Source organism: Hemitrygon akajei, chromosome 30 (genome assembly GCF_048418815.1).
Source record: "Hemitrygon akajei chromosome 30, sHemAka1.3, whole genome shotgun sequence".
Lineage (NCBI taxonomy): Eukaryota > Metazoa > Chordata > Chondrichthyes > Myliobatiformes > Dasyatidae > Hemitrygon > Hemitrygon akajei.
This window is the reverse complement of record NC_133153.1, coordinates 10,463,245-10,696,698: the sequence shown is the minus strand read 5'-3', so window position 1 is coordinate 10,696,698 and position 233,454 is coordinate 10,463,245. Positions and strand designations below refer to the sequence as shown.

At 45.8% G+C, this 233,454-nt stretch overlaps 1 protein-coding gene and 1 long non-coding RNA gene across 2 annotated transcripts; one reads left to right on the top strand and one right to left on the bottom strand.

Annotated features, from left to right (window-relative positions):
* Positions 1-9,777: 9,777 nt before the first annotated feature.
* Positions 9,778-207,417, top strand: lrrk1 (leucine-rich repeat kinase 1). The gene is given in 36 exon segments (XM_073032977.1): positions 9,778-9,868; positions 11,343-11,513; positions 28,029-28,178; positions 60,444-60,613; positions 63,648-63,819; positions 69,612-69,791; positions 73,554-73,702; positions 74,840-75,066; positions 76,071-76,198; positions 77,662-77,825; positions 91,659-91,796; positions 93,813-93,925; positions 98,298-98,368; positions 106,326-106,455; positions 107,046-107,158; positions 119,972-120,186; positions 128,314-128,478; positions 132,619-132,791; positions 142,014-142,134; positions 157,908-158,072; positions 160,904-161,044; positions 161,046-161,182; positions 162,891-163,062; positions 164,991-165,160; positions 165,296-165,435; positions 167,632-167,881; positions 175,325-175,494; positions 177,940-178,137; positions 178,415-178,692; positions 182,317-182,511; positions 186,538-186,689; positions 190,914-191,031; positions 196,883-196,999; positions 201,494-202,293; positions 205,797-205,898; positions 206,795-207,417. Coding segments are annotated over 34 exon segments (5,970 nt in total). The 5' UTR covers positions 9,778-9,868; positions 11,343-11,513; positions 28,029-28,120; the 3' UTR covers positions 206,973-207,417.
* On the bottom strand, positions 207,083-208,570 carry LOC140718805 (uncharacterized). Its single transcript, XR_012096794.1, has 2 exons — positions 208,432-208,570; positions 207,083-208,218 (listed from the first exon to the last, which is right to left on the bottom strand). It is a non-coding gene; the product is annotated as an uncharacterized lncRNA (long non-coding RNA).
* Between the last annotated feature and the right edge of the window lie 24,884 nt (positions 208,571-233,454).

Genomic DNA, 233,454 nt, shown 5'->3' with positions numbered 1-233,454 from the left:
CCAGGGCATCAAAAGGTATTGGGAGAGGGCAGGGGAGTGGGGATGACTGGAAGAATTGGATCAGCCCACAACTGAATGGCAGAGCAGACTCGATGGGCCGAATGGACTACTTCTGCTCCTGTATTTTATGGACCCGGAATTCAGCTGTTTATTCCCATTTATAGATGCAACCTGATTTGCTCAGCTCCTCCAGCACATTGCGTGTATTGCTTAAGAAGATGCAAGCACCAGTACTTTAATCAAACACAATAATCTGCTAATTAATTGCTCCAATATACGAGGAAACATAATTATTATTCAGAAACCCACAAACACAGTGCTGAGTAACTCATAAACACAGGAAGTTTTGCAGCTGCTGGAGCCACACAAAATGCTGGAGGAACTCAGCAAGTCAGGCAGCATCCATGGAAATAAAGGGTCTCAGCCCAAAACGTGGACTGTCTATTCTTTTCCATAGAGGTTGCCCAACTTGCTGAGTTCCTCCAGCATTTTGTGTGTGTTGTACTGAGTAAATTTTGATACTTGTCGGGGCCATTAAAGTTGTCAGTGGATTATTTTTAAATGGAACCTAGCACAGGAACTGGCCCTTTGGCCTACAGTGTTGTGCCAAAATGACAACATTACTAATCAAATGCCGAACATGGTAACCATGTATTTCAACTTCCTGCATATCCATGAGCCTTTCTAAGAGCCTCTTAAATGCCTCTGTCATATTGACATCCATCACCAGCCCAGGAAGTGCATTCTATGTGTAAAAATGTGCCACACTCATCTCCTTTGAACTTACCCCGCTTTACTTCAATGCACGCACTCAGGTATTAGACATTTCAACCCTGGGGAGAATGGTAATGGTGTGTATATATGCCTCTCATAATCATAAACCTCTGTCACATCTCAGCCTCTGCTGCTCCAGAAAAAGCAATCCAAGTTTGTCTTCTTTTAGCACAGGCCCTCTAATCCAGACAGCATCCTGGTAAACTTCTACCTTCTCCAAAGCCTTGACATCCTTCCTATAACGGGGCAACCAGGTATGGACGCAATACTTCAGATGTGCCCACACTAGAATTTTATAAGGCTGTAACATAACTTCCCAACTCTTGAACTAATAAAGTCACTCATGATATACGCCTTCTTTATATCACTTCTATGTGTACAACAACCCTATCAGATTAATACTCTGAATATTAACATAGAACATAAAACAGTACAGCACAGGAACAGGCCATTCAGCCCACAATGTTGTGCCAAGCCAGCTAAAAAGCAAATCAAACACTAATGCCTCCTGTCTACACCAGGTCCATATCCCGCCATCTTCCTTACATCCAGGTGTCTATCCAAATGTTTCTTAAAATCTTCTAACGTATTTGCCTCTACCACCATATCAGGCAGTGCATTCCAGGCATCCACCACTCTCTGAGTAAAAAAACTTACCCCTCACATCCCGCTTGATCCTACCCCCTCTCACCTTCAAAGCACGTCCTCTGGTATTAGACATTAAGTTCTAACTCAAAAATGAATAAAAACTGTAGTGAGAAGGGAAAATATTTGACAAGAGTCATGTCAGAAGGAAGAGGAAAACTTTGAATACAAAAAGAAGGGAACAGCTGAACAAATTCAGAAATTGGAACAACACACACAAAATGCTGGTGGAACGCAGCAGGCCAGGCAGCATCTATAGGGAGAAGCGCTGTCGACATTTCAGCTGACCTGATGAACAAAAAAAAGATTTTTGAGAGTCACTCAAAACCCCCTATGTGTTAGAGGGAGTTAGAAGAGCAAATGTATTGGTACATTTCAAATTTAAAACAAGACACAAAGAGTTTTCAACTGTCCTAATATGTTCTGGGAGAAAAGCACAGTAAAAGCTGTAGAGAGTGCAGAATAATTTAATCAGTACAAAGGGAGCTAATGAGAGAATGAACGTATACCAGCCAATTGTATATGGTGGTAGCAGGAGAGAAGTTTAGAAGCAGTGATCACAATTCTTTTAGATTAAATATAGTGTTGAAAATCAGCAGCAGCAGGCCAGGAAGAAAAGGTTTAAAGTGAAATAAGGATGATTTAATCAAGCTGAAGTGTGATCTACCGGAAGTGAACGAGAAACAGGCTCTTCAGGGCAGTAGTATCTGAGCGTTCGTGGAAGTGAGCACTGATCGAAGGAAAAGGGGAAACTAGCACAATTGGACCCCCCCCATGAGGAACATACTTGGTAAGATAAACCAAATAGGGAAGCTTGTGAGAAATACTGAAAGCTCAGCACTGTGAAGTTACAGAAAGTGCAGGGGTGAACTTTTTAAAAAGGGTGTCAGGAGGGAGGGTACATGGAGAGAGATTAGTAGGTAATCTTTTTGTAGATAAGTGAAAGGAAGGATCAGAATCAGGTTTACTATCACCAGCATGTGTCATGAAATTTGTTAATTTAGCAGCAGCAGTTCAATGCAATACATAATATAGAAGAAAAAAAACACAAAATAAAATAATAATAAGTAAATCAATTACAGTACTGTATACGTATATTGACTAGATTAAAAATCGTGCAAAAAAAGCAAATAATATATACTAAAAAAGTGAGGTAGTGCCCAAGGGTTCAATGTCCATTTAGGAATCGGATGGCAGAGGGGAAGAAGCTGTCCCTGATTCAGGGATGTTAATGAAGCATTGTGCCTTAAAGCAGCATCGGTTATATTTGTAGAATGTAATCAATACTTTGCATCAGCCTCCAAGGAAGAGGGAAGAGAAGGGAGGAGCATGAGAACTATTACAACTGATAAGCATAGAGGGAGAGGAAACAGTAAGGTTTCTAGTATAATGAACAAATTGCCAGACCCAGTTAAAATGAATCTCAGCCTTTTCACTAACGCAAGGGTGGAAATAATGCAGGATCTGTCAATTTTCAAACCCTTTAACTACAGGACAGCTGATGTGGTATAGATTTGTTTCATTGTGCCTTAGAACACTACAGCACAGAAACAGGTTCTTTGGCCCATCTAGTCCATGCTGAACCATTATTCTGCACTCCTCCCAGGTACAGAACTTATTCAAACTTCTCTCAAATACTGAAATCAAACCTGCATCCACCACTTCCTCTGGCAGCTCGTTCCACGCTCTCACCACCCTCTGAGTGAAGATCTCCCTCATGTTCCCCTTAAACATTTCACTTTTCACCCTAAACCCACGGCCTCTAGTTCTAGCTTTACCCAACCTCAGTGGAAAAAACCTGCTTACATTTACCCTATCTATACCACTTATAATTTTGTATACCCCTATCAAATCTCCCTTCATTCTCCTCAAGCTCAAGGGAATTAAGGTCCTACTCAACATTTCCCTATAACCCAGGTCCTCAAGCCCTGGGAACATCCTTGTAATTTTTTTCTATACTCTTTCAATCTTATTGATATCTTTCCTGTAGTTGACTGGGACTGCACACAATACTCCAAATTGGGCTTCACCAACCTCTTATCCAATTTCGACATAACGTTCCCATTCCAGTACTCAATCCTTTTTTTTTTAATGAAAGCCAATGTGCATAAAGATCTCTTTACAATCCTATCAACCTGTGATGCCAGTTTCAAACAATTACACATCTGTATGGACCTTTGCACCTTACTGTCTACCTGCACTTTACTCCCTCTAGGATCCCAGCAGAGATCCTTAAGAAAGATGGACTAGCTCTCCTGCACCACAGACATGGCTTGCTCTTGAAGGTCTTGGAAAAGGAACAACTGCGCTCAGGACCCAGGGATGTTCTAAAAGTGACTGTATTCAAGAAGATGGTGGCAATTACAGAGGAATTCCCCTCCTGTTAACAACAGGCAAAGTGCTCGCACGTATCCTTATCAACCAACTTCTTCCACTATCTGAAGAAATACTCCTGAATCATAGTGTGGTTTCCTCCCATCTAGAGATACCACAGCTATGATCTCACAGCACGCCAATTACAGGAAACGTGTGCTCTTGTACTTGGCTTTCATAGATTTGACGAAGGCATTTGATACAGTAAACTGCCGAACTCTCTGGCATACACCACCAAGACATGGCTGGTCTGACAGGTACCTATGAATACAGAGGTCACTGTATGATGGCATGTCAGCCACTGTACTCAGCAATAATTGGCACGGAATCAGAACACTTCATTATTAAGACAGGAGTCAAAAAGGCTGTATCATTGCACCCACCCTATTTGCCTTCTTCATTGCTGCTGTCCTTCACCTAATTGGCCAATTCCCAATCCTGTACTGAATGGACAACAGGCTTTTCATCCTCAGATGGTTCAAGGCCACGAACAAGGTCAACAGCACCACTACCATGGAGCTTCAGTATGCAGATGACAACGCCATCACAGAACACTCTGAAGAAGGCCTCCAATGTATTCTGAATGCCTTCGCCAAGGGATATAGGGCCCAGGTCTTCTTCTGAATACAAATAAGACACAGGTCCTATATCAGCCACTGCCCAACCAGCCATTAATCCAGTCCACTATAATAGTTGACACTATCACCCTTGAAGAGGTAGGCCATTTTCCCTACCTTGGCAGCATTCTCTCCTCCAAAGTAGACATTGACTCAGAGATCAACCACCCCAAGTAATGCTATTGGACCCGATGCAAGATTAAGGAAAAAGAGTCTTTGAAGACCATGACCTACAGGTCCAAACAAAGCTTTTGGTCTACAGAGCAGTCGTCCTTCCTACATTACTGTATGGAGCTGAATCATAGCTCATCTATAGTAGACACCTGAAAGTCCTGGAACAATACCAAAGAACCTTCTGAAAGATTTTGAGGATCAGCTGGAAGGACAGACACACTAACACCAGCACACTGGAGGAAGCCAACATGAACAGCATCTCTACTACGATAAAGCACCACCAACTCCAATGGATAGGTCACGTCATTAGGATATCTAACTCTCGTCTCCCCAAACAGATCCTTTACTCCCAGGTGAAGGAAGGTCAGCGAGCCCCTGGTGGGTAAAGAAAATGCTTCAAAGGCAACATCAAATTCAGTCTGAAGAAATTCAACATTAAATCTATGCACTCAATAGATACACCTGGAGGAAATCTATTCAAGAGGGAGCGGCACTACATGAGCATGACCTCTGCAGTGCCACACTGGAGAGAGAGAACAACCAAAAGACCCAAACACTAACCACAATCATCACTTACTCTTGCTCACATTGCACCAGAATACGTGGATCCCATATCAGCCTCTACAGACACCTGAGGACCCACCAGTAGACAACCTCTTAGGAGAACATCTTATTTGACCCAACCCTTACTCAGAGCCTTCAGTCTGGACTCCATGTTCTACTCATGTTTCTCAGACCCACACCCATCCACCCTTCCCCAAGAATCTGCCATCAAGTAACTCACAACTATATGATTCCAGCCTCTTGCCATAATCCATCAACCTCAGACACTACATATCCATATTCAGCAGTCCCAACACACACACTCTCATCCTTAACCAAACCCTTCAATTCTCGATCTGCCATTTCCACAGACATTGAAATGAACCACTCATATTGTGCTATGTTGCTCGAGCATAAATATCGCCTGTATCCTTCAAATTCACCCCTCAATATCCCACAAATAAACTCCTACTCTCTCCACTAACTTGAATAACCCAGCCTCTGCCTGTTGTCCCTTAATTCATGTCTGTTCCCCTGAAATGTAACAAATCAGTCTCACTCCATCCCTCTCCCTCAGTACCGCAGTGCCTCCATTTACTTAATTTCCAATTATACACTCCAAAGTTCAAGGAGTGTATTGTGAGCAACCCCAGTCCTTGTGGAACACCGCTCCAGACTAAACCCCTTCCTTCCGCTGTGAATTACTATCCTTTGCCTGCACTCTCTGCTCTATGAAACCAACTAACAATCCACTTTGCTACTTGTTTCCTGACTGTATTCTCCATTCTTATTCCTTAGTCTGTTGTCAGGTACCTAGATGCACATTGGACAGGATTATTGTGATATAACACTCATGGACCTTCAGAGACTAAGCACCTAGTCACTCATTCATTGATATAGCGTATATTGACAATGCTTCATGGCACCAGCGACCGGGGTTCAATTCCCACTACTGCCTTAAGGAGTTTGTACGTTCTACCTGTGACCACATGGAATTCCTCTGTTTGCTCCGGTTTCCTCCCACAATCCAAAGACATGCCAGCTAGTGAGTTAATTGATCATTGTGAACTGTCCCATGATTAGACTATGGTTAAATGGGGGTTGCTGGGCTGTGCAGCACACTGCATTTCAATAAATAAATAAACAAACAAACATTTTTCCTTTGTTAAAGGTCCACAAAGAAGCCCTGGAAAACATGAACTTCTTACCAGGCCATAGGAGCCACCACTTGGTAAAAGAAGGCATTGCTGATAAAACTCAGTGCAAAGTACAGCCTTTGATCAACTGAAAGATAAAGAGTTTCAAGTTCACAACATCAAACCCAGTGCGAAGCTTGTGGTTTATGAGCAATCAGTGATCCCCGCTTCCCTGCCCACTCCGGAGACCCGGACTATTTACAAGCGGTACTAGAGAGATACCATCTTCATTGTTTCCACGAAATCCTCCAGATCACTGGATGGATAAATGAATCATCATCAACTTTCTCTGCCAAGCCAAAATTGCAAGCATTAACATCCTAATTACATTCAATTGGTTCCAGTGGGTAGGTGATATAACTACCAGGTGGCACGGCAGTGTAGTGGTTAGTGCAACACATTACTGTGCCTGCGATAGGGTTCAACTCCTGACACTGTCTGTAAGGAGTTTGCATGTTCTCCTCATGATGGTGTGGGCTTCCTCTGGTGCTCCGGTGTCCTTCCACAATCCAAAAACATCCCAGTTGGGGTTAGTAAGCTACGTTGGTGCCAGAAGAGTGGTGACGCTTGTGGGCTGCCCCCAGCACATCCTCAGACTGAGTTGGTCGTTGCTGCAAAGGACCCATTTCACTGTATGCTTCGGCTTACATACAGCAAATAAAGCTAATCTTTATCTAATCTTTAACGTCTTTCACCTGGCTGGCTCCAGTCTCTTGAAGTGCAGTTCTAGTCTCAGTCGCTCGAAAAGAGCTGGAGGAGGGTAGTTATGTTCCTCTTGTAGCACCCTCACCAACATGGGGACTGCTGGCACACTGACCGCTCACTGGAGTACTTGGGATTCGAGAGCCTTGAGAACATGCAGAAGCCCAGTGTAAATGACAGAAGGAGTTTACCACCTGCCAGGCTATCCACCCTGTCAAGCTGGGCATTTCCCGCTCATCCGTAGCAGAGACTGTGCATCCTTCTCTTCAGAACAGTCCTCAATCCTGAAGGCTTGTCTAAAGTAATATCTGGGGTCTTTTTAAAACCTATGTGCCATTCTCTCTCTGTTACGTCCTCAAAAAGCAATGGGCGTCAGTGAAGTTGGTGAGTTTAAGACCTCACCTGATGAAGCCTCGTGTTACCAAACCTGTTCCTGCTGCTGTGGAGTTGGCATCGACAAGGTGGAAGTGAGGTGAACTTTCTTTGCCGATGGGCTGTGAGTCTTTTCAACCAGTCAGGGGCACAGGCAGATCAATTGGACGAGTTTCTGGGCAAAAAGCAATGTGAGCTAGCAGGGTGGTGCACTCCAAAGAACCAGTCCTGACCACACACAAAATGCTGGTGGGACACAGCAGGCCAGGCAGCATCTATAGGGAGAAGCACTGTCGACGTTTCAGGCCGAGACCCTTCGTGCTTCTCCTTATAGATGCTGCCTGGCCTGCTGTGTTCCACCAGCATTTTGTGTGTGTTGTTGTTTGAATTTCCAGCATCTGCAGATTTCCTCATGCCTGACCACAGGTGCCATGATTCCATGTTCTTCAGCCGTCTGGTTTTCCTCCAGAGCCCCTGGTTTACCCCAAATCCGAATTACGTGCTGGCAAGCAGATGGCCACTGTAAATTATCCCTTAATGTAAGCTAATGGCAAAATATCATCAAGGGGACTGGAGGGTCACGTGTAAGAGGGAATACGTTTCAGAGGGACAGTGAGGGTAAATGGAACTGCTCTCCCGGGAGATGACCTGGAATGGATGGATCATCTGTGTACTTTACGCGGAGAAACTGCCCCCACTTCCAGGTGAGTCCTCCTACAGATTCCACATCAGACTTCACCAAACAGAGGTGGGTAGATCATTACTCAGTTCGTGACGGTGCCGTGGACACTACAATCCGACCCAAAACTGGAGTAAGAATGGGTGTGGGTTGAGAGCCTGGGAAACAGATATGGTAGCCCGGGGGCTACTTGTGGGGTTGGCTCGAGAATGGCCCGGTCTGGTGACGTCCTGGGACTGGTCGTGGAATATCCCGGTGCTTGTCTGGTGGTAACGCGGGGCTGATGGAATATTAGTCTGCAGATTGGCCCGGTGGTAACCCGGGGCTGATGGAAGATTAGTCTGCAGATTGGCCCGGTGGTAACGCGGGGCTGATGGAAGATTAGTCTGCAGATTGGCCCGGTGGTAACGCGGGGCTGCTGGAAGATTAGTCTGCAGATTGGCCCGGTGGTAACGCGGGGCTGATGGAAGATTAGTCTGCAGATTGGCCCGGTGGTAACGCGGGGCTGATGGAATATTAGTCTGCAGATTGGCCCGGTGGTAACGCGGGGCTGATGGAATATTAGTCTGCAGATTGGCCCGGTGGTAACCCGGGGCTGATGGAAGATTAGTCTGCAGATTGGCCCGGTGGTAACGCGGGGCTGATGGAATATTAGTCTGCAGATTGGCCCGGTGGTAACGCGGGGCTGATGGAATATTAGTCTGCAGATTGGCCCGGTGGTAACGCGGGGCTGATGGAAGATTAGTCTGCAGATTGGCCCGGTGGTAACGCGGGGCTGATGGAAGATTAGTCTGCAGATTGGCCCGGTGGTAACGCGGGGCTGATGGAAGATTAGTCTGCAGATTGGCCCGGTGGTAACGCGGGGCTGATGGAAGATTAGTCTGCAGATTGGCCCGGTGGTAACCCGGGGCTGATGGAAGATTAGTCTGCAGATTGGCCCGGTGGTAACCCGGGGCTGATGGAAGATTAGTCTGCAGATTGGCCCGGTGGTAACCCGGGGCTGATGGAAGATTAGTCTGCAGATTGGCCCGGTGGTAACCCGGGGCTGATGGAAGATTAGTCTGCAGATTGGCCCGGTGGTAACCCGGGGCTGATGGAATATTAGTCTGTAGGTTGCCCGGTGGTAACCCGGGGCTGATGGAAGATTAGTCTGCAGATTGGCCCGGTGGTAACCCGGGGCTGATGGAAGATTAGTCTGCAGATTGGCCCGGTGGTAACCCGGGGCTGATGGAAGATTAGTCTGCAGATTGGCCCGGTGGTAACCCGGGGCTGATGGAAGATTAGTCTGCAGATTGGCCCGGTGGTAACCCGGGGCTGATGGAAGATTAGTCTGCAGATTGGCCCGGTGGTAACCCGGGGCTGATGGAAGATTAGTCTGCAGATTGGCCCGGTGGTAACGCGGGGCTGATGGAAGATTAGTCTGTAGGTTGGCCCGGTGGTAACCCGGGGCTGATGGAATATTAGTCTGTAGGTTGCCCGGTGGTAACCCGGGGCTGATGGAAGATTAGTCTGTAGGTTGCCCGGTGGTAACCCGGGGCTGGTTGAGTGTTTCCTCGTGGACTCATCCGGCTCCAGCCCTGGGTCGGTCGGTTGGGCCGACGCTGATGGATTGCGAGTCCGTGGCTCGCTGTGGGACGAGCACGCCATTCTACACCGATGATTCGCAGTACAAGTCAAACCCAGCCCGCCCTCTTTCTCCTCCCACACCGCCGCTCTCGCTTCCTCATTCCGCAGCCCTCCTGTTTTCAACAGTCGGCCCAGGAATTAGCGGCAATACGGGCTCAGTTCTGCAGGTAAGCCGGTGCGGTAACCGGGGTCGCGCTGACCTTCTCGGGCGTCGGGTAGTGAGCGGAGTGGAGTGGGGGCACGCCCGTGGCATCGTGTCCCGCCTTGGCCGGGACTGGCAGTCTGCTCCAGAAGCAAAACCTCTGCCAGGCTCTGCAGTGGAAACTTTTTTTGGGGGGAGGGAGGGCGGGCACTTCAGAACCCCGGGTTTATCGCTATTTGGAGCAAATGCCCCGTGCCCTGCTGCCGGGGAGTTCACACAACGGTTAAGGCCCTTCTCTCGGAGGTTTGAGAAACGCACATTCTTTCATACCGGGGGAGGGGAGGGGGGAAGTATCGTTCATACAGATAATGTTGGGGTCCTCAGGCAGTGGGAACGGGGCCGGAGTAAGGTTTAACTCCACGGCGTGCTCCTGCTCCTGGAGCTAAAGGTGGATGAATTCTCCGGGCAAGCTCTGCTGTTCCAGGACTCTTAATGGCCGAGCCCCGATCCCCGAAGGGGGTCAGCTCTCGCCGTTGAACTCAAGGGGAGGTGCTCTTCTTACTGTACAGTAATGACTGAATTTAATTCACCCGAGGCGCCAGAAAGATGAACCCACGCGTGCTGCTGGAGGGTGTGCATTTCAGGTGCGGAGGGAAAGTTCATGGGAGATATGCAGGGTGAGTTTTTGGCACGGTGTGGGCGCCAGGGGATTATTGTTTATAAGGGGGGGGGTGGGGCAATTACTGGCAATTGCAGTGTGTGTTGGCATTCTCAAAGTGGCACTGCAGAGGTGCTGAGCTGTGTCTGTGTTACAGGTTCTTCAACAAGTGCTGCTTAGAAAGTCCCAGATCTTTGATAATCTTTCCAAGTTGTGAGGGAGGAGACATAGAAAGTAAAGTGAATGAGCAAATAGTGCCCGCTCTGCCAACCCTAGCCTCCAAGGTGTTAGATGCAACATGTTTTGGGGGCGGAATCCCTCTGTTGTCTCACTCACCAGCTCTGAGGATCTGATACTTGGTGTAATATTGCTGGTACCACCCAGGAACCCACCCTGGATCCCCACGACCCGTCATTATTTTGTCTGAGTGATCCACAGAGTGATCCTTAACTTGTTTGTGAGCCAGTGCTGGAGTTAATAGGAGAGGGTCACAAAACAACACGTTTCAGAAAACAAAACCATAATGTTGTAACTAGCTGGCAGGTGAAACGTTCATGCAGACGGGTAACCTTTGATCGCAACTGTAAAAGCTGGAGATATAAAAGCTTTAATCAATCAAGTCAAGTTCAGGATGAGGAGGAAGGGAATGCAAAAAAGAACACAAACATTTTGTGATGGAGTGGATTCAGGAATAACGACATGACTGAATAAAGACAATGTGCAAAAAATGGTGATGTTTAATACATGGATAAGATTTAGTTGTCACTAGCAAGGCTTGACCTTCCTGGCCTTGCTTCATTACTCTTGCGGAGATGCTGATAAACTTTGCCGTCCACTTCAGGAAAGTTGGGCAAGGAGTTTCGGGATCGATAAAGAAGCTTTGCGAGCATTGATGGAGCTGTACTTATCCAGGAAAATGAAAATCACTCTACTGTCTTCCTGATGGGCCTCGTATACAGTTGCAAAGTTTTGCTGAGTCAGGAGGAGTGCTTTGATCTGCTGTTGTAGCCAGGTAAATTTTTGTACACTGATGACCAAAACCAGTAATTTTTACCGCTAGATTAAAAACACAAAATGCTGGCAGAACTCAGCAGGCCAGACAGCATCTATGGGAGGAGGTAGTGACGACGTTTCGGGCTGAAACCCTTCATCAGGAGTGAAGTAACATGGGATGGTCAAGGGGGGGATAAGAAGTGGGGAGAGGGATAAAGTAGAGAGCTAGGAAGTGGGAGGGAAATGGACTAGGGGGAAGGTGGAGAATTATGGGAAATAAAAGAGAAAGAAAGGTGGGGTGGGGGGAGATATATTGAGGGGGGAAAAAAGAGAGAGAAAGAGAACCAGACTGAAATAAATAGATAGGGATGGGGGTAAGGGGGGGCAGGGGTATCAACAGAGGTCTGTGAGTTGGATGTTCATGCCGGCAGGTAGGAGGCTACCCAGGCGGAGATAAGGTATTGCTCCATCGACCTGCGCGCGGCCTCATCTTGACGGTAGAGGAGGCCATGGACAGACATGTCGGAGTGAGAGTGGTCTGTGGAATTGAAGTGTGTGGCCACAGGGAGATCCCGCCACTGCTGGAGGACTGAGCGCCGGTGTTCGGCGAAACGGTCTCCCAGTCTGCTGCGGGTCTCCCCAATGTATAAATGGCCACATCGGGAGCACCGGGAACAGCCACAGATATCAGCCACATCGGGAACAGTATATCACCGCAGTTGACTCGCAGGTGAAATGGTGCCTCACCTGAATGGACTGTCTGGGGCCTGGGATGGTGGTGAGGGAAGAAGTGTGGGGGCAGGTGTAGCACTTCTTCCGTTTGCAGGGATGAGTGCCCAGAGGGAGGTCGGTGGGGAGGGATGGGGGGGATGAATGGACAAGGGAGTCGCGTAGGGAGCAATCCCTGCGGAAAGCTGAGAGTGGGGGGGGAGGGGAAGATGTGGCTGGTGGTGGGATATACTGTATCCGGTGCTCCCGATGTGGCCATTTATACATTGGGGAGACCCGCCGCAGACTGGGAGACCGTTTCGCCGAACACCGGCGCTCAGTCACTACCTCCTCCCATAGATGCTGTCTGGCCTGCTGAGTTCTGCCAGCATTTTGTGTTTTTATTTATTTCCAGCATCTGCAGATTCACTCGTGTTGCCTTTGAATTTTTACCACTGATGTGTGATACAGGCAATTTAACATCATGAATTGATGATTACTTTGAGGAATCTGCCTAGCATTTTTGTGGTTGAATATTACCTGCCGGTGCCTGAATGTTGATCAAAACTTAAATCGTGCATGAAGATGCATGAATGGAATTGGGCAATCAACAACAAACTTCTGCCTCCATGATAAAACTTCTTTATGAAGCATCTGAAGATGGTACGGGTAAGGAAACAAAAGATGGGTCTGGAGGAACCGTGGAAGGTGACAGCAGAACCATTATCCATATTTTCTGGTCAAAGACGGAGCAGCAATTATAATTAGAAATTGCTGGGTTACAGAATTGCACAATGACTAATAGGAAGATCAGATACCATTACCTGAGCTTCTATTGAAGCCCATTTGTACCCCCTAGGAGGGGAACGGCAGAGAGATTAAGGTGGTGTCATTGAAGCAGTGAATTAAAGTGGCAAGCAACTGGAAGATCAGGTCATGATTATGGACTGGAGAAGATGAGATATTTTTCCAAACAGATGAGGCAGCAGAGAGGTACTCAATAAATGGGTGCCTGTGGTTTCAGTTGGAGGCAGTGTTTGGGGATCTGAATGACAGGTGACCCGACAGGAGTTGCATGAGTTGAGATATTGAGTTGTAGAGTCCTTGAAAGTTAGTCTATAGATTATGAAATACTTTAGTTTTGAGGTGAGTGAGGTATCCGTGCTGGTGCAGAAGTCTAATGGTTGGTGATTCTGCCTGATGGATTGTGAAGCTTCAGGACTTTTTTTTAAGATTGAAACTTCCATTATTGGCTATATTTTGCCTGTGTCAGGGTTTAGTTCGTGACAACACTTCAGTGCCCTTCTGCAAGTTCTGCTTTTTGTATTTTGTCTTTTTCTGACATTTATAGCATCACCATAGCAAGTGGGAACCAATATACAGGACACATCTTCCCATGGTCTCCCAAATTATCTTCCATCAAGTGCTAACCCAACTTCTTCAGGCCTTTATTTCAAGGTTCAAAGTAAATTTATTACCAAACTACATGTATGTCACCATATACTATCCTGAGATTCATTTTCTTGCAGGCATTCACAGTAGATACAAAGAAACACAATAGAGTCAATGAAAAAATGCACAAAACAAACAAAGGTGGACAAATAATCAATCTGAATAAGAAGATAGATTGTGCAATTATAATAAATAATATTGAGAACCTTTGTTCTCAATATTAATCCTTGAAAGTGAGTCTGCTGTTTGAGAAGTAGTTCAGTGTTGAGTTGAGTGAAGTTATCCACACTGGTTCAGGAGCCTGATGGTTGAAGGGTAACAACTGTTCCTGAACTTGGTGGTGTGGGACCTAATGCTTCTGTATCCTCTTCCCAATGGCCGCAGCAAGGACAGAGCATGGTGGTGGGGGGGGGGGGGGGGGGGTCCTTAGAGTCCTATAACACTTACAGCACAGAAACAGGCTCTTTGGCCCATCTAGTCCATGCTAAGCTATTAATCTGCTGAACCCCACTGATCATTCCCCTCCCCTCCATTTAGAAGAAGATGAAGAAAGCCCTTAACTCTGAGTGGAGTCATCGGGACGCTGTCGTGACGGCGTTTTTTTTTTAGCAGCTAACGAGGCCGAGTTGCTAGCTCGGCGCTGAACCCAGCACGGATGGAAAGTGTGCAAGGGAGCCGGCTGGATTCGAACTCGGGAGCCTTCACTCCGAAGTCCGGCACTGATGCCACTACGTCACTAGCCGGCCTCCCGTCCATTTACCTACCCGAATTTCTCTTAAATGTTGAAATTGAGCCTGCATCCACCACTTCTGCTGGTAGCTCATTCCCCACACTCACCATCCTCTGAATGAAGAGGTTCCCCTTAAACATTTTACCTTTCACCCTTAACCCATGACCTGTAATTCTAGTCTCAACCATTAGTGAGTGATTGCGGCCCCTGTCAGTCAGGGTCGACCATGGATGTGGCATCCGGGCTGTCTGGACACGCAAGCCTGGGCAGTACGATATGGAGAGCAAACATCCCCTCTCCGCGCATCTGAACCCAAAGGAACGGCAAAGAGTTTGATCCAGCATCACAGGAGTTGCCAAATCAGCATTGAACTCAACGTAGGGATGCCAGCTCCAGATATTTCCCTCGGGGTTCACTCCTGCTTTCCCATGAGTGAGTTTAGCTGCAAGGCAGCAGAAGTTTGAGACCAGAGTTATCCTTTTCCTAGATGAGACACCAGCCACGGCCTTTGAGCCCCACCTGCCTGAAGCAAATGGCTTTAAGGAGCCAGTAACTCACCGTTGCCCTTTCTTCTGTTATTGGAAATGGTTCTGCCGGGCTTCATTGCTAAACCAGGAGCTGGACTTGGTTGTGAGAGGCTACTTGAGGCGCCTGCTAACCTTGGTGGAAAAAGCCTGCTTGCATTTACCCTCTCTATACCCCTCATAATTTTGTATCCCCCTATCAAATCTCCCCTCATTCTTCTACACCAGGGGTGTCAAACTCATTTTAGGTCACGGGCCAGATTGAGCAAAACGCAGCTTCATGCGGGCCGGATCAGTCGGACGCGTGCGAACGCAGCTTTCGTTGCCTCCGTTTTTTCAGCCTGCTCTCATGTGTCTCAGTCTCTGCTATAACTACAAAGTGTTTCACTTTACAAATTCCGTTTCTTATGAAGAAGACTGCCGAATAAACACTTAAAAACCCTGAAAACCTGGTACCTGAATAAACTCAGCATTAGCCATATCATACGCCATAGGCGCTTCGATTACTGGGGCCAGCTTTAATAGTAATTAGATATTATCTCGCGGGCCAAAGATAATTCCACTGCGGGCCGGATTTGGCCCGCAGGCCTTGAGTTTGACATATATGTTCTACACTCTAGGGAATGAGGTCCTAACCTATTCAACCTTTCCCTATAACTCAGGTTCTTTTTTTTAGCACATCTTTATCGACACTGATTTACAATGTAAATTTTCTCTACACTCACTCTTATTGATATGCTTCCTTGTAGGTAGGTGACCAAACTGCACACAATACTCCAAATTAGGCCTCGCCAGTACACTTTTACATAGCTTCCCAACCCCTGTCCTGGTGGGGAGGGTTTTTCCTGTGATAAGCTAAGGTTTATTCACTACTTTTTGTAGGCTTTTCTATTCATTAGCATTGGTGTTTCCATACCAGGCTCTGATGCAACCAGTCAGGATCCTCACTATTATGCATCTATAGAAGTTTGCCAAAGTTCAAAGGATTTTGATGGCCCGATCAGTCATTCCGACAGCCCAATCAGTGGCAGGAACAGGCCACAGCAACGAGGTTTCTCACAAGTCAGTGATGCTTGTTTAAAAGTACAGAAGGGACAAGTGGGGCGACCATTCTTGGGAGTAGGCCGGTGGTTAGAGTAGGAGGGTCGGGGTTTGGTTCAAAGGAGGTGTTGACTCTGGGTAAGTTTCTGTTAAGGTTCCCTTTTTATTCCTCTTACTATACCCAGTGCAGTAAATGTCTCTTGTGTGTTCTTCATGCTGGATGTTGGAGTCCTGGGAGACGCAGTGTCTCCCAGGGGCCTACATCTGCATAAAGTGCATCCGGCTGTACCTCCTTGAAGTTAGGGATCTGGAGCAGCAGCTGGATGATTTCAGCTTGTACTGGAGAGTGTGGAGATAATCGAACAGAGTTACAAGGAACATAAGAACATAAGAAATAGGAGCAGGAGTAGGCCATCCGGCCTGTTGAGCCTGGTCCGCTATTCAATAAGATCATGGCTGATCTCACCATGGACTCATCTCCACCTACCTGCTTTTTCCCCATAACCCTTAATTCCCCTACTAAGCAAAAATCTATCCAACCTTGTCTTAAATATATTAAGGTATCCTCTACTGCTTCATTGGGCAGAGAAATCCACAGATTCATCACTGTTTGGGAAAAGCAGTTCCTCCACATCTCTGTCCTAAATTTACTCACCCAAATCTTGAGGCTCTAGTTCTTGTCAAAACTACCTGTGGAAGTAGTCACCCTTAAGTTGCAGGAGGTGAGTAGCTGGGTGACTGTACGGAGAAATGGAAATGTGAATAGGTAGCTAGCGCTGATCACCTTGTGGCCATTCCCCTCAATAATAAGTATACCGTTTTGGATACTGTTATGGGGTATGACAGGACACCCGAATGGTATGTTGCCTCCCAGGTGCATCTCCCAGGTCAGGGACATCTCGGATCACGCCCACAACATTTAGGAGAGGGAGGGAGAGCAGCCAGATGTCTTGGAACGTATTTGTGCCAATGACAGGAAGGAAAAGCAGAGGTCCTGAAAAGAGAATTTAGTGAGCTAGGTCGAAAGCCGAGAAGCAGGAGCTAGTAATTTCAGGATTACTGCCTCCGAGGGTAGAAACAGGATAATTTGGCAAACTAATGCGTGGCTAAGAAACTGGTGCAGGGGGCAGGATTTCAGGTTCTTGGATCATTGCGATCTCTTCTGGTAGAGGTATGACCTGTTCAAAAATGATGGGTTGCACCTGAACTCAAAGAGGACCAATATTCTTGTGACAACAACACACACAAAATGCTGGTAGAACACAGCAGGCCAGGCAGCACCTGATGAAGGGTCTCAGCCCGAAACGTCGACAGCGCTTCTCCCTATAGATGCTGCCTGGCCTTCTGTGTTCTACCAGCATTTTGTGTGTGTTGTTTGAATTTCCAGCATCTGCAGATTTCCTCGTGTTTGCTCAATATTCTTGTGGGCAGGTATGTTAGAGCTATTGGGGAGGGTTTAAACTAATTTGGCAGGGGTGGGAACGGATGGTTAAAAAAACAAAGATAGCGTGCAGTCAGACTGTCAGGAAGGGCAGGCAGATGATAGGACAAAATTGCAGACAGCAGGGTGAGTATCAGTGCTTTAAGGATGCAGAATCAAAAAGGGGAGCACATACAGTACTCAAAGTGTTATATCTCAATGCACAGAGTATAAGAAATAAGATGGATGATCTTGTTGCACTATTACAGATTGTCAAGTATGATGTTGTGGCTATTATTGAATTGTGGCTGAAGGATGGTTGGTAGTTAAATGTCCAAGATTACACGTTGTATCAGAGGGACAGGGAGGTGGGCAGAGGAGGTGGCATGGCTCTGCTGGTAAAGAGTGGCATCAAATCAGTAGAAAGATATGACGTAGGATAAGAAGATGTTGAATCCTTGTGGATTGGGTTAAGAAACTGCAAGGTAAAAGGACCCTGGTGTCAGTTCTATACAGGCCTTCCAACAGTGGCTGGGATGTGGACCACAGATAACAACAGGAAATGGAAAAGGTGTGTCAAAAGGGCAATGTTATGATAGTCGTGGAATGTTTCAACATGCAGGTTGATTAGGAAAACCAGGTTGGTAATGGATCTCAAGAGCGTGAGTTTGTTGATTGCCTACGAAATGGCTTTTTCGAGCAGTGTGTCGTAGAGCCGATGAGGGAATCAGCTATACTGGATTGGATGCTATGTAATGAACTGGAGGTGAGTAGGGAGCTTAAGGAACCCTTGGAAGACAGTGATCACAATATGATTGAGTTCAATTTGATAGGGAGAAAGTGAAGTCTGACTTTCAGTATTTCAGTGGAGTAAAGGAAATTACAGTTCTATGAGAGAGGAGTTGGCCAAAGTAAATTGGAAGGAGACGCTGGCAGGGATGACAGCAGAGCAGCAATGGCTTGAGTTCCTGGGAAAAATGAGGAAGATGCAGGATAGATGTGTCTCAAAAACAAAGAAATACACAAATGGCAAAATAGTACAACCATGGCTGACAAGGGAAGTCAAAGCTGATGTAAAACCAAAAGAGAGGGCATACAATGAAGCAAGAATTAGAGGGAAGAAAGAGGATTGAGAAGCTTTTAAAACCCTAAAGAGAACAACTAAAATAATTAGGAGGGAAAAGATGAAATATGAATGGAAGCTTGCAAACAATATCAAAGTGGATAGTAAAAGCTTTTTCAAGTATAGGTAAGCCTAGTAATTTCTAAGATAGGGACATGTTTGGCACAACTTTGTGGGCCGAAGGGCCTGTATTATGCTGTAGGTGTTCTATGTTTAAAAAAAAAAGAGATGAGTGTGGATGTAGGACCGCTAGAAGATGATGTCGGAGAAATAATAATGGCGGACAAGGAGAAGGCAGACGAACTAAGTGAGTACTTTGCATTTCTTCACTGTGGAAGACACTAGCAGTGTGTCAGATGTTGAAGTGTGAGGGAAGTGAAGTGAGTGCATTTACAAGGGAGAAGGTGCTCAAAAAGCTGAAAGACATAAGGGTCCATAAGTCATCCTGACCAGATAAGCTGCACCCGAGGGTTCTGAAAGAGGTAACAGTAGGGCTTGTGGAGGCATTAGCAATGATCTTTCAAAAATCATTGGACTCTTGCATGGTGCCGGAGGACTGGAAAACTGAAATGTCACTCCACTCTTTAAGAAAGGAAGAGGCAGCAGAAAGGAAATTATAGACTAGTTAACCCAGGGGTGTCAAACTACCGGCCCGCGAAGGGGTCCAATCCAGCCCACGGGATGATTTGGGGGAAAAAAAAGTATATTCACGACCATTTATTATGTATCTGTATGGCAGCTGTACAATAGGCAGCAGTTAACCACCTGCTATGCATAAGCACCTACCACCCTGCACTGAAGATCGCTAGGGCCCCACGTACGTCATCAGACACAGTATAAACACGAGTACTCGGGTAAGTAACACCTTAGGCCATATGTGTCAAACACAAGGCCCGCGGGCCATATCCGGCCCGGCGTACAATTATATCCGGCCCGCGAGATCATTTTAGATAGATCTATTATTTTAATTATTAATGGCCCGGCGATATGAAGCGCTGATAACACACAAACTACAGATCCCATAATGCAGTGCAACAGCTGCCGATAGGCTACCCGGGAACATTCCCGCGTCAAGCGTCTGTTGCTGTATACAACGCTATTCTGAAGTCAAAGCTAACCCCTAACAATGGCGAAGAGAAAAGTGAAGGCATTTCAAGTGAAGCTGCTCTTATGGGAGACACAAATGCACCAGTGCAACTTGCCTCATTTTCCCTGTTGACAAGTAATGTTGAACCAGGTCGGCGCAATGATGTTCCCAAATGCGCACTTTGCTGATAAACTGAGTGCACTTCGCACTGAGTTCGCACGGCGCTTTGGTGACTTTGAAGCACAAAAAATTAATTTCGAGCTGCTTCGCAACCCATTTGCCGTCGACGTGGAAACTGCACCTGTACAGATTCAGATGGAGCTGATAGAGCTGCAGTGTAATGGGACACTAAAGGCAAAGTACGACACTGCAGGGCCCGTACAGTTTATTCGCTCCATTCCTGAAGCAATGCCTCAGCTCCGTCTACATGCGGCTCGAACCTTGTGCATGTTTGGTAGCACATATCTGTGTGAGAAGCTTTTCTCAGTGATGAAGATTAACAAAACATCACACAGGAGTCGTCTCACTGATGAACACCTGCAGTCCATCCTGAGAATCTCCACAACACAGAACCTTACACCAAACCTAAACGAACTTATTGCCAAGAAAAGATGCCAAGCATCCAGCTCTGACAAAACGGCATAAGAGCAAAGAAAACCGAGTGTTTTGATTTGTTGTTGTTTTAACTTTTGCTGAAAAGCACAAATTTTATTTATATTTTCAGGGTTTTTTTGCAGCATGCTCATATTTCTAACTTGTATAATACTGACAGGAGATATTTTTATGGGGAGCAAAATATTTAAGTTATTTAAAGTTTTAGTTTATTTTTTCTGGAATAATATTCCTGACTGTTTTTATTCATATTTATGCTCAAAAAATGTTTAGTTTTAGTGTGTTCAATAAATGTTCATCCTGTTCGGCCCGCGACCTAAAGTGTGCTTTGAGTTTTGGCCCCATGTGCAATTGAGTTCGACACCTCGGCCTTAGGCAATGCTGAGACTGTTTGCTGCTGTGGTTCAAAATGCTTTCCAAGAAAAGTTGACATCGAAGGTCGGATATTCAACAATAATTGGTAAGATAGTTTTTTCTTCTGTGAGGTCAATGGCAAACCTCTGTGTGTGATATGCTGGCAACAAGTGGCTGTGGCAAAAGAGTACAATATCAAACGACACTATGGGATATCACACGGAGAAAAATATGACAAGTACGCAGGACGACTCAGGACGCAAAAGGTAAACGAGTTTGAAGCAGCTCTGAAAAAACAGCAATGTGTTCACCAAAAGTTGAGAGACTCATTATGGAGCTGTCAGGGCCAGCTATATATAATTGCCAACAAAATAGCTGCGACATTGAAGCCATACTCAGAGGGGGAATTCATCAAAGCATGCATGCTGACGGCGGCTGAGCTGGTGTGCCCTGGTAATATCAGCTTGTCAAGAAATAATGTGGCAGAGAGAATCGGGGACCTTGCAGGAGTTTTCAACAGTCAACCAAAAGACAAAGTGAAGTCATTTATTGCCTTCTCTATTACAATTGATGAGAGCACTGACGAGACTGATGTAGCTCAATGGGGAATATTTATTCGTGGTGTTGATGCATCTTTGACTGTCACCGAGGAGTTTGTGGAGATGGTGCCCGTGACAAAGAACACAACGGCGAACGACGTTTTCTCCAGCCTCATCGAGGCCTTGGACAGACTGGGGGTTGATTGGAGTCACACTGTCAGCGTGGCAACAGATAGCACACCGTCCACGGTCGGGAAAAAGGCAGGTGTTGTTGCGAAACTCAGAGAGAAAGTTCAGACAGAGAATCCAGAGCAGGAATTTTGGAATTTTCATTGTATTATACACCAAGAGGCGTTATGTAACATGAGCCAGAAAATGGACAATGTCATGGATGTAGTAATTAAAACGGTTAATTTTATCAGAGCCAAGGGACTCAGCCATCGGCAATTTGACACTCTTTTGTCCGAAAGTAATATTGGACACGGCTTACCCTACCACACTGAAGTCTGCTGGTTGAGCAGAGGGATTGTGCTCAAATGTTTTTTTACAATTACGTGCGGAAATTGGACTATTCATGAACGAGAAAGGGAGGTCAGTGGCAGAGTTGGATGACCCAGTTTAAGCAATTAAAAGTGCTTAATGTTAACATGCAAGACCGCAAAAAAACTTGTTACAGAATATGACGACAGCATTCGTGCCTTTCAAATTAAATTAGGCCTGTGGGAGATGCGACTATCCCGGAGCAACCCAGCTCATTTCCCCTCTTTGCAGTCTGTGTGTGTACGCTCATGGGAATAATGACAACGTGGACAGGTACAAGGACAAAATATCACGGCTGAAAAGTGAGATTCAGAATCGTTTCCAAGTCCTCGCTCACATTTTGAAGGAATTCTCACTATTTGCTCGCCGTTTGCCATCAATGCAGCGTCAGATGTTTGCAGAGGAACTCCAAATGGAACTAATTGAAATTCAGTGTAAATCGGCTTTGAAATATAAATTTGAGACTGTGGGTCTGGACTCATTCTATTAATACCTGGGACCGATGTACTCCAAGACGACAGAATTTACCTCAAAGATCCTTTGCATGTTCAGGACAACATATCTCTGTGGGCAGGCATTCTCCATAATGAACATTAACAAATCCAAACTGCGCTCGCAGCTGACACAGAGACATCTAGGTGACATTATGAAAATCACAACTGCCCAGAAACTGGTCCCTGATGTTGACAGGCTGGTTAAAGCCAAGAGATGTCAGGTGTCTAGAAGCAGCAAGTGAAAAATGAGTGACACTGTTCGGTGCACTGGGACATGTAAGCAAAATGCATTACGGAATATTGAGTGTCATAATATTGTGATTCATTCATTTTCTGACTAATCTATTATTGTAAATGTGATCACTTCAATAAAAATTAGAGGCTAATTGTGTTCATTTTCTGAGTTTGATTGCTGGAAGCAGGCTAATAAAAATTAGGTGCAGTTGTGTAGCCTACATTTACAATTTGTTTCGTTAGGTCTACGCTAGTGTCTGCTAATGTTCAATTTCAAATGGTTTATTAATGGAAAGGGTGTGGCTCCCAAAATAATCTTAGCCAAAATAACATCGTTTTATTCTCTCTCTCATCACAACTTTCTTGTAGCCTATGACTGTATGTTAATGCCAATCATAAAAATAATGCTTGCTAGGCAATCTTCTTCATAAGAATCGAAATACGTGAAGTGAAACAATTTGTAGTTATAGCAGAGACAGACACATGAGAGCAGGTTGAAAAAACGAAGGCAACGACAGCTGTGGGAGCACGCGCGTGTGCGTTTGCGCATGCAAAATTGATCTGGCCCACGTGAAGTCGCATTTTGCCCAATCCGGCCCGTGACCTAAAATGAGTTTGACACCCCTGAGTCACCCTGACCTCAGTGGTTGGGAAGATGTTGGAGTCAATTGTTAAGGATGAGGTTATAGAGTACATGGTGACTCAGGACAAGATAGGACAAAGTCAGCATGGTTTCCTCCAGGGAAAATCCTGCCTGATGAACCTGGTGGAATTCTTTGAGGAGATTACACATAGAATAGGTAAAGGGGATGCAGAGGAGGTTGTATATTTGGATTTTCAGAAGGCCTTTGACAAGGTGCCACACATGAGGCTGCTTACCAAGCTAAGAGCCCATAGCGTTACAGGAAAGTTACTAGCATGGTTAGAGCATTGGCTGATTGGTAGGAGGCAGCAAGTGGGAATAAAAGGATCCTTGTCTCATTGGCTGCCAGTGGCAACAAACTTGTTGCCAAGTTTGCAGGTGATACAAAGATTGGTGGAGGGGCAGGTAGTGTTGAGGAAACAGGCAACAGAAGGACTTGGATTGAGAGAATGGGCAAGAGGGTGGCAAATGAAATACGATGTTGGAAAACATGGTCATGCACTTTGGTAGTAGACTATTTTCTAAATGGGGAGAAAGTTCAAAACCTTGAGATGCAGAGGGATTTGGGAGTCCTTGTGCAGCACACGCTAAAGGCTAACTTGCAGGTGGAGTCAGTGGTGAGGAAGGCAAATGCAAAGATAGCATTCATTTCGAAAGGTCCAGAATACAAGAGCAGGGATGTGATGCTGAGGCTTTATAAGGCACTGGTGAGGCCTCACCTTGAGTACTGTGAACAGCTTTGGGCTCCTCGTCTAAGAAAAGATATGCTGACATTGCAGAGGGTTCAGAGGAGGTTCACAAAGATGATTCCGGGAATGAAAGGGTTATTATATGAGGAATGTTTGATGGCTCTGGGTCTGTACTTGCTGGAATTTAGAAGGATGGGGAGAGATCTCATTGAAACCTTTCAAATGTTGAATGATCTGGACAGAGTAGATGTGGAAAGGTTCTTTCCCATGGTGCTGGAGTCTAGGACAAAAGGACACAGCCTCAGGATAAGGGGGCATCCATTTAAAACAGAGATATAGAGAAATTTCTTTAGCCAGAGGGTAGTGAATTTTGGGAATTTATTACCCCAGGCAGTTGTGAAGGTCAGGTTTTTGGGTGTATTTAAGACAGAGATTGATAAGTTCTTGATTGGACATGGCATCAAAGGTTATGGGGACAGGGCCAGGGAGTGGGGCTGAGGAGGGGAAAAAAGGATCAGCCATGATTGTATGACAGAACAGACTTGATGGGCCAAATGGCATAATTCTGCTCCTATGTCTTATGGATTTCAAAATACATTTATTATCAAAGAATGTATAAATTATACAACCTAGAGATTTCTTTGCTCACAGGTAGCCACAAAGCAAGAAACCCGAAAGGACCCAGTTCAGGTGCCAAACGTGCCGAATCTGTGCAAACTTCTAAGAAAGTAGAGGTGCTGCCATGCCTTCTTTGTAATGGCACTTGTGTGCTGGGCCCAGGACAGATCCTCTGAAAGGAAAACACCAAGGGATTTAAAGTTAGTGCCCTTCCCTACCTCTGATCCCCTGATGAGGACTGGCTCATGGACCTCTGGTTTCCTCCTGCTGTAGTCAGTAATCAGATGTTTTGCTGACGTTGAGCCAGAGGTTTTTCAATGAGATTTTCAGTCTCCCTCCTCTAGATTAATTTGTTCCTACCTTTGCCTTGGCCGATAACAGTGGTGTTATCAGCAAACTTAACTATGGCATTGGAGCTGTATTTAGCCTCCTAATCATAACTATAAGGCAAGTCGAGCAGGGGGCTAAGCACACAGCCCGTTGTGCATCTGTCCTGATGAAGTTTGTGGAGGAGATGTTGTTGCCAATCCAAACTGACTAGGATCCACAAGACAGGAAATTGATCTTAATTATAGTTCCAGATCTTAACTTCTTTGCCATTTGAAAACAAAACCACCTCAGTTCCTGACTTTGTATTTTTCCCTTCACTTGTAGTCTCTGTTTCCTGACCTTTAAAGAACTTGCTAATGGGACACCACTGTCTTTTTGCTCTGTCTAAATCTGCCATGATTTTGCCCACGTCTCTTCACCACCTTTTATCCCCCTAAAGATTATAACTCCAAGTCCTCGTCCCTGGAGCCATGCAAGTAAATATTTTCTGCACTCTCTGTACAGAGTAGGTTGCAGTACTTCCGTCATAGTTTAACAAAACCTCTGTGCTTTACCACACAAGAGGTAATTTGGGCCTTTGCATCTTGTGGTCAAAAAAAGATGTACTCAGTTTGGTTCTACCTGCCAGCACTGGGTCCATAGCCTTGCAAGTCACAGCTCATCAAGCATCCCCCATGTTAAATGTGAAAAGCTTTTCTGTGTGTTCCTGAACCCTAATACCTTCGAGGTGAGAAAAAACTCCTCTAATTCTTCCGAATATTACTTTAAATCCCTGTTTTGGAACCCAAATACCAATTAAAACAGATTATTTTAATCCCATCTATACCCCTCATATTTTTATACACCTTACCTAAGTTTCTCCAACAAAATTAATCCTAGCTTGATATTTCATTCCTTATTGCTACAATTCTGGTAACACCTTCATAAATCCCCCCCCCCCCCTACAGTGGGGGGGGGGGGTGGAATACACTCTCCCAGTGTGATCAACTCTTTCAGTATATGGTGACCAGAACCCTATGCAGTACTCAAGCCATGGTCTATCTAGCCTTGTGTTTGGTCCCATCATAACCTCCTTACTTTTATTTTCCAACGCTCGGTCAATACAGCAAAGCATCACCGCAGATTTCTCTGCATTGAATGCTTTTGCCACTTTCTGTCCATATCAAGTTCAAGTTCAGTTTATTGTCATTCAACTGTACACACACATACCACCAAATGAAACAACGTTCTTCCGGACCAAGAGTACATATAACTCACACATACCACATAACTTAATATTACCACAAATAAGTTAACAAATAGTAAAATATTCTAGAAGATTGACATTTAGCATAAGGTGTATTTACAACACAGGTTAAAAAGTAAGTAATATAATGCTACTGGTGTTTCATAAGTTCTGAGACCTGGGTAGTGGCAGAAAGATGCACATTACCAGATTATCTATTATTCTACAGTCTAAAGTCTCCTCATGGTCTTCCAATTTTGGAGCATCTGTAAATTCCCTTCTCACTTCCCTGCTGTTTTACTCAGTGACTGTATACAATTCCTAGGATCCCACAGGTATTGCTAACTGCTCATTAGAAACCTTGCACACATTCAAGGGTTTTAATGCACGAGACTTTTTGTTCTCACACACGCACTGCTCGTTGGTTGATGTCGGCTTGCCTTGTTCTTTCTGCAGAAGTGCATTACTTCACACAAACCTGCCACCTGTCTGACCATTTTGATTAGTCCATCTGTATTCTCTTGTCTTGGTTCTGGCATCAACCAATGGCAAAACAGCATTCTTCATTAATCTCTGGGAGCATTGTTATTTGCCAACCTCTAATCTGAAAATATCCATTTACCTCCATTCTGCTTTCTTTCTTTGAGCCTATTCATGAATCCTGCTGCCTTTCACTTCTTTATTCCAAGGCTTTTAGTTTTGCTATTGAGCATTTTCCTCAGAACTTGCAAAATGCTTTGTAAAATTTTGTGAAAGCAACATCCACGTCATCACCTTTCCCTTGCATAAAAGATTAGCACTCAGGTAGAGCAGGGGTTTAGGAAAGCTAACAGAACAGTATCTGATGCTAGAGGAGTAGATATAATAGATGGTGAGGTTATGTTTCAGTTACAAAGAACCACACCTGGTGTATATATTGAAATAGTCTGGAAAAGGTTTACTAGACTTAATACCTGGAATGGAAGGTTGTCCATGAGGAGGGGATGGATAGGCTTGGCTTGTATCCGCTGGAGTGAGAGGAAACTTGATTGAAACAAGGAAGTTCTCAAGGGGCTAGATCTCTTGTGCAATAAAGGTAAACTCTTAATCTGTCAATCTAGTTTGTCATAGCCCATGCACCTGATTTGTCTATTTGAACTGTCCTTTCTGTAATGGTAATTATAACAGTATATTCTGATTTGTACGGATGGCATATGAAACATATTATCACTGTACCTTGGTACTGTGACAATAGTAAACTGATAATGGATGTTGGGAAGATGTTTCTGCTTGTGGTTTCTGCTTTAAAATTATGACTCGGTGTTTAAAAATATGCGGTCACCGACTGAAGACAGAGAGAGGTCACGAGTCTATGGAACTCTCTTCCTCAAAGCACAATCTTGACATCCAATGTTGTGAAAGGTTACTCGGGGTAGACTGGAATGGGGAATTGATACAACCAGACCAACAATGTCCTTAGTGAACATGGACGAGATTTGAAGACTTCTGCCAATGGGCCAGTTGGCAGGGCATTGAAGCCAAAATAAGTGCTGGAATTCCTCATGTGGGAATTGTCCAGGGGTATGAGTTGCATTTTAACACCCAGAAATGGGTAGATTGGTGACATATCCATGTTTATGTAAATCCAAAAAAGAACTTACCAATTTGAGTTGGAGTTGGAACCCCTCACCACTGACCACCTCCACCCCTCCTCCCTCAGTACCTGTCACACATTCCCTCATCATCTACTGACCAATCATTCCTTCCTCCTGGCCAACAGAAACCATTTTCCTCTCACTAAGTGTACTCTTCTCTCTGTTTACCTCAACCTCCTTAGCCTCCCTCCGCACCACTCAGTCAGTCTCTCCCAACCTGCCCTTTCCTCATCCAACAATGGACCTTCTTTCTCATGACTACCTTCCTGCAACTTTGTCCTTAACCACTGTCGGCCCTTCCCTCCAGCCAATATCAGATGCTGCCAATCCCTTCCCAACCTCAGCTCCCAGTCACACCCCATCTGTCTCACACCGTCTGTCCTCGCTGACTTTGTGGAGGAGCCTGCCCAAGAAACCTCCAGCCTGTCAATCAAGCAATCCCTTAAGACACTGGTCCTCATAGAGTATTTGACAACAACTAATGCACAGAAAAAAAAAATAACCTGCAAAATTCAGTAGTGTTTGGCTTTTTCACAGGAAGGAGATTATTGGAGCAAGACGGTATTAGCAATGAACTGAGGACACACGTCGATTTAACTTCTGAGATCGGTGAAGGAACTACTGCCGACATGTACTGGGATGTCAGCCATGAAGACACTAGTGAGAACAGCGCCGAGCAGGAAATGGGTAAAGTGGTAACCATTTAAATATACTATATATAATGTGTTAGCAATTAATAAAGTAACTTCATCGAATGTTTATGTTACTATAAGAATAGATTAATTATGGAAGAAAAGTTTTGTTTTAATTATTTGGCTTTGGGCCTGTTGCTACTCCAGTCCCTCTCTAGCCCTCTCAGTCTTGGATTCTTAGCTGGCCTTGGGTTGAAGTTACCTATCCTCTCCATCACTGAGAGAGCACATGACTCAGCATTCGTTTGGCATGGCCATTCAGTGAAGTAAGAAAATCGGCCATGGAAGTTCCGGTTAAAGAGTGGTGGTGTTGAGAATTTTTGGCAATGGGTATTGGATGGTTCTTCGACATGGAGGGTCTGTGTGGCATATGGAGTTGGAGACCTCTCCGCTTTACGTGGCCCTACCAGGATTTTGAGTTTATACAGATTTTATTGAAATATTCAATTTGATCCTGGACTAGAGAATATCTCCTACTAGTACTTTGCTCAGGGGAGTGCTGTGCTCTCTTACCTTGGGAGCTGGTGGGGTGAGGGAAGGAGGAGATGCCCAGAAGCTTGGATGAGATGTACAAGGTATGAAAGAAAGTGAAAAATCTGACTGTTCTTGCAGACCTGCCCTTATTATACCATCTTTGGAGTAATGCCCGTGTTGCAGGCTATTGAACATATCTGCTACAGTGTACCTGTGGGGTAGCTTCATGAATAAGTCAAAAAGTGATAGGAAAATTGTCTGCAGCCTCATGTACTGTCCAGATGCCAAGACAATTGAGGCCAGAAATTTCTTTCACAGGGAATGTAACATCTCCTGAGTTTTTGAACTCTTTAGTATAATACCAATTCTTGAAGGTCTCCTCACTAATTTATTTTATTAACATAGGAATACAAGATTTACAAATAAAGATTCAGAGAACCTTGATGCCACTTCTATGACTCAAAGCTAAAAAGGTCAATTTTTTTTCCAGAGACATGAGTTAATAATTTGCTAATATCCGGTGTGGTGTTTGTGGTCCTTCTTTCTTTAACTTTAGCATGGGATTTCCCTGTGTGTTCCTGCTTGACAACTTCCCATTCTCGTTCCCATGGGGAAACAGATTGATAACGGCACCATTCATTTTTACAGTTTCCCTCAGTAACATTTTAATGAAGAGTCTGAAATCGTTGGGTCTGAAATTTAAGGCTTCTTCCTCATTGAAACACAGAGGCCAATCAGCCTTTCCAATCTCTTCTGCCAGTTAGTTTGATCATCCATTGCAAAAGCATAACTCTGCTCCTTTTGTGTCAAGAAATCTGACCAGCTCCTTCTTAAGTAACTTAAGTGAACTGACCTGTTCCACAGCTTGACCTCTAAATGAAGAAAATGTTCTTCATTTCAGTCCTGAATGTTTTGCCCTTTGTCTTCAGATGGTGACCCTCATTCTCAACACTCCGCCCAGAGAAAATATCTTCCTTGTATCCAGCCTGTCGAGCCCTGTCAAACTGTTATGGCTTTCAATGAGATCTTGTCTCTAGTGGAAACAGGACTACCCAGCCCAATCTCTGCTCATGCAACAGCGCTGCCATTCCAGGAACGTGAACCTTTAGTGCATAAGGAGATAAAATCTGTACACTATTTTCAGTAAAATAGTGCAGTAAAACATCTTGCTCCTGTATTCAAGTCCCCTTTCAGTGAAGACCAGCCAAACATTTGGTGCCTTCTCTTGTTTTGCATTCAGTGACTCACTTACAAGGACATCCAGATCCCTTTATATGTCAGAACTTCCCAATATATTACATCGAGACTGGTGCATGAACAGACAGAGAATGGAAGGATATGAGGTAGATCATGTGCAGGCTGTTGAAATTAGTTTAAATTGGCATCATGGTTAGCTTAGACAATGAGCACAAAAGGACTTTTTCTGTGGTGTGTTGCTCTCTGTTCTGCATATCCAGCCAGACGACCTCACGCATTTCAGCTGTTTCAAATGTGACTTCTCTTTCATACAGGTTAGACTGCATTTGCCAATTTTTCATCTTGTTACTTTGGAAATCCCTTTGCATCCTCCTTGTAATGGATGCTACTAAACTTAGAAATATTACGTTCTGTTCTGTCTACCATTCTTTAATATAGAGGCTACCCAGGCACTGACCTCAGCAGCACACCAGAAGTCATATCCCTGTCAAATGGTTCCTCCTCTTGTTTCCAGTCTCTCTGCCAAATTTCCATACTTGCATCACTGCCAACTCCATGCTTTAACTTCAGGATCAAGTGTTGTGGTTAGCACAATGCTTTTCGGTACAGGCAACCCGGGTTCAATTCACACCACTGCCTGTAAGGAGTTGGTATGTTCTGTCTGTGACCATGTGGGTTTCCTCCCTGTGCACTGGTTTCTTCCCACAGTCTAAAGACCTACCGGTTGGTAAGATAATTGATTATTGTAAATTGTCCCGTGATTAGTCTGGGATTAAATTGGTGGATTGTTGGGTGGCGTGGTTCAAAGGGCCAGTAGGGACTACTACACACTGTTTCTCAATAAATAAATAAATAGATAGTAGAACTAGTCCATTCAATATGATCAACACTGATCCTCTCTGTAAATATCATATTTCTTTCTATCCCTCTATTTCTTAATCCCTCTTTATGTCACTTCATACATAACAGTTTCTCAAAGGCCTGCTGTGAATGTAGCTAAACCACATGAATTGGTTTCACCTCCTCTAATCTACTAGTTACGTAATCAAACTCCAGCAGATTTGTCAAACTTGACTTCACTTACACACAGCCGTGTTGACTTTCTGAATGCCTGTTTACATTTTCTACGTATGCTACGTATTCTTGCATCCTTTACAACACACTAGAACTTTCCTAACCACTTTTGTTAGGTTGAACAGTTCTAATTTCTTGTTTTCTCTTCCTCTTTTAAAAAAAAAAAATCCTATCTACAGGACCAGTGTCAGCATTGACAGGAATTTGCATAGTGCAGTGTGTCCATTACTTTCGTGGCTTCATACTCTGTGATACAATCCGGCTCTAATTCTTCCAATTATTGAACTATAGTCCTATGAAACAATGAGAAGTGGGCCATTAAATCCTGCAGTGAGGCTGCACTATTCCATGTAACGGTGTGGTGCATCCTCCAACTTTAGTCCCCTGTTCCAGCTTTCTCCCCCTATCCCTTCAATAGTTCCATTTGTACGATATAGTTCCAATATAAAACCTGAAATTCTTACTCTCTGCAGACATCCTCAAAACAGAAGAAACCCCTCAAAGAATGAATGACAGATAAAAATGTAAGAACCACAAATCTCTTCTGCCCCCTTCCCATGCACAAGGAGCACCAATCATCATTCCCCCCCCCATTTATTCTAACATAAAGCATCAGCATTCCCATCACCCACCATGCAATCAACAGTGAAGCTCCCAAAGATAGACCATCATCTACAGTACATCAAAAACTAACATTTCAACATCCCACAGGCAATCTCTCTCACTAACAAGGGAAAGACAGATATTGCTCCTTCCACAGTGACAGGGGAGACAACAGTTGCCATTTTGATTTTTCCAGTCAGTCTGAAGCATTAACTTTTAAATTTGAGTTCCCTGACTTGAGAATCGACAGATCGATTACTGAGTGCCGAGCCCCCTGACAATCACTCTTGCTGTCTTCAATGTTCCGGCTCCTGTTACACTTGAGTGCGGCGAGAATTCGTGTCCACGGGGGCTATGCAAGACCCCGGAGTCACCTGACTTCAGGCCAAATCTGGGCATGCCACAATGCAGCTGATCAGCGAGCTCCAAGAATGGGAACATGCGGCCGTGCTGAACTGTAAATGTGAGTGCCGCTGTAGATCAAAGATCCCGAGAGGACTCCAGCCACCTTGAAAAGAAAAATAGAGACATTAGGATAGGAAGAATTGAACTGTTTTGCTGATAAGCTGGGAGAAATCTCCCTCTGGTGCTATCTTTAGCTCTGCCCTCCATCTCTAAAAACAAATTCTATTTAATAACTTGGCTTCAGCTGCTCAGTGTGATAGAGACCTCCACAGATTTGCCACTCTCTGTCAGAAGGGATTTCACCTCATCTCAGTCTGAACCTTAGACTGTCACCCCAAGTTATGGTCTCTTTCCTACATGTATTCTACCCAGTCATGTTCTGAGCTTAGTAGGTTTTGATGAGTCCCCCTGAATCCTCTAAACTCCAGAGAAAACAGCCTAATTCAAAGGCTTCAAAGGTACATTTAATGTCAGAGAAATGTATACAGTATACATCCTGAAATTCTTTTTCTTTGCAACCATCCACGAAAGCAGAGGACTGTCCCTAAGAGTCGTACATTAGTCATAATTGCATCATACATTAGTCCTTCCATCATGGAAATCAATCTGGTGGACCTTCATTACGCTCCCTTCAATCAAGGGCATCCTTCCTTAGATAATGAGACCAAAGGTGCACACAAGCCACAAAGTGCAGTCTCGCTCAGGTCTTGTACAGTTGCTACGTCATCCCTGTTCCTGTTCTTCAAGGCCTTCCTTAACCATCTGCTGTACCAAATTCTTTCAGCAACTGGAGCATAAAGTCCTGATCTACCTCCATAAAGATAATAATCTGCCCTGTAGTTACCTTCAGTATGGATGATGACAAATGTATCCACCCAATTCAGATATGTTCTGGAGATTCACTGTTATGCCAGTTTGATTCAATTAACACACAATTGTAAATATACTGGTACCATTAGGTTTTTACTTCAACAATACAGATATGAAACTTAGCAAAAATGAAAAGAGGAGGTGATGCATCCAAAGGGTATATGGGTGAAGTAGCTTGGTTGGTGTTTCCTGTTCATTGATGGAAATGACTTTGCTGGACTTGATGCTCAAGAATGGGAAGGCTCAAAGAGTGAAGTGGGAGAGTGTCTAAGAAATAGTATTCATAATATGTCATGGCCTTGAATAACTATGGGAATAGATATTAGGTTGTTGGTGAGCAAGGGTGTCAAAGGTTATGGGGAGAATGCAGGGGAATGGGTTTGAGAGGGATAATGGATCAACCATGATCGAATGGCGGAGCAGACTCAATGGGCCGAATGGCCTGATTTTGCTCCTTGCCTTATGGGTAATATTTTATTATGAGTCCTCCTGTCTGAGACTGTGCATGATGCTGCAGGGTGCCCAGTCAGTATTAAACAGGTGGTTCCTGGAATGGGCAACAGGAGCACATTACAAGTTGTAGGTTAAATCAGTATTGAAATGGGCCCCTTGGCCTGGCTTGTTCATCCTGACCACAGTGCCCACAAGCTGGTCCAATTTGCTCGCATTCGGCCTGTGTCCCCATAAACCTGTCCTGTCCAGCTACCTACCCAAGTGTCTTTGAAATGTTGTTACTGTACCTGCCTCAAACCCTTGCTCTGGTAGCTCATTCCAAATATACAGCACACCTTGTGTGAAGAGGCTTCTTCTCAATAAAACCCTCGGGGAGAAGGCACAGGAGCCCGAAGACCTGCATTCTCCATTTTGGGAACAGTTTCTTTTCCCCCCCACCATCATACTTCTGAACGGTTTATGAACACTCCCTCATTATTCCTCTTTTGGACGGTTTACATATTTCATCTCTTATTGTAATTTACGGTATTTTACTTCTGCTACAAGAGAACAAATTTCACGACATGTCAGTAATACACCTGATTCCAATTAAGAATTTGAATCTTTCACTTCTCTCCATAGACCTCTGCTTTCTAGTTTTTAATTCCCCTTCTCTAAGAATAAGACTGTTGGGTTCACTCAATCTCTGTATACCCATCACGATGCTGTAAATAATTAGAAATAAAGTATGTTATTGAAGGTAGATAGATGCACAATTCCTAGACATGATTGTGTATACCCGAGGGTACTGGATGAATTGCAGTGGCTCTGAAGATTCTGCGTTAGGACTGTGGGTGTGGAGGTGGAAGATCACTGGAGGTCTGTATGGTTCCGTTTCAGTGCCACAGCATTCTTCTACAAGATGTGATGTTTGCTTCTCATCTGCTCCATTCATGCAGAACTCCAGACGCCGACATTGTAGAAATACTTAGAGCTTGAGCTAGTCTAACCGGATTATTGGAATTCACAGCCAGCACCCCAAGGTGGGGGTGAAAGAACTATTTTCATTAGCATCTATTGTGTTTGTTCTTAATAAAGACAAACTTAGCATGGATTTGTGTTAACCTATTGTATTACTGAACTGCCACTCAACCCTGTCGGCACGCAATCTTAGTAGTTTCCACTTCCGGGTGAACCCCTTGTGTTTCTCACTGGGAACTGAAGTTCTTCGTTGTGCATGAGTAATAAGACAGCTTCCTCCACAATAAGAGGGTGTTTTTAACTCCAATGGAACATTTTTGAAGTCGAGTCATTGCCACACCTTGGGGAATGTGCATTCAATTAGCACAAAAGCCAGCCCCACATGCAGCAATGTAGTAATACGCTCTTGGGTGGGGGATGTTCGGGGTCATGATGTAACTGTGACAGTACGAAGAAGGAGAAGCTAAAAGTCAGATGTATCAGTATTACAGTGGAGTAAAGGGGATTGCAGAGGCATGAGAGAGGAGCTGGCCAAAATTGATTGGAAGGGGACTCTAGCAGGGATGATGGCAGAGTAGCAATGGATGGAATTTCTGGGAGCAATTTGAAAGCTGCAGGTTAGGTACATCCCAAAGAAGTAATATTTTAAAGGCAGGTATACCAAAAGTTTCTTCATATATACAATATAAAGTGTAAAAGAGATGAGAATTGATATTGGACTGCTAAAAAATGAAGTTGGAGAGATACTAATGGGGGCAAAGGAAATGGCAGATGAATTGAATAAGTATTTTACATCAATCTTCACTGTTGAAGACACTAGCAGTATCCCAGAAACTCATGTGTCAGGGGGCATAAGTGTGTCAAGTTACCATTACTAGGGAGATGGTGCCTGGGAAGCTGAAAGGTCTGATGGTAGATCAGTCACCTGGACCATATGGTCCACATTCCAGGGTGGCTGAGGAGATTGTGGAGGCATTAGTGTTGGTTGTCCATTGTTTCAGACGATGACGTTTGACTGTGCTGTACAGATAAAACCTGTGCGGGAGGAGTTTTATAGTGAGAAAACCATTGCACTGGGACAGTTCCACTCTCTCAGCCTCAAAACTCTTGGAAAGATGCTATGAAAAGCCATCACGTTTGGATACTTCCTCAGCTGCAGTGGATGGCCATGACGCCTTCTGTGCCTTGTCATGCCCTTTGCTCTCCACAAAGTATTGCAGCACTGTCTTCTTGCCCTTTGGAGCTTGTAGTTGATCTCATTTGCCCATTCTGCCGGAGCTGGCTTCGCATGCTGGGGTAGGCATATCCCCATCTCACCGGGGTTGGAGGTTCCCAGCTACCCTCATCTGGTTTAGCCTGCCTGTTGAAGCAGTGCCCCGGGGGTGTGGCCACTGTTGTATGCAAACAATTACGACAGGTGAGATCTGGGTGGCAGGGGCAACCAAAGGTGGATGAGCTGCCCCTGGGCGGAGCACACTACCGAAGGTGCTGCCCCTCCCTGAACATCCCATACAACCTGGAGGCATTAGTAATAATCTTTCAAGGATCATTGGATTCCAGAATGGTTCCAGAGAACTGAAATATTGTAAATATCACTCCACTCTTCAAGAAGGAAGAGGGGCAGAAGAAAGCATATTATTAGGCCAGTTAGTCTGACCTCGGGGGGCTTGGAAGATGTTGGAGTTGATTGTTAAGGATGTGGTTTCGGGTTACTGGAGGCACACAATAAAATAGTCCATGGACAGCATGGTTTTCTTAAGGGAAGATCTTGTCTGACCAGTCTGTTGGAATTCTTTGAAGAAATAAAGGAGAATGAGTGAATGTTGTGTACTTGGATTTTCGGAAGGTCTTTGTCAAGTTGCCACATTTGAGGCTGTTTAACAAGCTGGGAGCCATGATATTACAGGAGAGATACCAGCTTCAATAGGGCATTTGCCAATTGGCAGGAGACAAAGAGTGGGAATAAAGGGAGCCTTTTAGGGTTGGCTGCCAGTGATTAGTGGCCCACAGGGGTCTGTGTTAGAACCACTACTTTTTATGTTATACGTCAGTGATTTGGATGATGGAATTGATGGCTTTGTTGCAAAATTTGCAGGTGATACAAAGATAGGTGGAGGGACAGATAGTTTGGGGAAGTGGAGAGTCTACAGAAAGACTTAGGTTAGCAGAATGGGCAAGGAAGAGGCAGATGAAATAGTGACAGGACGTGCATGGTCATGCATTTTGGCAGAAGAAATAAAGGTGTAGACTATTTTCCAAGTGAAGAGAAATTAAAAAATCTGAGGTGCAAAGTGGCTCATGCACGATTCTCTAAAGGTTCATTTGCAGGTTGAGTAGGTGGTGAGAAAGGCAAATTCAATGTTAGCATTCATTTATTCATTTTGAGAGGACTAGAATATAAAAGCAAGGATGTAATATTGAGGCTTTATAAGGCACTAGATAGGCTAGAATGTGCTGACATTGGGGAGGGTTCAAAGGAGGTTCACAAAAATGATTCCAGGATCCTTTAGCCAGAGAGTCGTGAAACTGTGGAAGTCATTGCCACAAGCAGCTGTGGGAGACAAGCCTCTGGGTATATTTAAGGCAGAGGTTGGTGGATTCTAGATTGGTTAGTGCATGAAGGGATGCGGGAAGAAGGCAGCAGATTGGAGCTGAGAAGGGAATGGATCAGCCATGATGAAATGGTGGAGCAGACCCAATGGCCTAATTCTGCTCCTGTACCTTATAATGCACAGATGGCCATGGAGCATCCGAACCACCATTCCTACAGAGTGCCAAGTGGAATAACCCAATTAATTAATTGGTAGTCTTGAGAAAGGAGCACCCTCTTGCAATTGGATCCAACCTCTGTCCAACACAAAGCAATGTTTTCCTTAAACAAAAATGATAATGTCCAGTAGCTCCACCCCTTTCTATTGGAAATGAAACAGACAAACACATTTGGCTCAATATGTGTGCTAACCCATTTCATCTCTATTTAATTGCCAGTTATTGTAAATTTGTGCCCCCAGGTTGTTGAGAATGAAGCCGGTTTCCCCTTACTTGTTCAAGATTTCTGTTTAGCTGCCTTTTCCCGTTCTAGAGCTGAGAATCGTCAGGGAAAAATAATAATCTTGGAAAATATGACCTAGGAAAATTACCAGAATAAGGTTGGATAAAACTTCGGAAGGGAGTTGTACTTGGTAACACTAAGATAAGGTATGACTAAACTTTGGGTAGGAAAACCATGACTAAGTTTAAATTATTAACCAAAAATACTTCAAAACAATCTCTCAGTTTCCAAGCAAGCAGATTTCCTTGTGTTTGCTCTCAGTTTCCAAAATATTTGCAAACCACTTTTCAGTCAAAAACATCCATCTCAGAAATTTCCCAGCAGACAGATCATTCCATTCAGCCCTACCTCTGAACTTTGTGTTTTTAATAATTATTGTGTGCCATTTTAAAATATGTAGATCTGAGTTCATAAAAAGGGGAAGTTGTAACCAGGAACTGAAAGGTCTGTGTGATCGAGTGCAAAAGAACTCTCTGTTTAACAGTGAGTGTGGCAAAAGTGTCTCCCGGTTTGGATGCCCCAGACTGACTTGTAGATCTGGGATTCAGATACTAACTCTATGCTTTTTGACCTGTGTTGAGAAAAGAGGCTGTTTGCTGACACTACTGCCTTGTCCTTGGGCTTCTGAACTGCTTTCTGTTGTTTCATTGAGTCAGACAACATAAACAGAAGGAGTGAGACATTCTTGACGGGTGTCCTCACTCCATTGTAAATGGAAACCAGAAAGAAACTGCAGCAGATGTTGGAAATCTGAAATAAAAACAACAAAAAAAAAGACATGAACAATTTTTCAAAGAGAAGGGCATTCCACTCACTCAACAATCTTGCTTGTGCAACAGTTGGCGCACCATCAATGACAGGACTCCACTGCGGGATTATCACTTGAAAAAAGCTGTACTGAACATACTTTCCATTCAATTTGTAATTCACAGCCAGCATCTTGTTGCAAAAAACCTAAGTGGCTGGTGGCACATGTCATTGAATACAGCTATCACAAAGGTGAATAAAATCAAGTCCCACTTCTCATTTAGCAAATCAGGTAGCACGTGTGGAAAGTTAACAATTTTTAAAGGGCCTTTGTGGCTCTTCAATAGGTTTCAACAGGTACATTTAATGCCAGAGAAATGTATACCATACACATCCTGAAATTCTTTTTCTTTGCAGACATGCACGAAAACAGACGTGTGCTCCAAAGAATGAATGACAGTTAAATGTTAGAACCCCAAAGCCCCCCCCCCCCGACTTCCCCTCCCACACACAAGCATCAGCACCCTCCACCGAGCACTCAGGCATGCAGCAAAGCATCAGTAAAGACACAGACTTGCAGTATCTGAGAGACTACTCATTCACCTGGTATTCAACATACCACAGGCTCCCCCTCTCCCCTCTCCCCATTTCCCTTATTGGGGAGAGGGAAGAGTTAAGGGAAAAAGAGATGTCCCTTAGAAAAAGAGACGTAACAAACAACTCACTGATTTATGATGTTAAAAGTCTGTTGCATCGCTTTTTCCGAGATCTGCACCTAGAGAGTCAGCCCCAGAAAGGCTCAGGTCTCCAGACCCACAACCCCCGGCAGCTAACCCGCCTGCACCCGATGTTCCGTGTTCTCCCCCAACATTTCAGTCAGGGGCACCGGCCTACAATCAGCACGTCCATAGAGCCATGAAATGCCGGAACCTTGAAGGCATGCTCATCTTCCAGGCCGCATCCTTGGGATATGAAAAAGTGGCCGTTCATGAAGCCCGGAGAGCGGGTCCCATAACCACAAGGAACCAAAGTCAGAGTGTAACTCCAGGTCAGGGTCTCCAAAAGAACTTAAAAAGAAAAAAAAAATAGATATCAAAGATAGAAATAGAGCTGTTTCTGAAGATGCAAGCAAAGGAGTCTCCGTTTAGTGCTAACACGAGGAAATCTGCAGATGCTGGAAGTTCAAGCAACACACACAAATGCTGGTGGAACGCAGCAGGCCAGGCAGCATCTATAGGGAGAAGTACTGTTGGCGTTTCGTGCCGAGACCCTTTGTCAGGACTAACTGAAAGAAGAGATAGTAAGAGATTTGGGAGGGGGAGGGGGAAATCCGAAATGATAGGAAAAGACGAGGGGGAGGGACGAAGCTAAGAGCTGCAAAGGTGATTGGCAGAAGGGATACAGAGCTGGAGAAGGGAAAGGATCATGGGACGGGAGGCCTCGGGAGAAAGAAAGGGGGAGAGGAGCACCAGAGGGAGATGGAGAACAGGCAAGGAGTGATTATGAGAGGGGCAGAGAGAGAAAAAAGGGGCGGGGAATAATAAATAAGTAAGGGATGGGGGCATTAACAGAAGTTAGAGAAATCAGTGTTCACGCCATCAGGTTGGAGGCTACCCAGACGGAATATAAGGTGTTGTTCGTCCAGGGCTCCCGGTGCGGCTTTCTATATATTGGTGAGACCCGACGCAGACTGGGAGACCGTTTCGCTGAACACCTACGCTCTGTCTGCCAGAGAAAGCAGGATCTCCCAGTGGCCACACATTTTAATTCCACATCCCATTTCCATTCTGATATGTCTATCCATGGCCTCCTGTACGGTCAAGATGAAGCCACACTCAGGTTGGAGGAACACTTTATATTCCGTCTGGGTAGCCTCCAACCTGATGGCATGAGCATTGATTTCTCTAACTTCTGTTAATGCCCCCCTCCCCTTCTTACCCCATCCCTTATTTATTTATTTATTTATTTATTTTTCCTTTCTCCACCCCCCCTTCTTTTTTCTCTCTCTGTCCCTCTCACAATCACTCCTTGCCTGTTCTCCATCTCCCTCTGGTGCTCCCCCCCCTTTCTTTCTCCCTGGGCCTCCTGTCCCATGATCCTTTCCCTTCTCCAGCTCTGTATCACTTTTGCCAATCACCTTTCCAGCTCTCAGCTTCATCCCACCCCCTCCGGTCTTCTCCTATCATTTTGGATTTCCCCCTCCCCCTCCTACTTTCAAATCTCTTACTATCTTCTTTCAGTTAGTCCTGACGAAGGGTCGAAGGGTCTCGGCCCGAAACGCCGACTGTACTTCTCCCTATAGATGCTGCCTGGCCTGCTGCGTTCCACCAGCATTTTGTGTGTGTTGCTCTGTTTAGTGCCATCTTGATTTCGCCACACCTGTTCCCATGTGAGCTCCTCTTGAGAGAAAGAAGGGGTATAGTTGTGCCCCACCCTGGCTGTGGGTGGATCTCGGCTGGTGACAGGAGTTGGACATTCTGATCCTCTGGGCTGTCCAACCTTGGCCCATGACTGCTCCCGTTCTCGCCTGGTCTGTTGCTAAGGATCCCTGGGGATAATGAAATGTTGTCTCTTGAGTAACTGATGGGATTGGCAGGCGTTACAAGCTGCCTGTTTTACTGTCCATTGATGCAGGAGTGAGAAAAATAATCTTTTGCTGGTACAATCTTCTGCTATCTTGTGCAGAATGCATTGGCCATTTTCTCACCAAGTATCGTCCCAGTATAGATTGTACAGTGTTTGAATCCACATGTCTGTGATGTTGCTGTAAGCAGGTTTTTCATTGTACCTGCACCTCACCTTACTTGTGCCATAGGCTTTAAACTCGACCTGGCACGATGCCAATATTGGGCAAGTTCCAAGCAAATTTGCTTATGATCTGTGGATTTCTATCATGTACAACTGTTGTTATCACACTGCTCACCCCTTTCCTCACCTAGAATTTAGACCGGTGGTTCCAAAGTGGGCGATAGGAGTTTCTAAAGGAGTGATAAAAGTAGAGGGGGTGATGGGGAGCACTCAGTATCAAGGGGGGGGGGCAGGGGGCAGCTAAGGGACTACAGGTTTAATTTTAGAAATGAATTACTTGTAAGCTTTTGATCCTTGGTGTCTCTTTAAGATGATCACGTAATCACCTCATCTCTTGATAACCCACAGTTCTCTTCGACTTTGCTTGAGGTGTTATAGTTGTTGAAAAGCCACGTGACACTTCTATGTTTGGCATAGCATGAGAAACCTGGACTGAAGAAATCAGAAATTTCTAGGCCTGACTCGTGCAGTATTGCTGTTCACGACTGTAGTACAGTGTTAGCTAGTATGATTCCCATACTCCAATCACACGATGACACAACTCCTGTGAATTAGGGGATGGTGTTAACATGGTAAAATTCATAATCTGCCCTTTCGAATGATCTTGACTGTACTTCTCTAGCCCACGGCCCAACTAAGATATTGCGGCCCCACCTTAAGGCAGATTCATGTTTTGCCTGGGCTGTGATGGCATCATAACATGTCCCAGCACTTGAGGTGGCATAAGTCACTGGACCAAATAATTAAAGCCATTCTGCTCAGTGAACGCTTTGCTCAAAGACGAATAGGTGAAATATCTGAGAATGTGAAAGACACTTAACGCGATATACTTAGAACAACAGAATTTGCTCTATATTTGGATGAGTCAGCTCTGCCAGGAAATGAATCTTGGTTATATTTGCTTCATAAAAGATGAAAGCATGGTTCAACAGTTGTTATTTGCACGGGGACTAGAAACAGATATAAAAGGGGAGTCAGTATTTTGGGTTGTTGAGCAAATTTTCACAGAGAAAGACATTCTAAGCACCAGTGATGGGGTACTATCAATGGCAGGATGCCACCATGGGGTTTAAAAAAGCTGTACCTAACATTTTTACCATTCACTGTGTAATTCACAGGCAACATCTTGTCACACAAAAAACAAATGATTGGCAGCACAAATCATTAAATACTGCTATCACACCAGTAAATAAAATCAAGCCCCATGCTCTCAATTCTCGACTATTTTACTATTTTGAAAGCTTTGTACCGAGAAGGATGAACAGTTTAAACGCTTGCTGTTCCTCACGGAAGTCAGATAGTTTTCTAAAGGAAGCTGCCTGAGAAGCTTTATGTGCTTTTTGAAACTGTTATAAAATTGTTTGAAGACTCGAATGCGTCATTCAGTAATCAACTTAATATTAGGCATGACATTGCTTATTTGTTAAATTTATTCACAAAATTTAATGAAATGAATCTCCAATTGCAAGGAAATAATGTGAATCGTAACAAAGTCAAATCAGTCATCTCCACATTTCTGTCCAAATTAAACCTATTGATTGCAAGTGCAATATTAGCCGTCACAACCTTTGCCAGTTTCTGAGCCTCTGAGTTGGAAGAGGAAGAAAAGATACCAGATGATGATCTTGAAGTAGACAGTGGGTGAGCAGCATAAAGATTTCAGGGAGATAATCAGGATCTTCTCTTCATCCTAATTCCCGAGTGGGTAATAAACACTTGTAATGAGGAATTTACAGGGAAGATGGAGGAAGGAGTGATTTTGCTACAAAATGTCTTTAAACTGAAGTCAAGTTCAAGAAACTTTTGGTTGCAGAAAGAAATCTCTAAATGCAATCCTGCACCATGGAAAGATACCAAGTTGTTATTTATTGCACTTCCAACATCATAATCAGTGGAGCATGGTTTCAGTGTAGTCACCCAGCTTCTTTCAGAGCAACGAAACAGACTACAACTTACTTAATGTGGGACGTACAAAAAAGCTGGATGAACAAAGGGTCTCGACCCGAAACGTTGACTGCTTCTTTCAACGGATGCTGCCCGACCTGCTGAGTTCATCCAGCTTTTTTGTACATCTTGACTTGACCACAGCATCTGCAGTGTACTTTGTGTTTACTTAATGTGGGGATCTGACACCACTCCTCAGTGACATTGAGCCTGATGAAAAAGGATCTAGTGTTTTCCCAGTGTATATGACAAATGAACTGTTCTCGGGCTTCCAGCTGGGTACAGGTATCAATTATAACTGACATTTCAATGACAAACTTTGCCATCTTCATTAGGGATAATGTCTGGGCAAATCTAGTTTGGTGGTACTTAGACTCCCATAGTCTGTCCCTCCGGATTGGCTTGTCCTCATCCAATCAGGTTTCCACTCTCCCACCTCGTTTACAATTGAATTCCAGTTCTTTCTTGGAGCAAAGCCTTCATCTTTGTTAAAATTCTTTTTCTCTAGTTTTGTTTCAATGGCTTCTTTCACCGGGCAGTCCCAAAAGCCACTGGCACAGCACAATAGTTTTGTGCCGTTGAAGTCAATCCTTTGGTCATTGTGAATACAATGTTCTGCTTCCATCAGTTTCTCCAGGTAAACCAAACGGATACGCTTCCTGTGCTCCTTGATGCGGGTTTCCACTGTGTGTCCCATCTGGCTGATATATGCTGCCCCACATTGACAGGGAACCCTGTAAAAACCAGCTGAGCTGAGTCCCAGCTCATCTTTGACCCACTTAAACTGTGATTTGAGCTTCCTTATGGGATTATGGATGGTGTTAATCCAGTATTTCTTCAGGATCCTGGCAATCCTTCCAGAAAATGTGGAAATATAAGGAAGACAGGCAGTTGTGATGGCTTCCTCCGTGTTGGATTTCCTGGTTTTTCTGCTGGCCTTTTTAAGGCCCCAGTTGATTTAGTCACTCTGTAGCCATTCTGTAGGAATGTCGTCTTATTTCCTCGTGGAGACGCTGTATGTCTGAAATAGTTTTTGCATGGTTAATCCAAGTAGAAAGAACAGCTCTATGTAGGGAGGCATGATGGTGGCTGTTATTGATGAGGCATAAGTCCACTTGAGTGGGTTTCCAGTTGACGCTATGTCTGAGGCTACTGTCTGGTTTCCATTGTATTAGTATGTCCAGGAATGGGAGGCAACCATTCTTCTTCATCTCCATCGTAAGTTGAATATTTGGATGTATACTGATCAGATGGTGGTCGAACTGTCAGAGTACCTGGAGTCCATGAAGCCGTGTTATGAAGATGTCTTCGATGTATCTGAAGAAACATTTAGGGTGTAAGGCCGGTGGACTCGGGCATCTCCTCAAAGTCCGGGCACTTGAACAGGGTGGAAACCTGATTGGATGAGGACTAGCCAATCAGGAGGGATGGACTGCGGGGGTATAAATACCACCAGACTAGATTTTATGTGTAGCCTTAAATAGATCTGAAAAGTTTTTGCAATTATTTGTCACTGCTTTGAATTTGCAGTTCCTGTTTTCTTTCACTGTGCATCGTATACCAAAATTCTTTATAGATTTCATGTAATAGCCAGAAAGGGAGAAAAGGGATGTGGTCTGGGAGCCAAGGAGGTGGTAATCCAAAGAAGTCTGGGAACTACTGATGTAGACGGGAGGGCGGAACAATTTGCTGGCATTCTCACTGGACTTGGGAACATGTGAAAGCAGAACCAACTTTGACATAATGTTCAAGTTCCTCTTGTCCTTACCTACCACCCCATCAGCCACTGCATCCAACACATCATCCTCTGCAACTTCCGCCACCTCCAAAGGGATCCGACCACTAACCCACCTTTACATTCTCCCCACCCCAGCTGCTTTCTTCATGGATTGTTGTCTCTGTGATTCTCTTGTCCATTCGTCCCTCCCCACTAATCTCCCTGCTGACATTTATCCCTGCAAGCAGCCAGCCCATACACCTCCATCCAGCCCTACACCTGCCTTTACACCTCCTCCCTCACCTCCATCCAAGGCCCCAGGCACTCCTTCCAGGTGAATCACCTGTAAGTCTGCTGGGGTCATCTATTATGTCCGGTGCTCCCAATGTGGCCTCCTCTACATGGGTGAGACCCGTTGTAAATTGGGGGACTGCTTCGTTGAGCATCTCCACACTATCTGCCACAAGTGGGACTTCCCAGTGGGCAAACATTTTAATTCTGACTCCATTTCCCATTTTGACATTGCGATCCATGGATTCCTCATGTCAAGATGAGGCCTCCCTCAGGGTGGAGGAGCAACACCTTGTATTCAGTCTGGGTAACCTCCAACCTGATGACATGAATATTGATTTCTCCTTCTAGTAAACAAATTCTTCCTGCCTTCCTCTATTCCCCACTCTGACCTTCTACCTCTTCTCATCTGCTTATTACTTCCCTCCTCCTTCCCTTTCTCCTATGGTCCACTCTCCTATCAGGTTCCTTCTTCTCTAGCCCTTGACCTTTCCTACCTACCTCGCTTCACGTATCCAGCTCTCCTCCCTCCCCTCCTCCCATCTTTTTATCCTGACATCGTCTCCCTTCCTTCTCAGTCCTGAAGAAGGGTCTCAGTCTGAAACATTGACTATCTGTTCATTTCCGTAGATGTTTCCCGACCTGCTGAGTTCCTCCAGCATTTTGTGTGTGTGTGTGTTGCTTTGGATTTCCAGCATCTGCCGACTTTCCTGTGTATTTGGGATTTTGCGGGGTGGTTTTCCCCTCACTGCTCCCAATCCAGGTTGGGGGGACACAGAACTTGTAGTGATTGCAAAAAACAGTATTTATCAGAGCTGTTCATCAAACAGGGCATTACTCCGTAAAGCTATAGTCCACATTGCCCTGATCTGGACAGTGTGGTATAGCTGTCTACGTGGAGACTGCATGGTATTAATTCACAGCTTCCCGTCCTGCTTGCTTCATTTCCTAAAGTCTTCGCAATTTGTATCTGTGGGTATGACTGTGCTTTGTATACCAACACGCAATTGAAGGAGTTAAGGCCCAGAACGTGCCCTGTCTGGAGGAGCAAAGGGATTAAAACATAGTAAAAGAGGTTAAATTCCAAAGACAAGACACACCGTTACGTGTTCTTGGTTTCTGTTCCCTTAAATATAGAGGGAGAACTTATTCTGACCTTTCAAGAAATGCCAAGTGGAAATGGTGTAAGGAGGAAATTAGATTGTAACACATTCCCACTACACATGAGCTTGGCTCTCAGCAGATTGAAAGTTAGCTCTGAGCTCTTCTGCTTCTTAAAGAAAAGCTGAAACCCAAAAGAGGGTTTTGGGACTTATTTGCAAAATCTTCTTTTCCAAGAATGTCTGGGGTGTAAGGTGTGTGTGGGGTGGGGGGGGGGGGCAGGGAATGAAGACCATAAGGAAACAGTGGGTGAAAAAGCAGGAGGGTGTGCCCTGTGAAACAGGCCAGGCTGCAAAGACTAGGTTGTGGGCCCAGGAACACAGAGGACAAATATGTATATTGTATTCACTCAGTGGCCACTTTATTAGGCACACCTGCCCGCTAATGCAAATAGCTAATCAGCCAATCAGGTGGCAGCAACTCAATGCATAAAAGCATGCAGATGTGGTCAGGGGGTTCAGTTGTTGTTCAGACCAGACCTCAGAATAGGGAAGAAGTGTAATGCAAGTTATTTTGAATGTGGAAAGTTTGTTGGTGCCAGTTGGAATGGTTTGAGTAGTTCAGAAATCTCCTGGGATTTCAGTGCACAACAGATTCTACAGTTTACAGAGAATGGTGCGAAAAACAAAAAAAAAACCATCTAGTAAGTGGCAGTTCTGTGGGTGAAAATGAGAGTGGTCAGAGGAGAATATCCAGCTGACTTGAAGGTGACAGTAAATCTAATAACCATGTGTTACAACAGTAGTGTGCAGAAGAACATCTCTGAATACACAACATATCGAACTTTGAAGTGAATGGACTCCAGAAGCAGAAGTCCACCCTGGGTTCCACCGCTGTATCTAATACAGTGGCCACTGAGCGTATTAGTGTGTATTCTCTCTGATTTAATGGGTGATAGGGGTGGTGGATAATGGACTAGAAAATATTCCACTTAGTCCAGAGTCCAGAAGAAATTCAACCTTTACATTAGGACCAGCCGGTGCCAGGAAGTACTACGTCACCCAGTAAGTGGGGTTTTAAAGCTCTCTCAGTCTTCCTAAACTCCACTCCATCCTCACAAAATCAACGCAATGAAATACGGATCAATCTTTGCTACTGGAGGAGTTAAGTGTTACGGAACAGCCATCATCCAGACACAGCTGTTCGAAGGGCTGAATAACATTTGTTAATGTATTCTGGTCTTGTAGACTGGAACGTGCCTTTGGCAAACAATTCTGTCTTTTTCCCACTGTTCAGCCAGTGAATGATTTGTTCTTTGCAACGAAGCTGATGAATACATTAACACCAACACACAAAGGAGCAGATTGTGTATTGTCCAGATAGAGATCTGATTCGAACCCATGTAAACATGATTAGACAGTACCTGTGGGTGAAGGCAGTGTGCCATGCCTAGGTGTATTTATTTCCATCAATGTTGGAAATCCCTTTTCCTTCCATTCTCTGGCTCATTATCAATTGAGAGTCACAGACTACAGCAGCACAGAAAACACCTGTTCAGCCAACCTAAGATGTCAATCTAACAGGCCCTGTTTGCCCAAGGTTCCCTTTCCCCCTCTGTGAGACAGGAGCATTCCCAATCCTTTCCCCTTCTGTGGATTGAATCCCACCTTTTGGGTGAAGAATAGTGTTTCCTACTCTTATAGTATTTGGGGGAAAGCCAGTCCCAATTTCTTCCCTCACCCTAGGGAGAGTATGACCCAGATCTTTGATGTGGAGCCTGGGCAATTGTGGAGGAGTCTGCGGTGTGATGTATCACGGATTGGATCCCACCACTGTGCTTGTCAGGTAGAGCCAGTTGCCAATCCTTTGCATGATTTAAAAATAAACTTTAAATCCAAAAAGTAGTGGATATAGCTCAGTCCATCATGGTTAAAGTCCTTCGCCCCCCCCCCCTCCCCCCCAATGAGCACATCTACATGAATTGTTGTCACAGGAAAGCAGCGTCCATCGTCAGGGACCCCCATCACCCAGCACACGCTCTCTTCTCGCTGCTGCCATCAGGAAGAAAATACAGGAGCCTCAGGACTCACACCAGCAGGTTCAGGAACAGTTATTACCCTCAACTATCAGGCTCCTGAACCAGCGAGGATCACTTCATTCAACTTCACCTATGCTTTGAAGGACTCCACATCTCACGTTCTTGATATTTATTGCTTATTTATTTATTTTCTATTTGCACAATTTGTTGTCTTTTGCACGCTGGTTGTATACACTGTTGGGTACGATCTTTCATTGATTCTATAATGGTTATTTATTGAGTATGCTCACAAGTAATTGAATGTAAGGATTGTATATGGTGTCATATATGCTCTTTGATGCACTTTACTTTGAACAAATTATGAAGGAACTTTGAATAATATGGTGCTGGGTGATTGCTGGTAACCAGCCACTACTAGGCTTCCACCAAATGAGCAGAAAGTGGGCATTGACCTTCTCCATAGCCCATGGTATCCCTTCATCTCAGTCCTGTTTTATATTTTAGGAAACATTTATATGCTCATACCAATCTGCTGCACCTTGCAGGGAAGGACCAGCCTTGGCCTTCTCCTATGGTGTTAAGGTGGAGCCAGCTGTGGCCCTCGCCCATGGGGACAGGGTGGAGTCAGAACTGGTCCTCTCCCATGGGGACAAGATGGAGCCAGGCCTGCCTGGCCCTCTCCCGTAGGGGACAGGGTCAAGTCAGGTCTGGCCCCCTCCCATGCAAACAACGTGGAGTCAGACCTGGCCCACTCCCAGGAGACCAAAATGGAGCCAGGCCTGGTCCACTCCCATGGTGACAATATGGAGCCAGACATGGCCCTCTCCCAGGGTGACAAAATGGAGTCAGACCTGTCCCACTCCCATGGGGACAGGATGGTGCCACACCTGACCCTCTCCCATGGGGACGAGGTGGAGCCAGGCCTGGCCCACTCCCATAGGGACGAGGTGGAGCCAGGCCTGGCCCACTCCCATGGGGACAGGGTGGAGCCAGGCCTGTCCTACTCCCATGGGGACTGGGTGGAGTCAGACCTGACCCTCTCCCATGGGGACGAGGTGGAGCCAGGCCTGGCCCACTCCCATGGGGACAAGGTGGAGCCAGGCCTGGCCCACTCCCATGGGGACTGGGTGGAGTCAGACCTGGCCCCTTCAATGGAACCAAGGTGGAGCCAGGCTTGGCCCCATCTTTAAAAACTGGGACAAAGAGGGGCAACGCTGGCCTGCTTACAGCTCAACTGTACCAAACTGCCTCTATCTTTTCCAGTATAATATTACCAAATACTGTATACCCAAAGGAATTCTGAGAATTTATAAGAGATGAGTCGTCTATCCCAACCCACAGAACCCCTTTCTGCCACAAGATTTAACAGACATTGAAGTGCAACTTATAGGAAGTTGTAAACCCATATTATGAAAATCATTTACTATCTGATATCTGTACCCTCCCTGAGGTGTCCGCTATTCTGACCTGCAGGTACATGATAGATGTTGGGAACAGTTGGTACGCCCCACCCCTCAGTAGACTGTTGCAGCTTTCACTGCATGAAGTATGATTGGACAAGGGATGGGCCATAAATGTTGGCCTTTCAGTGACACTTATAGCCAGTGGATGGATGCAATTAAATGGAAGACTGGGAAAGGGAAATAGAAAATTACTGTGCATTTTAAATGGAGCGGTACGCAGTTGCTAATGTTGGAGATTCTGAAATAAAACCCAAAAGTGCTGGAAACACTCAGCATCTGGGGGAGAGAAACAGAAGTTAACATTTCAAGTCATTGATCCTTCAGCAAAACTTTGAAAGATTATAGACCTGAAATTTTAACTCTTTTTCTTGCAAACGAATATTCACAATGACAGCCTGCATCAGTGGGTGCAGAGAAGCAGATGTACATGAGAAGATGTCAGTTGTAAGCATCCGAAGATGACGAAGATGTATTAACCAACGCCTGTCAGCTGAGCGCTTCCCCCTTTTTGCATGGTCTGAAGTAAGTTCCCCAGTGCGTCACTTGTAAGAATACCAGACAAGAAATGGGAGCAGCGGCCACTCCTCGCTTCCTGTGTTAATGTCACCTTCTTGAATCAATTCTGGAACCTTTGATTCCCCCACTCCAATAAGCTAGCTATCTGCCACCCTCCTCACATCTCTCTTGACTGCTAGGAATTCCCTCTGATAAAACACTCCTCCTCATGCTCAGCCTCCAGCAAGGGCGATATCTTCACAGCATCCACCCTGTCAAGGTCACACTGAATCTTGTATGTGTCAAAAAGAGTCTCTATCTCTCTCTCTCTCTCTCTCTCTCTCTCTCTCTCTCCCCCCCTCTCCCTCTCTCTCTCCCCCCCCCCCCCTCCTTATCGCCTTATCTCCAGTACCACTAGGCCCACTCTGTGAAAATCTTGCTCTAAGACAATCCCCACCTCCCAGGAATCAATCAGTGAAGCTTTCCTGCACTCCCTCCAAGGCAAAAGAAAGAAAATTACATAAAAAGCAAGGAAAAGAAGTCACAATTTTCATGTCTTCTAGAAGTACCAAATGTTTTGGAGACAATAAAATATTTAGAAGCAAAATCAATGTTATAGGTAACTTTTACTTACTTTCTGTCCGTTCCGCTGCTGGCAATTAAGCAGCAATGATGGTCCTCCATCTGACTCTTCATATCGTCGCACACAGCTGTAGAAGGACTCTTCATTGCTGTTTCTGTAACAGTTTTTTTGACCAGTCCGGGTTGTTAGCCCTGAGTTGAACCCCTGAACCTGGAGGACCGGTGGACCACTCTTAGTCTGGCCTCTGCCCTTTGACCTTTTTGGCATGGGTGACCCTACCAAGAGCCAAAGCATAAAGCCCTGACTCCAGACAACTTCGTTCTCCGGGTCGTTGAGGCAGGCAAGCCTCCAACTCATGACAAGGTTGAGATCCGCCTGGTAACTTTTACTGATAACAAGCACCCATAAGGACAGCACTATGCTGTAGCTCATAAAGCTTCTGCCTCACAATGCCAGAGACCTGGTTCAGCACTGACATCTGTTGTTGTCTGTCTGTAGTCTGCATGTTCTCCCTGTGACCCAGGGTTATCTCTGAATCCTGTGATTTCATTACACATTCCAAAACAAGACAGGTTTGCCTACTAAACTACCCCTAGTGTGTAGGCGAATGGTAGAATTGGGGTGGTCAGGGGGAGCTGATGGGAGTGTGGATAGAATAAAATTGCTTAGGGTAGGATTAGTGTAAAAATGACTCCCGGATCGTTGACATGTTCCTGTCTCATTGGGTCAATGGGTCTATGTTCATGATGTGTCTGTCTGTGGCGATGACAAACTACAATGTGATATTGAATTAAGAGTTTGTTTTTCGTCTTCTACGTCGGATGTTGATAGTTAAGGAGAACGCCAGCAGTAAGTTAGAACGGTGCCTCTTCAGAACAGTGCTAATGGCGAGGCCCCGGATTAATGTCTCATTTGCAAGATTGCCCCTCTGGTAGACCAGCCCGCACAGGAATATTGACCAGATTTGTCTATGTGCCACAGCTTTGGGGTGAGGCCAGACCCCTAATCCTCGGGTGCTGAGGTACAGAAGCAAATCAAGAGACTCAGCTGTTGCTTAAAGACAGAATTAGAGAAATAGTGGAAAAGGGACTTGCATGTAATCAGTTTAAATGATGTGTGTGTGTGTGTGCTAGTGATTGTGTCATTTTGTATATTTGATTTGATGACATGTTTTGGTGAAATGAGGGAGGGAAAGCTATTTCTGTTCAGGCAGCAATCAGTCGAGCATTCTCTCCAAACAGAAAAAGCCCAGGCCAACTTGGTCCTGACTACAGATGTATTATTCAGTAATGTTTGGGTGATAAACAATCCCAAGAGTACCTCAGTTTTGCTTTTAGATCCTGGGAGAGTCTGACGATATCTGAGCACCAAAACAGAGTGCCTCAGTTTGTTCTTGGTCTCTGATAGCTTGATCGTAACTGTAGCATCCATGTCAGCCTCCGTCTAATTCAAATCAATGAGTGTGACCAAGGGATTTGAATACTGCCGATCCTAATTTGCAGCCGGGGTGAGCGGCACCACAAGGCTGCTGCTCCATCTGAGGCAGCCAGGCACCACGGCAAAGAGGAAGAGATTTATCACAGTACCTTTACCCTTGAGCTGCAGCGGAGGCTTGGATCTCACAGCAGCAGGGTGATAGATGGGAAATCAGAGCCGAGGTGAACTAACCACAACATCTCCAGACAAAGAGTAAACATGTGATGAGCTTCTGGCTGAGGCTTAGCAGAGTAGCGCACGGGGGAGCTCTTATTGTATCCGATCTCTAGTGCGAGGCCGAGGACTCTTGTATATCAGGAATACTTTGCAAAGATCACCATGGATATTGTATAGTGTGGCTGCTAATGTGCTTCATTAATCCGGATATACAGGGCGGGGTTTGTGAACTGAATCACAGATGTGACAAGGTTAGTGTTCTGTGTGGAAGCAGTAAAATAATGAAAATATAACAGGACATTTTGAAGTTGGAGAAGAATTGATTTAATTAATGATGGTCATCAACAGAAATTTGAATGAAATGTATTATTCATTGTGCGTATACTGTCAAGTTCCAGCATTCTTTTCGTTGCCTGTTTAAAGTTGCTTTTCACTTTATAACCGCCGTAGCGACAGTCAGAATTTTGAACTGTAATATGATTTGAGCTTTGCATGTATTTTGTAAATAGGCAAATGTGACGAGGGGCTGTGTGTCAGAAGGTGAACAGGAAGGCTCACAGTTGCGCATGTGCTTTGCAATGTTACAGCAGGGTCTCTGTGGCTTGGAATGGATGAATAATTAATAGACCTGTATTGTTGGCTCTGCTGCTTGAGTACTGTGCTGTGCTGTGCTCAGCTCACTGGGCTCGACTGAATTCCTTTGCCTATTGGGAAAGAAAATTCCCAACAAATGTTTACTGTTAGGCCATACTCTTAGGCAAGAGCCAAAGCTATTAAGCACATTAGGACATTTTATCCCAAATTTGAAATGAGTTTGGTGTTTAAAATCCTTTCCATGTTTACAGTCAGTGATAGGGATTTGATTGTAGGCAAAATAACACAGAGGCTCTTAATTATTATTGCAATAACCATCAGAGATAACAAAGAAATTGTGACAAGATATTTTTTATCTGAAAGCTGGAGTTGCTGAAAATCTGAAACAAGAACAGGACCTGCTGGAAGCATTTCAGACCCTACTATCAATTTAGCTCTTTCCACAGATAATGCCAAACCTGAATATTTCTGTTTTGACTTCATAGAACCAGCTGCCTCTTGTAAACATTCCCTTTCAGAGACCTTCTGTGACTAGTAAACCAATCCTCGATAACCAGGAAGTCGAGCAAGAAATAATTGATTTAATGGTTATGATTCATTGTTATAATCAACATTACTAATAATGATAAATATATGATAATATTGTAACTGAAACTATCAAGCAAAGAATGCAAAAAGTCTTGGGTTGAGGATCACTTATTTACACTCCATTTCTGTGGTTTCTGAGGTGGATGATGAGGACAATGTGGGATGGACAGGTGGTGCTCGATACCTGAGCGTTGTTTGAGATCCGCTGTACTGCTTTTCCTCTTTCTATTGGACTTCTGCCTGCTTCTGTCAAAGAGATACTTGGGTGTTCGGCCTTCCTGGACGCTGCTCCATTTTGAGTGCTCATTGGTCAGGGTGAGAGTGACCAATATTCTGGAATGGAAGACGCGAAGGTTGAACACTTTCCCACTCTAGCTGCTGGAAGCGAGGAAAAGTGTGGTGAAGAAGGCTGTGGAAGAGTTGTGGTGAAGCAACAGCCTTGTTTAGTTCCATTCTGCACCAGAGTTGGGCCTGTGGTAGACCCATTGCTTAGAACCAGAATTGCTGTGTCATCTGATAGCAGACATAGACTGAAGACACATTTCTGAGGATATTCCTGTCTGAAAAGGGTGCTCCACAGTACCTCTTGGTTGACATGGTTATGGTGTCACTGAGGTCACCTGCTACATCTTTGACTCAATAGGTGAAGAAGATGAGGTTCAAATTGCTGCCAGAAGCTCCTTTCCACCAAGTCGTGAAACTTCAGCAGGAAAACCATCTGTTTCTCTGTTGGGGTGTCTTTTCAATCACTTGTCAATCTGATGGTGGGTCCAAGTTGGATAGAGACAGGCATCTAAATGAAACATATAAGATCTACAAACGTTTGTAGAAAGGTCTTGCAGGTAGATGTGGAAAATATATTTCCTCTTGTGGGAGAATCTAGATTTAAGGGAACTTTAAAAATAAAGGATAACCCAAGTAACATAAAAATGAGATGATTTCCTCTTTCTCTGGGGATATCTCGAGCTTTTGGAATTCTTTTTCTCAATAAATGGTGAAATCTTTGAATATTTTTAAAACGGAGGATATTAGATTCCTGGTAAGCGTATGACAATAATTTACAGGAGCAGAGTTAGGCTATTCTGTCCATTGAGGCTGCTCCAGCATTCTGGCAATTTTTTTATTTCAACCCCATTCTCCTGCCTTTTCCCACTAACCGTTTACTGCCTCACCAATCAAGAACCAGTTTTAAGTATGACCAATGGTATGGCCTGCCCAGTCCTCAATAACAACAAATTCCACAGGTTGCCCGCCCTCTGGCAAAAGAGGACCTTTCTCATCTCATTTCTTAAAGGGACATCCCTACTTCTGAGACTGTGCCCTCATGTCCTAGTCTCTCCAACTCATGGAAGCATCCTCTCCACGTACCCGCTCTCCAGGTTTTTCAGTATTCAGTAGGTCAGAATGGGCAAGAGGTTGAAAGGTCACTGTGGACCGATGGGAAGATGGAGTTGAGCAGAGAGGACGGGTAAGACTAGTACGATTAGGGAACCCTAGCTGATGAGGATTATCGAGGTCACGGCATATGTCAGGAATAGGCAGCTGGGATCAAACAAATCCCGGGGAGGTGGCGGGGGGGAGGAATGTAGTAGTATACTCAGGAAGGAAGTTAAGAGAGTAAAAGAGGATGCAAATTATCTCTGGCTGATAAGCTAAAAGAGAATCCTAAAAATTCTAAACATTGGATAACGGAGCAAAGTCAAGGATGCATGGTCTTCTCCTGCTCCCCCTCAGTATGTTTGTATCTGCTGTCGAGCAATGTGGCAAATTGGAAACGGAGGCATCTGTGACACCGAATTGAGGCCTGGCAGCACACACCTGAGCAACATCAAACGCTGCTTTCAAATGCTGTCACTGAAGAACAGTACGTAAGGGCCAAAGAGCTGGTGTACCAGCACTTCTGGGCATGAAGTGGTGGGTTAGTACAGCCTCCTGAAGCCACGCCACATTTTCTAAAGGAAAAGGTGAGCTTCCGGAGGGACTTGGTACATCATACAGCATCCATAGAGGGAATGGACAGCTGATGCTTCAGGTAAAAAGTTTTTGTTGGGTGTGAAAGGTAGAAGGAAGATGGTTAATGTAAAGAGGTGAGGGGGGATGTGCCGGGCAAGAGATGGTGGGTCATAGGTTGATCCACATGAGGAGAGGTTGATTGGCACATGGAGTCAGGAGGGAAGAGAGAAGCCGGGATACGTCGACAGAGGCTGGGAAGTGATAGGTGGTGGTGTTGGTTATGGAATCTGATAAGAAAGCAAATTGAAGAGTGGAACCATGTAAAGCAAGGGTAGTGGGCAGATGGGAACAGTGAGTGGAGAAAAGGAAATAGGTGACTTATTTGGAGGTGAGATCAGGTTAAGGGCAGATGGAGTAGAAAGAGCAGGGGAGAGAAATGGAGACTGGGAAGGCAGGATGGTTTGTAACGAAAGGTGTGTGATAGGACCTGGGTGGGTCAGGAGGTGAGAGAAAGTGGTGTGGGGGTGGGGAGAGCAGGTTACTGAATTTGAGGAACCCAGTGTTGGGTTGTAGATTACCCAGGTGGAATATGAGGTGTTGTGGAGGAAGCTGAGGACAAGCAGGTCATGTGGAAATGGGTAGTGGAGTTTGCTCCAGATTTCTAATATCAACATTATAACATCTTGCGTCAACACATTTCTTGAAGCTGAGATTCCATAGATCCTTAACCCAGGGGTGAAGGTTTCTGTGCAATAGTGTTGTGACTCTAACCAGCTTACTCAGCAATTCTGTGCTCCCCAGGGTGGAGGAGCAACACTTTATATTCATTTATGTAGCCTCAAACCTGATGGTGCGAATATCAATTTCTCCTTCTGGTGTTTTTCCCTCCTCTCCCCTCTTCTATTCCTCACACTGGCTTCTTATCTCTTCTCACCTGCCTATCACCTCCCTCCGGAGTCCCCCCCCCCTCCCTTTCTCCTATGGTCCACTCCCCTCTCCTATCAGATTCCTTCCTCTCCAGTCCTTTACCTTTCCCACCCACCTGGCTTCCCTCACCACCTTTAGCTATCCTCCTTCCCTCTCCCCCCCCCCCCCCCACAGTTGTTTCTGGTCTCTTCCCCCTTCCTTCTCCGTTCTGAAGAAGGGCCTCAGCCTGAAGTGTCAACTCTTTTTCTCTTCCATGGATGCCTCTGCCCTGCTGAGTTCCTCCAGCATTTTGTCTGCGTTGCTTTGTATTTCTTGCATCTGCAGAACTTCTTGTGTTGGTGAATTCTTTGCTGTGGTTTGGTCCCTATGAAACGTATGATCTCACCCTCAAGGAAATGTCTATCCCATTCACCTGATTGGTTTTAAGCCCAAAGTCAAAAAGCTAACAGTGTCAGGATGCCACACGGGACCTGAACACCATTGGTGAAACTTTGCACCAGATTTAGTTATGTGTTGTTGTGCTGGGAGAAGATAAGGAGTCTATTTATTTATTTATTGTGATACAGTGTGGAAAAGTCCCTTCTGCACCACCCAGCAACCTCTGATTTAGTCCTAACCTAATACTGGGACAATTTACAATGACCAATTAAGCTCCCGACTGATGCGACTTTGGACTGTGGGGGAAAAAGCCAGAGCACTCGGAGAAAACCCACATAGTCACGGAGAGGACGTACAAGCTCCTTCACGGGCAGCGGCGGGAAGTGAAGTGCAAAGCCCCAGCAGTGATCTGAGAGCAAAACCATTTTGTGTGATTGACGGGCTTGCTTATCACAAAGGCTGAAAAAGGCCACTCTGAAGGGTTCGTAGTGGCAGTTGATTGGATGGGAGAGGAGGAGAGGGGATTATGAGCAGAAATGATTATAGGGCTTGGTTGGGAAGTAGTTGGGACTATGGTAAGATGGCAAGGATGTTGACAGGTGAATTGGGATTATGGTAAGGACTGGGTGTTATCAGGATGTTATCATAGTAGTTTTACAGGGATGGTAAGATGCAAAACACAAATCATTATCTACAATAAATAAATAATAGTGAAAAAGGGGAATGACAAAATAGTCCTTATGGGTTCAAGAACCATTCCAAAATCTGATGTTAGAGGGGCAGAAACTGTTCCTGAAACATGAAACACGAGGAAATCTGCAGATGCTGGAAATTCAAACAACAACACACACAAAATGCTGGTGGAACACAGCAGGCCAGGCAGCATCTATAGGGAGAAGCGCTGTCAACGTTTCGGGCCGAGACCCTTCGTCAGGACTAACCGAAAGGAAAGATAGTAAGAGATTTGAAACTAGTGGGGGGGAGGGGGAAATGCGAAATGATAGGAGAAGACCGGAGGGGGTGGGATGAAGCTAAGAGCTGGAAAGGTGATTGGTGAAAGTGATACAGAGCTGGAGAAGGGAAAGGATCATGGGACGGGAGGCCTCAGGAGAAAGAAAGGGGGAGGGGAGCACCAGAGGGAGATGGAGAACAGGCAAGCAACTAAATATGTCAGGGATGGGGTAAGAAGGGGAGGAGGGGCATTAACAGAAGTTAGAGAAGTCAATGTTCATGCCATCAGGTTGGAGGCTACCCAGCCGGTATATAAGGTGTTGTTCCTCCAACCTGAGTTTGGATTTTGACAATAGAGGAGGCCATGGATAGACATATCAGAATGGGAATGAGACATGGAATTAAAATGTGTGGGAGATCCACCTTTTTCTGGCAGACCGAGCGTAAGTGTTCAGCGAAATGGTCTCCCAGTCTGTGTCGGGTCTCACCAATATATAAAAGGCCACACCGGGAGCACCGGACGCAGTATACCACACCAGCCGACTCACAGGTGAAGTGTCGCCTCACCTGGAAGGACTGTCTGGGGCCCTGAATGATGGTGAGGGAGGAAGTGTAAGGGCAGGTGTAGCACTTGTTCTGTTTACAAGGATAAGTGCCAGGAGGGAGATCAGTGGGAAGGGATGGGGGGGATGAGTGGACAAGGGAGTCGCGTAGGGAGTGATCCCTGCGAAAAGCAGAAAGGGGGGGGAGGGAAAGATGTGCTTGGTAGTGGGATCCTGTTGGAGGTGGCGGAAGTTACGGAGAATTATACTTTGGACCTGGAGGCTGGTGGGGTGGTAGGTAAGGACAAGGGGAACCCTATCCCGAGTGGGGTGGTGGGTGGATGGGGTGAGGGCAGATGTGCGGGAAATGGGAGAGATGCGTTTGAGAGCAGAGTTGATGGTGGACGAAGGGAAGCCCCTTTGTTTAAAAAAGGAAGACATCTCCTTCGTCCTGGAATGTAAAGCCTCATCCTGAGAGCAGATGCGGTGGAGACGGGGGAGTTGTGAGAAGGGGATAGCCTTTTTGCAAGAGACAGGGTGGGAAGAGGAATAGTCCAGGTAGCTGTGAGAGTCTGTAGGCTTATAGTAGATATCAGTAGATAGGCCATCTCCAGAGATGGAGACAGAAAGATCAAGAAAGGGGAGGGAGGTATCAGAAATGGACCAGGTAAATTTGAGGGCAGGGTGAAAGTTGGAGGCAAAGTTAATGAAGTCGATGAGCTCAGCATGCGTGCAGTCGTCGATGTAGCGAAGGAAAAGTGGGGGACAGATACCCGTATAGACTTGGAACATGGACTGTTCCACAAAGCCAACAAAAAGGCAGGCATAACTGGGACCCATACAGGTGCCCATGGCTACACCCTTGGTTTGGAGGAAGTGGGAGGAGCCAAAGGAGAAATTATTGAGAGTAAGAACTAATTCCACTAGACGGAGGAGAGTGGTGGTAGAGGGGAATTGGTTAGGTCTGGTATGCAAAAAAAAGAGAAGAGCTTCGAGACCATCTCGATGGGGGATGGAGGTATATAGGGACTGGACGTCCATGGTGAAAACGGTCCAGTCCCTATATACCTCCATCCCCCACAGAAAAAGCAGGATCTCCCAGTGGCCACACATTTTAATTCCACGTCCCATTCCCATTCCCATTCTGATATGTCTATCCATGGCCTCCTCTACTGTCAAAATGAATCCAAACTCAGGTTGGAGGAACAAAACCTTATACACCGGCTGGGTAGCCTCCAACCTGATGGCATGAACATTGACTTCTCTAACTTCCGTTAATGCCCCTCCTCCCCTTCTTACCCCATCCCTGACATATTTAGTTGTTTGCCTGTTCTCCATCTCCCTCTGGTGCTCCCCCCCCCTTTCTTTCCCCCGAGGCCTCCCGTCCCATGATCCTTTCTCTTCTCCAGCTCTGTATCACTTTCACCAATCACCTTTCCAGCTCTTAGATTCATCCCACCCCCTCCGGTCTTCTCCTATCATTTCGCATTTCCCCCTCCCCCCACTACTTTCAAATCTCTTACTATCTTTCCTTTCGGTTAGTCCTGACGAAGGGTCTCGGCCCGAAACGTTGACAGCGCCGAATATACTCTGACATGCATCTGCAGAATTTTGCAAGGGTCCTTGGTGGCAAACCAGATCTGCTCAAAATCATGAAGGGGGCAAGGATAGAAATGTAATGAGTTAGGGTTGGTCTTACTGATGATGCGGATTGAAGTTTGGGCGAGATGAGAGTAGGGTCCAGACTGCTCAGAGAGACTCTTGTGGTTGGAAGGTTTTGCTGGTTTTGTGGGAAGCTTCACGGTTGTTTCGAGAGGGGCGTGTGGTTAGTGTGGGCTGGGTTAGGATAAGGATTGTGGTCATTGTGATTAGTTGGGAAGTGGGTTCAGTTGGTGGAGTCAGGATGTTGTAGGGTTTGAAGTGATCAGTTGGTGAGAGGAGTTAAGGAGATAGGGGAAGAGGAATGAGGAAATCTAGTGGTGCTGGAAATCCTCACCAACACGTAAAAGATGAAGCTGCCAGCATTGAGCAAAGTAAGTGAAGTGAAGCTGGCCACTTCCTTCCATTTCAGACCCTGCTGTTGGGACGACACGACAGCACTGTGTGCGGCAATGGTTGCAGGAGACGTGAGCTCTCTGTGCACCCAGTGGCCTTGGAACACTCTGGGCATGGGTATGGACAACCTGGAACCAAGTTCTGGGGGGGAGGTGGCTGCCAGCACATGGTGTGACCAATCATTTTCCGGAAATTACGTGGTGTGGAACACAATAATATAATTTTAGGCCATGCTATTTGGTCCCCTGTGCTTGATTGGTTGGTTGATTGGTGTGTTGTCCTTTTTGGGTCTGAAGATGTGAATTACAGCCACTGCAAGATCTGATCAAAGCCTTTTTTCACAGGGACTGCTGATGAGACTATGGGAAGTAAGCAGTCCGGACTGGGGAGCCCACCCTTCGATCAGTGCCTCGCCCTGCAGAGCATTCAGGCAGCCTACAGTGCTGGGGAGGTGGAACAAGCTCAACAACTTACACGGCTCCTTTGTGAGGAATCTGGCAGCAGTGCAGAGAAGGTAAGAAGTTTAAATTGTGGAAAGCAAAGGGATATTTATTCAGGAGAATGGCGAGCAAGACGCGAAGGAGCTGCAGTGAAGTTAATTGGTCGCTCCTTCTAGGTCCTGATCCAGCTGAACAGCCTTTCTTGTATGTGGCACCTTCTACTACACCATAGTTGTGTTGAGATGGGAGGTTCCTCGTGTACCACGTGGTGTTTCCTGGGGACGGGACTGATGTGGAAGTTACACAGTATAATGGGAGTTGCTATTGCCAGGTCTTCATCACACTTAACACGTATTGCTTCTGTCCCTTTTCAGACAGCTTTAGAACTGGGCAGATGACAGATGATATCAGATCTCCTGCAGGTTCCACTGATGCTCCATAGAGGAATTAACCCTACGGCTGTGGGCCCCAGAGGAGTTATCAGACCTCTTCCTCCCTTTGCTTTTCAAATACTCAGAGGTTCAACCTCCACTGCCCTCCCTGTCATCTGCTTCTACTTTCCCAGGATGTAACAATTACGTTCCTGAGGGTTGGTTGCTGTTTGGATCCAGCAGAGTGCCAGAGGGTGGCAGGAGTTACTATGCTTCATTGCCCCTGCAACAGTCCAGCACCTATCTGCTCGAGGCAACCATTCTGGACTGTGGGATCAAAGATTGGAGGGGCCCCAGGATCCTGGGGGAATCGCCTGCCCAATCACAAAGCTCTTGGACATTCTTTGTCTGGGACATAGAGCAGGTGGATAAGGTGGTTAAGAAGGCTAATTTATTAGTTGAGGCACTGACTTTCAAAGTCAAGAGGTTATGCTGCAACTTTATAAAACTCTGGTTAGGCCACATCTGGACTATTGCACACAGTTCTGGTCGCCCCACTTTAGGAGGGATGGTGAGACTTTGGAGAGAGTGCAGAAGAGGTTTACCAGGATGCTGCCTGGTTTAGAGGGCATGTTCTATCACGACAAACAGACTGTTTTCTCTGGAGCACTGGAAGCTGAGGGGGAGACCTGATAGAGGCTTATAAGATTATGAAAGGAATAGATAAAGTGGACAGAGACTATCTGATTCCCAGGGTTGAAATATCTAACACCAGAAGACATGCTTTGAAGGTGAGAGAAGGTAGTTTCAAGGGGGATGTGAGGGGTAAGTTTTTTACTCAGAGTGGTGGATGCCTGGAATGTGCTGCCTGGTATGGTGGTAGAGGCAAATACATTGGAGGCTTTTAAGAGATGTTTGGCTCGGCACATGAATGTGAGGAATTTAGAGGGATATGGACATGGTGTAGGTAGGAGGGATTAATGTTTGGGTATTTTGATTTTCCCTTTAGCTGGTTCAGCACAACATTGTGGGCTGAATGGCCTGTGCTTTACTGTTCTATGTTCTAACCATGCTCTTCGAACCAACTGCTAACCAAGAAGCCTATGCAAGCTAGTTCCATATGCCAGTGTTTGGCCAATAACCGTCCAACCTTTCCTATCCATGTATCTATACAACTTTCTTTTAAAATTTATTGTTGTATCTGTCTTAACCACTTCCTCCGACAACTCATTCAACATGCATGCCACCCTTTGTGTAAAAGAAAGTTTGCCCCTTAGGCTGTTAATAAACATTTCTCCTCTCAGCTTAAACCTGTGCCCTCTCATCCTTGGTTCCTCAACCCTAGGGAAAAAAGACTGAGTACACTCACCCCATCCACACCCTCATGGTTTCATACACCTTTATAAGATCACCCCTCAGTCTCCAGCACTCCAAGGAATGAAGTCCTAGCCTGCCTAGTCTCTGCCTATAATTCAGTCTCTTATCTTCTGATGTTGGACTACCAGAAGAATGAAACTCAACCACCCTTGGATGTAGCTGTCACTGAGTGGGTTTAGGTGGGGTAGGGGAACAGTTTGCTCGTGACTAAATTTTCCATGTGGCTTGGCCTTTACACCATTGACCTCTCCCCTCTTAAGAGTTGTGACACAGCTGGTAGAGCCTTGCAAATCCACCAGCCTGGATTTGATCTTGACCTCGGGCGCTGTCTATGTGGAGTTTGAATGTTCTCTGCGTATTCCCCATGGTTTCTGGTTTCTTCTCGTATGCCGAGGCATGTGACTTGGTAGTTAGATGTCTGGAGTGCAGGTGAGGGGTAGTATCGATGAAAGGAGTCAATGGAAGTGTGTGGAGAAGTGGTGTAAATGGTTGCTCAGTGGTCAGTATTGTCTCGGCGGGCTGAAGGGTCTTTTTCTGCAGTGTGGTTTGACTCTAACTGGGGCCAGTTGTCATGGTGATGGGCTTTGGGCTTTCTGAAGGATCCATCAGGCCTGGCAAAAGGAGCGTATTGCCATTCAGCCCCAACTGTCTGTGGCCATCAGAGCTGGTATCCCACCGCCTCACCTCCTGAACTCTGATGCTGCCTCTGTGGAGTTTGCATGCTCTCCAGGAGACAACACACTGTTTCCTGGATGATCTGGTGTCCTCCCACATCCCATCCCATCCCATAGTACAGGTCAGAGGCAGAGTGATGTGGTGGGAATGTAAAATGGGATGAGTGTAAGTGGATGCTTAATGCTCTGTGGGCCGAAGGGTCTATGTGCAGGTTATGTGACTCCCTGACTCTGAGAACTGATTCCAAGTAGGGCCCTTCATCACAATCAGGAGCACGAGAGATTCTGCAGATCCCTCTTCCCACCTCTCGGCTCTCTTCCTTTCCACACCTGATAAAAGGTCTCAGCCCAATCGTCGACAGTTTATTGCTCTCCATAGACAAGGACTTGCTAAGTTCCTCCGGCGTTGTTTGGGGAGCCTTTAAAGCAATGCTGGGCTGTTGCCCAAGTAAAGTGGTATGGTTCCCTAGTGTCCCTTTGGAGAGAGGTTCCACCATTTTTGCACATCTTACTCTTTGTGTAGCTTCCAAGGGGGGACGAAAGGCAAAATGAGAGGGGAGGGGAAAGCAGGTTAACAACAAATTAGCATTAAGCTGCCGAGAGGCTAGGCAGGGACAGAGGGACGCAGGCTGCCTGCTTACTGCTCAGCTGCTGCGGGTCTAACTGCTTCCACTCCCATCTCCCAGTGTGAACTCTTGGCCGTCGCTGCCTCGAATGGAGACGTGGACGTGGTCCGCTACCTGCTGGAGGAGGCACAGGTGGAACTGTCGAAAGAGCCCAGTCACGAAAACCCTGCAATCATTGCTGCTCATCAGGGACACGAGGACATCGTCAGAGTGTTACTGAATTCCATGCCAGGTGAGAATGCCATCATCTAACGGGCAAAAGACAGCCATGGAAATACCAGCCTCTGTATACTGGGTGGTCAGGGCCGGTGAGAGCTTTAGATTCTCCCTAAGCCTCTCTGTCTCTTTTAAGATGCTCCTTTAAACTGATAACTCCGACAAGTGGTTTACCAAATGCCTCAATGTCTCCTCGCACAGCTGCGTGACAGGTTTGCTCATGTAACATTCTCTAGAGCAGGGGTCACCAACCTTTATTGCACCGCGGATCAGTTTAATATTGACAATATTCTTGCGGTCCGGCCGATGGTGAGGGGGAGGTGGGGAGGTGTTAATCACGATCGGAATATAGGTGATAAGCCAACTATAAGTCACTTATAAGTGGCTAATACACTCTTGTTTCTAAAAGGGTTTATCTAACAAATTTAATATTAAACACAGTGCATATTTTCCTTGCGTGAATATAATGATAAGTCAATTATAACTCACTTACAAGTCAAAAGCATCATGACATTTTAAGTAATGTTTGGATATTAAACACACAGCACATATTTTCCTCGTATGAACATATAAAATGATTGCAATACACCAATATCGCTGAATCAGTGGGAGCCCTGGGCTTGTTTCCCTGCAACAAGACGGACCCATCAAGGGGTGATGGAAGAGAGTGATACTCAAAGGGGGTTCCTTATGCCCAGTCTATTCCGCAATTTAGTTTTCGTTGCAGAAAACCCCGCTTCGCAGAGATATGATGTTAGAAATGGAAGCAACGTTTCCAGTGCTTTTGTGGCTGTCTCAGGATATTCAGCCTTGACTTTGATCCGGAATGCCAGCGGAGATGTTATGTCAAACATACTTTTCAGCCCACCGTCATTTACAAGCTCGAGGAGTTGATCTTCTTCCCACGCTGACATGAATGATTCACCAGGGACATTCACAAATGGGTCACGGACCCATTTCTTTGCACGTCTTGGGTCATTTGCAGTTGGGAAGTAACGCTCGAATTCTATCGACAGCGAAGATAGGTGATGGCACACTTTATCTGCCAACTTGAAGACAGTTGTCATTCTCCCCTGAAGTGACAAATTGAGTTCATTGAGCAGGTTGAAGATGTCACACAGATAAGCGAGTTTTGCTATCCACTCCTTGTCACTGAAGTTTGCTGTCAGTGGTGACTTTTTTCCTGAAAGAAATCTCTGTAGCGGCTCTCTTAGCTCAACAACCCTGGCCAGGGCTCTCCCCCTTGATAGCCACCTGACTTCAGTGTGTAAGAGAAGGCGTTTGTGCTCTGCATCCATTTCCTCGCAAATCTACTCAAACAGACGTGAGTTAAGGACTTTTGCTTTGATGTGATTGATAACTTCAGTAACGTCACTCAATACGCTGTTAAGATCAGGTGACATTTTTTGGCTAGCCAGCATTTCCCTGTGTATGACACAGTGTGTAGACTCGCATTCAGGAACAACCTCTTTGACTCGGGTAGTGAAACCAGACAGCCGTCCAGTCATAGCTGCAGCCCCGTCTGTGCATATTCCAACACAGAATGACCAGTCCAGTTTGCCTGGCATGCAGTCATTCAAAGACTTGAATAGTTCTGCCCCAGTTGTGTTAGTTGGCAGCGGCAGTGTACACAACATATCCTCGTGCACATCATCTTAAAATATATATCGCACATAAGCCTGCGGTATTGCCTTGTTGTCAACATAGGTAGACTCATTGACCTGGATAGCGTACCATAGTGACTTGTTAAGCCGTTCCAACAGCTGTGCTTCGATGTCCTCCGCTATGTCATCGATTCTCCTTGAAACTGTGGTAGCTGAAAGAGAAACCTGTGCCATCTTGTTAGCTGCAGCTTCTCCCAACGGTTCACAGCACGTGTCCTTGGCAGCAGGCAGAATCAATTCTTCACCAACAGTGAAAGGCTTCTTAGCCTTACCAACACAGCTCGCCACTAAGTACGATGCCGTCAGAGCAGCAGCATTTGTGGAGATGGTGGCTCTCAGCACTTGCTTCTGTCCCGCCTGCTCACGTTTTTTCTGCTCAAAAAACTCAATGGGTTTGTCTTTAAGGTCAGGGTGCTTGGACTCAAGGTGCTGAAGCAGTTTTGAGGGCTTCATTGCCTCATTAGACAGCTTGTCTCCACATATCACACACAGGGGGCTTGGAGCGTGCAAGTCACCGGTCACATTAAAGCCATATTTTATGTACAACTCGTCGTATTTTCTGTTGAAGGAAGCTTTCTTTTTTTCTGCAGTCTCGGCCTCAGCTGTCTCTGCGTTACCATCATCGTTAGGCCTTTTATGTCCCCTACCACCTCTTCCAAAGAAACTCTCAAGCGAAGTTTGTTTTTTACTCATCGAGTAGTTGTAAGTTAATGACTGATGACCTCACGTGGATAATGACCTCGCGTGCGTTCAAGTTCAACAGTGGGCGTGACAGGGACTGAGGAAAGATGCAGCTGACTCATATCGTTTCATATCGCCAAATCATATCGTTTCCTCGTGGCCTGGCAGCACATGCTCTGTGGCCCGGTGGTTGGGGACCACTGCTCCAGAGGCACCTTGGGTCCATTCTCTGATGGTCCGCAGTGGAAGCTTATCAGTAGGTACATGCTGTGGGAGCAGATGCTGACTGTGTAGAGGGACCGGCAAGGTGAGGCCTGGGAAGATCTAGGAGGATACGCAGTATAAGGGAATTATACAAGTCATTCTCAAACTCTTCTGGTGTGTCATCGGCAGACAAGGTTTTTCCAATAAAATTTGGAATCTGCTATGGCCTCAGGAAGCCTCTGCCCCACCATTTGGAACATTAAGTAGCCCCCCCCCCCCGCCATCTGTTTGTAGAAAGAGCCTCAGCCAAATAAAATGAGTTTAGAACAAAATATGCTTGAGAGAATCCAAGTGACCTTGAGCAGTCAGTGACCTCTGCCTAATTTAAACCATCCTGTGCTCTGTCTCGAGCATTTGATGCATGATGTCTCAGTGGTGTGCCAAGTCAAAAGGGATGAAAGGAACATGGGGAGAGTAGCAGCAGAGACTTAACGGAACTGTTTAAAGAGCTCTCAAGGAAACAAGCTGGAGACTTATGTACAAAGATCATTAAGAACAATTAGGAAAACGCATGGTACTTTGGTTTACATGGGCAGAGGGACTTAATACTAAAGCAGAGAACCTTCATGCCATTGGGATTCTGGCCAGCTCTGGCTACTAAAGCTTAAGAAGGGATTGCAGGTCTTTGAAGAGGCACAGGGGGTTAACTGGAAACAGGCAGCAGATGAGTCAGTTTATCCAAGAGAAGCTCGAGTTGCTTAGCTCGGAGAGGAGAAGAATGAGGGAAAATTTGATAGCGGTAGCTATAGCAATTCCCATTAGCTGATGGCTAAAGTATGAGGCTTCATAGATTTAAGATTTGGGTAAGAGACCCAATGGGGCGGAGTGTGCAGAAGAGAGGAGTTTTTGTGTAGTGTGTTGTACTGACTTGGAACTCACTCTCCGTGACGCTGATGGAAGGAGAGGTGATTCAACAACTTCTAAAAACACCGAGGGTGGTAAACTGGCAGGGCTACAGCACCAAGCAGAGAGCCAGCGTGATTTTGATCGGCTAATTGGACTCCTGTGCTATAGTGTCTCAATGATCTGTCAATAGATTTATAAAGAACAGTAGCAACTTTGAGGTACACAAAATCTTCCTTTAAAAGATATTTTCCTTTGGTCTTTCATTTCCGGTTTCCTTCCCTTGCAGTGTGTTGCTGGATTTTATTTCCCTCTTTTAAATGAACATCCCCTCTCTGAGGCAAATGGCAACATCTTGATGAGGAGTCAGTATTTAGTAAAGCAGAGAAGCAAGTTGTGTATCTTATTGTTTTGAATTCCTCAAGTAATTTCTTTCAATCTCTGGCCCCTTGTTTTTGACCTGTCAGCTAAAGAAAGTAGATCCTTCCCACTGCATCTGGGGTACTAATAATTGCGTACACTTCTATCAAGTCTCTCTCCAGCCAGTACTTTGTAAGGCCAATAAACTATCTGTTGCTGGTTACTGACTGCATTTCTGAGCTATTACTTCGGCTGAATGGTGCTTCAGGATTCCCTAAAGTGGTGAAGAAAAGGTGGAAACACCAGATTTTTGGGAAAAGGAAGTTCAGCAAAAAGAAGCTGTAGATGCTGGTGATCTGGAGAAGCAAAGAAAGGTACTGGAGGAGCTCAGTAGGGCAGGCAGGAGAGATGGAGGGAATTGGGCAACTAATGCTTTATGTTGTTACTCTCCATCGGGAATGGAATAAAAGAAGGAAGGTAGGCGGTATAAAGAGGTGGAGCAGGTGATGGATCCAGGTGATAGGTGGATCCAGGTGATGGGGGGGGGGATCCAGGTGATGGGGGGAGCCAGGTGATGGGGGGGATCCAGGTGATGGGAGGACCCAGGTGATGGGTGGATCCAGGTGATGGGGGGAGCCAGGTGATGGGTGGATCCAGGTGATGGGGGGAGCCAGGTGATAGGTGGATCCAGGTGATGGGGGGAGCCAGGTGATGGGTGGATCCAGGTGATGGGGGGATCCAGGTGATGGGGGGAGCCAGGTGATGGGTGGATCCAGGTGATGGGGGAGCCAGGTGATGGGGGAAGCCAGGTGATAGGTGGATCCAGGTGATGGGGGGAGCCAGGTGATGGGTGGATCCAGGTGATGGGTGGATCCAGGTGATGGGTGGATCCAGGTGATGGGGGGATCCAGGTGATGGGGGGAGCCAGGTGATGGGGGGAGCCAGGTGATGGGTGGATCCAGGTGATGGGGGGGATCCAGGTGATGGGTGGATCCAGGTGATGGGGGGAGCCAGGTGATGGGGGGATCCAGGTGATGGGGGGATCCAGGTGATGGGGGGAGCCAGGTGATGGGGGGAGCCAGGTGATAGGTGGATCCAGGTGATGGGGGGAGCCAGGTGATGGGGGGGATCCAGGTGATGGGGGGAGCCAGGTGATGGGTGGATCCAGGTGATGGGTGGATCCAGGTGATGGGGGGGATCCAGGTGATGGGTGGATCCAGGTGATGGGGGGAGCCAGGTGATGGGGGGAGCCAGGTGATGGGGGGAGCCAGGTGATGGGGGGATCCAGGTGATGGGGGGAGCCAGGTGATAGGTGGATCCAGGTGATGGGGGAGCCAGGTGATGGGTGGATCCAGGTGATGGGTGGATCCAGGTGATGGGGGGATCCAGGTGATGGGGGGGATCCAGGTGATGGGGGGAGCCAGGTGATGGGGTTGATAAGCAGATGTGGGAGGTAGGAGGGTCAGAATGATGTCAGAAGTTGGGAAGTGATAGGTGGAAGAGGCAAGGGGTTAAGATGATGGAATCTGATAGGAGTGGAAACTAAGGTAGGGAGGAGAGGAGAGGAATCAGTGGGAGAAGTGTGTGGGTAGTGAGCAGATGGAGAGGGGGATGATATAGGGTGATGGGGGAGAATGTGACAGAGCGGAGGTGGCAGGGTTGCCCAGGCAGAATGTGAGGATGTGTTCCTTCAACTTACATTATGCCTCGATTTGACAGTGGAGGAGGCTGAGAACATGGTGCTCCTGCTTGCAGAAGTATTTTTGAAAGGAGTTGTTGATGCAGATAATTAAATCTCAATTAAAAGACGTTAAGTGTTGAAGAATAATCCAGCCAAAAGTTAGAAATGGGTAGAAGAGAGAGCCTTAGTTAAAATGCAGCACACAGACAAAATGCAATGGAATCTCGGGTCTTGAATTTCTCGAGTGGAAGCGGGACCTTATCGTGCGCCGTATCCTTTTGTTACCTAACTACATCAAGAATGTGCTCGTTACAGGTACGTGCCCAGACAAGGACCTACTGAGCTGGATGCTTGCTGCGGCCTGTAGCCAGGGACACATGGCTATAGTGCAGCTCTTGGTGCTTGAGTACAAGGCAGAGGCAAACAGCTGTGGGATGAAGTCACAGAATTATCCCATCATCACTGGGCAGCCATTGTACGCGGCGATGCAGGCAGGTACGTGGGTCTTCACGTCTCCTAGGGTGTACACAGTACATGAGCAGCAGCATTATCCAAACCTGGCTCTTCTTGTGTGTATGTGTTCTATACAAAACTCACCCAAGCCAATAAAGGAAGGGGTGCATGATTTGTCTATAGAATGGCCAGCTGGAGCAACTGCCCATGAATTAGAATCAAGATTAATATCACTGGCATATGCTGTGATATTTATTGTTTTTGCAATAGCTGTACATTAAAATACATAATGTTAAAAACTGTGAAATAAATATATATATATTTGTATAAAATAGTTAAAATAAGTCATGTAAAAAATAGTGAGGCAGTCAGTGTTCATGGGTTCGGTGTCCATTCAGAAATCTGATGCCAGAGGGGAGGATGCTGAATTGTTGAGTGTGTGGCTTCAGGCTCCAATACCTCCTCCCTGGTGGCAGCATGTTCTGGGTGATGCCAGAACATAGAACAGTACAACACAGGATCAAGCCCTACAGCTGCTGATTTCCGTGCTGAGCATGATGCCAAATTAAACTAAATTGCTTCTGCCTGTACACGATCCATATCCCTCCCTTCGCCGCACATTCATGTGTCTGTCTAAAAACTTCTTCCTCATCACTATTGCCTTGGGTTCTGCCGCCCTTAGCGGCACATTCCAACAACTTGAGTAAACCTGCAGATGCTGGAAGTCAAAATAATACTCTCAAAATGCCGGTGGACCTCAACAGGCCAGGCAGCATCTATGGAAAAGAGTACACGATTGATGTTTCGGGCCAAGACCCTTCACCAGTTCTAATGAAGGGTCTCGGCCCAAAACGACAACTGTTTACTCTTTTCCATAGATGCTGCCTGGCCTGCTGAGTTCCTCCAGCATTTTGTGTGTGTTACATTCAAAAAACGTGCCCAACACGGTTCCTCTCTCACCTTAAAAGCATGTTCGCTAGTATTAGAGATTTCTGTACAAAGATTGTGACTTTCTACCCAATCTATGCCTCTCATCATTTCATAAACTTCTGTCAGTTGTCCCCTCAGCCTGTGATGCTCCAAGGAAAACAATCCAGGTGTTTCCAACCTTTCCTAATAGCTGATGTTCTCGGATCCACACTGCAACCTTCTCTCCTCCTATAATGGGGCAACTAGAATCATGCATGACAAATGTAGTTGTATTGAAATAAATTAGCAGCTCCATTTATTGTGTGCAATTCTAGTTGCCCCATTAAAGGAAACGTGGAGGCTCCTGCTTCTGATGCACGGCCAAAACCTGGTCTACAGGAGCTGGTGATCCTGCCAGACCTTCCTTCCCCGGCCTCAGGCCCAAAGGCCTGTGCTCAAGGTGGACAAGGAGTTGATCGCCCATGGCAGAGGTGAAGGATTTTTGGAGAATGCACCTCACATTCCTGTTAGTGTAACATGGCGTTCTAACTTTTCTTCACTCACTGAGGACGTGCCGCTCCTTCTGGCCCAACGATGTGAACCTCCTTGGTTGTTGGCGTACTAGACAGCGAGGCTGGTGCTGCCTAGCACTCGCTCATCCAGGTGTTTCCTGGTAACATCCCACACAGGTGCTGGAGCTTCAGGGCTGGTTGCACCCATCCTGTCCCTCGGATTTGTGCAGCATCAGTTAAGGATGATTAGTCTTCTTGGTTTACCCACTCGCTTTACCCAATAATCTGCCTTCTTCCCACCTTCTGCCTCCTGGCTTTCCGCAGGTTTTCAGTCTTTTCTCTGACACTCTCCGTAGAGAAATACAGGCCCTTCAGCCCAATTCGTCCAAGCCAACCATGTTACCCGCCAAACTAGATTCTTGATTAGTCAGGGTGTCAAAGAAGGCAGGAGAATGGAGTTGAGAGGGATGATAAATCAGCCATGATGGAATGGCGGAGCAGACTCGATGGTCTTCTGGTCTAAACTAACCCCATTTGACTGTATTCTTCTAAACCCCTTGTATCCATGTACTTACCCAAATCTCTTTTGAATGTTGTTTACTGTACCTGCCTCATCCACTTCCTCTGACAGCTCATCCACTTCCTCTGACAGCTCATCCACTTCCGTGCCATCCTCTACATGAAGAAGTTGCCCTTCAAGTCCCTTTTAAGTCTTCCGCCTCTCACATTAAACCCTATATTTTAAGTAGCCCTTACCTGGAAATAAAGACCGAGTCTATTTATCCTACCCATATCCATCATGGTTTTGTACACTCTATAAAGTCATCCCTCAGTCTCCTGTACTCCAAGCAGTAAAGTCCTAACCCACCCAACCTCTCTCCCTATGACTCAAGATTTTAGGATCCTGCAGCATCCACCAAGAAATTTCTGGGCTCTCTACACCCGATCCCAAACCCTATCCCATTTTCATACCCTAATCAGTCGAAGTACAACACAGAAACAAGCCCTTCAGCCCATCTAGTCCATGCAGAACCATTTAAGCTGCCTTCTCCCATCGATCTGCAATAGGACCATAGCCCTCCATATCCCTATCAGCCATGCACCTATCCAAACATTTCTTAACCGTTGAAATCGAGTGTGCGGTCACCACTAGCAGCTCATCCCACACTTTCACAACCCTCTGAAGGAAGAAGATTCCTCTCATGTTCCCCTTAAACTTCTTAACTTTCACCCTTAACCATGACCTCTAGTTGTAGTCCCTCCCAAACCCAGTGGAACAAAGACTGCTTGCATTAACCCTATCTATGCGCCTCATAATTTTGTATACCTCTATCAAATCTCAATCTGCTCTGTTCTAAGAAATATAGTCCTAACCCATTCAATCTTTCCTTAGATCCTACAGACCAGGCAACATCCTTGTAAATTTTCCCTGTACCCTTTCAATGATGTCAACGTTGTTTCCATCTTTACTGTAGGTGGGTGATTAAAACTGCACACAATACTCCAAAAAAGGCATAAGCAATGTCTTATACAACTTCAACATAACATTCCAACTTCTGTACTGAATACTTTGAATTATGAAGGTCAATGTGCCAAAAGCTTTCTCAATTACCCTATCTACCAATGACGCCACTTTCAATGAATTATGGACCTGTGTTCCCAGATCCGTTTGTTCTACCAGACTCCCCAGTGCCCTACCATTCACTGTGTTAAACCAGTGCTTTTTTTGTGTGTGTTGTTTGAATTTCTGCAGATTTCCTCGTGTTTGCATGTTAAACCTACACTGGTTGGTCCTACTGAAGTGTAAAACCTCACACTTGTCAGCATTAAATTTCATCTGCCATTTCTTCATAGCGACAGGCCCAAGATTGGGCTCCTTGGCCTTGGAAAGAAGGCTGAACCATGTATGTAAACCGTGAGATACGGCCTGGAAACAGGCCTTTTGGCCTACTGAGTCTATGCTGACCAGCAGCCTCCCTGTTACACTAATCCTACATCAGCCCCATTTTTAAAATTCTCCCCATAGTGTCATCACCTACACATTGGAGATGATTTATGTAGAAAGAAACCCATATCTGAGGGCTGGAGTGTAACTGATGGCAAACAGCAGCTGAGACTGTTGCTAGTGTCCTGCTCATGCCCCCTTCTGATGTCACTCCACCACCTCCTGCAAAGCTGTACGGTTTCTACGCATCGACTTTTATTCCAGATTTCTACCAGCTGCAGTATTTCATCTCTTTTGTTTATCTCCCCGACTCTGTTGCTCACTGATTATTTCCTACTTCTGTCGGTTTGTTGGTAGTTCTTGTGTTGTTTCTCTCCTCGCCCTCCTACTTCGACTTCGTTGATTATGGTTTTGATGGGAATGTCTGTTTTGTACCAGGGAATGAAGAGATTGCTATCTTCCTGCTGGAGAACGGAGCCCAGTTCTCCTCGTACACTCTCATGGACCACCCTCAGCTCAGCAAGCAGCTCCTGAGGAAACAGTTTACAGAACCGAACAGCCAGTGCGAAGAGTCGACCACACAAGCAGTGAGCCAGCACTTCTCTGATGATAACTAATGGCAAAACACAAAATTAACTACTAACTAACTAGGAGTGATTGTTGGTAATCAAGGGATGTGTCAATAGGGTTTTGAGGATAGACCTCATGTTTGGAGTGAGATCTGAGGACAGCTGATTGATTGAATGATTGAAAAACAGCACAGAGTAGTCCCTGCTGGCCCTTTGGGTCGTGCCACCCAGCAACCCCTGATTGAATCGTAGTCTAGTCACAGGACAATTTACAATGACCACTAACCTACCAACCGGTAATGTCTAAGGAGGCCGGAGCATCAGGAGGAAACTTGCCATCACAGGGAGAACATGCAAACTCCTTACAGGTAGCGGCGGCAATTGAACCTAGGTCACCATTTCTCTAAAGCGTTGTGCTAACCACCACACCACTGAAAATCTCCGGCTTTAGACACACGTTGGACAGTCTGTGCCGGCTCAGAGAAATCAGTAAGGGATCAGGATTATAAAGAGGGGGATCTGCCCCAGAGTATGAGCTGGGGCAATTCACAAGTTTCCCAGGGAATGGCAAGGAGTAATTCGTACCTGCCCCCACAGTGAGGGGGGGAGAGGAAGTAACTCACAGCTGCCCCAGGGAGTGAGAGTCTGCGCATTCCACATCCGCCCCAAGATTTCCCTCAATACAAAGGAGCCGTCTGTGTGGAATTTGCACGTTTGTCCTGTGGTTGCGTGGGTTTCCTCCAGAAGCTCCAGATCCCACCCACACTCCAAACATTTGTCAGGCGATGCGTGCTGTACGTTGGTCCTTGCTCAAGAGTGAGAGTTAGGATTAGTGAGCTTGGTCGTTGGCAAGGATTTGGTGTTTCTGTGCTGTGTCTCTCCACAATGATGTGAAATAGCTTGTGTGCTGGTGAAGGGAGCTGATACAATGGTAAGCACTAATAGCGAGTTGGGTAAATACCTGCAATTGAAGAAATTTGGGAAAAGAGCAGTGAGTGTAGGACCAGTAGGATTTTCTTTCAGACACAGTGGGTCAAGTGGCCTTCTGCTCGGACGGAGGGCTTTTCAGTTCATTCACAAGCTTTGTCACATACTACAGGATGTACTGAGGTGTCTTCTTGCTGTGAGCTTCTGTTTCTTACACTTGAATTACAGGGCCAGTCACTGAAGTGGTCTCACCTGAAGCTGCCTTGGTTGGATCTGGACTGGTTCATAGATATGTCCAATCAAATAACAGAACTCGATCTGAGCAGGAACAGCCTCACTCTCCTCCCCTCAGTTATTCCTTGGGGACTAGTGCACCTACGGAAACTCAACTTGTCCTCAAACCAGCTGAAGGAATTGCCGGATGCAGTCTCGTCAGAAGAAATCCTCTGTTCGGGGTGAGTGAGAGACCAGAGTTGCTGAGGAAGGGCTTGGCGTCTCCAGTTGCAGTGTGCTCTATCGTTGAAGGAAGCAGGGCGATGGGTGTGAAAGCAAGATTGTGGGTGCTGAGAATCTTTAAGAGCCAAGGCTGAAAAGACACTCTCTGGGAAGGCAGCATCTTGTGAATGATAGAGAGGCCTTCAGTAAACAAGCTGTCCTCAGAGTTTCACCAACCAACTGACTGTTATAGAGTCCACCAACCCCAGCCATTGCAGCCCTGTAAATTACATTTCATTTTGCAACTCATTGACTGAAGTATCAAGGTCATTAAAAGTGGCCAACAGCAGAGGGGAAAATTGGGTAAAGTGCTTAATGAGCATCAAACCCACCCAGAATTTGCGTTTTTTTTTATTGAATGTAAATTTATTTCTGAATCCAGTTGATCCTTACTCGCAATTTAACCGATCAGCGTGCCAGTAACTTTTACTTTTGCCAGTCAGTGTTGTGAAGACAGGGACGGAGCATGTAACAAACCGGGACGAATGTCTGAGCAAGATTTACTTACTCCCCGTTACGCCACTGGCATTTAGGCAGCAATGAAAGTCCTCCATCTCTGTCCGTCCTTACCTCCCACAGGGATATAGAAAGATTCTTCAATGCTGTTTTTGTAGCAATTTTTTTTCACCAGTCAGGGTTGTTCGCCTTGAGCTGAACCCCCGAACCTGGAGGACCGGTGAAGCACGCTTAGTCTGGCCATTACCCTTTGACCTGTTTGGTAGGGGTGACCCTACCAAGAGCCAAAGCACAAGGCCCTGACTCCAGCCAACAGAGCTCTCTGGGTCATTGAGGCACGCAAGGCTCCAAACCCTGTGACAAGGTTGTGGTCCACTTGGAGGAATGAAGATTTAGGATAAATAAATTTCTCAAACTTAGTACTATTTGCAGTTAGACACCATGTGCATGGTGGTGGATCCAGTGGAGAGGCAGGAGTAATGACTGAACTAATATTACGCTCTTTCAGAATACTGGAGATTGACGTATCACGAAACCAGCTGACCTGCTTGCCCACTAGCTTCTTGCATCTCCCAAAACTTCAGAAACTGACAGCTTCCAGCAATCTACTGAACGTGTTATTTGATGAAGAAAAAGGTAGGAGCACTATTCATTGTCTAGGAAGTTCCAGACTCATTCTGATATTTCCAAAGTTCTAATCCTGTACGATTGCTCAGATATATGTTCCTGCATTAATAGAGAGTTAGTTTTCACTTCCTGCAGTTTCAGATTACCCAACCACCACTCCCCCCCCATACCCCTGTGCTCTTTTCTCTCTCCTGATTGACCCAGGTTCCTTTTTTCCATACATTCTCCTAACCCATGTCACCCAGTTCATTCTACCTATCACCCATACACTTAACTTGCTGTTCTCCAATCCCCTTCCCTCCAAATGTTTTTATCTGCTCATCGTCCCTCGCTTATGCAGTTCCACTTATCACCTTCCTTACAGCAGATTTCTGCTTCTGCACCTCTTGTGTCTCAACATAATTGACTCCTGTGTGATTGGTCACATGTACATTTGGGTTGCTATGTGAGTGAACATACAATTCAAAACAGAGATTAGTAGATCTCCATACATTAAGTAAATTAAGAAATGTGATCTTAATGGTAGAACACACTGCAGAACTGGAAGACCAGTTATGATCTTGTTGAACGTGAAGTGGACTTGAAGGGCTATAAAGACTTCTACTCTTACCTCTTATGCTCTGAAATATCTGTGTATGACTACAGATAAAAACTCAATCATGGTTATTGATCAGATAAATGTTTGAGTCAATTGTGATTAGACAGTTAAATATTTCATGTTACTGATCAAGTGAAAAATTAAGTCCATAAGACCATAAACCATAAGATATAAGAGCAGAAGTAGGCCATTCGGCCCCTTGAGTCTGCTCCACCATTCAATCATGGGCTGATCCAATTCTTCCAGAAATCCCCACTCCCCTGCCTTCTTCCCATACCCTTGGATGCCCTGGCTAATCAAGAACCTATCTCTGTCTGGCTTAGATACACCCAGTGACTTGGCCTCCACAGCCGCTCGTGGCAAAAAATTCCACAGATTTATCACCCTCTGACTAAAGTAATTTCTCTGCATCTCCGTTCTAAAAGGAAGTCCTTCAATCCTGAAGTCTTGCCCTCTTATCTTAGAATCCCCTACCATAGGAAATAACTTTTCAATATCTAATCTGTTCAGTTCTTTTAACGTTCAGAATGTTTCTATGAGATCCCCCCCTCATTCTCCTGAACAGCCCAAGAGCTGCCAGACATTCCTCAGATGGTAACCCCTTCATTCCTGGAATCATTCTCGTGAATCTTCTCTGAACCCTCTCCAATGTCAGTATATCCTTTCTAAAATAAGGAGTCCAAAACTGCACACAATACTCCAAGTGTAGTCTCACAAGTGCCTTATAGAGCCTCAACATCACATCCCTGTCACAAGTCTTTTGTGATTGCTCAGGTAAATATCCAAGTATTTTTGTGATTGGACAGAAAAATGTTCAGCTGTAATTGTTCTTGTTTGATGAGTCAGGTAAATGTACTGTTTCTTCTGATCCCAGCAACAAACTGGATTGGATTACGAAAGCTGAGGGAGATTGATGTCTCCGACAATAGAATTGAGATTTTGCCAACAACTTTCCTTCATTGTTTCAAGTCTCTCAACAATCTTAATGTGTCTCGGAATGCACTGAAGGGCTTTCCTGAACCTTGGGCGTGTCCTTTGGTAAGTGCAGTTTTAATTAATTAATGAAGAAATTGTTTAAATGATTGATTGGGGTTCTGGATTATCTACCAGATTTTAAATCTGCATGAATTTCAAAGAATAGACTATAGCACATCTGAAACTTGATGGAACTAAAATTGGACGAAATCTATTGGTTAACGGATTATAGAGAGAAATTTTCCTTTACGTTGGCAAAGGGATCTATCTTTTGACTTCTGAGGGAAGAAGCTAATCGCCAAGTCCTTCCATGCTAAACTGGAATTTTTAGGTCCAGAATGTCCTTCAGTGAAGTATTTTATTTAGAATAAAGTAATGAAGGTTAAGCTGCATAGGGTATGGCAAAATTCCGCAGAGTAACAACAAGGTGGTGGGTCGAAAACAAATGAGTGTGAGCTGGAAAATGGAGAGCTGGCTTCTCTTCGGATTTGAAGCTTATGTCAAAACAGTCCTAGTGAGAATGGAATGCCCTCTGCTGTTCCACTATGGAGACAAAAGTTGCTGTTCACAAAAGCCATCTTGAGTTCCTAGTTACATGTCACTGACGATCCTTCCGCCCTCATAATAACCCGTCAGTCCTCGGGGTCCTCCATTGCTATGGAGAGGCCAAACACAAATTGGAAGAACAATATCTCATAGTTCACTTGGGGGTAGACCTTAACCCAATGGCACAAACATTACATTTTCCAGTTTATGTTTACCCACCCCCTAGTATTGTCCTCTCACGCACACTTACCTGCTACTTCTTTTTCCTCTCCTTTTGTTTACCTTTCCCCCCACCAAATGTTTCCATTTGCCCATCATTTCTCCACCTTGAGCCCTTCCCATTTTGGTTCTACCTACCCCTGTCCCACCTGCCTCTTGTACTGCTGTGTACTGGTAATCGTCACTCTTCTTTCTCTGTCCTAATGCAGGGTCTCGAATTGAAACGTTGCCTTAGACTTGTTCCTTTTCTGAAAATACTGCTTGATCCACTGATGTTTTTTCAGCGTTCTGTATTTTTAGTTGTTTTATTACTTGTACTGAAATAAACTGCTGCAGATGCTGGAATTCTGAAATAAAAATAGGTATCATCTGTGGGAAGAGAGCAGGTCTTCATATTCCCCGTTTCCATGGTGATAACTTTATCACTGGATAGGCATTGTATATCTACAGATGTAAAAACTGGATTTCAAAGGACAGCAAAATCTTAACAGTTAAGTGGAGAGTTCTATCTGAAGAATTCAATACTTTAAAAATAGTTTGTCAATAAGAGGCAATGTCTTGCTTCCTGCATGACGTTGAGCAAATTTGTTTTGCAAGGATCACTGTGCATTTGTAATCAATTTAGAAATAAGGCAACGTCCTGATAAAATTTCAGCACTTCTTTGCAACATAGTGACTGTATACGATTTCAAAATGTTTTCCGCGCTGCATAATTTCTCATACCGTCTTCTGACATGGAAGGAATCCTTTTGGTTCAACAAGCCTACACCAGCCCTCAGAATGATACAGTATCCCATTCCCTCACTTGTTTCCCTATATCTTATTTTCTTCTACTCTTGGGGTAGTTTGCATTTGCAAATTTACCTACCTATCAATGTGTCTTCTGGAGCAAACTGAAACAGACAGAGGAAACCCTTGCATTCATAGGGATGACCTGCAAATACTGCACAGGCAGTTAAGGATTGGACGCTGGAGTGGTGTGGCAGCAATGCTATCTGTTTGCCAAATGTGTCATCTCAACTTCGATCCCTTTATCATCAGGCAGAATATCTCCAGGAACACCCTGCCACGTTTGGGAAAGCACAGTAGATAAGTGATAAGTTACACAGTTTGTTGTCTTCTGCACTCTACTTGATCTTTCATCGATCCTGTTATAGTTACTTTTCTATTGATTTGCAGAGTATGCTCACAGGAAAAAGAATCTCAGAGTTGTATGTGGTGACATATATGTACTCTGATAATAATATTTACTTCTAAGGTTCAATTTAATGTCCCAGAAATGTATACAATATACACCCTGAAATGATTTTTCTTTGCAAAACATCCACGAAAACAGAGAAGTGCCCCAAAGAATGAACAAAAGTTAAATGTGAGCACCCCAAAGTCCCCCCCCAGCGCATAAGCGGCAGCGAGCAACTATCTCCCCCCTCCCCACCAGCAAGAAACGCACCCGTTACCGAGCACAAGCGTGAGCTAAACGATAGCAAAGACACAGCTCTTGCAGTTACCCCAAAGACTATCGCAGCTCACCCGGCATTCAGCAACCCACAGGTTCTCTCCCTCCCTGACAAGGGAGAGGGAGGTGTCCCCCATTTTCTCAGTAAGCAGGAGGCATAGCAACAACCCGTTGGTTCACGATGTTAAAAAGTCCGTATCGTTGCTTTCTTCGAGCCCTGTGCCCGAAGATCGCAAAGATCTTGGGTCTTTGGGCCCAGAGCGAAAGTTTTTCCAGTCTCCCCGATGACACATGAGTGACACCGACCCTCGATCTGCCCATCTCCAGAGTCCCAAGATCTCAGGCTTCCAAACACTAGGCCACCTCTTAAGCTGACCCCTTGGTGTGCCGAACGTCGGCCGGTTCTGAAACCCTGAGAACGGGTCCCATTCCCGCAAAGAACCGAAGTCTGCGTGTAACTCCAGGTCAGGGTCTTCAAAAGAACCCTGAAATGGAAAACTAAAGATATTAAAGATAGAAATAGAGCTGTTTCCAAAGATGCAAACAAAGGAGTCGCCGTTTAGCGCCATCTTAACTCCGCCTCCCTTTGAACTTTTCTTGTGTCATTTCCTTTGTAGTTCATTGAATCATCTTGGGATCTAGCTGATGGAACGTTCAGTGCAGAATGCCAGCTTATGATTATACTGTCAGAACATTTATGTGGTCGGAACAGATACGGTTCTGTTTAACGGTGACCCAGGTTGAACGTTGAAGGGTTCAGCGATGGTAATCCTATGGAAAAAGGACAAGAACTGGATTGACTCTCTTTCTCTCGCAAGCAGATGATCGTTGTTCTGGGGCTAGGTGCACAAATAACTTGCTGTGGAAAGTTTCCCAGGTCTTGTTCCTGGGTTCATTATCTAAGAAAGCAGTGTGTGTCTCCACCTCTGTCCTTGTGTTGGGGAAAAATGTCATTGATGAGGCAGCTGAAGATGATTGGTCCCAGAACAATGTTCTGGGAGTGAGACCGTTGGCTAATATTGACCGCAATCATTTTCCTTTGTGCAGGGTCTTCTCTCAGCAGCCGCTGACTTTATGCCATACTTAGTTAAGTGTAGCCTTAATATCTAAGTCAGTCACTTGCCTCATTCCTGGACCAAAGCTTTAAAGAAGTCTGGAGCTAAGTTGATGTCCAATATTGTTTGACACATTTAGTACTGGCAACCAAAGAGGAATTGATCTACCTAGCTGTCGTTCAGCTGGATTCATTCTTGTTGTAAGTGGTTGTCTGATGGTGTCTCTCTGATGGTGGTGACTGAAAAGAGGATGCTGTCCAAGTTGCATGCCATCTTGGACAATGTCTCCCATCCACTCCATAATGTACTGGTTAGGCACATTCAGCCAGAGACTCATTCCACCAAGATGCAACACTGAGCGTCATAGGAAGTCATTCCTACCTGTGGCCATCAAACTTTACAACTCCTTCCTCGGAGTGTCAGACACCCTGAGCCAATAGGCTGGTCCTGGACTTATTTCCACTTGGCATAATTTACTTATTATTATTTAATTATTTATGGTTTTATATTGCTATATTTCTGCACTATTCTTGGTTGGTGCGACTGTAACAAAACCCAATTTTCCCCGGGATCAATAAGTGCACGGGATACAGTGAGCGGCTCGGGATCTGACCACATAGCAGCTCAATCCCTACCTCTTGAGCTACTGAACAGGCTCCCCTCCAGCTGAGTTGCATCAAAAAAAAACCATCTGCTGAAGGAAGTCAGTGTTGAACAGCACATGTCACGGCAAAAAGATTTGCTGATGTTTTGGGTCAACAACCCGCATCTGCTCCAGTTTCCTGCATCTGCATTCTCTGTCTCCGACAGAGCTGCAAAGCTAACTTACTCTGAATAGAAAATTGGACAATTCGTTGGGTCTACAAAACCATCAGTCTGATTAATTTTCATGCAATGGGTCTACGCTCAATCATCATGGAAGCAGAAAGTCCTGTTAACAGTGCTTTTGGGTGGACTTACTTATCTCTAGCATGCCGATTGATGCTCCTGTTAGTCAATGGAATATGTGGCGTAGGCGTACCTGCCAGCCAACGTTCTAGTACCCATTAAGCACAAGTTGGTGGTGAGAATTCTTTCTTCTTGGTAGGTGTGATGCCTTAAGCCTTGGAAGACTGAAGTGCAATATTGACCCAACGTTACTAGCTGAGGACAGTCTAAAAGCCTCAGCCTTGTCCACCTGCTTATCACACTGGCCCGTTGCTAAGACTGGAACTGTTCACGGAGATGCTGTGTCACATAGTTCACCACCATTCATGATGGGATGCAGCAGACTGACAGAACTTCAATCTGACCCATTAAGTTTTGAAATTCTGTTTGAAACTCGCTGCCTTTGCCATTTATTCTCAGCTCACACATGGGAATTCACCCTGTATGGTAGGATGGACGTAGACTGAAGTCTGAACATACTCTTTAATCCTTCACTTTGTCGAAGTATTACCAAAAGGTATAGGAGCTGAATTAGGCCATTCAGCCCACTGAATCTGCTTTGCCATTTGATCACGGCTGAATAATATCCAGCTCAAACCCTAGATCATTAGAAGTGGCATTGTTTGATAAAAGGAACCAGCGTAAACTTGGTACAACAAGCGGTCAGAAGTGGAAGAAAGTACCGGAAACATTTGTCAAAGACAGATTTGAATTTCAGACTCATATTTGTTAGAGGATATTCTATCGATGACTAACTTAAGTGTGTTTATTGAGGAAGTAGCAGCTCTGGTTTTGTGGTAGCTGTAGTCTGCCAGATGTGGTTCGGTTGGTTAACACTTGCGTCTGGATTAAACAGTGAGGTTCAGATTCCACTCTAACAAAAAGTCGGAATCTAGCTGTAGGAGGAGCTGTCTCTCAGGTGGTCCTCTCACCACTGTGGACAATGGATAGGTACCCTGGCCCTAAAGAAACATTATCCCTGCTGTACCAGCCGTTACCCACTGTGGCAGCACGGTGGTGCAGCTGATGCAGTGACGAACAATCAGACCCATCCTCGGGTGCTGACTGTGTGGCACTTACCTTGTGCCCACATGGGATTCCTTCCTCATCCTAAAAATGTACAGGCCCGTGGGTCAATTTGTCACTGCATAGTGTAGAGGAGTGGCAGTATCTGGATGGATTTAATGGAAATGTGTGGAACACTAAAGATGGTAGTCCATATGGACTGTGCCCCAGGGTAGCTGAAGAGATTGTGGAGGCATTAGTAATGATCTTTCAAGAATCACTAGATTCCAGAACGGTTCTGAGGACTGTAAAATTGCAAAAGTCACTCAGTCTTTAAGAAGGGAGGGAGGCATGAGAAAGGAAATTACAGGCCAGTTAGCCTGACCTCACTGGCCGTGAAGATGTTGGAGTCCATTATTAAGGATTCAGGGAACATGGAACCACATGATAAAATAGGCTAAAATCAGAATGGTTTCCTTAAGGGGAAATTTTGCCTGACAGATCTGTTGGAATTCTTTGAGGAAATAAGCAGGATGGACAAAGGAGAATGTTGATGCTGTGTGCTTGAATTTTCAGAAGGCCTTTGAAAAAGTGCCACACATGAGGTCGTTTAACAAAATGAAAGCCCACGGTATTACTGGAAAGATAATAGCATGGGGAGCGCATTGGCTGATTGGCAGGAGGCGAGTGGAAATGAAGGGGGCTGCCGATGACTAGTGGTGTTCCTCAGAGGTCATTGTGACTGCCTCTTTTCACGTAATAGGCCAATGATATGGATGTCAGAACCTTTGTGGCCAAGTTTGTGGATGATATAAAGATAGGTGGAGGGGCCGGTACTGTTGATGAAGCTTAGACAGATTGGGAGAATAGGCAAAAGAGTAGCAGATGGAAGATTGTGTAGGGAAGTGTATGATCATGAACTTTGGTAGAAGGAATAATGGCATAGACTATATTCTAAATGTGGAAAATTCAAACAGCAGATGTGCAGAGGGATCTGGGAGTCCTGGTGCAGGATTCCCTAGAGGTTAACTTGCAGGTTGAGTCTGTGGTGAGGAAGGCAAATGCAACGTTAGTTAGCATTCATTTCAAAAGGACTAGAATACAAAAGCAAGGATGAAATTCTGAGGTTTTATAAGGCGTTGCTCAGCTCACATTTGGAGTATTATTAGCAGGTTTGGGCCCCTTATTCAAAAGAAAGATGTGCTGGCATTGGAGAGGGTCCAGAGAACCATTTATGAGGTTCGTAAGAATGATTCTGGGAATGAAAAGGTTAACATTTGAATAGCATTTGATGGCTCTGGGCCTATATGCGCAGAAGCTTGGGGTGGGGGGGATCTCATTAAAACCTAATGAATATTGAAAAGCCTAGATAGGCTGGATGTGGAGAGGATGTTTCCTACAGTGGGGAGGGCAAATCTAAGACCTGAGGACACAGCCTCAGAAAAAGGGACGTTCATTAGAATAGAGATGAGGAGGAAGTTCTTTAACCAGTCCGTAGATAATCTGTGGAATTCATTACCACAAGCATTGGGTATATTAATGTGGAGGTTGATAAGTTCTTGACTAGTCAAGGTGTCAAAGGTTGCAGGGTAAAAGCAGAAGAATAGGGTTAAGAGGGAAAATAAATCATTCGTGATGGAATGGTGGAACACACTGGGTGGGCCAAATGGCCTAATTCTGCTTCTATGCCTTAATGGGCACTTACTGGTCAGTACAGGATTAATGGGCCAGAAGTCCTGTTTACATCCCGTATGACTCTACAGCTCTATGATTATTTCACTATTACACTACATTACCTAGAAATGACAGTTTGAAAGTATTTAATTGCTATAAAGTCCTTTGGGTTATACCAAGGTCATGAATGAAAGGTACCATTTAAATAAAAGGCTGAAGTGTGTGTGTGTGTGTGTGTGTGTGTGTGTGTGTGTGTGTGTGTGTGTGTGTGTGTGTGTGTGTGTGTGTGTGTGTGTGTGTGTGTGTGTACACACACATTCACTCTTATTTATTTTTTTGAGATTTCTCCTCATCTCTTTTCCAAAGTTATGTCCTTCCATTCTAAGGATAGTCACCCACTGCTGGAAACATCCGCTCCACATCTGCTCTATCTAGGCCTTTCAATATCAATAGGTTTCAATGAGATCCCCCCTCTTCTAAACTCCAGCAAGTACAAACCCAGAGGCGTGAAACCCCCGGGATCAGATTCTTAAACCTCCATGCCAGCACATCCTTTCTTAGATATGGGGCCCAAAACTACTCACAACACTCCAAATCTGGTCCGACCAATGGCTTATAAGGCCTCGGAATTACATCCCTGCCTTTCTAAAAACATTCACTTTTAAAGTGAATGTTAATGTTGCATTTGCCATCCTTGCTTACCAGCCTGCAAGTTAACCATCAGGGAATTCTTCACGTGGACTCCCAAGTCGATTTGCATTTCCAAATTCTGAATTTGCCCCGTGTTTAGAAAATAGTCTACAACTTCATTCCTTCTCAGAAGTGCATGACCATACAATTCCCGACACTGTATTCCATCTGCCACTTCTTTGCCCATTCCGCTAATCTGTTCAAGTCCTTCTCAAGACTCCCTGCTTCCTGAACACTACCTGCCCCTCCACCCATCTTTGTATCATTTGCAGACTTGGTCACAAAGCTGTTAAATTCTGTCAGCACTAACATAAAACATGAAAAATAGTGGACCAGCACTGACCCCTCTGGAACCCCACTAGTCATCAGCTGCCAACCAGAAAAGGCCCTCTTTATTCTCACCCTTTGCCATCCCTTCTTATCTTGCTTAGCAGCTACATATGCAGCACCTTTTCAATAGGCTTCTGCAAATCAAGTGAACATCCACTGACTCGCTCGCCTATGTCCATCCTGCCTGCTATTTCCTTAAAGAACTCCAACAGATTTGTCAGGCAAGATTTCCCCTTGAGGAAATCATGCTAACTTCGGCTAATTTTAACCTGTGCGTCCAAATACCCTAAAACCCCATGCTTGATAATGAGTGGAAAAGGAAGGCCAGCAATACAGTAAAACTGGTGAAGTGGGGGCAGATGAATTTTAAGCTTTGGTGGTGGCACGTCATCCTGAAATGTTTGGACACAGGCAAGGAGATAAAGGAGTTAAAGAATGTATTTGGGATTGTAAATAGGCTCTTAAATACAGAAACAAAGAACTCTGTAAAACCCAGTTACAACATATTAGTTAGGCATTAGCTTGCACCGACTTCATCAAAAATGCCTTTATCTGTGGAAAGCACAGAGGAAGCTTATCAGGACAATACCAGAGGTGAGAGACCACAGATATCTCGAGAGGCTGGGATTACTCTCCGCAGAGCAAGGAAACCATATAACAGCCTTAACTAAATTGTCCAGATTAGAACTAATGATAAATAACTTCCTTCGATAAGAAAATTGATTGCCGTGAGTTAAAGATTTATTAGCAAGAGACTGAAAGGGGAGATGAGGTTGAATCTGGAAGATGCTAGCCGTAAATCAGGTAAGAATTTGATTTCTTGGATACTTTCAAAAGACAATTAGATGTACTAATTTGTAGGTTAGGGAGGGAAGGATTTGGGACTAAATTGGACAGTTCTTTTTGAAAACCAGTCACGGGGAGAATGTACAAACTCCTTACAGGCAGAGAGGGGGACATCAGTGGGTGCTTGAGGGCTTGTATGGACTTGGCAGGCCTAAAGACCTCTTCCCACACTGTATGACTCTGACCTCATGATAGAGGATGTCGTCTGTTTGATAATACAGGGAATTGGTTTGGCAATGTGGAATCATAGAGCAAATTCAGAGCATCAAATTTGTGTTAAATCTGTGACTGCGTGCTGCATTCCTTCTCAAATATTTAATATTTAACCATGAAGACGAGAAAGTCTGCAGTCACTGGAAATCCAAAGCAACATACGCAAGATGCTGGAGGAACTCAGCAGGTCAGGCAGCATCTATGGAAATGAATAGATAGTCGATGTTTGGGGCTGATACCCTTTTCAGGACTGAAAAGAGGGGAAGGATGCTAACTGGAAGGTGATAAGGGAAGCCAGGTGGATGGGAAAGGGACTTCCACTCCATTAGCCAAAAGTGGAATTTCCCAGTTGCCAAACATTTTAATTCCCGTTCCGACATGTCGGTCCATGGCCGCCTCTTGTGCTAAGATGAAGCCATTCTCTGTGTGGAGGAGCAACACCTCATATTCCATCTGATGAGCATCCAACCTGATCGATTTCTCCTTCTGGTAAAAAAATGTTTTCCCTCGCTCTCCCCTCTTCCTCTACCCCTCACTCTGGCCTCTTACCACTTCTCACCTGCCTATCACCTCCTCCTTCCTTTTCTCCTATGGTCCACTCTCCTCTCCTATCAGATTCCTTCCTCTCCAGCCCTTGACCTTTCCTTCCAACCCACCTGGCTTCACCTATCACCTTCTGGCTAGCCTCCTTCCCCTCCCCCTACCCTTTTATTCTGGCATCTTCCCCCTTCCTTTCCAGACTTAATGAAGGGTCTCGGCCCGAACGGCTTATTCATTTCCATAGATGCTGCCTGACCTGCTGAGTCCCTCCAGCATTTTGTGTGTGTGTTGTTTAGGTATTCACATTTGGAAATTATTACTGAACGTGCTTCTGTTCAGCTGGTACTTTCCACATCACAACTTTCAGTATGGAAGGGTTTTTCCTCAAGTCATCTCTCACTCCTTTGATATTTTCCTTAAATCTGTGCTGCTGGTTACTCATCTGCCTGGCCACTAACTTACTGTGCTAATTATTACTGATTCTGTTAATTATTACTTATTATACTAATGGTGAATTACTGTCTTCAGGAGCTGAGTCACTCCCTGGGGATTTGGGGCATGGTTTAAAGCTGCAGATTAAAAGAAGACGAGTTTGTGAATGCTTAATTTAAGCAGCATGGGTACAGTGGAGTAACAGGTGGTTCAAAATAAATCTAAATAAAGTTACTTAACAAAATAACAGTTAAAGTAAATGAGTCCACAAAGCTATTGTCGATTTGAGAGAATTTTTAGATCCTCAACGTGAGAAGGTCTGCAGACGTTGGAAATCCAGAGCAATACACACAAAATGCTGGAGGGACTCAGCACGCCGGGCAGCGTCTACGGAAGTGAATAAACAGTCGACGTTTCGGGTCAAGACCCTTCTTCAGGACTGAGCAGGAAGGGGGAAGGTGCCAGGCTAGATCCTTAGTTCTTACTCTAGTGTTATGGGTTCCATTGCCCTAATGAAGAGACATCTTGTGGAAAAACTGAAATGCATCTTGCGTCCTGAAAAAACACAAGGCCTGGAGCGTCAAAAATGAAGAGAACTCAGAATCTTTTGCATTTTAAGCAGCAGCTGGCTCTGCAGCACTGTAACCACATGACTGTGTGTTGTGTTCCAGGAAGTGGTCATCTCACATTGTTATCAGTTGCAGGCACAGAGGCAATAGGTAACCTCTGCAAAGGGTACCAGGCATGTGTACATAACGTGCATCTCACTCTGTAGTTGGCACTGCCTTCTGAATGTTGGCGAGGGAGATGCAGACCTGAGCACTGTGCCACAGGAAGGCATTGGCGAGGATGCAAATGAGCTTTTTGTTAGGGCTGCAGTTTTATTGCGACCTGGAGAGAGTCTGAAGTTGTTACGTTTGGAACGAGGAGGCTGAGAGGAGAATCGATTGAGTTTTATGAAGTAACGAGAGGTTGGGACGGAGGGAATGGGACTAATCCAAGTCTCTAGGCATTGACAACATTGACTTGGCAATCAATTGAAGTTCAATGGTGGAAGATTTGGAATAGAGATGAAAAAGTATATTCTTACCCAAAGACTAGTGGGGGATCTGGACCTCTGTGAATGAAGGGGTGTTTCACAAGTTCCACGTTCAAAGTAAATTTATTATCAAAGTACATATGTCAGCATTTACAACCGAGATTCATTTTCTTGGCGGGCATTCACAGTAAATAAAAGAAAAACAATAGGCTCAATGAAAGACTGCCCCCAGTAGAATGGACTGTCATTATACCACATTGTATAAGCTCCCAGAAATCACGAACGTACGAGGCCATGGGCAGTGAGCTGGAAAATGGAAGCGACGGCCACTGATACAGTTGGCTGATGACCCACTTTGCTGTCATAAATGTCTCCTCCTCTGTGATTCAGCTAGGTGATGCCATGTGACAGGGAGTTTAGAGATAAAATATTTGAAAGATTGAGGAGCAATGGGAAAGGACTTGAGGCCAGTGTAGATCAACCATAATCATATTGAATGTTGAGGCAGGCTGAAGTGGCCTAGTCCTGCTCCAATTTCCTTGTGTCCTGCTTGTGGCCCAGTGGGATAGTCCTGAGAATAAACTCAATGAGCTGAAATGGCTTCCTTCTGTGTTGTAAAGAAATATGCAATTTCAGAATTCTTCTTTGTACAAGGGAGGGTGGGGCCAGCTAAGGCTGAGACCGAAGATCTGTACAGGAGCGATTGGAGAAACTGAAAGTTAAAATCATGATGAATAAATAGAGGCAGGAGATAATAGTGAGCATAAATATTGAAACGTTGTGTCTGTCTGTAAGTAGGTGGGCTGGTGGGGTGGTGGGGGGGGAAGGTGCTTGGTTTTCCAAATGGTATTCAATAGGCTAAAGCTTCCTGGTCTAATTAGGATGTATCCTAAGTTGCTAAGTGAACAAAGGGTTACAATCTCAGATCTACTACTCATAAACATTAAATTCTCATCGGATATGGTTCCAGAGACCTGGAAAATTGCTAATGTTAGTTCATTATCCCATAGAAAGTACAGGCCAGTAAACTGAAAGAGTATATTCTGGAAATGATTGTTGGGAGCACTATTAATATTTGATTTTATTTTCTTTATTAATGTGAACTTGCTAGAGATTTGTGAGTTGAGGCCAATGCACCTGATAATGAGAATTTTCAGACGGTGTTTTCTTTAGAACAGAGAGCGCTGGGAGAAGAGTAAGCAGGAACGTTTCTACTCCAGCTCTCTGTTTCTATGACTAGACAAAGTGAATTACGCCATACTGTTCCCACTGCTCAGAAGAGTTCCAAACCAAGGAAGATAAATTTAAAAGTAACGGCTAGGAGAACTGCAGGCAATATGAGAGTAACCTCCTCAAGTTGTGACACAAGTGTATTGGTGAAGGGCTTGTGGAAGAAGTTTCAATCACAGACTGCAAAAGGGAATAAGATGAGTAATTGAAGGAGAAGGCTCTGTCTGGCGATAGGGAAGGACGATGGAATAGGGGAATCTGAAATGGCCCTGTAAAAATGTAGCTTTTACAGGATATTCTGGAGTTGATATTCTGGAAGGCTTTCTATGTTGTAATGATCCACTGGTCCTATTTCCTCAATCTTTTTATTTCCAAGGTGGTCACCCAGTTTCTCAAATGAGTATCTAACATGAGCAAAGCTCTCTAATGCATAAATCATCCTCAATCTGTAAAGCTGATGATCACATGAATCATTTTACAACCTTCTGTACTTCCTTGGCATTGAGTTCCTTTCTCTTTCTGTAGGTCACCCTCTTACCATAGACTCGTAATGAGTTGGTTAGTACTGTGAATGCAAATTAACAGCAACGTAACTCCACAATGCAGGGGGAATAATGATGACAAGACCATTACCAATAAATAAACATATCTAGGGTAAATATGATTCAGGTAAACACCAAACATAAAACTTTGAATGTTCCTTTAAGGGAAAGTAGGATTCTTTCTTGTATGAACTCTGAGCACCCACGCAAATTTTCTGTTCGCCAGGAAGCAATAACTTAACTGGCACCGGTGTAAACTTTGATTAAAATTTGTATTGACAACATAATTTAAACTGTAGCAAACAAAAGAAAGAAACGGACCAATTGCATATATATCAGTCCGTACTGTGCACATAATCATTGGGGCTTATTGTTGTGTAATCAATCCAGTTTGCCTCACTGTGTTTTCTCTTGGCACTGAACAATTCTGCCTGAAAGCACAGTCCAAGCAAAACGTAAATAAATATCCAATGCAACACCCAATGGCGAGGCAACGAACTTTCTCCAAGGTCATGTGATAACTAGCTAATTAGAAGTTATCTGTACATTCTCCATGAGACCATTGTCTGCATGAGGATTTTCCAACAGCCATGTCTGTCCCCCAAATTAGTTCACGTTCTTCCGCCATGTTTGTCGTCTTCCTATTTTCCTTCTTTCTCCTACTTCTCCCAAAACTCCTGTACTCGCTCCAGAAAATAGCTACCCCCAATCGCTCTGGAATGTTCCAGGGCATCTTACTGGACAAAATCTTAACAAGACAAATCCTGTTGGCTATTACAATAAGCCTAACTTAATCAACTGAATTATTTTTTTAAACGGCAAAAGAAATGTAGTACTCAATTGTACAATGTAATTAAAGGCACACATTGCATTTTGAGAAAATCTGCGGAAAGTAAAATACCTAATAGCATAACTATTAATAAAATAAAGCATGGTCTTACCCAGGGTATTACATATAGTTACAAAAGGTCTAATGATCATTTGCAGCATTTTCTCTTTTTTAAAATTTCTCTACTTCCTCGCCTCATGATTGCATATCGTTACACAGTCCTGGATATCTCTGTGTAAAGAAAATTTACATTTCACCTCTGACTTCTCAACAGATCAGGAGATAATTAATGTAAAGCTAAAATGCAAATTCTTCTCTTCCAGAAAATTTGTAACGTTTCCAGGAATTCATTGGAATCCCTCCCAAACAGTCTTTGTGTCTTTTGGAAAAATTATCTGAAGGAAGCAGATTTTTCTGACAATTTACTGAAGGAATTGCCATCAAACATCTTTGAGCTTCAGGTATTTTCCAGAATGTTTTGCATATAAAAGCTCTATTTCAGTCACTCGGTGCAGAGACCAAACGGTTGCAAAAGTTCACACATTGGGCTTTCTCCAAATGGGACCATAACCTTTAACAAAAGCACACTTAGGCTGATGGTGTGGAAGTGTGTAAAACTCCAGAGAGGTCAGTGCATTGTGTAGGTGTGAGAAGGGAGTTACGATGTTAGAAGATTGAACAAAAACTTAGTGGGTATCCGGCTGGAGCACTGCCTTCCGTTTGGCCGTCAGAGGCACTGAAGTGGGCTATAGCACACGCTACTGCAGTTTGGAGTTAAAAGTTATGAGGATTGGTTGTGTGGACATGAAATCAGATTCAAGCTACTCAGGAGGAAAATCCAGAATTAGTTCTCCGGGCACAGAATAGTGGAATCCTGAAACTCCGCCCTATCCCTAACACAGCCTCCGTTGAAAATGCTCTGGTTGCTGAGCCTCAAACTAGAGGCTATTACCACCTCGACTGAAAGGTTTTTGTAATGTATGGGTACCAAGGAATGTGAAGCAAATGCATTCAAATGAACCCAAGGGAGAGGTCAGCCAAGATCTAACTGAAAGCCGCAAATGTCCGGGGGGTGTTCTGTAAGCTTCCCTCAAAAAGGCAGAGGAAGGAAAATGGAGAATTACTGTAGAAAACCCAGTGCTACTGTACACCTAGTGTTTCCTTGTGTGTGCAGAGCCTTGGAGAATAGTTGCCTGTTAAGACGATTCAGGAGGGGCGAGGGACATTAGTTACTGTCAGGATGATTCAGGAGGGGGTGAGGGACAGTAGTTACTGACAGGATGATTCAGGAGGGGTGAGGGACAGTAGTTACTGACAGGATGATTCAGGAGGGGTGAGGGACAGTAGTTACAGTCAGGACGATTCAGGAGGGGTGAGGGACAGTAGTTACAGTCAGGAAGATTCAGGAGGGGTGAGGGACAGTAGTTACAATCAGGATGATTCAGGAGGGGTGAGGGACAGTAGTTACAGTCAGGAAGATTCAGGAGGGGTGAGGGACAGTAGTTACAGTCAGGAAGATTCAGGAGGGGTGAGGGACAGTAGTTACTGACAGGATGATTCAGGAGGGGTGAGGGACAGTAGTTACTCTCAGGAAGATTCAGGAGGGGTGAGGGACAGTAGTTACAGTCAGGACGATTCAGGAGGGGTGAGGGACAGTAGTTACTCTCAGGACGATTCAGGAGGGGTGAGGGACAGTAGTTACAGTCAGGAAGATTCAGGAGGAGTGAGGGACAGTAGTTACAGTCAGGATGATTCAGGAGGGGTGAGGGACAGTAGTTACAATCAGGAAGATTCAGGAGGGGTGAGGGACAGTAGTTACAGTCAGAATGATTCAGGAGGGGTGAGGGACAGTAGTTACAATCAGGATGATTCAGGAGGGGTGAGGGACAGTAGTTACAGTCAGGAAGATTCAGGAGGGGTGAGGGACAGTAGTTACAATCAGGATGATTCAGGAGGGGTGAGGGACAGTAGTTACTCTCAGGAAGATTCAGGAGGGGTGAGGGACAGTAGTTACAGTCAGGACGATTCAGGAGGGGTGAGGGACAGTAGTTACAGTCAGGATGATTCAGGAGGGGTGAGGGACAGTAGTTACAGTCAGGAAGATTCAGGAGGGGTGAGGGACAGTAGTTACAGTCAGGATGATTCAGGAGGGGTGAGGGACAGTAGTTACAGTCAGGACATTGTATTACTTCACACCAGCGTGTTATGGTTTAGGACTCATACCGTTGCAATACTCCGGCCCGAACAGTAGATGGAGCTCCAGTGTAGTCCTCACTTACACTGCTGCTATCTCCTCATTGTGAGCACTGTTACCAGCTTCTGGTAAGCTATCTCCTTCAGCTCCTTGGGCCCTTTACTCACCTTCAAAGCATGCTCTGCTGTGTTGCTGTTCAAAATTAGTGAATATTTTGGTGTTAGGTTGTGCTATGAACTTGCAGGAAAACAATCTTTATAAACTCTTTTGTAACTTGCACCAGGCCCTGAATTCTCTGAAGCTCTCTGGCAATCAGTTGCAGTCTCTGCCCCCGGTAGACAGATGGCAATGCCACAATCTCAAGTCGCTCGATCTCTCTCGAAATCAGTTTGGAAAGTAAGTAGTCTGCATTTGTAACAGTGCGATACCGGTCCTGGTTTCCCCTTGATAATACAATACATTGGGGCTGAGATTCCAGGAGACTGGGTCAATTGGAGTAGCTGTCATTGGTAAAAGGTAACACAAACAAAAATGCTGGAGGAACTCGGCAGGCCGGGCGGTATCTATGGAAAAGAGAAAACAGCTGTCATTTTGGGCCGAGACCGTTCATCAGGACTGGAAAGAAAGATGAGAAGTCAGAGTGGGGGCGGGGGGGTGGGAAACGAGAGGAAAGAGTGCAGGGTGGTAAAGATAGGTGAAACCTGGAGAGGGGGAGGGGTGAAATAGAGAGCTGAGAGTGGATCGGTGAAAGAGGTAAGGGGCTGGAGAAGGGGGAATCTGATAAGACCATGGGAGAAAGGGAACGGGGAGGAGCGCCGGAGTGGTAAAGGGCATTGAGTCCACTCTAGATCGTGGTGAAAAAGAAGAGCTGGGGTTGCCGGTGGAGTGAGTATTTGGGGAAAAGTTCACCCCTTTAAGGGTTATCTTCCTTTGCCTCCAGTTCTATTGGATAGACCAGGCCATTATGGATTCATTGAGGCATACAGTACAGAAACAGGCCTTTCACCCAGTGAGTGGTACCAGCCAGCAACCCTCTCCATACATTCCTGTCAGAGCCCGCCCCCAGAGATACCACTGCAGACTCCATTCCGCTGCTGGGGCAGTCAGCTGGGCATGCGACAGCTCTGAGTCCGTCCGGGCACCGGAATCGCGGGACGAACTGAAGCCACAAACCTCAGCGTGCGTGGCTTCCATGTTACTCGTGAGTCCGACCAGCCACACTTTCCCTCACTCCTATAAACAGCACCATCCATAGACTTCTGCACCTTGTGTGTTCAGCGCTTGCTTTGCTCACTTGCCTTCTGGAGTAGGTCAGGAGAGTTTGGTGCTGAGGGTTACCACAATTCACTGGAAAATTATCCCCATGTCACCGATACAACAGGCGACCCCGTAATGTGCCCATTGCATGGCAGTGGGCCGTTTGTGGGATCCCTCTGGCCGTGGCAGACAGTTCCAAAGGTGTAAGAGTCAAGTGGACCTGGTGTCTATCTGGGATACACCATTCCAGGTGTTGGTGGATTTAGCACAGAGTTCGGCCAACACCAGCCAGTCTGAAACTCAACAGGGGTTCACAAACTACAGATCTGGAGAATGAGGGGAAGGTTTTATTTAAATTTTTGCTCTGCTTTAATGTTTTAATCATTTCAGTGTGTCGTCATAGCAACAAACAATCTGGTGGAAGACCTCGGGATCAAGCGGTGTCTGTGGCTGTTGGACCGCTGAGTTCTTCCTGCAGGTTGTTTGTTCTGCAGTCTCTTGTCTCCTCTATCATCATAGCAACTTTAATGGCATTTAAATGCCTCACGCTCCACACCGTAGGCTTATTCAGAAAGTCAGAAGGCATGGGATCCAGGGACGTTTGGCCAGGTGGATTCAGAATTGGCTTGCCTGCAGAAGGCAGAGGGTCGTGGTGGAGGGAGTACATTCAGATTGGAGAGTTGTGACTAGTGGTGTCCCACAAGGATCTGTTCTGGGACCTCTACTTTTTGTGATTTTTATTAACGACCTGGATGAGGGGGTAGAAGGGTGGGTTGGCAAGTTTGCAGACGACACAAAGATTGATGGTGTTGTAGATGGTGTAGAGGATTGTCGGAGATTGCAGAGAGACATTGATAGGATGCAGAAGTGGACTGAGAAGTGGCAGATGGAGTTCAACCCGGAGAAATGTGAGGTGGTACACTTTGGAAGGACAAACTCCAAGGCAGAGTACAAAGTAAATGGCAGGATACTCGGTAGTGTGGAGGAGCAGAGGGATCTGGGGGTACATGTCCACAGATCCCTGAAAGTTGCCTCACAGGTAGATAGGGTAGTTAAGAAAGCTTATGGGGTGTTAGCTTTCATAAGTCGAGAGATAGAGTTTAAGAGACGCGATGTAATGATGCAGCTCTATAAAACTCTAGTTAGGCCACACTTGGAGTACTGTGTCCAGTTCTGGTCGCCTCACTATAGGAAGGATGTGGAAGCATTGGAAAGGGTACAGAGGAGATTTACCAGGATGCTGCCTGGTTTAGAGAGTATGGATTATGATCAGAGATTAAGGGAGCTAGGGCTTTACTCTTTGGAGAGAAGGAGGATGAAAGGAGACATGATAGAGGTGTACAAGATATTAAGAGGAATAGACAGAGTAGACAGCCAGCGCCTCTTCCCCAGGGCACCACTGCTCAGTACAAGAGGACATGGCTTTAAGGTAAGGGGAGGGAAGTTCAAGGGGGATATTAGAGGAAGGTTTTTCACTCAGAGAGTGGTTGGTACGTGGAATGCACTGACTGAGTCAGTGGTGGAAGCAGATACACTAGTGAAATTTAAGAGACTACTAGACAGGTATATGGAGGAATTTAAGGTGGGAGGTTATATGGGAGGCAGGGTTTGAGGGTCGGCAAAACATTGTGGGCTGAAGGGCCTGTAATGTGCTGTACTATTCTATGTTCTATGTTTGTTCTATCAGCAGAAGAACTATTAAAACTGTCTCTAACATTAGTGGAGCTCCACTATAGACAATAGGTGCAGAAGTAGACCATTCGGCCCTTCAAGCCTGCACTGCCATTTTGAGATCATGGCTGATCATCTACTATCAATACCCGGTTCCTGCCTTGTCCCCATATCCCTTGATTCCCCTATCCATAAGATACCTATCTAGCTCCTTCTTGAAAGCATCCAGAGAATTGGCCTCCACTACCTTCCGAGGCAGTGCATTCCAGACCCCCACAACTCTCTGGGAGAAGAAGTTTTTCCTTAACTCTGTCCTAAATAACCTACCCCTTATTCTCAAACCATGCCGTCTGGTACTGGACTCTCCCAGCATCTGGAACATATTTCCTGCCTCTATCTTGTCCAATCCCTTAATAATCTTATATGTTCCAATCAGATCCCCTCTCAATCTCCTTAATTCCAGCGTGTACAAGCCCAGTCTCTCTAACCTCTCTGCGTAAGACAGTCCTGACATCCCAGGAATTAACCTCGTGAATCTACGCTGCACTTCCTCTACAACCAGGATGTCCTTCCTTAACCCTGTAGACCAAAACTGTACACAATACTCCAGGTGTGGTCTCACTAGGGCCCTGTACAAATGCAAGAGGATTTCCTTGCTCTTGTACTCAATTCCCTTTGTAATAAAGGCCAACATTCCATTAGCCTTCTTCACTGCCTGCTGCACTTGCTCATTCACCTTCAGTGACTGATGAACAAGGACTCCTAGATCTCTTTGTATTTCTCCCTTACCTAACTTTACACCATTCAGATAATAATCTGCCTTCCTGTTCTTACTCCCAAAGTGGATAACCTCACACTTATTCACGTTAAACGTCATCTGCCAAGTATCTGCCCACTCACTCAGCCTATCCAAGTCACCCTGAATTCTCCTAACATCCTCATCACGTCACACTGCCACCCAGCTTAGTATCATCAGCAAATTTGCTGATGTTATTCTCAATGCCTTCATCTAAATCGTTGACGTAAATTGTAAACAGCTGTGGTCCCAATACCAAGCCCTGTGGCACCCCACTAGTCACCACCTGCCATTCCGAGAAACACCCATTCACCGCTACCCTTTGCTTTCTATCTGCCAACCAGTTTTCTATCCATGTCAATGTCTTCCCCCCAATGCCCTGAGCTTTGATTTTACCCACCAATCTCCTATGTGGGACCTTATCAAATGCCTTCTGACTCCTCCTTCTCACCGGTCTGACGGTCATCGTGTCTCCCGATCTGAAGGCAGCTCCCCAGTCCCTATCAATCCGTGTGCATGGCTCTGATTTGCCCTGGCGGTGTAGTGTTTAATCACGGTAACAACCTCAGTAACTTTTCCCAGGATCGTGGGACCGGGGCCTGGGCCTGTTCACTGTCGCCCAGCTCTGGGGGTGAAAGGGCAGCAGGGTAGGGGCAGGGCAAGGGGGAAATAGTAGCTGTTGGGAGTGGTGGCGAGGAGCAATGAAAGTGAGTGTGTGGGGAAGGGGCGCGGGAGGCATGTAGGGGGAGGAAGGGGCAGGAGTGGTGTGTGGAGGGGCAGGGGAGGTGTGGGGGAAGGGGCAGGAGAGGGGTGTGGGGGTAGGGGCAGGGGGAGGCATGTGGGGGAAGGAGCGGGGTGACGTGGGGGAAGGGGCAGGGGGAGGTGGGTTGGGAGGAGCAGGGGTGGTGTGTGAGGGACAGGACAGGAGTCCTTGGTGAGTAGGGGCCAGAGGGCCGGTTTCACTCTGTGGGGGGGAGAGTAACACCGTTGATTCCCAGAGCTGTGAGCTGTGACTACAGACTGCCCGTTTGTTCCCATTTACAGGGGAGACGAGTCCTCCAGGACAAGGAAAGTCAATTTTTTTACAATGCGACTGAAGAGAAGTTCGGACTCGGGTAAGGGATCCGTGTGAGGCAGACGTGGCAACAGGTCGTGCAACACACAGAGCAGATGTGCCCCCACCTGCTGTTCCTTTCCGATAACAGCTTGGTGATATCAAGCCGGCCCATGGTCGACTGGGGAATGTTCCCACCCCCTCCATAAACAGAGTGTTCATCTGAGAAACCTGCCGTCTCTCCCAAGATAGATGTTTATTTTCCCTTTTTAGGCATCACACTGAACAAGTCCTTCAAGCCACTCTTCACACTCTCTGCCCTTGCGTGAGTTACACAGTTACACAGTGACACAGAGTTCGCAGTCTGTGAGTCATCCCGGTAGACCTGGGAATGCTCCAACTTTTCATGGAATGGAACCTAAATAATTGTGTGCATTCACATTCCCTCTGATCCCTGTCCTGATGCAAGGTTTTGACCAAAATTGTCAACAGTTCCTTTCCTCCCACACCTATGGAGTTCCTCCAGCAGTACAAACTCCTTACAGAATTGAGGCCGCAGGTCTGTGTCGGTGTAATACTGTTACGCTAACCCCTACACCACCGTGCTGCCCTTTCTGTTGCTCCGGATTCCAACGTCGGCGGTCTCTTGTGTCTTCGCGTTCCTTCTACTCTTGTCTCCAGTCCGTCTGCTCCAGGCTTTCCCAAGTTCCCGAATTCCCAAATCCCTTGAGTGTTCACCGCACTGAGAAATTTGCCCACCATGTCCTGGTTCACAAGCAGCTTTTATTTGCATTAGTTTGCAGTTGGTAGTTGTCTACTTTTGTGAGGTTCTGAACACTGAGTCCGTTCACTCAGCGTCTGTATCACCAAGGCTTAGGCGTTCACTACGGGACAAGTCTTCTTACTTGTCCATGTAAATCCTGGATCAGACCAACACCCTTCCCACTAAACATCTGTTGCCAAATGTACAACTCCCCCTTCCGTAAAGCTTTCAAATACATTGTTCTCGTCTCATCCTGATGGCATTCTGCTGGCAAGGCTGCCATTTATCACCCTCTGTTACCTACCCTCAGACAGGTGTTGACGGGCCACTGCCTTTGGTTTATGGCAGCTGGTGAACGTGAAGCGGTGGCATTTAAGTTCACCTCTCAGAGCTGCTCAGACCCAGCCATCTTGGTGTGGGTCTGAAGTCACAAGTAGACTGGATGGGATAAAGCTGTCGGATTTCTTTCTGTAAATAGTATCAATGAACAAGTTTGAGATGCAAGAGTCTTCAGATGCCCACAAAAAGTGATCTACCGGAGGACCTCAGTAGGTCACAGAGCATCTGTGCAGGAAAGGAATTGTCTGTGTTTTGGGCCATTACCCTGCATCAGGACTGAGAGCGGAGGGGGGTGATGGCCAGTGTAGAGAAGATTAGAAGGGAGTCCAAGGTGATTGATGGACTGAGGAGGAGAGGAGAGGAAGTTTCTTCATGTGGGAGAGCATGGAACTAAGGATGACTGTTTAAAAGGAAGGTTCACTCATTCAAGACAGGGATAAAGTGATCTTTTTATATAAGCTCTGAGGATTATGAGTCTCTGGAGCTCTCTTCAAGTGAGAGTGGAGGAAGAGTTTTTGAATGTTTTTAAGACTCGGGTAGATACGTAGGTTCTTGATAAGTGGGGGAGAGATAGATTACCACAGTGGCGTGGAGTAGAAGTTACCACAGCTTGACTGTATTAAATGGACTGTCAAGTGGCTTCCTCCTGTTCCTGTATGTACTGTGAAAGGACAGGACGTAGTCTCATGAAGCAAAGAGCGCAGAGTGGATGTTTCGACCCTGATTCAGGTTATCAGGCAGCTTGATACAGATCAGCCATCCGCCAGAGTCGCGGGCTGGACAGAAACTCAGGCGCAGTTGCAGACAGTAGGAACGTGATCTTCTTTTAGAGATACAGCTTTCGGCCCAGTGAGCCCGTACTGCCCAGTTACATCCACGTGACCAATTAGTGTGAGGGAGGAAACCGACAGATTCACGGGGAGAACGGACAAACTCCTGACGGATAGCGGCCGATTTGAACCCAGCTCAGGGACGCTGTAATGCCATGACATTAACAGCTGCACCACAGTGCCGCCCCCTGAAATCCGAAATAAAAGCAGAAGAACTCGTCGGGCAGCATTTGTGGAAGCGGGGGCGGTCGACAGTTCAAGTTTGTGATCCTTAATCAGATTTCTAGTAACTGCGGTAAACATTTGTTTGTTTATTTCTTTATTAAGATACAGTGCAGAATAGGCCCTTCAAACCTTTCGAGCGACGCTGCCCAGCTGTTCCCCATTTAACCCTAGCCTAATCACCGACAATTTATAATAACCTACCAACCGGTACGTCTTTGGACTGTGGGAGGAAACCCACGCGGTCACGGGGAGAACGTACAAACTCCTCACAGGCAGTGTCGGGAATTGAACCCGGGTCGCTGGTACCGTAAAGCGGTCCCCACCGAAGGCACACTCAGTAATCTGTTACCAGGTTAATTATGACTGTCTTATATGACGTGAAAGTCGTTAGCGCAGTGCAAAAACATAAAATGGCTATAAATTACAAAGTTAGGAAGTGCTGCCACTAAAAGGAGTCATGGGTTCATGGACCATTCAGAAAATCTGAGGATTGAGGTGAGGAAGCTGTTCCTGAATCATTGAGTGTGTGGGTCCTCAGGTTCCTGTACCACCTCCTGAGGAAAGGGCTTGAGGACTGGCTACTTGCTACTAAGCAGAGGGATGTTTAGAACCAGACTGAACTGAGATTTGAGCCCAGGCTGCGACCAACAGTAACTTGAATGCTAAGTCCCATTCACACAGTAATTAAAACAAAATCGATCCTAAGGGTCTTAACATCTGCAACATTACCTCGGCTAAGTGGAGATGAGCTGTACAGGAAAGAGACCAAGAGGCAAAAGTCTTGTCATAAAATCAGAAAAAGTTGGAAATTTTCCACAGGAAAGAGAAAGATTTAATGTTTCACATCAGGTGTCAGTCATGGGGAAAGGTCGCTGAACTGAAGCATTAATTCTGTTTCTCTCTCCGCCGCTGCTCCCTAACCTACAAATGTGACCTGCATTTTCTGTTTTCATTAGGAAAATGAACACATGGTTGAAGTGGTCTGGGATGAATGGGTCCATTTAACGAAACGTCCTGCAGTACTGGGATAGGAAGGAAATGTGTCATTGGACAGGTTCACATCTGAGCTGAGCTGGGGCTTGTGTCCCAGCAGGAAGGATAACTGGGATGGTCGCAGGAATGTAAACCTGTGGCTAGGAGGGAGAGCGAGTGGTAAAGTATCGTCACGTCAGTGCTAAAGTAGATGAAAGGGAAGAGATTAAAGCAATAGCCGGGTGCCATGGGTTGAAAGGAACTGGGAGATGGGAAGTAGGAAAACTAAGAAAGGGGAAAATGGTGTAAAATGAAAAGAGGGCAAAAGAGTTCACAACTCAAATAAACATTCCGTATGGAAATGCCAGGAGTGCAGGGGCACACTGAATGGATTTAGATGCAAATTTAGAGATGTGGATGTTTGACAGATGGTTGCAAGATGGCTGGGATTGGAAACACTCAACATATAAATTAAGGAGAAGGGAGAAATGGACCTGGTGAGAGTGAAGTGACTTCAGTAGGGAGGGGACTCCAGCAGGCAATGGAAATGTGACGGTACATTAAAGGAATTTCAAAAAAAGTTGACAGCCAGCCACTGGTGTCGTAGCATCTATACTGGACTTTTGAGGAAGAGTGGTCCCTGGTTCAAATCCAGCTCTTTGCACGCTTTCTGTCTGTGCTGGGTTGAGCGTCGCGCCAGCAACTCAGTCTCGTAAAATAATCAGACACATGCTGAGGGAGCAGCGAGGTTGCAGCCTGAGGCACCGCAGGGCACAGAGAGGGACAACAGCAACAAAAAAAAGTTGAAGGACTTTGAGTTCGAGCTGTATAATCGTGGTGAACAAACAAGCCAGAAGAATTTTGGATTGCAGGGTTTTTATAGAGTAAATGTATTAGCAAGAGGATGAATTTGTTGCTTGTGGTTTGGGTAGAGTAGCAGAACCGTCAAGGGATATTGCATTCCATAAACAGCAATATGCCAGAAATAACTGCAGAAGTATACATCTAGCATGTGTATAACTTTAATTGTAGTATCTGAAAGAAATTTAGCTTTAGATAAAGCTGGCCTCATCTGGTAAGATTGTGTCCTGAGAAAACTAGGTGACTGTTTTGCAGGTAAAACAACAAAAGATCTGTGGAAGGTGTTCAAAGAAGAAATGACACAGAAGAAATTATTCCCATAAAGGGCAAGAACTTTACAGGGGTGCACAGAGCAGTCATGGAATTGAGTACAATTTAGAACCAAGAGGCAAAGCTGCTGCCGGTATTAGTGATGAGGTAATTAAGCAGGTGTTAACAGTGACAAAAGGGGCACGTGAAAGGAAATGGGAAAGTCAACATGACGTAGATGTTGGCAATCTGAATAGAAACAGAGTGCTGGAAACACTCATCAGATCAATCTCTGTCTGTCTGAAGAGAAACAGTGTCAGTGGTTAAGGACAGAGACTTCTCTTCAGATTTGATTACGTTTAAAAGAGGGCTGTCCAATTGTTAAAAGTGATTTTTTTTAAATAACAGGTGCAGTGTAATTATACAGTGATGTTGCATAAATTTCAACATCAAGAAAAGTGCAGAGGCTGGAAATCTGAAATGGGAATAGGAATTTCTGGAACCCTATTCTATTCGAGTTACGCGGTACCCTGCCTGTCAGTTCAGGAGAAATGTGCCTGATCTTTCAAATAACTTCGTTTTGAGTCTTCTGGGATGCAGACCAATGTGGTGGAATTCTTAATGAGGTTAAATGCTTAGAAACTCTAGATTTGAAACTTTTTGTGTGTTGATATTGATAAAAATCGTGTTATGACAGCGTGGTAGTGAATTTCGTGGTACTGACAGTGTGGTAGTGAATTTCATGGTACTGACAGTGGTAGTGAATTTCATGGTACTGACAGTGGTAGTGAATTTCGTGGTTTGAGATTGTGGCAGTAAATTTCGTGGCACTGACAGTGGCAGTGAATTTTTTTGCATCATGTTGCTGATGTTGGGATTTCTGTCAGTGGGACTACAGACTTTGAAGTACCTGCAATTGTTACGACAGGAAACCCGTTCCTTAATTATGACTGGCATAACTCACTTGGAAATGAGTAGAAAATTCGTTAATGCTGCCCCACCACAATTTTCATCTGCACAGGCAGACTTTCTAGGCTAGAGTTTCTGAACCCCTTAAACTTAGTCATAATCATTAAAATATTATGGAAATTGTTAGCCAATTACATCTCTATAATAAACCAGAATGCGCTGCAAACATTCAACAGGCCAGGTCCCACATGTGTGAGAGGAGAAACAGAGTTAACATTTCAGATTGACAACCCTTTGGGAATCAGGGCTGCTACTGGAATGTTAGTCTTATCTCAGACACTGGAATGCAAGGCTGTCAAAATAGGGCTACATCTATTCAAAGTTCTGGTTAGACCACATCCGAAGTACCGTGCACAGCAGAAGGTGGATATGTCAGTTTAAGCCAAAAGCACAGCTGCACAACCCAAAATAGTTCTTAAATGCCAAGAGTTAAACTTGGAGACTAGATTATACAAACCACAGTGGTATTCTCTAAAACTTAGAAAGTTGATGGCTGATTTGATCAAACTAAGATTTAAAGTGGAGCTAATTATGTGATTTGAGACGACTTTGCCTCAGGAAGAGCTCCTAAAGCTGGCAGGATCTGGCACGCTCTTCAGCAGGTGCTGGTCAGTTGCAGACTTTACCTTGAGATTGGTAGTTCTTTGTTACCAAAAAAGAAGCAAAGTTGGACATATGAAATAGCATCACAAACCAACCTTGAATGTTGGGTTTGGTTTAAATATAGTATAGTTTCTGTTTTTCCTCAACTCTACCTTCATGGAGCACATTGCAAACCCTCCAACCGGAAAAAAAAACAGCTTTCTCATATTAATACAACTGATTTCCAAGTTTAATTGTCATTCAACTATACATGAATACTGATGAGTGCAGCCAAACGAGACAGTGTTACTCCGGGGTCAAGGTGCAAGACCAGCAGTTGCACACAGCACAAAGCACACACAGGATAGCAAGCACAAATGGTGTCACAATCACACAGTAAAAGAGTCCCAAAACTTGTGCCATCAATCCACAGTCAACCACAGCGGAGTCTGTCTCCCACCGAGCGAACACTGGAGAGCAGCACCGACTCCAGCGTGGACACCGTGCTGGGGCGCTCCTGCAGACAGCACTGCAGCTTGGGGCCCAGTCTTTGCACATACAAAACAACAAGCACATATAGAATATCAGTAAAATATAACAACACAGAATATATATGTATTTAGTCCAGATCTCCCCACCCCCCAGCCCATCAAAATCATCAGTCAACCACAATAGAGCTTCCAGCCTGGACGCTGCACCACGCCGCCCCCAGTAGTGTGCTCCGTCCCTCACGTCCACCAGACAACACCACAGTTTGAGCCTCAGTCGTTGCATATTCAAGCACATACGGAATATTAGTAAAATACAAGCATGCAAAATATAAATGTATATGGTCCAGACCCCTCAAGACCATTGAAATCTTCAGTCGACTACAATGTGCCATGCTGCCCCCGGTGGCTCTCTCTCAGTGGCTGTAACGCAGGCGACCCCCTCCCCCCACAAAGCTTGAGGCCTTCAGTCCATTTAGTGTCATTAATATCTGCAGTCGATCACAACAGAGCTGGTCGTCTTCTGACCAAAACCCTGGGAGGGCAGCACTGAGTCTGTCCCAGACGGCGCGCCACACTGCCCCCCCCCCCCCACCCCCGGTGGACAGAACTGGGCTCACCCCTCATTGCTGACGGCTGCAAACAGGTCTAGTCCTCGCGATGACTTGAGGCCACGCAGTTCCCCTGCTCTCAGCCAATAAATCTGTGAATTGAACTACAGCATTCCAGATTTAAAATTACCCTACCAAAATAACTCTTAAATTTAACAGGAATATACACTCATTGCCGCGTTATTAAGCTGATTAATGCTGGTATCTAATCAGCCAATCATGTGACATCAACAGTGCATAAAAGCATGCAGACATGGTCCAGAGGTTAATTTGTCGTTCAGACCAAACATCAGAATGGGGAAGAAATGTGATCTAAGAGACTTTGATCATGGAATGGTTGTTGGTGCCAGATGGGGTAGTTTGAGTATCTCAGATACTGCTGATCTCTTAGGACTTTCACGCACAACAGCTTCTAGAATTTACGGAGAGTAGCGTGAGAAACAAAAATAAAATCCAGTGAGTGGATGAAATCTGTGGATGAAAATAGCTTGTTAATGAGAGAGGGCAGGGGAGAAGGTCCAGACTGGTTCAAGCTGACAGGAAGGCGACACAGCAACCACGTGTTACAGCAGTGGTGTGTGGAAGGGACAACACATTGAACCTTGAAGCGGATGGGCCACAGCAGCAGAAGACCATGAACGTACACTCAGTGGCCACTTTATTAGGTACAGGAAGTGCCCAATCAAGTGCCACTGAGTGTATTAAGTTTGCTCAGCCTTTCCCATTCCAGTGGAAACAGTAGATTCCTCCGTGAGCTCCACACTAACAATATTTGGAGCATCCTCAAAATATTTAAAACAAAACACATGGAGCAGGGACCCTATAAAAGGAAGCAAAAGCTTCAACTGATCTCTGTTGTGTCAAAATAAATCTCGCGCATTTGACAAACATTGATTTTCCTGGTAGGGGGAAGGAAACCAGGACTAGGGAAGGCATGGAGACTTGGGCTAGACCAAATCCTGTTGTTATCCTGGAAAGCTGAGCCAAGCTTCATCAGTGCAGTCAATGTTTGCACTGACGTGCCAAATAAACACTGGCCCCTCTCAGAAAAACAACCTGTCAGAAACAAAAGCAAAATGTTCTTTAACACTAGTCGACATGAAGTGGATTTCTCTCTCTCTCTTTTCAGCTTCGGTGATTGAATTCCCACAGATCCTTGGTGAATGTTTAGAAGTTCTGCATCTGGACAATAACTTTCTGGATTCAGTCCCTCAGTCGGTGTGCTGGCTGCGTGCGCTCTCTGAGCTGTACCTTTCCAAGTAAGATAGCTGCTGTTTATTGTGAACACATTTTGTGGGATTGCTGGGCACTCCATTAAGAAAGAAGCGTTCTATTTTCATCTAAAGCTGTGACCATATCTTTAAAAAGTTATTTTTGTGAGTAAATACTACTTGTCCAGCTCTGAATGTCTGTCAGATTCTCCTCACTGACTTGTCCACGACATGATTCAACTTCCAATTTGAGCAGATATTGAAAGTGCGTTTTACTATATAATAGCCTCAACTTGCTTCAAAGGAGCAAACAAGACACACAAAATGCTGGTGGAACACAGTAGGCCAGGCAGCATCTACAGGGCCAGGCAGCCCTGACAAAGGGTCTCAGCCTGAAACGTCGACTGTACATCTTCCTATAGATGATGCCCAGCGTGCTGCATTCCACCAGCATTTTGTGTGTGTTGTTTGAATTTCCAGCATCTGCAGATTTCCTCTTGTTTGCGTTTTTAAATTCAAAGCAATTTAAATTCAATTAAGTTTGACGCACAGTGCCTTCAAAGACAGTTGAATATGCAACTCATGGAATGAAGTAGGTTTTATCTGTCTGAATGCTTTGCTTCTTTCTGTCTCAACAGTAACCCTGGAATCCGAGAGCTTCCTGCCGAGCTTGGTCAGCTAGCTAATCTGTGGCAGCTGGACATCGATCAGTTAACTATATCAAATGTTCCAACAGAGATCAGAAGTGAAGGTAAACTAAGCTGTGCTGTTTTTCTTCACTACAATTGGTTGGTTTTTGGTTGAGGCCGAGAGTGAAGCCAAATTGTGGGTGTGGGCTGATGGGACACAGACAGGACCAGAGGAACAGGACCTCTTGGACCCTTTTTGCCTTTCAATGAGATCATGGTTGGTCTGTGACTTAATTCAATTTACCCAGCTTCTTCCATAACCCTCAGTGACTTCAAACAAAAACTTGTCAATCTCAGAAATAAATGACCTGGCAGCAATTACCTTCTTGTGGAAGGGATTGCCAAACTGTCAACTTTTGTGCTTCTTAACTACATCTGTGCAAAGAGGTCTGTGTCTTCAGAGACTTTTCTTCAAATGAGCTGGAGTTAGAGATTTGTATATTGGAATTGGGGCAGCACGGTAGCATAGTAGTTAGTACAACACTTTATAGTACTGGCGGCCAGGGTTCAATTCCCCCTACTGCACATAAGGAGTTTGTACGTTCTCCCAATGACCACGAGGATTTCCTCTGGGTGCTCCAGTTTCATAGAACATAGAACAATACAGCACAGTACAGGCCATTCAGCCCACAATGTTGTGCCGACCCTTAAACCCTGCCTCCCATATAACCCCCCCACCTTAAATTCCTCCATATACCTGTCTAGTAGTCTCTTAAATTTCGCTAGTGTATCTGCCTCCACCACTGACTCAGGCAGTGCATTCCATGCACCAACCACTCTCTGAGTAAAAAATCTTCCTCTAATATCCCCCTTGAACTTTCCTCCCCTTACCTTAAAGCCATGTCCTCTTGTATTGAGCAGTGGTGCCCTGGGGAAGAGGCGCTGGCTGTCCACTCTATCTATTCCTTTTAATATCTTGTATACCTCTATCATGTCTCCTCTCATCCTCCTTCTCTCCAGAGAGTAAAGCCCTAGCTCCCTTAATCTCTGATCATAATGCATACTCTCTAAACCAGGCAGCATCCTGGTAAATCTCCTCTGTGCCCTTTCCAATGCTTCCACATCCTTCCTATAGTGAGGCGACCAGAACTGGACACAGTACTCCAAGTGTGGCCTAACCAGAGTTTTATAGAGCTGCATCATTATCCTGTGACTCTTAAACTCTATCCCTCCCACAGTCCAAAGGTGTACTGGTTGTTAGGTTAATTGGTCATTGAATTTGGCTAAGGTTAAAATGGGGGACTGCTGGGTGGTACAGTACAAAAGGCCAGAAGGGCTTATTCTGTGCCACATCCCAATAAATAAACAATAAGTGGATTAAGGATAGGGATAGTTGCCCTGGTGGCTGATGCACCCATCAGATTAGGTACTATATATCGGTCTGATAAAGAGGCATCGGAGGATGTGACACATAGAGGGATCCTGAAGATGGAAAACCTTGGTCAAAGGTTTTTGTAGGCTGGACGGGAGCGTAGAGTACCAGGGAAATGAGCAAACTGACAACAACGCTATGCTACACAGGTAAATGCAGCTTACTGTAGAGAAGTGCAAACCTGGGGTAGAGTAGGTTGGGGTATAGATGGTGTTCTCTGCACTTGTGAGTGTGAGTTTCAAGGGCAGTGTTGTCTGCCTGGTACCATGGGTAAAGACGTCTGATTGAAACCATCAGGAAACTGGAATAGAAGTGGAAAGATCCAAGAGGGAGCCAGTGATATACGTAGAGCAGGGGTTCTGCTGAAGGAAAAGGCAGCAGCAAGAGTCCAAATTAAACACCAGAGTCACAAAGGCAATAATAATCCCTGGGTGACTGCCTAAGCAACAGACAAGTTAGCACTGGGAGAAAGATCAGAGGACAGAGCGTGTGGTTCACAGATTGGTGTGGGGGAAATTGGCTGCATTCGTGGGGAAATGGTGCCAGTGCTGGAGAACGAGGAAGCTGTTCCACTGGGACAGGTTTCACTCGAACAGGGCTGGGACCCGTGCATCCGCAGATGGAACAATGTGGGCCGTAGGAGGGATTTTGAAACAGAGGGAGGGGAGGGTGTTGGGAGTGGGTTGGAGATGAAAGTTAAGACAAAGGTCAAATAGATACTGCACGGTGGCCGAATGGGTGGTCTGAAGGAACTGCACATATATTGTACATGCAACAGTTCACTTCAAATAGGGTCAGCAGGGAAAATTCTGCAAAGAAACAGTAAAGGCTCTTTATCCAATTATATGCAGTATTTACAACAATTTAGATCATAGGAAAAGTATGATTAGAAATGGATGCAGGTGATTTAATTACAGCCACAGAGGCATGGTTGCAGAGTGATTGAAGTTAAACAATAAACTTTTCGTTATTTTAATTTGAAAGGCAAAATGGAAATAGTGGAAGAGTATCCCTGATGTTAAAGGATGTGGTAAAGGCATTAGGGAGGAAGAAGCTTTGCCTGGGAAATTATGATACGGAGTAATTTTCAGTGAAGCGAAGGGAGAGAGAATGGTGATTGGATTTGTACATAGACCCTCAGGCAACAGTTATAATGCATCAAAAAATCAGTAGAGCTTTTCACAAGTGGGATACAGTAATTATGGGGGACTGGTAGACTGAACAGATCGAATGAGCAGTTATAATAGGGTGATACATTTCTGGAGCACAGCGTGATTTTTACTAGATTAGGTATGCTTAGGAATTAACAAGGCAGAGATATATTTTAGATATAGCATTATGTAATGAAGGGTTAATTAATGACATGGCAGTTAAGGTGTCTTTAGGGAGCATTGCTAGTAATAAAATTAATTTTGTAAAACGTAATGACCAGTTTAACCGCAAACCTGAATGAAGCAAGTTACCAGCACTTGAACTATGAGTTGGTTCCAATGTTATAACCAGGAGGTAAGATTGTAAACAATGGCAAATATTTAATGTAGTGCACAAACAATGTACACCACTTTATGGGCACAAAATAAGAAATGTGCTCCAGCTGCTGCTGACAAAATTTAAAGATAAAAAAAATCAAAGGAAAAGCAACAATTGTGAGGGTTGGAAGTTTTCAGAATTCAGTAAAGAGGGGCAAGGTACTCATAAGTGTATGATAGTAGGTGAGCTAGAAACAGGAAAATTGTAGGAGTGTATATATATTTAAAAAAGGAAAGTACTGGTAAATGGGATTTGTATAGATGGGTACATGATGGGTGATGTGGATAGGGTGTACCATAAGACCATAAGATACAGGAGCAGAATTAGGCCATTTGGCCCATTGAGTCTACTCCGCCATTTCATCATGGCCCTGGCCAATCAAGGATCTATCAACCTCCGCCTTAAATATACATAGTGACTTGTCTTCCATGGCTGCGTGTGGGAATAAATTCTACAGATTCACCACACCCTGGCTAAAGAAATTCCTCCTCATCTCTGTTCTGAAAGGATGCCCCACTATCATGAGGCTGTGTCCTCTGGTCTTAGACTCTCCCACAATAGGAAACATCCTCTTCACATCCACTCTATCAAAGCCTTTCACCATTTGATAGGTTTCAATAAGGTCACTCTGCATTCTTTTGAATTCCAGTGAATACAGGCCCAGAGCCATCCAAACACTCTTCATATGACAAACCATTCAATCCCGGAATCAGTTTCAGCACATCCTTTCTAAGATAAGGAGCCCAAAACTGCTCACAATACCCCAAGTGAGGCCTCACCAGTGCTTTATAAAGTCTCAGCATTACATCCTTGCTTTTATATCCTAATCCTCTTGAAGTGAATGCCTTCCTCACCACGTACTCAACCTGCAAATTAACCATCAGGGAATCCTACACAAGGACTCCCAAGTCCCTGTGTCCCCGTGTATTTTTTCTCCATTTAGAAAATAGTCAACTCTTTCATTTCTTCTACCAAAGTATATGACCATCCCAGCACTGTGTTCCATCTGCCATTTCTTTAAGTCCTTCTGTAGCCTCTCTACTCCTCTAAACTACCTGCCTCTCCACCTATCTTCATATCATTTGCAAACTTTGCAATAAAGACAACAATTCCATCATCCAAATCATTGACATATACATTAAAAAATTGGTCCCAACACAGAGCCCTGTGGAACACCACTGGCAACCAACCAGAAAAGGCTTCCCTTATTCTCACACTTTGCATCCTGCCAATCAGCCACTGATTAGTTTTATCAATGCTGGAACCTTTCCCGTAATACCATGGGCTCTTAACTTGTTGAGCAGCCTCGTGTGGCACCTTGTCAAAGGCCTTATGAAGATCCAAGTACACAATATCAGCCAATTCTCTTTTGTCTATCCTGCTTGTTATTTATTAAAAGAATTCCAATAGATTTCTCAGGCAGGATTTTCCCTTGAGGAAAATGCTGACTGTGGCCTATTTTATCACATGCCTCCAAGTACTCTAAGACCTCATCCTTAATAATCGATTCCAATATCTTCTCACCACTGAGGTCAGGCTAACTGGCCTATAATTTCCTTTCTTCTTCCTCTCTCTCTGCTTGAAGAGTGGAGTGACATTTGCAATTTTCCAGCCTTCCAGAACCATTCCAGAATCTTGTAAGATCATTACTAATGCCTCCATGATCTCTTCTGCCACCTCTTTCAGAAACCTGGGGCTGCACACCATCCGATCCAGGTGACTTATCTAGCTTCAAACCTTTCAGTTTCCCAAGAACCTTCTCTCGAGTTATTGTGACCTTATACATTTCATGACCCCTGACACCTGGAACCTGCCATACTCCTGGTGTCTTCCACAGTGAAGGCTAATGCAAAATACTTGTTCCATTTGTCCGCCTCTTTGTTGTACCTCATTACTACCTCTCCAGCGTCATTTTCCAACAGTCTGATATCCAGTCTCATCTCTCTTTTATACTTTATAATATCCGAAGAAACTTTTGGTATCTTCTTTAATATTATTGGCTAGCTTACTTTCATATTCCATCTTTGCCTCCTTAACGACTTTTTAGTTGCCTTCTGTTGGTTTTTAAAAGCTTCCCAATCCTCAAACTTTTCACTAATTTTTATTCCATTATACGTCCTCTCTTTGACCTTTATGTTGGCTTTGACTTGTCTTGTTAGCCATGGATGTGTCATCTTCCCTTTGGAATGCTTCTTTCTCTTTCATTTGTATAAATCCTGTGTCTTCTGAACTGCTTCCAGAAATTCCAGCCATTGCTGCTCTGCCGTCATTCCTGCCAATGCTCTTTTCCAATCAATTCTGGCCAACTCCTCTCTCATGCCTCTGCAATTCCCTTTACTCTAATGATGACTTGTTGGACTTCAGCTTCTCCTTCTCAAGTTTCTGGGTGAATTCTATCATATTATGATCACTTGCCCCCAAGGGTTCTTTTACCTTAAGCTCACTAATCCATTCTGGTTCATTACACAACACCCAATCCAGAATAGCCGATCCCCTTGCGGGCTCAACCACGTCCTGCTCTAAAAAGCCATCTCATAGACATTCTAGAAATTTCCTCTCTTGGAATTCCGCACTAATTTGATTTTGCCAATCTACCTGCATGTTGAAGTACCCCGTGACCATTGTGACATTGCCATTAATTTTCTATCTCCCGTTGTAATTTGTAGGCCACATCCTTACTACTGTTTGGGGGTCTTTTTACCCTTGCAGTTCCTTAGCTCTATCCACAATGTTTCAACACTACCATCTCTACAGAATTCGCCCTGCAGTTTGGGAGGGAAAGCTAAAATCAGAGGTATCATTATTGCAGTAGAGTAAATGGAACTGTAGACATGAAAGAGCAGCTGGCCAAAGGATACTATCAGGGATGATGGCAGAGCAGTAAAGGCCGGAGTTTCTGGGAGTAACTGAGAAGATGCAAGATCAGTTCATCCCAAAGAAGGAAGAATCATTCAAAAGGGAGAATGAGACCATTGCCAATGACAAGGGAAGTCAAAGACTGTATAAAAGCAAAAGAGTGGGCATACAATACAGCAGAAATTAGTGGGTAGCTAGAAGATTGGAAATCTTTAAGAACCAGCAGAAGGCAACTAAAAAAGCCATAAGGAGAGAAAAGATAAAAAATGAAGGTAATGTACCAATAAGAGGATACCAAAAGTTTTTCAGATTATATAAAGAGAAAAATAGAGGCAGGAGTAGATGTTGGACCACTGGAAAATTATGCTGAATTGGGACAAAGAAATAACAAACGGACCTCTGGAAGACACCAGCAGTATGTCAGAAGTTCAGGAGTGTCAGGGGCAGAAGTGAGTGTAGTTGTAGGTGATTGGAAAGCTGGAAGATCTGAAGGTACAGTAGATAAGTCTCTTGGACCAGATGGACTAAACCCCAGGGTTCTGAAAGAGAGAGCTGAAGAAATTGTGGGGGCTTTAGTAATGATCTTTCAAGAATCACCAGATTCTGAAACGGTTCTGGAGGACTGGGAAGTTGCAAATGTCACTCCACTCTTTAAGACCAGAGGGAGGCAAAAGACAAAATTATAGGACATTTAGCCTGATTTCAGTAGATGGCAAGATGTTACAGTCCGTTATTAAGAATGAGGTTTCAGGGTATTTGATAAAATAGGCTGAAGTCAGCATGGTTTTCTTAAGGGGAAATCTTGCCTGACAAATTAGTTAGAATTCTTTGAGAAAATAATAGGCAGGATAAACAAAGGAGAGTCAGGGATATTTTTACTTGGATGTTCAGAAGGCCTTTCACAAGGTGCCAGACATGAGGCTGCTTAACAAGATAAGAGCCCATGATATTACAGGAAAGATTCTAGCATGACCAGAAAATTGGCTGACTGGCAAGAGGTTGTTATGAAACCAGTAACTGGTTTCACTTACCAGCAAAGATAGATACGTCAGTTGAAGTCCAATGGTACTATTTTCAAAAGTTTTATTAATAAAGGGGCACAAAAATTAAGGTTAAGACAAACATTCAGATAACATGCGTCAATACTCAATCTAAAACGCAGGTACATTAATAATCACTCAGAAATAAGCTCTTTCGTTGTCTAGGGTATAATACTGAGTCCAATTGGAAATATAAAGAGTCACTCTGAAGTCTGCAGGCTTTTCTCTTTTGGTTTCACGTGTTGGAGAGAGAGAGAGATAAAACGGAAAAACTTGCCCAAAACATCCGTGGAATCAGGGGAGCGATCTTCCCCGTTGTTAGTTAAAAAGCGATCTTCCGTTGGTTCCAGCCACAAACCCCGCATTCGGAATTTAACGCACGTGGCTTATTTCAAAATGGCTTCCCGTTCCCACGGGAAGCGTTATCGTGCTTCTTGGTGTCTCCTTGGTGCGTCTGAGGGTCGTCCTCTTTCAGACCCTTCTTTATACTGCCTCACGGGATCTCAGGTGTCAATCAGGTTGCAGGTGATGCAATCTCTCTCTCAACCAGCCCACTTTGCCCGAGGGCTTTACAATGTCCCTGCGAGTTGGCACGTCTGCAGTTCCCAGGTGTCTCCTGAGAACAATGCCACAGTCGCCAGCTTTTGTCCCAGTGGAATGCGGTATCCAGCACGTCGCTGTCTTTCCATTTCCTGTGTCCATTCAGCCTGTCTCTCTCTCTCTCTTGCTCTCTCTCTCGGGTCATTGACCCCCCTTTCACTAGGGCTCTTGCAATTCTCACAAAGGAGGGGGCTGGTATCATAACACCTCCCCTCTTAAAGGTTTTTTACCAGCGGTTAAAAACACAGAGTGGTACAGAGTCTTACAGAAATTTTGAATCTAACACAATACAGAAGCTTTTCTTTTCACTACAGAGTAATACAGTTATACATTCAAGTCAGCATCTAAACAGTTAACAATTACAGTGCCCCTTTCCTTTAATACCTTAACCTCACGTGCCATGCTAACGCCTAGCAGCATCAGACTTCAATTCAATAACCACCTATTTATTTATTGTTTTCAGCAACAAAACTGCAGAGGTGTGATCTTAGCTTAGGTGCATCTACAAAAGTTTATGCGAATACTAATCGTTTCGGTCGGTTTACTTCGCCGGCAGGTCTCCAAAGGTCTGTCTTTATTATTCACAGGCTTTGGCGCAACCCGTAAAACCTGCTTTGCTGTTTAAAAAAAATGGCATCCCCATTAACCGTCACCTCTTTTCTGGCGAGTCCCCCCGTTGGGACTTTGAGTAATTTGGCGTGGTGAACTCCCGCCCGCCTCGTTCATCGGGGCTATTTTTTCAACACCATGCCCCAAACTGTCAAGACCCTTCAGGCTATTTGTTTTTAATTCCAACTCCTCTTTCAGGTAGCATTTCGAATGCAACCTCTTCACACCCCACCCTGGCGTAACAATAGAGTGGGGGGCCCCGCTATTTCCCGACTCACTCTGTGAGCGATCTGCCAGGTTTAAAATTTCTTCCTTCGACTTGGGAACTACAGACTTTCCGTTTCCTTCAATAACAATCCTCATTCCCCCCTTAAATTCGGCATTAACCTTGGCCCCACTCTCGAATACAAACACCGTGGAACTCACACTTCCCACGGTTACCAAGGTTAACCCTTTTCCTACTGAACCAACCCTATCTGATCCACAAAGACGGCCGCCCCGTCCCCCTGAATCAAACACCTCAGACTTCCCCTGAGCTCTGTTACCAGGTTCAGCACCACGTGCGCCCCCATCTTGGACACACCCAAACGGGACATTGGCCCCTTCCAGGCTTTCAATACCCGTACCTTTTTCAAATTCTAACGTCCCCCGATCCTTCCAGTTACTCTCTAGGCAGCCCCCCGTTGGGGAAGGCGCAACCCTGCGAGCTGAAACAACAACCTCGGCCATTTCAGCTGACTTCTCCACAGCAAGGATACCCTTCCTCTCTAAGACTGCCCTCATTTCACTCTCGGGACCATCGAGAACACCTTTAGAACTCTGAACTTCTTCAAACAATTCTGCCAAACCAGACAGATTAACCATGTCCAACTCTGGACATTTTAACAACTTTATCCGTTTCTCAACTTTAGTTCCTACCTCTAGGACCTTTCTCTTCACTAAGGGCAGGGCTATTTCCTCTCCCTTACCCCCTTTTACTTTACTGCTTTCTGTTTTACCACCCTCGGAACCCTCATGGTACAGGGTCGGTAAAAACATCTTGGCCAGATCACCGCTGGCTTCATTTAAACTGCTCACTGCTTTTCTGGACAGGCTGCGTGTGACCGCGCATGCGCGATAGCTTTGGGACTCTAGGGGCGGGGCCACCGCTCTCGCCCGTCTACGGGTCGGCATCATAGCTGCCACCGTTTCAAAAAACAAGAAATAACTATCAACATCCGTCTCTTCGAACGGAGGTACTACTCTCAGCTCCCGACTAACATTAAACCGCTCTCTCCTTAGCTCCTCCCTCTCTCTTTCTCTCCCCGCTGCCGCTCTCTCGGCTGCTGCTAACTCTCTGATCCGAATTTCATGCTGTCTTTGCCTCTCAGCTTGATCCTGCTCGTTTTCCATCTCTAACCCCTTCGCCAAATTTAACAAGTCTGCTTTGGTGCTCACCTCTAGCGCCGCCACAGTCGCGTTTTCCATAAATTCACACACGTCCATCCTTGCTGGTTTTTCTGTCTGGCTACCTGCGTACCAGATCCAAATTATTTTGTTTTGACTTACAATCCCGATTGACTGACCTCCCCCTTTTTGGTGTCAAATCCCGAGACGAGAACCCCACTTGTTACGAAACCAGTAACTGGTTTCACTTACCAGCAAAGATAGATACGTCAGTTGAAGTCCAATGGTACTATTTTCAAAAGTTTTATTAATAAAGGGGCACAAAAATTAAGGTTAAGACAAACATTCAGATAACATGCGTCAATACTCAATCTAAAACGCAGGTACATTAATAATCACTCAGAAATAAGCTCTTTCGTTGTCTAGGGTATAATACTGAGTCCAATTGGAAATATAAAGAGTCACTCTGAAGTCTGCAGGCTTTTCTCTTTTGGTTTCACGTGTTGGAGAGAGAGAGAGATAAAACGGAAAAACTTGCCCAAAACATCCGTGGAATCAGGGGAGCGATCTTCCCCGTTGTTAGTTAAAAAGCGATCTTCCGTTGGTTCCAGCCACAAACCCCGCATTCGGAATTTAACGCACGTGGCTTATTTCAAAATGGCTTCCCGTTCCCACGGGAAGCGTTATCGTGCTTCTTGGTGTCTCCTTGGTGCGTCTGAGGGTCGTCCTCTTTCAGACCCTTCTTTATACTGCCTCACGGGATCTCAGGTGTCAATCAGGTTGCAGGTGATGCAATCTCTCTCTCAACCAGCCCACTTTGCCCGAGGGCTTTACAATGTCCCTGCGAGTTGGCACGTCTGCAGTTCCCAGGTGTCTCCTGAGAACAATGCCACAGTCGCCAGCTTTTGTCCCAGTGGAATGCGGTATCCAGCACGTCGCTGTCTTTCCATTTCCTGTGTCCATTCAGCCTGTCTCTCTCTCTCTCTTGCTCTCTCTCTCGGGTCATTGACCCCCCTTTCACTAGGGCTCTTGCAATTCTCACAAAGGAGGGGGCTGGTATCATAACAAGGTAAAGAGTGGGAATAAAGGTAAACACAGAGTACACTGCAGATGCTGTGGTCAAAGCAACACGTACAAGCAAGCTGGAGGAACTCAGCAGGTCAGGCATCATCCGTGGAAACGAACAGTGAATATTTCCACGGATGCTGCCTGACCTGCTGAGTTCCACAAGCTTGTTTGTACGTGTTGGAATAAAGGTGGCCTTTTCTGGTTGGCTGCTGGTGGCTAGTGGTGTTTCACAGGATCGCTTCTTTTCACTTTATATGCCAATGATCTGGATGATGGAATTGATTGCTTTGTGGCAATGTTTGCAAACACTACAAAGAATGGTGGAGGTGTGGGCAATATCCATGGAGAATGGAGTCTGCAGAAGGACATGAACAGATTGGGAGAATGGGCAAAGAAGTGGCAGATAGAATACTGTCTATGGAAGTGTATAGTCAAGCACTTTGGCTGAAGGAGTAAAATCATAGACTTTTTTCTAAATGGAGAGCAAATGCAAAAATCAGACGTGCAAAAAATGAATCATCCTAGTGCAGGATTCCCTAAAGATTAACTTGCAGGTTGAATCGGCGGTAAGGGAAGTAAATGCAATATTAGCATTCAGTTCCAGAGGACTGGAATATAAAAGTAAGGATGTAACGCTGAGTCTTTATAAGGCATTGGTCAGACTATACTTGGAGTATTGTGAATAGTTTTGGGTCCTGCTTCTGTGAAAGGATTTGGTAGCATTAGAGAGGGTCCAGAGGTGGTTTGCAAAAATTATTCTGGGAATGAAAGGGGAAGCTTCAGGTGGCTCTGGGTCTGTAATTGCTGGAGTTTAGAATGGGGAGGGGGAACAACTAGATAGTGTGGACGTGGAGAGGATCTTTCTAATAGTTGGACAGTCTAGGACCAGAGAGCACAGTCTTAGAGTAGAAGGGCATCTCTTTAGAAGAGATGAGTAGGAACGTCTTTAGCCAGAGGGTGGTGAATCTGTGGAGTTCATTGCTGCAGATGGCTGTGCAGGCCAAGTCATTGGGTAGATTTGAAGAGGAGGTTGATAGTTTCTTGACTATTAAGTGTTTCAAAGTTTACAGGAAGGTGGGATGAGAATGAGGTTGAGAGGGGAAATGAATCAACTGTGATTGAATGGTAGAACAGACTGGATGGGCCGAATGGCCTGATTCAGCTCCTGTGTTTTACCGTCGCCACACGGTTGGATTGATGTGTTTGCCCTGGAGAAGGTGGAGAGGGGATTCACTAGGAAGCTGCCTGGAAGGATAAAGGAAGAAAGGTCAGGGTGGGAGGTGGGGAGTTAAACTGACAGGCAACCAGCTCACAAGACGTAGATGGAGAGAGTGAATCTGTGTATCTTAAGGTGTTTTGTTCAAATCTGCTCTCTGCTTCCCAAATTCTGTGGACGTTCTGTGCGTGCCTGGCTCCTCTGTGAATTAGCGAGTGAATGGAAAACCCAGCAGAATAGTAGGGGCAACATCACATCCTGAACATTCACCATTTTGCATTTTATCGAAATGGCGTCACAGAATGGATAAAAACACATTTTCTATTTGATTCAATTTCTTAACTGCTTTTGAAATGCTGAAAAGTTGTCATCCGTTGAAGTGTCGAGGAAGAGCAGAGTTTAATGATGACTTTCATATGCTAGATGTTAGGCTGGAGTCGCCCAGGACTCTAGTTAGCCCACAGTGGAGCAGCTCCAGGCAATGTACCTTGGGGAAGATGTACAGGGTTTGTAGGAACTGCAGTGCACGTTTACCAGATTCATGATCGTAAAGTGTTACTTACGATCAGAACTTATACAACTCCAAAAGTAGTGTAAAGGTAATTTAATGATTTCAGGAAGCTAACTGGAACAGCTGAGGTAGGCAGAAATAGTGCATGTTGCTGGGTTATCCAAGATCAGGGCCATTGTCTCTAATGTAGACTCAAACTTTTCATTGGTAGTCTTAGGAAAACCTTAGGGCTGAAATGAAACGCTCTTCTACAACTTTACCAAGGGGACATTGCTAATTTTAGATTGCTAGATTAATCAGAGTGAAGGAAGAACACCACAGACCAGCTATGCTCTTACTAATTCGCAAAAAAAGAGCCTTAAATAGCCAACACGAGGAAATCTGCAGATGCTGGAAATTCAAACAACAACACACACAAAATGCTGGTGGAACACAGCAGGCCAGGCAGCATCTACAGAGAGAAGCGCTGTCGACGTTTCAGGCTGAGACCCTTCGTCAGGACTAAGGGTCTCGGCCCGAAACGTCGACAGCACTTCTCCCTGTAGATGCTGCCTGGCCTGCTGTGTTCCACCGGCATTTTGTGTGCCTTAAATAGCCAGCTGCTTTCTCTGTCCTTGGACATCCCTGCCTCGCTGACTATCTGTGCTGACACAAAGCTACCACCAACTGTTTGTAACTGTCCCGTAGGACCAACATCAGTGCTGACCTTCCTCAGAGCACAGCTGCGGAAAGCTGAGCCTTGCAAGCTGCTGAAGATGATTATCGTTGGGCCGCCCCGTCAGGGGAAAACCACCCTCCTCGAGACTCTTAAAACTGGGAAACCTCCACAGCCCATGCACAAAGAAAGCAGCATCCAAACCACCACCTGGGAGCTTCCACGACCTGCCACCATCAAGACTAAGGTACTGATGTTGCTGCTGTGTTTCCAGGGTTACGTTTCAAAAACACGAAGCTGTATTCTTCAATTCTTTGTTCCTCTAGAAACCTTTTAGATGGGCTGAGGATTTCCACCCCACTGTCTTTCAGGCCGTGAATTCTGAACCCTCAGTAAACATTGGACAAAGCTGTTTTCCTCATTTCTCCTTGAATCCTCACATTTCTGCCCATGGTTGCTGTCTAGGGAGGCAACTTGACCAGGCTTCAGAATTTTACATTACTCAATTAATTTGCCCCTCAGCCGGCTCTGTTCTTTCAAAAAGCCTATCATTCTCTCCTCTATAATCATAGTTTTCTAGTCATCCTTGTTATTTCCTCTGCACCCCCTCTGTTGTATCACATCCTCTGACCAGAACTGCTCTATGTCCTAGCTAGTGTTTTTATACAGTTCTAGCAAGAGTTCCCTGATCTAGTGTTCGCTACCTTACCAGTAAAGGTATGTATCCTTTTAGTCACCTCATTAGTAACTTTACCCGCTGCCGTCAAGGGTCTCAGGCTGTGTACTGCAAAGACTTCTCAGAAGCTCCACAAGCCCCCCCCCCCACTTTTTTTTGTAATTTCACTTGTCTTGTTTGCTCTCCCCAAATGCATTCCCTTACAAATTTTCCAGGTTAACTTCATAGGCTACTTTTGACCAACCTCAGCAGCAATTTTCTTCCTCACTTCCAACACGCAGCCAATTTTGGTGACCTGTGTGGGGAAGAAAAGTAGTAAGACATTGTGACGGATGTTAAGGGGTTAATGACCACCTTCTAGTATGTGAATTCAAAGTGTGTAATCACTTATCTGTGACTAACGTGCACTGTGTGACTGAAATGTGCTTTGTAGACGGGATGGGAAAATAACTATGTCTGTGTTTCCTTGTTCTAAAAATCATCACATGTCTGCGCTTGGGAAAGTCTGATGTACTGTCCTGAGAACTAACACTTAAGAAAGTCTATAACCGCACAAGGACATGTAGTGCAAATTCACTATTCTAACGGGCTGTAGTTGAAGTTCCCTCCTTTTTCAGATTTAAGTGCTTCTTGTCACGTACGCCCGGGGTATAAATAAGAGCGTAATCCATTGTTGAGCAGAATTTCAGAACTCCGCTTTCGGAGTCTGGGCCTGCATGATATCGTGTAGTAAAACCCTTCAGTCCGAAACAATTCTCTGAGTCGGCCTGTCTGCTGCTCCTGAGATTTTCTCCCCCCACAACAGTATGTAAACTTCATGGCCTTTATATTTGTGTTCGAATGCAAAATTACCACAAAAGGCAAGGGGGAGGTGCATGCACCGACAGTCGTACGCTGCGTGGCGTCGCAATAAGTTCCATCGATAAACTCCCCCAGTCAATGTCCATAGTAGTGCAGCACCCAAATTATATCCTCAGAGTTATCTGAAAAGCAATAATTCTTTATTTACTAATGTAACAACCAGACCTCGCTCCTGTTTCCCCTGAACCCACACTGCTGAAGCACCCAACACTCTGCATTCTTTGCTTTCACTGAGAGCTTTGCCCATCTCTTACCTTAGATACATCCTCATCCATGTGCCTGGTTTGCTTTTCCCATGGAGGTCAGAGGCCACTGTCACTCTCAGCTTCCCATTTCTGTTCACCATTTCACCGGTCCACACTCGAAAAGAGGAGACTGCAGTTTTTTTCCAGCAGCCCACGTGAGCAACCACGCCTCATTCACAGCCGCGTCCCGGAGATCCCGCCTCATTCACAGCCGCGTCCCGGAGGTCCCTCCTCATTCACAGCCGCTTCCCGGAGATCCCGCCTCATTCACAGCCGCTTCCCGGAGATCCCTCCTCATTCACAGCCGCTTCCCGGAGATCCCTCCTCATTCACAGCCGCTTCCCGGAGATCCCGCCTCATTCACAGCCGCTTCCCGGAGATCCCTCCTCATTCACAGCCGCTTCCCGGAGATCCCTCCTCATTCACAGCCGCTTCCCGGAGGTCCCTCCTCATTCACAGCCGCTTCCCGGAGGTCCCTCCTCATTCACAGCCGCTTCCCGGAGGTCCCTCCTCATTCACAGCCGCTTCCCGGAGATCCCGCCTCATTCACAGCCGCTTCCCGGAGATCCCGCCTCATTCACAGCCGCTTCCCGGAGGTCCCTCCTCATTCACAGCCGCTTCCCGGAGGTCCCTCCTCATTCACAGCCGCTTCCCGGAGGTCCCTCCTCATTCACAGCCGCTTCCCGGAGATCCCTCCTCATTCACAGCCGCTTCCCGGAGATCCCGCCTCATTCACAGCCGCTTCCCGGAGGTCCCGCCTCATTCACAGCCGCTTCCCGGAGGTCCCGCCTCAATCACAGCCGCTTCCCGGAGGTCCCGCCTCATTCACAGCCGCTTCCCGGAGGTCCCGCCTCATTCACAGCCGCTTCCCGGAGATCCCTCCTCATTCACAGCCGCTTCCCGGAGATCCCTCCTCATTCACAGCCGCTTCCCGGAGATCCCTCCTCATTCACAGCCGCTTCCCGGAGGTCCCTCCTCATTCACAGCCACTTCCCGGAGATCCCTCCTCATTCACAGCCGCTTCCCGGAGATCCCGCCTCATTCACAGCCGCTTCCCGGAGATCCCGCCTCATTCACAGCCGCTTCCCGGAGGTCCCGCCTCATTCACAGCCGCTTCCCGGAGATCCCTCCTCATTCACAGCCGCTTCCCGGAGGTCCCGCCTCATTCACAGCCGCTTCCCGGAGATCCCGCCTCATTCACAGCCGCTTCCCGGAGATCCCGCCTGATTCACAGCCGCTTCCCGGAGATCCCGCCTCATTCACAGCCGCTTCCCGGAGGTCCCGCCTCATTCACAGCCGCTTCCCGGAGATCCCTCCTCATTCACAGCCGCTTCCCGGAGGTCCCGCCTCATTCACAGCCGCTTCCCGGAGGTCCCGCCTCATTCACAGCCGCTTCCCGGAGGTCCCGCCTCATTCACAGCCGCTTCCCGGAGATCCCTCCTCATTCACAGCCGCTTCCCGGAGATCCCTCCTCATTCACAGCCGCTTCCCGGAGATCCCGCCTCATTCACAGCCGCTTCCCGGAGGTCCCTCCTCATTCGCAGCCGCTTCCCGGAGGTCCCGCCTCATTCACAGCCGCTTCCCGGAGATCCCGCCTCATTCACAGCCGCTTCCCGGAGGTCCCTCCTCATTCGCAGCCGCTTCCCGGAGGTCCCGCCTCATTCACTGCCGCTTCCCGGACGTCCCGCCTCATTCACAGCCGCTTCCCGGAGGTCCCGCCTCATTCACAGCCGCTTCCCGGAGATCCCTCCTCATTCACAGCCGCTTCCCGGAGGTCCCGCCTCATTCACAGCCGCTTCCCGGACGTCCCGCCTCATTCACAGCCGCTTCCCGGAGATCCCGCCTCATTCACAGCCGCTTCCCGGAGATCCCTCCTCATTCACAGCCGCTTCCCGGAGATCCCTCCTCATTCACAGCCGCTTCCCGGAGGTCCCTCCTCATTCACAGCCGCTTCCCGGAGATCCCGCCTCATTCACAGCCGCTTCCCGGAGGTCCCTCCTCATTCACAGCCGCTTCCCGGAGATCCCGCCTCATTCACAGCCACTTCCCGGAGGTCCCGCCTCATTCACAGCCGCTTCCCGGAGATCCCGCCTCATTCACAGCCGCTTCCCGGAGGTCCCGCCTCATTCACAGCCGCTTCCCGGAGATCCCGCCTCATTCACAGCCGCTTCCCGGAGATCCCGCCTCATTCACAGCCGCTTCCCGGACGTCCCGCCTCATTCACAGCCGCTTCCCGGAGATCCCGCCTCATTCACAGCCGCTTCCCGGAGATCCCGCCTCATTCACAGCCGCTTCCCGGAGGTCCCTCCTCATTCACAGCCGCTTCCCGGAGGTCCCGCCTCATTCACAGCCGCTTCCCGGACGTCCCGCCTCATTCACAGCCGCTTCCCGGAGGTCCCGCCTCATTCACAGCCGCTTCCCGGACGTCCCTCCTCATTCACAGCCGCTTCCCGGAGATCCCGCCTCATTCACAGCCGCTTCCCGGAGGTCCCTCCTCATTCACAGCCGCTTCCCGGAGGTCCCGCCTCATTCACAGCCGCTTCCCGGAGGTCCCGCCTCATTCACAGCCGCTTCCCGGAGGTCCCTCCTCATTCACAGCCGCTTCCCGGAGATCCCGCCTCATTCACAGCCGCTTCCCGGACGTCCCTCCTCATTCACAGCCGCTTCCCGGACGTCCCGCCTCATTCACAGCCGCTTCCCGGAGATCCTGCCTCATTCACAGCCGCTTCCCGGAGGTCCCTCCTCATTCACAGCCGCTTCCCGGAGGTCCCGCCTCATTCACAGCCGCTTCCCGGAGGTCCCGCCTCATTCACAGCCGCTTCCCGGAGGTCCCTCCTCATTCACAGCCGCTTCCCGGAGATCCCGCCTCATTCACAGCCGCTTCCCGGAGGTCCAGCCTCATTCACAGCCGCTTCCCGGACGTCCCGCCTCATTCACAGCCGCTTCCCGGAGGTCCCGCCTCATTCACAGCCGCTTCCCGTAGGTCCCGCCTCATTCACAGACGCTTCCCGGAGATCCCGCCTCATTCACAGACGCTTCCCGTAGGTCCCGCCTCATTCACAGACGCTTCCCGGAGATCCCGCCTCATTCACAGCCGCGTCCCGGAGATCCCGCCTCATTCACAGCCGCTTCCCGGAGGTCCCGCCTCATTCACAGACGCTTCCCGGACGTCCCGCCTCATTCACAGCCGCTTCCCGGAGATCCCTCCTCATTCACAGCCGCTTCCCGGACGTCCCTCCTCATTCACAGCCGCTTCCCGGACGTCCCTCCTCATTCACAGCCGCTTCCCGGACGTCCCGCCTCATTCACAGCCGCTTCCCGGAGGTCCCTCCTCATTCACAGCCGCTTCCCGGAGATCCCGCCTCATTCACAGCCGCTTCCCGGAGGTCCCTCCTCATTCACAGCCGCTTCCCGGAGGTCCCGCCTCATTCACAGCCGCTTCCCGGACGTCCCGCCTCATTCACAGCCGCTTCCCGGAGGTCCCGCCTCATTCACAGCCGCTTCCCGGACGTCCCTCCTCATTCACAGCCGCTTCCCGGAGATCCCGCCTCATTCACAGCCGCTTCCCGGAGGTCCCTCCTCATTCACAGCCGCTTCCCGGAGGTCCCGCCTCATTCACAGCCGCTTCCCGGAGGTCCCGCCTCATTCACAGCCGCTTCCCGGAGGTCCCTCCTCATTCACAGCCGCTTCCCGGAGATCCCGCCTCATTCACAGCCGCTTCCCGGACGTCCCTCCTCATTCACAGCCGCTTCCCGGACGTCCCGCCTCATTCACAGCCGCTTCCCGGAGATCCTGCCTCATTCACAGCCGCTTCCCGGAGGTCCCTCCTCATTCACAGCCGCTTCCCAGAGGTCCCGCCTCATTCACAGCCGCTTCCCGGAGGTCCCGCCTCATTCACAGCCGCTTCCCGGAGGTCCCTCCTCATTCACAGCCGCTTCCCGGAGATCCCGCCTCATTCACAGCCGCTTCCCGGAGGTCCAGCCTCATTCACAGCCGCTTCCCGGACGTCCCGCCTCATTCACAGCCGCTTCCCGGAGGTCCCGCCTCATTCACAGCCGCTTCCCGTAGGTCCCGCCTCATTCACAGACGCTTCCCGGAGATCCCGCCTCATTCACAGCCGCTTCCCGTAGGTCCCGCCTCATTCACAGACGCTTCCCGGAGATCCCGCCTCATTCACAGCCGCGTCCCGGAGATCCCGCCTCATTCACAGCCGCTTCCCGGAGGTCCCGCCTCATTCACAGACGCTTCCCGGACGTCCCGCCTCATTCACAGCCGCTTCCTGGAGATCCCTCCTCATTCACAGCCGCTTCCCGGACGTCCCTCCTCATTCACAGCCGCTTCCCGGACGTCCCTCCTCATTCACAGCCGCTTCCCGGAGATCCCGCCTCATTCACAGCCGCTTCCCGGAGGTCCCGCCTCATTCACAGCTGCTTCCCGGAGGTCCCGCCTCATTCACAGCCGCTTCCCGGAGGTCCCGCCTCATTCACAGCCGCTTCCCGGAGATCCTGCCTCATTCTCGGACCCTTTCTTCTATTTCTTCCATTTTTGGCACTTTACCAATTCTCCCTGAACTACTTCAGTTTGCACTACCAAACTCTGCACAACTCTAATGTGTTGTGCTCATCAGTGTATTTAGTTTTAGAATTATTACACCTGTTGTATCTGATAATAAGCCAATTTCAATCTGAATCTTTGCCCCAGAGAACATGCCTCCTGTGAACATTGTTCCCTCAGATCTGTCTGGGAGCACTGTCTCATATCTTCCCATTATTCATTCATCCAGTAACAACAGTCCTCTTTGGCTGGAAGGGTGTTTCCTGTAAACTGGCCTATCTAATTGGGAACTGCTGCCGAGAGCACTTGGTGAATGCTGGCTCTGTGGGAACTCGCAATGAGTTAATGGACAGTATCATGCTGTAATGATCACACTGGAGATCACAGTGAACCCTAACAGCGCCATACTGTGATCGCCGCAGTGTAAGACCTCAATCTTTATGGGTAGTTCAATTTAATATCAGAGAATGCATACAATATACAACCTGAAGTTCTCACTTTTTGCAGACATCCACGAAACAAAAAGCAAAGAAAACCCAAAGAATGAATGACAGTAAAAGATCAGAACCCCAAAGCCCCACTCAATGTTCAAAGACCTGTCATGTGGCTTCTAACTCCATTGAAAGACACTATTGCTGCTTCTAAGCCCATATTTTACAGATGGGAGGCAGCTCTCCCCCTTTACCTCTCTGCAAAGCTTCACTGAAGATAGATTATCTGCATGGTGTTAAGTTGCTGTTTGTGGAAAATAGCTGCTTGCAAATAAGCTGACTACATTTTCATAAACTTTTATATTCTGTGAAGTGCTTTTGGGCTGTTCAGAGCTCATAAAAGACTATATATAAATGCAAGTCTTTTCTTAAAATGAAAGTTCTAATTCCTGCACTGGCTAATCATCTCAAACTTCTGATCACTCACCTTCTGCCACGGGGAAAATTCAATGCTCTTCGTTACTTTGAAAGCTTCAATCAAATCTCCCTCCGACATCCCTGCTAAAGGGGGCACAATCCCAGTCAGTGGGAAATCCAAGTGTTTGATCTCCAATCCAACATGTGCTGCTCCAGACTGGGAATAAAGTGCCAGTTCGAGTTTTAGTAGAGTATCAGAATATCTTGAGGCTGGACTTAATTCACCAGAAGTATGCTTTGAGTTGGGTTCTTGGCAGGGTAAGAGAAGGTCAGGGCGACTTCATCCAGTGAGTGTCTGACTGTCTCCTGTCGGGGATGTGTGTGGGCTGTTGGGAAAGTTGTGTCTCATTGGAAGGCAGTGTGAACCAGGGGAGGCTTTGCCCCTTCCAATTTGTGCAGAAGTTTCCTGGTTTTGGTGACAAGCAGCAAAGCCACAGTGCTTATTTATTTAATAATTGATTGATTGCGATATGGCACAGAACAGGCCTTTCCAGTGCTCTGAGCCACGCTGCCAAGCAACCCCTGATTTAACCCTAGCCTATCACAGGACAATTTACAATAACCAATTAACCTACCAACCCGAATGTCTTTGGGAGTAAACTGGAGCACTTGGAGGAAACCCACGCAGTCACAAGGAGAATGTACAAACTCCTCACAGGCAGTGGCGGGAATTGAACCTGGAATTTACCAGTACTGTAAAGCAGTGTGCTAACCTCTATGCTACCATGCCACTAGTCTTGACCGAGCAAGGCTTTGGACCTGTGTAAACTGAGGAGACCTTAAGATACTTTGGTTTGCTCCCACAGATCCCTGCAGGTCTATATCATTACTTGTGAATGCGTGACACCCTTCTTTTTAATTGTGCAGTCCCCACTTTGCACTGGTACGGACACTTGCCACTTGCCTCTGGCACCATGACGAAAATATCAGTGTTTGAATGTGCAACATCAAGAATTTTCATCTTTCAAATGTACAAATCTGCCACATCCAGGGCCAAATAATAAGTGTAAACACTCCCAGAAAGATGGAGGCCTAGAAATTCTGCACCCCCACACTCACAGCAAATTAGTGCAAGAGTTACAGAACAACAGTACATGTCATTGGGTTTGTTTTTGCTCATTATTTCATAGGTGGATTCCATTGTGTTTAATGTCTGGGACGTCGGAGGTGCTGCTAAAATGGCCACAGTCAATCAGTGCTTCTTCACCGAGAGAGCCTTTTACATAGTGGTGTGGAACCTGGCCCTGGGAGAGGAAGCAGTGGCAAACTTACAGTCTTGGCTCCTGAACATTGAGGTAAGGATTTGCCGTGGGCAAAACTATAAAGGCACTTGCATGAGGTGCCTGAAGAAATGGAGTGCTGAGTGACATGAGGGAAGGAACTAGCACTGTATTAGACAGAGACACTCATGGCAGGATTATGGGGAGTACAAAGACAGGTTCAGAATAAGTGCACGGAAAACGATGAATCGTATGGGAAAGTGTGTACGGCTGTTATGATCTTGTCCTCACTGTCTACCTGCACTGTACTTTCTGTGCAGCTGTTGCATGGCATTCTACATTCTGTCATTGTTTTACTTTGCACTGCCTCGATGCTCCGTGTAAAGAATTGATCTGTATGAATGTTATACAGTGCTTATAAAAAGTATTCACCGCCCCCCCCCCCCCCCGCCCCTTGGAAGTTTTCATGTTTTATGGTTTTGCAACATGAAACTACAGTGGATTTAATTTGGCTTTTCTGACACCGATCAACAAAAAACTCTTTCATGTCAAAGTGAAAACAGATCTCTACAAAGTGATCTAAGTTAATTACAAATGTAAAACACAGAATAATTATCTGCACACTGCAATTTTTCCCCATTCTTCTTTACAAAACTGCTTAAGCTCTGTCAGATTGCATGGGGATCGTGAGTGAACAGCCCTTTTCAAGTCCAGCCACGAATTCTCAATTGGAGTGAGGTCTGGATTCTGGCTTGGCCACTCCAGGACATTAACTTTATTGTTTTTAAGCCATTTCTGTGAAGCTTCGGCTTTATGCTTGGGGTTATTGTCTTGCTGGAAAACAAATCTTTCACCAAGTCACAGTTCTCTTGCAGACTGCATCAGGTTTTCCTCCAGGATTTCCCTGTATTTTGCTGCATTCATTTTACCCTCCACCTTCACAACCTTTCCAGGGCCTGCTGCAGCGAAGCGTCCCCACAACATGATGTAGCCACTGCCGTGCTTCACGGTAGGGATGGTGTGTCTTTGATGATATGCATTGTTTGACTTACACACCAAACATAACATTTAGTCTGATGGCCAAAAAGCTCAATTTTGGTTTCATTGGACTATAGAATCTTCTTCCAGTTGACTTCAGAGTCTCCCACACGCCCTCACACTCTCGCTGAGATTTCATGCGAGTTTTTTTCAACAGTGGCTTTCTCTTTGCCACTCTTCCATAAAGCGGCAACTGGTGAAGTTCCTGGGCAACAGTTGTTGTATGCGCAGTCTCTCCCATCTCAGCCACTGAAGCTTGTAACTCTTCCAGAGTTGTCTTAGATCTCTTGGTGGCCTCCCTCACTAGTCCCCTTGCATGGTTACTCAGTTTTTGAGGATGGCCTGCTCTAGGCAGATTTACAGCTGTGTCATATTCTTTCCATTTCTTGGTGATTGACTTAACTGTACTTCAACGGATATTCAGTAACTTGGACATTTCCTTGTATCTATCTCCTGACTTGTGCTTTTCAATAACGTTTTCACAGAGTTGCTTGGAGAGTTCTTTTGTCTTCATGGTATAGTTTTTGCCAGGATACTGACTCACCAGCAGTTGGACCTTCCAGATACAGGTGTATTTTTTTTACCACAATCAATTGAAACACCTTGACTCCATGAAGGTGATCTACTTTTAACTAATGATGTGACTTCTAAAACCAACTGGCTGCATCAGTGATGATTTGGTGTGTCATATTAAAAAGGGGGGGGGGGGGTAAAAACTTAAGCAGTCAATTATTTTGTGTTTTATATTTGTGATTAATTTAGATCACTTAGTAGAGATATGTTTTCACTCTGACAAGAAAGACTCTTTTTCTGTTGGTCTGTGTCAAAAAAAAGCCAAATTAATTCCACTGTGATCCAATGTTGTAAAACAATAAAACATGAAAACTTCCAGCGGGGGGGTGAATACTTTTTATAGGCACGGTACTCAGTACATGCAACAATAATAAACCTATTCCAATTCCAGTTTAAAAGTATGAGGACTCAGGTGCACAGCTCTAAAGATTTGGGATCTAACCCAACCTCTGGTACTGTAAGTGTAGTGTTTTCACACTCTCCCTGTGACTCTGTAGGCTTCTCCGGTTTCCTCCCACATCCCATTGTATTCCAGTAGGCTGCTGTCAGCAGTACCTCAGTGTGGATGAGCAGCGGAAGGGTTTGAGAAGCGTGGTGGGTGGGTGAGAGAGAACAAGTTTCAGAGCTAAGAGCCACATAGACTCACTGAATTAAATGACCTTGTTCTTCACTGTAACAAATGTTCAAAGTACATCTATTATCAAAGAATGAATTTATTGTACAACCTTGAGGCTCGTCTCCGAACAGGCAGCCACGAAATAAAGAAATCGTAAAAAAAAAACACATTAAGAAGAGGACTGCCAAACACCCAAAGTGCAGAGAGATTAAAAAAACGAATCATGCAAACAATAAACGTAAGCAAATTGCATTCTGAACTGAAGTCCACAAAGAGACTCTGTACACAGACCCTTCGTTTAGCGCAGAGCCGAGCAGTGGGATGAACCAGCCCGTCCCTAGCCTTGGGCCCCGACACCCTGGCCTTTTCCAATTTGGCACAGTGTCTAAATCATCGTCCAAGCATCAGGTTCAGCTGTTTCGATATGCTCTGGGGCCTGGGCCTCAGCCTCTACCTCAATTCGGCCTGTATCCACCCTTACTGATTTAGCCCAGTGCCTAAATCATCGTCCAAGCATCAGATTCAGCTGTCTCGATATGCTCTGGGGCCTCGGCCTCTGCCTCAATTCAGCCTGTATCCACCCTTGTCAATTTAGCCCAGTGCCTAAATCATCGTCCAAGCATCAGGTTCAGCTGCCTCGATATGCTCTGGGGCCTCGGCCTCTGCCTCAATTCGGCCTGTATCCACCCTTACTGATTTAGCCCAGTGCCTAAATCATCGTCCAAGCATCAGGTTCAGCTGTTTTGATAAGCTCGGGGGCCTGGGCCTTGGCCTCTGCCTCGATTTGGCCCAGTGCTTAAATCGTTGTCCAAACCAATAACAATTATTTAAGTAAATCTAAATCAAGATTGATTAGCTGTAAGCACAAAAAACTGCGTGGGAATAATAATATAATTACAAAAATACGTTTTAAAAATTGTGCGGAGTGAATGCTTAATGCTGACAGATGCAGAGTATTTGGTAAAGGTAGGGGAGAACGAAAAATGGGAAATAACATAAGGAAAAGCTAGAAATACTCAAGAATAATACTCAGAAAGCTGGATGAACTCAGTGGGTCAAGCAGTATCTGTGGAGAGAAATGAACAGTCAGTATTTCAGATCGGGGTCCTTCATCGGGACTGGAAAGAAAGAGGGCGATAGCCGATATGCAAAGGCGGGGAGAATACTCAGATTGGCAGCTTCTGTAACAATGCCTCAGTGGAATGATTTTTAATACCTGCCATGCCCTTTTCCCCTCACAGGAACCCATCGTGTTCTGCAGTTCATTATTACACTTTTTGAACCCCTTACTTAACGAATGTCGAGCTATTGCCAGGTCCTGTCTTGTGAAATTAAAAATCAGGTTTCCCCTTAAATGAGGAGCTTAATTTTAATTAAGGCCACCCTTACCCTTCTCCACAACTACCTTGAGGTCTGCAGAGATGTGCTCATTGTCTCCAGAATGCTCCCCCTTTGACGTTGCAACTACTTTGGATTGGATGAGTTGGGCCAAAGGGCCTCTTTCATGCCCTATGACTTGTCCTCTTACACTCCCTAGAATTGTGTGGGTTCAGTGCTGCCTCTTCTTTTATTGGACTGGCTCAAAATATTTTCCTGGATACATCCTAACAAAGTATCTGTCTCCCTCATTTGACGAAGGGTCTCGGCCTGAAATGTCGACAGTGCTTCTCCTTATAGATGCTGCCTGGCCTGCTGTGTTCCACCAGCATTTTGTGTGTGTTGTTGTTTGAATTTCCAGCATCTGCAGATTTCCTCGTGTTTTGTCTCCCTCACTTGTCTCTTTGCCTCTCTGCTCTCTGTTTCTCTGTTGTTTTCCTTTCTGGCCTTTGACTTCCTAAGAAGTTCTATATACCTCCATCTCTTTGCTCTTCGTCTGTTCTGCAGAGTATCTTTTGCATTCGTTTCCGTTCCGTTCTTGGTTAACAATGTTAGCAGCAGGAGAAACACTAAACCTTCACAAAGTTTTTTGTGGATGTGTTTTGTTTAAGGCCAAGGCTCCAAACGCCACTGTGATTGTGGTCGGAACTCACCTGGATTTGATTGACACCAAATTTCGCACGGAGCGGATCGCTACACTGCGTGCGTACATCTTGGCATTGTGCCGCTCCCCCTCCGGACCCAGAGCCAGTGGGTATCCTGACATCAGTTGTCGGAATTTACAGTGAGTCATATTGCTCTTATATTGTGTTTCAGCCATGTACATCCAGGATCACAGAATGTCTATAGCAGCAAAAGAGGCCATTCTGCCCTTAATCCACAATTTAACCATCTATTCCCATACTGTGTCCTCTCCCCAGAGCTTTCCAAATTCTCACTTTCCGCTATTTATCCAGTTCCCTTTAGAACATCACAGTTAAATCTGTCCCCATATCCAAAGCACTAGTGATTTGCTCTGTGAAAATATTTTCAAATTGTTCATATACTTTCAGTTCTCTTGCTGATCCTCTTCAATCTGTGCCCCTTTAGTTTTTGACACCTTGTAGGAGCAAACTGAAAGGTCAAGGGAGATGATGTTCAAAATAACGGGCGATTTATTGAACACTGGTGTCTACCAGGAGACTCGTCAAAGCTGAGCATGAACTTAGTATAGCCTTTACATTCTCAGTTGTCGAGATTACCAGTAAAGCTGCATTTTGACAACAGAATGATGGCTACAGGGAAGACCTAATTAAGTACCAGACTACATCCCGATTACCAAATCAAATGACTATCCACAGGTCTTCCTGAAAATCCAGTTTTCTTTTACGATGGGTGCTTGCTATAGCATATGTAATTAAAACTTGGTGTCATCGCTGCTGTATTCCGCATACAATACACGTGAACACTCCAGATCCCTATTTACGAGTTACAACTCTTTCCCCTACAGCAGTCTCCCTTTGGCCCTTGGCCTAGAAGACCAAACCCTACCAGTACCCTTTGTTCGGCCAGCTAAATGACCATTCCCTTAACACCGTTGTTTTATCTGCTGTCACAGCCCACACACTAGAGAAACTACATGATGGTAATTAAAACAGTGAGCTGTACAGAGAAACAATTCAAATCCGGGGATAGATCCGTACATTCAAACCCCAATTCCAAGCACTGTCCCGAAAGGAAGGGCCTCTGTAGAGGCATTTCAGCCCTGCTTTCGTGATTCCTCACTGTCTTGGACAGTGGCCATTTCCTCTGGGATTGGCTCTTCCAAATCGGCAGTAAAATGTGGAATGTGTGGTAGTTTTGCGGCTGCATGTTTCCGTAAACAGTACGTTCCAGTGTCCCTGCTGCAGCTGCCTTCGAAAAGCTCTGCCCCGCAATCGTTAATTTGGTTGTAACATCACAGGTATCCACATCAGAGGCAACTGGATTGTGTTGTAACTGCCTCCTGCCATGTGCACTTGCTGATTTTGTGACGCAGTTCACCAAGGTACACTTCAGGAAGGTTTTGTTACTAACAGGCAATTATGGACAGGGAACAGTTACCACATTCAGTTAGTTCTGCTTGTACCGTCCTGTTTGGATATGGCCAGTGATTCCCCCTCGTTGACAATGCATCAAATTCACAGCCCAGCCGGGACTTGTGTAACTCAATTGCATAGGCCAGCGGGTTGCTTAGAGATATTCGAGTTCCCTCTTGGTATTTCCCGACATTATGAACTCCAGTAAGAGGGTACGGCTGATTGTTCGGGAAGGCGGAGGACTGCTGCAACACACAGAGGACCAGTCACCCGGGACATGGTTAGTCAGAGTGAGATCATCGACACCTCCACCTTCACCCACCCATTCATTCAGCTGACTGTCGGATATCCAGGGCCCTCTAGGACACGGTGGCCTTCTAACTGTAGAATGGTTGGACCGACAACAGGCAAGAGTCAGGCAGCATACGTTAATCAGACTGCATTTTTATCACAGCGTCGGGTGTCAGTGTTCACTGTATCATTATATCCTTTAATGGCAGCAATAACTGGATGGTTTCCAGCTCCAAATCAGCCCCTTGTTCCCTATTTTTTCCCAAATCACCATCATTTTGTTCTGTGATCCCCCTCAACTTCTGCTGAAGGGAACTGATTTGCATACCAATTTCTGCTAAATCTGAATTACTGATTGTGGACACACTCGTTGAATATCCTCCGCCTAACAACTCCGTCAAACCCCTTTATCCTTCTCCACCTTTCGTCCTAAACTGAGTACCAGTAACTTGCCTATAAACATTGGAAAGACGGATTGTGCTGTCCCAACAAAAACTAGAGGTTAGTAAAGCAGTGAAGTTAAAGACTACCTGCGCATGTCTGCAGCAGCTATTAGAGTAATCCTTCCGCTCATTTCTCCCAATACTAACCCTACCCCCTCCCTTCGAGACCCTCGGCTCCTGCTACACTGTGGTGTTCTTGTGGTAACGGGGATCCTGCAGTGCTCAATTCCCAAATAGAGCAGCCTTGTTGCCATACCGTACAAGGTTCGTTGTCGCGCTAAGTGTGAATGGTTTGGTAGGCCCGTGTCTCAGCGTGACAGATGTTATCGTGGGTTCCCCTATGATATAAAAATCCGGTTATAAAAGTTCTTCTGAGAGTAGTTTTTTGAGCTCAGTGTTTATTGTTCCTGTGAAATTATATTTGTGTGGTTAAATCATTCCTGGCCAAGGTATTTGTTCAGGTGGGACCGGTGTTTTCACTTGGACCCTTCCTTAGTTACGACATGGACATTACCGTACCTCTTGCTCCCTGCAGATTCTCCTTCACTTGGACATTCTCATGCTCCCAGTCTCGCACTCTCTGTCGATGACTTCTCCTTTCAGATCAGGCAAATGAGTGGACAGCTCCTGTTCAAATCAGTCCTTACGGTTGCAGTTCTCCAGTCCTGTGATCACAGCCTCCGGTGGGTGCAGAGCCCGGCCCGGCCTGTGTTAAAGGAGTAATTCCTATCGATGAGTAGGACTCACTTGCCATTACAACAGAACTGCTGGCAAGACCCTTGACCATCCTCCATTCAGACCAACTTTCCCCATCCTCCATTTGGGCCTTTGTTAGGCTCCCGTTTAGGGGTGCAATTCATTCTTTCACACGTGACAAAACTCCGAGCTGGGTGCTGAGTGCTCGATTAACGTGCAAGCCTCTCGGTCGCTTTTCCAGCCAAGTGTGTCCCCTGATCCACATCAAAGCAGGCCAGTACTCCCTCCCTGGGTGTTACCTCCTCAGCCAGCACATGGGCTGCCAGCTCGGCACAGAAAGGCTTCCACACACCTGATGAAGAGATGGTCGATTACCAGGAAGTGTTGCTTACCAAGGACTGGGGTAATGTACCGTGAAGTCCATCTGAGGTTATTCCCATGGACCGTTAGGCCGAGGCTGATGACCTCATCATCAGTCCTGAAAGTTGAAGTTCATGAATCTTGGGTGTCGTCTTTGCTGCAGTCCATGTCTCTACTTAATCCAGTTTCTGTTACGACCATGGGTGCACACTAGGGCACAAATAGTAACTGAAACTCGGGTATCATTGCTGCTGCAATCCACGCCTGTACTTTTTGTCTCCAGTTTCCTTGTTACCACGTTGGCACCATCCACATCCCTATTTACTAGATATTCCCGCACAATTCCTGCCACTGCCTGTAAGGAGTTTGTCCGTTCTCTTCGTGATCGTATGGGTTTCCTCCAGGTGCTCCAGTTTCCTCCTGCAGACCATAGATATACGAGTTGGTAGGTTAAGTGGTTACTGTAAATTGTCCCGTGTTTAGGTTAGGTAAGCTGGAAGAGGCTGTTCTGTCTTAAATCTCAGTAAATAAACAGGTGCACCTCCACCAATAGGAATAGTTTTGATCTAAAGCTCAGGGTCTTAAATCTGAAGACCTTCGATCCCCTCACAACATTCCAAACGGAACAAATTCAGCCTCTCCAATCAATCCACATAAAAACGGCCCTCGTTCCCATAAATTATTGGAAAATCTCTCCTTAAAGCAGTTTAATAAAACTGAAGCTGCAGGAAACACTCAGCAGGTTAGGCAGCTTCTATGGAAAGAGAAACAGTTAATGTTACAGAATAAAGAGGTTCTTGAGCCCCAGCATAACTGGCTTCTGTGCTCTTGTGTTGTTTATTTATAAAATCCTGGATCCAATGTGCTTTCTTAACCACTTTCTTGGAACCGCCCTGCCAGTTCCAATGATCCGTGCACATACACTTGTGAGCTCTCCCTTCTGAAAGAATTGTGTCCTTTGGTGTGTATCGGTCTAACGTGATGGCGCAATTTTAGGTATTTAGTTTTAGTCCGCAGTGGATCCCGAATTAGCATGTAAACTTCGGGTCCTTTCCAGTTGTTTCCCATAGCATTGCGGTGCACAGCTTCATGGTAGTGCTGTGTCTACCAACACATTGACGTTTGCTCTGTGCCACATCCCTGGGCTTGGTGTTGCTGTTCCAAGCCAAACTGTGGGATTTAATGAACTCCCAATTTGCTCTCTCAGTTTAATTTCACGATAGTTCCCATCCTGTCCGAGCCTTGCTCCCCAGCGGCACAAGCGCTAGTTCCTCCTCTCTCGGTGACATTACCACTGGCTTTGACAGCAAGCAGTTTTCTAATGAATTGGCTCAAGACTCAGTTCGTGTGGAATCCAAAAGCCAGGAAAAATAAAAATGCTTCTTCCTTCTCTCTGTGCTAAGTTGTTAAAGGCACAATGTTGTTCTTGATTTCCTTCTAAACAAGAGTGTTCTGTCTAGAGAGAGAGCTTCTGAGGATGATTCGGGTCAGGGTCAGATCCCTGTGGTCACTTTTCAATAGAAAGAAACGGGATAGATGTCAAGGTTGAATTTTAAAGTACTGGTTATTCCTGTAATTGTGAAGAGGAGGCTGAGACAACACAGGTTCAGGTGCCAGTGAGCTGATCTGTATGTTGTTTCCTGACAGACTCCAGGTAACTTATAAAGTGTGTGTAGAGTTAATACTTAAAGCGTAGAAGGAGGGTATGTGGACAGCATTTATTGAGCTCTGTTCAATATAGATTGGCACTTCCATGGTATCCTGGATAATGGACTGGCAGACCACTGTTAGTTTGGCTTCAGATTTGTGTGTCAGACATGGCTATAACCATCACTGGGGCCCCACGGGACTGTATTGGCCCCATTCCTGTTCACCCTGTATAGCTCAGACTTCAGATACAACACTGAGTCACTTCTCTGATGACTCAGCAATAGTTGGGTGTGTAAAGGGAGGTTGGGAGGATGAATACAGGACTTTGTCAACTGGTGCAAGCTGAATCATCTACAGCTTAACATCAGTAAGACAAAGGAGATGGTGATGGACTTTAGGAAGATTAAGTCTGCACTGCTCTGTTACTGTTGATGGTGAGGAGGTGGATGTGGTGAGGACCTACAAGTACCTGTGGGTGCATCTGGATGACAGACTTGAGTGGAGCACCAACACAGAGGCTGTGTTCAAGAAGGGCCGGAGTCGCCTCTACTTCCCGAGGAGACTGAGGTCCTTTGGAGTATGCAGGCCTCTCCTTCACACGTTTTACCAGTCTGTTGTTGCCAGTACAGTATTATGCAGTGGTGTGCTGGGGCAATGGCATCAACGCAGGCGATGCCAACAGGCTCAATAAACTGATTAGAAAGGCTGGCTCTGTTATAGCAGCCAAGCTGGACACACTGGAGGCTGTGGTAGAACAGAGGACCCTACGGAAAATCCGGGCAATGGTGGACAATTTTTCTCACCCTCTGCATGCCACCTTGGCTGAACAGAGGAGCACTTCTAGTAATAGACTACGACAACTGTGCTGCTCCAAAGAGGCTGTGTGAGGTCATTCTTACCCTTGGCATATTTATATTGTCAACCTATAGCCGGGGAAGTGATGACCCCTCCTGTTAGACTGTTATTAACCTCTAGTTACCAGAGTTCTGTTTGAGCTCTGTTAGGCTCTGTTTACCGTAGCCTGCTTTCGCAGACACCCTGTGCAACACTACCGTCACCTTATCTGGACGGTGTGAATGGGCACTTGTTACTGTATACTATTATGGTAATTCTTGCACTACCATCTGAGCTGTGTGAACTTGCAAATCTTGTAAACTTTGACTTGTAAATCCTGTACTTCTTACTTTTAAGGTAACTTATATTTTATTCTTTCTAACTTCTAATATTTGTATATCTCTGCACTTGTAATGCTACAGCAACACTGCAGTTTCCTTTGAGATTAATCTAGCTTTCTCTCGAAAAAGTGGTTGAGTTAGTCTGTTGCATTGACCCACACACGTTGATAGCTGGTTGTGCAACTTATAAAACCTGGTGCTTTTAAATATTCCAGTGAAGTCTTTCTCAACCTCCTGTGTTACAAAGACAGCGGCTTCGTCCTGTCCAAGGCTGTATTCAGCAATAGCTGGCAGCACCCTGGCACATCCCTGTACTCTGTCCACTGCAATCACGTCAGGCAACTTCCACCTGACAGCAGCTTCTAACATTATAAAAGGCATAGTGGGCAGCTGGATTCCTCTCCCCCAGGGTGAAATATGTCATACTCGAGGGCATGCAGTTGAGGGGAGAGGGAGAGAGTTTAAAGGAGATGAGCAGGGCAATTTGTTTCAGACACAGAGTGTGGTGGGTGCTTGGAATACGCTGCCGGGGTGGTAGTGCAGGCAAGTAGGGTAACAACATTATGAGGCTCTTAGGGTAAGTGTACAAATGTGTAGAGAATGGAGGGATGGACAGTGAGGGGAATGGAGGGATGGACAGTGAGGGGAATGGAGGGATGGACAGTGAGGGGAATGGAGGGATGGACAGTGGGGGGAACGGAGGGATACGGACAGTGAGGGGAATGGAGGGATACGGCAGTGCGGGGAATGGAGGGATACAGACAGTGAGGGGAATGGAGGGATACAGACAGTGAGGGGAACGGAGGGATGGACAGTGAGGGGAACGGAGGGATGGACAGTGAGGGGAACGGAGGGATACAGACAGTGAGGGGAACGGAGGGATACAGACAGTGAGGGGAACGGAGGGATACAGACAGTGAGGGGAACGGAGGGATGGACAGTGAGGGGAACGGAGCGATGGACAGTGAGGGAAATGGAGGGACAGACAGTGAGGGGAACGGAGGGATACGGACAGTGAGGGGAACGGAGGGATACGGACAGTGAGGGGAATGGAGGGATACGGACAGTGAGGGGAATGGAGGGATGGACAGTGAGGGGAATGGAGGGATGGACAGTGAGGGGAATGGAGGGACAGACAGTGAGGGGAATGGAGGGATGGACAGTGAGGGGAATGGAGGGATACGGACAGTGAGGGGAACGGAGGGATGGACAGTGAGGGGAATGGAGGGATGGACAGTGAGGGGAATGGAGGGATGGACAGTCAGGGAAATGGAGGGACGGACAGTGAGGGGAATGGAGGGATGGACAGTGAGGGGAATGGAGGGACGGACAGTGAGGGGAATGGAGGGACGGACAGTGAGGGGAATGGAGGGACGGACAGTGAGGGGAACGGAGGGATGGACAGTGAGGGGAACGGAGGGATACGGACAGTGAGGGGAACGGAGGGATACGGACAGTGAGGGGAATGGAGGGATGGACAGTGTGGGGAATGGAGCGACGGACAGTGAGGGGAACGGAGGGATACGGACAGTGAGGGGAACGGAGGGATACGGACAGTGAGGGGAACGGAGGGATACGGACAGTGAGGGGAATGGAGGGATGGACAGTGAGGGGAATGGAGGGATACGGACAGTGAGGGGAACGGAGGGATACGGACAGTGTGGGGAATGGAGCGACGGACAGTGAGGGGAATGGAGGGATGGACAGTGAGGGAACGGAGGGACGGACAGTGTGGGGAATGGAGGATGGACAGTGCGGGGAACGGAGGGATACGGACAGTGAGGGGAATGGAGGGATGGACAGTGAGGGGAATGGAGGGATACGGAGAGTGAGGGGAATGGAGGGATGGACAGTGAGGGGAATGGAGGGATGGACAGTGAGGGGAATGGAGGGATGGACAGTGAGGGGAATGGAGCGATGGACAGTGTGGGGAACGGAGGGATACGGACAGTGAGGGGAATGGAGGGATGTGGATAGTGGGGAACGGAGGGATATGGACAGCGAGGGGAACGGAGGGATGTGGATAGTGGGGAACGGAGGGATACGGACAGTGTGGGGAATGGAGGGATACGGACAGAGGGGAATGGAGGGATGTGGATAGTGGGGAACGGAGGGATACGGACAGCGAGGGGAACGGAAGGATGGACAGTGAGGGGAATGGAGGGATACGGACAGTGAGGGGAATGGAGGGATGGACAGTGAGGGGAATGGAGGGATGGACAGTGAGGGGAATGGAGCGATGGACAGTGTGGGGAACGGAGGGATGTGGATAGTGGGGAACGGAGGGATATGGACAGCGAGGGGAACGGAGGGATGTGGATAGTGGGGAACGGAGGGATACGGACAGTGTGGGGAATGGAGGGATACGGACAGAGGGGAATGGAGGGATGTGGATAGTGGGGAACGGAGGGATGGACAGTGAGGGGAACGGAGGGATGGACAGTGTGGGGAACGGAGGGATGGACAGTGTGGGGAACGGAGGGATGGACAGTGTGGGGAACGGAGGGATGCGGACAGTGAGGGGAACGGAGGGACGGACAGTGAGGGGAACGGAGGGACGGACAGTGTGGGGAACGGAGGGATGGACAGTGTGGGGAACGGAGGGATGGACAGTGAGGGGAACGGAGGGATGGACAGTGAGGGGAATGGAGGGATACGGACAGTGAGGGGAACGGAGGGATACGGACAGTGAGGGGAACGGAGGGATGGACAGTGAGGGGAACGGAGGGATGGACAGTGTGGGGAACGGAGGGATGGACTGTGAGGGGAATGGAGGGATGGACAGTGAGGGGAACGGAGGGATACGGACAGTGAGGGGAACGGAGGGATGGACAGTGAGGGGAACGGAGGGATGGACAGTGTGGGGAACGGAGGGATGCGGACAGTGAGGGGAACGGAGGGATGGACAGTGAGGGGAACGGAGGGATGGACAGTGTGGGGAACGGAGGGATGCGGACAGTGAGGGGAACGGAGGGATGCGGACAGTGTGGGGAATGGAGGGATGCGGACAGTGAGGGGAACGGAGGGATGCGGACAGTGAGGGGAACGGAGGGATGGACTGTGTGGGGAACGGAGGGATGCGGACAGTGAGGGGAACGGAGGGATGGACTGTGTGGGGAACGGAGGGATGGACAGTGAGGGGAACGGAGGGATGGACAGTGAGGGGAATGGAGGGATATGGACATTGCTAGAATAGACAAAGTTATTTGGGTGTTTAACTGAGACCTGTTCACGTGCCTCCCTGTTCTATGTTCTATCTTTTGTGTAATTTAGTGACCAGGACTGTGCCTGATAACTTTGGTCCAACCGTTTACACTATACCTTTTCCTTACAGTGAGTTATCGTGCAAAACATTGGATGGGCTGGAAGGTCTCCGCAAACTGATCTTCCAAGTTGCTTGCAGCATGAGGGACACAGGGAGTGTAACCACTTCACAGAAGTTAGTTGGAAGATTGGTAAGTAGTTGTTTTGAAAAATGACAGAGAAAGCGGAGCATGTGTTGGAATTTGAAAACTGCCAATGCAGGGCTGTGACCCACTCTTATGGTCTGTGTATCAATGCCCTGCACTATTTCAGTTTGTTGTGCAGTGATCTTCTTCAGTAATTTGATGTAAACCTGACCCAGTTGATTGTGTTGTGACAAAAGGGGTTGTCTGAAGATTTTGCCCCTCCTCTGAGTTAATGCATCTGTGTTCAGGAAGAACATCAGCACCTGGGTTCCCAGTGAGGAGAGCTACACTGATTGGCTCATCACGCTGTCCGTTACTAGACACACGGTGAGGAGAGAGACACTGATTGGCCCATCACACTGTTCAATCATCGACTCACAGTGAAGAGAACTACACTGATTGGTCCATCACACTGTTCAATCCTGACTCTCAGTGAGGTGAACAACACCGACTGGCCCAACACACTGTCCGTTACTAGGCAACTGGAAGTTATTTACATTGAACTTCTTTCACTTTGTGTTTGGAGTGACATAGTTCAGCTCTTTCAGGCCAGTGACATGGGAGTGGAATTCCAGTGTAGGAACATCGTCAGATTCTGGCTTCTCCACTCTGCCATGGAGCCAATTGCAACAACCGATGAATAAACGTAAGGTTTATTAGTACAACTAGCACCTTGATAGACCATGCCAGGGTTACTCACTCACTGCTATGCGCTATCACTTGTTGTATCTCTTTGTAAAATCCCAGATGCCAACAGACTTATGTGTGTGCAATGGGGGGTGTGGGGGCAGAGGGGGATGGAGTAAGGAAGGAGTGTAGAGGTGACAGCTCCCTCCCCACACTGTTTTCATCCAGAGAGACCATGATTTCATCTTTGTGGAGATGGAGAATAGGAGGAGGGTCCCTTGTACCAGATTCAACGCTGCACTGCTCCAGGAGGCAATGAGGTAGATGCTTGTTCCATGGAGGTACAGGCAGCACCTCTGTCCGCTCTCAGCATGTCTAACCAAAGCTCTGCTAACTCTCCCGCAGCAGTACCTTTCTATCTCAAGAGAACAGAGGTGGCACCTGTGAGCGTCAGGAACTAGATCTCCATCAGAGACAGGTTTCAGTTCTCGCCCGTAACTTAAACAAAGAAAGGATTAGCTTTATTTGTCACATATTCTTTGAAACATAAAGTGAAATGTGTCAACACAGTCCAAGTATGTGCTGGAGGCAGCCCACAAGTGACAGCATGCTTCCACAAGCCCATAACTTTCTGACCAAAGTCCATTCGCCTTTGGAGTGTGGGAGGAAACCAGAGCACCCGGAGGAAACTCACGCAATCACAGGGAGAATGTCGAGGCTTAACCCTGACCCTCTTGGGCCATGACTGTGCAGTGAGAGGGCTCCCTCGGGCTAACTTTGGTCATTCAATGTGGACAGTTGCTGTCTACACAATAAAAAGGAAGCAACCTGCACCGTCTTTAAACCGATCTGGAAGGACATCACAAAGGGTGTACTTTAGAATGTTTACTTATTATCTATTAATATACACCATTTCATTTTCATTTATCATTGGCTGCAAGTTGCTAATTAAATGCCTTTCGGTCGTTCCATTCTTGAGATTACAATGACAGGGAGTGAGAGGTGGTGAATGAATCTCACAATGTCTCTCATGGGAACTCCTATGCATTTAAAGTTCCCTCATATATTCTAATCTCTCTCTCCCTCTCTCTCTCTCTCTTTCTCTCTCTCCCTCTCCCTCCCTCCCCCTCCCTCTCCCCCCTCTCCCCCCTCTCCCCCCCCTCCCTCTCCCTCTCCCTCCCTCTCCCCCCTCCCCCCTCTCCCCCTTCTCCCTCCCCTTCTCTCCCCCCCCATCCCCCACTCTCTCTCCTTCCTGGTCTTCTTGGACAAGCGACGTGGCAGATTGTAACATCATCCCCCTCGCTAGCGTCTGAGATGTTGAAGTGTTGGGATGAACGGTAGTTTTTGATGGGCTCCAGATCTTTGCCTCTGGGGGCTTTGATATTGCTTGCATGGTGGGGGTGGGGTTGATGCTTTTGTTACGGTTTGTGTGTGGGGGGGGGAGGTGCTTTAGGGTCCTAACATTGTCCATCATTCACTCCTTGGGGATTTTGTTTTCTGTTTTGAGGATGTCTGTGAAGAGTAAAACTCTCAAGCTGTATTCTGTAAACATTCACTGATACTAAATTGAACCAGGTCACCTTGTGATGTCATTGAGCGCTGGCATCTAAGGCAAGCGTCCATTCCCTCATCATCTGGTGCCATTGTGACAGATGGGATCAGTGTGGGTACGGGATGTATGTCTGGCCAACAAATGCACCGTGTGGTCAATACCCCTTAACGTGGGGCCAGATCTGGTGAACCAAGTATAGGCAGTTCATCACTGCGGCCAAAGTCAGTGTGATCTCTCCACACGCTGGGATAGATGGTTGGAACCATTGCCCAGTTTTCTTGGATTGTAACCATTCCTAAACGATGGAAGAGCTTTGAACAGGAGACCCTTTCTCTCTGTTCGTTGGGACTGAATGGTGAGGGGAATGGTGCTGAAATCTGAAACTCTCTGTGGAAAGGTCCATTGCATTCGGTTTGCAGTTTGCAGTTGGTTTCCACCCCCCCCCCCCCCCCCCCCCCCCCCGTCCTTGTCAGGCGATGATGTGGAACGCGTGCAAGTTCTGTCTGGTACCTGCCTTAGTGCGACCGCCTGCAAGGATCCCAGTACCTTAGCATCTGAATCGTTTGATATTCTTGTCATTAGATCCGACCTGGGATGAAATGTGCTGCCAGTAATGCAAATACCGGCATTGATATCCAAAACTCTTTGATCCCGTAGCTCGGTCCCATTACATGTCTCCCTTGACTCCTCCAGATCTTGTCTATAAATAAGGATAAGCAGCTGGTTGGACTGCAGGAAGGGATGAAAACAGTCTTCACTTCGCTTAATGCGAGGGGAATTACAAGTGCTGACATCCTAAGTCAGTGAAAGTGAATGAAGAATGAGGTGGCGCGGTAGCGTAGTGGTTAGCACAACACTTTACAGTACCAGCGACCTGGGTTCAATTCCCACCACGGTCTGTAAAGAATTGTATGTTCTCCCCGTGACCATGTGGGTTTTCTCCGGGTGCTCCGGTTTCCTCCCACAGTCCAAAGATGTACCGGTTGGTAGGTTAATTGGTCAGTGTCAATCGTCCTGTGATTAGGTTACAGTTAAGTTGGAGGATTACTGGGTGCCTTAGCTCGAAGGTTCCATTCTGCGCTGTTATCTCAGTAAGTGAATGGAGACGCAGGAGACTGAAGTTGGAATCTGGAGCGACAGACAGTCTGCTGGAGAAACTTAGCAGGTTGAGCAGCATCTGTGGGAGTAAAGGGAATGTTGACATTTCCAGTCGGGAGCTACGAAGAACCGATCAGGGTTTTGACCCAAAGCATCACCCTTTCCTCTCAAGCCTGCTGCTTGACCCGCTGGGTTCCTCCAGCAGACAGCTTGTTGTTCCCGGAGAGTGCGTGTAATTGATATCTGTAAGGCAATTGAACGCCAACCACATATTTGCCTTCTCTTTGTTTTCTGAGATGCCCCTGTTATCACTGCCATCATTGAAGTAAGAAAAACGTGACCTTGAGCTCATTTAGTGAACATAGAACATAAACATTTACAGCACATTACAGGCCCTTCGGCCCACAATGTCAAGCCTACCATAAAACCGACTCTAGAAGCTGCCTAGAATTTCACTACCCTCTATTTTTCTAAGCTCCATGTACCTATCTAGGAGTCTCTTAAAGACCCTATTGTAGCCGCCACTAACACTGTCGCTGGCAGTGCATTCCATGCACCCACCACTCACTGTGTGAAAAACTTACCTTTGACATCCCCCTTGTACCTACTTCCAAGCACCTTAAAACTATGCCCCCTCGTGTTAGCCATTTCAGCCCTGTGAAAAAGCCTCTGACTATCCACACAATCAATGGCTCTCATCATCTTATATGCCTCTAGCAGGCACGGAGTAGGTGACCGAAGCACAGAAGTTCTGCCTGTTTCCTCTCCCTTTGTTTGAGCAGTCGGCACTGTTGTATCCCTCAGTTCAGTTGAAGGCCTCTGTCGGCCACACTGAAGGGTTTCAGCTGGATCTGCACATGGGCTGCACCGGAGTCGCAGGGCAGAGTGGCCTCTGTCTGTGAATGATTGGAATACCTGTTGCTCTATGCACTGCCCTTTGTCACACAGAGATATCTCAATGAAAGGATTCGGATTCCAAGGAGTGCTGGCTTCAGCAGGTTATTGTTCACTTACTGCCTGTTCAGAGCAGGATTGAATGTCCTCCATCTCTGGCAGTGTCCAGCGCTTCCTTCTTGCTGCCAAAAGCTTCTTTTCAGTTTTCACTACTGTCAGCCCTGAAAGCCCAGGGTGGAGACTCAGGAATACCGTCGCACACAGAAGTAGAAGTCAGAGGTAGGCTAACTCCTACCTCCTCTAGTCGCTGTGTCTGTGGCGTTGGCACCCACCTGCAGTGACTGGAGCCGGGGCAGAGGGGAAAGAAGCCAGGGGAGCCCATAAAATCATAGAGAGAATCAGCATGGAAACAGGCCATTCAGCCCATTGAGTAAATGCTGGCCATAAACAGCCTGTCCACACTAATCCTATCTTCATTGCATTCTCCCTTTGTTCTGTCAACTGCCCCAGGTTCTACTTCTCACCTGTACGCAAGGGATATTCAGGGCGACAGGGTAGCGTAGTGGTTAGCACAACACATTACAGTGCCTGGTGACCCCGGTTCAATTCCCATTGTTGCCTGTGAGGCATTTGTAGTTCTCCCCATGATCGGGTGGGTTTTCTCCCCCAGTACTAAGACGTACCGGTTAGTAGGTTAATTGGTCATTATATAGTAAAGTTATAAATACCAATTGAAGCACTGACTGGAGCATCAGGAGGAAATGTGCACATCGCAGAGAGAACCCACAAACTGCACACAGAGGTCAGAGTTCAACCCAAGTCACTGGCACTGTGAGGCAGCCGCTCTTCTGTCTGGGGCCTGTACTTCAGGCATGGGGTAGTTCAGAAAGCAGCAAGGACTGCCTGAGTGAAAGAGTCACGTGAGCTTCCCGGGGTCGCCGCCTCACGAGGATCGATGGCTGCACCTGCTCGGGAGCCGGTGCATCGTTTATAAATTTCTTTTTCGGGATGTCGGTGTCACAGTCAGGGCTGCAATTAGTGCCCGTCTCTATATGTCCTTGGGCAGAAGGGTTTGCTGTACCTCTTCAGTAATCACACTATGTATCAACCTGAGCTGCTCCCCAGAGAGGCAAGAGGTGAGCCAGGCGTGTTTTTACAATAGTGAGGTGCATGGTCATCATTACATAAATATTTTTATTTATTGTGATAAAACGCAGAATAGGCTCTTTGAGTCGACCTGTCCAGCAAACCCTGATTAAACCCCAGCCTAATCACAGGACAGTTCTACAATGACCAACTAAAACTGGCCTTTGGACGGTCGGAGGAGCCCAAGCACCCGGAGGAAACCTACGCGGTATTGAGGAAAACGTACAAACTCCTTACAGGCAGACCGCAGTGGGATTAGAACCGGGGTCACTGGTACTTTAAAGCCACTGCTAACCACTACAATAATCATTCACTTTCACTGACCGGGGTGTCAGTGCTTGCATCGAGGTAATTGGCAGTACTGATCCAAGTGAGGTGAAGGCTGTCTTTTGTCCCTTCCTGCATTCCATCCAGCTGTTTATCCTTATTTCCGGACCAGAACCAATGACAAGGTTCTGCACAGGGAGTTGGGTGCTAAGTTAAAGGGCTGGATTGTGATCTCCGGATTGCTACCCGGCCCACATGATGGTGAGGTCAGAACTAGGAAGATTATACAGTTTACTACGTGGCTAAGGATCTGGTGTAGGAGGGAGGGCATAAGATTTTTGGATCATTGGGCTCTCTTCCAGAGAAGGTAGGACCTGTACGGAAGGGCCGGTTTGCACCTGAACTGGAGGGCGACTGGAGTGGGAAGGTTTGTTAATGCTGCACAATGGGGTTTAAACTGGAGTTGCAAGGGGTTGGGAGCGAGACTACCAGAACAGTTAGTAGAGTCAGATGTTGGTAAAAGTTAGGAATCAAAAGCTTGAGCATTGTGCAACTGGTGTCCTGAGCTGTGTGTATCTCAATGCAAGAAGTATGGTAGGAAAAACAGATAATGGTGCTGAAGATGAGGTAGCTGGTTTACAAGCAGAGGCAATGTGTAGTGAGGAGAGGCTGTTAATTGGGCAAAATAGCAGTCAACAGGGTGAGGTACAAAATTGAAAAGGGTGAATGCAGGACTGAAGGTGTTGTATTTGAATGCGCGCAGTGTTACGGAATAAGATAGATGAACTTGTAGCGCAGTTGCCGATTGGCAGGTATGATGTTATAGGCGTCACTGAATCACGGCTGAAGGAAGATTATAGCTGGGGGCTTAATGTCCAAGAATACACATTGTATTGAAAGGACGGGCAGGAAGGCAAAGGGGGCGGTGTTGCCCTATTGGGGGTAAAAAATGAAATCAAATCATTAGTAAGAGGTGACTTAGGGTCGGAAGGTGTTGAATGTTATTGTTTAGAGCTAAGGAACTGCAGGGCTAAAAAGACCCTGATGGGAGATGTGTACAGACCCCCAAACAGTAGTAAGGATGTAGCCAACAAATTACAACGGGAGATAGAAAATGCACGCCAAAGGGGCAGTGTTACAATGGTCATGGGAGATTACAATATGCAGGTAGATTGGGAAAATCAAGTTGGTGTTGGATTCCAGGAGGGGACATTTCTGGAGTGCCTACGAGATGGCTTTTAGAGCAGCTTGTGGTTGAGCCCAGTAGAGGATCAGCTACTCTGGATTGTGTGTTGTGTAATGAACCAGAATTGTTTAGAGAGCTTAAGTTTTTTTAAAAAAAACCCTTATGGGTAAGTGATCATAATATGATCAAATTCACCCTGACATTTGAGAAGGAGAAGCTAAAGTCAGATGTATCAGTATTACAGTGGAGTAAAGGGAATTACAGAGGCATGAGAGAGGAGTTGGCCAGAAATGATGGGAAAAGAACATTTGTGGGGATGACAGCAGAGCAGCAATGGCTGGAATTTCTGGAAGCAATTCAGAAGGCGTATGATATATACATCCCAAAGAGGAATTAGTTTTCTAAAGGACTCTAACAAGAGAAGTCAAAGCCAACATAAAAGCCAAATGGAGCAAAATTTAGTGGGAAGTTAGTAGATTGGGAAACCTTTAAAAGGCAACAGAAGACAACCAAAACAGTCATTAAGATGGTAAAGATGGAATATGAAAGTAAGTTAGCCAATAATATTAAAGAGTTGAGTCAGTGGTGAGGAAGGCAAATGCAATGCTAGCATTCATTTCAAGAGGACTAGAATACAAAATCAGGGGTGTAATGTTGGGACTTTATAAAGCACTGGTGAGGCCTCACTTGGAGTACTGTGAGCAGTTTTGAGCCCCTTAGCTTAGAAAGGATGTGCTGAAACTGGAGAGGGTTCAAAGGAAGTTGCGAAAATGATTCCAGGATTGAATGGCTTGTCATATGAAGAGCGTCTGATGGCTCTGGGTCTGTATTTACCAGAGTTCAGAAGAATGAGGGGTGACCTGATTGAAATCTGTCAAATGGTGAAAGGGCTTGATAGAGTGGATGTGGGGAGGATGTTTCCCATGATGGTAGATTCTAAGACAAGGGGACACCGCCGCAGAATAAAGAGAGGGCCTTTTAAAAACTGAGATAAGGAGGAATTTCTTTAGCCAGAGAGTGGTGAATCTGTGGAATTCTTTGCCACGGGCAGCTGTAGAGGCCATATCTTTATGTATATTTAAGGCAGAGGTTGATAGGTTCTTGATTGGTCAGGGTATGAAAGGTTTTGGAGAGAAGGCAGGAGTCTGGGGCTGAGAAGAAGGTTGGATCAGCCATGCTGAAGTGCTGGAGCAGACTCGATGGGCCGAATGGTCTAATTGTGCTCCAGTATCTAAGACGAGAGGAGTGTGAACCTCTACGCTCCCAGCTGAATTTAAAATCCCCATCTGCCAGTGGAGAGGTTGGGCCCATGCCCCTGGGTGGGCAGTGTTGTAAATTAACCTGTGTACGTGTGTGATGTTTCTGAAGACTCTCTAGGATTGGGAGCTTTGCTGAATGAGGTGTCTGACACCGGTCCCGAGATCCCCAACCCATTCAGGATGTTAAAGCAAGGCTGGAGTGAAGCCTGCAGTAATGGAGTGCTGGCGCTTGACGTGATCTGGCATTTAGGCTGGTGACGGGGAGAGTCTGCAGAAGATCATGTATCTTTGCCAACATTGATGTTTGAAACATTAGCCCCACTCTCCCCCGTACAAAATGAGAGCATCCCATTGACTGTACCCACTTTCCCCCTGATTGACTGACAAATGGCCTGCACATTGATGCTCATTTTCCCAGCCACTCTCTACCTGAACACAAGCACTGATAATCCCATCATTCCACATCTGATGTGGCACAGGGGTTACTGTCCAAGTGCACTTCACAGCAGGAAATGCCTGACCTAATTGCTGGAGTGCTACAATTCAGCTGGAATGCCACGGCGTTGAATTCGACACAGGAAAGCATCAGTTTTCCAAAACAGGACAGAGAAAAGCAATGCTTTATTAAAGGATTTCTGGACAAATTTGTTTTGAGCTGATCTTTGCTATAGGCAATGGAAACTGGATCATGGGATGTCATGGAGTGTTTGAAAGAGTGCCATGCCTCACTGCTCTGATTATAATGCAGAGGGGGCGATGCGCTGTGTAAATCTCGCTGCGGGGGATGGTGGATTTACCCAAACCCATCTACCACTTTACCACATTGCCAGTGTTCTCAGAACTGACTGTTCTTCAGTTGTTCATAAATAAACGTCTGAAATTAAAAGTCCGAATAAACATAACCTGCCTTTTTATTAACTCAGTATGCCTCATCTAATTAAATTTTTATAGATCTTTATTTGTGCTGCTTGGAGTAAGTTATGAAAGGCTCTCTGGCCAGTGGTTATGAAAGTACAAGAAATTGTTCACAGCAGCTTGGCTTGAGTTTGTTTTTATTTTGAAACCAAAAAAGCATAAATAATTAATATTGCATTTTTTGTCTATGCTGAATATTTAGCAACCTCTGTCTGTGTTGTTGATCTTTCTTGAAATCGAACACAATGTTCCATACAGTCTCTAAAGATCTATCTCTACTGCCCAGTGGTACAAACAAAGTGGCTCACATTGCCGCAATATGACGCGTGCTTCTTCATTCCTTTAGAACATATATGTCAAACTCAAGGCCCGCGGGCCAAATCCGGCCCGCAGTGGAATTATCTTTGGCCCGCTAGATAATATCTAATTACTATTAAAGCTGGCCCCAGTAATCGAGGCGCCTATGGCGTATGATATGGCTAATGCTGAGTTTATTCAGGTACCAGGTTTTCAGGGTTTTTAGTGTTTATTCGGCAGTCTTCTTCATAAGAAACGGAATTTGTAAAGTGAAACACTTTGTACTTATAGCAGAGACTGAGACACATGAGAGCAGGCTGAAAAAACGGAGGCAACGAAAGCTGCGTTCGCACACGTCCGACTGATCCGGCCCGCATGAAGCTGCATTTTGCTCAATCCAGCCCGTGACCTAAAATGAGTTTGACACCCCTGCTTTAGAAGATGCACTGATGGACTCTTGTAGGGTGATTAGAATGGTGTTGGGAATTAGAGAATTTGGTTACGTAGACAAGCATTAGAAACAGTGTTGTTCACATGAGGGCAGAGCAATATTAAGTAGGATTCAATCTAGTTGTTGTTTAGAGAGGTCTGTTCCTTGTAGAAGTATCAGTAATCAGTGGACGCAGCTTTATTGGCAGACAAATCAGAGGAAAGGTAACTCTCGTAGCTACAAGATCTGCAATGTAACACAGGGTCAGTATTAACTTCTAAATGGGTACTGGAGAGGTACCCAAGGCTAGTGGGGAGAGAGCATTGTGAAGAGTGGGCCTCAAGGCCTAATAGCCAAATGGATGGCTGTCTGCAGCAAATCTTCATTTGAGTATCATGAAGATACCAATTTTTTCCTCACTTTATTACCAGCTTCATCCTCTTACCCCCAGTCAGTCCACATCAGGTACATTTTACTCTAACACATTTCGCTGGGTGACCAATCCTGCCGTGTGATTTGGATTATAAATGTCACCAACACCCCACAACACCCTGTCCTGTCAGGCAGTTCACAGCACACTGTCCTGTCAGGCGTTTCACAGCACACCGTCCTGTCAGGCAGTTCACAGCACACCGTCCTGTCAGGTGTTTCACAACACACCATCCCGTCAGAGTGTTCACAACACAGTGTCCTGTCAGGCGGTTCACAACACCGCGTCCTGTCAGGCGTTTCACAACACCGTGTCCTGTCAGGCGTTTCACAACACAGTGTCCTGTCAGACTGTTCACAACACAGTGTCCTGTCAGGCATTTCACAGCACACCGTCCTGTCAGGCATTTCACAGCACACCGTTCTGTCAGGCAGTTCATAGCACACCGTCCTGTCAGGCGTTTCACAGCACACCGTCCTGTCAGGCGTTTCACAGCACACCGTCCTGTCAGGCAGTTCACAGCACACCGTCCTGTCAGGCAGTTCACAGCACACCGTCCTGTCAGGTGTTTCACAACACAGTGTCCTGTCAGGCGATTCACAACACAGTGTCCTGTCAGGCAGGTCACAGCACACCGTCCTGTCAGGCGTTTCACAACACAGTGTCCTGTCAAGCAGTTCACAGCACACCGTCCTGTCAGGCGTTTCACAACACACCATTCTGTTGGACTGTTCACAACACACTGTCCTGTCAGGCGTTTCACAACACACCATTCTGTCAGGCAGTTCACAGCACACTGTCCTGTCAGGCATTTCACAGCACACTGTACTGTCAGGTGTTTCACAACACACCATTCTGTCGGACTGTTCACAACACACTGTCCTGTCAGGCGTTTCACAACACACCATTCTGTCAGGCAGTTCACAGCACACTGTCCTGTCAGGCGTTTCACAGCACACTGTACTGTCAGGTGTTTCACAACACACCATTCTGTCGGACTGTTCACAACACACTGTCCTGTCAGGTGTTTCACAACACACCTTTATGTCGGACTGTTCACAGCACACTGTCCTGTTCGGCTGTTCACAACACACCATTCTGTCGGACTGTTCACAGCACACTGTCCTGTCAGGTGTTTCACAACACACCATTCTGTCGGACTGTTCACAGCACACTGTCCTGTCAGGTGTTTCACAACACACCATTCTGTCGGACTGTTCACAGCACACTGTCCTGTCAGGTGTTTCACAACACACCTTTATGTCGGACTGTTCACAGCACACTGTCCTGTCAGGTGTTTCACAACACACCATTCTGTCGGACTGTTCACAGCACACTGTCCTGTCAGGTGTTTCACAACACACCATTCTGTCGGACTGTTCACAGCACACTGTCCTGTCAGGTGTTTCACAACACACCTTTATGTCGGACTGTTCACAGCACACTGTCCTGTCAGGTGTTTCACAACACACCATTCTGTCGGACTGTTCACAGCACACTGTCCTGTCAGGTGTTTCACAACACACCTTTATGTCGGACTGTTCACAGCACACTGTCCTGTCAGGTGTTTCACAACACACCATTCTGTCGGACTGTTCACAACACACTGTCCTGTCAGGTGTTTCACAACACACCTTTATGTCGGACTGTTCACAGCACACTGTCCTGTCAGGTGTTTCACAACACACCATTCTGTCGGACTGTTCACAGCACACTGTCCTGTCAGGTGTTTCACAACACACCATTCTGTCGGACTGTTCACAACACACCATTCTGTCGGACTGTTCACAACACACTGTCCTGTCAGGTGTTTCACAACACACCATTCTGTCGGACTGTTCACAACACACCATTCTGTCGGACTGTTCACAACACACTGTCCTGTCAGGTGTTTCACAACACACCATTCTGTCGGACTGTTCACAGCACACTGTCCTGTCAGGTGTTTCACAACACACCTTTATGTCGGACTGTTCACAGCACACTGTCCTGTTCGGCTGTTCACAACACACCATTCTGTCGGACTGTTCACAGCACACTGTCCTGTCAGGTGTTTCACAACACACCATTCTGTTGGACTGTTCACAGCACACTGTCCTGTCAGGTGTTTCACAGCACTCTGTCCTGTCTGACCGTTCACAACACACCGTCCACAACACACTGTCCTGTCACGCATTTCACAACACTGTCCTGTCCGGCTGTTCACAACACACCGTCCTGTCCGGCTGTTCACACACACTGTCCTATCAGGCTGTTCACAACACACTGGCTGTCTGTTGGAATACCTGATCCCATCCTCATCTCTGTGCGGTTCACACGAGGGAGGGAAAGAACTAGGGATGAGTTTTTCTCCCTCCATGTCACCTTTCTGTCTGCTTGGCTCTCTGAGTTCAACACGCAGAGCAGGGTGACAATGCTGAACTCGGGCCTTGTGGTTTGTCCGTACCTGCATCAATCAGTCAGTGGTTAAACTGAGCGTTTCATAGAAATGGTACAGTTACTGTTTGGTAGCAAGGGGTAGGGCGGACCGTCTCGATTCAGGGAGCTCTTGCACAATTGATCATCGAAGCATAGTAAATGGAGAGCGATCAGCTGAGACTACGTCTGTGCCAGGGAGAGATGCCTGAGCTGATACCTGACAGCAGTACAATATTAGGTGGCAGTCTGCAGAGTGAGAATGAGTGTTGTGTTAAGGTGGATGTCGTTATTTATAGACATCTGGAGCATTTGTAAAGTTCATGCACTGTGGCGCTGCTGAGTAAGACGGTTTCAAATAGTTGCAAATGAAAAGCAGATTGTCATAGAGAGAGAACCAGAAGTGCAAAATGGGAGAAGTATGAGCTAAATCCTGTATTGTCCCGGTACCGAAGAAACCACAACCAAAGGAGTTGAATAACTTCAGACCTGTTGCCTTGACGTCGCACGTGATGAAGACCATGGAGCGGCTGATAATACAGAATCTGAGGCCACAAACCAGGCACGCCCAGGATCCTCTTCAGTTTGCGTATAAGGAGAAGGTGGGAGTGGAGGATGCTATCACGTATTTGCTGCACAAATCACTCTCTCACCTAGATGGGGTCAGTTGTGCTGTGAGGATTACATTCCTTGACTTCTCTAGTGCCTTTAACACCATCCAGCCCAAGATCTTAAGGCACAAACTAACGGAGATGGGAGTAGACTCTCACATGGTGGAGTGGATAGTGGACTACTTGACAGATAGACCTCAGTATGTGCGGTTGGGAGACTGTAGGTCTGACACGGTGGTCAGCAGCACAGGAGCACCGCAGGGAACCGTACTCTCTCCGGTCCTGTTCACCCTGTACACATCAGACTTCCAATATAACTCGGAGTCCTGCCATGTGCAGAAGTTCGCTGATGACACGGCCATAGTGGGGTGTGTCAGGAATGGACTGGAGGAGGAGTATAGGAAACTGATACAGGACTTTGTGATATGGTGCAACTCAAACTACCTGCGTCTCAATATCACCAAGACCAAGGAGATGGTGGTGGACTTTAGGAGATCTAGGCCTCATATGGAGCCAGTGATCATTAATGGAGAATGTGTGGAGCAGGTTAAGACCTACAAGTATCTGGGAGTACAGTTAGACGAGAAGCTAGACTGGACTGCCAACACAGATGCCTTGTGCAGGAAGGCACAGAGTCGACTGTACTTCCTAAGAAGGTTGGCGTCATTCAATGTCTGTAGTGAGATGCTGAAGATGTTCTATAGGTCAGTTGTGGAGAGCGCCCTCTTCTTTGTGGTGGCGTGTTGGGGAGGAAGCATTAAGAAGAGGGACGCCTCACCTCTTAATAAGCTGGTAAGGAAGGCGGGCTCTGTCGTGGGCAAAGTACTGGAGAGTTTAACATCGGTAGCTAAGCGAAGGGCGCTGAGTAGGCTACGGTCAATTATGGATAACTCTGAACATCCTCTACATAGCACCATCCAGAGACAGAGAAGCAGTTTCAGCGACAGGTTACTATCGATGCAATGCTCCTCAGACAGGATGAAGAGGTCAATACTCCCCAATGCCATTAGGCTTTACAATTCTACCGCCAGGACTTAAGAACTTTTTAAAAGCTATTATTAATGCTTTTTGAGATAGTGATTTAGATGCATATCATATTTTTTTACTGAGTTAAGTATTGTATGTAATTAGTTTTGCTACAACAAGTGTATGGGACATTGGAAAAAAGTTGAATTTCCCCATGGGGATGAATAAAGTATCTATCTATCTATCTATCTATAAACTTTCTAGCGAAGCTGAAAATTGCCAGTCAGGTTAAACGTAGTGAAGAAGGTAAAGAGAGAGAGAGAACGGAGGATGAGGCACTGACGCTCGGAGAACTGTGCCTGCAGCTCCTTGCTGTGGCTGCTGGGATCCCGGGGGCTTCATCAAGAGACACAGAGCGCACAAGGCAGTCTTTCTGAGCTGGTTTATCCTGAGAACTGCACATTCTGGCCAACTTTGGGAAGAATCCGAAGACTAGGGAAGGTACAGAAAATAAGAAGCTGAACAGTTCCAAGGATGAGAAAGTTAGGCCTGAAGAAGCTGGGATTGTTCTCCTTGGGTGGTGATGATTTGGTGAAATGGCAGCCGGAGGTGAACCGAGACGAACGTCACAGTATACATTTTGGGAGCACTGATGAGTCTGCTACACACACCGTGAATGGAAGTACCGAGGAACAGAAGGACCTACCTCACAGCGCACACCCATACATCCTTGAAGGTAGATAATGTGGTTAGGGGCTGTCAGTCGGTGGACTCTATGATCAGCTAATTTAAGAAGGGCTAAGTAGAGACTAAAGCTCTACATAGTTTTGGATAGGTACATGGAGTTTAGAAAAATAGAGAGCTATGGGTAAGCCTAGTAATTTCTGAGGTAGGGACATGTTCACAACTTTGTGGGCCGAAGGGCCTGTATTGTGCTGTATGTTTTCTATGCTTCTATAGTACTCGAAGTGTGATCTCGCCAACACACCACACAGTTACAGAAGATTTACCCACTGCATTCAACATACAGAACAACCCCTTTCATCTGCCACCCTCATTGCACGCTGGACCTCTATGAGTTTTGTGTACAGGGCAGCCAGACCCTTTCGTACAGTTTCTCTGTCTTCCTGTTAAAGTGGATAACCTCACATTCCTCCGCATTATACTCCCATCTTCCAAACCTCTGACCGTTCCGTTAACTCTCTGCAGACTACAGGTCAGCTCAATTATAATTACATAGTAAAAGATCCATATCACAATTTTTCAGAACACCAAACACAAATCATCTGTGATTACAAATGAAAATAATTTAATATTGCTATTTTTCCGCACAGTGCTCTAAGAGTGAATGTTGTTGTATATAAAGTTTGTTGTAGTGATTTGTAAATTCTGTAGGGCCATGTCCCAATGGGGATTATCTGTACTTCTTCCTCATGAAATGCACCCGCGTATACCTCAGCCCAACACCTAGACCAGACTGTCTAGTCCTAATGATCGATACACATGCTGAGAAGTAGACTTATAAAGTGATGTTCATTTTCTTTTATTGTGGAACAGGCTGTGGAAGCAAATTTCATAATTTTAAAATTGTGTTGGGTATGTCCTTAAAGATTGGAGATTTACAGGCCAAAAGCATGGATGTGAGATCGTGCTGAAAGATTCCATTAACACGGACCTTCCTTCCAGATACCGAGGAGTTATATCAACCTGCAGACTGCTATCCTGAAGGAACAGCAGAGGAGAAACGATAACAATGAGGTCCAGTACTTAACTGACCAACAGCTGGAGGAGATTGTGCAGCAGACTCCTGAAAATGACATCAAAGACTTTGAAGACTTACGGACTGGTAACGTGTTGATATTTTAAGCCAATTTGAGAAGGTGGGGGGGGGGGGGAGGGCAGCCCAATAGCACCAGAGATCACTGTCTATCAGGAGTTTATCCATTCTCCCTGTGTCTTGTTTCTTCCAAGTGCTCTGGTTTCCTCCCACATTCCAAAGGTGTACTGTTAGGGTTAGTGAATTGTCGGCATCCTATATTGGCATCAGAAACATGGCAGCATTTGCCTCCCACACGATCCTCGTATTCTGTTGGTCATTGATGCAAATAATGCATTTCACTGCATGATTCAATGTGTCTGTTGTGTAATTAATATCTCAGTATTATTTGTGTAATTTTGTATATGTATGGTTTGATTAAGCATTCATGCTCATTTAAATAATTCATTACAGGTTATATTTTAAAATACATGAATTACATACATCATCATGCTACCATGTGATTATGCGTATCTCGCTTAAAGTAAAGAATGAAGTTAGACCTAAGTTTTAGATTCCTGTGTCTTCCCTTTACTTAGTTTAAATGCTTTGGAGTTACAAACTATAACAGTGGTGACAAGGGTTTTTTTAAAGTGAATGAGATGGCTACTGACCTATTGAAGCACAGCCAAAATGTTCGCATTTTTTTAAAATTCAGCGAAAAATGTAGAGAGAAAACAGCGTAGCAAGTGCAAAACAGTTAAGTTTTTTAAAAAAGGGCAAAAAATGTAAGAACTCACAGGTTCATTAACAGTGAGTACTGGGTAATAACAATCATAAAAAAGAGCAGAATGGCTACATCGGGAAGATAGATGGATTTGATTGCTCAGTGGGTAATTGGCTCATGTATGCTGAGCTAATTGAACAAGATTTTGAAGCAAGTTAGATAGCCAGTGAAAAACAAGTACCAATATTGCTGAGTGCATTGGTTTTAAAGGCATACAGTTTGCTTCAAAGTTTAACTGCTCGATTCAAACAGCCGAAAGGAGCTTTGCTGATACTGTGGAAGTAATACAGGAACATCTGAACCGAAACCATTGGTGATTGCAGAATGCTTTAGGTTTCATAGGTGGAATCAAAATGAAGTTGCAGTCAAAATGAAAGTGAGCGTGATGAAAATTGCACCATCTAAGCAGAAACCTGCATGGCTGAACAAATTGTGGTGCCATTGTTGTAGGGGCTCACATACACCAGACCAAGTGAAGCTTGTAGAAAAGGCAACAAAGTGGGACACATTCAAGGAGTATGTCAGGCAGACAAAAATAAATGGACTGTACAGGGAAGGGAAAAAGCTAATAAGTCAAGGTGCAGTTTCAAAAGCAGTGGTCCGACTCAAAAGTTTTTGTAAGTAACATGGCTGAGAAAGCTTCCGATGTGTTAATCTGGCAGATACTTGAGAAACGTGACTTGGTTTTAAGCTGGAAGAGAGTTCAAAGAGCTTCGGGAAAGTTGCAAGCATTCGGCTTTTGTGAGTACAAAGAACCAGAATCTACTCTGCGTGCACTAAAAAGCCGCTTGTAAAAGTGGATGCAAAGACCGAAGCCCAGCTAATGAATGGAAGGCCAAAAAGAAAGGAGTCAGTGGAGATACAAAAACAGAGTATTTGTCAGGTGATGTTCTGGATGAGGAAACCAAGAGGAGAGATCAGATCGTAAAGGGAGCAATAGAAGAATTAACAAGAGAATACTCCAGTGAAGTAAATGGACCTTCCCAAGATCGAGATGCAACAAAAAAAAAAGAGAAAGGAAAGAGAAGTAAGTTATCCAGAGCTGTCAGAACCACTTCCTGCAGACTCAGGATCAACTCTCCTACAACCACCACGGAGAGGCCCCAGAAACTGAGATTGTTTCACAGCCTCAAGTCTCACCTGTGAAGTAGAGTGACCCACCCATCAGGAAAGATGTTATCCCTCAAGAGTAAGAATTCTCCACAGTGCTTAAATCTTTAGGTCTGAATTGGACAATTTAAAAATTTACTATGCTGTGGATGTCTGTGTATTGTGGTTGTATTATATAGTATACAGTGTATATAGTTGAGATGCATTCCCTTTTGAGTTGAAGTTTATAGCTAAGTAGTTATAAACTTATGTTATGTATTTAATATTTACATAATCTTATATGCAATTGTTTGTTTAAATCATTTATTACGGGTTATATGTGAACTGCATACGTCATCATGCTACCATGAGATACGCGTGCACCTCACTTAAAGTAAAGAACCAAGTTTGATTCGCATTTTGAACTCCCAATGTCTAATGTTTAATTAGTTGAACGTTTTGGAGTTACAAAGCATACTGTTTTGTTGTACATGTGACAAATAAAGCTCATCGTTGTGTCTGAAGAGTCACAGGGATTTATAGCAGTGAGGCCAAGCTGATCATGAACTACCTTCCTTCGCTGTAATCCAACCTATCATCCCCACGTTTCTATCAGCTCCCCACCGACCTTCACACTGGGACAGTTTACAAACAGTAATTCACTACCAGCCTGCGCATTGTTGGGATGTGGGAGGAAACCGGATCACCTGCAGGGTACCCACACAGTTACAGAGAGAGTGTGCAAATTCCACACAGACAAGACCAGAGGTCAGGACTGAACCGGGGCCTCTGGTGCAGTGTGGCTGTGCCACTGTGCCTTCTGCTAAGTAAGAAGCCCATATGTATTCAATTCTACACCTCCCTCAAGTTCTTTAATATTTTAAATATAATTTCCTTCATTCTTTTTGAACACCTACAAAATAAAATTCATTAAGTCCTTAAATTAAAACCATTGAATTCTGATGAAAAGCATCCATTGCATGGAAGAAGATGATAAAATATCAAAGTTATCAAACTAAGATTATTCTCATTTATGTCTCTGTTTGGCAGCTCTTGGCTTCCCTTATTGAGACAGGAGCAGTGCTTCATTTCCCAGACACTAGCCACGGGCTTCGCAATCTGTATTTCCTGCATCCGGTGTGGTTATCAGAATGCTTGGAGAGAATTATTAACATCAAAGCGTCCCGCTCTTTTTGCCACAAACGGAGTGATACAGGTGTCGGATCTAAGGAAACTACTTGACGGAACTGGCTTCACAGAGCAGACTGAGGAGCAATATTTCCAGTTCTTAGCCAAATTTGAGATTGCGCTTCCAATTGCCAACAACAGGTAGGTCATTCTCTCATCTTTGCGCAGACAATTAAAAATAAATTTGTCGCCAGTAGCATTGGTATAAATAAGTAAACTGCAAATTGATCATAGTTTGGGTTGGATTCTAGCTTACCAGATCACCAGTGCTTTTGAATACATTTTCTTCATTTTCAAACATGAAATGCCAAGTTCTCACTTTATCACTTTTCATTTGCACTATGAAAAACCAATACATGGGAAACATTATCGTTTAAGGTCATTAAGAGTTTTCTATATTATACTTGATTAATGGAAAGCCAATTAATGCATTATGCTTTGATCATTAGTGGATGAATGAGCTAAGATTTGCAAAAGGACATTTGATGATGTGCTGCATCAAAGGTTATTGTGGAAAGTAAATGGTGAAATATTGGAATGGACAGACAATTGGCTGGCAGACAGAGGAGGCATAGATCAGTCTTTATCTGGTTGCCAAGATGTAATGTGTGATGTGCTGATGCTGGGGCCTCAGTTCTTTACAGTTGGAATGCAGGATTTCAGTGAAGGCATATTGTTATATAGATATGGCTGCAAATTTGCAAATGACAAAAATGGTAGCTGGGAAAATCAGCTGTGAAGAAGACATTAGTTGAAATCAAAGAGATATAGATAGGTTAAGCAAGTGGGGGAAGATCTGGCAAACGAAGCATTATTGAAAATACGGAATTGTTTATATTGGCAGGAAGAATTTAGAATAAAAGAAGAATTTGGTCTTAATGTTAAGATACTGCAGCGATCCACGATGCAGAGGGATCCACCGCAGGATTTGCAAATGGCTAATATGCAGTTAAGAAGTTAATTGGGGAAAGCAAGCAGAATGTAATCAATTATTGCAAAAGGAATTACATACAAAGGGAGGGAGCCTCTGCTTCAGTTATAAAAAGAATTTGTGAAAGCACATTTGAAAGAGTACATTGGTTTCTTAATTAAGGAAGAATGTTCAGGAACAGAGGTGGCAAACCAACGGCACACGTGCCCAAGTGGCAAATGTTTTGTTGGCACGCAGTATACAGTGCAGACCCATGATCCTGTAACCCCCACCCATAAAAAGATGCACAATGATTATCTTTACTGCCACATGAAGCAGGAAATTTTTTAATAATTTAATAATTTTTTGAACAAGTTTTCTAAAATGCTTTGTTTAAATCTGTCTGTCACACTTTGATTAATAGTAAAACATTACATACAGTAAATAAGCAACAGGATTCATTCTTTCTCCTTAAAAAAAGTTCATAATTATCATTATTATTTCAGTAATCAATGATAATCTATGCTCACAGATTACCGTGGGATGCAAGAGGGACCTTTTAGAAAATTATTGTCAATTTGGGGATGTGCTGTCCAAAGATTCACCATCCTTGTTCAGGCAAGCTTTGCTCTGTGATGGCTGAGTTCACTTATGAAGGTTATGAGAAAAACGGTAGTAAGCATATTATATTTCCTTTGGTAGGATAGTGGAGAACAAGGTGTCACCAATTTCAGAGAAAGATGAAGTGATTTTTCTCTCAGAAGTAATGAGTCTTTGGGAAAACTCTTCCACAAAGCGCAGTAGAAGCAGAGACAGTCCTTTTAAGGCAGAGATAGACAGAGGTTATTACACACTGAGATGGGGTTTGGAGCAGTCATTTCTATAGGAATACAGTGAGTGTGTCCCAGGCTGATACGTGCAATGTGCCTTCCTTCCCAGTTACCTCCTCCCACACCTGTTGCCATCCAAACCGGGATTCGACATCAGTAACCTACTAAGGAAGGGAACCAACACCGTCGAGAGACTTTTCAAGATGAGTTTTGTACCCATTGGTTTCTGGCAGCGCTTCATCGCCCGTATCTTGATCAGCCTTTCGGAAATGGACACACAAGTATGACATCTCCTCCCCTCCTACTCCCTCCCCTCCATTCCTGCATCTTCCCCCCTCCCCCCCTCTCCCCTTCCCCCCTCTCCCCTTCCCCCCTCCCCTTCCCCTCCCCCTCCCCTTCCCCCTCTCCCCCTTCCCCCTCTCCCCTTCCCCCCTCCCCCTTCCCCCTCCTCCCCTTCCCCTCTCCCCTTCCCCCCTCTCCCCTTCCCCCTCTCCCCTTCCCCTTCCCCCCTCCCCTTCCCCCCTCCCCTCCCCCTCTCCCTTCCCCCTCCCCTTCCCCCCTCTCCCCTTCCCCCCTCTCCCCTTCCCCCCTCCCCCTTCCCCCTCCCCCCTTCCCCCTCTCCCCCTTCCCCCTCTCCCCTTCCCCCTCCTCCCCCTCCCCCTCCCCTTCCCCCCTCTCCCCTTCCCCCTCTCCCCCTTCCCCCTCTCCCCTCCCCTCTCCCCCTTCCCCCTCTCCCCTTCCCCCTCTCCTCCCCCCCTCTCCCCTTCCCCCCTCTCCCCCTCCCCCCCTCCCCTCCCCCTCCCCCCCTCCCCCTTCCCCCCCTCTCCCCCTTCCCCCCTCTCCCCTTCCCCCCTCTCCCCTTCCCCCCTCTCCTCCCCCCCTCTTCCCCTTCCCCCCTCTCCCCCTCCCCCCTCCCCTTCCCCCCTCTCCCCCCTCCCCTCCCCTCTCCTTACGCACTGTATCCAATAAATAAATAAACTCTGCAAGTCAATCAAAAGACACTGAGCAGTGACGGTTTAAAAACTGAGTGCAGTTTTCCAGCACCTTTGCTTAGTACGTTGACCCGGATTAGCCTTGTTTCTGTGAAGTTGCAGAGGATTCCGGCAAAGTCAGCGATAGCACTAGGCAACAGATTGTTTTGAAAGTGTTTCCCCTCTGAGCTTTTTCTTTTGTTTATGATAGACTGCTTGAAGCTGAGCACAAATATAATTTCAGACGACTTGTATCACGTAGGAATTTGAAGAAACAAGAAATTAACTTTTATTGAATTATAAGCATTTGATTGCTTAACGGTGCTGACGCTTTGCAAAAGTTCAACTAAGCTAAAGTGTAGTGTTGATAATTTTCATTTGTACTCAGTGTCCAGCAATAATCAGCCAGCATTGATGGATTCCAGTTGTCCTGATGCCATTTCCCCCCGACCGCAATGTCCTGGTGAAACTTTTCACCACACTCGTCACTGACAGTGCCCAGATTTGCAGGGAAGAAGTCTAAATGGGAATACAGAAAGTGAATCCTTAGTGACATGTTGCACTTCATGGTTTTGTATGCTTGAAGCATGTTGTCAACCAGCTACACTTAGTTGGTGCTCTGTTGTTGCCAAGAAAATTTTCAACAGCATTCTTAAATTCCTTCCATGTGATTTTCTCTGGACCCGCTATAAGTTCATCAAATTGCCTGTCATTGATGGCCTGTTTGATTTGTGGACCAACAAAAATGACTTCCTTAATCTTGGCATCAGTTATTCTGGGAAATATCTAAATCCTTCACAGATTTCTAGAGCCTTCCTAAAAGCCACCTTGCTGTGCAACATCTGCTCTGCCTAAGCAGGCCCAGGCAGGCCTGGACAAGATAGAAAGCTTCTCAGCTTGCATTGTCCTGAATTAACAAAAATAGGCGTTTTCAAAAAATGGTGCCTGATTGGGAAACTCCATGGTCAGCACTTCAATATTCGTAAGATAAACCCAAAAGTATTAAGGAAGCAAAATCTTTGTTGCCCAGTGGAATTTAAAGGCAAGGGAGTGTGTGGGCACACACGGTGCTGGGGTTAATAATCACGTTTCATTTAGAGCCCCTACCTCTCTACTGAACCCTGACCACCACGCCTCCACAACTTAGTGTGGAGGCCATTTCCTCTGTATCAGTAGCTGTGTGTGCCAAACAGGTCCTGCCTTTAACCATTAACCCTTCCATCTGCTCTCTTGACCAGCTCATTGAGAATGAAAGGAACCCAAAGCGAGGCCGGGGCAAACGGGCTTCTGTTTACAGCTTCACGGGGTCGCAGCGTCGCAATCGCTGCAGCACTTTCCGAGTAAGAAGAAACCAAACTATTTACTGGCAAGAAGGTTTGCAGTTGAACTACGAAGGTGGGAGTCTAAGGTAATCGTCTTAATGGTCATTGTGGGCTAACTAAACGTCGGTCGGGTCATGAAGCCCGGGGGCTTCCTGTGGCTTTTGAGAACCTGACGCGGCCCAGCTCGGCTTAAACCCGAGTACCTCTCTTCCTTCTTGCAGTGTGGAGTCGTCAGAGGTGAACTGGAAAAGGAAAAAAAGTGCAGGAATAAAAATCACGTGCCAGTCGGAAACACGGGATTTCTCAGCGGTTGCGTTCATCACTGACCACGTCAATTCCCTGATTGATCAGTGGTTTCCAGGTAAGAACCTTGGCTTTGACATAGCAGCTCCCTGTGATGTTCTCAAGCTCATGAATCTGAAAGTCTGTGAGATCAGTGACTCTCCACTCACGTCTTGGCCTGTGCTTCATTTCGGCATGAGAGAGGGATGGGTGAGACATTAAACCAAAGCCATCATAGGTTCTGTGGTGTATTTTCAGTTTCCCAGGCATCCAGATAATGGTTATTTCTTGGTCCCCGGTATTTGGTCATTGGAATTGTATCAATGACTGTTTGGGGCTCAGCTGGGATATGTGGACATTTCTGTGAAGATGCAAAGTTTTAGAAAGGTTACAGAGGACATTCACCGGGATGTCATCAGGAAGGCACTACTTCATCTCTAAGAAAGTGTAGAAATGTTAGGAATGATGGCTAAGAGTGGATCTAATTGATGTTTTTGCAATCATGCAAGGCTTTAATGGAGTGGATGCGGAAAAATAATCTTCCAGCAGATTGTTCAGCAACTGCTTGCACTGAATTCAAAATTGGCAAAACATCTCCAAGAGGTTTTTTGTTTTTGTTTATTAATTGTATTCATATGTTGATTGTTATTTTATGCTGCACGAGATCTGGAGTAACTATCATGTTGTTCTGCTTTCCACTGGTGTCCTGTAGGACGATGCTCACTCGATTGCAGAGTTCTGGAATTGTCTCCCATTGCTGGTTCCATTAATGGTGTGGAAAGGGATTTGCAGAACTACTCAACCATTAGAAACGAGAGAGTTATGGATGAAGATTGGGGTTGTAGGGATAAGCACAACTTCTCTGTGAAAGAACCAGCACAGGCTCAAAAGGCCTGCTTTTCGGCAGCTTTCCTGAACTAGATAATTATCACACCTTACATTGATTTTTAGCAGAGCTTCGACATGGTGGGCTGGTCAGTAATGATGAGGATGACAAAGGAGCAAAGGGAAATGATTGATGCGTGTTTTGTGACTGTTGCAGTGTTACCAGTCGGTGCTTTGTGTAGTGTATGGAGATGCTGTCGCCTCGCAGATCCAGTGACCCAAGTTCGATCCTGACCTCTGGTGTTATCTGTATATGATTGTATGGGTTTCCTCCCAAAGCTGCCTGGTTGGAAAGCGAATCGGCTGTTGTAAATCACCACCAGTGTAGGTGGTCGTACAGGAATCAGTGGAGTGGGGAGATGATCAGGATGTGAGAGAGAATGTACGTGGGAATTGGATTGCTGACAGCCACATAGACTGATGGGCCAAATAGACTATTCCGTTGTTTCAGGGAAACATCTAAAGTGAAATCTTACAGATAATTTCTGGAGCATGTTAAATGATTATGCAGATAATGCAAAAATTGTCCCTGTGCTTGACCGAGAGGGAACCTTTAGGCTGCTGGAAGATCTGAATGGTCTGGTGAGTTGGAGAGAAAAATCAGAAGTGGAATTTAAACCAGGGTGTGAGATAATGCACTTAAAGATTATGGTAAATAAAGAAAATAATATGGGTAGTAAGTGGGAGGAGGATGAGCTCTGTGAAGGAATAGAGAAATCTTGGACCCCATACCCACAGTTCCTGGTCAATTTGATAGCTAACAGTGTACAGAGAATATTTTATTACCCAGTGCATGGAATACAAGGGCCATATAATGTAAGAATTATATACTGTGCGCAGTGCTGCCCGCAGTTCTGGTTACCCCATTATAGGAGAGATGTGATTTATCTGCAGACGGTACAGAAGAGTTCCATGAGGTTGGTGTTAGTGCTGCGACATTTTAGCAGTGAGGCAAGGTTAGGTCATCTGGGCTGCACTGGAAAAGTGGAGGCATCACTGAGGTGTGTGTAAATATGAGGAATCTTAGCAAAAAGATTAAAAAAACACCTTCTCAATCAACATTAGAGACTGACATTAAACCCTGTCCTTGCCAGTGCCAATCTCATCCTGAAGTGGATGTTCCTGAGTCCAGACCAGTTCCCTGTAGAAGGAACCTAACCAGTCCAACCACCTTGTTCTTTTGCCGCAGTCTAGCAGTTTCTTTACCGAATGTGAGAGAGACATAAGTATTTAAACCTACATTTTGTTTCTCAGTTGCCTCTAATTGAAATCCCTGACTTATTTTGGCTCCTTGCAGCTTTGAGTCTTTCTATTTTTGTTTTCTCCCTTTGTAAATGCGAGACTCTGTAATTACCACGATTCTAAGTTTAACCCCTTGTGTGATCCGCAGCTCTTACTGCCACTGAAACGGATGGGGCTCCCCTGGTTGAACAGTACGTCCCTTGCCCTCACTGCAGTCCGACAACCACCAGGGAAGCACAAACCCACTTCCAGGGACAAGGTCTCCACTACTTCAGCATGGAGGACTGCTTGCTCACTGCCATCGAACACATGGACATTGAGTGCCCGAACCACCCGACGGCCCCAGTGCCTCTGGACGAGTTGGTTCCTGAGATCTTTATGACTGATTTCCCTGCCCGGTAAGGACAAGAGTTGGAATGAGCTCAGAAAAAAGATTTAATAAAATGTATGGGGATCAGGGATACACAAGAGTTAGAGAAGAGAAGGAAGTGCAGATAGAAGAGAAGAAGAGGAAGTGCAGATTGAAGAGAAGAAAAGAAAGTGGGGATGGAAGTGGGGATTGAACAGAAGAGAGAGTGGGGATTGACAGAAGAGAGGAAGAGGAAATGGAGATTGAGAGGAAGGAAAGTGGAGATAGAAAAGAGAGGGAAGTGAGGATTGAGAGAATGAGGAAGTGGGGATTGAGAGAAGAGAAGAAAATGGGGATTGAAGAGAAGAGGAGGAACTAGGGATTGAAGAGAAGAGAAGAAGAGGAAGTGGGGATTGGAGAGAAGAGGAGGAAGTAGGGATTGAAGAGAAGAGATAATGAGGAACTGGGGATTGAGGAGAAGAGAAGAAGAGGAAGTTGGGATTAAAGAGGAAGTGGTGACTGAAGAGACAAAGAAGTAGGGATTAAAGAGAGAAAGTGGGGATGGAGAGAGGAGAAGAAGAGGAAGTGAGGATTGAGAGAAGGGAGAAGTGAGGATTGAGTGAAGAAGAGGAAGTGGAGATTGAAGAGAAGAAGAGGAAGTTGGGATTGAAGAGAAGTGGAAGTGGGGATCCAGGGAAGAGGAGGAAGTGGGGATTGAGAGAAGAGGAGGAAATGAGGGTTGAAGAGAAGAGGAGGAAATGAGGGTTGAAGAGAAGAAGATGGTGGGGATTGAAGAGAAGAGAAAAGGAGTAAGTGGGAAAAGGAGAAAAGGAGTTGTGAAAGTGGGAAGGATCTTTCAGTTGGATGAACACATGTCCTTCGACTCATTGCCTCCGTGCTGACTATCCAGCGCCCATTTTACACTAATACTGTATTCTCCCTGGATTCCCATCAGCCTCACCCAGATTGCCCCACTCTAGGGGCAGATTACGGTGGCTGTTTAACATACTCATTTCAGAGGATGTGGATGGAAACAGGAGCACCGTGAGGAAGCCCACACTGTCACAGAGCGAACATGCAAACTCCACAAAGACAGCACCTGAGCTGAGGATTACACCGGGCCTGCTGGAGCAGCGAGGTCGTGGCTCTCCCAAATTGCCACTCTGCCCCTCTGTAGGAGGAGTATGAGAAGAGAATGGCAGCTGGTAGTGAGGCAGATTGAGGGGAGGTTAAGAGGAGGGGCTTTTGAATGCAATCACTGGGTGGAATGTTGATATAAAGGGAATGGTGGACTGTGTCGAGGGAGTGGGAGAGGAGGGGAGGGTGTACAGTGAATGGAGAGGAGGGGAGGGTGTACAGTGAATGGAGAGGAGGGTGTACAGTGATTGGAGAGGAGGGGAGGTTGTACAGTGATTGGAGAGGAGGGGAGGGTGTGTTATGAATTCATCCCCCTCACAACTGGCATTCCGCTCAAGGCCTGGGTTCCCCTCACAGTCACATTCCCCTCACAACCGGCGTTCCCCTCACGGCCCGCATCCCCCTCACAACTGGCGTTCCGCTCAAGGCCTGCGTTCCCCTCACGAATCGCATCCCCCTCACAACTGGCATTCCGCTCAAGGCCTGCGTTCCCCTCACAGTCACATTCCCCTCACAGTCACATCCCCCTCACAACTGGCGTTCCGCTCAAGGCCTGCGTTCCCCTCACAGTCACGTTCCCCTCACAACCGGCGTTCCCCTCACGGCCCGCATCCCCCTCACAACTGGCATTCTGCTCAAGGCCTGCGTTCCCCTCACAGTCACATTCCCCTCACACCCGGCATTCCCCTCACAGTCACGTTCCCCTCACAACCGACGTTCCCCTCACAGTCACATCCCCCTCACAACCGGTGTTCCCCTCATGGCAACGTTCCCCTCACAACCGGCGTTCCCCTCACAGTCACATTCCCCTCACAACCAGCATTCCCCTCATGGTCACATTCCCCTCACAACCGGTGTTCCCCTCATGGCACCATTCCCCTCACAACTGGTGTTCCCCTCATGGCCCGTTTTCCCCTCACGGCCTGCGTTCCCCTCAGGCCTGCATTCTTCTCACTACTCACACCTCCGTCTAGCTAGTGCTACAACAGCAAATGTGGATGCATTACACTGATGATACAAGTGACAGAGACTGAAGAGCTTGAACTCTTACACCAAACCTCACTTTATCACAGCTTCCAACACACTTGTCACAATCTCTCAACCCAAAAATAACTTGTTTATTCTTCTATTTTCTATATGTAAGCTAATCCTCGTATTATACCCAATCCCTGTGTTTTATGTAATCATGTTTAATTATCTCTTGTGTGCCAGCTTCTAGAAATCCCAATACACCACGTCCACTGGTTCCCCGAATCGATTCTGCTTGTTACAACCTTATGGGACTCTAAAAGATTTGTCAAATGTGTTTCCCCTTCATGCTGATTCTGTACAATTCAGTTGGAATTGCAGTATAAACGTTGTGTGGTAACTTCCTGAGATAGATAGATAGATAGATAGATACTTTATTCATCCCCATGGGGAAATTCAACTTTTTTTCCAATGTCCCATACACTTGTTGTAGCAAAACTAATAACATACAATACTTAACTCAGTAAAAAATATGATATGCATCTAAATCACTATCTCAAAAAGCATTAATAATAGCTTTTAAAAAGTTCTTAAGTCCTGGCGGTTGAATTGTAAAGCCTAATGGCATTGGGGAGTATTGACCTCTTCATCCTGTCTGAGGAGCATTGCATCGATAGTAACCTGTCGCTGAAACTGCTTCTCTGTCTCTGGATGGTGCTATGTAGAGGATGTTCAGAGTTTTCCATAATTGACCGTAGCCTACTCAGCGCCCTTCGCTCAGCTACCGATGTTAAACTCTCCAGTACTTTGCCCACGACAGAGCCCGCCTTCCTTACCAGCTTATTAAGACGTGAGGCGTCCCTCTTCTTAATGCTTCCTCCCCAACACGCCACCACAAAGAAGAGGGCACTCTCCACAACTGACCTATAGAACATCTTCAGCATCTCACTACAGACATTGAATGACGCCAACCTTCTAAGGAAGTACAGTCGACTCTGTGCCTTCCTGCACAAGGCATCTGTGTTGGCAGTCCAGTCTAGCTTCTCGTCTAACTGTACTCCCAGATACTTGTAGGTCTTAACCTGCTCCACACATTCTCCATTAATGATCACTGGCTCCATATGAGGCCTAGATCTCCTAAAGTCCACCACCATCTCCTTGGTCTTGGTGATATTGAGACGCAGGTAGTTTGAGTTGCACCATATCACAAAGTCCTGAATCAGTTTCCTATACTCCTCCTCCTGTCCATTCCTGACACACCCCACTATGGCCGTGTCATCAGCGAACTTCTGCACATGGCAGGACTCCGAGTTATATTGGAAGAGAGACTCTAAACTTCCCCTCACCCCTACACTATTTAGTTTAAAGACTGGCGGATGTCATTGGTGGGGAAGACAGAAATCTGTTATGGTTGAACCCGGAATCTGATGGACCTGTGGACCATTCTTAGTCTGGCCTTTGCCCTTTGACCTGTTTGGCAAGGGTGACCCTCCCAAGATCCAATCATGAGGTCCTGACAGCAGCGAAAATAGTTCTCTGGGTCCTTGAGGCATGCAAACCTCCAAACCATGACGAGGTTGTACTCTTGATGGGGAAGTTTGTGCCTTTAACCAATGATGTATCTTATCCATGAGGTTCAGCTTGTTTCTGCAGTCTTATGTGTAGTGCTTTGTTAAACGTTTCCTTAAAACCTTTATGGAGGACTATTGTAATTCTTTCATATATCTTTGTAATATCAACATATTAATTTAGGGTTCTCAGGCAAGACCTGCCATTTACAAATAATGATTGTCTTCCCGAAAAACCCATCATTTTTTTCGCCTGATTATTATTTCTAGAACTTTAGTCAGCACTAAACTGACCAGCCTGGCAGTGACCAGGGAGGGACCTCTGAACAAGGACCCTTTACAAAACGCTGGTCAGGCCACAAACACAGTTTGTTTCTGATCTCATTTAATGTACTTTTAAGAAGGTGTAAAAGATTTCCTGGAATCGTTCCACAATGAGGGATTTCAGCCACACCTGAGGTTGTTTGCTGTGGAAAGGGCTGAAGGAGATTACATTCTGGCAATCTAATAGGAAAAACGTGAGGGAGTGAGATTAACTGCAGGACCATAGGGAAAGTGTGAGGGAATAGGAGTTGTACCTATTGTGTCTGTTGTGTGCATATCAATTAAATAAAAGCACACACACAAGAGATGGCTTTAATGGGTGTATTCACATTGCAACCAGAAAATGTCTATGCACGTGCATGGACAACAGATCAACATGTAGTGCTGAGGGGGGTGGTCATTGCTCCAAAAGAAATTGATCCATACATTACACTTCCTCCCCCTTTAGATTAATGCAATATATAACCGTATATGTACAAAACATTCACTTTCCCTTTCATAAACCCATGTTCCAACTAAACATGTTTCACAGTAACAGTCCACAGTTCTAAAGGTTCGGTCTTTTGGGTGGTGCTCCGTTTCTTTCAGGATAGCACCTCTGGACCTGTAGATTTTGCGGTGTCACGTTGCTGTCAGTGACATGATCATCACCGAATGGCAAGTCCGGTGGCTGTAGTGCATCCATCTCGTTGGATGCAGTCGACTCAGGTGTGTTCTTCGGTTGACCATCCAGTATCTGGTCCACACGATGTCCCCATGTCTGATCTCCAACATCCACCGTGTACATCAGTGGTCCAGTTCTTGTAGCTGTCCTACTGGTGTCCACTTGTCACGCACTGGGACTTCTTGTCCAACCTTGAAGCTCCTTGCTGCTTCACTTGGCAACTGGCTGCACTTTCCTCTGTAGATCTGGTTTCAGGAGGTGTATGCGAGACCTCAGATTCCTGCTCGTGAACAGCGATCCAGGTCATCGCATGAACAGAGTTCCGATACACAAAAAGGATGTTGTTCACTTTGTGCTGTAGAGAAATGTCCACCTTGTCCATCATTTTAATGGACTTCCTGAATGTTTGGATAAACTTTCCAGCTAACCCAATTGTTGCTGGTTGGTGAGGAGCTGAGCTGAAATGTCTGATGTCATTTTTCTTCAGAATCCTCCTGACGTCTATTGTGGTCCGTTGTCACTCACAATTTGCTCTGGTCAGCCATTTATGGCAAAGATAGTCCTCAGAGCGGAGACAGTCTTCACTGAGGTGGTTGACTTCACTGGTTTGACCTCCAGCCACTTCGAATGAGCATCCACAGCAATCAGAAACATGGAGTCCACGAATGGCCCAGCAAAGTCAATATGTACTCTTTGTTATGACGATTACGGCTACTCCCAAAGGTGTAACGGTGCCTCTGGGGTGCATTTTGAACTTCTTGGCATCCCAAAGAGCTTTTTGCCAAGTCTTCAATCTGCCTATCTATTCCCAGCCACCACACGTATCTCCAGGTAAGACTCTTCATCTGGACTGTACCCAGGTGTCCTTCAAGCAGATTCTCTAACACCCTAGTGCACAGGTTAGAGGGAACCACAACAGGTGATCCACACAACAGCGTTCTTTGACATGCCAACAATTGGTCCTGTCTTACTGAGAACTCTGGGTTACCATAGCTAGCCATCCTTGCAAGGTGATTTCATAGACTCCGGGACTTAGGGATGCCGGGTCATTCCTTGTTTCCCTTTGTATTTTGAAGTTTGTTACCAGCAACTGGTCCACCAGTGCGGTGTGGAACACTTTTGCTGGGTCACGGTATGAAGACTTTTATTCTTCAGTTGCCAGTAGTGGAAGACAGGATTAGCCATCAGTGTTGCTGTGTTGTTTGGTCTCAGTACCTCCTTGTGCAGTTGAATCCTCAAGTTCCTCACTTGCAGATCCCAGTCAGTTCCTCCATCATCTCCATCAGCACAGATGCGCCACAAGGCTGTGTGCTTAGAGCCCTGATCTACTCGCTTTACACATGACTGTGGGGCTAAGCAGAGCTCTGATGCCATTTTCAAGTTTACTGACGACACCACTGTTGTTGGCTGAATCAAAGGTGGTGATGAATCAGCATACAGGAGGGAGATTGAAAATCTGTCTGAACGAGGCCATAACAACCACCTCTTACTCAATGTCAGCAAGAGCAAGAAGTTGATTATTGACTTCAGGAGAAGGAAGCCAGAGGTCCACAAGTCAGTCCTCATCTGAGGATCGAAGGTAGGGAGGGTCAGCAACCTTAAACTCCTCAATGTTATTGCTGAGGACCTGTGCTGGGCCCAGTCTGTGAGTGCAATAAGGAAGAAAGCACAACAGCACCTCTACCTCCTTAGGAATTAGCAAAGATCTGGCATGACATCTAAAACTCTGAAAAACTTCTATAGATATGTAATGGAGAGTATATTGACTGGTTGCATCACGGCCTGGTATAGAAACACCAATGCCCTTGAATGGAAAATCCTCCAAAACATAGTGGATACGGCCCATCCATTGCGGGTAAAGCTCTCCACACTATTGAGCACATCTACATGAGGCATTGCCGTGGGGTGATGGGGGAGCCCTATCATCAGATCCCCCTACCATCCAGCACACGCTCTCTTCTCACTGCTGCCATCAGGGAGAAAGTACAAGAGCCTCAGGACTCGCACCACCAGGTTCAGGGACGGTTATTAGCCCTCAACCGTCAGGCTCTGAAGCAAAGTGGATAACCACTCAACTTCACTCGCCCCTTCATTGAAATGTTCCCACAACCAATGGACTCACTTCCAAGGACTCTTCATCTCATGTTCTCAATATTTATTGCTCATTAATTTATTATTATTATACTTATTATTTCTCTCTTTTTGTATTTGCATTTTGTCATCTTTTGCACACTGGTGGAAAGCCAAAGTTGGTGTGGTCTTTCATTGATTCTATTATGGTTATTGTGGATTATTGAATATACAGAAGATAATGAATCTCTTGGTTGTGTATGTTGACATATATGTATTTTGATAATAAATTTACTTCAGGCTTTTTGAAGATGAGATATAATATCTTTGATTAGAGGTTAAAAGATCAGTAGAATATCTCTAATTAGAAAGTTGAATCTAAAGAATAGTTCTAATATATCTTCATGTGTTGGCCTGAAGAAAACTGATTTTGCACGGTGTGTGTTTTCAACTGCATGCAAAGGTGGTGGAGGCAAGTTCAATGTAGTCTTGGGAGGAATTGGATGAATCTGTCGTGGGAAACAATTTTCAGGCTCAGAAAGAAAGGTCCGGGGGTAGGAGTGGTAGAGAGCTGGTCCGGTTGCAGCAGAAGGCTCTCTTTCTGACCTGTCCTGTAACTATTCTGTAATTCAAGCTGATCTGACCCTTCAATGCTAACACAATATAACTAGATAGCATCTCCTACCCCATCGTGTGTTTGAAGTATAAGCAGTTTACTGCAACGTTCTTTTTTGTAACCATGTCTACTACTGTTTAACAGGTTGTTTCTAAACGTGAACTACTTGGAACAAACTGAAGGTACAGACCATGTCCTGGGACAAGGAGGTAGTGGTACCACCGTGTACAAAGCAAAGTACAGAAAACTGCCCATAGCGCTCAAAAAGTTTCACTTCAAAAGTTCTCAAGTACAACCAAGTAACCTTCGCAAGGGTAAATACTTTGTTAAAAAGTCTTCCTAATGAATGTGATCCCAGGTATTGAGTTTTTACTTACTTATGTCAGCGTGATTGGCGAACCAGAGGAAAAGATCTATGACTCTAAAAGCTAGAACAGTTATGCGCCAAATCATTTGCAGTTAATGCTTTCCATATTCTCTCACCTCTGTTCGTCATTCAGTTAGGCCGTCAAGCTGGGTGTTCACCCAGGAGAAGCATCAGGATGCTCAACTGATTCAAAAAGGCAGTTCAGATAGTGCTTAGCTTTTTGCTTAGTTTAGTTGTAGGTGCGTCTTAGAAGAATTTCACGAGATTAAAATCCCACAAACTTCACTATGGTTTTATTAAGTCATTTCTGGTCGTTTAAAATCACAGGTGGAGTTCTCAACACCTTTACTAAAATCTCTAAACTTATCTTCAGCAGTAATAAAAATGGACGCACCTAGCCACATCAAGGAATAATAGTAAGCAGTATATAAAACGAAACATTTTTATCATTTTGACTGTAAAAGTCATTAAAATTTGAAGAATTAGTACATAGGTTACAGACATACATATCCCGTAAAAGCACAACAGGAAAGTAATCCTTCCACAGCTGACAAGAAATGTTAAAGATGGTAGTAGATCAAAGAAAGGGACTTATAATGTTACCAAACAAGCAGCAACCTGAGGATTAGCAAAGTTTCAGAACTCGGCAAAGCAACATCACGATACTGAGGAAAGAGAAATTCCAATACAAGAGCGATCAAGTGAGAAACAGAAAACAGATTATAAAAGCTTCTTGTGGAAAAAAGGAAAGAGTAACAAGTACTAATGTGGGTCCTTTACGCTCTGCGGTGGAAGATTTGTATGAGGGAAAGGCAGAGAACTTCAAGAAATATAAAGCAACACACAAAATCCCAGAGGAACTCAGCAGGTCAGGCAGCATCTATGGAAAAAAGTAAACAGTCGACGTTTCAGGCCAAGATCCTTCTCCAGTCCTGAAGAAGGGTCTCGCTCTGAAATGTTGATTGTTCATTCATTTCCAGAGATGCTGTGTGTCCTTCTGAGCTCCTCCAGCATTTTGTGTGTGTTGCTTTGGATTTCCAGCATCTGCAGATTTTCTCGTGTTAAAGAAAGGAATGTCTAATTCCATGGAGAAGATACAAGAATCAGGAAATGGTGGAGAGCAGGAAGTCTCGAGTGTCTGCAGAGATGAAAGTCAGCTGTAACTCAAAAATGGTGTTGGAAAAATTAATGGTGCCAAGAATTTTTAGAGTCGTGGAGTAATACAGCTTGGAAATATGTCCTTCAGCCCAACTAGTGCATGCTGACCACGGCATCCTCCCTGCTTGTCTCAATCGTCTTTGTTCAGCCGAGAACCCACCAAGCCCCTCCCCTCCACGTACCAATCCAACTGCTTTTTGTACCCATCTCAACCTAGTCCACTGGAGGCTCATTCCAGGGATACTCACTATCCTCTATGTAAAGGAGTTTAATCTCTCTTCTTACCTTGTATCTCTGCCTCTCAATTTGGACTCCCAAACCCTGGGGAAAAGACTATGGCCATCCATCTAATCTGTACTTCTGTGAGGTCACCCTCCTTCTCCTACAGTCCAAAGAATATAGATCCAGCAAGATCAACCTCTCCCTATAACTCAGACCCTCTAGTCCAGATAGCATCTTTGTAAATCGCTTCTGTATGCTCGCCAGTCTGTTCTATAACAGGGCAATCAAAACTCTACACATTACTCCAAGTGCAGCCTCACCAGTAACTTAAATTGTTGCTGTGCCTCTCCATTGGGCGGCAATCTTTAGCATTTATCTGTTTTTTTACGAGGCCAAATTCCCAGCTCAACGCTTAACCCAGCGTGGATGGAAAGCATGCCAGGAGTCAGCCGGATTCGAACCTGGGACCACTCACCTCAAAGTCTGGTGCAGGTGCCACTACGCCATCGGCCAGCTAAGCAACTTTAACAGCTGCACCATAATGCCCCACCTCCTAAATCTGGTGCCCTGATTGATGCAAGCCAGCATGCTAAACAACTTATTCACCAAAACTCCCCAGGGCCTGGTGATCTGTGTATCAGAAAGGTTTTGCAGAGCAGGTTTGTATAGATGCTGGACGCACTTGGTTATCTTCCTCCAAAACTGTAGAACTGGGGGAAAGAGGAAAGGGAGAGAAAACTAGGAACGATTGACGATCAGGCTGATACCAGTGGTAGCAAATGCTGGAATTTATTGTAACGGATTAGTGTTGAGGCATTTAGAAAATATAGATAATGGCTAGACAGAGTTAAGCCCAATTTGGTGTGTAATGTAGAGAAACAGGTATTGGCATATTCTCCTGATTCCCTAGTATCAATATTTAATTCTGCTATTGAAGCACCACCCTAAATGTTTGGCAATGCTCATGGTTGCTGTTGCCAGTTTTAATTGGAGACTGATTTTCCACCTTTAGATTCAATGTTTAGGCATTTGGAAGCGATGGAAGCGCAGCGGAATTTCTCCGAGTTCCGACAGGAAACCAGCATACTTCACACCCTGCAGCACCCGTGCGTCGTAGCGCTGGTGGGCCTCAGTATTCACCCTCTCTGCTTTGCCTTGGAGTTGGCTCCGCTGGGCAGTCTCACCATGGTGCTCATCGAATACTCTAAAGGTAACAGAAAACTTAACTCTTAAAAGTGAATTGCGTTGTGGAAATTTCTTCCTGTGTTAGCAGAAATTATTGGGAATGAGAAGCAGATTTGGACTTGGAATTAGAGTGAACTTTAATGTACTGTTCCAATGGAAAATTCATTGCAATTTTGGGTTTATTGTGAAATTGCTTTTTCCTATGAATAATAACTTGGGATCAATCAGCTTGTGAATGAATGACGGCTTGAAATGAACTGGTCTTTTGTGTGGCAGTAAAGCATCTGTTCTCTTTCAAGCAGATACCACCTTTATACCCCTGGGCCACATGCTGACATACAGAATAGCCTATCAAATTGTACTTGGGTTGGGCTATCTGCACAGGAAGAACATCATTTTCTGCGATCTGAAGTCTGACAATGTTCTAGTCTGGTCCCTGGACGTGGCGTGCCCAGTGAACGTGAAACTATCTGATTACGGGGTATCTCGTCAGTCATTCCACGAGGGAGCCCTTGGGGTAGAAGGTACTCCTGGATATCAAGCACCGGAAATTATGCCAGGGATTGTTTATGATGAAAAGGTGTGAATCTGAATTTCCTTATCCAACAATTACATCGTAATTGTGCAGTTTATTATACAATGCTAGTTCTAGTGATGTCTATCCATATTGTCAAGTCCTCTGGTTGTGGATATATTGTCTTAGCTTTTTTTTTGTACAATGATGCTTCATTCTTCTCAGACCTGCAGTTCCACCACTAAAACCTCACCATAAGATATAGGAGCAGAATAGGCCATTTGGCCCATCAAGTCCGCTCCATCATTTCATTCTGGCCGAACCATTTTCCCACTCAGCCCAGTCTCCTGCCTTCTCCCCGTATCCCTTCGTGCCCTGACTAATCAAGAACCTATCAACCTCTGCCTTAAGTATACCCAGTGACTTGGCCTCCACAGCCGCCTGTGGCAACGAATTCCACAGATTCACAACACTCTGCCTCAAGAAATTTCTCCTCAGCTCTGTTCTAAAAGGCCATCCCTCAATTCTGAGTGTCCTCTGGTCTTAGAGTCCGCCACCAAAGAAAACATCCATTCTATCAAGGACTTCCAAAATTTGACAGCTTTCAATGAGGTCACCTCTCTTTCTTCTCAATTCCAGTGGTCAGAGGCCCAGAGCCATCGAACACTTCTCATATGATAAGCCTTTCAGACACCAATCACATTGCTCCAGCCTCTGTCTGATTTCCACTGAAATCAAGACACAAGTGGCCAGCTGTGATGAACTCTCCCTCTTTCAGTTCAGGGCTTTCTGAAACTATTGTTCATCTCACTATCTTCTCCAATCCTGGGAGGACTGGCCGACTTCCATTCTCTTCTCACCCTAACTGAGAGTGGCCTGCAGTGACATCTCCATGCTCTCACATTGATGTTTCGGGGGTGAGAGGAGGATCTATTATTGGTCCTAAGGTGCTTCTCATCAGCTACCTACCTCTCAACAAAATCACCTGAAACCACATCAAAGTCCACGTGTTCTCATTGGCACCCTGTGAAACTTTGCCAGCACTCTCCCGAGCTCAGGATTACTGTCTGAGATGTGTTCAGAATGGTAGGGGGTCTTCGGACCAAAGAGTGGAATGCATGGTTCAAAGAATGTTGTTGGGAGAAATGGGCTTCACTTCATTAGTACTGGGAACACCTTCACTTGAATCTCTAGAAGTTCCCTGGCACATTGAATAATTCGGGCTGCAGAGAAGACTTTTAACCATCAAGGAGGCATGCATATGGAGGCGAGAGGAACTTTAGAGAGTTAAAGAGAAAGGACAAAGCACTAGTGCTTGGTAATGGTGTGTTCTGTTTCTAATTGTAATAGAAGGCTGTCAGCTTGAGACATTGTGTCTCTCTGCAAAGACGTTGCCTGGCTTCCTGATTTTCACTGGATTTTCCACTTTCTCAGCATCTGTAGTTTTATTTTGCTTTCCAATGTCAGCATTTGATGAAGCACTGGTTTGGCCCCAACTGTTGCGCCTGCTTTTGGAAAGGTGTTCAGACTTTGGGTGCAGAAGAGACTTTCCAAAAGAATTCCAAGAAAGGAATTTAGTTATTACCGGAGAGGCAGGGGACAGTTGCAAAGAGTTCCAGTAACAGTCAGAGACTTGTATACAGTTGCTTGGAAATGGGTCCCTTGTCCACCAACTCAATGCCAAGCATGAAACACCCATCCACATTAACCCTACACTATCTCATTTAATTCTCCCCCATGCTCACAACTACCCCATCCAGATTCTGCTACTCTTTTCTGTGTGCAAGGGGCAATTCACAGTGACCAACTAATTTACCAACCCACATATGTTTGAAGCATTTAACATAAAAGGTGTAGAGAGAGTAGATGGAAAGAAATTGTTCCCCCTGGATGGAGGTCTTGGAAACATCTAAACTATGGAGAGAGTTCCTGCCATCATCAACCGCTGAGGCAGTGCTTTACAGATTTCAACCATTCTCTAGGTACAATCCCTTCTAAATACCCTCTCCCTTACCCTAAATGTATGTCCTCCAGTTGTTGACATCTTTGCTATGGGAAAAGTTCAAGTCAAATTGAAATGATAGTTATGTGCACAAGCACAGTGGGGAGGAGTACAAACTTGAAGCAAAATCACAGGCACATGGCAACAGATAACACGCAGATCATTTGTTATACATGAATCATACAAGACAGTGAGGAGAGAGAAAAACGAGACCTTGCAGAAAATACACAACCAGAATCAAATCCATAGTTTTCCACTCCACCTTCATCAGGTACTTCCTGTACCTAACAAAACGGCCAGTGAGTGTATGCCCGTGTCTTCTGCTGCTGTAGCCCAGTAATTTTAAGATTCAACGTGTTGTGGATTCAGAGATGCTCTTCTGCACACCAATGTTGGTTATTTGAGTTGCTGTCACCTTAAACCAGTCTGGTCATTCTCTGAAGTTTCTCATTAACAAGACATTTTCGTGCACAGAAATGCCACTCACTGGATTTTTTTAGTTTTTCGCACCATTCTCTGTCAACTCCAGAGACTGCTATGTGTGGAAAGTCCCAAAAGATGAACAGTTTTTGAGATACTCAAACCACCCTGTCTAGCACCAACAGTCAACATAATTTAGATCACATTTCTGCAGGGTAGGCTAGGTTTGTTTTCCTTGGAGCTGTAGGTGGTCGAAGGTTACTAGACAGGCTGCAGAGTTGGGCAGAAAAATGGCAGATGGAGTTCAATCTGGACAAGTGTGAGGTGATGCATTTTGGAAGGACAAACCAGAAGACTGAGTACAGGATTAATGGTCAGTGACTTAAGAGTGTTGATGAACAAAGGGACCTTGGGGTTCAAATCCATACATCCCTCAAGGTCGCTGCACAGGTTGAAGGCCTATGGGATGCTAAGCTTCATTAACAGGGGGATTGAGTTCAAGAGTAGAGAGGTCATGTGCAACTCTACAAATCTCTGGTGAGACCGCACTTAAGAGTATTGTGTTCAATTCTGGTCACTTCATTATAGGAAGGATGTGGAAGCTATGGAGAGGGTGCAGAGGAGATTTACCAGGATGTTGCCTGGAATAGAGAATAAGTCATATGAAGCAAGGTTAGCAGAGCTGGGACTTTTCTCTTTGGAGCATAGAAGAATGAGAGGGGACTTGATAGAGGTCTACAAGATTATGAGAGGCATAGATAGGGTGGATAGTCAATACCTGTTTCCCAGGGCACCAATAGCAAACACCAGAGGGCATATCTACAAAATTAAGGGAGGGAAGTTTAGGGAAGACATCAGGGGTAAGTTTTTTTACACAGAGGGTTGTGAATGCCTGAAATGACTTGCCAGGGATGGTGGTGGAGGCTAAAACATTAGGGGTATTTAAGACCCTCTTGGACAGGCACATGGATGAAAGAAAAATGGAGAGTTATGGGGTAGTGTGGGTTTAGTACTTTTTTTTAAAGGATTATATGGGTCAGCACAACATGGAGGGCTGAAGGGCCTGTACTGTGCTGTAGTGTTCTATGGTATAGTGTGGACGCCTATAGTTTTTACACGAAACCGGCGTTTTCAAAATTATCCGGTCTAGTGTGGATGTAGCCTGAGAGTAAAGAATTTGCGGAACCATTTGAGGTAGAGTGGGAATAAATAATTGTTACGTGGACTCTTCCAGGTGCCACAATAGTTCTGTGCTTTGGTTCTTTAAGGTTGACATGTTTTCGTACGGAATGGTCCTTTACGAGTTGCTGTCTGGACAACGGCCGATCCTCGGACACCACCAGGCACAGATTGCAAAAAAGCTGTCCAAAGGAATCCGACCGCTACTGGGATCCCTGGAGGAGGTGCAGTTCCCCAGAATGCAGAACCTAATGTATCAGTGCTGGGACACCAAGCCCGAAAAGGTAAAGAAATCGGTAAATTTTTGTCATAGGTACTGAAGTACAGTGAAGAACTTTATTTTGTACGCCATCCATACCAAGCATTTCATCACATCAGTACACTGAGTAGTACAAGGGAAAAGAGCAGAATAAAGTATTAGAGTTACAGAGAAACTGCAGTGCAGACAGATAATAGATAGATAGATAGATAGATACTTTATTCATCCCCATGGGGAAATTCAACTTTTTTCCAATGTCCCATACACTTGTTGTAGCAAAACTAATTACATACAATACTTAACTCAGTAAAAAATATGATATGCATCTAAATCACTATCTCAAAAAGCATTAATAATAGCTTTTAAAAAGTTCTTAAGTCCTGGCAGTTGAATTGTAAAGCCTAATGGCATTGGGGAGTATTGACCTCTTCATCCTGTCTGAGGAGCATTGCATCGATAGTAACCTGTCGCTGAAACTGCTTCTCTGTCTCTGGATGGTGCTATGTAGAGGATGTTCAGAGTTTTCCATAATTGACCGTAGCCTACTCAGCGCCCTTCGCTCAGCTACCGATGTTAAACTCTCCAGTACTTTGCCCACGACAGAGCCCGCCTTCCTTACCAGCTTATTAAGACGTGAGGCGTCCCTCTTCTTAAGCAAGGCCATGGCAGTGATAGATAGTGGGATCAAGGGTTGTACAAGAGGTCCATACAGTCGTCTAAGAACAGCAGGATAGAAGCAGTGCTCGAGCCTGTTAGTACATACTGTTCCTCTGTGCATTTGCATCCTCTGCCTGCTGGGATGGGGAGAAGAGGAACTCTGGGATGGGAGGGCTGTTTTACAATGTTGGCTGCTTGATTCTGCAAAGAGAGAGAAAAGAAAGTGATTTGCCAGGAAAATGGGAGATTGACAAGGCCAGGTAGGTGAAGGGGCAAGAAAGGGCTGGACAAGCAACTTGCCTTCATTTAGAAAGTAATGGAAGAGATTTAGAAAGTGCAAGTACTTGACAACCAGCAAGAAAGGGCACAAAGCACTGATTTTTCAGCTCTGGTGTAGAGAAACATCTCCTCTCTTCCTTGTGCACTACTGAGATGAGCCTGAAGGTGCAGCGGAGTTCCCGTTTTCCTGGCCATGGCAGAAAGCTCAGGAAAGACCCACGGCAGAGCCCTGGCTGCTCTAAAGCCAGTAAAACCTTAAACAGTCAATGGTAACAGCCAGGAAATGAGCAGCAACCTTTCAGGGGTAGCAATACGGTGAGGAGCGGAGTTAATACAAGAGTCAAGTCAAGTCACTTTTATTGTCATTTCGACCATAACTGCTGGTACAGTGCAGAGTAAAAATGAGATAACGTTTTTCAGGACCATGGTGTTACATGACACAGTACAAAAACTAGACTGAACCACGTAAAAAAAACCAACAGAACGCTTCACTAGACTACAGACCTACACTGGACTGCATAAAGTGCACAAAAACAGTGCAAGCATTACAATAAATAATAAACAGGACAATAGGGCAAGATGTCAGTCCAGGCTTCGGGTATTGAGGAGTCTGATAGCTTAGGGGAAGAAACTGTTACTTACATAGTCTGGCTGTGAGAGCCTGAATGCTTCGGAGCCTTTTCCCAGACGGCAGGAGGGAGAAGAGATTGTATGAGGGGTGCGTGGGGTCCTTCATAATGCTGTTTCCTTTGCAGATGCTGTAAAGAGCAAAGTGGAGACTGGAGTGCTACTGAAAGGGGCAGGTGGATTGATGCTGAGGAGATTCAGCTGGTAAAGGGGCAAGTGGAATCACCCAATAAAGGGGTGACTGAGACCATGGAATAATACAGCACTGATCCCTCTCCCCTCCTGTCAGTCAGACAAACCCAGAACATGATGAACCCACAGATAAGTGTAGTGGGACAACTGAGTCTTGTGACTCAGAGGCCTGGTGTAAGAATACAGTTGCCTGGATTAAAACCCACATTAGGTGAACGTAACCTCACTTATATTCTGGAATTACTGGTTAGCAGGTGTTTATAATACAACTCCCCCCCCCCCCCCACCACCACACCCTGAGCTGATTGACTAATGGCCTACATGGAGGAATTTGCTCTCCTTATCTAGATGGTTGGCAGTAACCCAGGCCACATCCCAATGACATGTCTGCTGGTAGGTTAATAGGCTGTAAGTTGTCCCTAGTGTGTGGGCGAATGCCGGACATGAGTGAGGGATCAACGCTGATAAGTGGTCGACTGTTGAGGTTGTTGATGGGAATCTGGGGAAAATGAAATGGGATTAGTGTAACTCAAAGGTCAGTGTGGTTCATTGGACTGAAGATCAGAGTAAAGCGCTCTGTGAGACTGCTTTCAACTCTGATAAGTCCCCTGTCATAGACTTCTCAGATCCACTTCCCACACAGCCCGGTGGTTACCTCAGTTTTTGGACAGTGCTTCATTGCTCCTGTCCTACACCTAACAAGTCTAACACTCCCAACCAATCTGGCGATAATTTTCCATCCTGCCCCTAGCTTGCCCCATCTGTCACCAAGGTGGGTGGAATCTGGGAGAAGTATAGAGGAAGACAACAGAAGAAAGACTGGCCTCACAGAGGAGGCTGGAAGCCTGTTTTATTGCATAGATACTGGTTAAGGTTGTGTTGGCTGGTAGTAGCCAGGGTGACGAGAAGGACCAAGAAGAAGCAGATGGTTATGGAAGGGATGAGTTGTAGAGTGGGTCAGGAAGGGTGACAGTCTGAATTAATGTAGTTTGAACAGGAAGAATTAAACAGTGGAGCAGAAAATGTGATATTAGTATTGGTTTTGGGTCATTATTGTCACACGTACCAAGCTAAAGTGAAAAGCCTGCCCAGCATACTACTCAAACAGATTAAATCATTACACGGTGCATTGAGCTAGAATAAGGTAAAACGATAACAATGCAGAATAACATGTAACAACTACTGGGAAAAGTGCAGAGCAGGTGAATGATAAAGTGCGAGATAATGAGGTGGACTGTGAAGCCAAGAGTCTGTTCAAGAGGCTTAGAGGGTAGAAGCTGTACCTGGGCCTAGTGGTTTGCACCTTCAGGCTTCTGTATCTTCTGCCCGATGGGAGAGGGAAGAAGAGAAAATGGTCAGGGTGGGTGGGGTCTTTGATTATGCTGGCTGCTTTACTGAGGCAGCAAGAAGTGTCGTCTATGGACTCTGCCTATGCTTCTGGCTGCCTCAGTAAATCTGGGGTCCATGGCATAAAAAAAAGTTGGGAACCCCTGCCTTAGAGGGAAGGCTGTTCCCCGTGATGTGCTGAGCTGTGACCGTAATTCTCTGCAGCTTCTTGCAGTCACATGCACAGCAGTTGCCATTCCAAGCCGTTATGCATCCAGGCAATATGGTGTATCAATAAAAGTTGATAAGGGTCATCAGGGACATGCCAAATTTCTGTAGCCTCCTGAGGAAGTAAAGGTATTGATGAGCTTTTTTGGCCTGACATCAACGTGGTTGGACTAGGACAGGCCATTGGTGATGTCCACACCTGGAAACTTGAACTTCAACACCTTGGGTGTTGTGTTATAGGAGTGTGTCCATCACCTCCCTTTCTGGAGCCAATGACCACCTCTTTGTTTTGCTGACAATGAGGGAAAAGTGGTTGCCATTACACCATGTCACTAAGCTCGCTATCTCCTTCCCAGTCAAAGGAAGAAGTTGCAAAACATGAAATAAGATTTTAAGTAGAGATGGAAATGAAGGAACAGACGATGCTGGAATCATGCAGCAAGTCTGCTGGAGGATCTTCTGTCTGAAACGTTACTAGTTTCTCACGCCACGGCTGGTCTGCTGACTGTTTTCAACACTTTCTGGTTTTACTTTAGATGTTCAGCCCCTGCAGTTTTAATCTGGGGATTCCAGGTGATTAGCAAGTTGGAACAGCTCCATCTTCAGTCTGCAACGCCAGAGCAGGGGGAGGTGATAAACACAGTGCAAGTCTCAGGTTATAATGTGACTACGATTTTATCTCGAGCAGCCTTCAAGCGAAGAAATCTCTGCTGAACCGTGCTTTCCTTGTCTCCCTCTTTAGCGGCCGGGAGCAAGCTCTGCCATCAGGTTGATGCAGGACCCCAGCTTTCCAGCCTTCATGTATACCTTGCAGTGCGGCAGACAAGAATTATTCTGTCCTTCTCGAGACCTTGAGCACACAGTTATTTTCTGGGATGAAGAAGGAAGCAAGAGGTATAACGTAGTGTTTTGTTCCTTTCCCGGCCTCCCTACCACCCATCCCCCACATTCTCACCTGGTACGTGTACAAATATACTAAGCACTGAACAGTGTAACTTTAAATTTTAGGTAAACATATCTGATCTCTTTCTAAAGACCTTGTAATCTACTCGTATGTAACTCAAATGTGGCAGTAAGAGTGGGGTCCGAATCTGCACACAGAAAGTCCAATAACTGGAGCTGATGCTGAGGGCTTGATAGGTGTGTGTGGCGAACCTTAAGTTTCTTCCATGTTTGGAATTTGGGAGATAGCACACGTTGTCCTTGAGAAGGTGCTGGTGAGCACCTTCTTGAACCATCCCAGCCCTAGTGAAGGTCCTCCCACTGCACTGTTGAGTAAGGTGATCTAGGATTTGGACCTATTAACAATGAAGGACTGACAATACATTTCCAGAGGAGGAGGATGCTGACTTGGAGGAGGACCTAGAGGGTCTGGTTCTCCCATGTGTCTGAAGCCTTGAGTTTAGGACATTCTGTCAGAGACAAGTGACTTAAGTGCATTTTTCAGGTAGTACCTCATCCCCTGTGCCACCACCATGCCTTACTGACATTCTCAGCAGTGGGAGCCCCGATCATCTCCAGCATGGTGTGCAGTCACATTGTTCCTCCTCTTGCTACAGGCTAATCCCTCTTTGGATAGAAGGGTGCTTAACCAGATACTGCAGATGCTCCAAACCTCAGCAAGGTTGAGTTCAAGATGTGTTAACATGGGTAACCCATTGGGTATTCCCGAAATGCCAATGAAGGTTCTTCAAAGTGAAACGTTAGTTTCTGTTGAGATACAGCGCGGAGTACGCCCGTCCGGCCCTTCGAGCCTCGCCACCCAGCAGCCCCCGATTTAACCCTAGCCTAATCACAGGACAATTTACAATGACCAATTAACCTACAACCGGTACATCTATGGACTTTAGGAGGAAACCAGAGTGCCCGGAGGAAACCCACCCAGTCACAGGGAGTTTAACAAACTCCTTACAGGCAGTGCCTGGAATCGAACCGGGGTCACTGGTATGGAAAGCGTTGTGCTAACCCTGTTCTCTTCCAGTGCGCGTGGCCTGACCCGCTGAACATATCCAGCATTCTGTGGTTTAGCTTCAGCAGGACAGAGCAGGAAAGATTCACAGGGATGTTAACAGGTCTAGAGGGCTTGAGTTACTAAGGAGAGGCTGGATTCTCTGCGACTTTTTATAAAATCATGTGGGTGGGCGTTATCTTTTTCCCAGGGTAGAGGAGTCTAAAACCACCTTAAGTTTAAGGTGAGAGAGAAAAATTTACGTGGGATTTGAGGGGTAACTTTTTCCACACAGTGAGAAGTGGATATATAGAATAAGCTGCAGAGGCAGATACCATTACAACATTTAAAAGACGTTTAGACAAATTTATAGTCAGGAAAGGATTCGAGGATCTGGGGCTAAATGTAAGCAAGTGGGACTAGCTCAGGTAGGCAACATGGTCAGCATGGCTTAAGTGGGCCGAAAAGCCTGATTCCATGCTGTATAACTCTATGATTCTGCTTCCAGCTTCAGTAGTTTTGATTGACCTTTCTGATATTGGCACTAAACTCATTCTCCCCAGCTGGGGAAAAGAGTACTCTATTTTAGGCAGCATCTGTCAAAAAGGAAATAGATTTAATATTTCAGGTTGAAGAACTTTCATCAAACCCGTCAAAATTTGATTTTGCTGAGAAAAATCTAATGGAACTTTACATTGAGTATGAAAATGATGTAATTCATTCCAAAATGAGGGACTTAAAATCTAAACAAAGGAAACTATGAATATATGAAGGAAGGATGGCTATCATTGATTGGGAAGAATTAATTGCAAACTATGAAGGTTGACAGGCAATGGTTAGCATTTATAGAGGAAAACCTAACTTTATTCCTTCAAGGCGCAGAAACCCAATAGGAAAATAGTTCAAGCAAGGCTGACAGGAAATATTTAACAGTGCCAAGTCCAATGAAGAGGCTGATAAAGTTCACAGCAACAAACCACTGAAAGAATAAAAACAGAAGCATAAAGAATCGAGGGTCTAGCAAGAATGAGGGACTGAAGAATTAATGAGATAATAGTTTGAGGGAAGTTGATGAAACTAAAATCTGATAAATCCTAAGGTTAAGAGATCTACTGTACATCTCAGACTTTTGAAAAAGGTGGCGATAGAGATGGTCAATGCTATGAGTAACATCTTCCGAAATTCCTCAAATTCTGGAACTGTTGCAGGGTAGCAAAGGTAACCATTTTTTTAAAGAAAGGAGGGAAAGATGGTAACCACAAATCTGTTAGCCTAGCGTTAGTCGTAGGGACGATGTTGGAATCTGTATTGATGAATGTTGGAGCAGCCCACACTGGACACGACAATGGGTTTGAGCAGAATCGGCACGGATCTGTAAAGGAGAAAATCAGGTCTGACCAACCTACTGACCTTTTTAAAGTATGTGACGAGTTGACTCCATAAAGGCTGTGTTATATTTGGATTTTCAGAATGGTTTCAGTAAAGCCCCACACATGAGAACGGAGCACAGGGAATTTGGAGGAATGTTATTGGGCGGGTGATAAACAGATCTTTCTCAGGTTGGCATATTATCACCAGTGGGGCATCATGCTTGGATCTCAGTTGAGCGCAATGCTCATCAGTTGTTTGCTGAAGCAGTGTTGTAGAGGTGCTGAAAGTAATGGGACAGTAGAGAAGTGTCATTGATCATCAGAAGGCTGTAGGACCCTGCAGGGGCAGCTCAGTGTTGGGACGTGAATAAGACCGTTCACAAACTGGATACGACACCGAGCCTGCGAGCCGTCTTGTTCAGGCTCCAACTCTGAGTAGGAGGGGAAGGTATGGAAGTAAGTCATGGAATGAATTGACAAAAACAGGTCAGTCTGTGCTGCTTCTGACCTCTGCCCTCCCAGTTGCACAAATCTTTGGCATCTCAGCAGTTTACTTTGGCTCTAGCCTTCACAGTCCCATAGAGCAGAGTAAGTGACTGAGCTGCTCCTGGAACCTTCTGACTATCAATGACACTTCTCACCTGCCTATCACCTCCCCCGCGGGGTGCCTCACCTCCTTCCGCTTCTCCTATGGTCCCCTCTGCTCTCCTATCCTATCTCCTCTCCTATTCCTTCCTCTCCAGCCCTTCACCTTTCCCGCACACCTAGCTTCACCCATCACTTTTCAGCTATCCTCCTCCTCCTCCCTCCACCTTTTTAATCTGGCTTCTTCTTGCACCCCCCCCCCCCCCACCCCTAACCACCTTCCTTTCCAGTCCTGAAGCAGGGTCTTGGCCCAAAATGTCGATTGTTCACTTCCTTGGATGCAGCCTGACCTGCTGAGTTCCTCGAGCATTTCATGTCTGTTGCTCTGGATATCCAGCATCTGCAGGGTCTCTTGTGTTAATGTCACTTGGACTTGGTCTCCTTGTAAACATAACCAGCAATCTGATACACTGATAAATAAATCAAAGCGATTAAGTTCATTTACAGCCAAAGCTTACTTAAAACCACGTTCAACAGGCACATTAATTCTTAAGTAAAACAAAAAGAGATTAAACACTTCACTGTCCTCGGCTTTGAGATCCTATTTGGTGATCTGACTCAGGTGAACAGAGCTGTGCTTCGCAAAGCCGAATGGTCAGATGTAGGAGCTCTCTGGCCCTGGACTCAATACCAAGTCCAGTGGCCACACAAGAGGTGTAAAGTGCTGATACCAATCTCCCAATGTGTTCCTGGACTTCGTGTTGCAATGCTAAGGGATAAGCTGTTTGGCAGAGTTAGAATCAGGTTTAATATCACTGGCATATGTCATGAAATTTGTTGTCTTTATGGCAGCAGTACATTGCAGTGCATAATGATAGAGAATAGAGTGTGAATTATTGGTATATATATTAAATGAAATAAGTAGTAATTAAAGAAGTAGTGAGTTAGTGTTCATGGGTTCAATGTCCATTCAGAAATCGGATGGCAGAGGGGAAGAAGCTGTTGCTGAATCATTGAGTTTGTGTCTTCAGACTCCTGTACCTCCTTCCTGACGGTAGCAATGAGAAAAGGGCATATCAAGCTGCTGATACAATCCAGCCCAGTATCTCTGGATCCCTTTCTGCTCAACTAATGCACTCTTTGAAGAAGTATTGGCAGAATTTAGGGAGAGTGTTTCTATCAGAATTATGCTTTATATTTCTGTATGACTGGTAGGAATTACAGCGTGGTGAATATGGACAAAGGACTGATTGAAGTCGATCACATCAGCTGCCCTGGCGTTGGACTGAGCTGCCAGGTGAAGCTGCAGACGGCTTTGTGGACAGCAACGAAGGTGAGTGATGGGAGACAGCAGAACACAGGTACAGGCTGAAATGCTCATACTCGGTTCCTCCACTTTGGCACTGTGTGTGTGAGGTTTATTTCTATTCTGTTAAATTTACAGCACACTTTTCTGCAGCTTTGGTGCTGTTACGAATGATATTTATCTGTACACAGTTCACTACTTAAATAGCTTACAAAATTTAAGCACTGCTATTGATGGGTGGATTATTAATCCAGTATTTGTATTTAAGACCTTAAGATATCAGAGCAGAGGTAGGCCATTTGGCCCATCCAGTCTGTTCCACCATTCAATTATGGGCTGATCCAATTCTTCCAGTCATGCCCACTCCTCTGCCTTCTCCCCATACCCTTGGATGCATCTCAGTTCTAAATGGACGTCCTTCAATCCTGAAGCCGTGCCCTCTTGCCCTAGAATCCCCCACCATGGGAAATAACTTTGCCATTATCTAAAAGCATATCTGAATTTCTCCCAATGCAGAGTGAGTTTTGCTTTAGGACAGGGGTTCCCACCCTTTTTTATGCCATGAACCAATACCATTACCAAGGGATGGGAACCCCTGCTTTACAATGTCCTGTCAGGAGCAGAGCTGGCTCAGTTTGTGCCTCTTACTCTCGGTGAGGGAGGAGGAGAGACCGGAAATGGAAGAACAAGATGAAATTCTGCCCTTCACCTAAAAAAAAAATCTCTCAGTGTGCAGTGAAGAAAGTACAAGGATTTCCAAACGCGAAGGCTGATAACTGTTCAGCTTCAGCTCCAGAACGTCCCCACACAAGAGTCAGACTTCTCAGCAGCCTTCTAATCCTCTTGCTCTAGAGCCATCGTTGTCCAGTGGACGCTCTTCTGCGTCCCTCATACTGCAACTGTCATCGTGCCCCACTGCTGAGGTTTTAAATAAAGTTACCATTGACTTTACCAAGTTTAAAGCTTTTAAAGTCGGTTGATATATAAGCATTTGTCAGTAGATTCCAAGTCCCGTTACAAATATGACTATTCAGTTCTGGAACTTATTTTCCATTTGGCACCCAGCCAAAGCTCAGATTTCCCTGGACTGAACGTCAGAACTAAGGCAGTATCTCAGTTTCCAGCAAATCATGAGCTGCCTTGGAAATGGTAACGTGGTGGTTATGTTACTGGATAAATAATCCAGTGTCTTGCAGTGATTTTCTGGAACTGTCCAAATCCCACCTTGCCAGAAAAAGGTCTTTCTTTAAGTAGGGGTGGAAATTGCTGTTGTTAACAGTGACCTTGTAACCAGTGGATGGTTGTGAAAGCTCACCTGGTTCACTGATGTCCTTCAGGACAGCAGACCTGTGCACAACATAGTTTGCCCTCAACTCCCCTCTGACATGGGCAAGCAAAGCCATGTAGTTTGGTCAAACATTTTGAAAGAGCTTAAGAAAAATAAATCCAGAACTTAGAAATGCAGATCGCACCCAGCCAGGCAACCCTGCAGGTTCCTCTTCATTGAGATCTGGAACAGAAGCGTGGTTCCTCAAGGCCTGTAGGCAGTATCATATTTGTTAAGCTATGACCATCACCATCCCCACAGCACTGACATTGATAATTGTGAGAGAATCCCCTTTAGATACTTCACAGATGCTCTGTGAAAGCTCATGAGACTGGATAACCTGTGGACAAAGAAATCTGATGATTACATCTAATGCCTATTCTCAGCTAAGGAATCAGGGTTTTGATCACTTGGCAGTCCTCCTTCTACCTGGATACAAGCAGAGGCTAAAGAGCAAAGCTCCAGAGATAAGGTCGTCATGGGAGGTAGAGGAGCAGCTAAGTGATTGCTTTGAGTTGGTGGACAGAGGACTCATCTGTAGACCTCAATACACCATGGTCGTCACAGACATTATTAAAACATTTGTAGCCCAGTGTGTCCCCACAAAATCATTCAGAGTCTTCCCCAACCAGAAACTCTGGACGAACCATGAGATCTACAATCTGCAGAGGGCCGGATCAGAGGCTTTCAAGTCTGGTGACTAAGAAAGTTACAAGAGGTCCCGGTACGATCTCTGGAATGTCATCTCACAGGCAAAGTGGCAATTCTAAACTAAACTTGAATCAACGAAGGATGCAGGGCTTGAATACTTTCGCCTCTTATGAAATTAAATCAAGAGACATAGGTGACAGCAGGGCTTCACTTCCAGATAAGCTCAATGCCTTCTGTGCTTGCTTTGACCATCAAAACATGGGGGAACCATCACTACCTCCCACAGCCCCCGATGACCCTGTGATTTCAGTCTCTAATGCCGACGTGCAAGCAGCCTTCAGGAGGGTGAACCCACATAGAGCATCGGCCCAAACAAAGAACCTGGCTAAGCACTAAAAACCCGTGCTGATCGACTGGCTGGAGTGTTCACTGTTATTTTGGACCTCGCACTTCGGCTCTATGAGGTGCCCACGTGCTTCAGGCAGGTTTCATATACACTGGTGCCTGAGAGGAACGTGGTAACCTGCCTCAATGACTGTCGTCCAGTAGCACTAACATCCACTGTGGCGAAGTGCTTTGAGAGGCTGGTGAAGAAACACATCAACTCCTGCCTGAGAAGCGACTTGGATCTGCTCCAATTTGCCTACCGGCAGATGCCATCTCATTGGCTCTTCACTCAACCCTGGAACATCTGGACAGCAAAGATGCAGACATCAGGGTGCTCTTTATCAACTACAGCTCGGCATTCAATACTATCATCTCAAAGCTAACCAATAAGCTTCAAGACCTTGGCCTCAATACCTCCTCGTGCAATTGAATCCTTGATTTCCCCGCTTGCAAATTGCAGTTAGTTCAGATTGGCAATATCAGTTCCTCCACAATCTCCATCAGCACAGGTGCACCACAAGGCTGTGTGCTCAGCCTCTGCTCTACCTGCTTTACACGTACGACTCTGTGGCTAAGCACAGCTCCGATATGCCATATTCAGGTTTGCTGATGACGCCACTGTTGTTGGCTGAACCAAAGGTGATGATGAATCACCATATAGGAGGGAGATTGAAAATCTGTCTGAGTGGTGCCATGACAACAACCCCTTACTCAATGTCAGCAAGACCAAAGAGCTGATGATTGACTTCAGGAGGAAACCAGAGGTCCAGAGCCAGTCCTCATCAGAGGATCAGAGGTGGAGAGGGTCAGCAACCTTAAATTCCTCAGTGTTATCATTTCACAGGACCTGTCCTGGGCCCAGCATATAAATGCAATTACAAAGAAAGTATGGCAGCACCTCTACTTGCTTGGGCGTTTGCGAATATTCAGCGTGACATCTAAAACTTTGACAAACTTCCATAGATGTGCAGTGGAGAGTATATTGACAGTTGCATCACAGCCTGTGATGGAAAGACTAATGCCATGAATGGAAACAACTACAAAAAATAGTGGTTACAGCCCAGTCCATCACAGGTAAAGCCCTCCCCACCAGTGAGCACATCTACAAGAAACCTTGTTGCTTTGAAGCAGCATCCATCGTCAGGGACCCTCACCACTCAGGACGTGACCTTTCTCACCGCTGCTATCAGGAAGAAGGGACTCACACCACCAGGTTCAGGAACAATTACTATCCCTCAACTGTCAGGCTCTTTAACCAAAGGGGATAACTTTCCTCAACCTCACTTGCCCCATCATTGAAATGTTCCCACAACCTACAGACTCTTACCTTCAAGGACACTTCATTTCATATTCTCAATATTTATTGCTTATTTATTAGTGTTATTTGTTTTTGTATTTGCATCAGTTTGTTGTCTTTTGCACACTGGTTGAATGTCCAAGTTGGTGCAGTCTTTCATTGATTGCTTTATGGTTATTATTCTATTATGGATTTATTGGGTATGCCTGCAAGAAAATTAATCTCATGGTTATATACGGGATTAATCTTCTCAAGTTTCCTTCTATCAGCATCCTGAGGGAAACCATTAGCTGAACCAGCCACAGATATACTGTGTCTGCAAGGAAAGGTCAGACATCCTGCAGTAAGAGACTCTCCCTCTGTCCCAGAAACCTTTCCACCAATTAAGAAGGCAAATTCTCCATTTGTTTAGACTATTACAGATTCAGTAACAAGGTTGTTTATCATCCAGAGCGAAGCAATCCCCTTCCACCATAATGAACATTCACTTTCCCTATAGCATTGTAACATTTCCCTACAGCAGAGGAGATTTACAAGGATGTTGCCTATATTGGGGAGCATGCCTTATGAAAACAGGTTGAGTGAACTCAGCCTTTTCTCCTTGGAGCGAAGGAGGATGAGAGGTGACCTGATAGAGGTGTACAAGATGATGAGAGACATTGATCATATGGATAGTCAGAGGCTTTTTCCCAGGGCTGAAATGGTTGCCACAAGAGTACACAGGTTTAAGGTGCTGGGGAGTAGGTACAGAGGAGATGTCAGGGGTAAGTTTTTTACTCAGAGAGTGGTGAGTGCGTGGAATGGGCTGCGGGCAACGGTGGTGGAGGCGGATACTTGAAGATGTCCTGGCTACTATAGTGGCTAGTGCCCATGATGGAGCTGACTAATTTTACAACTCTCTGCAGCTTGCTTCGAATCTGTGCAGTAGCAACCTCCCATTCTAGATAGTGACGCAGCCAGTTAGAATGCACTCCACTGTACGTCTGTAGAACTTTGTGAGTCGCTCAGTGGCCCTTTTATTAGGTACAGGTGTGATCTTCTGCTGCTGTGGCCCATTCACTTCAGCGTTCAACATGGTGTGCGTTCACAGATGCTCTTCTGCACGCCACTGTTGTAACATGTTGCTATTTGATTCAGTCTTGCTCCCCGTCAGCTTGAACCAGTCTGGCCATTCTCCTCTCACCTCTCTCATTAACAAGGCATTTTCACCCACAGCACTGCTCACTGGATTTTCTTTTGTGTGTCTCACTATTCTCTGTAAACACTAGAGATGGTTGTGCATGAAAATCCCAGGAGATCGGCAGTTTGTGAGATACTCAAACCACCCTGTATGACACCAACATGGTCAAAGTCATTTAGATCACATTTCTTCCCTGTTCCGGTGTTTGATCTGAGCAACAACTGAACCTCTTGACCATGCGCCAGTTACTGCCATATGATCGGCTGATTAGATCTTTTTCATCAATCAGCAGGTATATAGAGAAGGTATAGGTATATAGATATATATCCCTAGTAGAGAAGCCACTGAGTGTATCTGGGCATTCTTTTCTCCACACCGAGTCATAATGCTTACACTTACTGCCTAACAGTACTAAGGATATACCTTCATTAGAGTATCATGTTTAAAGGGACATCTCCTCTCCATCTCAACCTGGGTAACAAATACTGGCTGTGTACATGACTTGTGTGGCACGTGGCCAAGTGGTTAAGGAGTTGGACCAGCGATCTGAAGGTTTGAGCCCCAGCCCCAGCCCCAGTGTTGTGTCCTTGAGCAAGGCACTTAACCACACATTGCTCCAGTCCACCCAGCTGAAAATGGGTACCGGGAAAATGCTGGGAGTTAACCTCGTGATAGACTGGCGTCCTATCCCGGGGGAGTCTCATACTCTCAGTCGCTTCACGCCACGGAAACCAGCATAAGCACCGGCCCGATGAACCTGTAAGGCTCGGGACAGACTTTAACTTTAACTAATGTGATATAGGTACAACCTGTGAGAATAGATGGACCACATCCCACCAACACACAGGTGAAGTCCTCTGTGTTTGGTGTTTCTGTGCAATGGCTATTCCTTCCCATTGTCAGTGCTTAACTCACCTTTAAACTCGTTTTGAATTGAGGGGGTTTGTCATACATCGGTCAATTTAATTTTGCCTTTGTTGTCTGTTCATTCTGCAACATGCTCCTGCTTAATTCTCTTGTGTTTTCTTTTTAATAGGATCATAAAATTCAGGTATACAGCCTTAAAGGGATGTGTCCCTTAAATGTGCCCCTGCTGGTCCTGGATGTTCCTGCCGTCGTCACGTGTTTCCTGCCAGTATCACGTGGAAGCCAGGTAACAACAATGAAAACGTCATCAATAATGTGCCAGTAGTCTCCCCCCCGCCACCACTCTGCTCATCACACCGGTCAGGTTGTGGGTGTGTGGGTGATTGGGGAGGAAGGGGGTGTTTGGAGATTGAGATGAGGGGGTTTATTTCCGGGATGGTATGGATGTAGGTGAGGATTCCACTGGCGCTGGTGCCCTCCAGCTGGGCACCAGAGTACCCCAAAGCGGAGCAGCACCCTGACACAGAATTAGCTCTGAGCTACACGGGTGACAAATGCCCAGGGGTGGAACCGATACCCTGACAGGCTAACTGAATCTCAGTGGGGAGATCAGACGTGGAAACACCGGCATTTACTCGCAATGCCAATATCAGCTCCCTGATGGGGTTGCGATGGTGTGTTCCATCACAAAGCACACATTAGAAGCTGAGTCTGAGGCTGTTCTGACTGTGGAGGGAAGAAAGGAGTCCCTCCTCCATTCCACACACTGCCTCCTTCTGCCAGTGTTCCTTCAAAGGCATTTTGGTAGACATTTAAGCTGCTTTTAGATAAGCACATGAATGTGCAGAGAATGGAGGGATGTGGACCATCTACAGATGGAAGGGTTAGTTTCACTGGGCATTATTAGCTTAACTGGTTTAACACAACATCATGACCTGAAGGGCTTTCCAGTGCTCTGTGGAGCTCTACAGGCCTCTCGAAGCACGTACACATCACCATATAAAACCATGAGATTCATTTTCTTCTGGCATACTCAATAGATAATAGCCACAACAGAATCAGTGAAAGACTGCACCAACTTGGGCATTCAACCAGTGTGCAAAAGACTCCAAACTATGCAGGTACACAAAAAAACAAATGACAATAATAAATAAATAAACAATAAATATCGAGATGAGTCATTGAAAGTGAGTCCATACATTGTGGCAACATTTCAATGATGGGGCAAAGTGAGGTTGAGTCAAGTTATCCCCTTTGGTTCAAGAGCCTGATGGCTGAGGGGTAATAACTGTTCCTGAACCTGGTGGTGAGAGTCCTGAGGCTCCTGTAGCACCTTCCTGATGACAGCACTGAGAAGAGATCGTGTCCTGGGTGATGTGAGGCTCCTGTACCACCTTCCTGATGACAGCAGTGAGAAGAGATCGTGTCCTGGGTGATGGGGGTCTCTGATGTCAGTGCTGCATGTTTCATGTGCTCAGTGGTGGGGAGGGCTTTACCCACGGTGGGCTGGGCTGTATCCACTACTTTTTGTAGGATTTTCCATTCAAGGGCATTGGTGTTTCCATACTGGGCTATGCTGCAGCCAGTCAATGAACTTTACACCACTCATCTATGGAAGACTGTCAGAGTTTTAGGTGACATGCCGAATCTTCACAAACTGCTAAGGAAGTAGAAGAAGACGAGAAAATCTGCAGATGCTGGAAATCCAAGCAACACTCAAAATGCTGGAGGAACTCAGCAGGCCAGGCAGCATCTGTGGAAATGAGTAAACAGTCGACGTTTTGGGCCAAGACCCTTCATCAGGACTCATGAAGTGATGAAGGGTCTCGGCCAAAATGTCAACTGTAAGTACTTTTCCATAGATGCTGTCTGGCCTGCTGAGTTCCTCCAGCATTTGGTATGTTGTAAGGAAGTAGAGGCACTGCCTTGCTTTCTTCATAATTGCTCTTACATACCGGACCTAGGACAGGTCTTCTGTAATGATAACACAGAGGAACTTCAAGTTGCTGACCCTCTCCACCTCTGATCTTCCAATGAGGACTGACTCTTAGACCTCTGGTTTCCTCCTCCTGCAGGCAATAACGAGTGTCTGAGATGCATTCGATTTCTGAACAATTGAACCAGTCTTCCGATTAGCCCATTGAATTATCTTCCTCGAAATCCTAATGCCGTCTCCCAGTGAGTATGAGTGAGTGTGGAGCAATGCTGGGCGCAGGAAAGTAGGTTTTGTATGAATAGGTGCAAGGTGTTTGGCATATGCTGGATGATTCTGACTCGGTGATCGACTCTCAGCCTCCCAAACATTCCTTGCAACTTCAGCAAGAGGAGAAGCCGTACCGGCTTAGAGCCCAGATATAATGTGCACAGACACTGTTTTTCCAACTTCGTTCTTCTGGCAGGAGACCAGAGGATGCCAGCTGTAATTCAAGATCCATATGTCAACAATTAAGCCACATCCAGATGAGCATGTAATATTTTTCTAATCCTGCCATAATTCTACTCTCAAAGTCTGTAATTTAATCAGGACAAGTGCATTAAAAATATTATTAGATGACAAATGGAAAGCATTCCTGCTCTGTTCCCTGGCCCTTGTTGAACCTAGCCATTTCATCTCAAATGGATCTCCTGTATGCTTCAGAAGTACCTAGCTTCTACCTGTAGTCAACCCTGGGGGTGAGGCAGGGTTGGTCAGTGGAATTCCCAGTGTGACCTCTGGGTACAGGTCCTCCTCAGCTTATGAATGGCCGACTCCTATACAGCCTGCGGGTACAAACGAGTGGTGCGACGGATTTCCCAGCTGCTGTGGGCGGCAGCTAACCTCCGCCAGGTGCGAGCCTAAACACCAGAGGTCCTGCAGATATTCTAACTCCAGAGTAACGCACACAAAATGCTGGAGGAACTCGGTGGCTCAGGCAGCAACTATGGAAATGGATAAACAGCCGAGGTTTCAGGCTGAGACCGTTCGTGAGGACTGGAAAGGAAGGGAGAAGATGCCGGAATAAAAAGGTGGGGGGTGGGGAAGGAGGGAGAGCTGGAAGGTGGTAAGTGAAGCTGAGTGGGTGGGAAAGGTAAAGGGCTGAAGGAGAAGGAACCTGGTAGGAAAGGAGAGTGGATGATGGGAGGAACAGGAGAAGGAGTGGCACCAGGGAAGGTGATAGGTAGGTGAGGAGAAAAGGTAAGAGGTCAGAGTCGGGAGGATGAGGAAGGGCGAGGGGGAAAGAAAAAGAGAGAATTAAAAAATTACTGGAAGGAAAATCCGAGGTTCATGCCATCAGGTTGGAGGCTACCTAGACGGAATATGAGGTGTTGCTCCTCCGCCCTGAGAGTGGCCTCTTCGTGGCAGAAGAAGAGGCCATAGATCGAGATTTTGGAACAGCAATTGGGATAAGAGTTAAAATGGCTGGCCTCTGGGTAATTCTGGTTTGGCAGATGAAGCAGAGGCGCGCAACAAAACAGTCCCTTAGTTTAGGTTGAACACAAGTAGGCCGCATCGGGAACGCCGGATACAGTAGACAACTTCAGCAGATTTGCAGGTGAAGTGTTGCCTCACCTGGAAGGACTGTTGGAGCCCTGAATGAGGGCCTTGTTTACAGCCACAATTCCAAATTGCAACCCATTCGGGTTACAGAAGCAGTTGACAGGAGCAGAACTGTGACGTGACGAGGAGATGACCTGTATTGTCGGAGACCATGGGAGGAGGATGCATAATTTGTCATCAATTAACTCTTCCCCTCACAACTTACAGCACAGTGCCAGTGGACAGTAAAGATGATAAATGTCACTTTGATAGGGAATTTTGTGTTAAGCATTCTTCCACCAAAGGATTGCAGTGTTCTCTGGCGTGTGTTCATGTGGTCCAGGACATGACATTATCCACTGGATTTCTCCTGGACCATCGTTCCGTGTCGGTGACCAACACAGTCAGACGATTGTGCTGGGGACAGCTTACGAGTGTCACCACATCTCCAGCGGCCACACAGCGCGTCCAGAATTCTTTCATCCATACGCGCCTGGAACGTGGGAGGAAACCAGAGCACCCAGAGGAAACCCACGCAGTCACGGGAAGAACTTGAAAACTCCTCACTGACAACAGAGGGGACTGAGCCCCAATCGGTGATTGTTGGCACCGTAAAGCAATTGTGCTGACTGCTACGCTGCTGTGCCGGAGTCTGACTGGCACACAGCAGAGAAACCATTTCAGATGTAGATGGCAGTCTAGGATAATGTGAAGGGTGACGGATGACACACATTGTTCATAATGGAAACTGTTCTACACAATCCACAAACCCTGTCATCAAGTTGTGTTCATTTTAAGAGACGGTGGATGACATAATGATGTCAGTGTAAGGTGATTGTTTTTGCTTTGTTCATAACAGAAGTAAAGGGCTGTGGCTTTTGTTAGAAACATAGAAATCTACAGCACGTTACAGGTCCTTCGGCCCACAATGTTGTGCAGGCCATGTAACCTACTCCAGAAACTGGTTAGAATTTCCCTACCACATAGCCTTCTATTTTTCTAAGCTCCATGTACCTATCTAAGAGTCTCTTAAAATACCCAATTAAATCCACCGAAGACAAGCAAATTTATTTGTTAAGCAAATAAAATTACTTCTGCAAGTTTTATTCACAAAACCTTACAGTCGTATGTTTGATTCCAGTTGATGGCTGAGCTTTGTGACAGGTCGGCTGCCCAGGAAGATTGTTCTTGTGTCATTTTCATGATGTGAGGTAAGGCTCATTTATCGGAGTCATATTCTAACCACTGCCCATCTTCCCACAGAAATGTCCACTGATGCTGGCTGGCATGGCCGATGGAATGGTCGCGGTCTACTCATTGGCCAGTGAAATTCCCAAGGACTGGTCGTCCTACCTGTGCTCGCGTTCCGCAAACAACTTCCGGTTCAAAATCCCCGACAGCGACCCGCGGCAGAACGCATACCCGGTGGCTGACATGATAACGGTGAACAACGAATCGGAGGTGTGGTACAGCAACGGTCCCGGGATCCTGATCGTCGACACGCTAACTACAGAAATCATTCGCCGATTGGAACCGTACCAGCCGCCTTCGCAGGTCGTCTCAATGACGTGTAACCTGGGCTGTAATGGAGAAGAGACTATCTGGTGTCTGGATGACAAGACGAGCACGTTGGTGATGTACCGTGCTTATCAGATCTGTGCTCGCTTTGCCTGCAGTGACAGTAATCCATTGAGAGATGTGTTTCCCATCCAGCAGCCTGTTAGTGCCACAGCAAACATCGCCATCACACCCAAGGACACGAGTGAAACCAATTCCACCGACGTCAGCATTATCTTCCACGACGAGGTTGGCACTCAGATAATAAGACATTGTGACTCCATGACCGATTACTGTTCTTTGTCCTCCAGCTCTTCCTACTCCACCGACAGGAACATCAGTTTGCTCGTCTCCTCTGCCAGCCCAACGAGCGCTCCCACTTCTCTGACCTACGAAGATCCAGACAAAGGTGGTGCGCCTGAGAACGTCTCCCCAGCTGCAGATAATCCCAAGCACCTACAAGCTGTAAAGGTCCTCACAGTGAAGGACACGTTATGGATACCAAGGTGAGCTTCACGCTTTCCAAAGCCAGAATCACTGCTGATACCAGTGCAGGATTGGTGAATAGTTGCAAACAGTCAAACTGTGCAGGGTGGCAAATACTCGGGCTTCTTCATTTCTAGTGTATCAATGAATTAATCGTTACTTTAATTAACATCCTCGAAGTGGAGGTATATCAATGGCTTCTATTAAATCCGGTTTTGTGTAATTGAGGTAAAACAAAACATTACTTTAATGAGCTGATCATTTCTGAGGGGAAACTGAGAGTGTGGAATGAGCTGCCAACACAAGTGGTGCATGCAAGCTGGATTTCAGGGTTTAAGAGAAGTTCGGATAGGTACGGTACATGGATGGTAGGGGTATGGAGGGCAGGTTGATGGGAGTAGGCAGTTTAAATGGTTAGACGTAGACTAGATGGGCCAAAGGGCCTGTTTCTTTACTTTTCTGTGATTCTGATGCTGCTCTGTACTGGGAATTAAACTAAACATCAACAGGGTTCAGCTCGTAGGATGAAATAGGAAGATGCGGGAAACCTTCAGCAAATTATCCCGCATCTGTGGAAAGAGAAATGGTGGTCAGAGTTTAAAAAATATGAAAAGTTAACTCTGTTTCACTTTTCACAATACTGCCAGACCTTCTGAGCGTTCCCTGCATTGTCTTTCTTTCATTGCAGTAATTTGATCTTCACTTGGCTTTAGGGAAGTTTATAGATCGCCGAGGTTGGAGCGAGGAAGCAAAGCAGTGTCTTGGGTAACCAGCGAGAAGTGCATCCAGCAGCAGCTTCTAACAGGCTGTGTGAAGGAGGTGGAGCTGGAACTGGGTGAACTCCGGATCATTCGGGAGGCTGAGGGGGCGATAAACAGGACGTGGAGGGAGGTAGCAACACCCCTGGTGCAAGACGTAGTTAAGTGGGTGACCATGAGGAGGGGGAACGGGGAAGGGCAGCCAGTGCAGAGTCCCCCTGTACCCATTCCTCTCAACAGCAGGTACACCTGTTAGAGGAGTTGACCCAGCGGAGGAAAGCCTCAGCGATGTGGCACTGAGTCTGGCTCTGTCGCTCAGAGGGGAAGGGAGAGAACGGGCAAGCTGCAGTGTTAGGGGATTCGTTGTTTAGGGGAACAGAAGGGAGGTTCTGTGGACGAGAGCGAGATTCCTGGATGGTTTGTCGCCTCCTGGGTGCCGGGCTCAGATCGCGTCCACGGCGGTCTGAAGCAGCCGGAGGTCGAGGTCCATGTAGGTACCAATGGCATGAGTAGCAGGGCTGCCAGGGTCCCAAGGTGCTGCAAGAGAATTCAGGGAGTTATGTGCTAAATTACAGAACAGGATTGTGATCTCAGAATTGCTACCCATGTCAAGTGCCGGTGAGGCCAGAAATGGGAAGATTATTCAGTTTTATATGTGACTAAGGAGTTGGTGTAGGGGGAGGGCTTCAGATTTCTGGATCATTGAGCTCTCTTCCAGCGAAGGTGGGACCTGTACAGAAGAGACGGTTTGCTCCTGAACTGGATGAGATTAATATCCTGGCAGGAATGTTTGCCAGTGCTGCATGGTGTGGGGGGTGGGGGTGGGGGTGAGGTTAAACTCGAGCTGCAGGGGGATGGGGACAGATAGTGGAATGGTTTTGGAGAAAGGTGCTGTTAAGCCTACATACAAAGCCAGGATTCAAAAGGCCAAGGATGGTGGGACTGATGTTCTGAGCTGAGTATAATTCAGTGAAAGGAATATTGCAGGGAAGGCGAATGAGCTCAGAACACGGGTCAGCGTGTGGAATTATGACATTGTAGCCATTGTTGAAACTTGTTTGCAGGAGGAGCAAGACTGGCAGCTTAATATTCTGGGGTTCCATTGTTTTAGACGTGACAGAGTGGGAGGGATTAAAGGAGGAAGGGTGTCATTACTAGTCAGGGAAAATATCACGCCAGTACCCAATCAAGACAGACTGGAGAGTTCATCTACTTTGGGTGGAACTGAGGAATAAGAAAGGTATGACTGCGTTAATGGGATTATATTATAGGCCACCCAACAGTCCACGGGATTTAGAGGAGCAAATTTGTAGAGAGATCGCAGACTGTTGCAAGAAACATAAGGTCATGATAGTAGGTTTCCACGTATTGACTGGGCCTCCCATACTGTAAAAGGGCTGAATGGGAAAGAGCTTGTCAAATGTGTTCAGGAAAGTTTCCTTAATTAGTTCATAGAGGTCCCAATGAGAGAGGGTGTGATACTGGATCTCCTATTAGGGAATGAGCAGGGCACGCGACGGAAGTTTGTGTTGGGGATCACTTTGCAGCTAGTGACCATAATGCCATTAGTTTCAAGGTGAATATGGACGAGGATAGGTCTGGTCCATGGGTTAAGATTCTAAGTTGGAGAAGGGCCAATTTTGATGGTTTCAGAAAGGATTTGGCAAGTGTGGATTAGGACAGATTGTTTTCTGGCAAAGGTGTACTTGGTAAGTGGGAGGCTTTCAAAAGTGAAAGTTTGAGAGTACAGAATACATATGTTCCTGTCAGAATAAAAGGCAAGGAAAGCTCGTTTTCAAGAGATATAGAGGCCCCAGATAAGAAAAAGTTGCATAGCAGGTATAGGCAAATGAGGTACCTGAAGAGTATAAGAAATGCAAGAGAGCACTTCAATTTTCAAAGTAAATTTATTGTCAAAGTACATATGCCACCATATACAACCCTGAGATTTATTTTCCTACAGACATACTCAATAAATCCATTATTGAATAATAACCATAATAGAATCATTGAAAGGCCACACCAACTTAGGTGTCCAACCAGTGTGCAAAAGACAACAAACTGTGTAAATATAAAAAGAAAGAATTTTAATAAATAAATAAGCAATAAATATTGAGAACATGAAATAAAGAGTCGTTGAAAGTGAGTCCATAGGTTGTGGGAACATCTTGATGATGGGGCAAGTGAAGTTGAGTGAAGTTAATCCCCTTTGCTTCAGATGCCTGATGGTTGAGGGGTAATAACTGTTCTTAAACTTGGCGATATGAGTCCTGAGGCTCCTGTATCTTCTTCCTGATGGAGGCAATGAGAAGAGAGCATGTCGTGGGTGGTGAGGTCCCTGAAGATGGACGCTGCTTTCCTCTGACAGTGTTCCATGTTGATGTGCTCAATTGTTGGGAGAGCTTTAACCGCGATGGACTGGGCAGTAGCCACTACTATTTATGGGATTTTTCATTCAAGGGCATTGGTGTTTTCATGCCAGGGTGTGAATGTACTTTACTTCACATCTATAGAAATTTGTCAAAGTTTTAGATACCATGCATTCACGCCCAGCTGTCTCCCACCACTGCCTCTCCTTCACCCCTAAACTACGAAGCAAGCCTCCCACCACCACTCTTCTCTTGCACGACTGCTCCTGACGCCTGTAATTCCAGCAGCCCCTCGCATTCCTTGCACCGAGTGAGATGCAGGTCACACTGCTCTCTCCCTCTGCCCTCAGCATTGGTATTGACAGGTCAATTGATGCTTTGTTGGTCTATTTGCAGGCATGGTGGTGACATCATTGTGATTGAAATTCAAAGCCAGGGCGGCTGGGAACAAGGCAAGGTGGTGGCTGTGCTGAACGCTGGATCGGTTACCGAGGAGAGGTGAGAGGGTGCAACAACTGAGATGTATCAGAGTCAGGTTTAATGCCACCAGCATATGTCGTGGAATTTGCTAACTTTGCAGCAACAGTACAATGCAATACATGATAAATGTAGCAAAACAAATAAATTACAGTAAATATATATGTACATTAAATAGTTAAATTAAAATAAGTAGTGCCAAACAGAAATTTTAAAAATCATCTCCTGATTTCCATGCCCAAGTTACCCTAAACTGGATACCAATGCATCAACTGCACAGAGGGAACGTGTTTTATTAGGTTTGATTAGTAACAACCATGTTTAGAAAATCAGAACTTTCTAATATATTTCCTAGTTTTTAAGTTTGTTAGAAGTATCCCTGTGCTATGTAATCAATCAGATTTCAGAAACTACGTAGTATTTTAGATGCCTTTCTCCAATTTTGAATCACAACCCCAGTACCAGTGCTATCTTTCTTCATAATTATCTTGAAACTAATGGACTCATAATCACTTGATCCGTTCCATGTCCCTTTAATGTGATTATCTGGAGCAACAAGTCCATGGTAAGAACTCAGCGGGTCAAGGAGCATCTCTGGGTGCAAAGGGACCGTCAATGTTTCAGGCCAGAACTCAAGATGTCAACAATTCCTTTCCTCCCACAGATTCTACTTGACCCACCGAGTTCCTCCCGCAGTTTGTTTCTTCTGATGTTCAGCTCAGCTTGCACTTGGTCAGATACTGTGAGAAAAGCAAACCCTATTATGAAACTGATATATATTTGGCAGCCCTTTACTGCATGGAGCAATAACTTTCAGGCTTGGAGCTGGAAAATGGAAAGTTTACAAACCTGCTGAAATTGTTTTGCATTTCACTGCTGTTACTTACTCCGCTCTCTCACATTGCCGTCTCCCACAGCACACTGGTAGAGGCTGCCGTTGTGGCAAAGGACACAGTGGTCTGCTGCTTTCGAGACGACGTTGGAGACTGGCGACTGTGCTTGTGGAGGGGCTGGGGCTCCCAGGAATTCGAGCTGTTCTATCAATCGTTTGAAGAATTGGGGAGAATGGAAGTCAGCATGCGCAAACGGAGGTAGCATCACAAGCTAACTCCGCTCCTCTGGACTTGTGGCTTCACAGCACCGAATCCATTGGCACAAAGACAGAAATAGGTCTCTAAGCTGGAGTTTAAAGACCAGACTTTAAAAAAAAAAACAGTCCTTGTCTTTGAATGTAACCTGTGGGGACAGGAGACTTCAGCCCAAGACACTCTTCAAAGTAGCTAACACAATGAGTGGAAGACGATGAGGAATCCGCCATCTTCTGTTGGAATTCATTCCACTGCACAGCGATTGCAGCCTTCAGTTTATACACAGGCTGAATTCTCATTTCAGGATCCATTCTGTCTCCTTCCATTTACAGACTGATACTGCTGTTCTTTGTTATGTAAAGCCATATGGGTCGTCTTGTCTGCAAAAAAATGTTAAAAGGGACTAATTTATTTATTATGCAATAAATACAATTAAAAATTATTTGTCTATATGTGATGAGGGTCTTTAATGTCTGTGAAAGTCATTTGTAACATTCTAACACTGCATTTCTCTTAAATCAACGGTCCATCATCCCTTATCTCCTCTGTAGCCGGGGCATTGGGGTGGATGTTCGGTCCACTTGGGTGAAAGAGTCTGTGTCCTGCGCTGCAAGGGCACCCTCTGAGGATTTCCTACTCAAAAAAGCAGATCGGGTGAAAGACGTCAGAAATCAGGCACTAGAACAATTCGAGCTCACAGGCATCTTGAATTGAAGCTTGGGTGCTTAAATTCAAGATGCCAAATCTGCTGATCCCAACTGGAATAAAGTCACGGAGAGCGACAGCAAGGAAACAGCCTCCTCACACCCCCTTCCCCACCGAGTGTGCACCACCAGTGGTCCTGGTGGGCAATAACACCCCTCTCCCCGGGGCAGTGGGAGTTTCTAAGCAGGGCAGTGGCAGGGGGGCGCTCAGTAGCAAAGGGGGCAGCTGAGGGATTACAGGCACAGTTTAAGAAATGTATTACTTGTTATAAACATTTAATCATCAGTGCCTCATAACTGATAACGATCACATCATGATCACCTCATCTTTTGCTAACGCACCGTTCTCTTAGACTTTGCTCCAACTGTGTTACGAATGTTGACACTTCTACATTTCAAGGTTCAAGCTAAAGTTATTATCGACTTATATACATCACCATATACAACCCTGAGACTCAGGTTCCTGTGGGCATACTCAATAAATCCATAACAGAATCATTGAAAGACTGCACCAACTTGAGCGTTCACCAGTGTGCAGAAGACAACAAACTGCAAAAACAAAAAGAAAGAAAAAATGAGATGTCTGGACTGAAGAAATAGTGTTATTTCCAATCCCAGCCCACACATTATTGCCGTTTACTACTGTAGTACAGTGCTCTCTACTACAATTTCCATAATCTAATCATGCAGTGAAGCAATTCCTGTGTATCTGGGTATGACACTCAATGAGGTAAAATTCAGAAGCTGCCCCATTTTATGTACCTTCAGGCAGAGAGTCAGGTGAGCTATGATGATGACATAACTTCCTTTCCCTTTTCCTTCGATCACAGCGTTTGAGGTTGGACATAACTGATAGATGATGGGCCGTGGTTGTTAATCCATAATGAACATGACAGAAGCAGACAAAACAAAAAAGAACTGTAGACAAAAAAAAGGAAACAAAAGAATTGAGGAGTATCTGAATTATGGATTATTGCCTGCACCAAATCACACGTTACCATCCGAAAGCTGAAGCTGAGAGTCAGTTTTATTCTGACTGGTTACGGGCTGAACCTCAAATTCTCCAAGAGAGTTTAATGCAGTTGGGTATCTGTAACAGGAACCAATAAGGAGACGGAGTTGACAAAACAGACCTGCAACGTCTTGATTAGATTTCAACAGAAGATCTTTTTGGCTGCCTTCTTCTAATTTCAATGTACCTAAGGGAGCGGACAGTCATTTTCCACGCTTCTACTGTTGTGATCGGTTGATTGGTGAACAAAGCATCTCTCTGATTGGGTCATTTCTATTCACCAATGAGATTTAGCACTGTTGCACCAATCATAAGCACCCCACTGCATTCCCCCAGGAGATGCAAGAAGGGCGAGTGTGAAAAGCTTTCCTCACCCTCTGTGAAACAATTGCTGGGACAGTGGAAATATCTGGACGAGGAAGCGACAACACTGGCAAAACTTACTCCCAGACCAAGTCTCACATCCCATGCCGGACTGCAGTTCTAAGGCAGTGTTCAACAAAACAGTGATGTTTTGCCAGGTACAGGTATTGATTATAGCCAATGTTTTGATGACAAACTCTGCCATCTTTATCAGGAATGATATCTGAGCATGTCTAGTCAGGTGATATTTATACCTCCACAGACCGTCCTTTCTGATTGGTTAATCCCATCCAATCAGGTTTTCACTCTCCCACCTTGTTAACAATCGAATTCCAGTTCTTACTTAGAGTGAGACCTTCGTCTTTGTTAAAATTCTTTCCCTCTACTTTGATTTCAATGGCTTCCTTCAGCCGGCAGTCTCAAAAGTCATTGGCGAAACACGGTAGTTTTGTGCCGTCAAAGTCAATCCTGTCATTGTGAATACAGTGTTCTACTACCGCAGATTTCTCCAGGTAACCTAAACAGATACACCTCCTGTGCTCCTTGATGTGGGTTTCCACCGTGCATCCCGTCTGGCCAATATACACTGCTCCACATTCACAGGGAACCCTGTAAACACCAGCTGAACTGAGTCCCAGGTCATCTTTGACCCACATAAGCTGTGAATTGAGCTTCCTTATGGGTTTTGTGGATGGTGTTAATCCGGTAGTCCGGATCCTGGCAATCCTTCCAGAAACTGTGGAAATATCGGGAAGACGGGTTCCTTCTCATTAAGTTTCCACTGACCCTTTTAAGGGCCCAATTGATTTACTTGACTTTGTAGCCATTTGTCTAATCATCTTATTTATTAATGGAGCCTCACTAGGTCCAAAATAGTTTTTGCACGGTGAAGTAGAAAGAACCGCTCGAAGTCGGGAGGTGTAATGGAGGCTGTGGTTGTTGAGGTACAAGTCCGTGTGAGCGGGCTTCCTACTTGCCCAAGGCTACCATCCAGTTTCCATCGTGTTAGAATGGGAGGCAACCATTCTTCTCCATCTCCATTGTAATTTGAATGCTTGAATACCAATCAGATGGTTGTGGAACTGTTTAAGTGCTTGGAGTCCATGAGGCCACACTACAAAGGTGTCATCAACATATCTGAAGAAGCATTTGGGGCGTAAGGGCGATGAACTCAAGAGTCATCTCCTCAAAGTGTTCCATGTAGAAATTATCAATAGCCAGCAACAAGGGCGATCCCATGGCCACTGTGTCCATTTGTTCATAGTAGTTCCCCTTATAGAGGAAGCCCGTGGATGTAAGGGGTGTTCGAAAAGGTCAATAGTACCCTTATCAAACTAACTGCAGGCGGACCAAGTTGTCTTTAATGGGAACTCTTGTGAACAGGGACACCATATCGAAATCAACCATTACATCCTCCGGGTTCAACTGGATGTTGGTTACCATTTTAACAAAGTCAGTTGAATTTGTGATGTGATGCTCACAGCCCCCAAAAAGGGGGGGCAGAATGCTTAGCAGAAGTGCTTTGTACATGTCTGCTGGCAGTTGGATTTCTTCAGTAAAGCGGAGGTCATCCTCACAATCGAATCCTTACCTCCTCTACGGTTTTTGGATTGCTTGCTCTGCTCCATCAATGTAGACGTGACAAGCTAAAGCTCTAGGGACTGGAGCGAAGTTTAGCCCCTTGACGAGGACTGATCTACTTTGCCCAGTTTGATTGATGACAATCATTTCTGGGTCCGATTTTGGGATGGCTGCACTTCGTTTGGATAGTTTGCTGTAGCCTCGGTCATGGCAATTATCAGAAAACCACTCACGCGGTCTGAAACCTCAACAATAACAGCCACCATCACACCTCCCAACATAGAGCAGTTATTTCTACCTTGATTAACAGTGCAAAAACTATTTCTGGCCCAGAGAGTCTCCCCAATGAAATTCCTATTCCGCATGATGTTCCTGCAGAATGGCTACAAGGCGAATGAAATCAATCAGCCCTTAAAAGGGCCAAGAGAGAAACCAGGAAACCAACATTGCTAGTGTCTGCCTTCTCTATATCTCCACAGTTTCTGGAAGGATCACCGGGATCCTGAAGATTAACACCATCCGCAGATTAACATCATCCACAAAACCCATAAGGAAGCTCAAATCACAGCGTATGTGAGTCAAAGATGACCTGAGGCTCAGCTGAACGCGGAACAGTGTATATCGGCCAGGTGGGACGCACAGTGGAAACCTGCATCAAGGAGCACAGGAAGTTTATCTGTATGGGTTACCCAGAGAAATCGGTGGTAGCAGAACACTGCATTCACAACGGCCACAGGATTGACTTCAAAGATACAAAACTACTTTGCCGCATCAATGGCTTTTGGGACCGCCTGGTGAAGGAAGCCATTGAAATAAAACTAAAGGAGAAGAATATTAATAAAGACGAAGGTCTCACTCTAAGTAAGAAATGGAATTTGAATATAACAAGGTGGGAGAGCAAAAACCTGATTGGATGAGAACCAACCAGTCAAGAGGGATGGACTACAGGGTATAAATACCACCAGACTAGACAGGCCCAAACATCATTCCTGAAGAAAATGGCAGAGTGTGACACCAAAACATTGGTTATAATCGATACTTGCACCCGGCTGGAAGCCCAAGAAGAGTTTATTCGTCATATACACCGGGAAAGCACTAGACCCTAAAACAGTATAGGTTTGTGTCCTTCATGCAACATATTATTGCTTATTGCTGAATCTGGGAAGATCCATACAATTGGAGAACTGATTCTGCCAGAAGTAAGGGAGGTTCTGAGTACTGTTTTGCATAAGTCACCAGACTCAATGACAACTCTGCTCAAAGATAAATAGATGATACGTCTTAAAATGTAGAAGACACATTGTGCAATATACCTAGGGCAACAGAATTTGCTCTGCAATTGTGTGAGTCAACTTTGCCAGACAACAAATCTTTGTTTCTTCATTAGGTTTGTTTCATAAAAGGTGGAAGCATGGTTCAACAATAGTTACTTGCAAGGGGACTAGGAAAGATGTACAAATTTAACAGGAAGGATGGAGAAGAACTGATTTTGCTACAAAATGACTGAGCTCGAAAAATTATATCAGGACTTTTGGTTGCAGAAAGAAGTCACTGGATGCTACCTTATACTGCAGAAAGGGTCAAGATATTCTTTAATGCCTTTCCAACATCGTGCTTAGTGGAGCATAGTTTCAGTGCAGTCACCCAACTTCTTTGAAAGCAACAAAACAGACTGCAAGTTACTGAACGTGGGGATCTGAGACTCCTGAGTGACATTCAGCCGGATGTGGAAAAGCTGATATCATTGCACCAAGCCCACCCATCTCCTAGAAAAGTGAAAAAGCAATGATGTAGTGAATAGTGAGACTGCTCATACGAGGGGTGATTGATAAGTTTGTGGCCTGAGGTAGAAGGAGTCGATTTTAGAAAACCTAGCACATTTATTTTTCAACATAGTCCCCTCCTACATTTACACACTTAGTCCAGCGGTCGTGGAACATATGGATCTTGGACCTCCAGAAAGTGTCTACAGATATGTGATTGATAAGTTTGTGGCCTAAGGTAGAAAGAGATGAGTTATTAACTTCAAACTTTCCACATAATCACTCAAAGAGTTGAACTGCATGTGTATGTAACGAGAGCTGTATAACTCATCTCCTTCTACCTTAGGCCACGAACTTATCAATCACCCATCCGTGGACACTTTCTGGAGGTCCAAAATCCGTATGCTTCATGACCGCTGGATTAAGTGTGTAGATGTAGGAGGGGACTATGTTGAAAAATACATATGCTAGGCTTTCTAAAATTGATTCCGTCTACCTTAGGCCACAAGCATATCAATCACCCCTCGTATATGCTCTAAAACGATTGATGAAAATTGTTTTTAATGTACTTAAATATTCTCCCCACTTTCCTATCCACTCCTCCCAGATTCAGCAACTCATTAACAGACTAGGCACAATTAACCTACCAACCTGCGTGCCTGTGAGATGTGGAAACCAGGTGGTCACAGGGAGAGCGTGCAGACTCCAAACAGACAGCACCAGAGATCAGGATCGAATGTGGGTCCCCGGTGCTGTGAGACAACAACTGTGTTATATACACCTTTGTACAGCTGTATGACAGCATGGGATTCCGGTAGGGGACTGATCTCTGGATTATCTGAGCCAAGCCATTTTTTTTGAAGGATTAGGGGATTAAGGATGATTTGGATCTCTTCACAGAAGTAGAGTTAAGATGTGGGATGGATCAGCTATGATTGTATAGAATGGCAAGTCAAGCTTGAGGGATTTGCTGGCGTCCTCCGGCTTCAGCTTTTAGCACCAGTGGTTTCTTCAAAACATTTTCTTTGTTGATACTAATCATTTTGTGCACTTTAGTGTTTGTCCCTTGGTTCCCTGTTTTATCAGGAATCCTTTTGTGTTCTCCAGCTGAGGATATACAAAATTTCTGCATGGGGTCTCAGCTATTTCATTCTTCCTAGCACAATTCATATCTCAGCTATGGACAAATCACTTTCTTTTACTTTGCATGTCTGTTTTAAGTCTCTTAATCTGCTTTCATATTTCCAACTGCGGGGTGATCTCACTGAGACCTACCAAATATTGAAAGGACTAGATTGGGTGAATGTGGAGAGGATATTTCCTATGGTGGGGGTATCCAGGACTAGAGGGCACAACCTCAAAATTGAGGGGCAGCCCTTTAGAACAGAGGTAAGGAGGAATTTTTTTAGCCAGAGAGTAGTGAATCTGTGGAATGCTTGGCCACAGACTGTGGAGGAGGCCAAGTCCATGCGTATATTTGAGGTGGAAGTTGATCGTTTCCTGATCGGTCAGGGCATCAAGGGATATGGCGAGAAGGCAAGTATATGAGGTTGGGTGGGATCCGGGATCAGCCATGATGAAATGACAGAGCAGACTCGATGGGCTGAATGGCCTAATTCTGCTGCTATGTCTTATGGTCTTTATTTTCATATTCAGTTTTACCAATAAAATCGTTCTGGCCTTTGTCATTTTTAAATATTCACAATCCAAGAGCTTACTACACTTCTTCACAACGTTTAAGCATTTTTTTAAACCCGAAACAAACACCAATTCATTCAATTTACCCGATTTATTCCCGCAGAGCTTTATTTATCTGATTGGAATATAATTTATTAAAAGTCTTCAAGTATTTCTTCAAGTGTAATGTCTAATCTATTTTCCAATCTTATTTAGCTAAAAACATCCTTTATTTGTTGGCAGCTGACTTTATTTACAGATTCCATGAACAGTGGACACAGAGCTCAATGTTATGTTCTATCCTATTGAGAATAATGGGCACCAGAGGAGATGTTATGTAGTTGCTACAAACAAGGTCAAAGTTATACCAACTCAACACACGGGACAAGATCTAAATTGTGGTAAACGCTAAAGGTACTCAGGGGCGGGGCAGGCAGAGGGGAACACAGGGAATCTTTCAGAAGGGGGACTAAAGGCCACAGATGCAGGAATCTGGAGCAAGAAAAAATAACAATCTGTCAGAGTAGCACACACAAAATGCTGGAGGAACTCAGCAGGCCAGGCAGCATCGACGGAGACGAGTGAAGAGTTGACGCTTCGGGGCGAGGACCTTCATCAGGACTGGAAGGGAAGTAAACTCAGAGTATGAAGGTGGGGAAGAAGTGCGAGGTAGTAGGAAGATGGGTGAAATGAGGAGGGGAGGGGGTGAAGTAGAGAGCTGGGAAGATGATTGGTAAAAGAGATAAAGGTCTGGAGAAGGGGAAATCTGGTAGAAGAGGACAGAAGACCATGGAAGACAGGGAAGTGGGGAGCACTAGAGTGGGGTGAAGGGCCTTCTTATTCCGGCTTCTCATCTTTTTCTCCCCAGTTCTGCTGAAGGGTGCCAACCCAAAACGTCGACTTTTTAAAAGAGGCTACCTGACCTGCTGAGTCCCTCCAGCATTTTGTGCGTGTTGCTTTGGATTTCCAGCATCTGCAGATTTTCTTGTGTTTGCGAATCTGCCAGAGGAACTCAGCGGGTCGAGCAGCGCCTGTGGCAGGAAAGGAAATGTTAATATTTTTGTCAGAACCTCGCATTGATGCAGCTTGACCCAATGAGTTCCTCTCGCAGAATGTTCTGGATTGATGATGACTTTTCATCAGGACTGGAAAAGTCAAAAACAAGATCAGCATGTTTTAAAATGCAGAGGAGGTAGATGGGGAGAGCAGACTGACTCACAAAGTTCCTGAGCATCTATCTGCAGCATTCACTGGTTTTATTTTGTATTTTCAACATCTATGATTTTTTTTCAAACTATAAGATATCTTCTCCACTATAAAATATTGTTCCAAAACGTATTGGGATTGAATTCTGAGTGTCGGTTCTTTGGATTATGTTATTCATGTTGATTTGTCCTGCTGTATTTCAGCTAAAGTTCTGGGCAGATAGGTGTTCCCTACAGGTAGGGGCCATTGTTTAAATCGATGCCAGTCACCCTCTGGCCAAGCCTGCAGCTGCTGAGGAGCCTGGTACAGTTACAACCACTGGAACACCATTAATTCGGATTCAACCTCTGGAATCCTCAATTGGAGATTTCAGGTTGTTACGCAGTCTGTCGGGCTTTAGATGCTCTAACTCTCTGGAATACGGGTAACTGGCGTAGCCCCTTTAAGGGTTCAGGACCCTCTTGCTAATTGGCAATCGTGTTTAGGCACCAAGAATTCACTATTTAAAGAGCACCTGAACGGAGCCTCTCTGCTCAATCTTAAGCTCAACCAGAGATATTGTCCAGTGTTTTGATTTGTGCTCGGTTCTCATTCCAGCTTTATACTGTGTCTCAGTCCGAGCCTTGAATACTCCAGCATCATCCTCAACAAGGTCCCCTGTCACAGGGGTCAGGGTGCCGGAGAAGGTTTCCTGATCCGTTGGCACTTGGCTGGATCCTCTGAGCTTTGCCACATTGAGGGCAGCACGACAAGCAAGGCAAGGACAGGGTAGGTGGTCAAATAGTAGCCCTCTATCACACCAGCTCGTGCCTGTGGAAGATTAGAAACATAGAAAACCTACAGCACAATACAGGCCCTTTGGCCCACAAAGCTGTGCCGAACATGTCCCTACCTTAGAAATTACCTAGGGTTACTCATAGCCCTCTATTTTTCTAAGCTCTATATACCTGTCCAGGAGTATCTTAAATACCCTATCGTATCCGCCTCCACCACCGTTGCCGGCAGCCCATTCCAAAACCCCACCACTCTCTGCGTAAAAAACTGACCCCTGACATCTGCTCTGTACCTACTTCCAAGCACCTTAAACCTGTGCCCTCTCGTGCTAGCCATTTCAGCCCTGGGAAAAAGCCTCTGACAATCCACACGATCAATGCCTCTCATCATCTTATACAACTCTGTCAGGTTACCTCTCATCTTCTGCTGCTCCAAGGAAATAAGGCTGAGTTCAGTCTACCTATTCTCATAGGGCATGCTCCCCAATCAAGGCAACATCCTTGTAAATCTCCTCTGCACCCTTTCTATGGTTTCCACATCCTTCCTGTAGTGAGGCGAACAGAACTGAGCACAGTACTCCAAGTGGGGTCTGACCAGGGTCCTATATAGCTGTAATATTATTTCTCAGCTCTTAAATTCAATCCCACGGTTGATGAAGGCCAATGCACCGTATGCCTTCTTAACCACAGAGTCAACCTGCGCAGCAGTTTTGAGTGCCTTATGGACCTGGACCCCAAGATCCCTCTGATCCTCCACACTGCCAAGAGTCTTGCCATTAATACTATATTCTGCCATCATATTTGACCTACCAAAATGAACCACTTCACACTTATCTGGGTTGAACTCCATCTGCCACTTCTCAGCCCAATTTTGCATCCTATCAATGTCCCACTGTAACCTCTGACAGCCCTCCACACTATCCACAACATCCCAACCTTTGTGTCATCAGCAAATTTACTAACCCTCCATTTCCTCATCCAGGTCGTTTGTAAAAATCATGAAGAGTAGGGGGTCCCAGAACAGATCCCTGAGGCACACCACTGTTCACTGACCTCTAGGCAGAATGTGACCCATCTACAACCACTCTTTGCCTTCTGTGGGCAAGCCAGTTCTGGACCCATAAAGCAATGTCCCCTTGGATCCCATGCCTCCTTACTTTCTCAATAAGCCTTGCATGGGGTACCTTATCAAATGCTTTGCTGAAATCCATATACAGTACATCTATGGCTCTACCTTCATTAACGTGTTTAGTCACATCCTCAAAAAATTCAATCAGGCTCGTAAGACACAACCTGCCTTTGACAAAGCCATGCTGACTATTCCTAATCACATTATGCCTCTCCAAATGTTCGTAAATCCTGCCTCTCAGGATCTTCTCCATCAGCTTACCAACCACAAAAGTAAGAGTCACTGGTCTATAATTTCCTGGGCTCTCTCTACTCACTTTCTCGAATGAGGGAACAACATCTGTAACCCTCCAGTCCTCCGGAATCTCCGCATCCCCATTGATGATGCAAAGCTCATTGCCAGAGGCTCAGCAATCTCCCTCGCTTCCCACAGTAGTCTGGGGTACATCTCATTCGGTCCTGGAGACTTATCCAACTTGATGCTTTCCAAAAGCTCCAGCACATCCTCTTTCTTAATGTCTATATGCTCAAGCTTTTCCATCCGCTGTAGATCCTTTTCCGTAGTGAATACTGAAGCAAAGTACTCATTAAGTACCTCTGCCATCTCCTCCGGTTCCATACACACTTTTCCACTGTCACACTTGATTGGTCCTATTCTCTCACATCTTATCCTCTTGCTCTTCACATGCTTGTAGAATGCCTTGGGGTTTTCCTTAATCCTGTCTGCCAAGGCCTTCTCATAGCCCCTTCTGGCTCTCCTAATTTCTTTCTTGAGCTCCCTCTGCTAGCCTTCTAATCTTCTAGATCTCTATCATTACCCAGTTTTTTGAATCTTTTGAAAACTTTTCTTCTTGACTAGATTTTCAACAGCCTTTGTACACCACAGTTCCTGTACCTTACCATCCTTTCCCTGTCTCATTGTAACGTACCTATGCAGAACGCCATGCAAATATTCCCTGAACATTTGCCACATTTCTTCCATACATTTAGACAATAGACAATAGGTGCAGAAGTAGACCATTTGGCCCTTCGAGCCTGCACTGCCATTTTGAGATCATGGCTGATCAATTACTATCAATACCCAGTTCCTGCCTTGTCCCCATATCCCTTGATTCCCCTATCCATAAGATACCTTCCGAGGCAGTGCATTCCAGACCCCCACAACTCTCTGGGAGAAGAAGTTTTTCCTTAGCTCTGTCGAAAAAAACCTACCCCTTATTCTCAAACCATGCCCTCTGGTACTGGACTCTCCCAGCATCTGGAACATATTTCCTGCCTCTATCTTGTCCAATCCCTTAATAATCTTATATGTTTCAATCAGATCCCCTCTCAATCTCCTTAATTCCAGCGTGTACAAGCCCAGTCTCTCTAACCTCTCTGCGTAAGACAGTCCAGACATCCCAGGAATTAACCTCGTGAATCTACGCTGCACTTCCTCTACAGCCAGGATGTCCTTCCTTAACACTGGAGACCAAAATTGTACACAATACTCCAGGTGTGGTCTCACCAGGGCTCTGTACAAATGCAAGAGGATTTCCTTGCTCTTGTACTCAATTCCCTTAGTAATAAAGGCCAACATTCCATTAGCCATCTTCACTGCCTGCTGCACTTGCTCATTCACCTTCAGTGACTGATGAACAAGGACTCCGAGATCTCTTTGTATTTCTCCCTTACCTAACTCTACACCATTCAGATAATAATCTGCCTTCCTGTTCTTACTCCCAAAGTGGATAACCTCACACTTATTCACATTAAACGCCATCTGCCAAGTATCTGCCCACTCACCCAGCCTATTCAAGTCACCCTGAATTCTCCTAACATCCTCATCACATGTCACACTGCCACCCAGCTTAGTATCATCAGCAAATTTGCTGATGTTATTTTCTATGCCTTCATCCAAATCGTTAATGTAAATGGTAAACAGCTGTTGTCCCAATACCGAGCCCTGTGGCACCCCACTAGTCACCACCTGCCATTCCGAGAAACACCCATTCACCGCTACCCTTTGCTTCCTATCTGCCAACCAGTTTTCTATCCATGTCAATGCCTTCTCCCCAATGCCCTGAGCTTTGATTTTACCCACCAATCTTCTATGTGGGACCTTATCAAATGCCTTCTGAAAATCGAGATACACTACATCCACTGGATCTCCCCCGTCCAACTTCCTGGTTACATCCTCGAAAAACTCCAACAGATTAGTCAAGCATGATTTACCCTTGGTAAATCCATGCTGGCTTGGCCCAATCCTATCACTGCTATCTAGATATGCCACTATTTCATCCTTAATAATGGACTCTAGCATCTTTCCCACCACCGATGTCAGGCTGACAGGTTGATAGTTCTCTGTTTTCTCCCTCCCTCCTTTCTTAAAAAGTGGGATAACATTAGCCATTCTCCAATCCTCAGGAACTGATCCTGAATCTAAGGAACATTGGAAAATGATTACCAATGCATCCGCAATTTCCAGAGCCACCTCCTTTAGTACCCTAGGGTGCAGACCATCTGGACCTGGGGATTTATCAGCCTTCAGTCCCATCAGTCTTCTCATCACCGTTTCCTTCCGAATGTCAATCTGTTTCATTTCCTCTGTTACCCTATGTCCTTGACCCATCCATACATCTGGGAGATTGCTTGTGTCTTCCTTAGTGAAAACAGATCTAAAGTACTCATTAAATTCTTCTGCCATTTCTCTGTTTCCCATAACAATTTCACTCAATTCATTCTTCAAGGGCCCAACATTGTTCTTAACTATCTTCTTCCTCTTCACATACCTAAAAAAGCTTTTGCTATCTTCCTTTATATTCCTGGCTAGCTTGCGTTCGTACCTCATTTTTTCTCTCAGTATTGTCTTTTTAGTTAAGTTCTGTTGTTCCTTAAAAATTTCCCAATCATCTGTCCTCCCACTCACCTTAGCTCTTTCATATTTCTTTTTTTTTAATGCTATGCAATCTCTGACTTCCTTTGTCAACCACTGTGGCCCCTTTCCCCCCTTTGAATCCTTCCTTCTCTGGGAGATGAACTGATTTTGCAGCTTGTGCATTATTCCCAAGAATACCTGCCATTGCTGTTCCACTGTCTTTTCTGCTAGGCTATCTGTCCAGTCAACTTTGGCCAGCTCCTCCCTCATGGCTCCATAGTTTCCCCTGTTCATCTGCAACACTGACACCTCTGATCTGCCCTTATCCTTCTCAAATTGCAGATAAAAGCTTATCATATTATGATCACTACCTCCTAATGGCTCCTTTACTGCAAGATCGCTTATCAAATCCTGTTCATTACATAACACTAAATCCAGAATAGTCTTGTCCCTGGTCGGCTCTCGTACAAGCTGTTCCAAGAATGCATCCCGTAGGCACTCTACAAACTCCCTATCCTGTGGTCCAGCACCAACCTGATTCTCCCAGTTCACCTGCATGTTGAAATCCCCCATAACTACTGCGACATTACCTTTGCCACATGCCAATGTTAACTCCCTATTCAACTTGCACCCAATATCCATGCTACTGTTTGGTGGCCTGTAGACAACACCCATTTGGGTCCTTTTGCCCTTACTGTTCCTCAGTTCTATCCATACAGACTCTACTTCTCCTGACCCTATGTCCCCCCTTGCAAAGGACTGAATCTCATTCCTCACCAACAGGGCTACGCCACCCCCTCTGCCCACATTTCTGTCCCTACGATAGCACGTATACCTTTGTACATTCATTTCCCAGGTCTGATCTCCCTGCAGCCATGTCTCCGTTATCCCAACAACATCATAGTTACCCATTCCCACCTGGGCTTCAAGCTCATCCGCCTTATTTCTGACACTTTGTGCATTCAGATATAGAATTGTTAACCCATTTCTCCTCTCTCTGTTTGAATCGCTGCCTATTGTGCTTAACCCAGCTCCCCGAACTCCCATCGGGCTATACGCCCCTAGAATTTTGTTGTCCTTCCTAAATTTACTTATTCTTTCAACACATTTAACTCCATGTTCCGTCAGACCATCCCTCTGTACATGAGTCCTCCTTATCACTTGTTCCGCCTCACCTTTCTCAACTACACACTTAATATTCCGGAACCGTGTAGTCCCCACCTGTCCTTTATTCTTCCTCTCACTATCCTCTCTCACGTTCTGGATCCCCGCCCCCTGCAAGGGACCCAAAACTGCTCACAATGCTTTAATTGTGGCCTTACCAGTTCCTTATAAAACCCCAATGTGATATTCTTGCCCATTCAAAATGAGTGCTAACATTCCATTTGCCCTCTTCACTACCGACTCAGCCAACAAATTAACCTCTAGGAAATCCTGCACAAGGACTTGAAAGCACCCTTTGCACCTCAGACTCTTGAATTTTCTTTCCATTTAGAAAATAGTCATCCAAACCATTGACATATAATATAAGCAGAAACAGACCCCTATGAAGCACTACTAACCAACCAGAAAAGGCTCCTTGTATTCCCACTCTTTGCCTCCTACCACTGCCCTATTCGTGATATCTTTCCTGTGATATCATGGACACTTAACTTGTCAATGAGCCTCATGTGTGGCACCTTGTCAAAGGCCTTCTGAAAATCCAAGAATAGAACAGCCACCTCTGTCTATCCTGCTTGCTATTTATTCTAAGAATTGCAGCAGATTTGTCAGGTAAGATTTTTCCTTGAGGAAACCATGCTGACTTCAGTCTATTTTATTATGTGCCTCCGAGAACCCCAATTCCTCATCCTTAACAATTGACTCTAACATTTTTGCCACCAGTGAGGTCAGATTAACTGGCCAATAATTTCCTTTCTCCCTTCTTGAAGAGCGGAGTGACATCCAGTCCTCCAGTATCATGGCAGAATCCATTGATTGTTGAAAGATCATTACTAATGCCTCCACAATCTCTTTAGCCAACCCTTTCAGAACCCTGGGGTGTAGTCCATCTGAAGATGATTTATCTACCTTCAGAGAATACAGTTACTCAAGCTCCTTCTCCACGGTAATGGCAACTTCTGCCCCCGGATGGCAACTTCTGCCCCCTGACACTCTCAAGCTTCCAGCATTCTAGTAATGTCTTCCACAGTGAAGACTGAAGCAAAATACTTATTTAGTTCATCTTTCATTGCCTTGTACCCCATTACTACCTCTCCAGCATCATCTTCCAGTGGTCCAATATTTGCCTCTCTTTATATTGGAAGAAACTGTTGGTATCCTTTTTAATATTATTGGCTCGCTTACCTTTATATTCAATCTTTTCATTCTTTATGACTTTTTGAGTTGCCTTCTGTTGGATTTTAAAAGTTTCCCAGTCCTCTAACTTCCCACTAATCTTTGCTCTACTATAAATCCTTTCTTTGGTTTTTATATTGGTGTTGGCTTCCCTTGTTAGCCACAGTTGCATCATCCTGGCTTTAGAAAACTTCTTTTGGATGTATCTATACTGTGCCTTCCAAATTGCTCCCAGAAACTCCAGCCATTGCTGCTTTGCCATCATCCCTGCTAGTGTTCCCTTCCAATCAACTTTGGCCTGCTCCTCTCTCATGCCTCTGTAATTCCTTTTTACTCCACTTTAATAATGATACATCTGACTTCAGCTTCTCCTTTTCAAATTACTGGGTGAATTCTATCTTATTATGATGATTGTCTCCCAAGGGTTCCTTAACCTTAAGCTCTAACCAGTTCATTGCACAACCCCCAATACAAAATAGCTGATTCCCTAGTGAGCTCAACCATGAGCTGCTCTAAAAAGCCATCTCGTAGGCATTCTAGAAATTTCCCCTCCTGGGATCCAGCACCATCCTGATTTTTCCAATCTACCTACATATTTAAATCCCCCATTACTATCATACATTGCCCTCTTGACAAGCCTTTTCTATCTCCTGTTGTAATTTGTAGCTGTTGTCCTGGCCGTTGTTCAGAGGCCTATGTGTAACTGCTATCAGAGTGTTCTTACCCTTGCATTTTCTAAGCTCTACCCACAAGGATTCTACACCTTCCGATCCTATGTCACCACTTTCTAAGGATTTAATTTCATTTTTCACTAACACAGCCATCCCACTCTCTCTGCCTACCTGTCTGTCCTTTTGGTACAATGTGTATCCTTGGCTGTCAAACTCCCAGCTACAATCTTCCCTCAGCCACGACTCAGTGATGCCCACAGCACCAATCTGTAACTGACCTTACTCCGCCTACTGCACGCACTGAAATATAACACCTTCAGTCTTGTATTCATCACCTGTTTGATTTGGTCCCCCTTTTACACTGCAACTCATCCTGCTGACTGAAATTCTGCCCTTCTCAGACTGTGCTTGCTAACAGTCTCACTACACACTGCCTCTGTTTGTAAACCATCCTCAGCCCTATCACTCCAGTTCCAATCCCCCTGCGAGATTAGTTTAAACCTCCCCCCCGAACAGCTCGAGCAAACCTTCCCACGAGGATATTAGTCCCCCTGAGGTTCAGGATTGCTAATGAATCCTGTTCACTGATTGGCTGCAGTTCAACCTCTGAAAACTGTTGTGCAGCGCCGCTTTTTAAATCTTCAGTCATGGACCTGAGTGAAGTCACCCCTTCTCATGATCCCAGTCACTGATTGGTTTAAGTTCAAACTCAAACTCATCTTTCTGAGCTCCATCGAGTACAGGCCCAAGGCCACCAAGCACTCCTGAACTCACCTGCAGTCTTTGTCCATTTCGATAACATTCCCATTCCTGAAGCCCCACACATTTAGATATAGATGCTTCACTGATCCCAAAGGAAATTACAGTGTCACAGTAGCATCACGTGCACAGATATACAAATATTAGAAGAGAAGTAAGTAAGAATAAAAAAAATAAGTTACCGCGAACAGTCTATGGGGGGGTGGGGGGGTCATCACTTCCCCGGCTATAGGTTGACTCATTACAGAGCCTAATGGCCAAGGGTAACAATGACCTCACATAGTGCTCTTTGGAGCAGCACAATTGTCTTAGTCTATTACTAGAAGTGCTCCTCTGTTCAGCCAAGGTGGCATGCAGAGGGTGAGAAACTTTTTCCAGAAATGCCAGGATTTTCCATGGGGTCCTTTGTTCTACCACAGCCTCCAGTGTCCAGAGCCAGCCTTTCTAATCAGTTCATTAAGCCTCTGGGCATCACCATTGCACCAGCACACCACCGCATAGAAGATTGTACGGGCAACAACAGTCCTCACCACGTCCACGTCCTCACCGTCAATAATAATAGGGAGCAGTCTTCCTAAAGTCCATCACCATCTCCTTTGTCTTACTAATGTTCAGCTGCAGATGATTCAGCTTGCACCATTTGACAAAGTCCTCCACCAGGGTCTGTATTCATCCTCCCGTCCTCCCTTTATACACCCAACTGCTGCTGTCATCAGAGAATTTCTGCAGATGACGTGACTCAGTGTTGTATCTAAAGTCCGAGCTATACAGGGTAAACAGGAAGGGAGCCAATACAGTCCCCTGTGGGGCCGCAGTGCTACTATAGCCACATCTGACACACAGCTCTGAAGCCGGACATACTGTGGTCTGCCATACAGGTAGTCTATTACCCAGAATACAATGGATGTGCCAACCTGCATTGAACGGAACTTTTCCACCAGCAATAAGGGTGTATGGTACTGAAGGCACTTGAGGATTGAAAACATGTGATCCTCACTGTGCTGTCCGGCTTATCCAAATGGGAGTAAATCTGTTCAGCAGGTAGATGACAGCATCGTCAACTCCAAAGTAACTAAATAAAATCTGGACTTAAATAAGTTAATAAAGCAGAGTGACTCTGAAACTACCATATTATTATTAAAACAGATTTATTTTACTAGTGTTCTTAAGTGAAAGAAATCCTCCTCCTTCCCAGTCATTCTACCATTCACTGTGGGCTCTGTGCGGTTGAGTGTGCATTGTCTGCTGAGCCTGTCAGTCCAAGGGGCAATGGGAGATGGAGTGTAAACACTGGCCACGGACGGACAATTACTTCTCATGACTTTTTGCAGGACAGAATTATTAAAATGATTACTGATGCTCCTGAGTTCCATTTCTTTGCAATAGTGCTGTTTCCTCAGCCGCGTCTGGCGGTCTCCCGCTGAGTTGCCGCTGTCCAGACTGCACGAGCGGTGGCCAGCAGTGTGGAACAGTGATGTTTTTAAAGCACTGCGCCACATTGACCACGACAACCCAGTTACAGCTCGGCTGAACCCCACCACCCAATCAACTACAAGGCTAGAGCCAGCTTTCCTCTGAAACACATGCATGTAACTGGTGTACATTAACTTCTGTGCACCCCTGAATCATTTTACTGGATGTGGAAAGCACCGGATGGCAGGCTGGGCCCAGAGCAGATGTACTGAAGATGTTAGAGACCAGAACAGCATACAGGAGCCTCTCAATTCAAGCAACGAGGATTCTTCCTTGGGTGAATAATACTGTTTAAATAGAGGGAAAGGGAAAGATATATATAATGAGTGCATGAATGCAAGAGGATGATCCTATTGGTTGAAATTGGGCCAGACAGTGGCAAACTTGTCAGATAATTATAATCCGTGCCCAATTTACAAAGTAGCATAGAAGTCACAAATCCAATGCAAAACAGGGCCAAACTGGCTGGTTATAAGTTTGGGGGCTGTAAGCAAAGGTGAAGAAAACAATTAGAACCTACATAGTTTCTCTGAAGAAAGATTGTCAAGTCACTGTACTTTGGTGTGCTTCTGGGTTGCGAACTCAGAGACAGGTTGGTGTCGGAATGATGTCCGAAATACTAAACAGACACGATGAATGTTTGAATAGCTATGCTGGTCGGGCAAGTCTGTGGGAGGTGGCCTCTTAAACTCAAAGGCCTACCCGACACAGCACTGTGCTGGTGTATGGAGCAGGGGCAGGTGAAGAGAGGGGAGCTCCACACTGTGTCCCGGTCAAGTGAAGTCCCAGTGGAGGGAATGCAAACACGGTAGAACCACAGAAGGCACGGTTACACATTGAGGTTGAACACCAGATATAAGTGATAAAGTATTAAGAGAAGTTACTCCACAATTAAAAGAAGAATCAATCTTAAACTCCATCATATCAATTCCAAGGACAAGACTCTCCACACAGATACCTCTGCCATACGCTTTCCTTTAATGTGGACCCTCTTTACTATTGTTGGCAAAGCAGCATAGAGTTCTTTAATTTTCTACATCACCAACCGCCACATTCAATGGATCAAACTTTGCGATTGCCCTAAAGTGGGATTCCACCAGTGGTGACAACTTTTCCTCCATTTTCCTTTCCCCATTCTGAAGGGGCGATAGCTTTTCTGCCTCCCTGGTCAGCTCATCTGCCTCCACCAAGCATTCCCCTTCTCACAGCACTTTCCCACCTCAGTTTGTCCCTTCTCACACACTGACTCACACACTGCAGGTGAAGCAACGACTCACTTGCACTCACCTTTTACAAACGTACTTATAATGTGATCTGCTCTACATTACAGAAACCAAGTGCGTATTGGTCTCTGCTTTGTTGACCACACTTGTTTAGACAATCCTAAACTTCCTATTATCTGTCACTTTAATTCCCTAATCCATGCTAATCTGACATGCCAATCTGTGCACTTCTTTCAATGGGGTCAATGTAATTTGAGGAAAAACACCTCACCTTCTGCCTCAACACGTTGCTACCTTTTGGACCCAATATCAACTACAACAATCTCACATAATTTATTTTTCTCAGAACTGCTTAGGTTTCTTCAATTGTAGTATTAATTCTGCTTCATGACCTTTGAAATTCCCTAATTCTCCTTCCGGTTTCATTGCTCCGCAACAACTCTAACCTGCCTCTCACTCCGTTATGTTGCCTATTTCTTTGTTTTCTTTATCTCTAAGTTCCCATATTAATCAATCAATCAGATGGCTTTATCATAACACTTACCATGGCAACTCTGGTCTCACCCTATCAAAGATATTCCCTTCTTCTATCCATTCTATCCTGCCTGCAACTGATAACTAAATTGTCAAAGAGTCATAGAAAAGTACAGTAAAGAAACAGGCCTTTTGGCCCATCTAGTCTACGTCTAACCATTTAAACTGCCTCAACCCATCGCCCTCCATACCCCTACTATCCATGTACCTATCCAAATTTTTCTTACACATTGAAATTGAGCTCACATGCAACACTTGCCCTGGTAGTTGTTCACACTCCCATGATGCTCTGAGTGAAGAAGTTTCCCTTCATGTACCTCTTAAACGTTTCTACTTTCACACTCAACCCATGACCTCTAGCTGTAGTCCCATCCAACTTCAGTGGACAAAGCCTGCTTGCATTTACCATATCTGTATCTCTCGGAATTTTGTATACTTCTATCAAAACCTCTCCTCGATTTTCTATGTTCCAAGGAATAATTCCTAACCTATTCAGTCGTTCCATATAACTTAGATCCTCCAGACCCAGCAACACCGTCGTAAGTTCTCACTGTGTTCTTTCACCCTTATTTACATCTTTCCTGGGAGTGGGTGACCAAGACTGCACACAATACTCCAAATTAAGCCTCACCAATGTATTACACAACGTTAACATAACATCCCATCTCCTCCACTCAATAATTTGATTTATGAAGGCCAATGCACCGAAAGCTTCTTTATGACAGCACGTGCTCTCACTTTTCCAACTCTGTTGAAATTTCTCTGACCAGAAACGTTAGCTCTATTTCCTGTTCCGTGGATGCTGCCTGACCTGCTGAGCGTCTGCAGCAGTTTCAGGTTTCCACTATCCAAAACCTAGACTGTTGCATCATGGGAATAGACAATTATATCCGACAGTCAGGCAAAAGGGGTTTGTTTAACTTGGCGTTTAGTTACTAGTTCAATTAGTGTGGCGTAGTGTTGTGGACCCCAGGGACTGTCCTATGTACATGCAATAGTTTAGTTGGGTATTACTGGAAGACATTTAAAATAAAAAAATGTTCTCTGTGAAGACCATAACAACATTAAGACAATGAACTTTATAAAGGGGAAGAAGAGAAGACTGGGCCTCATCCAAGGGGACCACAACCTTGTTGCTGGATACGAAGGCTCGCCTGCCTCAATGACCCGGAGAGCTACGTTGGCTGGAGTCAGAGTTTTATGCTTTCGCTCTTGGTAGGGTCACCCATGCCAAACAGTTTAAAAGGTAGAGGCCAGACTAAGAGTAGTCCACAGGTCCTCCAGATTTGGGGGTTCAACTCAGGGCTAACAACCCTGAGTGGTAGCACAAAATCGTAATGGAAACAGCAATGAAGAATCCTTCTACATCTGAGTGTGACGGTGTTCCTGAGTCTCCACCAGGGACTTGCATGACTGACAGACGGTATGATAACCAAGGGAAAGTGACTGATATGATGATGGAAGCCCTGAACTCCAACAGAGATGGAGGACCTTCATTGCTCCCCAAAAGGTCAGTAGTGCGATGGGCAGTAACACTCATTATGGTGGCTGATGAGGTTAACAGACTGACATTGATAGCAAGAGATCAAAAGAAGTAAGGGTGAGTTGACACACATATTCCACATGCTATCATTATAACCAGCTTTCAGAATTTTTTTTTCAATGTTGTTAAGAATTCACACACAGTTTTTGAGGGTAATTTTCCTTAAATATGTAGAAAACTAGATTCAAGATTGATATATTGTAAAGAAAAAAGATCAAATTATAAACTTTGACCTGTGCCCTATGTGTTATAAGTGCTGGTAGAAACAAACTTGAACCCATGTGTTACTGTAAAAGTGGCACAGTGCGTGTGCAATCTCCTTCAGCATTGGCTCCCGAGATGAACAAAACACTTAATATCCCTGTGGAAATCACAGAGTGATCCTTGATAGAACAGAAGAGGACAAAGAGTACACTCCACCTACATCACAAGATCGTGTGCTGATGTGCCAGAGACGAAGCTTTGAAGAAACCTGTAAACTCAGAAAGCCAATGAAGAATCAATAATTGATAATTAATCCCCAATCTGGGCTTTACTTGTATTTCAGTTTGGCAATGGAGTTACGTCAACACTGAAATCATTCCAAGCCGTTGTTCTTTAGGGGATCTGGCTTTGCTTTTGCAGCCGGAGGTCTGGATGATGCACAAGGTGTTCACAAGACTGTCCTGGAAAAGCTTCAAGTTTAAACAAATGTGTATTTTTTCTGGAAAGAGGTGATTATGTTCAAGTCTGAGAATGAGATGCAGCTGGTTAAAGTTGAGTAGTGAGATCATCAAAGCCAGGAAAGCTGACAGTGTCTCTCAGTTCAGGTCGTTTTGAGACCCAATCCTGCCATGAGGCAGACACTAACCATTAAAGAGAAATAGTCATGCGGGCTGGAAGAGGGATCATCAAGAAGCCTGTGACACGTGGAAGGAAATCTTCAGGAGGGAATTGCTGCCAGACCTGTCACCGGTGATGCGCTCTGAGCTCAGAACCATAACCAGTCACGGTGCGGTGATCCCAAAGCAGATGGTGTTCGAACTCCATTCACAAAACCCAGATATAGTAAATATAAAGAGAGTGGCCAGAAGATTTGTCTACCAGCCTGGCAATTAACGCCGTTGGCTCTATACGGATTGTGTTAGTAACTAACTGCAGTGAGGAGTCCTGGGATACAGCTGAGCACTTTGCTTCGAACAACCTCAGCCTTCTGTGGATATCCTTTCACTCCCAGCAAATCCACAGGGAATTGTACCTCACCCCACTATGAACACTGGTTCATGGTTGTTTAATGTACACAAGTGTAAAGATAAGTGAAATAATTGTTACTCCTGATTCGATGCAGCACAGAAGATAAAGTACACAATAACAATAATAAAAACATAGTAAATATAAATACATAAGGTAGCTTATATACATAAATTGATTGTATGTCCATAAAATGACACTAGGTGGCACATTAGGTGGCACATAAGGTGACTGACAGGAAATAGCGAAGTAGTGGTGGAGTGAGTGGATGGAGAAGCTGATCAGCCCTATTGCTTGGGGAGAGTAACTGTGTCGGAGTGGTCCTGGAGTGGATGTTACGTAGCCTCCTCCCTGATATGAGAGGGGTGTTTGGGATCTTCCACGATGTTACTGGCCCTTTTCTGGCACCTTTCTGTAAATGATGGCAGTTAGGCTGGTGTCGGGGATGCGTTGGGCAATTTTGGCTACCCGCTGTAAATCTTTCCTGTCTGCAGTTTCTGTACTAAACAGTGATACAGCTTGTTAGGATGACCTGAGTATGGATGTGCATGGTCCAGCCTCCTTAGAAAGTAGAGGTGCTGGGAGTTTTCTTGACTGTGTAGGATGAGAGGTTGTGGGTGATGTGCACTCCCAGGAGTTTGAAATTGTTCTCAGTTTCCACTGCTGTGCCACCGGTGTATGTGAGTGGTGGGCATTCTCCTGAAGCCGATAACCATCTCCTTTGTCTTGTTGACATTGAGGAAAAGGGTACTGCCTGGCACCAGGCTTTGACCTCTTCCACCTCCTCTCTCTAGGCCATCTCATCGTTGTTGGTGATAAGACCCACCACTGTCGTGTCGTTGGTGAACTTGACGACGTGTCTTTGGCTGTGCAGTCGTGTGTCAGTAGAGTGTACAGCAACGGGCTCAACACACAGGCCAGGAGGGTGGGCACTCGCATTGAGGATGACGGGGAGAGAGGAGCGGTTGTGCACCCTGACTACCTGAGGTCTGTTCCAACACCCAGTCGCACAGACCCAGGACTAGGAGTTTATTCATCAAGTTCTGTGGAACAATCGCGTTGAATGCCAAAGTGAAATCTAGAAACAGCACTTTGATGTGTGCCCTTGTTTTCTAGGTATGTCAGGGCGGTTCTGTCAGTAAGCATATTGGTGACTATCCCATGCGGCAGGGATGGAGATTTTTGTATGTACCATTATCAACCATTCAAAGCTCTTCATGATGGCTGGCGGTAGTCGTTTAGTTCGGAAGGTTCTTTGGTACAGCGATGATGGTGGCTGATTTGAAGCAGCCTGGATGAGTGAAGTGTTGAAGATGTTAGTGAGCTAGTGTGTGCACGCTCCCTGAGGACTCGGCCTGGGATGTTGCCTGGTCCGGCCACCTTCCGCCAGCAGAGCCCTTCTCACGGCAGCTGCCGCTCATCTGGGAGGTGACCAGCTTTCGTGGCCTCGGAGGTGCATACGCGTTTTTTAGAGCTCCAGAGCATCGCAGGCTCTTAGGGAATGCACCTCTGCGTTCAGCCAGGCTCCTGGCTGGGCCATAAGACGATCGCTCTTGAGGTACCAACGTCATCTACACACTGATGTAGCTGGTGACCGATCAGGCATATTCCTCAAAGTCTGTGTCTTCTCCTCGATGTGTATTGATATTTCTAACACCTCCGTCCTCCTGATACACTCATGCCTCAGAATATCAGTGTGCCCTTCACTTAACTCACATGTCCTTCCCCTGGTGAAGCTTCCATTTAGGATCTCACTCACATCCCTTTGAGTCCACACGCAGGTTACTCCCTGGTTCCTAAGCCACTCATTCCTTCCTTAGCTACCCAGCTGCTAACGTAAATCAAGTATTTCAGGATTCTTTCCGGGCTTCATGGCCAATTGCGGATGGGCAATGAATATTGACTTCACCAATGACACCCATGTCCCCAAGATCGAAGACTAATCCCAAGGGATTGTGTGTTACTGGGGGAGGTGGAGTTGATTGATCACCTCTGTTTCCACAGAAGGGAGGGCACGCCTCCCCTCACGTTTGAGAGCCAGCGAAGGAGTCCCCGGTGCGGATAGGTGCGGAGCTCCAGCTCAGCGAGTGACATCACACAGAAGAACGGCGGTTTATGATTCTGAGTTAAGAGAGTTTGAAACTCAAGGGTCCACCCTGAAGGCACTGAGAGCACCCAAGCAATTCCTGTCCCCACCCTTCCACGGTGAGGCAGGGAAGGAAGCCTCGACAAGTTGTTGACTCCCATTTTGTAAATGGTGCCCCCTGCAGACACAGTGCCAATGGTGAAAGGCCAGGCTGGCTAATGGAAGGAGCATTGCAATAGGCTGCTTATGATGAGTGAGTTAAAGCATCTGCCAAAACTGAGAACTTCTGACAATCCTGAAACCCATAGAATCATCGACGCTCAGATGAATCTGAATTTGCTGTGGAGTGGGGACGGTCTGTGTATCAAGCCTGCTCCACTACTTAATACAATCCTGACTCTGACCTCAAATCTGCATCCTTGCTTCTTCCTGGGAACCTTGGACATCAAAAATCTATCTTCTCCTGTCTTGAAAATAGGCAAAAAAAAGTTTTTATTGCTCTTTAGGGAAGAGAATTCCAAATATTCATAAGATGGCGCCTTCGAACACCGCAACCAAGGGCGACTTCCTTCAGATGGTTCATGAAACTACTTCTTTCACTTCTTTTTCCTTCAAATGTACTGATGGAGCCTGAAATTTACCGTTCAGCGCCAGCAACCTGCATCTTGGTGGTGTGTTTCTGGGCCAGTTGAGCGATGTGTCACTTCTCCATGAGGCTTTGAGAGAAGTGTGCGGCCAGGAACCTGCAGACGGGGAGTGAGCTCATGATTGACTCCGTTTCCTGCTGATCTCGCGTCGAGGAAGACTGAAATCACCGAGGTGAATGCGGAAGGTGAAGCGGGTGTCAGCGCCGTCTAATCGCCTCTCTCTCGCTGCTGCCAGAGAAGGTGTCTGTGTGTGATGGTTTTTCTCCCACTCTCTCTCACTGCTGCTGAGGGAAGGACCCTACAACGGAGTGATCCTTCTCTCCCTCGATGCTGTCGGAGGATGGTGGCGGAGCAAGGATTAATTGACACAGTTCGTGGATCGGTTCACATCATAATGTGCTTATGGTTTCTGATTGCTCCTCTTCCTGTTACTATTTTGGGTGATTTCCAATCAGACTGGATTTCAGATACCAAACACCGAAAATTCCTGGTCTCTTCTCAATTTTCTGTGCTCTGTGTTCTTCACTCTTTGTTCGTTGCTGTTTGTATGGTTTGTTATTTTTTAGTGCATGGGGGGGTGAGTGGTTGAACTTTTTCATTGGAAGGGTACCGTGGTTTTCTTTGTTTCGTGGCTGTCTGTGGTGAAGGCAAGTCTCAGGGGTGTCTGCTGCATACATACCTTGATAATAAATGTACTTTGAAAAATAGGCCTACTTCTATCTTAAATAGGTGAGTCATTATTTTTAAACAGTGAGTCCCTAGCTATAGACTCTCTCACTGGAAGAAACATCTTCTCCACGTCCCACTTTAAGACCTTTTGTTATATTTTATGTTTCAATCATGTCTCCTTACACTGTTCCAATCTCCAGCATACGAAGCAGGCCTGTCCAATCATTTCTCACATGACACACATTCCCGGTAT